Genomic DNA, 284,925 nt, shown 5'->3' with positions numbered 1-284,925 from the left:
GCTGGTTCTCAAGGCTGTTTGGGGCTGTTTGTCCGGGAAACGTTTTTAGAGTTTGGTACCAGGCAGAACCTTGGCTTCTAAAACTGGTGGGGGTGAAACTTGTCCCCTGCAGCAGGCTGGGTCTCAACACTGAGAACAATCAACAGCCCTTGACCCAGCCCAGCCTCATCTGTACAGCCTTGGGGCAGACGCAGACTTGATTTCACACAGAAAAGGTCTGGGACTGTAGCAGAGAGGGAAAGAGGGCAACAAACATTATCCATTAAGGAGGCAACATTCTGCCAGCAAGGGTGTCTCATGAAAAGTGGATCCCAGCTCTGTGGACCAGACAAGGATTGTACGAGCCGACTACTGGGTGACAAATACCTTATTAGACTGGAAAATAACTTGTTAATAATTCTAGGCTAGCCATTCTCTTTTACCTGTAACCTTACTTTCAAATCCTTTTCATTGCCTTTAGTTTGAATCTATCTCAAGCTCTGTTAAATAAACTGTCCTTTTGTTACTATTGACCCATCTACATGCCTTGTGCTAAGTGGGGTGTTGAACTACGGTGAAACCGGGGTGCACTGCTTTCCTGGCAGCAAGCGTGTCCAGAAGACAAGGGACCAGACACTCAAGTGTAACAAAGGGGGTGTGTAAATTGCTAGTCTGAAGCGAGACAGAGCAGGGCTAGTAGAACCCTTGTGCTGCCAGGGACTGGCAGAATTGGGAGGCACTAGGTGTGGGCACAGATAAGGCTGGAACCTGGAAGCAGTGATGCACCCCATGCACCACCGGGAACCCTGAAATGTGTCACACCCACCTTTCCAAAAGGCAGCCAGTTTGGATCTGAAGACATCAAGAAATGGAGAAGTCCATCATGTCTCTTGGAAGCTTGTTCCAATGGTGCCTTATTTCTAACCTGAATTGGCCTGGTTTCACCTTCCAACCATTGGTTCTTGTTCTCCACTCGATTAACAAGCCCATTAGTACCCACCATTTTCTCCCTGTGAAGATACTGATGCAGCATACTCAAGCCACCTCTCTACCCTCATTTAGATTCACTGACTAGATTAAGCTCTTTAAGTTTTTCGCTGTCAGGGCAATTTTTCCAACCCTTGAATACTTTTTGTGACTCATCTCTGCATCCTCTCAAATTTGTCAATATTCTTTTTAAAACTTGCACATGAGAACTGGACACAGTGTTCAGTATTGTTCTCACCAACACCATACAGAAAGGTCACATCTCTTCCCTGCTCCTCCACGCCTCTCTTCTATTTATACACCCAAGGATCGTATTAGCCCCTTTTCCGACAGCATCACAGAGGGCACTCATGTTGGCCAGCTTGTCCACTAGGATCCCTGGATCCTTTTCAGAGTCACTGCTGCCCAGGATACATCCCCCCAGTCTCTAAGAATGGCCTTCATTCCTTGTTACTAGATGTATAACTTTGCTTTTGGCTGTACTCATAGATTCCAAGGTCAGAAAGGACCATTGTGATCATCTAGTCTGATCTCCTGTGTGACACAGGCCAGAGAGCTGCCCCACAATAATCCCTAGACCAGAGCTTTTAGAAAAAAATCCAATCTTGACTTTAAAATTGTCAGTGATGGTGAATCCACCTGAGCCCTGGGTAAGTTGTTCCAGTGGTTAATTACCCTCCTTGTTAAAAATGTATGCCTTATTTCCAGCCTGAATTGGTCTAGCTTCAACTTCCAGCCACTGGATCGTGTTAGACATTTCTCTGCTAGACTGAAAAGCCCATTACTAAATATTTGTTCCCCATATAGGCAGAGGCAGATTAGGAGTTTGTGGGACCCTGGGCCACAGCAAGTAGGGGCCCCTCCGCACCCCTTCCACCTGCAGTCCCCTCTGCCCCCACAGCGCTCCTGCCGGGGAGCTGGGTCAAGGTGCGGGGGTGCCCATTTTTCTGGAGGCCTCCCAATTGGCTGGGGCCCCTGGCCATGGGCCCCGTTGGCCCAGTGGCTAATCCGCCACTGCATGTAGGTATTATAGACTGATCAAGTCACCCCTTAACTTTCTCTTTGTTAAGCTAAACAGACAGAGCTCCTTGAGTCTATCACTATAAGTCAGGTTTTCTAATCCTTTAATCGGTCTCATGGCTCTTCTCTGACCCCTCCCCAATTGATCAACATCCTGCATTGAAGCTGGGCTAATGGTCTATAATTACCCAGGCTGCCCTTTTCAGATGTTGGCACAATATTCGCCCTCTTCCAGCCATTTGGCATTGTCTGGTCACTTCCTGTGCACTGGATTCACGCACCCCTCATGGCTCGGGTGTTTCTCTATTTATAAACACAAGGTATTTAATGGGTGTAGAATTGCCAGTGCCAGCTGGTCAGAAAATGTAGAACAGACAATGAATATTGGTCATTTGCATAATGCCAGCTAAGGGTGTTGTGGGAGATACCAACATGGGGGATATTTTACCACCCAGATCCGTGTCCTGGGGAGCCGTAGGTTGGTGGGGGGAGCAGCTCCCCCAAGAAATGCTCCCAGAGCTGACCTCATGAGCACGCAGCACCTCCCAAGTGGGTGAGCTTGGTGACAGTCACTGCTCTGCGGTTTGCTTCAGTTATTCCAAGCTCAGGGGTCAGAACATGGTGGCCCTGGTTTTGGGTCTGGCTACTTATCACCAGGCTAGACAAAAAGTGTAGCGGTGAGGCTGCATAGCCAGCTTTGGATGCAGCCTGGCTGGCTCAAGAGAGTGAGCATGTCACCCTCTAGTGGCTGCTGCCCCTCCCCAAGGGGTTAAAGCTCAGTACCAGCGGTGTGGTGGATGGGAGAGAGCTGGTGAGGTACCTGTCTGAGGCACCAGTGTGCTGCAGGGGCCTGGAGGAGCCAGCAAAGCCCATGGTGCTGGTTTTTCCTGCTCAACTCAGCACCCTTAAATCCTCCCCTAATGTCAGCAGTCACAGTAGCTGCACCATGGCTGTTAGCCAATGGCCATCAGTGGTAAGCCCTGGCTGAGTGGAGAGGTGTTGGAGTCATTCTTGCTGTGCTCTGGACCATGTAGCTAGTGTGGGGTGTCTGGCCAGGGTTTTAGCATTCCAGGAGGAAGGCTGCACTGGTTTAAACAGGACTCCTGGAAATGCTTCCATTCATAGGATTTTGTAAGTCACCAGCAACCCTCTCTGCCCCCTGGGGGATTTCAGCCACGCCTGTATTTTGGAGCAAAGTCTAATTGAGACACAATAGCAAACACCAAACCAGATCTGGAGCACCCCCTGCCCCACCCTGCCGAAGGACAAGCCAACAGAGCATGTGTGACGAAGTGGGGATTTTCCTTTGTTATGTTGTATGTGAGCCTATGTGAGTCTTACTGTTTTGCATCAATGCATTGCTATGCATGCCTCAGTTTACCTGTGTATTCCACCAATGTCTAGTTGGTGGGAATAAGGGTGTGTGACTTTTGCAGGGGCTGCTCCAGCTGCCTGCATGGATGCTATGGACTCCCTTTCATAACCTGAGACACAGGAGGGGGATGCAACCAGGTTATTCTTGGCCCAGGAAGTGAGACAAAGGCCGGAGGAGGAGCAATGGGCAGGGCAGGGGCCAGGCAGCTGGAAGCGAGTCAGTCTCAGCTGGCTTGGGCCACAGGGGGAGGGCCAGAGCCCTGGCTCTAGGCTCCCCTCCCCCCAAGATGGACTTGGCTGAAAGTCACTGGTTTCTGTGCAAACAGGTTCTGTTCTACGCTGTGTTCCTATCCATTAATAAATCTTCTGTTTTACTGGCTGGCTGAGAGTCACGTCTGACTGTGGAATTGGGGTGCAGGGCCCTCTGACTTCCCCAGGAGTCCCACCCAGGTGGACTCGCTGCAGGAAGCGCACGGTGTGGAAGGGGATGCTGAATGCTCTGAGGTCAGACCCAGGAAGGTCAAAGCTGTGTAAGCTTCTTGCCCTGGCGACAGTATGCTCAGAGAGAGGAGGCATGGTCCCCGCAGAGTCCTGGCTGGCTTCATGCAGCCTAGTTCCAGAGCATCATCCCGGGTGACTCCGTGACAGCGTGCATGGAGGATTCAGGTGCATGCATAGAGCAGACAGCTTTGGCGTACCCCGTACCACCCCATGCCTGCCAATGGGCACCGGCAGGCTTCCCTGGATTTTTAACTGGCATCTATTCAGCTCAGGTATGAGAGAGGGTAATGCCGAGTGCCAGGCAGAGTGACATGAAGGGCACTTGACAGAATTATTTGCATTGCTGTGACACCGCCGAGCCGTCTCCACTGGCCCTGGGGCGAGGTAGACAGGGGCTTCCTTCTCCAAAGGCTTTTGTTTATTAAAACACAGCTCAAGTGACCCCAGCCCAGGAACCAAGCAAACCTGCGCACACCTGAATCCAAATAGCCTGGATCCTGCAGAGTCCCCACAGCCCTAACCAGTGTTCCAACCCCCTGGAGAATCACCTTCACCCTCCTGCTAACCCATGAAAACACAGGCAGAGAGCCACAAACACAGGTCCCCAGCTGGGCGCATGCCTTCCACCCTGCCCCCCCCCCCCCCCCAGCCCTGAGAGCAGCAAGCACCCATCACAGAGAATTCTGCCCATGGTGTCAGCGGGGGATGGGGGGTTCACCCACTCACCCAGCATGGCCACACCTGCCCAGAGGCCTGGGTCACACACACCAGCCCACACCCCAATCACTGCCCCTCAATGCCCCAGGGACACATTCCCCCTCATGTAGCCTCTGCTCCTGCCCACCCTGGTCCTCACATACCGCCTGGGCCAGCCTGGGAGCAGGCTTTGGCTCCTGAGCCAGCCCACCCTGAGCCACTGCACCCCTCTAACATGCTCCATAGCCAGCATGCTAATCCCATGTTGCGGGGGCCAGAGGCAGCAGCACCGCAGCAGCCTGGCCCAGGCCAGCTTGGTGCCAGGGTGCCTGGGTGGAACCCGCAGCACTGCAGATCCCCCGGACTCGGCCGCAGCACTCGCCCTGCCTGGGGAGCGACAGCTGGGAGTGCAGGGGGCTAGCATCCCTGAGAGAGCAGAAACTGGAGCCAGGCAGCAAAGGACGAACGACAAGGAGGTCAGGCCAAAGCATCCCCCCATCCAGGGCCAGCTCCAGGCACCAGCTTTCCAGGCAGGTGCTTGGGGCGGCAATTAGAATGGGGCGGCAGTCCGTGTCCCCTGCCGCCGCGGCAATTCGGTGGCAGCTCCGCCACTGTTGGGGTGGCAAAATTGCTTGAGCCGCCCCGCCCCCATCCCTTGGGGCGCCCCAGCAGAAAACTCAACAAAACTCCCCCAGGACAGAGAGACCATGGCCCCAAGTGCCTGGGGCCCTTCCCACTGCTGCATCCCTTTAGGAAGTGGTAGAGGCATCTGGACGCTGAGCAGTGGTCCCTCTAGTGGCACCAGCTGGGCACTGCTGGGAGACACTGACTGTTCCCTCCACGGGAGGGGTGAGATCCTTTCCCCCACCCCCAGACCTCCTTCCCTCCCCCTGTTGCTGCACCAGCCACTCTCCCACTCCCGCCCCCCATACTGGCTGTCCCCCAGCACAGCCTGTGCGCCTGACCCCGGAGCAGTGACAAGGACAGAGGGGCCCAGCCAAGCAGAGGGCAAGGGGCTCTGTGCAGACACACGTGGGCAGGGTGGGGCCCAGAAGGGCCCAGGGAGCAGCTCCCAAGCATTTGGGCTGGAGCTGGGGGGCAGGGTGTCTCTGTAGAGGTGGGGCTCAGCCACTTCCCAGCCTCTCCGGCCAGGGCCAGCTCGAGCAGGTGCTTGGGGCGGCATTCCGAATGGGGCGGCAGTCCGTGTCCTGCGGCGGCAATTCGGCAGAAGCTCCGCTGCTCTTCCCACAGCAGCAGCTCTTGGGCGGCAGCTCCGCCGCTCTTCCGGGCACGGCGGCAATTTGGCAGCAGCTCTGCCGCTGTTGCGGCAGTGGCAATTCGGCGGCGACTGCTTGGGGCGGCAAAATCGGTAGAGCCGCCCCTATCTCCGGCTGCAGCGGGAATGCTGTGGGCACCTAGCTCCCCCAAGCAGGCCCTGGACCTTCCTGGAGGCCACGCAGGGACTAACCTCCCAGGAGCAGGAGCACCCAGAAAGCAAGGGTGTGCCTTGCCTTCCTCCTCCCTCCTGGCAGGATGTGTCCTTGCCGTGCTCCCAGCTGGGAATGAACCCTGACCCTGCAGCTAGGAGTCTGGCTCCACAGCCCAGCTCGGACATAGCTTGGGCACAGCCCCCTCCCACGGGCAGTACACTCTCAGCCGCAGCAGCCCCAGCCACCATCTTCCCCAGCGTTCCCATGGCCCCGCTGGACTCTGTTTGCTTGACAGGGGCCTTTTCACCCTCTCCACTGCAGGGGGCTGGTGACTCTGCCAGGATTCACATGCCAGGCCTGCGTTGGTGGCTGGCTCCTGTGATGGGGAGCAGAGGCCACACATGAGGTCAGCAGGAAGAGGGTTAACCCTGCCGCCGGGAGACGTGGACAGTCCACATCTGCAGGGTTCAGTGCAGGGACTGGGGCTGGCCACGGGGGAGTCGGCTGGGTGCATTTCATCCCCCAGGCCCTAGGAGAAGGCTGTGCTAGGAGTCCACGCCCCCCCATGCACCAATGCCAGGCATCCCGCCCCTGCTGCTTGCTGGCCCTGAGCACGTCCCAGGCAGCCTGGAGGGAGTGTCACCGGTCACATGTGGGTCAGGCTAATCTCCTCTCAGGTTCTTGGCATCCCGGGGGCCTCCCAGCAAAGCAGCCCAGTCTGGGTACCGACCAAGTCCCTGCCCCTTCCCCACGGCCTGCAGGCGTCTCTCCTTTTGCACCCCCTTGCATCCCAACCCCCAGGTGTTTGTCTAGGGGCCGGGGAGGTGGGGGCAGCCTGGTGCTGGGGTTAGACTGGAACTTGCTCTGGTCCCCTGTGGCAAGGATTTCTGCAGCCCCTTGGGACCCAGCTCTGGGTACTGACAGGCCCAGCACACCCCATGCTTCTTGGGAGACCTAGACCAGGGTCGGGAGAGGCCGGGTGGCTGGTGATCAGAGCACCGTGGGCTGGTCCCTGGACAAGGCCCTAGGCTCCAGCTGCGCTGCTCTGGGGACTGGAAGATGGGCTCAGCCTAGTGTGCTGAAACCAGCAACGTGGCTGTTGCAGCACTGGCAGAGGCTTGGGCCAGCCACCTGAGCGCAGAGCCACTCTGCTTCCTGGGCTGGTGCGAGGGGGGCTGGCCCACACTGCTAGTTCTAGCACGCGCCTGTCTCCCCAGGCGGGGAGGCTGGCACCCCACTGAAGTGCAGGCACACCTTCTGTGTGCAGCAGGGCCCTGGCTGTAGAACGGCCATAAGCCTGCATGCAGTCTGGGGTGGGGGGCACAGACCCAGCGGCACTGGGGGCTGGCTTAGGGTTTGATGGAGAGCGCACGCCATGCCCAGGGCGGTGGGGGCTGGGTACGGTGCATGGCAGCAGCCCAGCCCTCACGGGGATCCCCATGGCAGGGCTGCCTCTGTCTGGAAAGGGTGCCAGCGCCACCAGCTGCCAGCGTTCGGTCTCCCATAGGCAGGAGGTTGCTGGGTAGCAGCGAGGCTGCTGTTACAGGGCAAGTGATTTTTAGAGCCATCCGCCACCACCAGCCCCATCTTGCCCGGTCCAGCTTCATCCTGGGCTGGGAGGTGTCTGTGCTGCTGAATTTAGGGCTATTGCATCTCCCAGGCCCCGTGGAGGCTGGCGGAGCAGGGAGACGCTGAGCCGGCTGGGGGAGCGGGGCACAGCGAGAGCTCTGCCGGCAGAGATGCTGCTGCGTAGGGAGGGGAGGCTCACAGCCAGCCCAGCCCGGCCCCTACAGCAAGTCAGCAGCACATTGCGAATGTCTGTCAGGCTGCGCAGAGGCAGCCATGAGGAGCAGGGATGCCTGTCCACTGTGCAAGGCTGCAGGACCAGCCACTGGCATACGTGTTGTCACTGTGCCACCGGCTGGCCAGCTGGGGGTGGGCGGGGTACTGGTGGGGGAGACAGCTCTCTGCCAGCTTCCTCAGTTTCCCGCTCCGTGAGGGAGGCTCAGGGCTAGGGCTGGGATGGGTCAGTGCCTGACTTTATACACCCGGCCTTTCGGTGCAGGAGGGCCCACACCAGGGCACTGGTGCCGGGACTCACACTCAGCCCCCAGCACGCTGGGATTTACATGGCTCCAGCACATTCTGGCTCCATCTCGCATCTTTGTCTCAATCTCCTTAAGATTCCTGCCATAGTTCTGGCCTTTCCCGGCCCTGAGGCTGCAGGGGCAGGGATGGGCAGATCCCTGGCAAGAATTCTGAGCATTGCAGCCAGGCAGGAGGAGGAGGGAGGTCGCCAAAGCAAACCCCTCCCAGCTACGCTCTGCTCCCTGGACCCCCCGTGCCCCAGGAAAGCAGACCCAGGGCGCTGCACGGGCCTGAGAAGGAAACTGAGGCAGTGCTGCTAGAGTGGGCACAGCTCTTGCAGCTCCACCCAGCGCCATGTGCCAAGGGGCTGATGGGCAATGGGGCTGGGGCTGCCCTGGCCAGGCGCGGCAGCGCTGCCAGCAGTGGCGCTCCCATACCCAGGTGCTCAGCTGGTTGGAAGGGTGGATGGAAAGGAGAATGGGCACGCAGTCTGATGGCCCGGGCCGGAGCCAGAGGCATGGAGCTCAGGCTCTCGGGTTCCTACGGGGATGACACCACAGTGTCGTTACCTTGGCACGCACGCAGCTCCAGAATTGCCCTGATGCTGGCAACCCCCAGCGAGACCCCCCCCTCCAACGCCAACACCCATCTCCAAGCCCCCTGCCCCAGAGCACCTGACTCACCCAACCCCCTGTGGCAAAGGCCCCATCCTCAACCACCCCACACCCCAGTGCCAAGGCCCCTCAGCCTGCACTCCACCCCAGGGCACCGCCAGCCCCAGCCCTCCCCGGCTGCCAGCACTACCCGTGGCCACAGGGGAGAGAATTGGGAGGGGTCAGGCTCAGGGCAGGTCCACAGGACATCACTGGCGCCATGAACTGTATGGCCACCCCCAAAACGGTCAAAAATCATGTGTCAGGCGCCATAAAAATCATGAGATTGTGTAAAACTCACAGCTGTGGGGGGCTCTGTATTTCCCTCCTGCTATCTGAGCCCTAGGGTGCCCTGGGGCCACATCTGGAAGCTTTCTCCACAGCCACAAGGGCTAGAGACTCACTTTTTCTTTAAGTGTGAAGGCTGAAATCATCAGCTCCACTTGGCTCCAGGAGCTGGGGCTTTAAGGAAAACAAGAATTATCATGTTTCAGAGTAACAGCCGTGTTAGTCTGTATTCGCAAAAAGAAAAGGAGTACTTGTGGCACCTTAGAGACTAACCAATTTATTTGAGCATAAGCTTTCGTGAGCTACAGCTCACTTCATTGGATGCATCCGATGAAGTGAGCTGTAGCTCACGAAAGCTCATGCTCAAATAAATTGGTTAGTCTCTAAGGTGCCACAAGTACTCCTTTTCTTTTTAAGAATTATCATGAGACTCACGACACAATCATGAAAGTTGGCAACACTGCGAAAATTCATAAGAAAAGGCAGATGTGGACCAGGTCTTTCAGTCACAGGGCTCAAGCCCCTCTGTCCCATGGCTCCCGCTGGGGCCCTCCAGAGTCTGCTCCTCTGCCCCACAGCTCCTGCTGGATCCCCCAGGGTCTGCCCCACTGCCCTATGGCTCCCGCTGCCCCCCCAGGGTCTGCCCCACTGCCCTATGGCTCCCGCTGCCCCCCCCAGGGTCTGCCCCACTGCCCCATGGCTCCCACTGGTCCCCCGGCCAGGGTCTGCCACTCTGCCCCAAACCTCCCGCTGGGCCCCCCGGGTCTGCTCCTCAGCTCCTGCTGGATCCCCCAGGGTCTGCTCCTCTGTCACTTGGCTCCCGCTGGGCCCTCCAGGGTCTGCCCCTCTGCCCTACAGCTCCCACCAGGTCCGCCCCATGGCTCTTACTGGGCCCCCAGGGCCTGCCCCTCTGCCAGTGAGAGGGATGGAAATCGCAGCTCCAAGCTCCCGACCCAGCCCCGTCTCTCCACTCCCATCTGCAGCTGGTCTGCCCCAAGCCCCGTGCAGCCGAGGGCCAGCCAGCAGGGGGGCATTTGCTGCAGTTACCAGTCTAGCTCCCTGTCGCTCCACGAACCAGCCATCCCAGGGGTCCAGAAGCAATGTGCACCTGACACTCCCCTGCCCCTGAAATGCAGCCGCCTCTGGAGGGGACCGGGAATTGCAGCCCCTGACAGAGCCCAGAGCAACAGGCCCCTTTCAGACAAACAGCAGAGGTGGCTGCAGTGCCAGACTCAGCTGGGGGCCAATGAGCCCGGATGCGTTTGCTCTGGCTGGTCCCTGGCCCTCCAGAGAGTCCTGAGAGCTTGTGTTCAGAGCCATGCGCCTCCAGCCCATCGACAAGGCAGCAGAGCGCCCCCTGGCATCAGGCTGGGGTGATAGCACAGTACTGAGAGAGAGATAAGGGGTCACCTATTGCAACCCCACACACTCCCTTCCTAGGGTGACTCAGCCCTGCCCTCCTGCACTTGCGGGGCTGTGGGACTAACACGGCAGAGTGGGACTGAGGGGCTGAGCTGCGCTGAGCACTGGCTCAGCCTGCGGGAGGTGAGTGGGGGGCAGCGTGGCCAACACGGAGCAGACTGTGCAGACCGGTCAGCTGGGCCCAGGCTTTGCCCTGCAGCGGAGGCTCAGCAGGAGGTGGGAGGCGTTTGCCCTGGGTGGGGCTTGCACCCAGGGGGTGTGCGCAGCTCTGCACTAGTGCTCGCATACTTCACTGTCCCAGTCCCTGGCAGGCGACAGGGGCCTGGCGGGGCCCTGGGTTTACAGCTGGCATTTCTCGGGGGGGTGGCAGGGCTCATATGCTTGGCACCCTGAAAGCTTGAGCTGGGAGAGGCTGAAGGGAGCCGCTCTCAGCTCACTGAGGTTTTTCTAGTCGGGAGCAGTTGTGTTATAGTTACCATAAGGTGGCAGCACAGCCTGGTGGTTAGAGGGATTGGCAAGCAGGACCACTGGCTCCTATTCCCATCTTGGCTATCAGCCTCCTCTGAGATCTGCTCCTGGGGGAATTCTGTGCCACTGTGCAATGCAGAATTTTGCAGAAATTAACATTGTATGTGCAGAATTTTCTTTCCCCCACAGAAATAGATAGAAGACGGGGAGGGAGCTAGAGGGTTCCTGGCAGCTGCAGTTCCCCACATGCCCTGAGGGAAGGAGACAGCGCACAGGAAACTCCATGCAAACCTGGGACCCAGCATCAGGCTGTTTCTCCTTCTGGATCCCTGGGCTCTGAGGGTAGGGGGGAGGGTATCTGGGCTAGGGGGGGCCAAAGCTGCGCTCTGGGGGCTAGGGGGTGTGAGTATCTGGGCAAGGGGGAGCGTGGCTGGGCTCTGGGGTGTGTATCTGGGCCAGGGAGCCCCCACGGCTGGGCTCTGGGGGGGTAGGGGGCAGGGGTAGCAGGGCCCCACAGCTGGGCTCTGTGGGGGGAGAGATTGTGTGTGTCTGGCCCCCAGGGTGAGTTCTGAGGGGGGGGAAGCCACCCTCCCCAGACGATGGTGCCCCCATGCCCCCTCCCCAGACAACGATGCCCCCCCCCGCTCCCTCCCACAAAATTGGACCTGTCCCACCCCTCTCCTCAGACTATGGAGCCTCCCCCCTGCCCCTCCCCCAAACTGGACAATTCCTGCCCATCTCCCCAGACTATGACGCCCCCCCGCACCCTCCCGCAAATTGGACCTGTCCCACTGCTGTCCCCAGACTACAGCGCCCCCCATGCCCTCCCCTAAATTGGACACATTCTGCCCCACTCCCCAGATGATGGCACCCCCGGCCCCAAACAGGATACATCCCGCCCCCGCTCCCCAGACGACAGTGCTCCCCTGCCCCCCTCCCCAGACAAAGGCGACCCCCCTTACCCCAAACTGGATCCGTCCCTCCCCTATTCCCAGCTAACAGCACCCCCTGCCAGCCTCCGAGCTGGATCCATCCCGCCCCCTTCCCAGACAATGCCCCCCACCCATCTCCCCAGACAACAGCCCCCTGCCCCTCTCCCAAACTGGACCCATCCCTCCCCCTTCCCCAGATGACACCGCCCTCCCACCCCCAAACTGGATGCCTCCCTCCCCCCTCCACAGATGACAGCGCCCCTCTGCCCCAAACTTGACCCCCCCCCAGAAAACAGTACCCCCTGCCAAAAACTGGACATGTCCTGCCCCAATCCCCAGATGATGACGCCCCCCACTCTAAAGCTGGACCCGTCCTGCCCCCTCCCCAGATGTCAATGCCCCCCCACTGCAAACCTGACACATTCCGCTCCCTCCTCCGTCTAAGGTGCGCCCCCCTCCCCAAACTCGATCCATCCCACCTCCCGACGACTGTGTCCCCCGCACCCTCCCCCAAACTGGACCCATCCTGCCCTCCTCCTCAGAAAACGACGGCGTCCCCCGCCCCAATCTGGACTCTTCCTGCTCCCTCCCCCAAACTGAACCCATCCCACCCCCGTCTGCAGATGACGGCACCCCCTGGCCCCGCCCCAGACTATGGTGCCCGTCCCGCCCCCTCCCCAAACGACACTTCCCCCCCCCCGCACACTCCCCCAAACTGAACCCATCCCACCACCCCTCCCTGGACAACAGCACCCCCCTGGCCCCTCCCCCAAACTGGCCTTGTCCCCCCCTCCCCAGACTATGGTGCCTGTCCTGCCCCCTCCCCAAATGACAGTGCCCCCCCGCGCACTCCCCCAAACTGAACCCACCCTGTCCCCCTCCCCAGACGATGGTCCTCCATCCCCAGAAAATGACAGCGCCCTCCCCATGCCCTCCACCAAACTGGTCCCATTCTGCCCCCCCTCCAAACGATGGCACCCCCCACCCCAAACTGGACACGTCCCTCCCCTGGCCCTTAGATGACTGCGCACCTCCGCACCAAACTGGTCCTGTCCCGCACCCCACCCATGATGATTGCGCCCCCCTACCCCCATCCCAAACTGGCCCTGTCCCACTCCCCTCCCCAGACAACTGCACCCCCTCCACCCCAAACTGGACACATCCCGCCCCTCTCCCCAGATGACAGAATCCCTTGCCCCAAACTGGATATGTCCCACCCTTGTCCCCAGACAACAAAACCCACTCCTTCCAAACTGGACCCATCCTGCCCCCTCCACAGACAATGGTGCCCCCTCACCCCCTTCCCCAGATGACGGCACCCTCCCACGCCCTCCTGCAACCTGGACCCGTCCCACCACCCTCCCCAGATGATGGTGCCCCCTGCCCCTCCCCCAAACTGGACCCATCCTGCTCCCCTCCGCAGATGATGACAGCGCCCCCCTCACCCCAATCTTGACACTTCCCACCCCCCTCCCCAGACAATGGCCCAACACACCCCCTCCCCCAAACTGGAACCATCCCACCCCCATGACACCATGGTGCCCCACGCCCCCCTCCTCCACACAACCCGTACCGCCCACCTCCCCAGACGATGACAGAGCCCACACTCCCTCCCCCCAACTGGACCGATCACAACCCCTCCCCAGACAACGGTGCCCCTGCTCCATACCCCGAACTGGACACTTACCACTCCCCTCCCCAGATGACGATGGCGCCACCCCTCCCTCCACCAAACTGGACCTGACCCGCTCCCCTCCACAGATGACAGCCCCCCCGTCTTCGCAGCTGGACCCGTCCTACCCATTTCCCCAGATGTCCCCCCGCTCCCCTCCCCCAAACTGGACCCATCCCACCCACTTCCCAAGACAACAGCTCCCCCTCGCCCAAACTGGACCCGCCCCACCCACTTCCCCAGACTACAACGCCCCCCCGCCCCTCCCCCAAAGCCCCTCCCCCAGCGCCCCTTTCACCCCCCACCCCAGATGTTGGCGCCCACCCGCACCCTCCCCAAACTGGACCTGTCCCGCCACCCTCCCCAGACGACGACAGTGCCTCGACGCTCCAATATGGACACTTCTCTCCACCTCCCCAGACAACGACGGTGTCTCCCCAAAACTGAACCCGTCCCGCGCCCCTCCCCAGATGTCGACAGCACCCCCTCCCCCAAACTGGACCTGTCCCGCCTCCCTCCCCAGACTGTGGCACCCCCTGCCCCCTCCCCCACATTGGACGCAACTTGGCCCACCCCAGACAACGGTGCGTCCTACACCCTCCTCCAAACTGGATCTGTCCCGCCCCCCTTCCTAGATGAGGACGGCGGCCCCACTTCCTTCCATGAACTGGACCCATCCTGCTCCCCTACACAATGATGACGACACCCCCGTACCCCAGGATGGACACTTCCCGCCCCCCTCCCTAGATGACAATGGCAGCCCCCTCCCCCAAACTGGACCCATCCCACCCCTCTCCCCAGACTACCAGGGGTCATGGCCCTTTCCATCATGTCCCTTGATATCTGCCCGAAGGTATCATAATTCCTATGGCTGGAGCACAGCTGGGGCTGGACAGCTTCCTCCCCCCCAAACAGTGATGAGGTCCAGCACCTCGCCATTGCTCCATCCTGGGGATTGCCTGGCGCGTGGAGGCGTGGTCACCTGGAAAGATGTGCTGAGAGCACTCCAAGCCTTGCTGAGCAAATAGGAAGGGGATTTTCAAAATTCCCAGAGAATTTAAAGGGCGGGTCTGCCGGTTGGTCACCTGAGGGCAGAGCAGCAGAGTTCAAAGTGATGACCAGAGTAGCTAGAACAGGCATTGCTGGACACTTCTGGAGGTCGATCAGGCACATTAATAGACCAGGACGTCAACACTTGTGCCGCAGACCTCCAGCCAGGGGACAGCAAGTGTTATGCTTCTCATGGAGGTGGATTACCAGGGGTGCTCCAGCTGCAAAGTCCGGGCTTTCTACGTGCCTTGCCAGTGTGGACACCTCATGGGTTAGGGCAGCCGGGGCTGACTTAATGCACTCTAACTTGCAAGTGTAGCCAAGCCCTCATGATTTAGTTATACAGATGCAACTGTGTGTGTGGACACTCTTCCATCAATCAATCATCCATCATTGGTTTAGGTTGCACATGTAAGGCCTGGTCTATGCTGAAAAATTAGGTCAACCTAATTATGTCGATCAGGGGTATGAGAAATCCACACTCTTGGGGCCAAAACTGTGCTGAACTAACTCTTGATGTAAGCGCAACTATGTTGACAGAAGAATGCTTCCATCAGTGTAGATGAAACTTCCATCAACCTAGCTCCCCATGCTTGGGTGTGTGTGTTTTCCTACACCAACGGAAAACCCCTTCTCTTGGTGTAGGCTGTGTCTACACTACAGGATTAGGCTGGCATAGCTACAGCGATGTCAGTGTCGACATACCCTGAATTAGCAGGAAAGGTTGAGTAAAGATCTACATAAATATTTGGCCCTAGCTGATTTGGCACCAATTTGTTTAAAAACGAGGCTGATTGTTCCACCTAGCTCCGTTCCCAGGTGGAAGATCAGCAGCCTCCCAACATCAAGTGCAATCCAAGAGCAGTGTGGAAGCCCGGACAATGGTTGTGTTATGCACATCTTCCCACATCAGCTGTGCCGGGAATCCACTGAATCCCCATCTGTGGAGCCACTGAAGTATCCCTAGCCCCTTCTGTGGGGTTTTTCACCAGAAGGGGGCAATTTGGCCCAAGTAACCCAAGTAACCAAGTAACCCTAGCTGCAGGTGGTGGCGGTGCCAGATATACTATAGGGATGGTGGCTGCTGTATAGATTCCTAGTCTAAGGTGAGATTGTGACTTCCCCACCAGACCTGAGCAAGGGGCAGCACATCTGAATCTCACTATAGTCCTTGTGGGGAAGCTTGGAAGCAATCCCTGTCACAGGCACAGATTACTTCCCCCTCCACGCAGGCTCAGTGGTGCTGGTTGGTGCACTGGGGGAGAGCAGAATGAAGGCTCCGCCTATGCCCTTGCCCACCTGTGCAGGAGGGAAAGGAGCAGCCCCAGAGAGGCTACTGCCTGCAGTAAGGGTAGCTTGTGCAGGGGGCTGGGGTGCTTTACATCCCCTTACTGGCCTGTGCTGAGGGGGAGTCAGAAAATGGTTCTTAGATTAACAGCTGGGGAGCCCACCTAGGCCCTGCAGGGTGGCGGAGGAGATGATGCCCAAACTCAGAAAAGGAGGAGGGAGAAGAAGATGAGGACTGAATGATGGGGATAATGACTGTCCACTCAAAATCAGGATGATGATCCCTTGCTAACATAAAGCCCAGCGTCAAAAGCGTCAAAAGAGGTCTGGGCCCACCTAGCAATTCTGGGGCTGCTGTATTGGAAAGGCAGGAGCACAGTTAGGAGATCAGCAGCAGCAAGGGGAAGGAGAAGGGGAGGTGAAACCAGCAGGAGAAGCTGGGTAGCTCACTCTTAGCTTCTGCAGCTATCCAGGCTGCGGGAGAAGATTCACTCATGTGTAGGGTGACCATATGTCCTGTTTGGGCTGGGACAGTCCCTTTTTTAAGCCCTGTCCTGGCTGGCCCAATGTTTTAGGCAAAACTGGGCATTTGTCCTGTTTGCTCTCCGCAGTTGAGAATCAAGTACCCCCCCTGCCCCCCGATTGCCCGGCAGGGGCAGGGAGGGAGAGGGGCTCTACCCTCTTTCCCTGTGCCTCCTGTTCCACCCCCCCCAAACTTTGGCTACATTGGCTGCTCTCCCTGGCAGCCGAGTGGAGAGCAGGGCAGAGCCGCATCTGTCTGAGAGAGCCTGGCTGGGAGGCAGTGGGGCCCGCTCCATGCTCCCTGGCTGGGCTTGGCTGGGTGGGGGGGAGAAGAGGGGACTCTAGCTTGCTCGGCCCCAGTCCCCGCAGCATGGCCCGACCCAGTTGCTGGGGATGGGGGCTGAGCGAGCCAGAAGCATGCTGGTGGGAGGGAGGGGGACTCTGGTTCACTCAACCCTGTTCCTGGCAACTGGGACGGCAGTGGGCTGCTCCCTGCCCGGGCCCTGCTGCAGATCCAGGGGACGAGCGAGCGGGAGCCCCGCTCCCTCCCGCTGGCAGCCAAGCCCAGGCTGCCTCCCAGCCAGGCTCTGTCACGCAGAAGCGGCTCTGTCCTGCTCCCTGCCCGGCTACCAGGGAGAGTGGGTCAAACTTGCTTGGGGAAGGGAGAGGCACAGGGAGAGAAAGACAGAACCCCCCGGGCCTCTCCCTGCAGGTAACATGGGGCAGGGAGAACGAGGCAGCCTGGGCCTGGGAGGTGTCACTCAGCAGGGGAAACACGTGGGGGGGGGTCACATGACCTCCCCTTTAGCTTGTGCCCCCTCAGTCATAACTTGTCCAGGGGCAGGGGGGAGGGACAGTAGTGGCTGTGCAGGGATTGCATTTAGCCCTCTGAGTTGGAGATAGAGGGTCCATCAGCATTTAACAGAGGTGCTGGTGTCTTAACAGGGGATGTCAACTCCCCTCGCAGACACTTCGCTTCCCCAGAAGGCTTCCATGGTATTTCCCCAGCTGTGCGGATCCCACATCCTTGTGAGCACGGGAAAGGTGGCTGGGTTAAAATAATGGAACAATGAATGCTGAGACATTTGGCAGGCTGCGACCTTACCTGCTGAGTTTCCCATGAGCAGGGATTCCCATTCACAAGCCTGAAATCATCTCCTGCCTGGAGCGAGGAGAGGAGCCCTTTGTCCCAGCTGCCCAGGGCCTTGAGGAATCAGAGATCCTGAGAGGCATCTACACAGGTGAGTGATGGGATAAAGCATCTCCGAACCCATGCCTGGGGGGATTCGCCCCCTGAGTACCAGAGATTTCTGGAGCCCTAAAACAAATTATAAAGGTAGAGTCCTGAGGCCAGAAGGGACGATTACACTCATCCAGTCTGGTCTCCTCAATCACCTAGGCCAGAGAACCGCCCCTGGAGAATCCTGCATCCCGCCCAGTGACTAGTGACTGAGCCAGAAAGGATCTTAGGGATCCAAAGAGAGAGTTCCCCCGTCCCCACTCTGTCACCTTCCCTTCACTGTTCCCTTTCCTAGCTGTCCTCTCCCATCTCCTCCCCTCGGCAGATGGATGTTGTGCATACAAGTCTGGGGTTCGTGCCCTGGGAGAAGTGGTTATCGGTGACACACCTGAGTGAGGTTCCTATTTCCGAGTTTCCCTGTCTCCCACCCCCAGGGGATGGCTCGTGCCTAGACAGCCCCTTTATCCCAGATGATGACGGGATTGTGTCTCCAACTCAAGAGTCCTCACTGGGAAACCTAACTGGAGAGCGAGTGAAGCAGTGGGCACCCTCTGGAGCTGCACAGAGAGAAACCCCCTCCATGCACTGACTGTGGGGGCATCACAGCTGGTGTTGCATCAGAGACACCCTGCCAGATAGAAACCAGCAGGGCCATGTCCTCTGGGCCCATGGGACCCCATCCCACCAGACACATTCTGCATCACATACTATTCGAGACGTGGGCTCAGCCGTGAGTTGTGAGCTCGGGGGAAAGGAGCACTTTCCTGGGGTGATTGATTGCTTGGGAATCATGTAACGGGGGCCATTTAGGTGGAAACCAGAGGAGAAGAATTCCTGGCGGAACCACTGGCCTGCTGGGTGACCTTGGGAAAGTCACTGCCCTGCTCTCTGCCTCAGTTTCTCTATTGGTAAAATGGGGATAATGTTACTGACCTTTGTAAAACACTTTGAGATCTAGTGATGAAAAGCACTAGATAAGAGTTGGGTCTTATTATTATTTTATTTTATTATTAAGGAGCAGCATCTTGGGCTTATTGATCATTGCTTAGGTGCCAGTGATCATGACTTGATTACATTTGTCATGTGCAAACAGAATAATGTCCAAACCAGTATAATTATATCTACACTTGTGCTTTAAAAGGGCCAGTTTCACAAAGCTGAAAACCGTGATGAGTCAAATGAGCTGGGAGAAAGGATTTAATCAGAAAATTGTGAATGCTATTTTGGAGTTGTATAAGAACATTGTACTAGATGTCCAAAAAGCCAAAAGTCTCCAAGCAAGAAAGAAGGCTACACAGGTGGAAAACAAACAAACAAACAACAACCTGGCTTAGAGGAAAAGTGAAAGCAGCTAGAAAAAAATACAATATGTAACATATTGGGGGAAAATATAAATTAGACGCAAGGAATTGTAGAAAATTGCTAAAGGAAGCAAAAGAACACAAGGAGATTATCTATGGCCAGCCAAGTTAAGGACAATAAAAACACATTTTAAGAATATTCAGAACAAAAGGAAACCTAACAATGGTATTTGACCATTACTAGGTGGAAATGGTAGAGCTGACAATAATAAGGTAGAAAAGGCGAAAGTGTTCAATAAATATTTCTCTTTTCCATTTGGGAAAATGCCAGATAATGTATTCATGTTATATGACGGTGAGAAAGACTTGCTATTCCAACAGTGACTAAGAAGAATGTTAACAACAGCTACTTTTAAAGCAGCAGATCCAGATAACTTGCATCTAGTTAGGTTTTAAAAGAGCTGGCCAAGGAGCTTGCTCGCCCATTAATGCTGATTTTTGACAAGTCTTAGTACACAGGGGAAGTTCCAGACGACTGGAAGAAAGCTAATGTTGTGCCAGTATTTTAAAAGGGTAAATAGGCCACCCTGAGTAATTGTAGGCCTGTCAGACTGGCATTGATTCCAGGCAAAACAATGGAATGGCAGATATCCAACTCAATCAATAAAGAATTAAAGGAGGGTAATAGGATTAATGCCAATAGCATGGGTTTATAGAAAATAGATCCGCTCAAACTAACTTGATATCTTTTTTTGATGTGATTACAAGTTTGGCTGATAAAGGTAATAACACTGATGTAGTATACTTAGAATTTTGTGAGACATTTGACCCAGCTCCACCATCCCCCCCACACTGCCCGGTGCCCCCGGAAGGGGGCCTGTGGGAACCCAGCGTCCCATCGCCCCCCACCAGGTGACCCGGCGGGGGGGGGAGGGGGGCTGTGGGGACTTAGCGCTCCTGTCCCCGCACCAAGTGCCTGGGGGCGTTGTGTCCTGAGGGATCCCCCCCCTTCACATTGTCACTTGACATATGTATGTCCTCGCCAAGCCACCGCCTCTCCTCCCAGAGTGGGCTTGGCTGCAGCAGGGCTGGAGGAGGCAGCATGAGGAGATGGTGTCCCAGGGTTCTGGGAAGCTGGGAGATGGGTCTGGGGGCTCCCAGAGGCCGAAGCCCTAGGAGGAGCCACTGATCCCATTTCTGTCGTTCCCCCCCAAAAAATTACAACTGGGGGGGCACAAGCTAAAGGGGAGGACATGTGACCCCCCCCCACGTGTCTCCCCTGCTGAGTGACACCCCCCAGCCCCAGGCCGCCGCGTTCTCCCTGCCCCATGTTGCCTGCGGGGAGAGGCCCGGGGGGTTCTGTCTTTCTCTCCCTGTGCCTCTCCCTTCCCCAAGCAAGTTTGACCCACTCTCCCTGGCAGCCAGGCAGGGAGCAGGACAGAGCCGCTTCTGCGTGACAGAGCCTGGCTAGGAGGCAGCCTGGGCTTGGCTGCCAGCGGGAGGGAGCGGGGCTCCCGCTCGCTTGTCCCCTGGATCTGCAGCAGGGCCCGGGCTGGGGGCAGCCCACTGCCGCCCCAATTGCCAGGAACAGGGTTGAGTGAACCAGAGTCCCCCTCCCTCCCCGCCAGCATGCTTCTAGCTCGCTCAGCCCCCGTCCCTGGCAACTGGGCCGGGCCATGCTGCGGGGACTGGGGCCGAGCAAGCTAGAGTCCCCTCTTCTCCCCCCCACCCAGCCAAGCCCAGCCAGGGAGCATGGAGCGGGCCCCACTGCCTCCCAGCCAGGCTCTCTCAGACAGATGCGGCTCTGCCCTGCTCCCCACCCGGTTGCCAGGGAGAGCAGCCCTTGTAGCCAAAGGTGGAGGAGGAGGAGCAGGAGGCACAGGGAAAGAGGGTAGAGCCCCTCTCCCTCCCTGCCCCCTGCAGGGCAATCGGGGGGCACTTGACCCCCCCTCCCACCCCCCACATCACCTCTGGGATGCAGACTTGAGCTGGGAAACGCTTGGACGATGGAATCAAGAGCCAACCTGGCTGCACAGCAACCCGGACAGGACCGGGTTATCCCCGAGCGATCAGCTGTGTTAGTGCTGCAGTGTGTACACTGACTCCCTGTAGCAGGGACACTCATTCACTCCCTGTAAAGAGACACAGGCCAGGTGTGCAGAGACCCCCACATCGCTAGACTGGAGGCTGAAACCAGAGGCAAGACCTACCAAGAAAAGGGGATCTCCATGTTAAACAGGCTCCAGGTGCTCAGGGCCGTTCCCTGCAGGAATTAACCAGAATTCCCCCATCCATCCATCCATCCATCCATTCATCTCAGAGTGAGCGCTTCCCCCCCCCCCCCCCCCCGACTCACAGCTCTACACTGCAACCCGAAACATTCTCTTAGGCTTTCCATGGCAGCCACTGCCCACCGGGATGTTCAGAAACCCTAGTCCCAGGATACAGGGCACTCTTCTTTGTGGCTGGCCCCGTCCGAGGGCCAGGGTATCCCCACCCCACCCTGAGAGGCTTTATGACGCTGGCACAGAGCACGTGTTTATCCCCTACCTCCCCACTCCACCCAAAAACACAGCTAGAGACTTTCTGAATACGGGCAGTAGGCAAGACACCCAGAAGTCTCCTCTTCCAAGCACAGTGCTGTGCTCTGGGGACACGTACTGGAGACCCTAATAACTATAATCCACTCTCAAGCTGCATGGCTTCAGCCAGGCACCTGAAGAGGTCAGGAAGGATTTCCCCCCACTGATGCTCAACTGTAATCTAGGGAATTTTTCCATCTTCCTCTGAAGCATCAGAGATCTGGCCACAGCTGGAGACAGGATCTTGGTTGGGGTGGGCCGGTGGTTTGAGGTGATGCAGAGAATCCTCTCTCGAGATGCCCAGCTGGTCCCTCACTCACAAGCTCAGGGTCATACCAATACTGGATTTGGGGTTGGGAAGGAATCTTTCCCTTGGTCAGAGTGGCAGGGACCGTGGAGGTTTTTCACCTTCTGCTGCAGTATGGGGCAAGGGTCACCTGCTCGGATCACCCTGAACCAATTCCCTGCCATTGCAGGGGCCCCGGGTGCTAGTGACGCCTGGATTGCTCCTGTTCTCTGTCTGTGATTCACAATAGTGTAGTGTCTCAAGGGCATTAGTTTAACTGAAGTCACAAGGTTCAAAATTGGGATATCGGGGTGACATGTCAGGGCCTGTGACACACAGGAAGTCAGACTGGATGATCTAATGATCCCATCTGTCTGTAAACGCTCTGAAACTAGGAAATCTGGCCTCTCCCATCTCCTGCTGGCGTGGCTCTGGGAGTGGGGGGATGACAGCCTCTCACACAGGTTCTGGGGACGACAGAAGCTGAGCCCTAGGAAGTCTAAGGGATAACAAGGAAACCTGAGGCAAGGCCTGGACTCCCAGCCCTCCCAGCTTCTAACACACGTGCCCTGGGGCGAGGGGAGGGAACCCAGTGCCCCCGTCGCCCTCTCCAGCACGTCCGGGCCCCTGCAGGTTGCCCCCAGGGATGGAAGGGAACCCAGTGCCCCCAGAGGTTGCCCCCAGGAGGAGGGGTGGAGAGGGGACCCAGCGCCCCCATACCCCCCTGTCAGGTACCCAGGGGTAGGGTGACCAGATGTCCCAATTTTATAGGGACAGTCCCGATTTTTGGGTCTTTTTCTTATATAGGCTCCTATTTCCCCCCACCCCATCCTGATTTTCCGCATTTGCTGTCTGGTCACCCTACCCAGGGTGGATGACAAGGGGACCCAGCATCCCCGTGCCATCTGCCAGGTACCGGGGGGGATGATGGGACCAAGTGCACCCGGCCCCCCGCCGGGTGCCTCGAGGGAGTGGGGATCCAGTGCCCCCATCTTCCCTGCCAGGTGCCTTGGGGGACCCAGCACACCCATCCCCCCCTTTGCCAGGTGCCCCGGAAGGGGAGGGCACCCAGCGCCCCCGTCCACCCCCGACACTGGGTGCCCTGGGGGGGGTAGGGGACACAGCGTGCAGCGCCCCTGTCCCACACGGCTGGGTGCCCCGCTGGGGAAGGGGAGAGGACCCAGCACCTCCATCGCCCCTGCCAGTTGCCCTGGAGGGGGGAAGGGTACCCTGCGCCCCTGTCCCCACCCCACACCTGGTGCCCCAGGAGGGGATCTAGCACCTCCGTCTCCCTTCAGGGGCCCTGGTGGGAGGGGAGGGGACCCAGTGCCCCTGTCCTCCCGCTAAGTACCCCAGGGGGAGGAGGGGAACCAGCACCTCCGTTGCCCGGTGCCTCAGGGCAGGAGGAGACCTTGAGGGGGGTGCCAGTTGGGTCGGACCTGGCCCAGTTGTGTGTGGGGGGTGCAGGCTGGGCTCATTTTCAGGGTGGGGGTGGGACATGCCCAGTTTGGGGGTTGCGATCTGGGGGGGTGGTGCAGGATAGGTCCAGTTTGGGGGCTGAGGGGGTGCCGTCATCTGGAGAGGGGGTGAGATGGTTCCAGTTTGGGGGAGAGAGTGGGGGGGCGCTGTTGTCTCAGGAGGGCAGACCCCCCCCTTGCCAAAGGAAGGTGGGACACTGAGGCCTCCCTTCCACACAGGATGAGAGGCTGTGCCGCTCAATCCTCCCTCAGAGCTGGGGAAAGGCCTGGAGGGATGGGGCTGAGGCGGGGGGGGACCCCACCTTGCAAGGACCTCCTCCCCCAGGCTGGCCCTTAAGAGACCCAGTCCTAGAGCATCCTAGAGAGCCTGGGTCACAGCGCCCCCTACAGGCTGGCACCAGCACAGGTTAGTTTCTTGCCATGACATTGCCCCTCCCTCACTCAACGCCTCCCCTGCTGCTAACAGCCTGCCTCACTGCACTGGGGCAGGCTGGAGGCAGCATGTGGTGACCCAGGCGGGCTGTTTCTTGCTGGAAGGCTTGTTCTAGATGACACACAGGCTGGCTGGAGACACGAGTCCCTGGTCCAATTTGCCTGGGGCAGGGAGTCCCCCGGGGCCTTCACAGCTAACCTCTGCACTGCTCGAAGCCCCATTGGCTGGAGCACTGTCACTCAGTGTTCCCAGCCTATCAGTCTTCCACACGGAGGGGCAGGGCTCCCCAAATCTGACACTCCCTGGCCTGAGAGCTGGCAGGGCAGGTCCTGGTGCCCGCCCTGCTCCGGGGGAAAGGCAGCTGGTGGGGCAGGCCCTGGTTCTCGCCCTGGTCTGGGGGAAAAGGGCAGGACCTTGACCTGACCCCTCTGGAGCTGCCTTAAAGCAGTGGTGTGCCCGCTCCTATCTGCATGTCCTGGGGCACCCCTCAGTCCCCACTGAGCCCAGTGGCCTGGCCAGGGCTCTCTGTGCTTCAGTCAGGTTGCTGTGCTCTCACTTGGCAGCCTGTACAGAGAGCATGAGCCTAGCAGGCATATACGGCCCCCCCGCCATCCGGGGGCAGGATACAAGGGGATCCCGCAGGCTGGGTTGTAGGGTGCATGGGGGCCGCCAAGGGTCAGCTGGGGAGGGTGTCCCATAGCACTGAACACCGCGCAGCCTTGGTCCCTGTCCACCAGACACACAGCTGGGCTCTGACCCGAGCTGTGCTGTGTTTGCCTGCACTCAGCCAGGGCGTGGGAGGACCCAAGGCTCGGATTGTCCAGCAGGAGCGGGGCGGAAAAGGTTCCCCGTGCGGGAAGCCCAGCAGGGAGCGCTGGAATCTCTGGCCTTTCCTGGCCTGGCTCTCTGCCCACAGCCCTGCTCTGCTGCGTCTCCAAGGCCGAGCAGATGGGGCTGGCAGGGCTCTTCTGAAGCCCTTGGCTTCTGCACTGTGCTTAAAAGCAGCTGAGCTCTGCTTTTCCCTCTGCTCGTGGCTTCCTGTCTGCAGGGACCAAGGAGCCCCGTCCCACCATGGGGGAGAGGCAGGCTCAATTCCAGTGCTCCGAGACGGGGCAAAGCTTCCCATTCAGAGCATGGTGGGGCACTGCCTGGGCAATGGGGCTGGCATCAGACAGCAGCACTCTCACTAGACATCACTGGTATAGGCCTGTTGGCATACTCAGGGCTGTGCAGGGGCACGCAGTGCCAGGCAGGTGCTTGGCCTGAGGGCACCCACAGAGACCAACAGGGCCCAGCCAGGGAAGACAGAGGAGTTGGCACATGCCAGAGGAGAGGTCCTTCCAGGCGTGGGGGGCACAGAGATGGGGCCGCAGGAGGCTGGTGTGTGACCACGAGTAGGAGTGGGCCACCCTGTGGGACGCAGAGCCAGAGGTCTGTGGAAGGGAAGAGGAGTGGCTGGAACCCAGTGCAGACATATGCCCACAGAGACATGGCCAGAGAAGTGGGTGGGAGGGAGACCCGGCAGCTGCAGTTCAGGGTGGCTAGCGATAGGCCCAAGAGACAGGGCCCAGCAGAAGGGTCGTCCAGAGCAGGGAGGGGATCTGAGGACTCAGCCCAGAGGTGATGGCTGAACCCAGGAGCTAATGACCTGGGAAAGGGGCAGAGTGCAGGAGAATGGAGCCCTGCGAGCACTAAAGGAGCCCCTGGGCACTGGTGCCCCTGCCAGGAGAGCACAGTGAGTCACATGCCCAAGAGGAGAGTCAGTGTCAGCAGAGACCCAGAGAAGGAGGCTGGCGGTGTGGCCACGAGACAGCCAGGACGCCTGCAGGGCTGGTGAAGCAGCCAGAGTGACGCCAGGAAAGGGCAAGGCAGATGGCAGGGGGCTGAGGAGAGACGGACGGGAGCCATGCCCGGGTCCGGGTGCAGGGAGTGGGATGGATTGCCACAGTGGAGCCCTCTGCCAAGGGGCAGCATAATGTGGGCACTGCACCCAGAGGGGCAGGTTTAAATGACTTGCTGCAGCAGAATGCAGATTAGCGGGAGCAGCTCCATGCTGGGGAATGGGGGCTGATCGGATGGGATGGGCGCTTGTCTCTGAGGATTGTAGATCAAAGAGGGATTAACACAGGAAACAGCTCCAGGCTGTGCTCAGACCTGGCAGCTTCCACACTTTGTACTCACACACCATGTGAGCATGTGTTTGCACACACACACACACCTGTAAGTGCATACCCCCCCAGTGAGCACACAAGCCCACACACATGAACACCCCCATGAGCATGTGCATGCACACACCCATACCCTGTGAGCATAGGCACACGCACACACACACAGCCCTTGTGACCACACATACACACAGCTCTGTGAGCACACATACCCACACACACACACACCTTGTGAGTGGATGTGAGCACACACATACACACCCTATGAGTGCACACACACACCCTGCAAGCGTGAGTGCACACACATGCACACCCCCATGAGCATGTGCATGCACCACGCCCTGTGAGCACCCACCCACCCACACACACACACAGTGAGTGCACAAGCCCACACACACACACCCCGTGAGCTGACATACACACACACGCATGCTGTGACCACACACAAACACACCCTGTGAGCAGACAGACGCAGACCTTGTGAGCACATGTACACTCCCACCCTGAGGGTACATACACACACTTACACACACACACACCCTTGTGAGCATGGGCACATGCACACACACCTCCCCCCAATCACACACACACACATACACGTGAGCTGGTCCCATGGCCCCAGGGCAGGCATGCAGCCACAGCTGCCCAGTGCTGGTGGGCCTCTGCACAGGGCACATTCCCTGCTGTGCACTAGCCCTGCCTGGATCAGACTGTGAGCAACTTGGCTCCAATTCTCATTCCATTTCCTCCCGGGCCAGGCTGGCGGGGGGTACAGCAAAGGCCCAGAATGGGCTGGGGCCCAAGGGCTCCTGCAGTGGCACATGCCCCAGCTCTGTCATACTGTTGGCAGCTTGCCAGGAGCCCAGGGCAACCCCACTTTAGCTGTGAAATGCCCTTTCAGCCACACAGAGGTGGTGGCCTCAGACCTGGCTCCTCCCTTACAGGGGAGCGCTGCATGCTGGCTGGGTCAGCAGCAATGAAAGCAAAGCGCCCACTGCACCATCAGAGGGGCTGGGCCTAGCTTGGGCTCAGTCAGACACCCCAACATGGTGTGGGGCCCACACCTTGACTCTGGAACTGTCCTGGAGCATCCCTGGATTAGCACAATACAGGAGACAGATGTCAGAGGGAGCTGGTCCCTAGCACCACCTATGGGCCGGAACCAGGGCCTGAGAGACTGGGTCACAGCATCCCCTATGGACCGGAACCAGCGCTTGACAGACTGGGTCACAGCACCCCCAGTGGGCCAGAACCAGTGCCCAAGAGACTGGGTCGCAGCACGCCTTACGGGCAGGAACCAGCACCCGAGAGACTGGGTCACAGCACGCCCTACGGGCAGGAACCAGCACCCGAGAGACTGGGTCACAGCACCCCCTATGGGCCGGAACCAGCGCCCGAGAGACTGGGTCACAGCACCACCTCCTGCTCCCCATGACTCAGATGCCACAGTCCGCCTACATCCCAGGATACCCCATAGATTCAGCCCTGTGCAGCCACCAACACTCCCCTACCCCTTGGCACCAGGACACCTCATGCCAGAGCCAGCCCAGCGCTGCCCGTGCTCCAGCCAGGCCAAGGCCCTTGTCCTGATTCCCTGCCACAGTGATGGCTTGAGGGGTCGGGATGAGTCCATGGCTGGCCGCTGCCTGACTCCCACTGGAGGCTCTACTGGGAAGACTGGCTGTTCCGAGGCCAAGAAGTCTTGGTTGGATTTGCTGGTACAGGACCGAGAGGAGGCAGCTTGGGCCCCACAGAGGAACCTGGACCAGGCTGCCCGCTGTCTGCTCCCTCGGTGTGGCCCTGCACCGCCCTGCGGCCCCTCTGGCACATCCCGCCTGCTCTGGCATTTCCTCTCCTCAGCCTGAGGAATGCGGCTGGTGTGCAGAACAATGGGTTCCGGGATGCTGGCCGGGGCACCCAGCTGCTGCGGGGGGCCAGGAGCAGCCCTGCAGGAGCCCTGCAAGGAGGTGGCAGGAAGCAGCTGGAGATGACACTGCCTGAGGCTTCCTGCGGCAGGACGCACTCGGCTTTCTCCACTGCCGCCCCAGCTGCTCTCCCTCCCATGCAGGACGTGTCTGGGGACCAGAGCGGGGCAGGGCCGAGGAGAGCACTCGCCTCGTGCTCCAGGCTCTGGGGGCCAGCTGGGGCCCAAGCAGTGGGCAAGGCCCCTGGAGGGTGGGCTGGCCCCGCTCAAGCACCCAGGTCTTTAGCTGGGACCTCCTGACCAGTCAGGCTCCCAGCTCCAACGTGCGACTCTGTTCTCTGCAGCAGGGGCTTAGCCAGTGCCCATCACCACAGTGTCTGGGTGCCTTCCACCATGACTAATTCTCCAGGCCCATGTGCCCCGGGGCCCAGTGCAGCCCCTTAAGTGGCTGGCAGGACATTGCACAGACAGGGCTGTGCTCCACGGGGACAGGCACATGGAACCGGGGTTTTCCAAGAGCTCTGCCCCCATGTAGGCAGTAAAACAGGGCCAGATGCCCCTAAACACCCAGCTCACTGGGCCCCTGGCATGCAGCTTCTAGCCCTTACATGATGGCTGCCATCTTGGGCTACTCCAGAGATGGAACTGGGGTGTGTGGCCCTGGCACTGGGTCATGGTTGGGGCCGGGGGCTCTGTAGGGGGGGAGGTCCCAGCTGGGGCAAGGTGCTGCAGGGGGTGGGGGTTCACAGCTGGGGCAGGGGCTATGGGGTGCGGGATCCCAACTGGGGTAGGGGCTATGTGTGTGGGGGCACCCTAGCTGGAGCAGGGTGCTGCAGGGGGTGGGGGTTCCTGGATGGGGCAGGGGGTTATGAGGTGTGGAGTCCTAGCTGGGGCAGGGTGCAGCAGAGATGTGGGGTCCTGGCTAGGGCAGAGGGCTGGGGGGTCCCCGCTGGGGCAGGGGGGGTCCCAGCTGAGGTGCTGCTCTGAGCGCAGTGCTGGGGCTAGAGTGGGTTTGTCTTTGTCACCGAGGCCTTGTTCACATGGGCCGTTTTCCCGGGACAAGCTGAGGGTGGTTTCAATCCGCTGGCCTCACCTGCCTCGGTTCCCCAGGGCGGTTTTAGTTTCGCTTGCAGCTTGCTGAGGGGTTAAACATGGGCAGGGAAGCTGCTCATGGCCCCTGGGGCCGGGGGTCTCACATGGGCTCAGGCCTCAGCCCAGCTGTTGGGGTCCACATGTGTTCTAGGCCCCTGGCTCCTCAGCCCATTGGGAGCTGCCAGGAGCCCAAGTGTGCCACCGGAGCTGCCCATTTGCTGGGGCCGTCTGCTGTCCCCAGACCTGACAACTGAAGCTGGCTGCCAAGCTGCTCCTGGGCAGCAGGGCAGGCCCTGGCCCAGGCTGGCACCCGTGTGGGAGCCACACAGAAGCTAGGAGCACCTGGCTCTAGGCCAGCGAGTGGCCTTTGTGGGGAGTACCAGGTGAGGACTGATGAGTGATGCTGTCCCCCGAAGCTCTGCGCAGCTCCCGAAAGCAGCGGCATGTCCCCCCTCTGGCTCCTACGCATAGGGGCAGCCAGGGGGCTCCGCATGCTGTCCCCGCCCCAAGAGCCAGCTATGCAGCTCCCATGGCCTGGCTGCATCCCCACCTAGGAGCTGGAGGGGGGACATGACACTGCTTTCGGAAGCCGCTTTCAGTAAGCGCCACCTGGACCCTGCACCGCTGACCCCCTCCAACCCTCCAAACCCCTTGGTCCTAGCACAGAGCACTCTCCTACACCCCAGACTCGTCATCCCCAACCCCATCCCAGAGACCTCACAACCCCTGCACCCCAACTCCCTGCCCCAGCTCAGAGCTCCCTCCCATATTCTGAACTGCTCAGCACCAGCCTGGAGCCCCCTCCTGCACCCCAAATCCCTGGCCCCAAACCAGAGCCTGCAACCTCAGCCAGAGTCCTCACCCTACCCACACACACTCCAACCTCCTGCCCCAGCCCACTCCGCACCCTGAACCCCTAATTTCTGGCCCCACCCCAGAACCCACACCCCCTCCTGCACCCCAACCCCCTGCCTCAGTCCATACCCCCTCCCATACTCCAAACCCCTAGGTTCCACCCCCAGCCCAGAGCCCCCTCCTACACCCAAACCCTTCATCCCTGGCCCCACCCCAGAGCCCACACCAGCCGGAGCCCTCACCCCCTCCCGCATCCCAACCCAACCACTGCCTCAGCCCAGAGCCCCCTTCTGCACCCTGAACTCCTAATTTCTGGCCCCATCCCAGAGCCAGCACCTGCAGCCAGAGCCCACACCCCAACCTCCTAAGCCAGGCCAGTGAAAACGAGTGAGTGAGTGAGGGTGGGAAGAGTGAGCTACGGGGAGGGGGGGATGGATTGAGTGGGGAGTGGGATCTTGAAGAAGGGGCAGGGTAGGGGCGGGGCCTCAGAGGAGGGGTGGGACTGGGGGCGGAGCAAGAGTATTCAGTTCTGTGTTAGTAGAAAGTTGGCAACCCTACCACCGTGGGGCCTGCAGCTTGGCCTCAGGGTTTGCTAGGAAGGGGGCCAGGGGATTGACTCAGACCACAGACCAGCAGGAGCCACTTAGCCAGGGTCTTTGCCTCCCACCCCGGCCCAGCCCCTGGGCTCCACATGCAAAGCAGAGGCTGGGCAGATCTGGCCTGTGCTGCTGCCCCAGCCGCTGCCTGCCAGGGCACAGGCTTAGGCCACGACCCCAGCCAGTATCTGCCCAGGCTCTCCTGCTGTGAGGGGGCAGGTGCAGCTCTGCGGCCCGGACTGGCTGTGGGTTCAGAGCAGCCTGGCTCTTGAAGATCCACAGAGAGGAGAGACGGACGCCCTGCTAGCCCAGCCTCCTGTCAGTGCTGGATTGGCCCCAGTGCCAGGGTCCTCTCTACACCAGGGGGCACTCGACGGGGCACTGTGTGTGACCCGGCCAAACCCAGCTGCACCAGGGCTCCCAGCCGGGGCAGTATTCTGGGAAGGGTGGACGAGGCCTGCCTGGGGCTCTACCCGACTGCTTCTCTCAAACCTCAGCAGGCTCATGCATGCAGCCAAGGAGCTGCTGGGGGCAGGGCCGGTTTGCTGGCAGCTCTCCCTGCTCGGTGGAGAGGGCCGGGGGCTGGATCGTCTATTGTCATGGAACAGTTATACAGGCCCTTGACCAGGGAAGAGCCCTGCTGTGCTGGGTGCTGTATGCAGGTAGAGCAAAGATACAGCCCCTGCCCCAGGGCACTCACAGTCTAAGGCAGCTGGGCTGCTCCAAACGTCAGTCACACCACCCCGAGAGCAGCCAGCACCACGCAGACTGGTGTGCTGCAAGGGGCAGGCAGTGGCTGCGCTGAGGGAGTGACGCTGCCCTGCTGAGCGCAGACGGGACCTACCTGCGGCATGGCGTACAGGAGATCCTCGAGGGACCGCTGCCAGGCTCCATGCCGTCTCCAGCTCAGTGGCAGAGGCCTGTTGCAGCACCAGAACCGGGAGCTGGGGCCAGCCGTGAGTGACTGCATCTGGTGTATTCTTCCCCTGAGGCCGGGAGCACAGGCAGGGGTCAGGGGGAGGCAGAGCACAAAGCCCGTGTCTGGGCGCTGAGACCCAGCGCATGGACCTGTGCAATGTCCTGGGGGCTGCAATGGGGCTTTAGCTCAGAGGGAGTGGGGAAGGCAGGTAGCTGGGCTGTGAAGCTGCTGCCAGCAGCAGGGGCTAAGGGACCAGGCAGGCTGGGAACATGCAGCCGCTTCCCAGTGTGTCGCCCGGCCTCACCTTTGGCTGGGTGCAAGGGGAAGGGAAAGTAGTGCTCTTGTGCCATCTGCTGGCTGCGTGTGGAATTGCTCTTCTCCCAGCCCTACCCTACCCTACATCCTACTCTACCAAGGACCCCCGTCCCCCACCGGCCACTCCCAAGGCCTCAGCTCCAATATCCCACCACCCTGCCCTGAGGTCTCCGTCCTCAGTGCTCCCTCACATGCACCTACAGCCCCAGAGCCTGAAGGGGGGGCAGAGTAGTAAAATAATCTGTGAGTTGACAGAGATTTGCAATGCAGGGGAGAGGAAAGGGACAGTTGACTAAGTCAGATTTCAGCAGCCTTCAAAGTGCCCTGGCCTGGTGCCTACCGCAGCTGGGGAGAGGGCAGAACAAGCCCCGTCTCTCCAGAAGTGGCCCAGCCTCCCCTGCTGGCCTGATCTTATAGGGGAGGGTGCTCACATGTTGGCAGTCCTGCCGTGTAGCACATCAGACGTGGACAGGCAGCTCCTTCAGCAGTGACAGCGGCTCAGTTCTCTCTGTTACGTGCCACTCACACCCATGCTGCTGGGTATGATACGACATGTGCCTTGCCACTAACCACAGGACAAACCGAGCAAAGACAAAGGGAGGCTGAATGGGAGAAGGAAGGTTCCCCAGCACAGGGCTGGGAGTCCCATTGCTAGGACTGGTATGAACTCGACAACTAGCGAAAAACCTCCATGGCATGGCAGGGACCCTCAGAGCATCTGTCTGCACGACACGCAGGGGCTGGTCCTGTGAGCTACTCATGGCACCACTCCCAGCTCCCACAGCCGTAAAGTCTATCAGCTGGGCCCATGGTGCTGGGGGCACTTGAGGAGACACTGTGGAATGTGCTGCTACTTGGGTCTCCAAGGCAGGTGCTCCTTTGAAATGTTCTAGCTTACAAAGCTGGGGCCCAGGCACCTCTGGCATGAGTCCCCAACCCCCATCTGGCTTAGCTTAGTGAAGGGGGCCTTCCCCATGGATCTGGTGATGCACCTGGAGGTGCATGGGCTCCATGAAGGCGGTGGGGACTGCACGTGTGTGAACAATGGCCTGGGGACAGTCGAGGGGAGTGCTGAGGCTGCTGCCACTTCCGGCCATGCCCTGTGGCGCTTCCAGAGTTACCCAGGGCTGTAGGGCACCTCGCTAGCACCTGCCCTTAGTGCAAGGGAGCCTTTCCTGTGCCTTCTGGGGATCAGCTCCCTGCCGCCATCACCCATGGGCAGCACGCTGCTCCTGATCCACTGGACACTTGCCCAATTCCAAGCTCCTCTGTCGCTAAAGGAACAGCACGCCCCAGCTTAGCAGTGACACACCATGGAACTTACACTTACCTGCTTTCTCGATAAACAGTGTATTAAACAAAGCCCAGAGATTCAAATGCTAGCCAGCAGAAACCAAGGGTTACATATAAACTGAAGTCACAACATACCTACTAGAGCAGTGGTTCTCAAACGTGTGTACTGGTGACACCTTTCACATAGCAAGCCTCTGAGTGCTACCCCCCTCCCTTATGAATTAAAAACACTTTTTTATATATTTAACACCATTATAAATCCTGTAGGCAAAGCAGGGTTTGGGGTGGAAGCTGACAGCTCGTGACCCCCATGTAAATCTCACGACCCCCTGAGGAGTCCCAACCCCCAGTTTGAGAACCCCTGTACTAGAGGCTAAACTTAACTAACCAGTTCCCCTCCTGGCCAATGAATTCATTTCCCCCAAAGTTCTTCTTGCAGCAGTTCATTGGCTGTGAGACTTTGTTGGTGAAGCAACCCCCTGCTGGCTAGCTGCCTAGGGGAAGGATGCAACATGAGTCTCTGACCCTACAGTTACAGTCCAAAACTCCACTGTCTGCACTTATGACCAGGCTAGCTTCTGCCCCGCCACTTGGGTTTCCCTGGCTGGAATCTCCCCTGGAGACTGAGTCATGTGGTGAGCCTGTGGCTCAGACTGTAACTTGGAGCTCACTAGGAAGCGTGCAACACTCAATGTACGTGCAGACAACCTGAGAGAAGGAAACACAACCAAGTTTCTTTCTTTTATCAGCTTCCCGTGGCAGGTCCCACATTCCAGACCCTACAAAGAGAACCATCAATAGCTATACCTAATTCCTCCTGTGGTGTCCACACATCCATCTCACCATGGTTATGACAGCCACAGAGACCTCAGGACACTAGTATGTAAATACTAGACCCAGAGGCTCCTTGTGACCCTAATGCACCCCTGCTCCCTCTGCCAGCGGGCATCAAGACATCACTGGGTCACCAGTGCCCCTCCCCATTGCAAGCCCCAACAAGCCACCCCTGCAGAGCGTACACAGGTGCCATGAGAGCCTCCTGCGTCATGGCTGAGTCCAGCTAAGCAGCTGCTGCCGCTGATCAATTCCCACTGTGTGCAGCGGGAGTTACCTAGATGCAGGATCTGGCTAGCAGGACTCCACAAGACAAACCCTTGGGAGGAAGCTGGGACAGCCTGATCCAGCCCCAGCCCCTGGAGCCTCCCCAGCCCTAGGGTCCCTCAACAGCCTGCAGCATTTATGGCCCTTGGGGCTGGGTTTAAGGCAGGGGGTCTCTAGGGCAGGGGTTTCCAATGTGGGGGGTGCATGAGCCCTTGGGGCCACCTGCTCCTCTGTCCCTACTGCTGGCATCATGCCCTGTCCCCTGCAGCAGGGCTGCACTGGGGGTGCAGAGCTGGTGAGCCCACAGAAGGGAAAGGAACTGGCCCACCTGGGAAGCTGTGATGCTGTGCGGGGGAGGCGGGGAAGCTCTGCTCCAGGGCTTTGAGGCTGCATTCTCTCTGTGGATTTGAAAGGCCCTGAGCCAGCTCCTCTCAGGGCCCGTCTGCTGCAGGGCCACAGGGAAACTTTCCCCAGCATGTAGGGAGAGGACAGGATCCCTTTCAGTAGTGGGAGCCCTGTGGTGGTGACGTTCGTGACCGAAGCACCCATTAGCAGTGGGCTGGGCATGGCTGGGAGTTGTTTACTGCTGTTGTGTAAAGACCCCAAACTGGGGAGTGCGGGCTCAGCTGCACACAGCCTGGGGAGCCCTGGTGCAGAGGCTGCTGGCTCAGTGCAGGTTAGCCTAACATGGCATCTCTGCTAGGTTCCCTGCATGGCTGAAAGGGGTTGGCAATGGGGAGAGATGGCAGGACCCGTGAGGCAGTGCCAAGTGCCCCAGCCATAGCAGAGGGCTGAGACCATTTGCCACAGGCCATACCCAGATACAGAGCAGATGTGTAGATGAAACTCATCTGGTCCCCGCAGGGGGCCGTGGGTGGGTGTGGGTCACACCCCAGCCAACATGGGATGCTAGCTAGCAAGTGCCCAGACCACTCAGTGATCCCTGTAGGAGGCACCTGGCCTCGCCTTTGCACCGCCAAAGCCCCCTCCACTGTCTAGGATACCAGCTGGACGGCGAGGCCCAGGCCTTAGCATGGGCACAGCTCCCAGGCTGGGCTAGGCTGCAGGTTCCGCAAGCAGGTGCCATTGGCAGCAGTGGTGAGCATAAGCCCCTTGCACCGTGCATGCCATGTATGCCTAGGAACAATGTGCAGCTCCGAGCTGCTGCCCTAGGAGAGCCCAAAGCACTTACTGCCCCACTGGGCAGCACGGGGAAAGGCAGGTCTGGGGGCTCGTGACACCACTTTACTCATTGCACAACGGAGGTTTATTTGGAAGAAACAGTTTTCTAATAAATTATGTAATAAAAAAGAAACAGCCCAAGGTACAGGAGCCCCAGGCAGCTCCGAGCAACAGGACAATGCACAGAGCAGCACAGGAAACGGAGGGGAGAGCCCCACAGGCCAGCCTGAGTGCAGAGCCCTCCCTTGCTGGGGGGAACATGGGCCTTCCCCTCTCCTGGCATTGTGTGTGGGGAGGGAGGGGAATCTTCCTCCAGACACTTACCAGAGCCACTGAACCCCCAGGGCCTGCTGCTGACCAGGACCCACTCCCTCCCCCCAAACTACTGAGCTGCCTGGGCCCGGAGGTTCCTTTCTGCTGTGGCTCCAGCCCACATCTCGGCTCCTGGTGCTGGAGCTGCCCAGGCTGGGCCTGTGGCCAAAGCTGGCACGTCTTAGTGTTCTGGGAACCCCCTCCCCCATGCAACCTCCACCCCCCTCAGCCTCAGACACAGACAGGAAGCACACAGCTGGGAGAACCCCACCAGCACTGGTATTGGGAGCAACACCAACCCCCCGGCATTTCAGCCCTTCCTCCCCGCCCCGGGGGAAACGGAGCAGCAGAGGGGTGAGCACCAGGGAACAGAGCAGTGTAGAATGATGTAGGCCTGCGACTAGTCTCTTCCACCGGCACCCGGCAGGCACATGGCACGTCCCCCCTCCCCTCCTAGGGTTCAGCTTTAGGTGAGCACCAGCACAAAAAGGGGAACAAGTGCCAAAGAGCCTGGGATCTTCCGTCCCCTTGGAGAGCAGGGCAAGGGCTCTGCACAGACAGCAGTGGGCCCAGCATGCACAGGCAGGAGCGAGGTGCCGGGCTCAACTGTAGCAGAAAGCACAGGGCTGGGGCACAGCCAGCGCCACACACAGGAAGGGGGATCCCCTCCTCGGTGGCTGACAGCAGAGGGCTGGAGGGCGCCACGGGCGAGCGTTGAGGAGACTGCAGGGTGCGCAGCCACTGGCTGCAGCGTTCTGACCTGCCAGAGAATCGACAGCCCTGCCAAATGCCCACACAGTCCCACTGCGCTACCCCAGCACACCCCCAGGAGGCTGAGCCCTCCCCCTGTTCCCACGGGAGACTAAACTGCCCCCCACAACCCGACTATGCAGATGCCTCCCCCCCTTCCCTGCAGCCTTCACCAGTGAGGCTGCACCTTCACCCCATAATTCTAACAGCAACCCCACTGGCACCCCAGAAGGAAGTTGGGCCAGGGTCCCCATGCTCACTGCCCCAGCACTGGGCTGGGTGCCAACAAGCCACAGTAAGGCTGCCCTGCTTGGGGGAGGGTCAGAGTGAGCAATGCAGGGGCAGGGGTCGCATCACACAAACCACAGAGCAGAGAGGAAAGGCCAGGCAGCCCGGAAGGGACTGGAGAGGCCAAAGAACTGATTAACCCTTTCAGTGCTGCTGCTGGCACACACAGGGCCCAAGACAAGGGATGCACACTCGGGGAAACCCCTTTGCGCAGCTGGCAAGACACACAGTTGTCAGTTGTGTGCACATACATATACACACAGAGCAGCAGAGTCCAGCCAGGGGACACTGTGGCCAACCTCCAGGCCCTCGGGGAGCTCCTGGTCTGCCCTTCCCATACATAAGTCCACTGCCAGGGAAGGGATGCTGGGGGATGAACCAGCACAGCCCACAGAGAGCTGGGCTCACGCACAGCCCCGTCCCTTGGAGGGCTCTGGCTTGGGTGGCAGTGTGATGAGCGTACAAGTCCTCTGCAGTGTAGGTACAGCAGGGGGAAGGGTGGGAGGCCACTTCCTTTCTGATGATAAACACGACCCGTAGCATAGTTTAGAGACTTCTCCCATACCCCCTCAAGGGCTATGGGTTGGGCCTGGCCCCCACCAAACCACCGGCAGTGGGTCCCACGCATCAACACCGTGGGCAGGGAGGTGACTCCTCGTCCCCGCCGAGCAGGAAGCCCAGGAGGAAGCTGATGGCTCGCTGGCGGTCTTGTGGACTCTGTTTCAACATCAGGTTGGGTGGAGGCCGCAGGAGGAGGCTGGTGAACAGGGTGGCTGCAAAGAGAGACAAAATCTTGCATTAGACGTGTAGGCAAGGGCTTGTGTGGACACTGCACGGATGGCAACAGGCGCGGGGGCAGGCTGGGCTCTTACCGATCATATTGGCACTGACGTTGTTGTCCTCCGAGTATTTCAGGAGCTCCCGCAGGAACGCCATCAGGTAGTGGAAGACATTGTGGTGACACCGGGGCAGGTGAGAAATCACCTGCAAGGGGGGAAAGGTAAGCTTCCCCAGCAGCACGCGTTCCTCCTTCCCCCACGCCCACACAGTCTGCTACGGCCCCTCCTGCCGGTCCAGATCAGGCTGCGTGTGTCCCCCTGGACCGGCACAGCTCTCGGATGCCCAGCACCACCTGCCAGGCCTCACTGTCTTTCCTCAGCAGCAGGACTCCTGTGAGGAGGAGCCCTCCAAGCTCAGCCCCTGCCTCAGGCGCACGTCAGAGGAGACGTATGTGCCTGCAGCCGCTGGATCCAAACCTCCCGAGCCAGCTTCCCCAGCCCCCACAGCAGGCACGTGCCACCAGAGAACACCGGCCGTGCACCCCAGGAGAGGGCCTTGGGCCAAAGGCCTGGGCGGGTCAGGGGACAGCGGCACAGCCTGCTCCAGCCCCAAAGGCCGTGCTGCTAACCGCAGCAGGGGGGAGCCCCAGCGGCCCTGTGACGGGGGAGGGAGGCGCACACCTGTCGACACAGCCGGCTGTCGTGGGAACAGTCCAGGCATCGCTGATACAGCTCGTAACAAATGACCGGCTCCGGCAGAGCCTCCAGGAAGATGAGGAGTGCCTCAGCCACCGAGTGGTTGCTGCCCGCTGCGCCACACCCAGTCAAGGAGCAATCTCCTCCAGCATGGCCCTGCGCAGTGCCCAGCCGCCCCCACGACTGGTGTCTCTCTGCCACCCCTCCTTCAGCCTCCGCCCCCACCCTTCTCTGGCTTTGGGCTCCCCCTTTCCTCAGGCAGCCTCCTCAACCATGCTTCCCTCTACCCCCTTCTATTCAAACAGCCAGGGCCCAGCACAGCCCACTGTGCACCCCCCGTCCTCCTCCGACATCCCCGCTGTGCACGCCCCCACACCCCCTGCCATACGCACCCCTGCCCCCTCCAACACCCCCGCTGTGAACCCCGTCCCCTCTGAGACCCTCGCTGTGAACCCTGCCGCACCCCCTGCCATATGCACCTCTGCCCCCTCCAACACCCCCCCCCACCCCCTGCCACACGCACCCCTGCCCCCTCCGAGACCCCCGCTGTGCACCCCCCGTCCCTCTCTGAGGCCCCTGAAAACGTACCCCATGAACACCCCTGCCCACTCGTACACACACCCCCACCGTGCATCCCTTCAACTCTCATGCACTGCCCACCCCCTCCGGCACCCCCCACACTCCCTGCAGTACGCGTCCCCAGCCCCTCCGGTACCCCCTCAACACCCTGCGTACGCACCCCCAGCCCCTCCGGCTCCCCCCTCACATCCGCTGCCATACGCACCCTCTTCCAACACCCCTACTGTGCACACCCCCCACCCCCTGCTGTACACACCCCAGCCCCTTCCAGCACCCCTGCCGTGTACCCCCCCGACACCCTGCTGTATGCACCCCCAGCCCCTCCGGCACCCCACTCACACCCCCTGCCGTACCCACCCTTGCCCCCTCCGACCCCTCCGCTCTGCACTCCCTCATGCACGCGCGCACACACACACACACCCCCTCCGTGCACACCCCCACCCTCCCTTCAAGACCCCCTGCCATGCACACCTCCTGGATGTCCTCATCACAAACAGAACATTTCTGAAACTGAGCTCGTCCCCCTCTGGCCCCTTCATCTCCCTCACTATTAACAGCCCCGCTATCCTCCTCACTTCCCACTCCCAGCATGCGCCCTCAGCGTGGGCTTTAGCGTCTCCCCAGATCCCTGCTGCAGCCCTACTCCATGCCGGAGCCCACCCCACGCCCTCCAATCCAAAATGCTGCTGCTAAAGGCTCCGGTCAACCTGCCACCCTGCCTCCTCCACCCTCACCCTCACCCCTGCACCTCTGCTGTCTCATCAGGCTCCTCCCAGAGCTCCCTGAAGGCATCGCTCAGCACCTCCTGTACCTGGTCCCCTTCTTCTGACCCAGGGCCCTGTGGTGGCTTTGGTGTTTTCGAGTGGCTCCCTGGAGAGGGGTGAGATGGAGGCAGCTCCCCTCACAGGGAGCCTGCCCCAGGGAAGGCAAGAGCAGGATCTCCAGGGGAGGGGCAGGGAGCCTGGCTCCACCCTCAGCACTGGGAAGGATACGGATTGTCTCGGGGATACTGGTGTCCAGGCAGTCGATGATCTGCTGCAGCTCCTCCTGCATGCCAGGCGTCTGGAACAGGTCCTCCTGCCAATGACAGCACAGTCAGGGCACCCTCCCGAGAGCCGCAGTGCAGAGAGTGCAGCCAAGGGAAGCTGCACGGGCCCCAGGACAGCCTGGGCTGAGGCTGAGCACAGGTGCGATGGCCAAGCCCTTGGGGAGCCAGCCTCGGCCTTGCAAACACCCAGCCTGAGTCGTGGTCTGAGTACTACCGACTCACTGAGCCGGGGTGTCTTCCCTGGTCACCAACAGAGGGGAGCTCTCTGTGCAGGCACATGCCTTTTCTATTCACCTGATGGCAAGCACACTTGAACAGGTGGTCCACCAGCAGCCAGATCTCCTTGGGCACCTTCAGGGGTCTCTCGCTGGCATCCTCGCTGTCCAAGGGGCCCATCTGAAAAAGTGATTTCTCCTGGTGGGAAAGAGCAGACCCAGGGTCAGGGAGCCCCAATCCCTCTACAGCACAGACACCAACACCACCAGAACCTGGGAGAGCATGCGCCCTACCGGCACTCACCCAGGCCAGCCAGCTCCCACCTGCCTTCCCAGCACCCAGCCCCGCTAGACCAGGGCCTCAGAGTACTTTAGATAAATTCTGCCACTCCAACAGGCTCTGCTCTTCCCCCCGCCCACTCGGGTGACAACCCTGTTAGGATCCCGTACAGCACAGCCTCCCCCTCACATGAGATCTGCACCATGCAGCTTCCCCTAGACCCTAACCCTCCTCCACACCCACCCTCTTAGCCCCCTTCAGACCAGGCTGGCTTGCGTGGATCACCTGACCCACAACTAGCAAGGGTGGGAATGCAAAAAGCTCATGTGCTAGGCAGGAAAATAACCTTTTAGAGAGGCCAATACAAACCCACCCCCCTTCCAGGCCACCTGTCTCCAGCAGAATGCAAAAGGTTTCAATGCAGTATTTCCAGCCAGGCCAGAGCCCACAAACCCCAGCCGTGACAGGCACAGGTCTCTGCTGCTCTGGCAGGTATCCATGCTGAGGATCCCCCTCTGGGGGGGCCAGCTCCTGCCCTTCCCCAGGGCAGGCAGCGCATGCCAAAGCACTACCATGAGGCTGCTCCAGCGGCTGCAGGGCAGAACAGCCTGGCCCAGGATGAGGGAGCTTTAGCCAGCTCCTGTGCAGTATGCTGACCTTTGGCTCTAGAGCGCCCATCCAAACCAGCTAGTGCCAAATGCTGTCCCCAGCCTCTGAGCAAGCCTGACAAGCCGGCTGACGCTCAGAATGCCAGGAGATGCCAGAAGATGCAACAATGGCCTAGATTCCCCGCTGCACCTGGAGAAGGGGCAACACCCACAAACACCCCCTTCTTTTGGGGGCACTTTTCTATCCCCCCAAAAGAACCCTCAACTTCTTCTCCCCACCCCCACCAAAGACAAGAGCCAAAACTAACTTCCTGCTCAGCTCCGCCTTCAGGCATGGAGACCCACAGCACTCTGGGCTGGACACATGCTGGGAGACCACTATCCTCCTCCTCCTACATCCAGCCTGCTTCTGCAGAGAGCTAGTCACCTGCTGCCCTAGGAGCTGCTCACACACTCAAATCAGCCATCCTTAGAAAGGAAACCGGCAAATTGCAGCCAACCAGTTAGCCAGCCTGAGAAGAGCTCTGTGTAGCTCGAAAGCTTCCCTCTCCTCTCTTACACCAACAGAAGCTGGTCCAATAAGAGGAACCTCCCTCACCTTGTCTCTCTCATATCCTGGGACTGACACATCTACACCATCACTGCAAGCTAGGGAGTTAGCATTCCCCTGCCCCAGAGCATGCTGAAGGGGGCCCAGCAATACACACTGGGTCCTGGGCAGGTATTGCCGACATGGTGATGGGACTCCCTGTGCATCTCCAAGCCTCGGCCAGGCTAACATATCTCAGCAGAAGAGAACATGCTCATTGTTCCTTTGGGCAATGCCATTCCCTTAGTTACACCCCCTCGGGCCACACTAGGGTGTTTACCCCCACCCAGGATTGGGAGATGGCTCCAGCTCCTACACCTCAGCCGCAAGTCCCAGTGAATGTCTCCTTTTAATCCAGCCCCTGCTGCTCTACTCTTCATTCTAACAGGCGGACATCCCGAACGTCCAGCTCCCTGCTGTCTGGCGGCTCAAGCGCTGCGTAGTGAGACTTCGTCTGGCCTGCCACGTGGTGCTTCTGCACATTCAGCCCCAAGGTCCCACTGGCTGCTACAGAACTGGCTAGTTGCTAGCAGCCCTAGCGCGCTGTCATACTACAGGCACGTTTTGCTCTCTAGCTGAATCCCTGGTTTGGATCACGTGTTCTCTCCCCTCCCCTCAGACGTACTGGCTTTCATTTGTCCAGGTTCAATCCCACTGCTGTTTCCTTCCCGCCCAGCTAGCTGCCCATGACTGCGGGTTTAGCACAGTCATTCACTAATGCCCTTAGCACTCTGACATGCATGTTCTCAAGCCTGCTGAACTGCCTCCATTCGGTCCCCCCAATGCCCACCCTGCTGGTGGTGAATAGCTATATTCAGGCTCCACTCCATACAGAGTGCGCGCACCTCCCTTTGCCTCATTCTCCTGGCTACTCATGTGAAGCAGCTGAGACACTACATAGCTTTGCACTCTCCATTCACTTCCCAAGGGACAGGGCTTCACCCGCAGTGTGTGTTCCCAGTTTTACATCACCGTGGAGGAGTGCCGCTAGCTGCATGCAGCGCTGACCCGCAGGTACTGCTATTGGGAATGCACCTGCCACCCAGAGCGAACCCTGTCCTATACACACACATGCGTGGCAACCCAATTGCCAAGTGGACTTGCTTGGCAACTGCCTTTTTCCAGACCTGCTGGGTAGGGTTTCCCATGCGCAGCCTTAGGGATTCCCCTCAATCACAGGACGCACTTTCACAGAGGCTGTCTGAATGAGCGGGACCTATTAGCTTTACAGTGCTAGAAATCACGTGCAGGTGAAGGCTCTCTCTCTCTCACGGCTCTAAACATACAGGGCCACAGATCTGGAGCAGCACGTTGACAGCAGTGAGCATACTCCAACTACAACTTTTATCCTGCAAAGCAAAGGCCAGAGCTTGAAATCCTTATCCCAGGGCTGAATCTACACCACAGGCTGTTTATCCCATCTCAGGGCTCATCTACACTTAACAAGCAGCTGCGTCACTGTAGCGCTTCCATGTAGCCACTACCAACACTGACAGGAGGGGTTCTCCTGTTGGCATTGGAACTCCACCTCCCTGACAGGATTCTCCCATCAACTAGTGCTGTCTACACCAGGAGTCAGGGCAGTTTAACTGTGTTGCTTGGGGGGGGTTGATTTTTCACACCCCTGAGCAACAGTTATAACAACCTAATTTCCTATTGTAGGCCAGGGCTAAGGGATTACATGGACATGACAGCTGCATAACACTGGCAGGTGCCAGCTCATGCCAAGACTGAACACTGAAAAATGCATAGCTGGACTCTGGCTCGCCTGTGGGTTAGTACAGTGAAAACAGATAGTACTGTTACAAGAATCAGAGTAGCAGGTGTGTTAGTCTGTATTCGCAAAAAGAAAAAGAGGACTTGTGGCACCTTAGAGACTAACCAATTTATCTGAGCATAAGCTTTCGTGAGCTACAGCTCACTTCATCAGATGCATTCTGTAGCTCACGAAAGCTTATGCTCAAATAAATTTGTTAGTCTCTAAGGTGCCACAAGTCCTCCTTTTCTTGTTACAAGAATGTGTTTAGTGTTTGTGGAATGCTTGTAGGATGCTGCATGTATTAATCCTACTTAGAACAGCTGCTCCAATGGTACAAGGTAATGTTTAAACATTTGCTCAGACTGTAAATCGCTGCAGGCAGGGGAGAAGCATTGTCCAGTGTGAATAACTCATTCACTACAAGAGGTGTTATCCCGAGCCCATCACGAAGCACTACTGTGTCCAAATGGGCCATTGTGGAATAAGGACTTTGTTGATTGTTTCCCCCACAGCTCTGAGGAGGGGACATGCCCAAGCCCTCATCCCATCCCAGCTGGAATGCTGGGGGAAGGGAATAAAAAGTGCTGTTAAGGAGAACTGATTATTCCTTTCTTTGCTGCTTGACATCTGAGGGGTGAGGATTTCTAAGGGCTTGTCTACACTAGCACTTTACAGTGCTGCAACTTTCTCACTCAAGGGGGTGAAAAAACACCCCCTGAGCACTGCAAGTTTCAGCGCTGTAAAGTGCCAGTGTAGACAGTGCACCAGCGCTGGGAGCTATTCCCCTCGTGGAGGTGATTTTTTTTTATAGCGCTGGTGCCACAACTACACAGCCACATTAAAGCGTTGAAAAAGCTGGGAATGGTGACAGGCTGCACTGGATTCCTACCAGGGCACTCTTCACTTTGGCTTGTAGATGTCTGACTAACTTGGAGCGCCCTCTCCTCTTGTGCTGGCAGGGAGGAAGGAGTTTCTCCTTTCCTCCCTTCTTCACCCATTAGCCAGCTGCTCCAAAGTCAGCAACCCTGGGAGACAGGTCGCCCTGCTGTTACCCTCCTCCCTGCTGGACGAGAGGCAGAGGCTTTCTTGTCCCACAAGATCACTCCCTGACGCCCCACCTCCTCTCCTGGTTCGCTCTGCTCTGTGAGCACAGCCTAGGGCAGCAGCACAACTTTGCACGTTAGCAAGCCTCTGAGCAGCTGCAGGAGGAAACAAGAGGCTGGGGCAATCCTCTGAGGATGAGTTGGAAGAATGGGGGAGAGGGAAGGACAGTGGCTCCTTGCCTCCTCTTCCCCAGGCAGCGGTGGGATTTGAGTCCCTGACTCTGCAGTACAATCAGCACATGCAGAACGACGGTTCCTAGTACTGCCCTGGCTTTGCTGCCACTGCTCAGCTAGTGGCAGTTGCGAGAATTACCAGACTGCTTCATTCTGCTGCTGTGGCAAGTATCAGGCAGAAAGCGTGCCTAAGGGCTTTCCTCAAGCTATGGCAAGGCCCTCCCCGGCCCCAGGCCTCCACACAGACATGCAGAGATGGAAGCCATCCCACCAAACTCTTTTTGCAGCTAACAGAGACCTCTCCCCCAGCAAAAACATAACCTTCAGAAAGCCTTCCTCAATTCTGAAACCCATTTCCCATGCATTGATTCAACTCACTCATGGGGGGTAAAGCCAAGTCAGATTTTGCAGACAGATTCACCTTGGGCACTGGGATCCGTCAGGAGAATTTCTTACCCAATAGAAAATGTTCTAAGGAAATTACACACACCTGAAAGGTGCCATCTCCACCTTAACTAGAGTCACTATGAGGCACACAGGGGCTAATTCAGTACTGTAGAGTGTACCTGTCTGTTCTAGGCCCACAGCAGTGCCTTCTGGCACCAACACTCCCTCTGCAGCAGTCTCCCCCTGTGCTCACCAGGAAAATGGGAAAAAAGTCTAAGTTCTCATTTTTTACAGTGAGTTCAAACAAAAACCACTGAGAAAGCCCCCTCAGCATTGGCTTATATTACCTTCTCTAGGAAGCTGTCTTCTCCCTGAGAGGAGAGCAGGATGTGAGAGAGAGAGAGAGAGAGCATGATTAACAGAAAGAACCTGATTTAGGATTAAGCAGAAAAGAAACAGACTCTGCTGCCTGAGACCCCACCAACACTGACTGGCAGCTACTTCTCAGATGTTTTGCTGATACCACTGCTGTTAAAGCTGCAGCAGGAGATTTAGATCCCAGTTAGCAGGAATGCTGCTCACATGATGTAAAGGCCTGTTAGGATTCCAGTGAGCACCCCCAGTGACCTTGTAGCATTGCTCAGCACTCAGCAGACTCCCATGGCCAGAGGTGGAAACAGGCGCCTACCTGGAAGATTTCTCTGTCCACTCCCCGAATCTTCACAATCAGCATCAAGTGTCCCTGTACAATCTGACCTGCCCAGTTTCTCCTGTGACTATTTCTGTGTGCGTGGCAGCGGGTGAGTTAAAGATGGCCATCAGGAACTTTGTGCAGTCAGGGGCAGGAAAAAACATGCTCCAAAGGCCCAGAGCGAGTCAGCCTCTACCTAACAGTACTACATGATAACGCCTCCTCTTTCAAATAGCAGAGTTCTCCCGCACCTTCCAGCCTGTGTACATAGGGACCGCTCAGCCACCATGGAAAGGCAGCAAAGCCCAAGGGGGCCTGGGGTCAGGAACCCCCAAAACCTAGACAAAGTGGGCTCCCCTTCCACAGCACTAGGTGATTGGGAGCAGAGATAGGCAATATAATATTAGGCTCTGGTGACACCCGACAGCCACATCACAGAGAGAGTGGCTCACTTTATTGCCTGTCCCACCAGGGCACTAGCCTTCTGCTTGCCTGTCCCCTTTCTGTGGTCAGTACGGTAACAATTTTTTTCAATTTTGCTGCGTGAACACCATCCGCTCCTGTGGATGCAAACCCTCCAACAGGCTGCTCTGGGTCCTGGACTGGCATTCCATCTGACAGCAGAAATGGTGCTGGTTCTTAAACCACAACAAATCATTATCACCTGGCCCCTGCAAGCACATTCAGAACTGGAGAGAACCATGCACAAACACATCTCCAGCTACACTCGCTATTCCACACCAATCCAATTTCCAGACCCTCCTTCAACCATTCTGTCCTGTTGCCTTTTAGAGATTATCTCCATTCCGGATCACAGTCCAAGTCAAGTTGGCCTTAATTTGAGCAAAGCTTTTGATGCAGTAGGCTTGTTTCACTATCTAAACTCAACAACACCGGAGAGATAACAGATCTCTTCTCATGACCTCCTACAGCTCAGTCTCTGTATCTATAGGTTTCAGAGTAGTGGCCGTGTTAGTCTGTATTCGCAAAAAGAAAAGGAGTACTTGTGGCACCTTAGAGACTAACCAATTTATTTGAGCAATTTATTTATAGGAGGAACTCAAAGATCACTCTGCTCATACAGAGAACAAGCACATCTGCCAAATGTGCATGCTTGGTGTGAAGCCATCATGTGTGTTGAGGGTGCTATCGCTAGTGTCTGTTGCTATCACTCTCTCTGAGCTTGCTCTCAGCCTCGGAGCAAGCCCCGTAAATCCAGTGCCAGAATAAATATGGGGAATTGATTTTGGCTTTAGAAGAGCCCAACAGTTCGTTCAGGTAAGTCACTGGCAGCATTTGGAAAGGACTTGTATTTCCTTGTGCACCCAAATCAGGGCCAGCCTCTGGCATTTTCTGACAGTCTCTCTAACAGCTACTCACAGGACTGCTTGGAGGCAATGTCTGGAAATGGCAGACTCATCTTACACTGTGCCCTGAGCTGACCATAATCAGCACCCCCTAGAATAAAGGTTTCCATAAGGAAACCCAGGGAATTCTAAAGATGTAGCGGGAACACGACCATGAGGGTCTGGGTTAGCTTTTCATTCCATTAAATATGAGAAGTGAAGCCCTCAAGAGAGGTTGGGGTTGAAAGCACAGAGCAGTGAAGAGTCCTTAGGGGAACGTGAGGAAAGCCAGGGTGCAGCGTGTGGAGGGGAAGCAGTGGCGAGCTAGGACCATTACCCAAGTGAGGGAGGTTAGCCCTTGGGAAATGCGGCCATTTTTAGGAGGGGGAGAGTTCAGTGTCTGGTTAATAAACCACAGTGCAAATCTCAGGAAGCAAGTTCCCAGGAGCTTCAGGACCACTGCTCCTTACCAGATCGACAAGTTTGGTGACAGGAACCTCACGGATTGGTCGTCTCATTCGGCACAGAGCCTCCAGGGAGGTGCCGAAGCAGCTGGGCAAGTAGCTCCCACTGATTGTGAGGAAGTAATCCTTGCCTCGGTCCAGGTGAAGGACAAGGATATCCTCAATTCTGTCCTCACCTGAGTTTAGGAGGGTCACAGAGTCCTTACTGACATACACATCCAGGGAGATGTCCACAGTCTCATCTGAAACAGGGAAAGGGCACAGATGGACTTGTAGAACCCCACAGTGGAAAAGTAATGGAGACCTCATGGACAGACACAGAGCACCGGAGAAAGTTGGGCAGAGAGGCAGAAATCCAAAGGGGAAAGGGAGACAGACGGCTCGTGATGGTGGGAATGGTGACAAACAGCAGGAGAGAGGGAAAGGACAGAATGGTGGTGGCCTTAGCCAAGACACTACAGAGACAGTGTGTAAAACTCACTCGGCTCCAGGTACCCCTCACAGGGCTCGGCCCGAAGCCATGGTTTACAGTACTGGCTATCATTAAGTTTGGGGATGAAGAAGAAGTGACAGGTGACCTGCCCGTTGTTGGTGATCTGGAACTTCTCCTTCTGTAGCTGCCGGAACTTCACTTTCTCAAACACAAACTGCAGAGCAAAGAGAAAACAACTGTTCTTATTACCTGCAGGGAACTGTAGTTAGGTATAAGGACTCCACATCACCATCAACAATGGGAGGTAAGTACACCTACCAGCGTGCTTGCTGAGAGGTTAGGGCAATGCACAATTTCTAACCCAATACCTGGTTGTGTGGAAGTGACTGAAGTTAGTTTTTGGCACCACGCTGGCGTTTAATAAAACATTACCAGACCATGTCTACACTACAGCTGCTATAGGCCGTGCAGCTGTGCCACTGAAGCACCATAACGTAGACGCTTCCTACACTGACGGAAGGAGTTTTTCCATTGATATAGGTGGTAACTAGGTTGACAGAAGAATCCTTTTGTTGACCTAGCTGTGTCTACATTAGGGTTAGATCAACCTAATGGTGGTACTCACAGCGTGACATTTTTTCACAGCCCTGAGAGATGCAGCTAGGTCAGCCTAAGTTTTAAGTGTAGACCAGGGCCTCAGACACCTTTAGAGAAATTCTAGCCCTTCTGCAGCTGCTGCTCTTCGGGAAGCAGACAAGGAATTCATTTCTGTTCTCACCTCTCTCCGGCTAAGCTCCAGTGAAGGAAGGAAGTCATTCTCCATTCTGTCCATCATACGAACAATATCCTCAAACAACCTCCGGTACCTCTGCTCATCCACAATCTTCACCTGCAGGAGATCAGATCACACTCACTGAAGGTGTAGGCCTTAAGAGTGTAAACTCCCTTAGTGGTCTGTAAATAACTGCAGCAGAAGCTGAGGAGATTCTTGGGCATTTCACGTGTGCAGCTTTGAAGGCTGAAGATTCGTCCAGTTGCTCCCCCAAGTCTCATGGGTAATTTCACGCAAGTTATTATACCTGGAGTAATGGTACTGGTGTCTTTTTCTGGCCAATGGGCACCAGGAAGGATCTGCTATTTGCAGGAAATGCTCTAAGGCCATTCTGCACCTAGTAGCACAGGCACTCTGCAGTCTTACCCCAAATTCCTCAGGATTTCAGCCTGCTTGATTGGGTAAGAGGAGAAAGCAATGAGTTGTCTAGGAGACCACCGCAGTTCAGAGAGTGGGGGAGAGGAATACTGGACACACATGCTGGCTCCGCCCAACAGGCCAGGGATCTCAAGTCTCTTCCCTCCCACAGCTTATATTTAGCCATTCACAACCCCCGCCAGCAAGCCAGAAGCACCCCAGAGTTCCTGTTTCTCCAAGCAGAGCAGAAGCAGCATCATGGGAGTCGGTGCAATCGTTTACAGGTAGCTCGTGGCCCCAAGGAGGAGCCAGTTGCAAACAGCTCAGTGCACCCGTCCCAGTGGCAGACACATTGGGGTCACACCTTAGAGCCTAAGAAACACTGTTAAAGCAATCAATGGCTGGAGCCTTCCTGCTGAATACTCTGCATGTCTGCTGTGTAAACTCCAACCATTGTCTGTGTCAACATGGCACAAAGTTGCTCTGGCACTGCACAGCCGACCTGTGCTGCATATGAGAACAGCAGCTCTTGTGAGTCCCCTGCTGCAGAGACCGAGGTAAGTGAGGCTGCCCAGCTCCAGCTCCCAAGTGGCTATTACTCATTTCTGCTCGCCCCCCTCCCTTTTATATCAATACAAACATGGGTGTTTGTATCCCTTGCTTCAGCAGATGGATCCTTTAATTTGGAACTTCAACCAAGCGTTCTCCCCTAGCACATCAAGTGACAGTTACCCCGATAAGGAACAGCGAGCTGACTGGCTTGTGGTCGCTGGTTTTCAGATCCATGTGACTGCGGTACCGGAGCTGATTAATGTTCCCCCCTCTCCAGAGGATTCGATCGCACCAGGCTGGCACGCGACACTTCCCACTGCAGATATACAAGTTAACAGGAAATCAGACAGTCCTCCTGTCCATCTGACCATTCCCCTCCTCAGCCAGATTGGTCTCTGCAGGACACACTTCCTAGGGCAGCATCTGGAGTGATAGGGCTCCCACCACTTTCCTCATCCGAAATGTTACCATTCTGAAATCGCATCCCATTACCTCTGTTCTCCTCTCTCTGCCCCCCTCCCAGGGCTACAGTCCTATGCTGGGGGTGGCACCCTTCCAATACCTAGTTAGGCTCCCTGCCCCAGTTGTCAGCTAGCCCATATACATGAATTTAATGCCCCTGATCTATTCATCATCCCCGCAATCGCTCAGGTTGCTCTTCTTAGCGCCTGTTAACATCTTGCTGGTACTGCAGTGCTAAGAAGTGGAATGGGCTCAGTGGGGGCTATCACCATAACCTGAGGCTTCAGCATATGTGGCCCCAAGTTGCATTAGCTTCTTTTGTTACCACACTCCGGTGCAAGCTCCAGTTTAATTTACTGCCCCCACTGCTGAAAGTCTATTCAGCTGTTCCTGCTTTCCAGGGTCCTCGAGTCTGTGTTTTGGATGATCTTTCCCCAGATGAATTTGCATGGGCAAGAGTAGCAGAGTAGTCTTCCCCTTCAAGGGACTGCAGAGCCAGGGAGCAGCAAGCCTTGGCCTAAGGAGAAGCCCAACAGGCAGGTGTTGGGATCCAGCTGAGCAGCAGCTAATGATTGGCTCTGATTCCCAGCTGGAAGATATAAGGACCCAGTTCTGTAAGGGAGGAGGGGGGGACCCAGTAGAGAGAAACACTTTCCTGAGCAGCAGCAGAAGGCTAAAATGGGGCAGGTAGGCCCCGTGGTGCCCCTGAGGCTAAGCAAGATCTGCGATCCTTGAGTTCCTGGGAGGAAGAGGACCCTGCAGTGCCAGCCCAGGACAGGACTATCATTTTTGTTTCCTGTCAATATTTCTTGCCTTTGTGTGGTAGAGGAATCAAAGAGCCTGTGCTGAAGGCTAAACCAGAGTTCGGCATGGCTGACTGTTCTGTCCTCAGGCCCACCAGACTACAGCAAAGCTGACTCCCTTTGAGACTATCTGCACTTACTCCTAACCCCTCAAGTGCCTTGTGTTTTGTGTCTCTGTCCTCAGAGGTATTCCCCACACCTCTCAGACGAATATCAACTGTATGTTTCATTCATTGGCCTCACTGACGTTCTGCATTAGCAAAAAGCTCCGTCCCAGATAACGCGTCTAGTCCATTTGTGAGGGATCCACGAGGCTATTCGATGTCATGCTGATGGCTCTAGGCATGTTTCCAGGAGAAGGATCAGAGTCTAATAATTCAGCCAGGGAAGGAAGCTGTGTGGCAAGATGCTGTTGGTGTCACAGGTTAACAGGCCACCATCAACAGACTTACCTGGAATCCCAGCGGTCCGTTTTAGAGTCAAATTTGTACGTGGGGATGAATTTAATCTCTCCCTCTGTGAAATCAGCAAAAGCTTTCTTATGAGTCCGCTGAATATTCAACTAGAGGCAAAAAAGGAACAGCCTGTCAACACAACAGCAAGGTCTTCACAACTCTGCAGAGCAGAGTTACAGGCAGGGCCCTTTTACTCCGCAGCCATGGACTCTGTCACAGAACCCACCCCTTACGACAGAACCGTGCCCCCAGACAGACACTTTCATTACAAAACAGAGCTGCTCCGAGTGCAAAGAAAACCTTCCAAAGACAAACCAGGTGCAAACTGACATAGTGCTGCCTGCCTGAGTCTGTACACAGCATGAACCAATAGACAAGGGAGCCAAGCCATTCATCTCAAGCAAGTGTTAACTTTGAAACCTAATGATGACAGTTAAGCAACTCCATTGCTAACTACTTCACTGTTGGTCATTTTAACAGAAACCTACAGCTGGTGTGCTTGGCCGACAACGCCAAACCAGCTCTCATAAGTCTCCTACCCAGTTACAAAACCTCCTAAGTTCCCCTAACAGCATCAAAAATTCAGTTAGTTATTTTCAATACAAAATTCTGCAGCATCCTGGAAATTAAGTAGTAAGAGGCAGCACAAAGTCAGATTTACTATCACCATAAATACTCCAAGGGACACTGCACTGATTGTATTGTTCCTTTTGTGTTTCACTGGATAAACCCCCCTTTTTGAAATGTATCTAACGCTGCCCCAGAATTTCCAGTGTGCTGCAGGGACATAGTTCACAGCCCACACCCGTCAGAGAACTCAGGTCCAGCTTGTTGAGGAGCACACAAGGCCTCAGTTACAGGCAGGAATCCCCAGCGCTCCTGCAACACACTTTCCAGGGTCCCTCTGAGCTGTGACTGACCTCAGTGTTCCCGCTCTGTCTTCAAGAGCTGGTGAGAGGAGCTGTTGAGCATGCAGCGTGTATCTCTGAGCTTTAATACACATTCCTACAGCCTAAACATCACATCTTTTGGCCAGAGACACTTTTTAATATTTTTAATGGGAACTAAAACGGCAAGAAACAAAAACACCCTAGAGCCATGTCTAGATCTCATCACCACAGGATACATGCCAGCCTTCCCAAGTGTAGGGATATATTAAAACAGGATGACCCAATACCCACATGGCTGAAGTTCACTTACCTGGTCATATGTCAACAGCTTCTGAAGCTCATGCTTACTGATCAGAGTTTTCACCTCACTGGCATCAGGGAGGCACAGCCTGTAGTTTAGGTCTCCCAGCCAGATGACAACACTACGCACAAAGGCAAACATGGAAAAGAAAAGCCTGCAGTTCGTATCAGAACTCCCATGGGAGAGAGAGATGGGGGTGTCAGACTGAAAAAAGGGTCTCTCAGGATAGCTAGAGCACAACAGGACATATAAGAGAATCAAAATATGCTAGCAGCTGCCACTCCTGTAAGTGTCTACAGAGATAGCATCCCAAAGGTGGGTGATCTATATGGGATCAAGCAGTCAGCCAGCTAACAACGCAGAGATTCCAAGGACAGAAGGGCCCATTGTGACCATCCAGTCTGACCCCCTGGACAGCACAGGATAGCAAACTGCCCCACAATAATTCTTGTGAACTAGAGCAGATCTTTTAGAAAAACAGCAATCCTGATTTAAAAATGCCAGTGATTGAGAATCTACCAGGATCCTCAGGAAGGGCTGCTGACGTTTTCCTTAGCCTGAAAACAATGTGGAAAAACCCACCAATATTTTCATGAAATGAAACAAATAAGAGGAACAACACAATTCACTGCACAGTGGTATTTATCTCTCCAACACAAGGCACACACATCACCCACAAGGTAGAGCTTGCACTTCTGTAAGGCATGCATAAGAACACAGCAGCAGAGTCCCCTGCCTACCCAGCAGTTAGGCCTTTTGCTTCTGCCCTTGGATTCCACACAAGTCTACCAGTTTGTTTGCTTTTCCAGTACCTAGTACATTACCAAGATCTGACCAACCCAAGGCACCTATGCTGAGCACACAGACTGGTGCTGAGCTGGCAGGACATACATGCAGGTCTCTTAAAAATTCACAAATCTAAATGCAGCTGTCCTATCTCATTGTTCCACCCACTAATCATAGAATCATAGAATATCAGGGTTGGGAGTGACCTCAGTAGGTCATCTAGTCCAACCCCCTGCTCAAAGCAGGACCAATCCCCAATTTTTGCCCCTTTTCCCTAAATGGCCCCCTCAATGATTGAACTCACAACCCTGGGTTTAGCAGGCCAAAGCTCAAACCACTGAGCTATCCCTCCTCCATCACATCCCTCTCTGCAATCACCACACCAATGACAACTCCTGTTCCCCACACATAGGCTTCCAGACAGTCCTATAGCCTTCTCATCACTTCCCAACAGGTATAACAAGAACTTTGACACTCTCATAATTTTCTTAGCCTTTTACAACAAAGTTATATTCAAAGATTCAAATCTGAGCTCATTTCTAGAATCAAAAACCTTGCAGACTATGTGAGCTGTTCATGTAAATCCTTCCACGTAACAAGAGCTCAAAAATGAACAAACCAGAAAAACCTGGAATAAAACCCAGTTCGTCTGTTGTTCTAGAAACGCCCCAAGTTTTCCACAACCATGTAATAATCAGCCTTTGACTCAAGAGTGCCAGCTGCTGAGATGAGCACACTACAGACTTCTTGCAAGGGAAGGGTACTAGAGACAGGTTGGCCCTGTGAGCCACTACAAGAACACTGTCCAACTGCACCAACAGGAGTGTTAGTGTAGACAAGGCTCTGGCATTTTCCTCACCATGTCAATTAACCTGCAGGTTTATCTACACTTGGGCTCTTCTTGGTAGCGATTTCTAGCTAAGACTCCCCAGACCTTGGAGAAGGAATGTGGAGTTGGAGACTCACTCGTGTTTCATGATGCTCAGCTGAGGCAGGCCCTGGTCAGGAGGCAGGAAGCTTAACCGGGCACAGATATCCTTGTAATCCTGGTTCCGCCGCTCAAAGTCCTCCACATGAGCAGCAAGGTGGGAATTGACAATGCAGAAGGTGGTGTTGTGGAATACAAATCTCACAGCCACACCGCCCTTGTTACCCTGGGGACAGAGTTACAGGTGAGACTGTTACACAAACACATACAGAAGAGGTTGGGTAACAGATTGAACAGGAGAGAGCTGGGGAAAGGCAAGGAGACAATGAAAACAAGAGGCACACTGACAGGAAAAGAGGCAGCAGGGATGAGAGAGTAAGGCAAGACACTGTACCGCAGACCACATTTCACACAGACTTACACCAGAGTCAGCTATTCTGAGGCCATGCACCCACAGACCAAGACCACTCACCATTTTCCCCATGATTCCAGTCCCCACAGTCTCTGCCATGATATCCGTGATATAACTCAGTTGATCCTTCCTGGCAAACACAACCAGCATCATCCCAACCAGACGGACCACCTGCACCTGCAAAACAAATAAATAAATATTCCATGAGTTTCCAGGTCAGCCGTAACGCAATCCCCGATTTCTCACCCCCTGTGCTGCCTGTCTCCAGAGTCTCTTCCCATCTCCCATGGTCCCCCAACACTCCACATACAGCACTAGCTTGGGGACTCCCTGCACGACAGGTGGAGACTTGGGAAGTCTATGGTCCTCCGACAGCACCTGTAGGGGATGCTGCTGAGCTCATGGCTGTTCAGGTTCTGGCGTATTCCCTTGAAGCAGTGCCCCACTGTGAAAAATTTGAAGCTTCCCAGGTGCACTGTAGGATACAGATTGGAGCCACATAGCAATACTATGGTGGGAGGGATAGCTCAGTGGTTTGAGCACTGGCCTGCTAAACCCAGGGTTGTGAGTTCAATCCTTGAGGGGGCCATTTAGGGATATGGGGCAAAAATTGGGGCTTGGTCATGCTTTGAGCAGGGGGTTGGACTAGATGACCTCCTGAGGTGGTCCCTTCCAACCCTGATATTCTAGGATTCTATGAATACTAAACTAAGCTCCCACCAACAACACCTCGAAGAAGGAACTGACCAAACTAGTCCTGAACCTCACAAAAGGCCTGAGCTCAGGTCCCAGGATGGCTGGAGTTTATTTCTGCTCATCTTTGCTTATACAGAAGTACAGCAACCTGGTGGTAGAGCTCACGGTTTAAATTCCCAACTCTTTGCATGAGTGGTTTCAATGTAGGGGAAACAGCAAGCAAGTGAAGCATCCACAGAGTCAGATATGCCTGACCTGCAGGCACCACAAAGCAGCATCTCTGGGGTCCTACGCAATGCCTCCCAGAGAGCATTTGCTCCTTCTGCAGGACAGAAGAAGGGAGGTCATTCTCCACTGTTCTGCTCATCCCACAGCCATTAACATGGCACCTGCGTGCACAGTCTCTTGCTGCATGGATCCTGGCTCTGCCACTGTCTCTTCTGCGTGACTCTGGGCAAATCACTTCACCTGTAAAGTTACCTTCCATACTGATTTTACCAAGGTGCTTCTTTACTTTTTTTCTTTATAATAAAGTTCTGTTTTTTAAGAATCTGATTGGTTTTTAGTGTCCTAAAAACCCAAGGATCTGGTCTGTGCTCACCTGGTTTACCTATTTGGTTGGCAGATTATTCTCAAGCCTCCCCAGGAAAGGGGGTGAAGGGGCTTGGGGGGATACTTTAGGGAAACAGGAACTCCAAGTGGTCCTTTTCCTGAATCTTTGTCTAACTCACTCAGTGGTGGCAGCAGTACCCATCCAAGGACAAGGAAGGATTTGTGCCTTGGGGAAGTTTTTAACCTAAGCTGGTAGAAATAAGCTTAGGGGATCTTTCATGCGGGTCCCCGCATCTGTACCCCAGAGTTCAGAGTGGGGAGGGAACCCTGACAACCTGTAACTTGTGTCACTGGGCTCTACATAAAATAGTAGTGCACGGATGTCATAGCAAAACATGGTAGGGGAGGAGGAAGGGGAAATTAACTAATGTCTTAAGACAGAGCCACCTGCCAGAAGGCCTGCTAAGCCAGCAAGAAAAGCTGTAGTGACTCAGTCCTGACACATCATGAAGGAGCCAGCTAGCAACATCACAACTAAAGTTACTCTTTCCCAAGGCACAGTCTCCTAGCTAACTTCCCCTATACAAGCAATTTAGTTCCTTCAAGGAAAAGCTATTCACTTGGCTCCTTAGAACAAGACACACCCGGTTTTTATAGTTGCGGAGCTACCAAAACAAGGGAAATGTGGAATTTGACCCGCCTCTGCCTCTTATTGCCCGCGTATAGGAGGGACACATCTCACAGTGAGCACCTGTCCTGTCAGCTCTCTGGGGGTATTTTTTTGTTGTTGCCCCACTCATGAGGCACCCACCAAATGGCCAGGGAGCTGTTATTGGAGGATATTTCTGCCCTACAACTATCTCCAGATTTATTCTAGTCCCACAGTGACTCTCCCTGCACAGGAAACTATTCCATCAGCGGTGTCAGGTACACATCCTTGGGGACTCTGCTCTTGGCCATTTTGGTTGGGTGACGTATGGACCATCTGAGTTGGGAAAGTGTGAGCTTCATTCCTGCCCCCTTTCCAGTCCCACCAGCTTGGATGCCAGAGGAGATGGTTGAGTAGGACTCACTTTCTTATACTTGGCCTTGGGGTGCAAGGCCTTCTCCACAGCAGCCAGCCACTCATGCTCCTTCGCAGAGTCCAAGTAGAAAAAAGCTTCCGTGCTGAGGTCCAACTCCTGGAACCTAAAAACAAGTCAATTTAGGACACAACCCCTCTCTCCCAAACCAGTCTCCACTCTGTACCCCCATCAGAAGATGGCGCTGCAGGAGGCCCAGTCTGAATCTCTCTATCATCATTCATCCCGGAGGAAGGTCAACTGGGCCTAGCTCAAACGAAGGCACTATGGCTCCCTTGCAGTGTCTTACAGGCCGCTTCCAGAGACCATTTCCCTGAGGGGCATTAGTCTGGTCTGCTTTGCTAATGCCGGGGATGAGCTGGTTCTCAGCTGGTGCCTCACTGGAAGAAAGCTGCTCTGTTAGGTCAAGAAATCTACTTGACTTTTGGCTGCTTCTTTGCATTGTCCTGACTACTCCAGCCCTGTGAAGGAGATTCCCCTCCCTTCCGAGTCCCAGGGTACATGCTAGGCAGCAGTGTAAAGTTTGGAGTCCACTAGGAAGCCTGGGAATTTGAAATGAATAAAATCCACCAGTGTCCAAGGGAAGGGAGCGAGACACAAGATGTGTATGTATAAATGAACAGGAGTTCATGCCTCACCCAACACAGTAGACATCTGGGGGGTCTGAGTCACAGACTAGCCAGGGTTCCAATCCACTGTCCGGAGACTGGCCATTCACATTCCACGTTCCCACAAAAAACCTGCAATACACACAAGAGCAGCCATGCTGCTGGGGCAGAGCTTTACTGAATAGGTCCAGACTCTCTAATGCACACAACATCAAAACAGGGAGTGTCTGAATTGCATGATGGTCCTGTATAAAAAGGCCCGTGAACTAGGTAAGGAGTGTGAACTACACACAACATGAAGAGCTCTGTCCAAGACTGCAAAACTCAGAGAATTCTGCGCATGCCACATTTCTAATATACTAGGGATGTCACAGAGCTCTGCAAAGTAAAGGACACCTCACTGGGGGCCTACCTACATGACACACACCATGCTTTCTACATGCTGAAAGTGAATTCCATGTTGGCAAAAAGGCACCAGATTGGAAATCATGAAGGCCTTTGTATTTATAAGACAATGCAGCATGGGCAACAGCAGTGCAAGCTCCCACTACCTCGCCTCTGCCAACATGCCTCAGTTCTGCTTGGGGGAGTTCAACCCCCAGTCCCTGGGCTGAGATTACCCATAAGGACACCGGGAAGTGCCAATAAGATGGGTGTAGGGTGCTACTGTGGCCACCTACGAACTGGACTGAAACCCCACTACTTGTTTCGCATAGGCCATCCACCAGCAGGAGCTCATTTTGAGACCTGGGCTGGGTTCAAGGCAGTAGCCCACAGAAGCTGGGAAAATCTCTGCTTCTCACTACCCCTACATACATTGTGCCTCGCGGCTATGGCTCTAGGGGCAGCACTGACCTGAAGCTCTGGATGTTGACATATTCCTTCTCTCTTTTGGCAAGGATGTGTTTGATGAGACCCTCTCTTTGCCCAGAGTGTGTGTTGGGCACAAACAGCTTGCGCATGGTGTTGGTTACTTTTGGCTGGTCTCTGGCCACACCTTCCCTCTCTCGATGAAACCTAGACAGGAGACAACAAAAGACTTCAAACTGGGGTTACTGCCTAGGATACTGGAGGGTAAAGGCAACAGCTCTGGGATACTACTTACTGCCTATTTTGCGGAGGGAGAGGGGGAGGCGGGGGCTCCCGGCGAGATCCCATTTGCTGGTTTTGTAAGTTTCTTTTCTTCTCCAAACTTATGGCATTGAAATGATCTTCAAAGCCTAGAACCCCTGTAATGACCGAAGCCTGGGTGGTGAGATTGAGGCCCAGGTGAATGTTCTTCAGAAAGCAGCTTAACAAGAACCTAGAGGGGGCAACGTAACTCTGGAAGGAGGAAGAGAGATCCCCACAGGAATGTGGGTGTGGCAAGGGGGTAGCAGTGTTATACCAACTCTGATGATGCCAAGAGGGTGAGGGGAAGAGATGCTGACAGAGGCGAGGGGGAGGAGAGAGTGAGGAGATGGACAGACCAAGGGAGTGGAGAGAGAATTATGAACCAAGAGGGACTTTGGCAGAGGGAGATACAGTATGTCAATAAGACATCAATCCATGGTAACATCACATTAGGAGCAGGAGGTGGGCTTTTGTGGGAGTTAGTGGGGGGATGGAGGAAAAGCACTAACCAGGCTCCTACCTGACAGGACCAATGAAAATCAAAGCTCCTGCAGAGGCCATAGTTTTGTATGTATCCCACCCAACCATTGAAAACAAGGACCCCATGACTGTGCCCTGAACACAGGGCTGCGACTGCCGAGGTGGGACTCATTCCAGTACCTGAAACAGATGACTGAGGAGGAGCTGGGAGGTTTTTCTCCACCTGATACCAGCTGGCTGGCTCCCTGTGCTCAGGAAGAGGCGCTTTCAACTGGGCTGGAGAAGGAAACATCACTGTCAGAAACTGCTCTTGAGCCCCAGAGACACACACATGGCTGTAATTGTGGTTACCTTCTTGTACGTTCAGCACTTTGGTGAGGAACCGAAGGCAGCGTTCCTCATCGGGGATCTCAAAGAGGCGCTCTGGTGTGCAGTCTCCCTGTATTCTTATCTTGCAGCCAGCTTCAGACATACAAAACACACACACCAAGACACAGACAGGTTCGGCTTCTTGACCTTTAAACCCCTCCCATGAACAAGCCACTAGCTGCCATTTGCTCCTCTGGGCTCATGATGGAAGTCCTCATTTATTTGCCGTCATCTTGACAATTAGTCTATTTTAAAAAGTGAGTTTGAGGCAGTGTCGGGTCCTCCTTGTGCCCCTGAGACTCCCACCAATTTGTGGGTGGGAGGGGGTTCCAATGCCATTTTCCGGATTTTTAAATCTACTTCTCTCCCCTGCTGCTGTGTGAAAGACACTCACAAATAACAGGGGAAGCTGCCTTCACAAAGGAAACAATGACACTGCAAGCACCAAATGCAGTTAAAGGCACAGTGTCAAATGGGGACAGGAATCCAAGGTGGTATTTGTAGCAGTAGACACACATTTTCAGACAGAGTGATTCCAGATCCCCAAGACAAGCAGCCCACATGCTACCAAAGATAACCTAATCCTCAAGTGCATCTGTTCTCCCCATCTTCCACTGCGCAAAGCAAAGACAACCTATACTTGTCTATGCTGCATGCAAAGCACTGTGGGACCCTGGAGGGTATGAAAACCTCCTAAGAGGCCCTGATCAGGTTACACTTCCAATGTGGGCATCGTGTACTGCCCCTGCACTCCAACCATGGGGCTGCTTCTGTGGCAGCAAGGAGTAGAGCAATAATATAGGACAGAAGCAGGAAAGTGAGGGGCTGGCAGGTTAAGTTCCGGGGAAAGTCAAACAGGCTCACAGGGAGGGGTTTTGGGAGAAGCATTAAGGGAGAAGTCAAAACTCAGCCAAGTGACACCTTTTGATCTAAGTATTTAGATCATACTCCTTGTGGTAATGAGCATTTTCCAAAAGAGTAACAAAGCCAGCCAACCCCTCTACAGCCTTACAATCCACAACTAGCACAGGGACAGCAAGTGGGGTAGAGCAGAGGGCAAAAGGGGAGGAGACAAGAGGGGGAGGCAGAGTGGGTGAAACAGGAAAGAGTGTGTGTCAGTGATGGAGAGATGATACATTTGTTGAAGAAAGCTCTCATCATAACAGACTCACTGTTTGTAGCTATATCAATCAACAGAGTTTCTTCAGCCTCTGGGAAACAAGAGAGAAGGATCAGGAAAGTTCAACCCTGTCCAGGAGCAGAGACTCAGTACATACAACACAAGCACAATGCCTGCCTTCAACACAAGGAGATCCCAGGCCCCAGCAAAGGAACAAACTGCTTCCATATCTCTCACCACTAGTAGTGGCACTACTGGAGAGAGTTACGACCCCACAGGCTGGGCCAGACTGGACAGAGGTCCCCCTGCAAAAGGGTCTCTTCAAATTCAGGGAAGTTAGACAGCGGTGTGTTTAAAATGAAAGGTACCAGCCTGCCAGTCCTGGAGACTGACTCCCCAAGTGCAGCATGAGCAGTAACAGTAGTGCTAACTCCCCACATACACAGGTCCACCAACAAGTCTCACGGCTCGTCTACATGGAGAAATTTACCAGCAGAAACATGCCATAGCTATACTGGTATAATGCCCCTTGTGGACACTTATTGCAGAAAAAGTGTCCCCCCTCAAGGAAGTATCACAGGACAATTATAAGGTATAGTTCTGCTGGTAAATTTCCTCATGTAGACAAGCCCTCAGTCCGTTCAGATCCCATTTCCCATTCTATCTTTGGCCTCTCTGGAGCTGCCAGTAGAGAGGGCCATTTGATGCCATTCCAGGCAGTGGTTTTTGACACCAACACCTACCAATGAGGAACTGGACCGAGGCTCCCCAACCCACATTTATATCGAGATGGACCAAATCCCCACACCAGTTTGGGAGAGGTAGGAAGCTGTAATCATAACCTCTGAGTTTTAGTTCCATGGGGAAGTCCCAATCTGTACAGCCAGGGGAAAAAAAGCAGTGGATTTCTGGCTGAGGGGTAGGTGTGGTAGGGTCAGTACCTTGCACACATCTAAATCGGCTGTTGATGGGAATGTTATCCTGGTCAGGTGGGTTCTTCTCCCGGGAACGGATAACCAATCTGGAAACAGAGAGAAGCCTCATAACAGCACAGAAACTAAAAGATTCTAGAGCAAAGGTGTTGCTGACCTCATGACTGTATTTCTCCTGGAACCAAAGAGACCACAGGCCCTGCTCTCTATCTCTACGTTGTTGGGGATAGTGAGGAGGAGCATTTATCACATGACATACGGGGAGATGCATGCAAAAATATGCATATGGAGGAACCGCTCTCAAAGATGCACATGATAAAGGAAGCATGCTAAACTCCCTGGCCATGGGTCCACAAACTATACCAGAGGAGCTGGGGAGTTGACTGGGGACCCAGAACCAGGAAGCAGGGCCACTTTTCTGTCTGTTTAGAGCAGCGGCTCTCTAACTGTGGGTCGGGACAATGTTTTAAAGGGGTTGCCAAGACTGGCATTAGACTTGCTGGGTCTTGGGGCCAAAGCCCCAACCCTACTGCCTGGGGCCAAAGCCAAAGCCCAAGGGCTTCAGCCCTGGGTGGTGGGGCTCAGGCCTCAGTTCCCACGGGTCATGTAGTAATTTTTGTTGTCAGAAGGAGGTCACGGGACAATTACGTTTGAGAACCCTTGGTTTAGAGGACAGCACTCCAAAGTGATTGGGAAGACTCCAAGAGCAAATGTGCTGATGGCGGTGGCAGGGGCCATTCCATTTCTCAGGCCTTTGCTACCCTCAAAAGTTGTACAGCTTTAACTCATCTAGTGGTACAACTCCCTACTGTGGGGGCAGTTATAGCGGCATAAAGGGTCTTTACACTGGTAAAGCTATTCCTGTATGGGAATAAGTTATATGGACACAAGGTACCAGTATAACACTATGGCTGTATCCACACTAGCAGTTATAGCAGAATAACAACTTTAGTTTAAAAAAAACCACTTTGTTAAGTGAACCAGTTAAATTGGCACAAAATCTGTTTGTACAACAGGCCACAGTGCTGTTCCAGCTACACCTAGTAGCTTGTACGCGGTGCAGGGAAGGATCTACCCTTAAGTCCTGCATGGAAAGGGCCTTTCTTGGGAAGCTCCAATATAAGTTCCTATTTTCTCCTCTTTATGTTCCTCAAAGAAAAAAGGCAAAAAAACCTTCAACCACCTTTTCAGACATGCGAGTGATTTTCTCTTTTCACATGGATTTTAATTTGGTTTCATGCAGGTTAAAGCTTTAACTTTTAATTGTAATAGGCTCACAACAATAGTTGTCAGTCTGACATTAAGAGTTCCACCTCAACACTCAAGAGCATAAGGACAATCTGCTCTTATTTCCTAATGCAAGACAGAAGTTCAGCTACTCAGAGCAAAGCATCCCCAAGAACATATTGAAGAGTCACTGCAAACTTTCCAGATAGTTGCCTACCCACTAACAGCAACTAGGGAAAAAAAAAATCCATCTGAATTTTCTTTTCTTTACTATAAAAAGATAAAAACCTAGCAAATGTTTCCTGTAACCTTCAGTATAACATCACCCTGGGGGGTGACACCATGGGGATTTCCCTAATGTACCCCATCTCCCAGGGAGCAACACTCCAGAAGACGTCACTGTACTAACCAATCACAATATTCACACAATGCTGCTGAGTCTATTCCAGAAAGACATCACTGTACTAACCAATCACCCAGGCCCACACACCGGAGGCAAGGGATACTAATGGAATCAGGGCAAGGGCAGAGATGCTCAGACAGTAGAGAAGAGGAACACAGTCCCACCAAAGCCTGCTCACTCCTTACAACAGTATGGGATATGCCCACTTTTTCCCAATACACTAACTCCTGGTGGGAATCTCTACACAGCTGCCCCTGCCAACATAGCCCAGGTGAAGACTGAATAATTCCTCTGCCTCACTCTGCCAATGTGCCCCCCGAGGGCGGGGGAAGGAAAAGGCCGTGCCATGACTCCAATCCGTCAGTGTGCCCCAAAGAGTCCCTGCCACCTGCCAGCCTGGAGCCGTTTTCAACCCTGCGCCCGGGAGCAAGAGTCACTGGGGGCAGGCAACCTCCCTGCGGAGCCGAGGCAGCCGTGTGTGCTACTCACTCGCACTGCCCGTGGCGCTGGGAGAGGCTCAGGACACAGGGCTCCCTCCGTCCTGCTTTCACCTCCACAGCATAGGCACACGGCTAAGGAACTCAGCAATACCGCAGGCAGTAGTGTCCCCTCAACCAGCCCGCCCGCCTTCCCCCGGGCGCCGGGGTCCCCCAGCCCGCCCACCTTCCCCCAGCCCGCCCCTCCCCCGGGCGCCGCGGTCCCCCAGCCAGCCCCGCCCGCCTTCCCCCGGGCGCCGGGGTCCCCTCGGGCTTCCTGTCCCAGCCAGCGGATACATCGAGGCTCCAGGCCGCGGGCGGCGGCAGCGGCTCCATGGGGAGCGGAGGGATCCGGGCCAAGCCACTCCCCGCGGCCCGGTCTCCCGGCGACTCACGGCCGAACCGAGCGCGCAGCGACCGGGGCCGGACAGAGCGGCGCCGGCCGGGCCCGCAGTGGCCGGTGCCCCCTGCCGGCCGGAGGAGCTCAGCGCAGCGCGCCGGCTCCTCCCGCCCTGCTACGCTGCCCTCGCCTCAGTCAGCTCTGGGCCCGTATCTCCGACCCTCTGGGCACGGGGGCCGCACCGGGGCTCAGAGCAGGGCGACCCAGCCACGGGGCCATCAGGCGACACCCCCCCAGCCACGGGCCCGCGGGGCGAGACCCCAGCCACAGAGCGGCCGGGAACATGCTGGCTCACATCAGAGCAATCCAGGCACAGGCTGCTGCCACAAGGCAGCAACGGCCCTCACCGCCCCAGCACTGATTGCAAAGCCCAGCTACAACCATGGAGGCTCTAGAACTCTGCCAAATGAGCCTGCCCTGCCACTTACAGCAATGCTAATGAGCCTGTCTCTGCCCTGCAGAAATGGGGGCGCCGCTGAGTGATTCCAGGGCAGGGCCTGTGAAATGCTGGGTTCCTACAGCAGGATTTGTTATGAACCTCAAAGTCTCTCCCTACCACCTCAGTTAAGCTGCCTTTTGGGTTTGCATAGTTAATAGGGATGAAATGCTTGGTAAGCCTGCTCTGAAATGAGAACCAAATTGCAGACATTGGCTCAGCTGTTCAAACCCCAGACAGCCCTGGTGATGACTTGTGGAAATACTTGCAGTTATTACCAAATAAAAACACTGCTACATCCTATCCAGAGAGTCCTGACAAATTATTCCCTGGTTCAGTCACAAAATCATCTCTGTCTTATTCAAGTAAGTAGGAAGGAGTGAAATTAGTTTTTATCACTGTAGGCTAAAGTGTTCCTGGGACCACCAATCCCCCAAGGTGGGTTTTTTCTTAATTGTGTGAGAAGATGTAAAAGGTGAAAGAGTGGACAGGTATGTCAGGGAAGCTCTTCCTGGTGTGGAGACTTTACAAAAGGCAGCCAGATCTCCACCCTGCTCTCTTTGGCAGCCTCTTTTCCTGCTGTTGCATCAGCTCCTGCTCTGGGATAGATTCCTTTTCTTAAGCTGCAGCAGCCTCTCTTTCTGCAGCCAGTAGTTCTCCCTCTCCAGGTTGCCTTTGTCTTTGTCACTGTGCCTAGGGAGTGCTGTGCTGGGTTTGAAATGCAGATTTTGAACAGGGAGGTAGGTAGTTAACTATTGCAACAGCTTTCTGAGGGATTCTCCAAGCACTTGGAGAGTGACTATTTTTCCAAAACATGTACTCTAATACAACCACTAGTTGTGGGGGCTGATGGAGGAATTTCTATAGCCTGTGTTATGTAGAAGGACAAACTAGATGACTATAGTGGTCCCTCCTGGTATTAAAATTAATGAACCATCTTGGTCTGTTTCTATAGTGATTTTGTAATGTGGCTGGAAACCTCAAACCTCCCTCTGCAAAAAAATGGTTTAGAGGTTGGCTTATGCCCTGATTCACAAGAGTTTAACTCCCTTCCAAACCACTGCATTATTTGATTATTTGGGACACTCACCACTCTAACTTTGGCTAGTCTTGCTATGCAACACTGCTTTGAACACTGCTAAGCTCTTGGTCTCCATGGTACCTCCTAATGCTGCTGCCATTCCCTTGCTGAGTGCTCATTACGGATGGAGCTGCATCCTGTACGTCCAGGGATCCTGATGACAGTTGCAAGGCACATTGTTTTAGGAAGATAAACTGTTGGAAAGCTCAGTGGTGTCACACGAGTCAATGTGCTGGCAGAAGTGGACAGGCAGGAGGGCTGTCCTGAAATAAATCATCCACATGCCATTGGGATGAGTGGGACAGTTCCTGTCCCTCGTAGTTACATCGTCAGTGGCTTGTGCACATGAGGAAGTCATGGCTTGGTGGGACTGTGAGATCACAAGAAGCTCCCCTTTCCCCACCCCTCTTCTCCTGCCTGTTACTTATTGGCAGGATACTGAGGTCACAGGTACTTGGCAGAGAGCTGGCCCTTGCTCAAGAAGCAGAGCAGTTGTTTGTGACTGGCCTTGAATTGTGAATCCGAACCCTGAAGCCATACTGAACAACCCCATATCACTGGCTTGTGATCACTACTCCGTCCACACCCAAGCTGGTGGAAAAATGGCAGAACCTTTCATTGCAAATTGACTCAGGCCCATGAGGGAAATGACCAAACAGGGTCCTGACGTGCAGCTTACTCAGTAAAACAAGGTTCTCCCACAGTGACCAGTCAGTGAACAACCCCAACGGGACCATGTTAGTGGCTGAAGATGTACAAATGCAGGAGATAGCTCTGGCACTGAGAGCATGGGCCAAATCACTGCAGCCTAGCAGTCACATCCTGCAGCTAGGTGCCTGCTGATACTACACTGATCTGGGACACCCTGGTACACACACACCGACCCTTATGTTACACGCACACGTGTGTGTGCGCATCACTGCCAGGCTCTGAAGTTTTTCACTGTGCTGTTTGAAATGTTACAGTCTCTGTCTCTCTAAATAGTTGTGGAAAGTTAGTTATTCATGATTGCGAGAGTGAGGGGCTGATAGCATGGACAAGAGCCAGTTACAGGATGTACCACAGGAGGGTGCTGTGCATGCTGCTCAGTGCACCTGAATCCTGGCCTCATAGCATCCCTGTAAGCGTAGTCTTGGGCTCCCAGAAAAGCTCTACCCTCACATCTGTCCTGAGATACAGCAGTGCGTATGTCCTCCAAACTGTGGCCACTGCAAACACTGTCCAGGGCCACAGCACTCCCGCCTGTTTCCATCTTGGTCCTGTGACATGGTGTACCAGGCCTTCTCTGCCCCTGCTGGAGACGTCACTGCCCTGACACACCTACCCAAGGAGAATTGTCACCTAGGAAAGAGGGGCAGTGAGTTCAGAACTCCAAGTGGTCTCCTAGAGAGACCACTTGAGCTTTGGTACTGGCAGAACCAACAAGACTTGGTCCTCTGGTGGCTGAAAGGGCTGGGAGGAGGCAGTAGCTAATCAGGACCCATCAGGCAAAATAAGAAGGCTTGCCTACTTCCTAAGGGAGAGGGCTGGGTCACTGGGTAGTGGTTGAGCAGATCAGCTGTCTGGTCTTACCCCAAAAGCACCTGGGTCAGGGCCTCAAAATCCAACAGCACCTTTGATTAAAGCGTGCAACAAACCATTTACTTTTGTTGTGCCGTTAAAAGCTCAGGCGACTGTTTTTTAGCTGAATTTCAACTAGCTGATACTGCACTGATCTAACAGCACAAGACTAACATGTAGATGCCTGGCTCCTGGTGATTTAGGCCAGGTTCCCACAAACCTTTGTTAATGCACCTCAATCCTGACTTGCAGCTCCTGTCATGGGGCCTCACAAATCTTTCCCAGTGCCTCTGACTCCCAGCCTGCTGTGCTCTCCCTGCCACTGAGTCTTTTTTGCGCCTCTTATATTACTCAGAGTCCATTGTCTCTGCCTGAAGAGCCAGGAAGTCTTCCTGGGGTGCAAATTCTGTTGAGTGGTCTTCTCCCCCACTCGTTTAATTTGATGGCTTTGTTTCCCTTATACGTAAACACACTTTAATTGTTCTTTGCCTGTAACCAAGCCTGTCAGAAAGGTAAATACACATTCACTTGTCTAGGGCAGGCTGGTTTTATTAAGAACATATTTCCAGCACACATCTATAACTCATGCACAACCCATACATACATCATGCAATGATTTGGTGACCAGTGTGTCACCAGTTTACATATCATACCTTACATGACACCTTTGGGATATATCTTATGATAAGAGTGTGTTGAGGCAATTAATGTGTTATACCAATAAAATAAAAACCAGCAGGATCTTATTGAAGGGGAAAAGGCAAAATGCCACATTTATTGTGAATACAGAATCATAGTAAGCAGTTAGTTATAGCTATAACATTCCATTCAATTTCATATTTATTCATACACACACACATACACACAGGTTCTACAAGGTTGTTATCATAGTTACCAGCCTTAAAGTTGCTCATGCCAAGCCACTGGCCAGGTGGCCTGGACATAAGGAGGGAGCAGGGCCTTGTCAGATGCTCATCTGATGCTCCTGGAAGTTGGTTTGCAGAATCAGACCCCAAAGTTCTCACTTTCTAGAGTCCATTTTTATAGTAATTTCTTCCTATGCCAGTCTATGGGAATTGCTTCATCATGCTGTTGCTGAATCAATCAGCAGATGGCACATTCCCGACGGCTCCGTGCTGCCAGATGTTATCTTGTTCTTTGGTTCTCCCATCCTTGAGGCTGTTGGGTGGATTCCAGTCTGCCCTCCGGGGGTCCTCTGGTTATTTCCACTTGACGCCTTCTTCAGCCGATGGACACTGGATTCTTAGGCTGGCACCTCCCTGATCATTCAGTTATTATCCACACCAAGCATCCATCCACATACATCCTCTGTCTCTATTTTAATCACAATTGTTAACAAAGCGAGATGAATACAACAAAAGGGCGGGAAGTCTCTGGGTGCTGTTTCTGTTGTTACAGAGTATTGCTTTGAGTCTCTCTCTGTGTGAGTAGCTACAAAGAATTGGTTTGAGAACAGACTCTGTCTTAGAATGTACTAACACAATTTGCAGCTTGCAAGTTTCACACAGAGAGGGAGAGAAACAGTACCAAAACCCAAGAGATCTCTTAACTAGTAATACCCTGGAATTTAAACTATGGGGAATCAAACTCATTTGTGATTTTAATACAGAACTTCTTTAATATGATCCAACAAATGTATCAGGTTTGAGGTGAGTTACAGTATGGGGAACCATCTGCTAGTTGTCATTGAGGGGTTCCTGGGGTCACAGAAGCCCAAGGATCAAGCAATCCCAGTCGGTTTGTCTCCTGCACGACTGGAGAATCCAGCATCAAGAGACAGAGCAGATGCTATGCTGCTGCATAGGCCTCAGGCATTTCTTGGTACCAGGGGCCCTGGAACTAGGGGTGCAATAGCACCCCCAGCTTGAAGTGGTTTTCCTGATATCCTGGGCTTACAGGTTTGTTTAATACCTTTCAGCACCCCCACTATACAAATTGTTCCAATGCCACTGCCTGGTATGGAGAGATTTCCCTGCTGCTGCTGTTGTATCATTGAAGGGGTCAGCCTTAATAGCCCAGGCACCAGTACCAGGGTCGATAACCCTTGACTAGGGTTCTGGGCAGTGTCTCTTCACAGGGGATGCTTTGCCTTGTGCTCCTGCTTGTTTTCTGATGGACAGTACAAGGGACTTTTACCTCCTAGAGTGGCTTGGCTCCTTTGAGGAATGTGGTCTGTGTTTCTTTCTCTGCATTGGACAAGGGGCTCAGGGCTGACTCTCCACAATGTCATGGAAGGGGGGGGGGTGAGAAAACCTGTATTTGTGCTGGAAATGGCCCACCTTGATTTTCATGCGCGTTGTAAGGAGAGTGGTCACTTTGGATAGGCTATTACCAGCAGGAGAGTGAGTTTGTGTGTGTGGTTTTTGGAGGGGGGTGAGAGAACCTGGATTTGTGCAGGAAATGGCCCACCTTGATTACCATACACATTGTGAAGAGAGTGGTCACTTTGGATGGGCTATTACCAGCAGGAGAGTGAGTTTGTGTGGGGGGGGGGGGGCGGAGGGTGAGAAAACCTGGATTTGTGCTGGAAATGGCCCAACTTGATGATCACTTTAGATAAGCTATTACCAGCAGGAGAGTGGGGTGGGAGGAGGTATTGTTTCATGGTCTCTGTGTATATAATGTCTTCTGCAGTTTCCACAGTATGCATCCGATGAAGTGGGCTGTAGCTCACGAAAGCTCATGCTCAAATAAATTGGTTAGTCTCTAAGGTGCCACAAGTCCTCCTTTTCTTTTTGCGAATACAGACTAACACAGCTGCTACTCTGAAAAATGTCTGGAGGGTCACTCCTAACTGAGCTAGAGGTACTCCGTACCTGCCCGCAGCAGGAAGGTGTGACACTGGCAGACCAGGTGCCAGCTCAGGCCAAAGCCCCAGGACACCTCACTTGTGTATTAATATAGGTCAAAGTGATTGTTAAACGTATAAGAGTGTAGTTGAAACTTCATGAAAACAAACGGGACGTTACTTGCATTGTTTTTACTTATCTGCACCCGGTTATAAGGTAGTAGCAAACATTTACGTTGTGTATACCCCTGTAACTAAACAACCCAGCAAACAGGAAGACGCCTCGGTGGCATAGGCGGTGACGCTGTGGGTGCCGCGGGGCTGCAGCACCCATGAGAAAAAATTAGCAGGTGCTCCACCCCCACCAGCAGTCAAGTTCCCCCCGCCTGAAAACCTTTGGACTGGGGTGGGGGAACCACTGACCCACACAAAATACCAATCGCGGTCCACACAGCCCCGCGCCTCCTCTGCCCCCGCGCCTTTCCTCCCGCCCCCTTGCCAGGCCTCAACGTGGCTCTTCCCTTTGCGGCGGCCGAGAAGCGCCAATTGGCTGATGTTTCCGGCTCTCATTTGCATGCCGCGGGTGATAGGCTGGCGCGGCGGCCCCGCCCGGGGCAGGTCGGGAAGGCGGCGGGCATTTTGAATGGTCGCGCGGCGGCGGGCGAGTCTCCGTCTCCCTTCAGCAGCGCGCCATGGCGGGGCCCGGCCCGGCGGGGCTCTACGAGAGGTGAGGCCGGGGTTGCCGGCAGGCTGGGCTGGCGTCAGCGCCGCGGGCTGCCCGGGCCGGGGCACTGCGTCTGCCCTGATGCGCTGGGAGCGGCCCGTTTCCCTCGCTCCGCCTCAGTCTGGCGTGTGCCTTCGCTCCCTCCCGTGTGAGCAGGGACAGGGCTGGGGCCCGGCTGGGTTCGCCACTGATCGGCCGCTGTGCGCGGGAGAGCCGACAGCCCCGCCGGTCCGCAGTGGGGCTCACGGAGCTCTACCGCCATCTCCTGTCGTACGGAGGGGAAACTGACGCATGGAGCGGCTACTTGCCCGAGGCCACCCAGCCGCAGAACCTGGCATGGTCCCGGGCCAGTGCTCCTTCCGCTGGGAGGCGGGGCCGGTCTGTGATTGCTCACAGAAATCCCACCCCTGCTCTATGTCCCAAACGCTGACCGCTTTATGGCCGGCTGGTGTGGCACCTTCTCCCCGCCCCTTCCCTCCAACACTTCCTCCTCCCCGTCCTGAGTCATGAGCTGGCCCTGCAGAAACCAGTGACATGTCTGAAGTTGCTTCTTGCTGCCTTCTTGTTCTGTGCTGCTGTGCACACATATCTGTCACAGACTATTACTGGAGGGCCTCAAGCTACCTGGTTACGTAGCCTAAACTGCACGCTGAGCTGGGCCCCTCACTCCCTCTCCCCACCCCCTGCTGGGACTCCTGCACCTGCTTCAGCCAGGCTTCCCCAGCCATTTGTTACCTTCATTCCCTGCACCCCAGCTCATATGGAGGGGCAGGGAGAGGGACTCAGACATCCCAGGGGGAGCAGGGTTCCCCAGACTTCCCTACATATAACAAGTAGGGCTCCCCGTCCCCCTGCAGCAGGGTAGGACTCCCCTAATCCCAGCACACAAGGAAGGGGAGACTTCAAAGGTGACAGCCCCACCCCTAAACCCCCAACTTCCTCTGCTACACCGCATATTGCCCCAACCTCTCCTGTCTTCTCCTCTCCTACCTCCCCAGTCCTTCACCTGAGCCCCCCAACTCCTCTTCCCTCCTCTCCCACCCATTCCCATTTATCTACCTGCCATAATACTCCCATTGCTCACTACAGACCCAAACCCCTCTTCTCACATACTCTTGCATCCCTAATCACTGTCCCCTCCCAGTGACCATTTGGGAGTATTCTGCTGTACTTAGATTACATTTCCACAAAATAGAAATCCCCCTTTGATGGAGGCAGACTAGAGCAGTATGCCTGCTTTTTTTCACTTCAGATATTACTCTGGGTTGGATTTGAAGAACAGTGTGTGGGGTGGTGCACAGATTTGATAACTACAACATATTCTCACAGACAACCAGGTCCTGTGATATGGAAATGGATTTCCTCTTTGCACATGTTCACTAATTCTGTAGGTGTGTAAATGGGCATGTGAGCTGTAGTGTGCAAGAGTGGAGGCGCAAACTCTTTTTCGAATAACGTTTTGTTTGACTCTTCTCCTCCCCCCGCCCCCAGGCTGTTGGGTGCCATGTGCTCTGTTGGGGTACCCTCAAGTGTTTTTGACCCTGGTGTGGTGATCTGAGCCCTGGTTTCGATCTCTCTCTGTGGGCAAAAAAAGTTGACAGACTGTGTCAACTTTAAGAAAAGCTGTTTTGTTTTTGGTTTTGATTTTTCCTTAGCAACCTCTGGGTCAAATGCCCCCAAATTTGGATAATTGATTGTATCCCGTTTCCCCCAAGAGGAACACTAAATTTCAAGGCAATCCGATTAACTGTGTGGAGTTTAGAGCACTTAAACAGTCAAGCTTTTAAACAGAAAGCTGGTCTTCACCTTAACTATGGCAGAGTAGCTGTTCTGCTATAATGAAGTTCTTGGGCAGTTAATATATTCAAATTGCTATACAAACATCAGACTTAATTATGTTAAAACAAATGGACTTGTGCATGTTTGTGTTAATTGTTTGATTCCTGCAAACACTGCTCCTTTGTTTTGTGTTCTACAGGTATGTGACTCAGGCAAAAGAAGAGGCCAGGAATGGAAATCTGGAAGAGTCTCTTAAACTCTTCAACCTTGCAAATGAAATTCATCCCAGTGAAAAGCTGAGAAGCAGAATCAAAAGGCTTGAGGAAACACTTGCAGAGCTGGCACTTGCCACAGAGGAAGAGGAGGGATTCGTGGATGTATGTAACAGTGGTCTAATGATCTATGGAGAGATGCACAACAAACTCTTTGAGTATCAGAGAGAAGGCGTGGCCTTCCTATACAGTCTCTACCGTGATGGAAGGCAAGGAGGTATATTGGCAGATGACATGGGTTTGGGAAAGACTATCCAGATCATTGCACTCCTTTCTGGGATGTTTGATGCTGAACTCATACAGTTTGTACTGCTAGTCATGCCAACCACACTTGTTAGCAACTGGATGAGAGAGTTTACAAAGTGGACTCCAGGACTGAGGGTGAAAGACTTTTATGGCACCAGCAAGACTGAGCGTAACAGAAAACTAGAGAGAATCCAAAGAAAGAATGGCATAGTGATCACAACATATCAAATGCTGATCAATAACTGGCAACAGCTTTCTAGCCTTAGTGGACGAGAATTTGTCTGGGACTATATTATTCTTGATGAAGCCCATAAAATTAAGTCCCCATCTGCTAAAACCACTAAATCTGTATATGCTATTCCTGCAAAAAATCGCATCCTCCTCACAGGGACACCAGTCCAAAATAATCTGCGTGAGATGTGGTCCTTGTTTGACTTTGCATGTCAGGGGTCCCTCCTAGGAACAGCGAAGACCTTTAAAATGGAATATGAGAATCCTATTACGAGGGCCAGGGAGAAAGATGCGACTCCAGGAGAGAAAGCACTTGGACTTAAGATCTCTGAAAATCTAATGACCATTATAAAGCCACACTTTCTCCGAAGAACTAAAGAAGACGTACAAAAGAAGTACAATTCTGACAAAGTTAAAACCCATCTTCCTGAAGATCAGAGTAAGAACATTGCTCCTGTAATGCCCTCTCTTACCAGGAAAAATGACTTCATTGTGTGGGTGTATTTAGCACCAGTTCAAGAAGAAATATACAGGAACTTTCTCTCTTTGGATCATGTGAAGGAGGTGTTAATGACAACGCGGTCGCCTTTGGCTGAGCTGAATGTCTTAAAGAAACTATGTGATCACCCCAGGTTGTTGTCAGCACGAGCATGTAGCCAGCTTGGCTTGGAAGGAGGTGGTTACCCTGAGCAAGATGATGAGAATGAAGGGGGTGCATTTTCAGGAACTAACAAAATTGATCATCTCTCTGATGAGATTCTGATTCAGGAGTCTGGAAAATTGATGTTCCTCATGGGACTTCTAGAAAGGCTGCAAGAGGAGGGGCATAGAACTTTGGTATTTTCTCAATCAAGAAAAATGCTGGATATCTTGGAGCGCATTTTAACTCACAGACATTTTAGGACCATGCGTATTGATGGAACAGTGACACACTTAGTGGAACGAGAAAGGAGGATTGGTGTGTTTCAGAGTAATAAGGATTACTCTGTCTTCTTGCTTACTACACAAGTAGGTGGTGTTGGCATAACCTTAACGGCAGCTAGCAGAGTGGTGATCTTTGATCCCAGCTGGAATCCAGCTACTGATGCCCAAGCTGTGGACAGAGCTTATAGGATTGGACAAAAAGAAAACGTAGTAATTTATAGGCTGATTACCTGTGGTACAGTGGAAGAAAAAATATATAGGCGACAAGTCTTCAAGGATTCATTAATAAGACAAACTACTGGTGACAAAAAGAACCCATTTAGGTATTTCACTAAACAGGAATTAAGGGAGCTCTTTACGTTGGGAGACACTCGAACCTCTGCAACGCAGATTCAGCTGCAGTCCTTGCATGCCACCCAAAGAAAGACTGACTTAGAGCTGGATGAACATATTGCTTATCTGCACTCGCTGGAAATGTTTGGCATTTCGGATCATGACTTAATGTATACACGAGAAATAGCTCAAGAAGAACAGGCTGAAAATGAAGACGCTCATCAGTATATTCAACAAAGGGTACAGAAGGCCCAAGAGCTGGTCCAGTTAGAATCTCAGCTCAAAGACCAATTGATGGGGAGAATCAAAAGTGATACTGAGGGAGCATGGCTGAGACCAACAGTATCGTCTTCACAACCAAAAAATAAATCACCAGAGTTTAACACAAATCACTTTATTTCACCACCTGTATTAGTTGAACCTGCAAATGATGAAGCTGTTGATCTTACAGAGGATGAAGATGTTGCTAATGTCAGTGCTAGAATGACAAGTTTGGTTATTGTGGATTCAGAGGAAGAGAAGTCTGCACAGGATGTGTCTAATATGGATGTTAATGAATTGCATACTAGCAGTAAGGTACTGAAACAATCCAATATACATGAACCTGAACAAAAACTTAACAAAGAGAGTCATAGTCCTGAATCAAGAAGACACTCTCATCGCTCACAAAGCATAAACGACGTCCAAATTACCTCTTCGCTGTTTTCACAGCCTTCATTTAATGGATCTGTCTTTGCCTATGATCCTAAAAGATATAGAAATGCAGAAATGTCACTTCAAACTCATGATCCTTATGACCCAGAAGATGATGGGAATGAAAATCCTGAGTTAGCTTCTCCGGGAGCATCCAAAAGTCTATTGAATGTCATGTCAGAATTCTCTAGTGGACTCCAGAAGTCTCATGTGAGTGAAGCCAGTTTGGAGGCTACATCTGTCGCATCTTCTCAGTATCAGGCTGACTTCAATCTTGTTTTGGAAGACTCTGAAGATGGACAGCAAGACGTCTCAAAAAGGGAAAAATTACTGGAGTACACAGAAAACACAGGCTTTCATCTCCAAGTAGGAAACCATGGCAGTTCTGCAATGAATTCTTGGGTAAGAGAAGATGATGACAACTTTGGGAATTCCTGTAACGTAGCCATGGATAATCTAAATGACTCTATACCAGTGAGTGAAGCCTTGATGGAAAGTGGTGATGACATGCCTATTGGCAAAAAGAAGCGGGCGAGAAGAATTGTTTCTGATAGTGAAGATGAAGATAATTCAGACATGGTTTTGGATGAAAATCTGCCTGAAAAAATGTCCTCGCCCTTAAACAGCCCTCTATGCCCATCTCTGATGGGGATTAGTTCATCTACTCCTAAATGTGATAAATCTATAGTAAACCCCATTTTTTCCCCAAGAGGAAACAAGTCTACAGCTTCTAGAAGATCTCTTATTATTGCAGTGTTGGACAAGGTTGAGGATATTGAAGAAACCATAGGAGCTCTCAGCCAAACAGAGGATAGTGATGAGGTGCAAGAAGAACTTGTGGTAGAAGAAGCTGAAGAGCATAGTGTGGAGCCTGAGGAAGAACCTATTGGAGAAACACTTGATACAGAAGGTACAACCAGTTATTTAGATGATACAGAATCTGTCACATCTGAGGCAGATGATATTGAGGAAGAGCCTCAAGAGGAATCGACTGGTGATCCTGAGCTGCTATCTGGTGAGCAAATGGACTGCTTTTCAAAGGAGAGTGCAGGCCAGAAAGATAATCCGACTACTGTGGATTCTCTTCATGCACCAGATAATTATGATGCCCTGATAGAGTGTGGGAAGAAACTGAAAGACAATGGAAAACTACAAGATGCATTGAACTGTTTCCTGCAAGCTCTTGACATAAAAAATGGAGATCCTGAAGTTATGCTTATAACTTTAAATTTGTATAAACTACTATCGCAGAGGTGAGGATTTGGTTACAAGTCAATTCCAAAAGAACAATCGCAAACCCAATCTCACTTTTTCTGAGGGGAAGGACCCAAAAAAACCACCTTTTATCTAGGCTACCGAATTGACTTGGATAATGGACAAGATTTGACTTTTTAAAAGGCTGGCACTGACAGAAGCTACAGTGAGGTGAGACTAAAACTACAAAAGAGACTTGGGAGGTAAACATACTCAATTTTTTTAAAGAGGATAGAGCAAATTTTACAATTGCATCTCTGAGCAAGGTATTGTTTCAAGAGCAGTTTGTAACTCCCACTTGGGTGCTGGAGAGAAGGGTATTTATTTTGCATGCAGTTCACAAAGGCAAAGTGTCACTAATTGTATGTTTAGAAAAATGTTTAAAGTTTAAAAAAAGAGACACAATTACTTCATGTCTGTCTGTCTTGCAATATACTAACTTGCCTCTGTGTTTTATACTTTCCCTTCAAGTTTGGTCGATACATTTTGTCCCTCCGTAGACCAAGTGAAGAGGGAGGCTTGATTTACTAAAGCATGGAAAACTGTTTGGCTTCACAGTTGCAGCCTATGTCGGTCATTGAGGCATATGATTTAATGCTGGGAAACTACTGTTACTGCTGGGCCCCTGAACTGGACTAGTACAAGGGTTCTATGGTACCCATTGCTACTCACTTGTGTCCCTGATGTTATGCCTCATTAACTATGTTAGGAGTGCTGTGTATCTGCCCCAAACTTCCCATGGGGGGATTACTGAACTTTTCAGCTTGGCACAGACACCTGCAGAACAGTCAGGAGTAGCTTCAACCCATCCAGCTACTGCTGTGGATTTAAGTTGCCTTTCCTGGGAAGATGGGAGAGAGCAAAGCACTGCCACATTGGGAGCATCTGGTGGTGGGCGCAGGCTGGTACACTGTCTTGGTAGATGCTGCCTTGTCCTATGGCTACCCCTCTAGCTGTTGGGGCGGGGGGATGTGGGACAAGAGCTCTTTTCCTCAATCCTTGTAGCCAAAATACACAATGTTTGTTGTAATTGAGCTACATCTCTTTCCAGGGTTAGGCTCATGCTCTGACATGAACTCAAATGTGGGACTAGGCAACAATCTGCATGTCCCCTCCCACAAGAGGCTCAAATGAGGACAAGCCTCCTGGCTGCTGTGCCCCCTTGCAGTCTGTTTGGAAGATCAGATGTGCCTTCTCTCCATACCACATTAAGGGGGGCATCTGTCTGAGCATAGTTACTAAAGAGTCATTCACTTGTTTATGGAATAAAAACAAGGCGTCCTTGTGGCATCTTAGACTAACACATTTATAGGGGCATGAGCCATAGCCCAGTTTTCAGCCTTTGCTTAGACAGACCAGTCCAACATCCAAGCAGGAGTTAACTTAAATTTCACTTGTGTGGACTGCATTTGTAGTTATCTTGTGCTGTGAGACAATAGGTCTGTGACTTTTGCCAGAGATAGTGAGTAGCCATGCATCTTGATGATCAGTCTCTGAAAACTAGGCACAAGGATGTCCTAAGCTTGGTTGCCAGTTTCATAGATTCCAAGGCCAGCAGGGACCATTATGATGTTCTGCTCTGATCTCCTGTATAACACGGGCCATAGACCTTCCCCAAAACAATTCCTAGAGCAGATCTTCTAGAAAAACATCCAATGTTGATTTAAATATTGTCAGTGATGGCAAATCCATGACCCTTGGTAAATTGTTCCAAATGGCTAAAAATTACACCTTATTTCCAGTCTGACCCAGTTTCTGACTCGGGAGTATTGACAAGGAAATTTAGCTAGGTTCTGGATGTCCTCGTTTCCTAAGAGAAGTGCTGTACAGCAGTGGCTCTCAACCTTTCCAGACTACTGTACCCCTTTCAGGAGTCTGATTTGTCTTACATACCTCAAGTTTCACCTCATTTAAAAACTACTTGCTTACAAAATCAGACCTAAAAAGACAGTGTCACAGCACAGTGTTACTTAAAAATTCCTTACTTTCTCATTTCCACCATATAATTATGAAACAAAGTAATTGGAATATAAATATTGTACTTACATTTCAGTGTATAGTATGTAGAGCAGTATAAACAAGTCATTGTCTATATGAAATTTCTTTGTACTGATTTCGCTAGTGCTTCTTATGTAGCCTGTTATAAAACTAGGCAAATATCAATATGAATTGATGTACCCCCTGGAAGAACTGTGTACCTCTAGGGCAGGGGTTGGTAATCTATGGCACGCTTGCCAAAGATGGCACGTGAGCTGATTTTTAATGGCACGCTGCTGCCTGCTGTGTCCCCGGTGCTGGCCCCGCTCAGCCTGCTGCCAAACCCAGGCCAGCAGTGTGCTGAGGGGGGGCCGGTGGCCAGGACCACGGCAGGCAGCAGCGTGCCATTAAAAATTCTGCCTGCCCCGGCCCGCTCTTCTCCCCTACCCCCACCCCGCGACCCCATGGGGACAGGGTGAAGAAGCTTGGTTCTGCGGGCTACTGCTGCAGGGCAGGCAAGGTCCCCCCCCTTCCCCGCCTCTTCCCCTAGTATGCTGGGTTCTTGCCCCTCCTCCTCTCCCTCCCTGCCCTTGGTCAGCGGATGGCCCTTGCGAGGGAGGGGGAGAAGCGGAGCCAAGCACTCCCTGCTTCAGGGAGGAGGCGGAGAAGAGGTAGGGACGGGGCTTTGGGGAAGGGGGGTGGAATCAGGGCATATCCCCTCCAGCCCCCTGCTGTGAGCCGCTCTGGGCAGGGGGCTGGGATCACCCCCATGACCCTAGCCCATGCCCCCTGCCCTGACCCCTGCACCTCCCACGACCCCAGCCCTGACTCCAGCACCCCACACACATAGCCAGCCCCCCCACGCCCTGACTCTTGCACCCCCCCCACATTCCAACCCCCACCCTGAGCACCAAACGAGCTTTTGCACCAAATGGGAGCTGCCCAGGTAAGCACTCCACACCCAAACCTCCTGCCCCAACCCTGAGCCTCCTCCCTCATTCTAGGTCTTGGCCAGGCCCTACACCCCAACCCGCAGCCTGCTCCTTCACCCCCCAGCCCTGTGCTCAGTGCACTCCCACCCTCTGCTCAGTGCAGAGAGAGAGGAAGAGAATGGGCTAGAACCAGGGAGAAGGTAGATACCCACTCTATGTAGGCAGGGCTGGGATCCCAGACCGGCAGTGGGCTGAGCAGCTCAGCCCACTGCCGGTCTGGGGTCCCGGCTGCTGGCCCCCCTCAGCCTGCTGCTAGTCTGGGGTTCTAGCTGCCAGCCCCTTGCCAGCCGGGGTCCTGGCCACAGGCCCCACTCAGTCTGCTGCCGGCCTGGGTGAACGGAACCCCAGGCCGGCAGCAGGCTGAGCGGGCTGGCGGCATAAGATCAGCATTTTAATTTAATTTTAAATGAAGCTTCTTAAACATTTAGAAAACCTTGTTTACTTTACATATGACAATAGTTTATATAATATATAGACTTATAGAGGACTTCTAAAAAATGTTAAAATGTATTACTGGCACGCGAAACCTTAAATTAAAGTGAATAAATGAAGACTTGGCACACCACTTCTGAAAGGTTGCCGACCCCTGCTCTAGGGGTATGTGTACCCCTCGTGGAGAACCACTGCTGTACAGCCCTGCTTCCTGCATGTCTGTGGTAAGTATAACCATCCTGGTTCTTAGAGGTGCACAAATAGCTTGTCCTAACCACACAAGTCAGTGGTAGAGCCAGCTAGCTGCTGCACACTTAGTATCATAGTACCTGTGTGCTTATCTAACCCATCTCCCATATTAAATAATGTGGCCCAAATTCTGCCCTGGAACATGTGGACAATTCCTGCACCTTCAGTGGAAATTACGGGTTTGGGTTGGAGATCAAAATCTGGCATGTGGTTGTGGGGGCAGGTGTGCTAGCTACTTCTCACTCATCTATGCCCTTCTGGCTTGAGATGGCTGTCTATTCCATGCAATCCAAGATGACTACTACTATGCCATCTAAGCACCAAGCAGAGCCACTGTGCCCTGACAGCAATGAATTGCACTGCTCCACTCTGGTACTTTCCTACCACTCGAGGCCATCTCTGCCCAACTGTGCTTGGTTTCTTTCCTTTTGCGCAAGGAAGGAGTGAAGAAGGGACAGCGGGGGCAATGCAGAGATGCCAGTGTGAGGAAAATAATGTCCCACATTGCAAAGGATCACTCTCCCTTATTGTGTTATGGAGAAGGTTCATTGTGGCAGTGGGACACAAGAGTCAGAACCACCATGTGTCAGAAGTACAGTAACCAAACTTCTCTGCCTCCAATTGCCAAACCCTCCCATGGGCATCTAATGTGCTTCCATCACACCCCTACTCCAGTTGCCAAAACTGTCGTCTCTGCCCACCCTCTGTCCTTCCCATTCTTCAGTGGCTTTGCTCTAGTCACCGATGCTGCATCGCTGTCTTGTCACCATTCCTTCAGCAGAAAGTGTTCCCCAGGTCCATTGCAGAACAGTTAGCTGTAGATCAGAGGTGAGCATGCTATGGCCTGCAGGCCACATCGGGCCCACAGGACCATCCTGCCTGGCCCTTGAGCTCCTGGCCAGGGAGGCTAGCCCCCAGCCCCTCCCCCACTGTCCCCTCTCCCCCACAGCCACACAGGCAGTGCTCTGGGTGGCAGGGCTGCATGCTCCTGCAGGGCAGTGCAGCAGCGTGTCTGGCTCCGGGCAGTGCAACTGCCAGACATGCTGCTCTGAGCGGCATTGTAAAGGGGCTGGGGCCAGGGGGCAGACAGGGAGCAGTTGGATAGGTGTGGGAGTCCTGGGGGGCCTGTCGGAGGGTGCTTGGATGGGGTGGAGGTTTTGGGGGGCTGTCAGGAGACAGGGAACAGGGGGCAGTTGGAAAGGCATGGGAGTCCCAGGGGGCAGAGGTGTGGATAGGGGTTGGGACAGTCAGGGAGCAGGGGGGGTTGGACAGGGGGTGGAGTCCTGGGAGGGGGCAGTCAAGGGACAAGGAGCAGGGGGGTTGGATGGGTGGGGGTTTCTGAGGGGGGCAGTCAGGGAGTGGGAAGTGGGAGGGGTCGGATAGTGAGCAGGGCCAGGCTGTTTGGGGAGGCACAGCCTTCCCTACGTGACCCTCCGTACAGTTTAGCAACCCCACTGTGGCCCTCTGGCCAAAAAGTTTGCCCACCCCTGCTGTAGATGGTTCTTCAACAGCTGAAAAATCTCTTGGAGTACCCTTCAATCAACAGCTATCATCTGCCCTATTAGAACTAGTTCAAAGGCCAAACTAGATGCAAAGGGGTCCTGTCACTGCAGAGGCTACTCACAACTGAGCTGGCCTGCTTTCCAGTGTTTCAGCACCATGTTCAGTTAAGCTTGGTTAACTAGAGTTGTATGGTTTTTATGTTAATTTGTGTTACTCATTTCTGAACCACTTGTCTCACTGAGAATGACCTTAGTGAGAAGCATTGCGGCCATACTACTTCACAATGTTATTGATGTGAATAGCAAGGACTCTTAGGCATGTACACAACTAGGCCTCCTAGCTTGAGTAAACGAGTGAAATATTTTGTAAAAGTGGTGAGGTGGGGCCTTGAGATGACTTCCCATCTGGAACAGGTCATACTGAATGCAAAAGGTGCTGACTCATTCTATTCTTAAGAACAGTGCTGGTGGTGGAATCTCTGGGGGCTGAATTCAGGGGAGGCCAGATTTCAATTCCCCCTGAGAAACCCAGGTTAGGGAAGACAGACTGCCTGGGTCTAACATACTTTGCTATATGTAACCTTTGGAAAGGCAGTCTTCCCTCCTTTCACAGCTCCTGCGCCTAAGCTCTTGCCTCCAATAATGCACAAAGCCTGTCTGAAAGTATGGCCAAAGTGACAACTTTAAATATGCTTCTATTCCCAGCACCAACATCTACATGGCTGGCTTCTCATTTGCACGTTGCTAAAGCAACAACCAACGCACTAACAAAGTACTCTACACATTAGATTCAAGAGATAGGAAACAGATTACAAATATGGGTTTGTAAGAGGGTTGCACATTTAATTGCTCCTGGAGGCTGAGCTCTAAGTGCAATGCAGGTCTGGGGAGTGTACACGCTGGAGGGTCTGAGGGGGACTGGTTGGGAGTTGGGAGAAAGGGTATACAGCTCTACCTACATAAGTAATTAAGTGTGTGATGCTCTAGTCACTAGAGTCTAGTGACTGCTGCTTGTGATGTATGTGGGCAACAGCAGAGGGTGCCAGAGAGCTTCCTCTGCCTGCAGTACCAAATGGACACTCTGGGGCCTTGACTTGAAATCAGGCTTTTCTGGTTTTCACCCAAATCAAAAGGATTTTGCCTATTAATGCTTGGAACATCCCCTGACATTTTGGAATTGATCAGATGTGGTTTTTAAAAGTTATCACCTTACAGACAAATGCCATTAAACTGAATGTAGGGCCTCACTTTGGCTGGCCAATTAGTGATCATAGCAACACTGGCTCGCAGACACTTCACCCAAAGGATGTTTAACACAAGTCTCTTAAGCTGATTTATACTTGGGTATTTATGGCACCTGTTAGGGCAAACCATTTACAAAGCCAGTCCAGAATCTTGAGTCCTACATATCCCCAACCCTAACAACTCCCACAACAAATCTGCTGGGAAGTTCCTATTCACTGTATAGAACAGTAAGTGTCAGCTTCACTCTTTTTTATATTTTATTTTCTCCCTTCAACCATAATTATGTGGTATCCAAACTTCGTTTTGACAGGAGGGTCTGTGTACACTGGCTTGTCCATACTGCTGACTGCCAAAGCGAATGCTGCTTCCTGGAAAGGTCCCACCATAGAACCTCTGGTCATCCAGCCCAAGTCTCCCTGAAAGAGTCAACAAAAATGGTCAGGTCTGAGTATCCCATTTCAAAACATGCCCAAAGCTGCATTGTGAGACAGTGTGCGTAACATTTCTATAAAGCAGAGAGAAAAATCCAACAAACAGGGTTTTTAAGAACAAATAACCTTTTTCCATTCAGTGCTTGGAACCTTAAACTTTGCAGCTGTCTACTACTGTACAGATGTGTGTGGAATGAGAGTATCATCAGATACTATGGCAATGTGTTCAGAACAAAAACCTATAGAAAATAGAGCATAAGAATGGCTAAACTGAGTCAGACCAATGGTCCATCTAGCCCAGCATTCTGTCTTCCAACAGTGGCCAATGTCAGATGCTTCAAGGAAATGAACAGAACAGGGCAATTATCAACGATCCATTCTCTGTCATCCAGTCCCAGCATCAAAGTCTTAGGGACACCCACAAAATGGGTGCATCCTTGGCCATCTTGGCTAATAGCCACTAATGGACCTATGCTCCATGAACTTATCTAGCTCTTTTCTAAAATTTAATTATGGCCTTCACAACATCCCCTGGCAACAAGTAGCACAGGTTGACTGTGCAGTGTGTCAAGAAGTAGTTCCTTTTGTTTTAAACCTGCTATCTGCTAATTTCATAGGGTGACCCAGCTTCTTAGGTGAAGGGGCATTTAACACTTCCTTACTCACTTTCTCCAAACCATTTATGATTGTATAGACCTTTATCATATCCCCCCTTAGTTGTCTCTTTACTCCTGGAAGAATACTGTGCCAAAATATTAAAAATTCTGCACCAAAAAATTTAAAATTCTGCACACAATATTTTAAAGTTCTACAAAATTCTGCACATTTTATTTGTCAAAATAATGCAATAAAATCATGCCAGTTTCAATTATTTTGGTAATTTATTTAAACTACAATGGATGGAGAATGGGAGTGCGGAGCACCGGAAGAAATCCCCAAACCCCCTTTGTCCAATAATAATGTAGCTAGGTTTGACCCTTTATTTCTAGTTATTAGTCAACAAATATATGCAGCCATATGGTCAGTGTTACATCATAGGCAACTGAAGAGCAAGTGAGGGCTGGGGACTCAAATTCACAATTTATATTGGCTACTGACCATTTCCAGGAAGGTAAGTACCAAACAGGAAATAGGATTTTTTTTTTCAATCCAAAAAATTTAGACCAGTTCTAGTCACTAAAGCACCTTAAGCATTTATAAGGCCATACTGTCCTTTACACCACTCTGGCAATGTAAAGGAGCCTTAAAACTTGTACACCTGTTTTATACTCCTGGGGGAATTCACAAAGACAATGGGAACAATTCACTAAGCAGGCAGCATTCGCTAACAATTCACCTCTACATTCTGCTCTGCCTCACGCCTACCTCCTCAGAAACACCTCAGAGCTCTGCCTCTCCACACCAAACGTGCCGCAATAGCAAGCAAGAGGGACAGAGTGTCTCTCTCCCTCTTACATGCATGACTGCCCAGCCTCCAGACCCCATCCCAGTGGTGATTTACGTTTTTACCAGCTGCTCCAGGCGCCCGAACCAATCTGCCTGCGCTGCCAGGGAAGGGCACATGACCGCTCTTGTGGGTTTCCCTTTGTTTCTCCATCAGAAGTCATTTTTCTGCGGGGAAGCAAAGAAATCTGCAGGGAACATGAATTCTGTGCATGCGCAGTGTGCAGAATTCCCCCAGGAATCTCTCTTTTTCAAGCTGTACAGTCTGTCTTTTTAATCTCTCTTCATACGAAAGCTGTTTCATACCCCTAATCAAATTTGTCGTTTGGACCTTTTCCATTTCTAATTATCTTTTTTGAGCTAGGGTGACCAGAACTGCACGCAATATTCAAGGTGTAGGCGTACCATGGATTTATACTGTGGCATTATGATATTTACTATCTATCCCTTTCCTAATGGTTCCTAACATTGTTAGCTTTTTTGACTGCTGCTGCATATCAAGCAGATGTTTTCAGAAAACTATCCACGACTCCAGATGTCTTCCTAGAGTATTAACAGCTTATTTAACCCCATCAAAAACATTTCCTGAATCTTTGTTGTCTGTATTGTTAGAATACAGAGGGGTAGCCATGTTAGTCTGTAACCACAAAAACAATGAGGAGTCTGGTGGCACCTTAAAGACTAACAGATTTATTTGGGCATAAGCTTTCGTGGGTAAAAAAACCCACTTCAGATGCATGGAATGGAAATTACAAATACAGGCATAAACATATATTGGCATATGAAGAGAAGGGAGTTACCTTACAAGTGGAGAACCAATGTTGAAGGCCAATTTAGTCAGGGTGGATGCTGTCCACTCCCAATAATTGATGGGGAGGTGTCAGTACCAAGAGAGGGAAAATTGCTTTTGTAGTGAGCTAGCCACTCCCAGTCCCTATTCAAGCCCAAATTGATGGTGATAAGTTTGCAAACGATCCCTCACTCTCACAGGCCTTGGGAGGCAGACAATCCTCGCTTACAGACAGCCCCCCAACCTGAAGCAAATACTCACCAGCAACTACACACCACACCACAGAAACACTAACCTAGGAACCAATCCCTGCGCTGCCTTCTCTGTCCCCATATCTACTCTAGTGACACCATCATAGGACCCAGCCACACCATCAGAAGCTCATTCACCTGTACATCTACTAATGTGATATATGCCATCATGTGCCAGCAATGCCCCTCTGCCATGTACATTGGCCAAACTGGACAGTCTCTATGTAAAAGAATAAATGGACACAAATCAGATCTCAGGAATGGTAACATACAAAAGTCAGTAGAAGAACACTTCAATCTCCCTGGACACTCAACAACAGATTTAAAAGTAGCCATTCTTCAACAAAAAAATTTCAAAAACAGACTTCAAAGAGAAACTGCTGAGCTACAATTCATTTGCAAACTTAACACCATCAATTTGGGCTTGAATAGGGACTGGAAGTGGCTGGCTCACTACAAAAGCAATTTTCCCTCTCTTGGTACTGACACCTCCCCATCAATTATTGGGAGTGGACAACATCCACCCTGACTAAATTGTCCTTCCACATTGGTTCTCCACTTGTAAGGTAATTCCCTTCTCTTCATATGCCAATATATATTTATGCCTGTATTTGTAATTTCCACTCCATGCATCTGAAGAAGTGGGTTTTTTTACCCACGAAAGCTTATGCCCAAATAAATCTGTTAGTCTTTAAGGTGCCACCGGATGACTCCTCCTTTCTGTGTATTGTTAGACATACTTGCTGACATGCATTTTGAAATAAATTACTAAAATAACTGAAACTGGCGTGATTACATTGTGTTATTTTGACAAATAAAATATGCAGAATTTTAAAATATTGTGAGCAGAATTTTAAATTTTTTGGTGATGAATTCCCCTAGGAGTAAAAAGCTAGAGCTAGTGTTCTGTCAAGGGGGTCTGGCTATGGATTGAGTTTCCTGAGAGGATCAGATTAATGTGGAGTTGAAGTACTTTGAGTGCATACTGTAACACCCTCCTCTGTTGCAGAGCATTTCCCTGCAAAACCAGATTGATGGGGCAGGTGGAGAAATATGGCCCACCCAAAGACTCTTATTTCAAGGAAAGGGGAAGAGCAGGAGATCCAAGAAGTCCATAAGAGACTTCCCAATGCAACCTCATTTATCCGCTAAGTGATATGACACCACTTATAAGTAATATGGAACTTGGTAGATTTCCCAGAGTCCCAGTCTCCTGCTAACGACTAGATTGGGGTGGCCAAATTTACTGACTCTCCGACCCACATACGATAGTCTTCCGAAGTTCGAGAGCTGGGCGTGCCTGCCGGTGCTTCAGCCCCAGCAGGTGCCTCCTGCAAGGATGAAGCCCCAAGACCCCCCTGCCCCCCAGCAGGGCAGAAGCCTCTAGCCCCACCACTCTGCCACAGGCAGAAGCCCTGAGCTCCCGCTGCCCCAGTCTGGTAGACAGAGAATGGGGGGGGGGGGGGGGGCTTCACGAGCCACACTTTAACTGTAAAAAAGCCACATGTGGCTCACGGGCCTCCGTGTGGCCACCTCTACACTTGCCAATGGTGCCTCCCTGACATCAGGTAGTCCACCTAAGAGCTGTCAGCACAAGCCTGACAATCAGTGAAACGTACCCCTTGTCTGGCTTTATCTTCACTGTACTGTGAGGCTACTTCACTGAAGCGCACTCCAGACTTCAGTTTCTCCATGGCCTCCATGATTTTGCTGTGCTTTTCACACAGGATGTGTCTAACCTAGAATGCAAAAGCAGAGGGAAGTTACATTTTGGAGGCTCAGCTCCCTACAAAACAGTCATTTTACTGCAGTTAACTGAATAGGCTCCTGTCAGTGCTACTGTGCCCTGACTGCTGCAGCTCACAGCGTGTTTCTCACCACCGTAGAGTTGAGTCCATTGGAGGGCTTCCCACCTCCAGCCCAGGACATTCAGTTCAACTGCTGTCCCAAACAGCAGACAGGGCAGAGCCAGGCAGTCCTCTGCCCAGCCTGCCTCCTGCTGCTGCAAGTGGCACACCAGCTTGGCAGCAGCCCAGTCCCAAGCGCTGCACCCAGTCCCACTGCCCTGTCACGCAGGCAGACTGCACTTAGCAGCTGCCTCTGAGAGGCATCTTCACCCCCCTGGATCTTACTGGGCAGTCGAGGGTTGCCGCCGCGTGGGCCGGCACGAACCCCTGAACCCCGGAGCCAGACCGAGCCCCAGCCCCTGCCTGGGCACCCACAGCCTGTGCCTCGTGCCGCCTGGGCACACCACGTGCTTGGCGGAAGGCGGCAGCTGGGGAGATGGGCCTATAGCCCCGCTACCCCTCCACGCCCCACTCACCTTCACAGCGCTGCCGCCGCCCTTCGGGGCCGGGGCCGGGGCCTGCCTCTCCCCACTGCTCGCGCCGCCAGCGGCTCCTCCTTGGGAACAAACCAGACCGTCATTAGCCGGGCGCGGCTCCTGGGGTGGCTCCAGGGTCTGCCACAGACCAGGGCCCGCCTGGCGAGGACACGGGCTGCCCTGGGCTGAGGGAACGAGCGATGGTCTCCCCACCAGGGCGACTCCCCATCCCCCTCTATCCCTCCCCCGACCAAGACACTACAGGCCGCCGCCCCTCCCCGCGCCCCGGGGCGCTACAGCCCCCCCGCCTCACCCTTCCCTCTTTTCCCGCCGCTTTTCCCTTTGGGGGGCATCTCCTCAGCCAGGAGCCGCGCGCGCGACGCCGCTAGGAGCGCGAGGGCCCCGCGAGGGCCCCAGCCGGCGGCCGAGCGCGGCGCGCCCCGAGCCCGGGCTGTCCGCGCTAAGTGCCTGGCGGCGGCGAGGCGGCTCTTCTCTGGGAGCGGCTGCGAGCCGGGGTCGCGGCACAGACCCCGGCGCGGGGAGCGCCCGAGACCCCCGCTCCCACCCACAGCGCCCCGGCCCCGGCCAGCGCCCTTCCCCTCCCCCGCCCGCCTAGGGCGACCAGGCCTCCCGGCCCGACTGTTAGTTCTTTGTCCCTCGGTCGGGAGCCCCCTTGTCCCGGCACTGCGGCTGTGGCCGCTCCGGGCGCTTTTTTTGTTTGTTTTCTTTCCTCCTGTCCCGATATTTTGTCCGTTTCATCTGGTCACCCTACCCCGCCATGGGACTGGCCCTCGGCTAACGCCCTTCCCCCGCTGCCTCCCCCCCATGGGACTGGACCCAGCCCCCGTTCCCCCCCCCAGGGGACTGGACCCCGGCCAGCGCCCTTCCCCTCTCTGCCTCCCCCCATGGGACTGGACCCCAGCCCCCGTTCCCCCCCCCCACGGGACTGGACTCCGGCCAGCACCCTTCCCCTCTCTGCCTCTCCCCCCATCGGACTGGACCCAGCCCCCGTTCCCCCCTCACGGGACTGGACCCCAGCCAGCGCCCTTTCCCCGCTGCCTCTCCCCCCACATGGGACTGGACCCCAGCCCCGTTCCCCCCCCACGGGACTGGACCCCGGCCAGCGCCCTTTCCCCGCTGCCTCTCCCCACATGGGACTGGACCCAGCCCCCGTTCCCCCCCCACGGGACTGGACCCCGGCCAGCGCCCTTTCCCCGCTGCCTCTCCCCACATGGGACTGGACCCAGCCCCCGTTCCCTCCCCACGGGACTGGACCCCAGCCAGCGCCCTTTCCCCGCTGCCTCTCCCCCCACATGGGACTGGACCCAGCCCCCGTTCCCCCCCCCACGGGACAGAACCCCAGCCAGCGCCCTTCCCCTCTCTGCCTCTCCCCCCATGGGACTGGACCCAGCCCCCGTTCCCTCCCCACGGGACTGGACCCCAGCCAGCGCCCTTCCCCTCTCTGCCTCTCCCCCCATGGGACGGGACCCAGCCTCCGTTCCCCCTCCCCCATGGGACTGAACCTCGGCTAATGCCTTTTCCCCCTCTGCCCCCCTCATGGGACTGGACCCAGCCCCCGTTCCCCCCCCCCACATGGGACTGGACCCAGCTCCCGTTCCCCCCACCCCATGGGACTGGACCTCGGCCAGCGCCCTTCCCCTCTCTGCCCCACCATGGGACTAGGCCCAGCCCCCCACAATGGGCTGCCGCACCCCCTGGATTGAAGTGGTTTCCATCATATGCAGGGTTTACAGTTTGGTTCAATGGCTCTCAGCACCCCCGCTGTACAGATTGTCTGGGCAGGTGGGGCAGGGTGATGAGACAATGAGAAGAAAATGTTTCCTGATCTCTTCTATGGCGTCATATTGTATCGTATCCTGAGTGTGCGCCTTGCCAGTCGTCTAATGCCTGAGTGCCTAAACTCTCATTAAGGAGCCTGTAAAGTACTTAACACACATCTAGGTGTTATAGAAATAAAAACAATAAACAGGACTAGCTTGGCAAACGTATTTTATAACAAGTGATTCCTTATATAATCATTCCTCTTCCTCACCTTGAGAGAACTGTATTTTGTCAAGCTTTAGTTTTCAATAACTAAAAAAAAACCTTAAGCATTCACATTTTTATCACACTTACTACAAGGGCCTCTTACAATCTCAGGGAGATTCTTTATATTTACCTGCCTTTTTCCCTGCTTTACTTCCTTTTCTGAAAATTTGGAGAATTGTTTGCAATGTTGCAACATGTGTACTGCAGCTGTAAAGGATGCACTATTGAGTCAAATTATTGTCATGCCTTCACTGTTGATATCTTGCTTCTAGGTGCTGCTGAGGGAAGGAGAGAAAGCAGTTACATAACTATCTAGGTATGCAATGGTGCATATAGGGGACTTTCAGTTAGTGGAATTTCTGCTCAGCTCACCTGACTCCTGAAATGGAGGCCTTATCTATCTACAGAAGTTGCACTGCTGATTTAACCTAAAATGTTTTTAGATAAACCACCCTGTGTGGATGCTGATTTTTTGATTTAACTCTCTTCCTAACTGATTTATGCTAAACTGATCTGAGCCTGATTTAAACCAGTATCAGTGTGTCTACACACAATCTTTGGCATCAGTTTAAGTAAACCAGTTTATAATTATCTTAAGTTATATTGATGCAATTTGTGTGTGTGGACAAGGCAGGCCTAGGGAACTGCCAGATTTCTTCCCTGTTGAACACTCCTAGGCATAACATTAGTCACTGGCTTTATCTTCACCATTCTCATTTGGAGGGTCCACACGACCCCACCCCAAGTTAGCCAGCACCTGAAATGTGTCGCATACTTGCCACTGATGCGTGAAGGACCCAAAGCCATCAATTTCTGTGGAAATTAACCTTGTTTTTTTTTTTAAGTTTCTTAGATTGTCAGCTTCTTCAGGGAAGACCAATCTCTTTGCTCTGTGTTTGTACAGCACCTAGCACAACCATCCCGATGAGTCGAAAGAATAGTAAACATGGCAAGCGACCAGCTTGGCTTAATGGTGAAATCCTAGCGGATCTTAAACATTGTTGTTTTTTTTTTTAAGTTTCTTAGATTGTCAGCTTCTTCAGGGAAGACCAATCTCTTTGCTCTGTGTTTGTACAGCACCTAGCACAACCATCCCGATGAGTCGAAAGAATAGTAAACATGGCAAGCGACCAGCTTGGCTTAATGGTGAAATCCTAGCGGATCTTAAACATAAAAAAGAAGCTTACAAGAAGTGGAAGGTTGGACATATGACCAGGGAAGAGTATAAAAATATTGCTCGGGCATGTAGGAAAGATATCAGGAGGGCCAAATCGCACCTGGAGCTGCAGCTAGCAAGAGATGTCAAGAGTAACAAGAAGGGTTTCTTCAGGTATGTTGGCAACAAGAAGAAAGCCAAGGAAAGTGTGGGCCCCTTACTGAATGAGGGAGGCAACCTAGTGACAGAGGATGTGGAAAAAGCTAATGTACTCAATGCTTTTTTTGCCTCTGTTTTCACTAACAAGGTCAGCTCCCAGACTGCTGCGCTGGGCATCACAGAATGGGGAAGAGATGGCCAGCCCTCTGTGGAGATAGAGGTGGTTAGGGACTATTTAGAAAAGCTGGACGTGCACAAGTCCATGGGGCCGGACGAGTTACATCCGAGAGTGCTGAAGGAATTGGCGGCTGTGATTGCAGAGCCCTTGGCCATTATCTTTGAAAACTCGTGGCGAACGGGGGAAGTCCCGGATGACTGGAAAAAGGCTAATGTAGTGCCAATCTTTAAAAAAGGGAAGAAGGAGGATCCTGGGAACTACAGGCCAGTCAGCCTCACCTCAGTCCCTGGAAAAATCATGGAGCAGGTCCTCAAAGAATCAATCCTGAAGCACTTACATGAGAGGAAAGTGATCAGGAACAGTCAGCATGGATTCACCAAGGGAAGGTCATGCCTGACTAATCTAATCGCCTTTTATGATGAGATTACTGGTTCTGTGGATGAAGGGAAAGCAGTGGATGTATTGTTTCTTGACTTTAGCAAAGCTTTTGACACGGTCTCCCACAGTATTCTTGTCAGCAAGTTAAGGAAGTATGGGCTGGATGAATGCACTATAAGGTGGGTAGAAAGCTGGCTAGATTGTCGGGCTCAACGGGTAGTGATCAATGGCTCCATGTCTAGTTGGCAGCCGGTGTCAAGTGGAGTGCCCCAGGGGTCGGTCCTGGGGCCGGTTTTGTTCAATATCTTCATAAATGATCTGGAGGATGGTGTGGATTGCACTCTCAGCAAATTTGCAGATGATACTAAACTGGGAGGAGTGGTAGATACGCTGGAGGGGAGGGATAGGATACAGAAGGACCTAGACAAATTGGAGGATTGGGCCAAAAGAAATCTGATGAGGTTCAATAAGGATAAGTGCAGGGTCCTGCACTTAGGATGGAAGAATCCAATGCACCGCTACAGACTAGGGACCGAATGGCTAGGCAGCAGTTCTGCGGAAAAGGACCTAGGGGTGACAGTGGACGAGAAGCTGGATATGAGTCAACAGTGTGCCCTTGTTGCCAAGAAGGCCAATGGCATTTTGGGATGTATAAGTAGGGGCATAGCGAGCAGATCGAGGGATGTGATCGTTCCCCTCTATTCGACACTGGTGAGGCCTCATCTGGAGTACTGTGTCCAGTTTTGGGCCCCCCACTACAAGAAGTTTGTGGATAAATTGGAGAGAGTCCAGCGAAGGGCAACAAAAATGATTAGGGGTCTAGAGCACATGACTTATGAAGAGAGGCTGAGGGAGCTGGGATTGTTTAGTCTGCAGAAGAGAAGAATGAGGGGGGATTTGATAGCTGCTTTCAACTACCTGAAAGGGGGTTCCAAAGAGGATGGCTCTAGACTGTTCTCAATGGTAGCAGATGACAGAACGAGGAGTAATGGTCTCAAGTTGCAATGGGGGAGGTTTAGATTGGATATTAGGAAAAACTTTTTCACTAAGAGGGTGGTGAAACACTGGAATGCGTTACCTAGGGAGGTGGTAGAATCTCCTTCCTTAGAGGTTTTTAAGGTCAGGCTTGACAAAGCCCTGGCTGGGATGATTTAACTGGGAATTGGTCCTGCTTTGAGCAGGGGGTTGGACTAGATGACCTTCTGGGGTCCCTTCCAACCCTGATATTCTATGATTCTAAGGTCCTGGTCTGTGACTGGGGTTCCTATATGCCACTGTAATACAAATAATCAACAATAATAATAATAGTCCTTATGGCTGCAAATAAAACTTTGTGACGTTATCTCCTTCAGTGTGTAGACAGTAGATAGTGCTGCTGCGGTTGCTGGCCTTCATGGCATTTTCAAGAAACAGCAGAATGAAATTAACAATACCCCAGTCAGTTTCATAGCTGCTGTCCAGATCCCTGTATGCAACAGTTAAACTGACAAGAATGTTAGTTTTACTCTGCTGCTACTTGAGAAAGCTGTTATCACCAGCTGGGAGACATCGGAGCTTTTGCCCCTAGACCTTGCTAGCTCTCCCTTTTTCTCCCCTCTGACTTATAGCTTTAGTTCTTTGGGTGGTAGGTATCTGATCACTTGATCAAGTCCTATGTTTATGCCCTAGATTCACCTCTCTTTGTAGGATACACTGCTACACCCACCTTGCCTCCTCCACCTGAGGAATAGGATGCATATAATAAATCAGTATGCCAAAAAATACACAGCAGCCACATTTGATACCACACTTCTCTGCATAACTCACATACAGGTAACACAGGGTACAGTGTGCCCCTCATTCTTTCACACATCCACTGCTCATGTGAGGGGTTGGAGGGAACCAGGCCATGCAAGTTTCACTAGGACAACAGGGCTTGGCTGGCTTTCCCAAATCAAAGTTGGTTTATTGGAACATAGGACTTGCCACACTGGATCTGTCCTGAGGCCCAGCTAGCCCAGTATCCCAGCACCAGCTGTTTCGGGGGAAGGGGGAGGCTCTGAGGAACTCGGTAGGGGGCACTAAGGAATGACCTGCTCACAGGCTGCATGTGTTCCTAAATCTGTGTCAGTAGCTGGCTAGAGCCTGAAGCCAGAAGATTATCTCCCTTACATGTTTTTACCCTACCTAATCCTACTGTAGATTGCCCATGTCAGCCTGCTAAGCTCTTGGCCTCAGTAATACTTGGTGGCAGTTGTGACAAAGTGAGAATTTTCTGTAATACTTTTATTACTTCTATGTGTGCCTCAGTTTACCTCTATATTGCATTGCTACCCCATGGAGGAAAAAGGGGTAAAGTCTGCTCTTGGGAACAGCACAGGACACGAGGCGGGGGTGTCTCTCTGATCCAGGACAGAACTTTGCGTCTCACCCCAGACTGCTTGGTTTCCTTCATAGCTTCTTCTGAGGGACATTGCTTGAGGCTTTTTGAAAACTCCAAGTGAATTATGTCAACGGTTCTTCATCTACTCGTTTGTTGACATACTCAAAGAATTCTAGTTTTAGCCTGTCTAGAATGCAAAACTAATGTATGTCATAATTATTTGTTAAGTAGTGTGCTCTCCTTGGTGTTCTGCAAATGGGAACTACATATGCATTTCAGACAGAGTGAAGATTACATGTAAAAACCTTCACTAATTGAGTGGAAAGGGTGAAAATTGGAGCACAGTGGTCGGAAAATGCCCAAACAAAAGTTGCTGTAGCAATATTAACTCAGCCAGATTGTACCTAGTGGAGACTAATTTAGAGCATATATAGCAGGGATCGGCAACCTTTCAGAAGTGGTGTGCCGAGTCTTCATTTAGTCACTCTAATTTAAGGTTTCGCCTGCCGGTAATACATTTTAATGTTTTTAGGTCTCTCTCTATAAGTCTATATTATGTAACTAAACTAGTGTTGTATGTAAAGTAAACAAGGTTTTTAAAATGTTTAAGAAGCTTCATTTAAAATTAAATTAAAATGCAGATCTTATCAGTTTAGTGCAGTGGTTCTTAACCTGGGGTGCACGCACCCCCTGGGGGTGCGAGATGCCCTTTCTGGGGGTGCGAGACCTGCCTGATTTTTTTTAGAAGGTAAATCACGGAAAACACAAATTAAGCACAGGCACATAAGTACAACTACTTTGTTGCATCAAACCTATGTATTTATTAACATTATACATTTTTTAACGATTACTGTAATATACAAAGTTTTTACGCTAATTGTAGTGTAATTTTTGATAGGGGCGAGAGAACATATTTTGAGAACTCCAGACGGTCAGCAGGCTGAGCGGGGACAGGTGTAGTGTATTAAATTGCTCCCCATAGGAATAGGCTACTTAGGGTGTACTACTTACGAGTCTTGATGCTCTGAGTGGCATGGTAAGGTGCCGGGGAACAGCGGTGGTTGGATAGGTGTGGGAGTCCCGGCGGGCCAGTCAGGGGTTGGGGGAGTGGATAGAGGTCGGGGAAGACAGGGGACAGGGAGCAGGAGGGGTTGGATGTGTGGAGGGTTCTGAGGGGGGCAGTCAGAGGGCAGGGGGTCCCAGGAGGGGGTGGTCAGAGGACAAGGAGCGGGGGGAGGGGGGGTTGGATGGGTCAGAGGTTATTAAGGGGGCAGTCAGCGGGCAGGAAGTGGGCCAGCTGTTTGTACCGTGGTGTAGTGTATTAAATTTCTCCCCGTAGGAATGTGCTACTTACAATGTACTACTTACGGCTGCCAGTCCTGATGCTCTGCAAGTAGCACATTCCTACGGGGAGAAATTTAATACACTACACCTGCGGACAGAACCCCAGACCGGTGGGGGTCCTGGCCGCCGGCCCCGCTCAGCCTGCTGCTGGCCTAGGGTTCCGTTCACCCAGGCCGGCAGCGGGCTGAGTGGGGGCATAGGCTGGGACCCCGGCTGGCAGCAGCATGCCAGTAAAAATTGGCTCATGTGCCGACCCCTGATATATAGCATTCTAACCAATCATATAAAATGCTCCCTCTGTAGGAAATGGTTGAGTTCCTGTTGCCTGGAAAAAAACCCACCTTCACTTTTCCTGATTGTTCTATGTATGTATGTATTTTTTGAAGTTGCATTGAGCTAGATGTTTGTACTTCTGTTTCTTGGAGTTTTAAAAGCCTGGGGAAAAAAGCTGCATTCCCAGCTATGACCCGGTGCAGTGAAAAGGCAGCTCTAGGCTGATCTATCTGTACAGAGTAGGAGAACACGTATTAGGGGAAGGGAAAAAACATTTTTAGTAATATATTGGTTTGCGATTTCCCAGGAAAGACACAAACGAGAGGAAGCCTAAAGACTGATTAAATCTGAACCTCTGAATCGGTGTGAGGAAGGGACCCTGCTGTCTCCGAGAGCTGCCCCTCATGATCCCCTCTCCTCTTCTCTTCCATCCCAGCAGCACCTCTTAAAGAGCTTGATCACCTCACCAGCAGGGCTGAGGTCAGCCTATCTCTCAGTTTTGCCTGGCTGAGTCTCTGAGACGTTCCCACTGTCCTTGGCCAGATGCTGATGGGCCAGGGTGGCTGCTGCTCCCAGCTCTGCTCTCACTGTGGGAGACTAGAGGGGCTGCTTTCAGAGACAGCAGGGTCCTGCCCTCAGTTCACCCCAATTCCCAGGCTCAGATGCAATGGGTCTTTACGATTCCCCTGCTGTTGGGTCATTCCTGGGAAAGGTGCTGCTGATCCTGGCACTTTGCCTCTCTGCTCCTGCCCCTTGCCTTTTAGTTGCCACCTGCAGTGTCTCTGCATCTCCTCCCAGCAGATGTTTCCAGCTGCCAGTGAACTCTCTGGTCTGGATGCCCCTTATAGTTGTGCCTGCTAGGGGAATGCCAGCCCAGTGATTAATTAGGCAACAAGTCCCGTCCCCCTGTCCCCCCCCAGTATACCTGCTATCTGGAGCATCACATGAGAAGCAAGGGCCCTGGGTTGCCAAATGCCAGGATGCTCACTGGCGAGCAAGGAAGGGCAATTCCTGGCCCAGTGAGGTCAATGGAAAAACGCCCACTGGCTTAAATGGGATCGGGACTTCCAAGAGCATCTCCATAGGCGTCAGTAGCTTCATCTCCGGCTCCCAGTCATAGCTGAGCAGGTCTGATTCTGTCCAGCAGAGGGCAGCGTGTATCTGCACACACCAGCCTCTTCAGCCACACTGCCGAGAACAGTGGTCCCCAAACGGTGGGGTGTACGTCCCCTAAGGGGGGGGGACGCAGAGAGACATTTGGGGGCACACAGCTGGGCCTGGGCCAGCCCCCACAAAAGGCAGGGAGGAAGAGCCCTGCCGCTCCACCCTGAGCCCAGCTCTGCCTTCATTCCCTCTCCACCCCCAAGCCAGCTCCGCCCCCATCCCCAGTTCAGCCCCCAGCTCCTCTGCTGAGCCAACTGTGCAGTAATGTGGGGGTCAGGGGTGGTTTGTGGACAGATTTCCATTACTGGCGGGACAGGAAAAGTTTGGGCACCACTGCCCTAGAAGCAGGGTGGTTCATACTCCCTGCCCCTGGAGCCCCAGCATGCTGCTGGCAGGATGTGGCTAACCGCTGTGAGCTTGGGGCGGGGGGAGGAAATCTGGCACAGGGTCACTGCTTATTCTGGTTCTCCCAGGAGGCAGCCAGTTCAGTGCACTTGGGGGCTGCTCTTGCCCATCAGAGGTGATGGAAGTCTCTCCCACCTGTGCTGCTCCCCCCAGGCAGTGCATGGGATGGGTTTCTAACCCAGCAGGCCTGGCCTCCACAGACATAGCTCTGTCCTGCCCCAGGCCATACCAGCATGCCCAGGATCTACCCCATGTGGGCCATAAATGATATGTAATCAGATTGGACTCCTATGATGTATCAGGTGCATGCAGGATGCCTAACTTGGCTACTGACTCACTAAGGCTGTGTCTACACAGCAATGTAAGCCTAGGGTTAGTGGGACTTGGGTCAGCTGACCCACGTCAGGGAATCCTGGGCTGGAGTGTCTACACTGGCTTTTAACCCTAGATTAAGAATTTCCTGACCCATGCCTGAGCCTAGGGTGCTGGCAGCCACACTGCAGTGCACATATCTCGAGCAAAGTAACTGTATCCCAGCATGCCTAATGCTCCCCCCATTGACACTCTAGGCCTAGGAACGTGGTGCACTGTGGGAAAACTCTACTGTCTATGTTCATGGGCCAGCTGGGCCACTATTCCTACCAAATGCCATTGACGTAAATGGTATTATGTGCCGGGGAGGTGGAGAGACGATGGCTCATTTTGGCAGGAGGGCAGTGCTGCGGGGGCGGGGAGGAGTGATCTTGAGTGCCATGTAGCATAAGTCAGAATGACATGATGGAAAAACAATGTATGGTTGTGAGTAGGGTGGAGGGGGGCACAATGGCTTTGCAAAATGGCTCAAGCTTATCGGTCTGCACTGAAACCCTGGGGGCTCTGAGTGTGCATGTGCCAACCACAGCTCACTCCCCCTGCAGAGAAACGCCCCAGGTGGGACATACACTGCATCAGAGACACCACACCTGGCTAATGTCCTGGGTGCAGAAGCAGCCCCCAGAGTGCAGCCGCTGGTGCCTTCTGACTCCCACTTTACTGACAAGTCTCCCGAAGCAGCAACATGGTGACCCATGGGTCTGCCTAATAATCAAGGTCTTCAGTGCTAGGCACTCCCCCCTGGGAACTCCAGAACTAGCTACTTGCTTCCCTGCTCCATTCCGCCCAGGATGTGTGGCCCCAGCCCACATGACCCAGCTGGGGGGATCACTACTCTCCTCCCAAAGATCCCCGTCCCTTAAACACACTCCCAGCCTGGCTGTTGCCGCTGCAGAGTGGTGAAGTGCATCCCCAGGGATTGGGGTGCAGTGTGCTCCAGGACCTCCCCCTGCTCCCTTATCCCTGCCCCCACTGCACCCCAGGAGGCTGTAAGGAAGCTTTGAGGCTGGCACTTAGCAACTTTGATCCCTGCTCCAGGCAAACTCTGGGCAGCAGCGAGCTGGAAAAGGACGGGAGAGCAGGCTCAGCCAGGCAGCACTGGCACTTCGGGCTGCTGGGATGGCTGCCTGCAGTGCACACTGCCCCCAGGAGCTGTGGGGTAGATCCGGAGGACTCCTGGGACCTGAGTCAAGCCAGGGTTGTGCACACAGGAAAGCACTAGGTCCCAGCTTAACTCAGCCTCAGACCCTCCAGCCCTGCAGGGACCTGGGTCTGAGGCCTAGGTTAGCACAATTGCAGGGTGGATGCAAGGAGGGGTTTGCCTTGAGCCCAGGCTCAGAGCTGGGCTTATCTGGCTGTGCAGACATACACTAAGTGGTCTTGGCCAAGCTACTTCACCTCGCTGGATCTCAGTTTCTCCATCTGTAAAATGGAGCTAATGATACCAGCTTTGGAAACCTCTATGAGGTCTATGGCTGGACACTATAACTGCTATTCCACCCAGAGCCCTGGCACAGTTTAAACTTCACACAGGTGCGCCTGACAAGGCTGGGATAGGAGCTGTGTAGTCAATAGGATTTTAATATTTTCACTGGGTTTAAAATGTCTGACCACCCTCCACCCTGCCCTCACAGAGCTCAACTCTAGGACCTTTGCAGGCAAAGGCTCTGAGTGGCTCTGGGGAAGAAAAGCACACGTACAACCGGTGGATGTGACAGTTATTGGAGTTTACCAAGCTTGCAATAGTTAAAAAGTACAACATTCAGAAATATAAAAATGTGACTTTCGCCATCTCCGAGGGCTGTCCACGGGCAGGGATTGGGCTGACATTGCAAAAGAGGCCACTTACGCCGGGGGAGGGGGGACTGTTTGCATAACACACAAAAATAGTTCACATTCTTTCATCTTGCCCATGGCTGGCCCACTTAGGACAAACAAGCCCTATATATCTATAGGGCTTACTTCTGTCTTTGCTGCACAGAACCAGTCCGATAATTTTGTCTAAGTTCAGTTGGGGGACATATGAGGAAACCCATCCCTAGCAATCCAATTAATTCCCTGCAGCGCTCCAGATCTGCAAAGTGACACTTCTTTCCTAGGTGCAGACGTTGAACTTGGCAAAACAAGAGCCGCGTTCTCTGTTAAAGCATTGTGGGGGGGGACGCCCTGGCCCCACTGAAGTCTAGGGCAGACCTCCCAGTGACTTCACTAGAGCCAGGATTTCACCCACGGGTTTTTAAGGCCGGGATGCGGAGATTCAAACTTTTTTTTTGTTTTGTTTTAAAAAAGTGAGTTTTTGATCGTGAAGAAAATCAAGGGAAGATTCTTTTCCTGAAGCAGCTATTTTCATTAGAAGCGCTTTGCAAAGTCCCTTCCTAGCAGGACATTTACAATCCAAGTGCTAAAAATCACACCTCAGTCACATCATACAAAGCCATTGCTAACTGCTGGGTGTAGCATCTTTTCCCTGAGCAATCGTGTGCAATACTGTACAGGGTTATTGGCATTTTTTCTTGGCCATAAATTCCAGCAGTAGCTTCTCTTTAACTTTATGCAACTAAACATGTTATTTGTATATTGAGCATTCAGATTTTACCCTGCAATATGCAACACTTCCCTAAGGACATGTTGCTTCTACTAAGGCTTACGTTTTTGCCTGGCCTAAAGCCAATTGAGGAATAAATGTCTATGGAAATGCTGAGGCATCTTATTACGCTCATTGTGTAACAACTTTGCACAACCTGTTTGAGTTGTTCAAGGACTGGAACCCAGGTCATGCTGGTTTTCGCAGCCACAAATCCAGCCACTGGAACCGAGCAGGAGTATCAGATGACCTCAGACTACATTCTAATTGGTCAACAGCATGTTAATAGGGCAAAGGAATTGTTCTTCATTTGTTCCGCTGGCCAAGGGAGGGGACGCTGGCAGCAGAAGGGTTATGGCACATTCCCAGGTGGGTAGCAGTTCCAAGAGAAATCTGGGGTTCCCATCCCACCTGTTCTTCCTACGCCAGACACCACTTTGGAGATCCTGTTTGGGCAAAACCAAAATAAAATCTGGGCCTTAATTGGGGGCAGACATGGGACTCAGCAGGATGCTGATCTGCTGCCAAAATCCTGCAAAATGCCACAGTTCAGTGCATGAGATTGAGATGAAGAGCAGAGGTTCTAAACTCTGCCCTGGAGGAGCCATCTGGCAAATCCAACTGGAAGATCCAGTGCTGTGTCTTTTGCCTTCCTTACAAGGTAGAGATATTAGGCATAGACCAATGGCTGGGCCACATTTCAAGCCTCGACCCATGCTGCTTGGACCCAGTCAACACAAATGAGACCAGGTAAATTAACCAACTCCTTGGCATTGGAGTCAGCAACCCTGTGAACAGCAGAAGCCCACGGCATGGTGACAGACCCAGCTGACTGATGTGTATGTAGTGACTCTTCGCCTGCCTTCTCAACATGGCTGTGATCACACGTGGCACTTTATAACCCGGAGGCAGGCGCGCTTATTCAACAGAGCACAGTGATTGGCTCGCCTCACTTCATGTGACGTAAGCAACTTTGTGAGTCACATTCCATGTCTCAGATACATAGGGGACAGAGATGGGAAGGTCCTTCTGGGCCACTGAATCCATCTCCAGGAACATGTGGGATGTGAAGTCCAGAGAGAGGGGGTCTGTGATGGGAGACAGATACTACCGTGCAGCTGGGAGAATCTTCAGCCTCAGCGGCATCTGAAGTCTTTCCTGTGGAGACAGCAGGCTGAAGACTATTGGTGGCAGAGGCAGAAGAAACAACAGTGAAGCTTAGAAATTTTTATGATCTATTTTTCCTGAGTTTCTCAGCCTGGATGTTAACTACAGGCTGAAATTCTGCAAATCCATGACAACGGAAGGAGTAACATGTAATTAAAGAGAACAGAACTGGCAGCGTGAAGAGCTGAGCTTCCTGTAGAGCAAAGTACAAAGTCATCTTGGTAAAAATGGGCCAGTAACGCTTCCCCTGGGATAAAGGCAGAGCAAGGAGTAAACACAAAAGAGCCTGGTGCTTCTCCAGCAGGACTTCCCTGGTGAGGGAGAAGAGCCGGCTCTCCGCTCTGGGTGTGCTATGTTCCCAGGAAAGCAGTGGGACTGGGTCTAAGAGTATAATTTTGCTCTACAGACTGGTTCCGCAAAGATGACTCTCTGGTGCTGCTTCAGTCAAATCAGAGTTGGGAGGAAACTGTCCAACACCAAATGCAAGACACCCAGGTTTTGTCTGGTCTCATCTGGAACAGGGGCACCCCCCCTACTCCTCCCCATCCCCCGAACAGCCAGAATCCAGTTCAGGTTCTGATACAGCCACTCACGTGGGTTATTCCCTTCCCCAGAACGATGGGTCAGGCACCAATCCTCGTCTGCACCCCTGGGGCTCAGAACCATCTGCATGTGTAGGCCATGCCAGAAGCACTGCTAGAGTGGACACCATCACCATGCTGTGTGGACCCCTCAGTTCGCAGGGGCCTGGAACTTGTCAGCTGCCGCGGGGCTGTTGCTGGGGATCGGAGCTCAGAGCTCTTGCCAGTGCTGGATTCAGCAGCCTATTCACCTGAGAGTGGCAGCGAAACCCGAGCCTGATCATAGCCCCTCCCCTGGGACACGTGGCATCTTCCCACGCTGCAGAAACCCACCTGGCACTAAGGACACATGGCCCTGCCATTTTCACAGCCTGACTCCCCCACTTCCTCCCTGCTGAATGGTCACAACCCCAGCTCCCCTGCACTGGGTTTGGAGCCTGTTTTCCTGACACAGCCGCAGGGGCCTGATTCTCCTCACATGGACACCTGGGTGATCCCGCCCAGGCCAGCACAGTCAGCTGGGTGCAATCCATTAAAGAGAGAACAGAAACAGGCCCATTGTGTCAATCATGTACCACACCCCGTGCCAGAGAGGGACTGTTCATTCAACACAGGAGCCTGTGACACCAGCTTGGTTGCTTTTCCAGAGACACACCACATCATGAGAGCTCAGTCCAGGGCAGCTGCTGTGCCGGTGACAGCAGCAGCACCTTGCATGGTCAAGTACAGCAAGGAGAGGTAGCAAACGGTGACTGGTGAGCCAGGAAACTCTTCGGCATTAAATCTCCCAGCAGAGTGGGCTTTTAGCTTCATGTTACAATCCACAGGTGTTCATGGACTGAGGGCTGCCATAAAGCTAACGCCCATGCTCACTGCGTCCGTGGAGCGTCCACTCCACAGGGCCCTCCCCGTGATGCATGCTGTGCAGATGGAAACATCTGCTGTCCCCTGGCCTGTCTGATAGGTGAATAGCCTGAGAACTCGTGGAACGGGCACAAATCTGAACAGGTCCTGGGGGTGCTGAGGGAAGCAGGTCGAATGATTCATTGTGAATTTAGCCCTTTTTCTGGTTCAGAAGCAGTTCCTGGGTTTCTGGCCTTCACAAAGATTTGCTGATTAGTTTGGACCAAAGATTTCCAGCTGGGTTGTGAGCTCTTTTTACTGTGACTAGCCACTTGCTGTCATTCATGGGGTGTGACTGATCATTGAAATCACATGGTATCATTTCAACTCTGATTGGATACCTGAAACTTTTAAAACAGAAGAATAACACCCACCACCTAACGTGACCTTCACCTTTGTTACTATCCAGACAAACCCCCACCTGTGCCAAAATGCATGGTGCCACCAGGACTGGTGAGTGTCTTCCCGCATACCCCACTGGCATCCAAATCTTCACCAGCTGGCAATAACGGCCCCACAAACCCCAGAGCTTTCATCTGTGAAAATATCGCAGCTCTTTGCATTATTCAGCCAGCTCCGGTGCTAAGCGCCAGTGCTCCTGCTGGAATCAGCGTGACAGGATCAGGACCTTGAGTCACTGTCATTCACCATGGTCTGCTGCAGGGTCCTCCTTGTACCAGATTCCAAAGGGAAGGCCACTCATGGCAGGGCATCACTCCAGGATATCCCATGCTTGTTTTGTCTCAGCCAGTCCTGGATGGGGGGGGAGCTGCTGGGGGTGTGCTCACTTGCTGCGATGAGTTCCGTTCGCCATGTGCAAAGGGTCACACACACCAGCACATTGGTATTTAGAGAAATACAGAAGGAAGAAAAGTCCAGGGTTTTTTTTTTTCTCAAAAATCCTCCATTAAATGTCAAGTTCTTGTCCACCCATTAGTCATCAGCCAGCAACTACTAATTGCCCTGTATCCCTCAAGCCACGGTTTGATCATTAGGGATCTGGTAGGTGTGTATGGGACATGCAAAGTTCTTATTGGTGCCTCACACCCTGGGGCCTTCCGACCAAAATGTCCTGTCTTCCAGGGACTGTGTGTGATGCAAGCTCTGAGCCAAATGAGGTCTGGCCATGAAGTCAAGCAAGAAAACGTTTAGATAGAGAACCCCTGGATTTCAGTGGAGACCCTGCAAACTGAGATGGGTAAATGAGCAAGGCAAGTCCTGCTGCTACCAGACTGGCTGGCAGGGGTTGGGAGCCCCCTGGTCAAGCCAGTTGTTCATGCTGTGGTTGTGAGACCCGCTTTCAAACACTGTCTATATTTTGTCTAGAGCAGGGCCTGAGAGGCCAGGGCAAGCCCCAGGGCTCTGGGCCTGGGGGATCAGGACTTTGCTTTTGGGCCACTCCCTAGTTTTTCCCTTTGGTGAATGCTGGACTCTGAATGGGGCTGTTTGTAGTGTGAATATCTGCCCGCCTTGCCCCACCCGCTGTTGGCCCACACTGTTCTGTGTGTGGATCGTGGATGGTGTCTCTGTGGGTACATCTACACTGGAGCTGGAGAGGGAATTTCTAGCTCAGGCAGCCAGACCTGCGCTAGCTGGAATTGAGCAGGCATGCTAAACATAGCGGTGTAGCCATGGCATCGGGCCTGGCAGGAGGGGCCAGCTATTTTGAGTACACTGCCATCTGAACCCTAGGCCAGGCTTTGGTGCCTGGCCCCTACTTGACACTGCAGCTGTGCGTAGACACTAACTTGGTCACTAACACCTTCTGATGTGCCTGCGGCCTGGCTGTGGGGAGCTCCTGGCAGTAGATTTGAGGGTTTACAGTACAATTGGCTAACCTGGCTAGGTTTGGGGGGTTTAATTCTTAACAATGGAAGGAGAGATTCCAAAGAAAAGCCCGGATATGGTCAGAGCCCGAAGCACTTCCCATCCCATTAGCACAGCTGTAATGCGCCTGTTAGGACAATCAGACGGTCTCCCCCACGTTGCTGGGGCTGCTAGTGGGAAGGTGCCAGGCATGGACATTGCACACAACATAGACATGAAGGTTACTGCTGTGATTCCGTCCCCTCCGGGGCCACGGTGCAGGGACAGCACAAGGTGAGCACATGGCACTCCTTGTGGGAATGGAACCAACAATGGGTTTGCACAAGCGCCCCTGAAATGCTGCTGCTGGGCTGAGCTGGCCGAGCGTGGGGATCCCTGGAACTGGCTCTCTGGTTTGCGAGCCCTGAGCCCTATTCTCGGGGCTGGTTTGTTGCTTGTGACAATGCCCAAACCGGAGGCCAATCCCAGGCTACCTGACGTGGCTTGACCTCGTTTGTGAGACTGGGCACCACCGAAGTCACATGGCAGTGTTTTTGCTCTCTGATTGGATGACTGAAACTATTTAGGCAGGCAACTCAGGAATCACACCACTTGCAGGGTGAATAAACCTTGGTGCTACAATCGCTGGGACATTGTATCCGTGAAGCATTTCCCGAGTGCCTGGCCATTGCCAAATGTCTACCAACAACCGTCCCCCATGTGACAGCTCTGCTTACACAAACAGCATCCTCAAAATTACCAGGCAGAGTTGTGCTACACCAGAATAAATAACCCTATCACAGCAGGTCAGCTCTGATTGCATTGCCCCACTGATTTCTCATTCCTCACAAGTCTGGGCCTGTGCGCAGTCACAGGATAGCGCGTGGACCTCAGCAGAGTCCTGGCTCCCACTACTTTCACCTGCCTTGTTTTTAGTTATTACTTGGCTTAGCTGTGATGTGTAGTTCAGGGGCAGACCCAGCTCTGGTCTCTAGAGGGCTCAGTCTCTGGGCCTTTCCTAACTACTCATGGATTTGCCAATGATGTCTGCTTTTCCTTCCTTTTGCCACTAGGTGAAGCCAGAACAATTCACTGCTCGCGATGACCCCTGGCTACTAGAAGCTCTTTCTCGGTTGTGTGGCATCATCCTGGCCTGTCAGCAGGGAGTTCTCTCTGCATCCCCGTAGCCTCACTCACGTGTCCACTGTCTCTGCCTCTCTGCAAAGCGTCATGCATAGTGAGTGCTATATAACCAGAACAGGGACATGATCACCCATTGCTGCCCACTCCTTCCGGGCGTCTCCCCAGGGCCTGGATCCCCGCAGCTGCTGCGTAGGGAATCAGACCCACCAGCTAGTACCAGGGGCATGCTGAAGACTGGGGGCTGCCCTCAGATGAACGTGCTGCTGGCTCCTTCCATGCTGCCGTCACCCCCACCTCCTGCTGTGCGCTCCTTGCATGGAGCATGCCAGAGCCTGGCAGGGGGCTGATGGGAAGCAGACAGCTGCACCTTTGATCGTGGCACTGGCAGGTTGGTTCCCCTCACTTTTATTATTATGTTAAAAATATTAAGTGAACAGGCTGGGTGTCTTTGATCAGTATGTTCCTGTGGCAGCAGCTCTTGGGACTGACAGGGAGTGAAGGGAATGCAGACTGGGGAAAGCATCTTGTTTGATAAAATATCAATACAGGCCCGTGGGACTCTGCAAGGGGCTGAGTCATCAGGAGCGCAGGGCGCTCGCAGAATCAGGCCCTGACTCAGCAATGCAAAGACCGCGCTTGGTGCTCATTTCAGTAGCTTTGCTTTAAAGCGAGCCATTCCCCCAAACCCACTGCTGATTCCCTTCCGTGAGAGCACAGGGGCCGCGTGCGAGGGAGCTCACAGCGCTATGCCTGTGGGGGGACTCTGACAGAAGAATTCACAGCAATCGATCTTGTGAAAGCTGGTTGTGATTTGGAAGCGTTTGTATCCGACCCAGGTCTGCACAGCAGGAGGAAGCTCAGGGAGAGGGGAATTTGTTATCTGAAAGCCAGGAATGGGGCCAGGGCAAACCCCCAACCCAACACCCTTCACTTTGGAGGGGTCTGAAATCCAGCTATGGCTCAGGCACCTCTCAGACAACCCAAAGCTGTCCAGCAGGGAGCAGGCCGGCCAGCCTGGGGGCTTGCAGTGCAAGTGCCAATGGGGTGTAGGGCACTGCCTGCCTGTGTGGGAATGGAAGCAGGCCGGGGCCTCGGCTCTTCAGTGATTGTCACCGCATTCAAGGGGGGTTGGGCTGCTGTCAGGCAGCCTGTTCACGACTCGCCGGGATTTATGCATCCTTGTCACATCAGCAGACATCCACTGTGTGTGTGTGACAAGTGTGCATGGAGCAGGATGGTCCAGCTGTGCGCACACACAATGCTCATGTGTTGCAGGGACGCAGCGTCTGGCTCAGCCCAGGTGTAACTTCACCAAACAGCAGCCTGCCTGCGTCCAAGGGACACACCAGAGCATAGGTAAAGTGCGTTTAGTGAGCAAGGTGACAGACTCCTCAGATATCCTAGAGGGAAGGGGAGCAGGCCGGTGGGAGATACCTATCAATCTGATCTGATTGATCAGCTAAGAGAGTTTGGCTTATGAAGGAAAATAAGCCATGCCTAGCACCTCCTGAGACACGGCTCGTATCTGACTCACAGGAGAGGAGTGGTGTTGTTCCTCAAGGCCAGCTACACTATGGTTTGGGCAGAACCCCTGGGGCTGGTCCCGGGGATGCTTGGGGTCTGGGCAGGGAAGGCCATGCCATGGGTCCCTCCCGTGCTCAGTAGGACCCTAGACTCTCTAGACTGTCTCCAGAAGGGGCAGGAGGAACCAGGCTGTGAAGATTCCTGGTGAGGCTGAGTCCATGGCCTCCTACAATGCCCTTCAATCCTGTGTCAGACACAGAGCCAGCGGAGGAGACACAAGCCGCTTTGCCAATGACTTGCCAAGTGCCTCTAGCTAAGTCGGTCCTTTCGATTTTCAGCAAGTTGCTTCAGCCTTCCCGTTTCCTTTGCAGAAAGGCACCTCCTTTCGTAGGTTGGCTGGGCCAAAGTCATCCTGAGCAGAATCCCAAGGACAGCCAGGCTACACCATGGATCAGTTTGCCCCAGGCACTTGCCATTTCAGGCCTTGGTCCTGCTAAGAGCATGTGGCCCCTTGTGCCCAGACAGATTCCCCCTGGGCTGAGCATACAGCACTCATGGCAGGGCTGGGCCTGGCCTTGGCTTGCTCCCTCTCTGAGCGTCAGTGCTGGATGCTCCTTCCTTTTGGCTGACAACAGGCCCAGTTCTCTCCCTGCAGCATCGCCAGGGGCTGGCAGCTGGCATTGAGTGGACAGCACCGGTGGAAGCTCTCAGAAGAGCATTAGAACCTGGCCAGGGAGTGACTGAGGGTCAGTTTGGTTGAACAGAGGGTCTGGAGCATCTCAGTTCTTCCAAAGCAACCTACATTCTAACTGGCCCTTCTGTCTCTGCTGCCAGGAATTTCCATCTGTTCAGCTCAACTCAGCACTGGGGTCTTTGTCCAGGGAAGGAAAATTACAAGGTCAAATGAAAGAGAAAAAACATCATCAACATTTCGCATGATCAAAGCTATTTAAAGTACCACACGCTGAGGCGAATGAACAGTTTCAAGCTAGCTTCATCGTGGGCACTGGGTTACAACTGGGGCTGAACTGGAGACCGCTTGCAGAGCCCCAAAGAGCAGGAGGGAAGTCCCCACTTGTCATCAGACCCTGGGAAGCTGCTGGGCTGATGCAGGAAGGAATGGGAAGCCCACTGTCATCTGAGGATGGCCCTGCTCATGATGACCGATGTCCGCCTTCTCCATTCCACAGCCGTCTCCTTCCACTGTATCTCCATTGGAAACAAGGCCAGGAGCCGACTGCACAGGGGTGCGGGCTCTGTAGTTAAGACATTTACCTTCCGTCTGCTGGAGTCCCCAGGGAGACACAAAAAAGATTTGCAAATTGCCAATAAAGAAAGGAAAAAATTACACATATCCCAGCAGGACAGGATGTCCTCACAGCACCAGCCTGGCAGAGTGCAGCCCCTGCAGCTGGAGCTGGGCTTTGAAGAGCCAGCATAAAACTCCCAGCAATGCTGTCTCCACCCCTCCCTGGCCAGGATGAAGTCGGGGTGGTCAGGGCTGGGTTCTGGCACCGCTTGGGTTGTCTAACTCAGGGGCAAACTCCATCATGACCCGCCGAGCCAGTGGATTTGTGCTCTTAAGAAGCTCTGCCGCGGAGGTGCGAGTCCCGGGACTGGCCTTGCTGCCTTTCTTCTGTAGCAGGGCCTTGAAGTCTTCATTCCGACTGGAGGCTCTGCCAGGGCCGCCTGCTGCTGGGGGGGACTCGCAGGCCGGGAGCCCGGCTGGGTTCTTCACCGGGGAGTGAGAATTCTGCCTGCTGCTGAAGGCATCTCCTGGCTCCTTCCAGCCCAGCAGCTTCCTCTTTGACCTAAACACAAAAGAAGCCTGTGGTTGGCGTGCCTGTGGCGGTGTGTTCCAGCTCCTGAGGCAGAGGTGCTCACAAAGGGGCATTCCCCACAACCCCCAAGCAGGCGGCTGCATCCCACCCATAACTGTGGTTTACGCCTGACCCCCAGATATGTGTCCGTGCCCTCACTGCGACCCGGAAATGTTCCATCCACTGGAAAGTTACGTATAACAGCCAATTCAGCACGGACAATCAGTGCAGAGAGATGCAGAACCCAGTTACTTCACTGAGCTCCATTGCACAACATCATCGAGAATAGCCCGAATTCACCCCTGGTGCCAGCCCCTGAAGTCAGTGGAGCTGCTTTAGGTAAGAATCTGGGCCAAGACTGCCTGCAAAGGATTCTCAGGCCAGTGAGAGGTCCTGGCCTGGCAGCTCTGGACCCTGACCCTCTTCCCCCTGGAGTGAGGAGAGCAGAGGCAGAAGCAGGAAGTGCTATATTCTGCCATGGTGCCACCCTCCCGCTCGACCCAGTGCCCGGACCAGGAGGGGAGGGGAGTTCAGCCTCCAGGGCACTTGGCACATCCAGTGTTTGGCCAGCAAGGGGGACAACTGGTGCCACTGGTGATGGGGGGATGCGCTGTGGATAGCGGGAACTGCATTGAATCCACCCACTTCCCTTCCGAGAAGCCACAGAGCAGCCAGCAGGTGGCGATGACCAGCAAGGAGCTATAGACTCCCCAGTCCAGTGGTGCCCCCAACTCCCGCCAGCACAGATCTGTCCAGCTCCTGTGACAAGCCCTGGCTCCCTGGCAGAACTGAAAGGGGCCTGGCTAAAGGGTTGCTGCCCCAGCCAGCACAGACGGGAGGCCCTGTCTGGTGCAGTTCCCAGGGTCAGCTCTGCGGCTGGGCCAGTCTCAGGTACAAAGGGCTGCTGGGGGCACAGGGTGAGACTCGGGTTCTGCGCCCAGCCCTGTGCTGACAGCGGGCCAGGAACACAAGCTCTGAAATAAAGGCAGCTGGCTGCCCAGGGCTCTTTGTGGAGCCGCAGCGCCACCCGGTGTCCTGGAGAGAAATCTGTCCAGATTTTAGAGCCAGCCTCTCGGTGAGCAATGGGCCCAGCACCACCAGAGTGGTCGGGGCTTGCAGCAGAAGGCCCCGAGTGCCCTGAGACACACAACTGGAAGCGGGGTGCCATGCCATGGCCATCTCTCTTGCCCTGGTCTGCTCAGGGCACTCAGTGTGTGGGGTGGGGGCCAAGCCGGTAGCCCTGGAGACAGAGGGGCCTTGTTTATCCTCAGAGCTGGGACCAGCCTCACCCAGATGAGTTTAGCCCCATGGCCTGCTCAGTCCTCAGCTCTGTGGAGACCAGCCTCCAATAACTGCCTGCTGGGCCGGAGACTCCCAGAGGCCAACAGTGGGTAAACGTGATGGGGGTGTGAGTTTTCCGTTCACAACATGGGCTGGTACCTGTGGATGACGGTAAATAGATCCTCTGTCGTACGGGTTGTCACAAATACGTCATCATCCTCTTCCACGATCGACTCGGCTGTTTTGTCACTTACAAAACTCCTCTCATCAGAGCTGAGCTCCACGGAATCCCCTAGACAGAGGGAAGAACAGCCATGAGCTGGGCTTGCTGAGAGCAGGATGGAGGGGAATGTTCCCAGCATGGCGGGGGTCTTTCCCAGGAGATGCGTGGGATCAGCCCGTTGGAGCAAGCTGAGGATATCTGTATCCATGTGTGTGCCCGGACTGGGGCACCCCTAGGTAACCTGGCTCTGCACATTCCTGTGGCTCAACAGGAGCAGAATCCCAGAGTTAGTACCAGCAGCACCTGTCCTGCCCGCCTTCCCGGGCGCTGCGACTGACCAGACGGCATGAGCGCACAGCTCCCCTTCCTGCACGCACGCACCACCCGGGAGACACCTGGGCTACAACGAGACTCAGACAACGATCCCGCAGTCCTCGCACAGGCAGCTCTGGCTGCTGGCCATGGGGTCTCCGGCTGGGCGTCCCAGGGTGCCCTGGCCACGTCCTGGCATGGGTAGCCGCCTGCTAGCTCTGTTGAGCACTTCCCACTTTTATACCCGTTCTGGGGAATGCACCCCACCCCCTATGGGCTGTGGGGAAACGCAGCAGAGAAGAGCCAGTTGCAGCAGCTGCAGCCAAAGCCAGGGCTCCTCACGTGTGCAGAACTCGCTGCAGCATGGCTGGACGTTCTCTGCCCTGTGCTCACCGGCTGTTTGTCCAACCCCCCTTCTCTCCCGCAGCCTCACTCCACATCCGCCCCCTTACCTTCTCCCTCCCTCCCAAGTAGCTGCACCCCTCTTAAGTGCCCCCCACTTGCTGCCTTGCCATTGGTCGCTTTGCTGGGATGTTCTGCCCATTCCCCAAGTCTGCGCTGGCTATTGGTCCGTGAGAACTGTCTGCGATGCTGTGTCCGTACAGCGTCTAGCACAGCAGGGCCTGTTGGCACCATTGCAATGGACGTGTTAACTAATAATACCCCCTTCCCCTCCTCAGCCAATGGAGCCTGCCAGTGCCTCTGGGGTGGGCAGGCCAGGAGAGACCTGCTGACAGGAGCCCAGCAAGCCAGTGCCAGGACCAGGGCTAGACTAGTCAGCTCCTACCTGCCTGCCCGTGCTTACCCCACCCCGCCCTTCGGGGCAGCCCACTTCCCTTGCAGACACATTCCTCTCTCTACCAGGTCTTCTACATCTCTGGGCTGATCAGCAGCTGCCACGCTCTGCCCCAGAGTTAACTGCTTTTCAGGGCTGGGTGGGACGATCCCTGGGCAGCGGTGTGGGTAGAGCTCTGGGGTCTAACACCAACGCTGTCGGCATGGTTTCTTGGGGGGGGGTCTGGCCACGCTGCAAGGAGCTGCGTGGCCAAGGCTGTCACCCAGGTGTGCAGTGAGCCATTCAGACGCCCCGGCGAGCTGGACATGGCAGCGATTCCCAAGCCATGCCCGGGGTGTCGGGGGGGCAGAGAAGCTGTGACACTGACCTGCAGGACTCTGCCCAGGCATGGCAGCAGCTGGGGGGCTCGAGTTCTTCCCCATGGCCTCGGGTGATGGCAGGTAGTCCGCGTCTGGGTCGCAGCAGCTGGTGTCCTCATGCAAGGTGATGATGGGGCTGGGCGTTAGCCTGGGATCCCCCAGGCAGGCTCCCAGGTGGGGCGGAGGAGGGGTGAGTGGCAGGTACAGCACACTAGGCTTCTTGGGGACAGGGGGCGGGACTTTGGCTTTCCTCTTCTCCCCCTCGGGTCCACGGGGGGCGCTGCTCCTCTCCAGCTGGGCCCTGGGCTCCTCCTCCAGGCTGCTCTGGGACAGTCGCCGCAGTCCTGAGAAAAAGATCCCTGGGCAGCCCTGGGAAGGCGCCGGCGGAGAGGGGAGCTCTCCAGGGCTCCTGGCCTCTGGGCTCCTCTTAGGCTTGGGTTTCCGAATGACCATGTAGATGTCCTGCAACCCCCTCTCCTGGGCAGAGGTGCCCTGCAGCGTGGGCGGGGAGGTGGGAGATGCCAGGGTAGACTCCTCCTGCAGAGGTGGGGGCTTGGCCATGATGTTTGGGGGCCGTTTGGCCAGCGGTGGCTTCTCTGCCACGGGCGGCTTTGCTTTCCTTCCTGGAAGTGGTATGGCATCACCCTCATGCTCCTCGGCGCGGTCTGGGCTGTCCAGGTCATCCTCCGGCTCGGACCTGCTGACGGAGCGCAGGCGCACGGACCTCAGGTCCGACTGGGTGACCACGGGCATGACGGGCTGGATCGGGCTCGTCTTCGGGCCGAGCTTGGTCCCAAAGGTAGAGTCCGAATGATGCCTGCTCACCTTGGTCTTCCCCTTGAGTGAGATCTTCAGCCCAGAAAGGTCCAGGTGTGTCAGAGGTGTGATGGGCAGGTCGAAGGAGAGCCGGGATTTGGGGCTTTTTTCCATCGGTGATGGGGGGGGCAGGGAGGACTTCCTTTCGGGCACCAACGGCCTCACCTTGACGGTCTGGTGGGGGGAATGCCCGAGAATTGCCGAGGTGGGGATGGTGGGCGTTGGGGTCTCCGACTGGCTGGAGTAGCCACTGGAGGGAGACATCAGCCTCACGGGCCGCCCTGGGGAGGAGCTCTTTAGCTCCACTTCCGCGGAGAGCTGGGAGGGCGTGGTGGCCCTGGAAATGGAGGGGGATGGGAGGGACTCAGAGCTGCCCTGGGCCTTTGTGCATTCGATCACAGTGGTACCTGTGGCAGTACTGGAACCGGACAGGGACCGGTAGGGATCGCTGGCTTTCCAGTCCGCAAGGCACCAGTCCTGGGAAAAACATCCGCCGTCCAGGTCCCTGGTAGGAGGCACTGTTGTGTTACTCTGGGTGTCCATGGGCACCACACCACAGCCCTGAGGATCCAAGGGGAGACAAAGGCTCTTGGGCCGCAGCTCCTTCGGCAGCGCTGTGCCAGGCTCTGCGCTGAGCCCCTGCCCATCTTTAATCAGTGAGACGCTGCGCATGGGGGGAGACGGCTTCTTCTTCGCCTTCTTGAGAGAGATGCTCTTGGAGCGGCGCCTCCGCTGGGCATCCTGCTCCACCCCCAGGGAGATGTTGTCCGTGCTGGTGCTGCCCTCAGAGCTGGCACTGGGGTAGCTCAGGGCATAGGTCCCGCTGCCTCTCCTGTTCTCAGGGTAGGTGATGTCCACAGAGCAGAGCGAGCCCGAGTCTGTGGGCACAGACAGCGACCTCTCGCGGAACGGGCAGGCCCTGCCCCCCAGCTCCAGCCGGGAGGGCGCAGCCCCCTCTGCTCCACTGGCCAGGAAGGTCACCTTGGCCTCTCTCCCCTCAGGTGTCTCGCTGCTGGCAGCGTTCAGTGTGGACTCTGGAGCAGTGCAGGGGAACACACAGGGCCCACTGCTTCCTGGCTGTTCGTCTTTCGCGATGAAGAAGGAGGCCGCGCCATCGCAGCGCTCGGGCGAGCCCAGGCCTGGAGACCCCGGGGAGCCGCCGGGCGAGGGATACACTGCGTCCTCCTCGGCCGGGCTCAGGCAGTTGAAGGAAGCTGTGTTCCAGGGAGGGGCGAAGGTGGCGTCCTTTGGCCCATTGCAGGCAGGGCTGGTGCAGGCCACAGCTGTGCCCTCCATCCTGGCAGGAGGCTGGTAGCAGTGCGCCTGCAGGCCTCCCCCAAGGTCACTGAACGTCTTTCTCAGTGGCACTGCCGGCGGCTGCGGGGTGCAGGGATGCCGGGGCGCGCTCTTCCCATTTGCAGCCTCGGGGACAAAGCTGCAGGACACTGACTCCCCGATGGTCGCGTGTGGCGTGAACGTGGGGCCGTTGCTGCTGCCTGGAAGGACAGACACAAGAACAGGTCAGCGCTGAGCAAGCAGCTAGTGGAGCTCCAGCCGCAGGATGGGCCACCAAGCTGTGCACTCATCCACTGCCCACGGAGAGCCCTGGGAACCACGCTCACGCCTACCCGCACCACACTCGGCGGGCGCCTGTCTGCTCTGCGCCCAGAGCCCCAGCTGGCCTGCGCTCTGACCTGCTACCAGGTGTCAGCGTGGTGCTGAGCTCTGTCTGGCCTCTGAACAGAGCGAGAGCTGGGCCCGCCCTGAACAGAAGGGACCCTCCACGCGACAATTTCTTTCTCCAATCATGCAAGCTCGGCTCAGCTGTCTGCAGCATCAGTGCCCAACTCTGCACAGTCCTGCGTTCATGTGGGGGAGTACTGGGGGAGGGCAGGCTGGGGGATGGATGAGCTGGGGTCAGGGCAGAGGACCCCCCACCCCCAGCTCTGCAGAAATCAGCCTGGGACCCACTCTGTCCTCCTGCCCCCATGGTGGAGCAAGAGACCCTAGCCCTGCTCGGTCAGCTGCAGTGGAGACAGTGTGGAAGGCCAGGGTTTCTGTAGGAATGACCCTGTTCCCCGGGGTCCAGGCAGACCCTTGGGGATGCACCAGCTTTAGGAGCCTGCACAGAGGGTTCCTCTGGGGAGGATCTGACCGGTGGGTTCCAGTCCGGACAAGCTGGCTATGCGGGTCCAAAGTGCATGTGCCCAGTCCTTGCCTTGCAGCAGAATGCACGGCTGGGGACTGCTGACTCCCAGCCTGACTGCTGACTCCCAGAGCCACTGCTGGAGGTGGTGGGGAACAGCAGTGCCCCAAATCCACCAGGGGCAGAGGAAGTGAATGCTGGGGAAAGCCAAGGGCCCTGCACTGGCACCTGTAGCTTATCCCTGAACATTAGGAAGGAGCCCAAGAATGAATCCCACAGGTGTTCCCAACGTTGCAGATTTAACATGACTGGATGCAAGCCCCCTTCCTGGGTGCAGGCTTTGGCATCGCTTCCCTAACCCCAGGGATGGGAGAGCACCCACTGTCCAGTACTGCCTGCTAGGTCCTGCATTCCCCCGCGGTGAATCCATGCAGGCCTGCCAGTGCCAGAGGGGTTCCCCCCAGCGGGGCCAGAGCAGGGGCCTTTCCACTGGGGGTGGGGGAGGGCAGGAGCCCTGATAAAGGCATCACCCCTCACTGTCAGCCCCCACTCCTAGGGCGGGAAGTACTTCACCCCACGGGTGACACTAGCCTCAGACTCGCCCTCACTCCTGAGTTAGCTGTTCAGAGCTCCCAGCAAACCGAGACACCCCCCATGCTCTGCTCCCCGCTCATCGCTAGAGCTTTCAGGGCAGAGCTCCCCACACAGCATAACAGCACCCGGGCTAAGGAAGGGCCAGGCCTGAGAAGCACAGAGCAGCCTCTGCTCCCAGGGACAGCCGTGCATGCAGCACCTTGCAGGACCTGGTTCCCTGGGTTGAGCACACGGAGCCATGTAGTTGCTGCTTCCCCAGGGACTCTTTGCTGTGACCCAGCAAGGGCTGCAGGGCAGGAGCTCCTCCCCCCCTGGACTGGCCAGGGCGGTGGGGGTGTTACAGCTGCAGTCAGGTTAGGCGCAGGATCTGGCTGGGCTGAAGTCTCACAAGCTGTTCTCACCAGGTTCTGGCCAAATCCAGCCTGCATCTGGAGACCGGGCCCCTCTGGACTGGAGGCAGCTGGACTCAGAATGGCAGGAGAGAGGTGAACTGGAGGCAACCTTCCCCCAGCCCACAATGGAGAGGGACTGGCATTGCAGGTGCCAGCCCCAGACCCAGTGCTCTGCTCAGTGCATCCTGGGCTGTAGGGTGGGGAGGTCTGACTGCTGTCTCCCCAGGCTCCTGTCTCCAAGCTGGGTCCCAATCCCAGCCACAGCTTCCTCCAGGGCCGGGCCTGGACCTCACAAAGCCCAATGTGGGTGGGGTGATGTTGTTATCCTGAGAGGTGTGGGGAGCAGGACAGGTCCCGAGACCCAAGGAGCCTCTCTTCCCGTGGCTTGCAGCGTGCCTAGGAGAGGGGAGCCCTCCTCACTCCTGAACGGCCAGCCCACAGCAAAGCTAGCAGCTCCTTCTGGCCTCTCTGGGGGGCGGTGCCGAGGCCTCTCCCCTCTGAGATGGAGTACAGGCCAGCCGTGAGCGATCTCCCATCCCAGAGGAACCCTCCCTCCCTGCTACCTGTTGCCCAGACCAACCCAGCCAGCAGCACCAGCCCTGGTGGTGAGCAGAGCCAGGACTGGGCTGGGCTGCAGGGAAAGGGAATTCTCTGTGCCCAGGCTGCAGGACACACCCCCTGAGGTTCCCTCAGCTCCTTAGCACCAGCCAGTGCTGCTGGGTGGCTCCCGACATCCTGTTCTGGAGTTGTGGAAGAGGCTGGACCCCAGGGCTGTGAGGTGTGACTCTGGGGAAGAAAGACAAGGAGGACTTGTGGCACCTTAGAGACTAACCAATTTATTTGAGCATAAGCTTTCGTGAGCTACAGCTCACTTCATCGGATGCATCCGATGAAGTGAGCTGTAGCTCATGAAAGCTTATGCTCAAATAAATTGGTTAGTCTCTAAGGTGCCACTAGTACTCCTTTTCTTTTTGCGAATACAGACTAACACGGCTGCTACTCTGAAATCTGGGGAAGAAGCTGCTTGTGCCACCAGAGATCTAGTTGTCATTTTACTTCCGCTCCCTTCCAAGAGCCAGTGTGAACAGAGCCCAGATTACCCCTAATCGCTTGTCAAGAGAGAGCATTTCACAGAGGAGCTGTCAGGCGCATGTGAGCCCAGAACAAAAGCACTGGCTTCCTGGCAACAACTCCCCTAGCACTCCCAGCAACTGCACTAGCAAATCCAGCGGGGAGCCGATGCTGCAAACCAAGGGCCATCAGGGCAGCAGACCCTGAACTCCGTCCCCAGCCTGAGCTCCCCAGTACTCAGATCCAAGAGGAGCTGCACACCCACCTCTGCCAGTGCTCAGCACCCTCCAGCCAGGCCTCTGGCACTCACCTGGCGCACCCGCACCCAGGGCCCTGAGAACTAGTGGGCCCTTCAGAAAACGTGGGCCGAAATGACTGGCCCACGGTAACACGGCAAGGCACCAGCAAGGCCAGGAATCCCACCCCAGGCACCTGTTCCAGGCCCCTTCATGATGGACCAGCCAGCCCTGCTCCCCAGCTCAGGGTGTCAGGCTGTAGCTCCTGGGATCCCCCTCCTGGACTGGGGCAGCCAGGGAAATGGAGGACATGCCCCTGGAAGAGGGGTTCTGGCTGCCTAGCCTCAGAGCTGGAGAAGGCTGATTAGATCTCTAAGCTGCCCAGCCTGGCCTGAGCTCCCTAGGGTGGTAAACCAAGGCTCTGTGTGGAGCCCCAGGCTGCTCCTTCAGCTAGCACATTTCAGGCAGCGGGAGTGGCCCTGCCTGCAAATGAGGGCGGCCTGCAGTCGGCTCTGGCTGCATGGCCCCTAGCATGGCCTGGGGACACCTGCCCTTAGGAGCCACGTTCCTGGCAGTCCCCGAGTGCTCTCTAGCCTGGTACAGGGGAGAGTAGCTGTACAGTTGTCGTTGTCACCTTGGTCTCGCAGCGCGAGGTTAGGGAATCCGATAATGGTCCGTCTCCGCCGCAGCGTGGATTTGGGGTTCACCGCGGTCTCCGTGTTAAACAAGGAGTGCCGCGCACTCGCGTGCCTATCAAAGAGCTGTCCTGTAGCCAAAACAAACACACTGTACATGGCAGCAAGCAGGGGGCATGGAGAACGCCTGGCCTGGCCCTGGCCCAGCTACTCAGGCCACCTTCTCCCTGCCTTAGCTCCCCAACTCGCTTGCCTAAGGCTGCGTTGTACTAAAGTGAATTTGGCTCTTGGGGTTTATAACAAAGGGCTCTGCCCTTTCCCCCGCATTGTTCCCGTTCCTGCGTGAGCACGAGGGCTCTATGCTGGAGCACGCAGGCAGCCGTGGGGCGAGGCCCGGGTAGGGAGGGGGTTCCAGGGTTCATGAGTGGTGTTTGGGAAGGTCCCGGGCATGGTGGGGGGTCACACTAGGAAACTGCAAGCACCAGCACAGCAACACAGACAGTGGGCTGCTGTCCTGGAGCCAGGCAGGATGCAGGGCAGCACATGTGGCTAGGGGTGGGGACACTCACAGAACAAGGAGTGTGGTCACGTGTGTATGTATTTACACATGTGTGAGTGTGAGGCAGAGACGGGGTATAGCGTTTTGGGCCTGTGCTTGGGACGCGTGCATCGGTCATGAGTGATATACTCCAGGGGAGTCCTGTGGGTCACCCACATGCTGTCTGCCCACCCCCACTCTGCTTTCGCCAGGGACTCCAGACAAGCCGCTCTGCAGACCTGTCACTCAGCCAGAGAGTGTTTATGGGCATTATCTGGAGGTGCCCGACTCTCATGGGCCCCACTGCATGGCCTCGGGAGAGGAGTATGAAGACCCCCAGAAAGGCGCTGACAGGGCAGACACCAGGTCACAAGCCACAGGGCTAGAAACCAAGGCCTTGTCCCACTGGAAAGGGCACTGCTGGCTCCCTATGGCATCGAGCTCAGGTGTGTGTCAGCAAGCGGCCCTCACCCACGGTTTGGAGTACTGGACTTTGGGGCAGGCGCCCGCATCCCATCTCCCTAGGTGGCAAGCCAATGGCCATTTTATAATTGCCTGCTGGACAAAGGGGGCAGCTGGTCAGGCCAGCCCCTGCTCTCTGCTCCGGGAGCCGGCCCTGGTAGCCCAGGGCAGGCTCCAATGGGTGGGGGAGGGTCACTCTTGGGCATGGCCAGGCAGTGCTGCCTGAGGGGGCTGTGGCTGCCAAGGGCCAGCAATGGCAGCGCCAGAGAAGCAGGTCACCCCTGGCGTGCAGCCGCATTTCTCCCCCCTACCCACCCCCGGGCTGCTGGTGACTGGCCAGACGGCTGAGGGGTCGATGCCAGGAGCAAGTTGGTGCTCAGGGAGAGGGGCTGGTTAGCAGCGAAACGCAGGCCTTTGGAGAGAGATGGCGTGATGGATGGGTAAATGACTCCAGGGGGGCCTCACACATGCTGCTGGGCAAGCCAGCCAGGGGGAATACAGAGACAACGGAGACACGCTGATGGAGACACAATGTATCGGAAGCCACTGAGACCCATCCCCCCAGCTTGGGGACCCTGGTGCTGGGCAGGAGGGCTCGGGGCAGCCCAGTGACAAACGGGCAGAGACACGCTCTGCAGGTTCTCCTCACAAGAGGGGCTCTGGCCACACAGCTCAGAGCCCCCTGGGCCGGGCTGAGGGCCTGGCTCCAGGCGTCCGATGGGGTGTGAAGGGAGGAGTCAGGGGGCTGAGCAGGCTCCTCTTGGGCTCCGTGCAGGCCTCGTGCAGCTCCAGCCTGATCTCCAGCAGGGCCTTATGGCAGCCTGGACATTGCTAGGGAGGCCAGCAGGAGGGTGCAGGGGTATGTGTCCTCCCAGCCAGCTGTGGGGCAGAGTGCTCACGCAGTGCCTGGGGAGGAGGGCATGGGGGGTGGGGGAGCTAGTTTCCTCCAGAAGCCAGGTAGTTTGGTGCTGCTGAAGGCCCCACACTGAGCGGAGCTGCTGCCCGCAGCCAGGGCCCTACAGCCTCATGTTCCTGCCGAACACATGAGTTCTCCTGCATGGATGGATGGATCCCAAGCACTGGGAGAACCAAGGTGACAACAGAACACACTGACCGGTTAGCTCAGAGATACTCGTTACATGATGCAGATGAGACTGGATTAACTTAATGACGTGGCTAGCTGGTCAAAAATGAAGGGTGATGTTACGGGTGGTAAAATACATGAACAAAGCACAGAAATGCTGCCCTGCAAACTGCCCCCTAAGGGCTCTCCTCGGCCTGGCTACTGAACATGATCCCGGCCTCTGTATAACCCACAGCACGTGTGGGCCAACAGCATCACTGCAGGCCACCCTTGCCTCCCTGGGCCTGGCTCTGCCTCCCCACATCGCTGCAGCCTAGCCCCGCCTCCCTGTGCCTGGCCCTGCCTCCTCACACTGCTGCAGGCCAGCCCCACCTCCCTGTGCCTGGCCCTGCCTCCCCACATCGCTGCATTTTGGTTTTACAGGACCTTTGCACTTTCCCTGGCGGTGGCATCACAGCGCCCGGGGCTCAAAGCCAGCCAGTGCTGTGCCCACAGCCGCCCCGTGCAGGCCGCAGAACCCCAGCGCCGCTGCTGGGAGCTGACTGGACAGATTTAACCCCTTGCCCCCCATGCTCCTACACACGCTTCCCAGGGGGCCTGGAAGGGGCACAGCCCTACCAGAGACATTGATGGGGACAATGTTGGCTTGGATGGAGCAGGATTGGTGCCACCTCTTCTCCTCCACGGTGGGCAGAGGGAAGGCTCGGGTCCAGGCCGGCTGCTTGTCTGGGGTGGTGGGCAGGCTCAGGAATGGTTCTGGGGGCCTCACACCCAGTGTGGTGGCCTCATCCTCATTCACTCGCCGGGCCGCGGGCTGTTAGGGAACAAAGGAAATGGATTGAGACACCAGTGTCCTGGTGGGGTGATAACAAGTGTGGGGAAGGTGGGAAGGGAGGGATTGTGGGAGCGTGGGGGAGAAAGGGGAGCATGTGGGGAGCAGGAGTGACTGTGTGTGTGTGGAGGAATCTAGTGCTCAGAATGAGGGACTGAGTGATGGCTTGAGTCAAAAACCTTGTAGGCAGGATTATCCTTTCCTCCTGTGCCACTCCCGACCTGCAGTCCCCAGCAATTCCAGCTCAGGGCCAGCTCTGCCAGTGCCCCTCACTCCTGACCCACAGCCCCCAGCTACCCCAGCCTGTCGCTCTCCCCTACCATCAGCTCTGCCGATGCCTCTCACTCCCGAATCACAACCCCCCCCGCCCCACCTATTGCTCTGCAGTAACCTCTCTGGGTGACCTCAGGCAGAGTTGGTACCCTGTGTCCCCGAGCCCATGGCCGCAGGAAGGCTGCTGAGACGCAGTGCCTTGGGGTTCTCTCTGTACAGAGATGGACTCACCATAAACACGAACTCCAGGCGCTTGGCAGGCAGGGCCCTGGGAGAGGGCTCAGGGGGCGCGTCCAGGGGCAGGTGGCTGGCGTTCCTGAAGGTCTGACCAGTGACCCTGGCCTCTGTGTACTGCTCCTCATACTCCTCTGAAATACAAGCAGCCAGGGCATTTCCACAGTTGGCGGATTGGGATGTGCTCTGCCCTCTGCACCCCAGTGCTGAGCCAAAGGCTAGTGGGACATGCACTGGGCATGTGCCAATAATGCACTCTCTGGGCCCCTTGCACAGCAATGGGGCCCTGCTCTCTGCCCCCCCCCCCCCCGCACATGGGGAAAAGAGCCCAGAGGAGCTCCCAGCTGCTCCCGAGTGCTCCACAAGGCGCCGCCCAGCCTGCCTAGCTGGCAGCCCTGCTGCGGGCAAACCTCTGCTCGCTGCCTGTGCTGGACACCTCATCCTCCCGTCCCCAGGCCTGTATTCGTGTCACCACTGGAGCTGTGTGGGGCAGGGCCTGGCCTAGTGCTGCCTGGCTGCCCGGTCCCAGGGCGCTGGACAGGTGCCTGCAGCAATGCACATGGGAGCCACTGCTCCAGGTGCTCCCTGGTCTCTCTGGGGGCGGCAGCAGCTCCTGAGAATTGGTGGGCACAGCAGCCTTGTGCTGGCCTCGTGCAGCTGCACGGGGGGAGTGCCAGCGCCTGGACACGGCTTCTGGCCTCTGGGCACCAGCCCCATGTGGGTATTCTTCCTCCTCAGCTAGTAAGCCACATGCTTTAACAGGCAGAGGAACCAGACAACTGCCCTGGCTGGAGGAAGCAGCTCTCGCTGGGACCCACGTGTTTCTAACAGACCCACATGGCCCCACACCCTGCAGGAGGGTCTGGAGGGTTTGGGGGGGATGAGAGGAGGGAGCAGCTGATGCCAATCTCACAAGAGGACAGGGGGAAGGGAGCACTCCACCTTCTCCTGTCAGCAATGGGTCAGTCTGTTCCCTGCTCCCCCCTTCCCCCCTGTGTGCAACGGGTCAATCTGCTTCCTGCCCCCCTCCCCATGGGTCACTCTGCTCCCTGCTTCCCCCTTCCCTCGTGTGTCCGATGGGTCAGTCTGCTCCCTACTTCCCCCACCCCAAGGATCACTCTGCTCCCTGCTCTCCCCTCCCCTCCTGTCAGCAATGGGACAGTCTGCTCTCTGCTGCCCCCTGCAGGCCAGGAGCTGCGGAAACAGCCTGCACCCGCATCCCATGGGTGTGTCTTGGCCGAGAGCCAGCCCGGCAGCCCCAGCCCTCCCCTCCGCACGGGGTACCTTGCAGCAAGCTCTGGAGATTGAACTGGGCCTCCTGGTGCAGCTCCTCCACGCAGGGCGACCTGCCCGCAGCCAAGAACACATTCACGGGCTGTTGCCATGGCAATTTGGAGTGGGGCGTTTTCTTGCTCTCCAGGTCCAAGTTAGAGGTGGCTGTAGACAGGAGAGGAGGGGTGAGACACGGGCTGCAGCTCCCCAAACCCTCTCATCCCTCCCCAGCCAAGGGTGAGCTGCAAGCCCGGAGCCCAAGGCCCCGACGTGCTCACCTGGGACACAGGCCTTCATCAAGGGCAAGTTAAGCCTGGCTGTGGTGGTGGTGTCAGTGTTGTTATCCCCATGCTAGGAGGGGGAAACTGAGGCAGATAGGTGTTGGGACCTGCCCAAGGTCATATGATAAATGGATGATTCAGCTGGGAACAAAACCCCGGTGCCCTGAGTCACGGACCCTGGCTCCAGCCCACATCCCCTCCCTCCCTGCCCACCAACCAGCCTCTAACCCAATGCCTGAAGCAGCAGCATGGCCTGACACCAGGCACCAGACTATGAGCCAGGAAAGCTGGGTTCTGTTCCCAGCCCTGCCACTGCTCACTGGGTGCCTCAGTTTCCCCTCTGTAGCATTGGGATTCTGGGCTGTCCTGGCTTTGCAAGGCACTTTGGGCTCTAGGGATGGACAGTGCCGGCTGTTATTCTCCAGCCCCCTCCTAGAGTGCAGGGGTCAGGCCTCATGTCAACAAAAAAGAACCGCACAGGATTTGAGGCAATCACACCAGCCAGGCACTGGCTGTAATAAACAACGCACATACGGACTCTCGCTAGCAAACAAACAGCTCCTCTCCCCCCCCGCCCCGACACCCCAGTTTGACCCTACACCACAATGGTATTGGAGCTTGCTTTGGGTTTTCCTGCCTGCTTTTCACCCTGGCACCACTAGATGGCACTAAATAGCAGCAGACCAAACTGCAGGCACAATCTCTCCAGCTACACAGTCCCTGAAATTCAACCACCACACAGTGAACAAACCAGCAGACAAAGGGGCGCCATCACAGTCCTCAACCGCGATGACTACAGCAACAAGGCCAAGCAACAACTCTCCAACACCACCTGCCATAAAGAACTCAGAGACCCCACACCACAGTCCACCCAGGAATTTAAGGGATATCATCGAATCCTTCCCCAAACAACTCCAAGAGAAACTCGACAACCTCATCCCCATGAACCCATCCCAAAGACCTTCTACAGACAAGGGACCCCAGGCAGACCCATCATATCTGGCCATGGAATCCTTGCTGAAGGAATATGGGGACTTATAGAACCATCCTCGGACCACTCACCACACAAAGGGCTGGCTTCCTCCAGGACCAGGGTGGACAAAAATCAATTATTTAAAAAAAAAATATAAAAAAAATTGGATTTTTTTTTTACTTAAATTGGATTTTTTTGATAAAATGCTTTTTGAGGGAAAAAACCTATCTAAAGATAGTTTTAATTAAGATACACTATAGCTCAAAGATATCTCATCATGGAATAGGGATTATAAATTATAATTCTATAGTATGAGACAATATATTCATGTAACGTTTAAGAAAAGTTTTGTAAATGAGTTCCAATAGTTCATGGATTAGGGACCCCATTTTATGGGGTTCCACAGGCTTCTATATAGATTATTTAGGTTAATCTTTCTATCTACCCAATGGGACTCAGTGATCAGTCTAGAAGATACCATCAGAGATGCTTAGTTTTGCAGTTCTCAAACTGTGGATTTGTCTCCCCAGAGGTAACATGTTTGTTAACAGCAAAAATGTTTTTAAATAAATAAATATTATATAGAGGTGAGAAATAACAGACCTCAACTCTATTGTGCCTCTGCAAATTTGTGTACACAAAGTCAATCCCTTACCTCTCTCTAAAAGTGCAGAGTTTCAAAAAGTTCAATGAATAGAAGATTGTTGGGGGCGGAATAGATCTGGACAAGGAAAAGAAGTCTGGAGAGAAATGTGAGAAGCGAGGGACATATGCTTGTTTTGTTAAAATATTATATGTTTGCTGTTGAAGAAAAAAATCCAGAATACTTAACATTGTTGTTTTAGTTAAATAAAATGATTTAAATGTCTGTCTGGTGATGTTCTCCTCCTAATACAGCATGGCAAGAAAATACTCCAAATATTAATGATTAACCTGTTGAATTGGAGATAGTTCACCTCCCAGTGACTTCATAAATATCTGCTTCAATTACCTTTGGAAATGAAATAGACAAACAATCATTCATTTTCTGATTTTGCTGTAAAACTAATCTGAAAAGTTTTCAAAATAAATCACTGTTTAAAAATGTATAGTGTGTACCTTCTAAAAATGGAACCTACATCTATCTCTGAGTTGTGAAGAATATGTATTAAGGCTATAACAACCAACAAGAATGCACTTTTATGTAGAAAACCATGATTAAATCGAGTCTTCCTGACTAGTGATTTAAATCATGATTTAAATCAAATCCACCCTGTCCAGGACACAACTGGCTTCTTCCAGAAACTCTGCAACATTAATAACCTTCCTCAGAACACCATCCTCGCTACCATGCATGTCACCTCCCTATACACCAACAACCCTCACAATGACAGCATCACTGCCTGCCTCAACTATCTACAAGACAATAGACACCCCTCAGATACCACCCCCAAAACAGCACCAGACTCATCTATTTCATCCTCACCCATAACCATTTTACATTCAACAACAAACACTTTGTCCGAACCATGGGAACAGCCAACAGTACTAGGATGGCTCCCCAGTAGGCCACGGTCTTCATGGGCCACCTTGAGGAAGAATGTATCTCCTGGACAAATGCACCACGAAACCTGAAAAACATCAATGATATTTTCATGTTCTGGACAGAACATCTAAACTCCCTCATAGATTTCTACCACAACTTCAGCAACCACCATGCATCCATTAAACTCTCTCTGGAACACTCCCACACTAGCCTCAACTTCCTGGACACCACAGTCAGCTTCACCTATGCAACCCTACAGATATATATAAGAATCACATAGATCACCACACTTATCCCACAGATCTGGTAACCACCCCAAACACATCAAGAAATCTTGTAGCTACAGCCAGGCACTCAGATACCACAGAATATGCTTGGAGGAGAAAGTCACGGATATACACCTTAACACACTTAAAATCGCCTTCACCAAACAAGGAGACGCCATCTTGAGAAGATCGCATCATGGAATGGGCCACCCATATACCCAGAGAGAACCTTCAATACGGAAATAAAACCCCTTCTGACCACACACCCCTAGTGGTCACCTACCACTCTTCACTGGAACCTAGAGGGGGTATCATTAAACAATTACAACCCATACTCGATGGGGACCCCATCCTCAAATAAATCTTTCCTGAACCCCCTCTTCTGGCCTTCAAACAATCCCCCAACCTCATCAGTAGCAAGCTCCCCACAGTCCAGGACCCACCAGCTCAAAGCCGCATCAAACCCTGTCAGAACAACAGATGCAAAACCTGAAGACGTAGCTCCACTGCTGCGATTATCCTTTCCCACAATATACCTTTCAAGATCCATAGGTCCTACCCATCCATGCCTGTCACAACGTGTGGCGTACCTCAGCCAGTGCACTGAATGCCCCAAACAAAAACAACTGGGTGAGTGAAGCCAGACAATCACTGCGCTCTCGAATGAACTCACACAGACAAAAACACCCTATCACCCATGGGCCAACACTTTTCACAAAACAATCACTGTATCACTCTCACACCTGTACAACACCTTCAAAAAACGAGCCCAGGAGCTTAAATTCATGACTAGACACTAAAAAGCATAGACTCAACAGACACATTGGATTCATGGCTTATTACAACAATCAGATATCCGCCCACTAACAACTGTCTTTTTAATTTCTTATTTTTCTCCTCTCTGTTCCTTTCTTCCCTGTGTCTGCAGGGGTGTTTACAGGCCACTTCACCTTGAATGCTCCCTTGAAATATGTACTAACTACTTATGCTAAACAATGTGTTCTATCTTGTATTTAGCTGTGACACTCTGAATACATTTCCCATACATGAAGAAGAACTCGGTGTAGCTCATGTTGTGTGCGTGGCTGTTCCAAGCTGCTGTGTGCCGCCCCGAGGTGGGCGCATGTCCCTGGGACCCCTGGCATGCTAGATATTCTCCGTAACAGTGCTGGTGCCCTGCCCTCTGCAGGGAGAGACTCCTGGGACTGGCTTCGCCCCAGGAAGTGGACAGGACCATGCACAGGGTGCTGGGCTGGCTAAGCACAGAGCTCTCTTTGCAGGGAAGCGGCTGGACAGAACGGGAAGCGGATTTCCTGCTGAGAATGTTTTCCTGCCAGTGTGATTAGCACAGGGATGGCCGGGGGGCGGGGGAGGAGGGGAAGGGCATGAGAGCCCTGCCCAGCTGTCCCTGGGCTCAGTGAGCCCAAGTCACTGGCTATGCCTCTGACCCCAGTGGCCCAGATCCAGAGGAGATTCATTGCTCACTTTGCTCCCGCTGGCCTGGGTGGACCCCAGACAGTAGAACTCCAGTAAGAACAGTCAGCTCCCAAAGTGCTGTGCAATCCACAGGATCTGTGTACAAAATCCACCGCCCTGAGACACCAAGTACTCAGGAGCTGCAGGCAAGGGGAAAGCTCAGCCCCAGCTCTGCTTCCTGTGCTTGCGCCTTAAAACATGCACACTTTTACAGCAGAAGAAATTGTTCATTAATCTTTCGTGCCAACCAGAATCTCCCCCGAACCCTTAGGCCCAGTAAGGCCCAGCCCAGCCCAAGCAGACCTGCCAGGGTTCTTGGGTCTGAAGAAGATCTACAAAACAAGCCAAGTTTGAAGCAAGTCAGTGGTGCAGCTGGAGAGGGCTAGAGGCTGGCGAGAGCTTTGTGTGCCATTGGTTTGATCAATTAAAAAGGCAAGCAGGGCCGACAGGGCTCAGTGGTGCCACCCGCACCCTCAGGTCAGAGCAGGGACGGGAGTGTCAGCCAGGGCACTCACATGCGACTGAATCCCACTACCCCCATGGGCGGGGGGCAAGCTCCCCCTTGATCCTCACTTGTCGGAGCCAGCAGAGTTGTCCAGGGATCGAGCCCCGCCCCACCCCAAGCACGGCTGGGGCTGGAGAGAGGGAACTTGGAAAGTGGCACCCGCTTGGGGACCCTCTGTCAGAGGCCCCATCCTAACAGCATGCACCCAGGCCCCTCTGCCAGGCAGGTCAATGCCCCTCTGCATCCCCTGCTGGACCCACCCAGGCTCCTCTGCCAGGCAGCCCAATGCCCCTCTGCAGGCACTGCCGGGCTCCTCTGCCAGGTATGCCCAGGCCCCTCTGCCAGGCATCCACACCCCCCTCCTGCATCCTCTGCCAGGTAAACCCAGACCTGTCTGCACCCTGTGCCAGGTGTGCAGATCACAGCCTCTCTGCAAATGTTGCCCCTGACCTAGCACAACCCAGCACATCTCTCCAAGGCAGGCTCTGTGGAGACCACCCCAGCTCTGCAGCATGAGGCTGCCCCACGGCTCCTGGGCCATCACATCTCTGTGCGCTCACTCGGGGTGGGGGGGGAAGAGGCGGGGGCTCTGCACTGACAGGAAGGGCGGGTATGAACACTGCCACACTCAGCACACCTCAAGGTGGGTTCGTGTCACCTGCCTGAGTTACACCCCAGCTCAGCCGAGGCCCACGGTGGCTGCTGGCTGCCCTGATCCCAGTCTGATTGCACAGAGACAGCCGAAGTGGAGCCCAACGCATTGAGCCTGGGAGACCTATCCCCCACCCCACCCTGGGAGCCCCTGTGGCTCAGGGCCTGCACTGGCCCCCTGTGTTGTGAGAGCGGTTGGATCCACAGCCAGACTTTGTGGCTGGTCTCTGTCTCCCAGCACCCTGACTTTGGGGGGCGCTGGGGGCCGACACATGTATCTGGGGGTCCCCTTCCACCTCTCCCAGCCTGGTCCAAGGATGCTGAGTCCCTCAGCTGGGAGCTGCTCCTGGCCGCTCTCTTCCCGCTCTGCGTGGGCTCTGAGCTCTGCGGGGCAGAGGCACGGTGCCAGCTGTTGTGGGAGGGCTCCTGGCTCATTATCGCTGCAGGAAGCCCAGCACCAGGCTGCCATGCACGGCTCCCCTAATGACCACCCAGCCTCTTTACAGCCGCCGTGCCACTGGCACATTGAGCAACACGCCCTGCCCTGCCCAGACGCTCACAGCCGCAAGCAGGGTCACACGAGGCCACGTGGAAATGGCCTGGTCTGCACCCTGCCCAGCCCAGAGCAGGAGGAAAAGGGTATTGTTCCTACCCACAATGCACCGCACCCGGGCCAGGGCACAGAGCTGGCCTTGGGAGGCCTGAAGGGGAACAGGACAGTCTCCAAGGACCCTTCCTTTGCCCTCAGGTCTTCACCACACGCACCTCCACACAATGTACCCTGCACACACGTACACAACAGGCCTGTCCTGAGACACGTGCACGTGGAAATGCATGCACAGAACACACTTGCGTGTACAAGTACACACAGGTACACACACCCCCATTCACACAGAGGTATACACACACCCAGAGACATGTATTCTCACACACACACACACACACGGCATACACACACACACACGGCATGCACACACCCATTCACACAGATATACACACACCAAGACGTATTTACACACACAAGTATACAGACACACAGGTATACATACGCATTTACAGAGGTATACACATGCACACATGGGTATACACACATACTCAGACACCCACTCACTCAGAGGTATACACACACATTCACACAGAGGTACGCACACACAGGTATGCACAAACACACACACATCCATGATTTGCATGTGTGTGTAAGTGTCTCCCACAAACAAGCCCCTTCGGCAAGGCTCTGCTCACTAAGGCCTTGTCTACCCTAGGGCTGGCTGCCGTGGGATGCCCAAGGGGTGCAGGGCTCCTGACAGCAGCACAGGGGCAGCTGGGTCTGGATGCCACGCGCTGGCCTCACTTCCCCGTGTAACCCACAAGAACTAGGAGGCAAGGGGAAAAAGAAGCCAAAGCTGCATTAGCAAGCCAGGGTTGCATACACAACCGAGGTAAGGGATGCTTGGGAGGCCCTGGCAGTCCCCTACAGCCCGCACACAGCCCACGGCAGCAGGGCCCAGACAATTCCCCTCCCATTCCATGTCAGACCACTTAGCTGAGGGTAAAGCTGGGCATTTAACAAGTCATTGGCTGTCCGGGCACCTGCTCTGCTGCTGAGTTAACCAGGGCACTGTCGTCTTAATGGCACAGACACCCAAGTGAGCATTAAACAAACCAAACTAAAGCCACGCTCATCATGCTGCCTTGCCAGCCTCAGGCATGGGCCAGGAGAGAGCAGGGCAAGTCCAGGGCCAGCTGATGCAGAAAGCAGGCCCCACCTTTCATAGATTCATGGATATAGATAGATTCATAGATATTAAGGTCAGAAGGGACCATTATGATCATCTAGTCTGACCTCCTGCACTATGCAGGCCACAGAATCTCACCCATCCACTCCTGCAATAAACCTCTCACCTATGTCTGACCTATTGAAGTCCTCAAATCATGGTTTAAAGACGTCAAGGTACAGAGAATCCTCCAGCAAGTGACCGGTGCCCCATGCTACAGAGGAAGGCGAAAAACCCCCAGGGCCTCTTCCAATCTGCCCTGGAGGAAAATTCCTTCCCAACCCCAAATATGGCGATCAGCTGAACCCTGAGCATGTGGGCAAGATTCACCAGCCAGATACCCAGGAAAGAATTCTCTGTAGTAACTCAGATCTCACCCCATCTAACATCCCATCACAGCCCATTGGGCCTATTTACCATGAATAATTAAAGATCAATTAATTGCCAAAATCATGTTATCCCATCATACCATCTCCTCCATAAACTTATGAAGTTTAATCTTGAAGCCAGATAGGTCTTTTGCCCCCACTGTTTCCCTTGGAAGGCTGTTCCAGAACTTTACTCCTCTGATGGTTAGAAACCTTCATCTAATTTCAAGTCTAAACTTCCCGATGGCCAGTTTATATCCATTTGTTCTTGTGTCCACATTGGTACTGAGCTTCAATAATTCCTCTCCCTCTCCGGTATTTATCCCTCTGATATATTTATAGAGAGCAATCATATCTCCCCTCAACCTTCTTTTGGTTAGGCTAAACAAGCCAAGCTCCTTGAGTCTCCTTTCATAAGACAGGTTTTCCATTCCCCGGATCATCCTAGTAGCCCTTCTCTGTACCTGTTCCAGTTCGAATTCATCCTTCTTAAACATGGCAGACCAGAACTGCACAGAGTATTCCAGGTGAGGTCTCACCAGTGCCTTGTATAACGGTACTAACACCTCCTTATCTCTACTAGAAATACCTCGCCTGATGCATCCCAAGACCACATTAGCTTTTTTCACGGCCATATCACATTGGCGGCTCATAGTCATCCTGTGGTCAACCAATACTCCAAGGTCCTTCTCCTCCTCCGTTACTTCTAATTGATGCATCCCCAGCTTAGAACTAAAATTCTTGTTATTAATCCTTAAATGCATGACCTTACACTTCTAACTATTACATTTCATCCTATTACTGTTACTCCAGTTTACAAGGTCATCCAGATCGTCCTGTATGATATCCCGGTCCTTCTCTAAATTGGCAATACCTCCCAGCTTTGTATCATCCGCAAACTTTATTAGCACGCTCCCACTTTCTGTGCCAAGGTCAGTAATAAAAAGATTAAATAAGATTGGTCCCAAAACTGATCCCTGAGGAACTCCATTAGTAACCTCCCTCTAGTCTGACCGTTCACCTTTCAGTATGACCCGCTGTAGTCTCCCTTTTAACCAATTCCTTATCCACCTTTCAATTTTCATATTGATCCCCATCTTTTCCAATTTAACTAACAATTCCCCATGTGGCACCATATCAAACGCCTTATGGAAATCTAGGTAAATTAGATCCACTGCATTTCCTTTGTCTAAAAAATCTGTTTCTTTCTCAAAGAATGACAGGTTTCAGAGTAGCAGCCGTGTTAGCCTGTATCCGCAAAAAGAAAAGGAGTTCTTGTGGCACCTTAGACACTAACAAATTTATTTGAGCATAAGCTTTCGTGAGCTACAGCTCACTTCATCGGATGCATGCAGTGGAAAATACAAGTGGGTAGATTTATATACACAGAGAACATGAAACAATGGGTGTTACCATACACACTGTAAGGAGAGTGATCAGGTAAGGTGAGCTATTACCAGCAGGAGAGCGGGGGGGGGACGGGGGACCTTTTGCAGTGATAATCAAGGTGGGCCATTTCCAGCAGTTGACAAGAACATCTGAGGAACGGGGGGGGGGGGGGGGGGGCCCGCGGGGGAGAGGAGGAATAAACATGGGGAAATAGTTTTACTTTGTGTAATGACCCATCCACTCCCAGTCTTTATTCAAGCCTAAGTTAATTGTATCCAGTTTGCAAATTAATTCCAATTCAGCAGTCTCTCGTTGGAGTCTGTTTTTGAAGTTTTTTGTTGAAGAATTGCCACTTTTAGGTCTGTAATCGAGCGACCAAAGAGATTGAAGTGTTCTCCGACTGGTTTTTGAATGTTATAATTCTTGACGTCTGATTTGTGTCCATTGATTCTTTTACATAGAGACTGTCCAGTTTGGCCAATGTACTTGGCAGAGGGGCATTGCTGGCACATGATGGCATATATCACATTGGTGGATGTGCAGATGAACGAGCCTCTGATAGTGTGGCTGATGTGATTAGGCCCTATGATATTGTCCCCTGAATATCTATGTGGACACAGTTGGCAACGGGCTTTGTTGCAAGGATAGGTTCCTGGGTTAGTGGTTCTGTTGTGTACCTTACAATGTGTATAGTAACACTCATTGTTTCATGTTCTCTGTGTATATAAATCTACCCACTGTATTTTCCACTGCATGCATCCGATGAAGTGAGCTGTAGCTCACGAAAGCTTATGCTCAAATAAATTTGTTAGTCTCTAAGGTGCCAGAAAAGTCCTCCTTTTCTTTTCTCAAAAAAGGAGATCAGGTTGGTTTGGCACGATCTACCTTTTGTAAAACCATGTTGCATTTTGTCCCATTTACCATTGACCTCAATGTCCTTAACTACTTTCTCCTTCAAAATTTTTTCCAAGACCTTGCATACTACAGGTGTCAAACTAACAGGCCTGTAGTTACCCGGATCACTTTTTTTCCCCTTTCTTAAAACTAGGAATTATGTTAGCAATTCTCCAGTCATACGGTACAATCCCTGAGTTTACAGATTCATTAAAAATTCTTGCTAATGGGCTTGCAATTTCATGTGCCAATTCCTTTAATATTCTTGGATGAAGATTATCTGGGCCCCCCGATTTAGTCCCATTAAGCTGTTCGAGTTTCGCTTCTACCTCAGATAAGGTAATATCTACCTCCATATCCTCATTCCCATTTGTCATGCTACCATTATCCCTAAGATCCTCATTAGCCTTATTAAAGACTGAGGCAAAGTATTTGTTTAGATATTGGGCCATGCCTAGATTATACTTAACCTCCACTCCACCCTCAGTGTTTAGCGGTCCCACTTATTCTTTCTTTGTTTTCTTCTTATTTATATGGCTGTAGAACCTTTTACTATTGGTTTTAATTCCCTTTGCAAGGTCCAACTCTACTTGACTTTTAGCCTTTCTCACTTCATCCCTACACGTTCTGACCTCAATAAGGTAGCTTTCCTTGCTGATCCTTCCCATCTTCCACTCCCTGTAGGCTTTCTTTTTCTTAATCACCTCTCTGAGATGCTTGCTCATCCAGCTTGGTCTACAACTCCTGCCTATGAGTTTTTTCCCCTTTCTTGGGATGCAGGCTTCTGATAGCTTCTGCAGCTTTGACTTGAAGTAATCCCAGGCCTCCTCTGCCTTTAGATCCATAAGTTCTTCAGTCCAATCCACTTCCCTAACTAATTTCCTTAATTTTTGAAAGTCAGCCCTTTTGAAATCAAAAACTCTAGTCACCAATTTATTTTTGTTAACCCTTCCGTTCAGTTTGAACTGAATTAGCTCACGATCACTTGAACCAAGGTTGTCACCTACAACCATTTCTTCTATGAGGTCCTCACTATTCACCAAAACCAAATCTAAAATGGCATCCTCTCTAGTCGGTTCCGCAACTACTTGATGAAGGAATCCATCAGCTATCGCAACCAGGAAAATCTGAACCCTATTATTATTACTAGCACTTGTCCTCCAGTCTATATTTGGGAAGTTAAAGTCTCACATGATCACGCAGTTCCCATTAGTATTTACTTCATTAAACACATTAAAGAGGGCTCTATCCATATCCAAATTAGATCCCGGCGGTCTACAGCACACCCCAAGCACTATCCCAGGGGAGGCTCTAGTAGTTTTCTTCCCCACTATGATTTTTGCCCAGACGGACTCGGTCTTATCCATTCCATCGCCTCTTATTTCTTTACATTCTACCTCATCATTGATATACAATGCTACTCCACCACCTTTACCTTTATTTCTGTCTTTCCTAAACAGCACATACCCTTCAATACCTGTAGTCCAGTCATGACTACTATTCCACCATGGTTCTGTTATCCCTATAATATCTGGTTTCACTTCCTGCACCAGTAGCTCTAGTTCCTCCATTTTGTTACCGAGGCTCCTCGCGCTGAGGTACAAACATCTTAATTTTTGCTGTTTGGCCTCACTCACATTTTTTACCCGATTAGGCACGGACATTCTACAGCCAGTATCACCTATTAGACTGGTATCCACACTGCCCTTCCTCCTTATGTCCATTCTCCCACCCACGGCTGTATCCTTTCTTACTTTGTTTTCTTCCCTCTCAGTGCTAAAATCCGGCGTGGAGATTACCTGGACATCTCCCAACCATCTCCCCCAAATTCCTAGTTTAAAGCTCTCTTAATCAGTTGTGCCAGCCTCCCTCCTAGAAGTCTATTTCCTTCCCTACTCAGATGAAGTCCATCCTGAGAAAACTGTCCTCTGTCCATGAATGCCTCCCAGTGGCCATACATCCCAAAGCCCTCCTTATAGTACCACTGCCTGAGCCATCTGTTGATAGTCATAATCTTGTCACACCTTTGTTGTCCTTTTCTAGGAACAGGCAGAATCCCACTGAAGATCACCTGAGTCTCGATTTCCTTAAGCGTTTTCCCCAGCCTGGCATAGTCTCCCTTGATACGTTCCAGCGAGAATCTACCGGTATCATTGGTTCCCACATGAAGGACAATCAGTGGATTCTTTCCCGCTCCCTTTAGGATCCTTTTCAACCTCAGGTCCACATCCCATATCTTAGCACCTGGAAGACAGCACACCCTTCTATTCTCTGGATCAGCGCTGGTTACAGGCCTGTCTATTCTTCTCAGTAAGGAGTCCCCGATCACGTGGACCTGCCTTTTCCTGGAGACGGTGCGATTCTCCGATTCTATCCCCCGTTCCCTCTGGCTGCAAATTCTTTCCATTCCTATTCTCCCTTGTAATCCTCTTCAACCCATCCTGTATCCTCCTGGGGCTCATATTTGGTGTAGTCTCCATTGACTCTTCCCCTTTTCCTATAGGACTTTCAGTTGTTGTGCGGCAGAATGTAAACGATGGGCCCAAACACAAATGCCAGAACTGGGCACGCTTGAATTCTGAGCTAAATCCAAACGCTGGGCCAGGCTCACTATTTCCAGAATGGTCCAGAACAAAAGTCCACATCCACTGCCCCACTGCACCCTGGTTTCTGATCAGTTCAGCAGCATGACCACCTCTCATGATCTTATCACACGGCTCGCAGGATTTGGTATTTAATGAAAGCCACAGCTCTGGGAGTCCTGTGATTAGGTGAGAATCTCAGTTGCACTAAGAAGCGTACGTTCCTAGTGCTCTGGCTGCACAGAACCCCATTCGGGTCTGACACCGGAAGGCCAATACAAAAACCCAGCCTTGATTATTGTTAAAATCTGCTGACTTTTAAGCCAATCTTGGGAGCTGGGGGCCCTGACTCGTGCACACTTGGGGTTGGCAGTTCTGAGCCCATCTCCAAGCAATACTTAGCAGCTCCCAAGCCAGCTCTCCCGCCATGTGGAGGGAGCCTACAGGGGCCAGACACATGCAGACTGGCCTAGGTAAGGGGTAGAAGGTGCTTTTGGTAAAATAGGAAGTGCCAGGAAACTGCCCCAAACCGCAGCACCCTTGGAAACCGAAATTCCTGCGTTTATTCCCCCACCCCCTCCCCTTCTTATGTTCCATTGTCATGAGCCTCTGCACCTCTGGGAGCCAGTTCCCTCCCCAGGGACTGTCCTGCATCTCCCCCACCCCAGAGGTATCAGGCTTTCCGAAACCTCCATCCAACGTGGAGCATCCTCGTGGTAGAGCAGGGGCGGGCTTCAGTGAAGAGAAAGGGAGCGCTGTCTGGGGGCTGCTGGACACAGACACACCTGCGGGGCTCACTGGCTGTCCAGCTCCCAGCCCTGCACTAGCTGGGATGCAGCAGTCCCAGGTGCGCCTGTTCCCTGTCCTACCAGCCACCCACACCTTGCTGAGCAGGAGCAAGAAGTCTGGAAAACTATCCAAGAAGAGCATCCCAGAGAGGCTGATCCTGTGAGTTCTGAGCACCCTCAGCTCCCACTGATGTCAGTGGGAGTTGGGGGTGCTCAGACCCCCGTCGGAGAGGTATTCGCACATCACAGGATCAGGCCTGCCTGTTTGCAGCGTTTGGTTCAGCACCTGACCTGGGTCCTTCTCTAAACCTAGGCCCGGGTCCTGCATCACTCCTAGCCAATGTCCCAGAGGTGGCAGTGGGAGGGTTGGGTGCACATGGAATGCAGGATCGGGCCCCGGGTCGCTCAGTGCCAGTGCAGGAAACCCCTCCCTGGCAGAAAGCAGAACTCCTACCACTAACCCTTCCCCTGAAACATGCTGCTCAACGGTGACAACAGCCAGAGAACTCTGCAGTGAGCCACATGGCAGCCAAGCTCACATGAGTTACTGACTCTAGGGATGCGGTGCTGGCAGGGGCCATGAGAACAGTGCCCCCAGGGGACAGAGCAAGTCCCCTCCCCACTGCCAAGGACTTTGCAGTAGCCCTAGAAGGACGCAGGCCTGACACAGCAGGGAGATGGGAACGCCCCAAGTGGCCTCTAAAGCAAGCCTGAAGGAGGACAGATGGTCTCACTTTTCCCTGTGGCCTCAGCAGACCCAGCCGGGCCCAGTCACTAACCCAGCCCACCCCAGCTCCCACCCTGCCGGTATTTTCCAGACTCCCTGACCCGAAACCAATGAGTTCAGATGCAGCCACCTGACTGCAAGCAGAATTAGGCAGCCTACTGCTTTGTGCTGCCTGTGGGGGAGCCCTTCCCCGCCCCACACGCCTGACCCTAATTAGTGCCAATGACAATGGGGAAGAGAGCCCGCCAGTCCTATTCACAGACTGACAGCGCACCCTCCGCAGGCCTCAGAGTGAGGTGCAGAATTACAGCCTCACTCCAATGAGGTGATCATGTCACTGTCCCCATGGATGAAAGGCAGCCGCCTCTCGGGTGGAACGCAACAGCTGGGTAAGGGCACACCCCATGGGAGGGTTCTGGAGAGGAAATGAGGAAAAGCAATTCCACAAGTGGCTGCTGTGGGGCAGAACTCATTTGTGGAGGCAGTTCCAGAGAATGGCTACTGGTGCTATTGTACGGCCTAGGCCCTGCTCCCCCAGGCTGGGCGCCCAGTGGGAGGCAGAATGGCTTCTGGACACTGAGATGGATAAAACCCAATCGGCCCAACCCTGCTCTGTCAGTGCCGGCCCCCCTCGCCCCTCTGCTCGGGTGTGTGTCAGCCCCATGAGGACTGGGGTGCACCCAAACTCCAGGAGTGCTGGCCCTGTTTCTACAATGGATGAACCCCAACGCTGGAACCCTTGGGTCCCTCAGTCTCAGAACCCCCTCCTCCACATTCCCCCTGCTAATTCCCTTCACCCAGAGCCACAACCTGCAGCGACCATTTTTTGACTCGACTAGTCTAGACAGGGCACGGTTCCTCCACAGCCTGGCCACCCTGTTGCTAGAGAGCAATGTGAGGAACCTCCTCCTCTGAGCGCCCAGCACCACCCAGACCCCTTTGCTGGGAGAGAGAGTGGCACCTTCAGCTGCTGGCCTGGGCATGGTTTTCACAAAAGTGGTATTCTGCTTGACTGCGGGGACACCCAGGCCTGGCCAGGGACAGACACACAAACAGGGACATGCAAAGACAGAGACACCTAAGAGACAAGGACACACCCAGAGAGAGGGACAAATACACACACACACAGGGACACACCTAAGACGGGACAGACAGTCAGAGACAGGGACACACACACACACACACACACAAACAGGGAGACACAGAGACAGGAACACACCCAGAAACAGATGCACAGAACCATACACCCATACAGGTGCACGCGCACACCCTGACACACAGACCCACAGGTTGCACTGATATGCATCCGATGAAGTGAGCTGCAGCTCACAAAAGCTTATGCTCAAATAAATTGGTTAGTCTCTAAGGTGCCACAAGTCCTCCTTTTCTTTTTACTGATATGTATGGTTCATCCTCCCCCAGCATTTGACATCACTAACACCTGCCTCAGCTCCCACTGGAGTTGGGGGTTGAAGGGGGGCTGGGCTGACACTGGGAGCAAGTGCAGGCCCATCATGGGTCACTTCTGTTACATATGCAGGTGCTTCAGCTGGACTATATTCCTGCTCTCCAGGGGCACAGGACCCACAGCAGAGTGGGAGCATGTCCTCAAAGCACTGCCACACCAGCACTGGGCACAGTGGACATGAGAATCAGCATCAGAAGCTCTGTGCTCCAGAGACCATCCAGGCTGCCCCGGGCCTTCCTCCCCTTTTCCCTACCGGGCCACCCCGTCCCTCCCACCTCCCTGGGGGTTTTGCTGAGCCATGGAGTTTGTACAAAACTTGGGATCAAAGAGCAACATGCCATCTCCTGTGCCTAGCTACTGCCACAATTCATGTTCCCATGACGACGGCATTTAGCAGACGACTTTTTATTCTTTAAATAATTTGACTCGTTGCCATATCAACAGAGAGATGGGTGCACATGTAGGTGTACGTGTGTGTGCATGCATGTGTGCACGCACATGTGTAAGCACGTGCACATGCACGTGTGTGTGTGTGCATGTAGACATGTGTGTGCATGTGTCAATATGCCTGTGTGCGTGCACATGTGTGCCCGAAAAACATGGAGCAGAATGGCCTTTCCCCAGCCGGGACGTGTCCATGAGACCTGCGCGGGGGAGTGAGTGCTTTTGCCACAGGTGTACTGGGCTGCCTTGCAGAGCAGAGTTGGGCGACCCGGATTTCGTGTCATGAGTGTTTGCCCGGGGGCAGCGTGGGAAGGGCAGAACGTGCTCTGTATAGTTCAATATGGGCCCCCTGCATTTCTGCCAGGAACGTGGTTTCTCACGGGACACATAGAGACCGTTTGCCTTACACAGTGAGCTACTGGCTCTGGGCAGCATGCAAGGCTGCCCTCTCAGCACTGTGGCGAGAGGACAAGATGTGCGGAGGCACCAACTAACAGGAAATCCCTTCCGCTCATGTGGCAGAGGGCTGGTGTGCAGGGTGGGGGAAGCAGCGCTGAGCCTCTGTCGGGGACAGCTCCTGGGACTGTGTCAAGGTATCCATAGAGCATCGCGCTGGGGCCAGAACCACCCCTGGCAAGGGCATACCCCTGCAAACATCCACTTGGGGCAAAACCAGAGCTGCCTGCCGGTGATGATGGAAACTGCTGACACATCTGTGACCAAACCCCATTAATTTGCTCCTGCACTGCCAGGTGGCCCCCTGGCGCCCGCTCCTGCACTAACTGCCCGCCCCCCTTAGCGCCCACTCCTCCGCTCCCCGCCCGGCCGCCCCCCGCTCCTGCACTAACTACCCGCCTGCCCCCCCCCGGCGCCCACTCCTGCACTCACTGTCTGCCCCATAGCACCTGATCTTGCATCCCCTAACCGGCCCCACAGCCTGTCACTCCAGTGGGAGAGCTAGTGCCCACAGAATGCAGGGTCAGGTGCCAGGGAGCAGTAAGTTTCTGTGAAAGTACTTGGTAGGCTGTCACGGACTGCTCTGGAACTGCTCCCTACAAAGCCAGGCAGGACTCTGGGGAAGTCTCCTTTCTTTGAGCAGACTGTCTGCAGGACACACAGCTCACACAGCTTCCACCTTCCTGGGTCTGACCTCGGAGCATTCAGCATCCTCTGCTCCTCCGTGCACTTCCCACAGCAAGTCCACTCAGGTGGGGCTCCTGGGGAAGCCAGAGGGTCCTGCACCCCAACTCTGCAGTCAGACGTGACTCTCAGCCAGCCAGTATAACAGAGGTTTATTAGACGACAGGAACATGGTCTAAAACAGAGCTTGCAGGTGCAGAGAACAGGACCCCTCAGCTGGGTCCATTTTGGGGGGCAGTGAGCCAGACAACCACATCTGCACTTCACTCCATGTCCCAGCCAGCTCCAAAATGAAACTCTCTCCAGCCCCTCCTCCTCTGGGCTTTCCCCTTGGGCCAGGAGGTCACCTGATTCCTTTGTTCTCCAACCCTTTAGCTCTCACCTTGCAGGGGGGAAGTGCCTAGGCCATCAGTTGCCAGGAAACAGGGTGTCGCCCATTCTCTGTGTCCAGACCCCTGCACACACCTGCCCTCTAGGGCTCTGCAATGATCATACACCCATATCCCACCCCCTAGATATTTAAGAACTGCATAGGGGAAACTGAGGCACCCCCACACTATTCAGAGGAAACATTAAGAACAGTCCCACTTTGTCACATAGGCATTTTCCTTCTTTGGTCAGTGCCAGCTGGTGGGGTCCCACTCTGGGAACCGAACTATCTCAGGATGAGGAAGAGGAGACTCACAGAGCATCGTCCGCACGTTTGTGAGGAGCGGTGTGTGTCTGTGCAGTGCTGCTCCCAGCAACGGAGTGAAGCAGTGGTAGGGCTGCCATGTTCTCCTGCTGGGCCAGCAGCATGGCTGGGCGCTGGGCGTGTGTGAAGCTGCTGCACTGCAGAGGGGGATCAAACCCTTTGGGAGGCAGGTTGCAGCCCACAGGCAGGTGAATGGTGGCTCCTGGTGGGTCAGGGGGAAAGGGCTGCAGGTACTTTGCGAGGGGACGCGCTAAAGCCCCAGGCATGCTGGCTGGTGTGTGCGCAGCACTAACATGGACCTGGCCCTGATTGTGCTAGCCGTGCACTGGCAAGTGTGTACGTGCTCCCTGCCTCTGCTGGACAGATCACACCGAGGCACATGTCTCTACCGGTCAGCGAGTGCCCCAGCAGCACGTCGAGAGCACAGGCCCAGCTGCCCTGCTTGCTAGCTTAACCATATAGCTACTATCACTCTAAATGCCACTGGCTCCGGCTTTCCCAGGTTGCCCGGCAGCAGTGGTGCTGAGCCCTGCCTGCTGTTCTTTGGTATGCCCCAGTGGTCACTGTGCAAGGCAAATCCCTGCAACCAGCCCCTCTGGGGGATCTCTGTGTGACTCTCCTGCTTAACCCGCCCTGTTGGGCTCCACCCAAGTCGTCCCTTGTGGTTCAGGTCATGCTCAAGGCTGGGCATGGGAAATGCTGTCTGACGTGACTGGTTTGCTTCAGCATCACAACAGAAACCCCACCCTCTAGGAGCCTGAAGAGCAGGTTTAATTCAAGCAAGTGGGACACAGAATGGGGTGGAGTCCAGGGTTGCGGCCCTGGCACCTGTGGCAGCTTTAAGAGGGGTGGTAGCAGCAGCATCGAATGCCATCCTGGGGACAGAGAGCCCATGCCTCTGCCTCTCCTCCCAGTCGGCACAGACTAGCCGAAGCCTGGCTCCCTGCAATCTGAACACAGATGGAAGTGTTGTCTTACATTCCCCCAGTGACACAGCATTACTTACAGTTTTCTCCAGCAAATCTAGGCAAGCAGGGTGTTCCAAAAAAACGCCCCCTGGGCAGGGGTAGCAGAGAGCGTGCTGAGGTTGAGGCAGGGGGCTGGGAGCTCACATGGAACAAAGGGAGAGCAGTGGCAGACTGGCAGTACATTCCTGGCCCAGGGCACCCCCCAGGCTGGCAACGCCCAGTCATTCTGCGCTAAGCTCTCTGCAGCTAGGCACACTGATGACCCAGGCTGACCACAGGGAGCCTAAATCAGTGACACTGGCCTATGGGCCGGGAACCAGCATTTACCAGTGCCCAGACATAGGACCGTATTCCAGAAACGAACCCCTCATTGGCCGAGAGCAGCAGCCTGGCACTGCTTAAACCCGCAGAGCTCCCTGCCAGCTGGCAGGGGTATCCACCTCCCATGCCCTCTTGGGACCCCGTTACCTTCAAACACCTAGACACAAACAAGGCAGCTGCAGCCACCACAGCTGGGACGTGAAAGCAACCACCCTCCGCCATAGGGAGCAGGGTGTGAGAGTGCTAGGCATATTGCTTACGTGTCCACTGGCCCCTGATCCCGCTCAGTCCTGGACTCGCTGTGAGCTCTAGTCACTCTGGGCGACTCTGGAGCAGGGGCGGCAAGTGCTGCAGGGCAGTGGGCGGCCTCCAGCCCCACCCTCAGCCTGATCCAACCGACCAATTCTGGTCATGTGTGCAAACCGCAGCGCTGAGCCACGGCCCTTCTTGTGCAAGGAGAAGGGGGAAGTGGGGTGCTGCACAGGATGCAGGGAGGCATCCGACAGCTGCAGCATTAGCAAAACAGGCTTGCAACTGTCTCCTTAGCCCCACCCTGCTGACCCCATCCTTTTAAGCAGGACAGGGCTCAGGGCTGTCTCCCACTGTGGAGGCAGCTCCCATCCATTCCTCCGCTTGGATTCGGACGGCCCCACTCGCTCTGCAGGGTGTGACAATTAGAAGGGGCAGCGCACCTGGAGATAGGGCAGGAGGCGCTGAAACGCCACCGCCAGCAGCCATTTCCTATTTCCTACCTCCAAAGGGTGCATCCAACATGGGAGAATTTGAATACAGACTGCAGACTGGAATTGATCACAGAACTAAAAGTTAATGGTAACTGAGGTACAAGTGATGTGATCACATTTATAATGTGTAAACAGAATAAATTCCAGACCAGTGATACATACAGTCTGTGCTTTAAAAGGGGCAATTTCACAAAGCTGAAAACAATTATAAGACAAGTCAACTGCAAGGAAGAAGTTAATCAGAAAAATGTGAATGATAATTCGGAATTGTTTAAGAATACTTTACTATACGCCCAAAAAGCCACAATCCCACAATTTGAGAAGTTTTCCATATTGGTTAAAAAAATTGATCTGGTTTAGACAGAAACTGAAAACAGCCATAGAAATTGTATATAAACAAAAGGAAGAAAGGGAAAATTAATAGTAATGAACAGCAGTCAGAAGCTAGGAACTGTAGAAAATCGATGAGGGAAGCAAAGGGCCACAAGGAGAAATCTATGGCCAGCAGAGTTAATGACAATAAGAAGGAGGGTTTTTTAAAAAGTATATTAGGAAGAAAAAGAATCCTAACAATATAAATGGCAGAATTATCAATAATAATGCAGAAAAGTTCAGTAAATATCTCTGTTCTGTTTCAGAGTAGCAGCCGTGTTAGTCTGTATCCGCAAAAAGAAAAGGAGTACTTGTGGCACTTTAGAGATTAACAAATTTATTTGAGCATAAGCTTTCGTGAGCTACAGCTCACTTCATCGGATGCATGTAGTGGAAAATACAGTGGGGAGATTTTATATACACAGAGAACATGAAACAATGGGTGTTACCATACAGACTGTAACAAGAGTGATCAGGTAAGGTGAGCTATAAACACTCACCTTACCTGATCACTCTTGTTACAGTCTGTATGGTAACACCCATTGTTTCATGTTCTCTGTGTACATAAAATCTCCCCACTGTATTCCACTACATGCATCCGATGAAGTAAGCTGTAGCTCACGAAAGCTTATGCTCAGATAAATTTGTTAATCTCTAAAGTGCCACAAGTACTCCTTTTCTTTTTATCTCTGTTCAGTATTTAGGAATAAAAACAGATGATGTAGTCATCGATGATAAACACCCTTTCCACTCCACTAGTATCTCTGCAGGGTGTTAAACAGCAGATACTAAAGTTAGATATTTGTAAATGGGCACGTCCAAAAAACTTGCATCCAAGAGTTTTAAAAGACCTGGCTGATGAGCTCACTGGACTGTTAACATTGATTTTCAATAAGTCTCAGAACACTAATGAAGTTCCAGAAGACTGGAAGAAAGCTAATGTTGTACCAATATTTTAAAAGAGTAAATGGGATGACCAGGGTAATTATAGGTCTGTCAATCTGATATGAATCCCAGGCAAGATAATAGAGTAGCTGACATGAGACTTGATTAATAAAGACATAAAGGAGGAGAATATAATTAATGCCAATCAAAATGGATTTATGGAAAATAGATCCTTTCAAACTAACTTGATTTTTTTTATGAGAATACTTGTTTGGTTGATAAAGGAAATGGTGTTGATGTAATATACCTAGACTTCTGTAAGGCATTTGACTTGGTACCACAAGACATTTTAATTAAAAAACTAGAATATAAAATTACTAAGTCACACATTAAATGGATAAAAACTTGGCTAACTGATAGGTCTCCAAATGTAACTGTACACAGGGAATCATCATCAGATGGCTGCATTTCCAGTGGGGTCCTGCAGGAATCGGTTCTAGGCCCTAAACTTTTAAACATTTTTATCAATGACCTGGAAGAAACATAAAATCATCACTGATGAAGTTTGCAGATGACACAAAAATTGGAAGAGCGGTAAATAACAAAGAGGACTGGTCACTGATACAGAGCAATCTGGATCACTTGATAAGCTAGGCACAAGCAACAATATGTATTTTACTGTGGCTAAATGTAAATGCACACCTTTAGGAACAAGGTATGTCGGCCATATTTCCAAGATGGGGGACGCTATCCTGGGAAACAGTGACTCTGAAAAAGATTTGGGAGTCGTGGTGGACAATCAGCTGAACATGAGCTCCCAATATGATGTTGTGGCCAAAAGAGCCAATGAGATCCTGGGATGCATAAACAGGGGAATCTCAAGTAGGAACAGAGAAGTGATTTTACCTCTGCATTTGGCACTGGTGTGACCACTGCTGGAATCCTGTATCCAGTTCTGGTGCCCACAACACAAGAAGATGGTGATCAATTGGTGAGAGGTCATAGAAGAGACTTGAGAATGATTAAAGGATTAGAAAACCTGCCTTAGAGAGATAAGCTGTATAGATTGAGCTCCTTGAGTCTAATAAAGAGAAGGTTAAGGGGTGACTTGATTATAGTCTAAGTACCTACATGGGGAACAAATATTTAATAGTGGACTCTTTAGTCAAGCAGAGGAAGGTCTAACACAGGGGTCAGCAACCGGTGGCATGTGAGTCGATTTTTACTTGCACGCTGCTGCCACCCAGGGTCCCAGCCTCCGCCTCCGCTCAGCCTGCTGCCAGCCTGGGTGAACGGAACCCCGGCAGAAAGCAGGCTGAGCGGGGCCGGCGGCCAGGACCCCGGCTGGCAGGAGCCGGCGGACAGAACCCAGACCAGCTGCCGGTCTGGGGTTCTGTCCACAGGCGTAGTGTATTAAATTTCTCCCCGTAGGAATGTGCTACTTGCAGAGCACCAGGACTGGCAGCAGTAAGTAGTACACCGTAAGTAGCACATTCCTACGGGGAGAAATTTAATACACTACACCAGGGTAGGGAAGGCTGTGCCTCCCCAAACAGCCGGCCCACTTCCCGCCCCAACTGCCCCCCTCAGAATCCTCCACCCATCTAACCCCCCCCCTGCTCCTCGTCTCCTGACCTCCCCCTCCCTGGACCCCTCACCCCATCCACCCCCACCAACCCCTCCATCCAAGCCCCCCTGCTCCCTGTCCCCTGACTGCCCCGACCCCTATCCACACCCCTGACAGGCCCCCTGGGACTCCCACACCTATCCAACCACCCCTGTTCCCCGGCACCTTACCATGCCACTCAGAGCATCAGAACTGGCAACCCTAAGTAGTACACTGTAAGTAGCACATTCCTATGGGGAGCAATTTAATACCCTGCACCTGGCCCTACTCAGCCCGCTGATGGTCTGGAGTTCTCAAAATATGTTCTCTCGCCCCTTATCAAAAATTACACTACAATTAGCGTAAAAACTTGAAAACTTAAAAACTTTGTATATTACAGTAACCGTTAAAAAATGCATAATGTTAATAAATACATAGGTTTGATGCAACAAAGTAGTTGTACTTATGTGCTTGTGCTTAATTTGTTTTCCATTTCCATTCCATTAGATTTACCTTCTAAAAAAATCTGGCATGTCTTGCACCCCCAGAAAGGGCATCTCGCACCCCCAGGGGATGCGTGCACCCCAGGTTAAGAACCACTGCACTAAACTGATAAGATCTGCATTTTAATTTAAATGAATTTAAATTTTAAATGAAGCTTCTTAAATATTTTTAAAACCTTGTTTAATTTACATACAACACTAGTTTAGTTACATAATATAGACTTATAGAGAGAGACCTTCTAAAAACGTTAAAATGTATTACTGGCACACGAAACCTTAAATTAGAGTGAATAAATGAAAACTTGGCACACCACTTCTGAAACGTTGCCGACCCCTGGTCTAACATGATCCAGTGACTGGAAGTTGAAGCTAGACAAATTCAGTCTGGAAATAAGGCAAACATTTTAACGATTAGAATAATTAGCCATTGGAACAATTTATCAGAGGTCACAGTGATAGATTCTCCATCCCTGACCATTTTTAAATCCAGACTGGCTGTTTGTCTAAACGATCTGCCCTAGGGATTATTTCAGGGAAGTTCTCTGACATGAGACGCCAGACTAGATGATCACACTTGTCTCTTCTGGCCTCGGAATCGATGAAGCTCAGGCCTGACTGAGCCCAACAGTGGTGAGGGATGAGAGCCCCTGAGACGGAGGCTGGGCCTGACTCCACGGAGTGCAGGAGAGGGGGCGCTGACAATAGTATCCTTTGCAGGTCAGGGGAACCCCATGTCCAGCAGAGACAGGCCAAGAGCAGAGCCGAGCCCCACCCTGCTGTAAGAGTCTCCGTGCTTCTTGGAAACTTCGGCAGTCTCCATCCTCTCCTTTCCAGGTCATTCTCCCTGCTATGGCTCTGTGCTGCCCAGCTCCCGCCAGGACCTGCAGGGAGGGTAGAGAGCTTGCCCCACTCCCATCAGCCGTGTTCAGAGCCCAAAGAGAGGGTTGCAGGGAAAAGCTGAGCTTGCTGCGGAGAGTGGAACTCAGTGGCTAGCTCTGCTATCTCTCCATGGGCCAGCATCCCGGGAGCTGCACTCTCTCCACCCGGCTGATGCTGGGGAGGGGCCTGTCATTGCTAGTCAGTAATAAAACACCTTCCCAGTGCTGCCTAACTGTTAACGAATCAATCACACAGATGGGGGGACAATGCCTCTCATTAGGGATCAGGCAGGGGAAGGCAGTGCCTGGCACATGGCAGAGCAGGGAATTTACATTAGCTGGAGAAGTCACCCCGGGCCCAGATCCTCAGAGGTGCTCAGGCTCCTAAATCCCACTGATATGCGTGGGAGGGAAGAACCTCGACGCCTCTGTGGAGCTGGGCCATGGCACATCTCCGAAGCGATCTGCCAGGGCACATCTCCCCCGCAGCGCAGGGTTTGTTCAAACCCAACTTCCCCAAACCCCAGCTCCCACAAAACTCTGTCTGCGGTCACTACTGTCCCCTTGCAAGTTGCAAACTTTCTCAATACCCAGACAAACCCCTGCCTGTTGGGATCCTGGGCAAAGGGGGGCAGGACTGAGGGCAGTAACTGAAGCCAGGGACAGAGCACTATCAGGTCAAGCCAGAGTCAAGAGTCAGGAATCTGGCAGAGGGGCAATAGCAGGTCTCAGGGCCCCTGTTGGGGGTCCCGAGGTCTCCTGGGAGCCAGGCTCCAAGTCAGAGCTGAGGTTCAGAGTCAGAGAGCTTGGCAATGGAAAAGCAGGGCAATCGCAACAGATAGCTAGGAATCAATAATATTACCTGGGCATTTTCTGGTATACCCCAGGGGCCAATACAGGGACAAGGAGCCAATCAGGGATCGCTAAGACCACTTGAGGCTGAGCTTGCTGTGGCATGTAACTTTTTTGCACTAGGGTCCCAAGGAGAAGCCCGGTAATAGCAGGTGCCAGGTGGCAGTGGGGGCTGTCAAATAGCCCTGTGGGCCTGGGTTCAAGTCCTGTTGATCCTTACAAAGCCTGCAGCCCTGGGCTTGTGCCTGAGAGCGAAAAATCAGTGGGACCAAGGATTCTAGTTTCACCATCCAAACTGAGAGGAGCAGACACCCCCAGCCAGGGGAAAGGAGATGGGAGCACTCAAACTCACTTCCCTCACTGCGAGTGTTATTAACTCAGGAGAGGAAAGAGTGAGTCAGTGCAGATGGGTGTGAGAATCACGGAGCTGTAATCTGCAGCTGTCCCCTTCTCTTCATCCAGCGAGCCACCAGGGGTCACATGTTCTAGCCTGCCATCTCCAGCCAGAGTTGCAGGTTTCCATCGGTTCTGAGGCCAGCAGGGCAGAGCTGCCCTCCTCGCAGGGTGTGTGACAGGCTCAGGGGCTGCCCATATTGCCTGGGAACATGGACGTGGCGAGATCTTTCATTCTTAACTGAGTGGCAGAAGCTCCTGCAATGCCTGGCACCAAGGAGCCCCCTTCTCCCCATACCACAGCCCCATCAGCTGCCCCAGCCAGCCCCGAGGGCTCATCAGGCCAGTTCGCTCCCATTCCCGCAGCAGGGCCGGGCTCTTCTACGGTTCACAGTCCAAGAGCAACTTTGTAGCACTACGTCAAGTTCTGCGTTCCCATGGAAACCCAGTGGGAACCTATGCAGTAAAGGAGCCATTTCCGCCAGCTTGGCCCAGGAGCCGGGCAGGGCTTAGGCCTGGGGCTGGGCTGCCCAGTCACTCCAAGGTTGTCTGATCCTCAGACAGCACTACCAGGCACAGTGCGCTAGGTGGCTGGGGGAGCGACATGGGAAGGGAGGCTGCATGGGAACCCAGACACCATAAGCAGCAGCAGACCCAGCAGGGGAAAGGGTGTCAGCCCATCCACCCATGCCCTGCAGACTGGGCCAGCCAATAGGACTAACAGCTGAGCGCCTGTGTACTAGAATGCCAGAGCAGGGGCTGCTTCCCAGGCTTGCATGCTGTGTCCTCCCCGAGGCTGGAACAGGTTTCCATACAGCCCATCCAATCCTGTTGGGTGTTTCCATAAGAGCGGCAGCCTCTCTGCTGGCTGCAGATGACTCCCCACAAGCTGGCAATAAATAGGGCATTTCTTGTGTTAGTAGAAGGGGGATTCACACCTCAAAGGTGTCCCTGGAAGCTGCCTTCCCCCTGTTTTTCCAGTTCAACTGTCTCCAGCTGGTGACCCCAGTGGTCCCTCACATGGAGCAGAAGTGCCGCGGTTACAGCTATGGATATGCGAGGAGCAGGTTGCAGCTGCCCTGTCTTTCCTGCCGAGGAGCAGCCTCCAAGCGGACAGTTGCAGCAGGTGAGATCCAGCCATTGGTGCTTAGCTCAAGAGGGCACACTGCATGTTGGGGCCTGTGCTCAGATGAAGCCACATCGAGAACGGGGAAGAGTACCCTGGATTGTCGTGCTGACGCTGGCTACAAGTCCCCGGACACACGGAAGCCCTGCTCACAGACCCTCCCCTACGCTCCGATTGCAACCCAGAGCAGCTGTGGATTCCATCCTTCAGCCCAGCCTGGGGCCCAGGGGCTGGAAAGCACCAGTGGAGATGGAGAGTTCTGTTAACCCCAGCTGAGCAGTGGTGACAGCTGCCCTGACCCTGGGAGACCACCCTGGCTAGACCGATAGAGTCTGTGTGGCTGAAGAGGCTCTGAATCCCATGTTATGACGGGGTGAGATCACTGCGGGGCCTTGTCAGGTCAGAGCTGTGGCTGGCCCAGACAGCGAGCTTTATTCCCCATCCAGATTGCCATCACAACTGCAAAGCAAGGGGATACGAAAACCAGGTGCACAAGGCAGTGAGAAACCCCCCAAACCTTCCACCGTAGGTGGCCCCACGGTTGTCAGGCTCCCCCTCCCATAACTCTACCCTCCCAGCTGAGGTGGCCCTTCTGCGCAGCATCTCTCCAGGGGCAGCGCGGTCTGCAGGTGATGGACACTGAAAACGAACGACCCACCAGGTCCCCGCAGAACTGAATCATCTCTAGTGTGTCAGCACCCTCACACAAACCATTCTACATCCCCCCCCACCACACACACAAAACACACTGCTCAGCGTGGCTGTGTCCCACCACACCCTCCTGTGGCTCTGGGGCTACAGTGAGTCAGGCCCCGGAGCAATGCTCCCGCTATGGCACTGGCTCCGGCTGGGACAATCTCTGTGCCGCAGTGTCCCCATCTCCCAGGTACAGCTGAGACTCACTGCCCTAATGTTTGCAAAGCACGCTGAGCGTGCAGGGAGAGGAGAGGGTTAATAGTGAGCCTTTCTGCCAGGAAAGAGATTGGCTGCTTTCTTTACAAAGGGGACATCATCAGACCAGCCAGCAGGGAGGAAGTCCCTGGGTGCTGGTAGTGTCACAGAGAAGAGCTGGGCTTGCTTGGGTCTGAGCAGAGGCTGACAGGACCGACCCTCCCCAGGCCCAGGAACAAATGCTAACAGACTGGGACAGTTTGCTTTTAAATTAGAGCCAGACTGACAGCCCTGGTCACCCACAGTTCACAGAGAGGGGCAGTCAGGCAGAGAGAGGGGCTCAGTCACTCACAGACAGCGCAAGTCAGCGCAGGGCTGGGACAGGCCCCAGGTCTGAGACTTGCAGGGCAGCAGTCTCCCCACTGGAGCTGCTGCTTCTCCCACTGCGCCCTCCTGTTACTGTGCTTACTGCCCCCTGCTTCAGCTCCTGCCCGTCTACCCCAGCCAGAGCCAGCAAGGAACTGCCCTGGACTGACTGACACAGTCCTGACCTTCAGAGCTCCCCAGAGTTAGGCAAAGAGCCCACAGAGCAAGGCTCAGCCCATTGACACAGCAACCCCCAGCCCCTTGCTGTGACCTCTCAGCACCACTCTCTCCTTCTCACACATCTTTCCCCTTCCCTGGCCTCTCGTTATCAGGTCAGCTCAAAATAAGCCAGTCACTCAGGGACGGCTGTCACGGGGAGGCCTTTAGCTGGAGGTCTTGTTCAGTGGCTGACCACTCCCCCCTCCCTCCCCCTGGCAGAGGAATATGGTGTGCAAAGCATAACCCAGGCCCTTCCCTAGCCCGAGGCTCCGCAAGTGCCTTACAAACAGTCCTTAGTCAAGTCTCACTATCTGAATGTTACCCGGGGAAACTGAGGCACAGACTGATGGCAGAACAAGGCCAAGGTGTCACAGGGAGTCAGCCCAGACTCCTCGCTCCCAGTCTCCTGCTCAGATCCTACCCCACCTCACTGAAAGGCCACTCCTCCTCATCCCCATGGGCAGGCAATACAAAGTCCAGCAGCAGCACAAGCTACAGTGGCCAATGCCATGGGGCCTCCTCCTCCCTCCCAAGGTTGGGGGGGGCGGGGAAGGGGTGGCTTAGACAAGGGACTCGAGCTGTCAGGGGCAGTGAAAGATACCACAGCTTGTGTGTTTCAAACCCCCACCCACACTTCTCCCTCCCAGCCCCAGGCAGCTCAATGACATTTGTTTTGCACTTACACTGGCTTCCACATTAGTACAAGTTACACCCATTTTCACCACCATTTGCATCAGAGCTGGACTTGGCTCCACATGGTTAAATGGAAGATGTCTCCAGAGACAACCCAAAATGTGTGTACAAGGGGGTCTCTGCACGCACACTTGCAGCTAAGGATTAAAGCCATGCTAGAGGTACCAACCACAAACATAGACCCAGGGGATCTTGCACTGATATTGCTATCATTAAATGGGTTACCAGGCTAACAGTCCAACCTGCACTGCTTTGCTTAATAGGTACTGGCATGACAGGGGTCACCAGATGGTGCTGCTACGCATAGTCTTCCAAGTTCTTTATCGCAGCGTGCAAGCAAATGTTCAGCCTGTACTGTACTGCGGTTTGCGAGGCTTTGGGCAGGGGGACCTGTGTTACCAACAGGTGCATGTGCTCTCGGCCTTGGGTTCTGATTAGCGTCAATCCTTGAGGAGGCATTGGTGCCTGGGGGCTGGGCACTGGTGCTGGGCTGAGATTCCTAGGAGAAAGGCATGCCCTACAGGCTTGGTGACCATCTTATTCCTGGACTGGTGTATGTGTGTATCCCCCAGAGGGTACCCCTGGGAATCACACCCACAGGACCCTCCAAGCCTTTCCCTAGTGCCTGGGCATCACCAGTTCATAGAGAAAAGCTCAGCAGAGTTCCTGAGGGTCATTTTAATTCTGGGTAATGTTAATATTTGGTGGCGTCACTCTACAATGGTTGCCTGTACTTGAGGTGCCAGTCCTGGTAGGGAGAGAACAAGAGTAGACAGCAGAGAGCGCAAAGAATGAGAAAATCCATGGCACCATCAAAACTCTGCTCACTGAATAGCCTCAAAGCAAACACAAAGCAATAGCAATGCAGATTTTGCCACTCTGGTCCTCGCTGATGGGAGGTGGTAACACACGGTGGTCAGACAATAGCAACAAGTGGTGGCACGGACATACAAACAAACTCTGCAGTGGCTCCAGCTGGTGGAGCACCAGTAACAAAGCACTGCCACGGCCACAGCTGGTGGTGTGGTAGCAACGCAATGGTAACACAATGGCTGATTTTCAGAGCAGTTGGAGGACGGTTACAGGGAGCTCGGTGACCTCAGTCCTGGTAACAATCTGAATTCAAGCACTGGAAACAAAAGGCATCAAAATGGCAAGCCTTACGCTCACCCCCTTCCTGCCACTCGCTCTGACTGGGCATGCCAAGGCAATAACAGGCCTGCTCCTCCTCTGGTATGCCTCACTGATTTCAGCTTCCTCCAGCGTAAGTGAGAAGAGAAGCAGCCCCAGCGCTCTGTCAGAGGAGCTGGGTGACATTCGCTGTGGTACCTGAGCTGAAATGCATGCTGGGCAGTGCCCACTGGGAGAGCAGCAGAAAATAGGAACCAACGGGATTTAGAAGGGATTGCACAGAACGCTTCTCATCAGAAGCCTGACTCACACTGAACTCACACACAGGCTGGTGCAGCTGCCCCACTTAAATGTGCCAAGTTAACAGCCCTGGATGCTGATGATCATATCATAATGCTCACGCACAAAGGGGCCAAATTAAGGCTGTTGGGCAACCTTCATTTGGCATTTCCTATGTTTTCAGTGTTTGGCTTTGCAACCTTAATAATGTTCTTTAATGAAGGTGTATTGGATGCAATTTCCAAGGTTTTTTTTAATCCCCAAACTGTCATTCTGTGAACCATACAGACAGGGCAAGAATCTTTAGATACATGACTTGAGCTAAGGGAGTGACGGGTAGCAGGAGAAGGCTGGGACCTGCCACTAGAGAGGGATGAGAGACACACTGCTGTGGGCTTTCCCTGCTAGTTGCTGACAGCAGAGGACTGGTGAGACTCAGAAATGTTACATTCAATTCCAGACTGGTTAGGGAAGTGCACTCTGGTAGTTACAGACCCTTTTGCCCCTGCACATCAGCCTCTTCCTCTGCTCCTGTCCCTTCACTGCTCCTCTCCCCACTAGCTCATGCCCAACTCCTGCCCCCCTGCTCCTACCCTTCCCATCTCCTTCTCCCTGACTCCTGCCCCATCACCAACCTATCCTTCCTCTCTCCCCCTACTCCTATCCTTTCCCCACCCCCAGATCCTGCCCCTTCTCCCCCCAAACCCTTATTCCAACCCCCATCCCAGCTTCTGCCCCCCATACTCCCCCCGCACTCCTTCACCTAACCCCTCTCCTCTTCACGCTCCTATTCCCCCATCCCCTTCAACTTTTCCCCTCCATTCCTCACCCCTCTGCATTCCCATCAAAGCTGTTTCCTCTCCCTTCTCCAGGCTGCCTGGGTGCCAGCCGCAGGGGGGGGGGTCTCAGAGCACAGGAGACAGACTCCCTGCTCTTAGTTCAACAGTCAACATGTCAGTTCAACATGACAGCAACTGTAGAGTAGCCCCATTCAGCCCCTGCGTTCCCAGGCTGGAGCATGCTCTGTCCCGATCTGGGGATGGAGCAGGCCTGCACAGTCTGATCAGCACTAGGAGATGGGAGGGGCTAGAGCACGCTCGGCGCAGGGAGACTTTTGGGAGAATTTAGCTACCAAACTCTTAACAAATTTCTACTGAGTATGTGAAAACTGAGATTTTTCAAAGGCTTGACTTAGTTTGGGCATTTTCCCAAGGGGACAGTTAACGCACATCCCCAACACAAAGGAAACTCCTCCACCAAATTTCAAGCCCCTGCTTAACAGCGTGGAGGTGCTAGAACTTCTCTGTGAAAGTTGGAAGAATGGTTTTAGCATGGGCAAAACAGCATATTTTCCCCTAATGTTGGTCTCAGAAATGGCTGCACTGTTTGAGCTGAAACTCAGCCAGCCTAAGTCAGATCCCTGGCATGGGACATTTCAGCCTGGCTGGTTAAAGCCTTGCAAAGGTATAAGCAACCGAAAACAGGGTCTTAGAAAGTCTCAGGCAGCAACCAGGGGGACAGCCAGGAGCACCGATCATTTCAGGGCAAAATCACTGCACGCTGCAGCACTCCGATGCAGTGGGCTGGAACTTCTGCACCAGCTTCACTTCAATTAAACAATGCCGCTTCTGATGGAATTCAATGACAATAATTAATACAATCCAAACAGTGGGCCCTGTGCTATTTAATCTACTGTTCAATTCAATGGAGTTTACACCAGTCCCACATTTCCACTGTTCACTGTGCAGCAGATTTTTCCCTTGCGGGAGAGAACTGCATTGGCAAAGCTGTCGTGGGAGGAGTGAACGGTTTTGGCAGCTGAGTAAGGGACATTTGTGGCATTTAGTAGGTAGGAGACAAATTGGGATTGTGAGATAAGCATATTGGTTGTTGTTTCTGCTAAAATATTCATCAATAATTAATGTTAGTATGTACAGTATCATTGTTAGGGTTCAGAGTTAACAGATCATAGAGATGAATGGGGCAATTCACCCTTCTCAAGCTGCAGATTCATGAAGGTGACATGGTAGCAGTTACACTCAGTTAACAGATCCAGGAAAGCAATGCTCACCTTGTTCTCTGATTTAACTTTCCTTCACTAACTCCTTTGCACCCTCCACCCCGCAGAGGCACATCCCACTGTTTCCTCTCCAGCCTGGGAAGGGGAAGAGACCATTATTTTAATTTGTAAATACAAACTCCTATTTTTCAGAGTCTCCTTTGTGCTAGACACACGTTTTTTTCAATGAAAGCTTTGATTCAGCTCAGGGGTCGGGAGACATGGAGTCTGTCTTTATCTATGGGCCAGGGTCACCTTCCACCCTACCAGGGAGCCTCAGCTAGGACTTCGGTCTCCACGGCCTGGTGAGTCCTTGGCCTCTCTGCTGACACGGGGCTACTGAGTGCCTCCTCCACTGACCCCTCAACTATCTCCAGCAATCCCTGACCAGCTGTACTGGCCTGCGCCTCAGCCCCCTGTGCATCCCCAATGCCCCAAGCCATCTGGGCCTCCAATGGCAGTGCCCTAATTCAGGATCCACTGGGCTGGCCTGAAACCTGCGCCAGCTCAGCCCCTCCTTCCCAGAGCCCTGGCAGGAGCAATGGATGCCCAGAGGCTCCCCTGCTCCCTAGTACTCAGGAGCGGTCACCATGGCAATGGGAGCACTGTCACCTACTCAGGGACAGAACAGCCACAAAACGTGAAAACAGCAACAGCCAAAGAGGCGCTACCAGTCAAAGAGCTGGGAACCTGCCGGGATACAGTCCTAGAGACCCCACAGCACAGCGCAGCTGGACACGGCCCCACGCAGGCCAGCTGGGCGACTTCCCAGGGAAGGCACAGTGCGGGGTATGGAGGGTGGGAAAGGAGATTATCATAAAGGAGACAGTGAAGATTGATCTCTTTAACAGGAAGGGGGGTCTAGTGGTTAGAGCGGGGGGGGGGGGGGAAGGGCAAAGCTGGGAGTCAGGACTCCTGGGTTCTCTCCTGGCTCTGGGAGAGGAGTGGGGTCTCGTGGTTAGAGCTGGAATGAGTGAATCAGGAGGCCCAGATTCTATGCGCAGCTCCACCACTGACTCCCTGGGTGATCTTGCGTGAGTCTCTCGCCTACTCAGTGCCTCAGTATGTCCACCTGTAACACGGAGAAACTGTGATTCCATCCTACCTCACAGAGTCAGGAGAATTAATTTATTCCTGTCTGGAAGTCAGGAAATCAAAACAAACCAGGGTAGGTTTCCATTCTGGGGATGCTCCACATGAGGCAGCTCTTCTAAAGGACCCAGATCCTGCTCGGGTCTCAAAATGATCCATTCTGCAGAGCTCCAGATGCTCCATGGTCACCATTAGAGAGGGGAAATCTGGTTGTCCTCCTCATCAAACGTGGCACTTTTACAAAAAGCCTGGCAAAGCTCACGGGCCCTGTGTAGACTGTGGCAAAGCCCCACCATCCTCCCTGGACCCCTGGGTGCCTGCTGTGAGCACGTCTTCCACCACTCTCTGCTCAGCCCTTGGATTAGGGAGGGCAGTGACTGGCCTGACTTAGAGAACTGCCTTCTGACATTGTCCAAACCCCTCCTGAAGCTCCACTCCCCCTGCTCCCTGTGGGGAGGGGAAGGAGGTGAAGTCATGCACTTTCTCACACCCACCCTCCCGAATCTGGATAGCAGAGGAAATGGGACTCCAGATTCTGTTCCCACGCCAAGCCGGGTGATTCGCTCCAGCATGGGGGATGTGTGGGACAGCAAGCCACAAACATTTTCTCTGTGCCTGCCCTGCAACCTAGGCTGCTGGATGCTGCACCCACTCCAGTAAGAAGATGACAGCCAACACGAGGAAAACAGTAGTTTACTTCTAGGCATTTGAATGGTGCTCCAAACGGTACAATCCTCATGCTTCACAAACATTAGTCCTCAATGAGCCCTGTAATGCCCCAGTGCATGCTGAATTTTACAGGTGGGGAAACTGAGGCACAAGAAGGCAATGGGACCCACTGAAGGCCACAAGCAAATCGGTATCAGAGCCAGGACTTGAACCTAAGAGTACTTTAACCACAATGCCATTCTCTCCAGGTGCTCACACAGCACAGTGTAGGAAAGAACTCAGCATGCCTCCGCCTGCTCCTACCACTGACACCCCGCTTGGCAGAGACTAGCTGAGAGCTGACCCCACTTTCAGGGATCCGTATGTAGATAAGCAGCCCTGCATACTTTGGGAACTGGAGGCTCTCCCCAGCCCAGGTGTTTCCACCACAGATTGGCCCAGCAAAACCCCAGCTCCAGAGACCCCCGTGTTTGACCTTCAGCCCAGACTTTACCAATGACCATTATCTCTGTAAATGAGCCAGACCTAGGGTTGCCAACCCTCCCAGTTTTGCCAGGAGTCTCCCGGAATCGGGCTCTATCTCCTGGAGGCTAATGAAGCCAAACCAGGAGATTTTAAGCTGCTAAAAGTCTGGCAGGGCAGCGGGGCTAAGGCAGGCTCCCTGACTGCCCTGGCCCCGCTCCCGGAAGCAGCTGGCACATCCCTGCGGCCCTGGGGCAGGGGGGAGGGGGTCTCCATGCGCTGCCCTCCCCCCGAGCATCGACTCCGCAGCTCCCATTGGCTGGCAACTGCAGCCACTGGGAGCTGCAGGGGTGGTGTCTGTGGGCACAGGCAGCACGCAGAGCCTCCCTGGCCCCTCACCCAGGGGCCGCAGGGATGTGCCAGCTGCTTCTGGGAGCAGCATGGGGCCAAGGCAGGCAGGCAGGGAGCCTGCCTTAGTCCTGTTGCACCGCCAACTGGGAGCCAACCAAGGTATGTGCCTCCTGGCCGGAGCCTGCACCCCGCACCTCCTCCTGCACCCCAACCCCCTGCCACAGCCCTGAGCCCCCTCCCACAGCCAGCACCCCAAACCCCCTCCCACACCTCAATCTCATGCCACAGCCCTGAGCCCCATCCTGCACCCAAACTCCCTTCCAGAGCCTGCATCCCCTCCTGCACTCCAACCTCCAGTCCCAGCCTGGTGAAAGTGAGTGAGGGTGGGGGAGAGTGAGCAACGGAGGGAGGGGGGATGGACTGAATAGGGCGGGGCCTCAGAGAAGGGGCAGGCCAGGGGGCGGGGCAAGGGTGTTTGGGTTTGTGTGATTAGACAGTTGGCAACCCTAGCCAGACCTCACCCCTAGATCTGAATAACTTTCAACCACAAGCCTCATGCTGTAGGGCAGAAGCCAGCCACAACCCTCCTGGGTTAGCAGGAGATTTGCCCATAGGCAAATTAGTGCACCTTAGCCCGTAACAGGAGTGATGGGCAGTGAGGATGTGCTGCTGGGCGGGGAGAGGGGAACGTTGGTGGCTGTATGGTCACTGCCCTTTAAGGAGGAGTGCTGTAGATAGAGTATGAAGCACTTAGCAGCTTGAACTGGGAGCTGAGACTAGGCAGGGAGTGGGCTGGGTGCAGCTTGGGAATACGCCCACCTCTACTTACACTAACAAGTTGGGCATTAATTTGTCTGCTGCTCAGATCCCATTAAGAGTCCCTGTAGCTAACTGAAATGCCACGGCTGGCTTATTTGAGTCTGGAGCCACAGAGCCAGACCCTGGCTGGGGTGAAGTGCCATTGATCCACTGACGTCAGCGCATTCCCATGGCTTCACCACATCTGAGCAGCTGGGCCAGTCAGCCAATGGCACAGGATCAGGCCCAGCATGTCTTGTGCTCTTGCTGTGTGAGATGGAAGTGGCATGCAGCCTGACCTAGTACTTCAGCCATTAATCAAATTACCTCACTCAGCCCCTTCGAGGGAGCAACGGCCAAAAGCTACGAGGAGGGGGCCTGATTCTATCAGCCAGAACCGGAATAGCCAGGTGTAGGGCTGCCGATGGCACCATGGCTCACAAGTACCAGGCAAGACCGAGCTGCACACCGAGTATTACCAGTGCTGGGACGGGGCAGTTCTGTGCCACTCTCATCCGAGTGCGAAGGGAGGCTGTGTATGCAAGGAGCTACCACTTCTTTCTCCCCTGGTTTCTCATTCTCTCCTGTCCCCTGGGCAGGTACCAGGTGCTGCAATCCCCCAAGACAGGAAAGCCAAATCGAGCCACTCATCTCCTGTACTCTCTCCTGCTACCTCCTGGATCCACAGACCCAAGGCTCGAAGGATCACCGGGAAAGGAAACGAATGAGATCTGTGCCCTTTTAACTCTTGGAGGCTTTAGGCCTGACTGTTTTCAGGCCTGACTGTCTTTGCTGAAGGACCCTGTGGACAAAAAGAGAGCAGCAGGATCTCACTGAGCACTGCAGAGGGGGAGTAGTTTTTTTCAGGCTGTTTCAAGCTGTTTGTTTTATTATTAGCAGGTTTGTTGCCTAAAACTGCCCCCTTGGGAGAAAAGCTCTTCAGGACAGCGTCTAGCCCCCCAGCCCTTGGACGGCAAGGAAAGCACCTCCTCAGACCCCTGATGCTCCAAGGACAGCTCCAGCAGAAACAGGCAAGGCAGGACGGGTCACCCCTGGTATCTCCAGCACCAAGCAACCCCCTTTTCCATGCACAGGGAAGGCACCTGTACCACTGCTGCCAGTCCTCTGTAAGGGATACGGAACAACGCTTTGCCATGAACCGCTGGGGAACAACCCCTGGGGGCAGGGGGATAATGTGTCCTACCAGGCAGCAGTGCACCAGGGGGCTCCAGAGCTTTGCACGAAGTGCTGGACAGTGCCCGGCACAGATCAGCGGTGGGCACCCTGCTGGCCGTCCCGCCTGGGGCACCTTGCTGAGCTGCAACCCACGCAGGGCCGCCCAGAGGATTCAGGGGACCTGGGGTCTTCAGGGCACTTCGCCGAAGACACGGAGTGGAAGGACTCCCGCTGCCGAATTGCCGCCGAAGACCCGGAGCAGAAGAAGAGGCGGCGGGTCCTTCACTCTGGGTGTGTTCAGCGGCACTGAAGGACCCCTTGCTGCCGAAAACTCTTGTAGGGGCCCCTGAAAACTCTCGTGGGGGCCCGCGGCAAATTGCCCCACTTGCCCCCCCTTTGGGAGGCCCCGAGCCCATGCTCAGGGCTGGAGGCAGCCCCGCGGCGCAGGGCGCGGGCAGCCCCATTCAGCTTTTGCTCACTGTGATGAAGTGGGACTGTTCTTAATGTTTCCTCTGAATAGTGTGGGGGTGCCTCAGTTTCCCCTATGCAGTTCTTAAGTATCTAGGGGGTGAGATATGGGTGTATGATCATTGCAGAGCCCTAGAGGGCAGGTGTGTGCAGGGGTCTGGACACAGAGAATGGGCGATACTCTGTTTCCTGGCAACTGATGGCCTGGGCCCTTCCCCCCTGCAAGGTGAGAGCTAAAGGGTTGGAGAACAAAGGAATAGGTGAGCTCCTGGCCCAGGGAAAGGGGAAAGCCCAGAGGAGGAGGGGCTGGAGAGAGTTTCAGTTTGGGGCTGGCTGGGACATGGAGTGAAGTGCAGATGTGGTTGTCTGGCTCACTGCCCCCCAAAATGGACTCAGCTGAGGGGTCCTGTTCTCTGCACCTGCAAGCTCTGTTTTAGACCATGTTCCTGTCGTCTAATAAACCTCTGTTTTACTGGCTGGCTGAGAGTCACGTCTGACTGCGGAGTTGGGGTGCAGGATCCTCTGGCTTCCCCAGGAGCCTGCCTGGGCAGACTCGCTGTGGGAAGCGCACGGAGGGGCAGAGGATGCTGAATGCTCCAAGGTCAGACCCAGGAAGGTGAAAGTTGTGTGAGCTGTGTGTCCTGCAGACAGTCTGCTCACAGAAAGGAGACTTCCCCAGAGTCCTGCCTGGCTTCGTAGGGAGCAGTTCCAGAGCATTGCCCGGGGACTCCGTGACACCCACAAACACTGGCAGAGTGAGTGCCATCCAGCCAACAGCGGGCCAGGGCCAAGAACGCAGCGAGGGGTGACCCGGGCCGAAGGGCCTGCCTGGGAGCCCCAGACCGGCCCCAGGAAGGGGCTAACCAGCCGCCAGGGTCAGGGCTGGGCCAATGGCAGTGAGGCCAGCTTGCGTTCTCATTGTCTGAGGGCGCTGTCACTTCACACTGTGTGGCAGCTCTGGGGGCTGAATTTGTTGGAAACTGAATGGGATAAAAGGGTCGGTCTGCCCCCTGCCCCCAAGCTCAGGTCCCCACTCTGCCAGATCAGGCCCCAGGGATCCCCCCAGATCGGCCCTGGGGGGGCAGTGGGAGCAACTGATTTTATTTATTTAAAACAAAAAAACGACATCCACACTTCCCGCTGGTTTGGCGCCACCAAGAGTTTCCCATCTCCTCCAGGGAAACTGTCGGTCACTGCCCTCCACCTTCCCTCCCACAGCGGCCCCTGCTGCTCTATGCACTGTATGTGCAGTGCCCAGCATGCTGGGGCCCTGCTTCCCCAGGGGGCCTTCAGGCGCTGCCCCGCACCCCCAACCAACAGCCATCTATTTACACCAACTTCTCGAAACAGACCAGAACCAAAGCCCAGGCCAAAAGTAAGAGTCTATGGCCAGGTACACACAGTCACCCCAGGGGATGAATGCGAGAGCTCCAGGGGAGCCTACAGAGCCCTACAACTTTGCCATCGGAGAGCCTTCTAGCTGCAGCATGCTGTCACAGGGCCAGGGCCCAGCCCCGAGAGAGAAGCGACCGGCTCAGGGTGGGTCTGGATCTAGATCTGAACTCTGCCTGGGCACACCTCAGACCTCGCCTGTAATCCCTGCGGCACTGCTTTCACTACCACCAAGATTTTCAAGCGGTTTCGGTACCATGGTGCAAAGCCCTGTGTGGACACTCAAATTCAATTTAAATCTGGCTCCTATCGACTTAGCTTCACTTGATTGCTTTCCATAAAAACCAGTTCACTGGGAAACTGGAGCAACTTTGCACAGAGACCAGGCCTCAGGTGCTTGTAGCACTTAATAAAAAGACAGCTGTTGGGTTCCTAACTCACCGCATCGCGCTTTCAGTCACACAGCACAGACCGGCTCAGGCTGTCCCAGCCAGGCCTCACTGTCCTAGGCCTGGTTTATTATTGTGGGGAGGGGGCTCTTCCTAGTTTTCCCCTTTGCACCCCCTCCCCAGCGGCCAGCAATGTTGTCTGTGTCTCAAGTGCACAGAGAAGACAGAAGAGCCTCTCCAGTGCACAGAATAGCTTAGTGTAGAGGAAAGTGGAAGCATGTTGGTGTGGAGGGAGCAGCCAGCAGGGCAGCTTGTCAACTCGTCCATAGAGGGCAGACAGAGGAAGGAGAGGATGTGGGAGCTGCCCGCAGGCTGCACTGCCCAGTTTCCAAGCGGCACACGCCCCATCATGCCGGTACCAAACCTGCCAGCAGTGAAAGCCTGGCTTCTCCTGTCATGATGGAATGGGGGAGGCTGACAGCTGCGATGGGCATGGGCCACGGGCCAACCTCATGGCCTAGCAGCAGCACAGGCTCTCCACTGCCGTGCTGAAGACCCAGGCTCATGGGCAGGGACTTGGGTGAGGGACACCCGGGGCTGGGCGTAGGGCATGGAGGCCCTGGTGCAATTCCAGCCCAGGCTGGAGTCACTGCTCAGGCTCCCAGTGGCCTTGGGGAGGGGAGGGCTCAGTGCAGTTCCTAGAGGGCAGGTGTCCACCATTGGCTGTTTTGTCAGTCTTGGCAGAGGCTGGACTCCCCTCTCCCCCTAGAGATGCCCCCAGTCACGGCTGAGGCGCACTGGCAGGGCAGTGTGTGGGCACGATGGGGGAGACAGCTGCTCTTGTGAGCAGCACTATATCTGCCCTGCCACAAAGGAAGGGTCCCCCAGAGAAGGGCTGCGGTCACAGTCGCTGCTGAGCTCTGCCCTTGCAGAAGTGCTCACGGCTGCTGACTGGGGGAGCTGCAGCCCCCAGGCGCTAACATGCTGCGGGGAACCCAAGACTCCAGGAAGATGGTGCTTCCCCGTGCACCTCGCTACCCTCACAGCAATGCAGGCTCTTCCGTCCCCAAGGGCAATGTAAGGAAGTTGTGTGTTAGAGGAATGAGGCTGCGCAAGGGGACCAAGAGGCACGACACGTGGGATCAGAAAGGGCTCGGAAGGGCAGGGTAGACACCTGACCCCGCACGCAGCTGCTGAAATAACATTGATCCCCAAGTCTATAGCAAAGGGCTCTGCCTAAAGGTCCTGGCCCCACCCCCACCCCTCCCGGCCCTGCAGCTGCCTCTGGGAGATGCAATGGCTGTCACCAGCACGTAGCACCACTGCCCAACAGTGCAGGACAGGAAGAGAATACCATTACCCAACAGAAAGGGAAGTGGGGCCTGTGGGGAAGAGCACACAGAGTTAGCACCCAGCTGTAAGGACAATCGGCTGGAAGCCATTAGCAATGCTCAAAACTCAGTCATCCAGAGCACCCATGGCAGACGCTCTACCGCCTGCACCTTCCCAGCACCCCCTCCCCACCCCAAATAACACAGCCCTGAACTCCCACCCCAGCCCAGGAGGGGAGCCGGAACACAGGGGATGCAAACCCTGTGCTCTGGGACCCCAGCATTTACCTCCCACGGGCCAGGCAGCCAGCCAGCATCTCAGACACACACACCTGTCCAGTAAGCCAGACGACACCCAGCCTAGGATACCCCACTCATGCCCACATGCCTTTCCAATTGGCCATCACACAAGCACCCCTGCCACTGGTGATCACACAAACTCCTTGCTCAGCCCTTGCACTCCCCAGCGCAGGTCCCACGTACCCAGCGGGAATGCGCCTGCCTTTCAGTGACATTTGGGTCTCTTTCATGGAGCCATATTCTCCATTTTCTTCAGTGTATTGTGTAAGCTGTTTCGGGGCAGAAGCCTGGAGTCCCAAGAACCTCCTGGCTCACATGCCCTCAATGCCAATAGGGCAGTGCCACCTCCTCTCAGCAACAAGGGGGCACATTCCCATAGCTATAAAGAGCTTCCTTCTCTCGCCTTTTAGCTCTGGATCCTCCCAATATGATTTCAGCTCTGACACCCACTCCATCCCCTCTGGCTGCTCCATATCCCCCTCCACTCCGTATCCCCCTCTGGCTAGTGCCCCACAGACCATGGGTCACGGAGACCACCTTGTGCTCCCATTCATTTGGACGGAGGAGTCCTGGAGTCAGTCACTGTTCCTCTCCCGGTCACGGTGCTGCCCTGTACTTTACTGCACATCCAAACAGTACAATGGCAGAAGCCACGAGTGCTGGAGGGAGCCAGTCCCTGATTCAGAGCTCTCAGACACCCGCCTGTGAGCCTGCTGTAGCACTGGATGGGTGGAAATGCATGCTCAGCAGGGCTCCCTGCCATTTTCACAGCTGCCAGCAGAGTAATTACATCCCAAGGGGCTGGGAAACACAAACAAGCACTTGAGGGAGAAGGAAAAACCTCATGCTCCTGGCCAGGTTCAGCAAGGCAGCACTGAGCTACAACCCCGGGACATGGGGGTAGCACTAGAAAGCAGGGCAAGGACTACAGCAGTGCTGGCTTGCACAGCCAGGCACCAGCCCCATCACCCGGCTGTGGAGGAGGGCAGCACAGCTGGAGAACCCTGCACAATCCATCAGTGCGAGCCCTGGGCGCCAAATAAGTCCCCAAAGCACAATGGACAACCCAGGGGATGCACCACAGCAGTTGCATGAAGCACTAATTGCTGCTCCATGCCCACTGATCTCTCAGCTCCTGCACAGATCAGACCTCTGGCCCATCCAGCCCAATAGCCAGCTCCGATCATTCACGATCAGATTGCTGACACAGCTGGACTGGAAACCTGCCTCCTGCCAAGTGACCAGACTCCATGTGGTCTAGTCCTGGTCAGACCCCTGACCCATCCGCCCTGCACCCCACCAGCTGCCACATCAGACCGGACTCCTGGTCCATCCGCCCTGCACCCCACCAGCTGCCACGTCAGACCAGATCCCTGGTCCACGTAGCTCAATGTTCTTCCTCTGGCAGGGACCTGTACCAGAACATGAAGGAGCGCCCCATAGAATCCAGAGCAGCTGGACCCTAAACATGAACGCTCATTTAGCTGGAACATCCAAAATCCTGAATGTCCCACAGCACAGTGTCACCCACAGTAACTAAAGCTAACTAGCCAGACCAACTGCCCATTGACAGGGCAACGCTGGAGCTGAATGGACCTGGCTGGGCTCTGGCAGGGTCAACCATCCCATTTCTAGCTCTGGTTCTAAGCTGTATTATGCCCCGCCCCACCAACCATCTGGCCCTGAGATATTCCCATTGCATATGCAGGAGAGGGGCTCTGGGAGCAGCTGCCAGCTCCCAGCCAGACAGGACACTCTCCAAGTGGTGCTTCGCTGCACTTCCTTGCTGCTCACGCCACATCCCGGCTCTGTCCCCACCCGCTAGGATCAGTGGGGCAGAATGAACACAAGTTACGGTGTGTCAGCATGGCCACAGCCCCCGGTGCACAGGCCACTCTGGAGACAGCAGCCCACTGGAGAGATGGAGGTGAGCCAGGCTGAGGGCAGGTGGCTTCCCCGCCCTGGCTGCCAGTGAAGGGAGGGCTGCTCACTGAGTCTGGGCATGATTAGAGGGGCAGAAGGAAGCAGAGGCAGTTTGCACCCTGGGTGTGCGACTCACTCATTGCATCTCCTCACTTTCCCCGACAGAGAAACACCCAAGCAAGGGACCATTATTGCTCTGTCTACCCGGCAGCGACGCAGTGTCCCTGGGAGTGGGGGCTTCCAGTCTCCTTTACCTGTTGCCCTGCAAAGGGGTGACGTGCTGGGTGCGCAGCTGTGGACCAGGATGTTTGTGCCTGGCTCCAGAGCTGCCTCTGGCATCAAGTTCACCTCGTTATCCCAGCTACTCGCCACCAGGTGCAGCCCTTAGCACACAGCGAGCACCATCTTGCCCAGGACTCCAGCCCAGTGCTGAGCATGCCCCAGAATAGCTTTATAAAGGGGGGCTGGTTTGTGCACACCAACGCCCCCGTTGCCCTGCTAAGGAAACCCCTGGATTAGGACCCAGTGCCATGTCACAAGCCCCAAAAGCTGTTGGCAAAGGCAGAGAGACAGCTGCCTCCCCGTGCTGCAGCCCCCACATCAGTGGTCAGAACCAGCCTGATGTCTTTGAAACTGCCTCCAATATGCAGGCCAGGTTCAGTGATCTCTGCCCTGGGCCCAGTCCAGACAGATGGGCGCCCCACCAGATTCAGAGTCTACCTCAGAATTCTTGGAGGGGCCCCAAGTCCATGCTGCCCCACTGGAGAGCAAGATGCCCCTGTATGTGCCATGTCCAGTGCCAAGCTCATCACTGGCACCTAACCAAACCATCCCCAATGTTCCAGGGTTTCTCTGGTGTCCTGCCTGTGCTCCTCACCAAACGCCCGGCTGGCCTCCACCCCACTGGCATGGGACTCACCGCGCTGTCATCCTACCTGCCCTGTGCCGGGAAAGGACCAGTGACTCAGACCAGTCCATGGCCGTGCGGCAGCTGCCCATCACTCCACATAAAGTGCCGACCCCCGCGGTAGAGCAGGGATTATGGGAACATCCAACCAAAACAACAGAAGAGTCTGCGCCGGAGACCCCTGGCCACACCCCACGGCTCGGGTCAACTCTGCTTCTAAATAGTGCCTTCGCTCCAGCCAGGCGTGGAGGGGGGGGGGGTCCCCCAGCCGGCCCCGGCAGCCAAGGCTCCTCTGGCTGGGGGTCCCCACAGCTCCGCTCACAGGCTGGACGGCGCTTGCCTCTGGTGCCCACTGGGTCCTGTGTCATAAACACCCCGAGGGGTGAACTTCCTCTGCCTCCCCACCCCGCTCCAGCGACAGACGGAGGAAATGACCAGGAACTGGCTGTTGGAGTCAGTTCCCTGCAGCCCATTGTCCTGGCCCCGTCCCCTCTTCCTTCCCAAGTGCACAGGAGGCTGGGGGAGGGGCCTTGCTTTGCATTCTCTCCCTCCCTCCTCAGACACATCTGGACCCTGCTTTGGACTGTTATCCCCAGGCAGAGAAACCCCTCCCAGGGTCCCTAGCTGGAGCTAGTCCCTGTGGGAGGCTGGGCCTGTCCATAGTCCTATGCTGATGGCCAGATGCCCAGCCACTGGGAAACGGGGAAGCTCCACCCAAGGCAGCGGAGCTGCCTCTCAGCTGCTCCCCACCACAGCCACATCACACCCCCCACCCCAAGCAGCACCAAGGGGCTGGCCCGGCCTGCAGCGGAGGATCAGGAATGCAGGTTTGTTGCCTAAAACTCCCCCTTGGCAATAGTTCCTGGGCTGCGGCTCTCCCCCAAGGAGCCCACTGCCAGCTCCCAGAGACACAGGTTAATGCCAGCCCTTGGAACTGGAGCCCTCCCAGTGCCCCAAAATGCTCCTGTCGACTCCCAGGGCCATTTCTCTGCACCCAGCTGCCACAGTGATGGGTGCCCTAGGCAGGGGCTGGGTGCTGCCAGGTGCTGGGCACCCTCAACCCCAAAAGTCAGTGGGAGAGGAGGCTGCCCAGCACTGTGTGTACAGGGGGTGGGGTGGGGTGGGGGGATGGCGGTTGGGTCACAGGCGGAGACCCTACCCCAGGCAGCACCGCGTGACTGGCACAAAGACTTCTGGGCCAATGTGGGGAGTCGCACTGCAGCCCAGCCACCCCTTTCCTTCCCAGCGGTTCAGCTCCCTTGCCACTCCAGTTTGTCCCACCCCATCTGCACATGCCTGACCTCCCTGTGGGCTGTCCATGGCGCTGGAGGGAGCAGGGGCACCGCAGTGCTCACTTGGCCAGGCTGGCTCAGGGCTCCTGCTCCGTGGGGCAGAGTTGTTGGCCTGCAGAGCACGAGGCAGCCCCTAGAGAGATGCAGGCGCCGCCTTCGACCCTGGGCGAGCGGAAGGGGGGGAGGGGAGGGGGCACTCCATGAAGCTCTGGAGTTGCCAAAGAATTAGGCCTCTGCCTGAAGCATGCTGCTGGGAGGCTGATCCCTGCCGAACCCCTAGTACTGCTGGTGCTGGCAACTCGCCCACTTGGGAGAACCCCAGGGCCTCTGCCGGCCAGGCTGTCCCTCCACACAGGATGGCAGTCACAGCCCCCCTCCAGTCACTCCAAAGGCATGCTGCAAACGCAGGGCGCAGCAGAGCCCGGCTGGCAAAGCCATGACCCAAATGGCCCTGTCCTAGGTCTAATCCAGACGAGGGAGGAAGTGGTTGGAAAAGTGTGCAGCTCTCAAAGGAGAAGGACCCGGAGCTCTGTAGGGCAGTGAACCAAGCGCTCGCTCTTCATTAGCCCCACATCGCATGGCCCATTTGCCACCACCCAGCCAGCCAGACGGGGTGTTCAACTGCCTCCCTACCAGCATTCACCGACTAGCAGCACCCAGCCCGCAGGCCCCTCACCCCAGAGTGACTGCACTGCAAGGGGCTGAGCACTGGGGAGGGAGCCAGACTGCCAGCCCTGGAGAGGAAAGGCCTGTGAATCCCTAGCGCAGGGACAGCACAGGCAGGGCACACTCTGCCTCCCTCCATGGCTTTCCTGCCGAGGAATCACGTCTGGGGGAGTAGGAGTCCGGGCTCTGAAGCACGATGCTACCCCCAAAGAACCTGATTATTGTCGGCATGAGGTGTGGCTGGAGACTGCTCCAGTGCAGCTCCCACAGAGCTCAGAACAGCCCTCCAACAAGTCACTCCAGGCCAGGCCCAGGGCGGTGAGAGGCCCAGAGCCCATTCCCAAGCTCTCTTTGCACTTCCTCCTCCTACAGCCCCTTGGCTTGGGGTGGGTGGGGATCAGGAATGAGCCTGGGGCCTTCTTGCTGCAAGAGCTGGGGAACCGGGGCTCACCTCCCAGCAAAACAAACACCTACATCCAACAGCAGCTAGGGCTGGGTCCGAGCCCTGGGCCGGGATCTGAGCTCCAGCTGTGGCTCATTAGTAGAGAGGGGACAATATGCAAACCCACAGCTCAAAAGCCTCCCTTGGAGGGGTGCTGATTTGGGTCAGGATTCCAGCTCACTGCAGGCAGACAGAGTCAGACCTGGGGTTTGGTTGCACCCAGTAAAAACGTTCCCCTTCCCCTCCCCCAGCTCTTTCATTTGGGGTAATCTGCTTCCCGCTCTGCTCTGTACAGTGAGAAGAGAGGGGCATGGACCTTGCCAGCTCTGTATCTGTCAATCACTTTTGTAGCAGAGATGTGGGGGATGGGCATGAAGCACATCACTCACATGTCACTGGGATCTGGAGGGACTGATGAATGTGTGCAGGTTAAGTGATGCAGACTCAGATTCTTTCACGGGGCATGTGTACTTTATAATGTCGTTCCCCTTTAAATGCGAGACTGAGAGCCAGTTGGGAGGGGGTACAGGCAGGGTGACACACACACTGTGCTCTCACTCACTCTTCTGGAAACTTTGTATTTGTTCTTTCTTGGCTACTAGACATCACCGCCAGGCAGAGTGTGCATGCTTAGCTGTGTGCGTGTGTGTGTGTGTGTGTGCGTGTACAGGAAATACAAGCTTGGAGGACTCACAGCTAGGTGGGGACATGGGAACAGGCTGCACATGCTGGAAGGTGCGAGCCGCAGAATTGGAGAGAAATTATTTGGGGTGGGTCAGGAGGGTGGAACTAAAGGGAAATTTAGGCTGAATACTGGGGAAGTCTCTCCAGGAGCCCCAATGCTTGGGACAGTTCAAACTAGGCTGGACAATGCAGTCCCCTGGTACAGTCAGGGATACTCCTGAACTGTCAGGAAACAAACGGGCCTTTTCCTTTGCTAATTTCAGTGGTGCCCCCATGCAGGGCTGACTCCTGCCTCCAGTCCTGCCAAGGCCAGCACACCAGTTCCTGCTGCCTGGGCTGACGCTCCCATTTCATAACGTGGGCAGCAAGTGCTCAGTCCCACTGGGGGCCAGGCCAGGGAGCTGCCTTCTCATGGGGCTTTTTCCTACCAAGTGGCAAAAAGACAGGAGAAGGAGTTTTGAACTCTGACCAACTCCTCTATCTTTAGGCTGCCCGAACCCACTCACCCCTGATCCTGCCTCAGCCACAGACTAACCTCCCGCTGTAAGGCCAACAGGCAACATTTCTGAAAGCACCTAAGTGACTCAGGTGTCTAAGGCCTGTTTCCAAAGAGAATTGGGCACTGCAGCACCTACGTCTCATTGGCTTTAATGGGGGCTAGGCCCTTCAGTGCCCATGTCACTTCTGAGACTGGGACGTGGATTCTAAATCATGCAGGCACTTTCAAAATCAAGCCCAGTGCTCCTTTGTTTGTGGGTTTCAGAAAGGAGCCAACCCAGGGGTGCTGACGGAAACTCCACTGCAACCCAAACTGGGGATTGGCTGCTACTTGCCCACAACAAGAGGAAGATGAGGTACTAGGGCATCGCATCTCCCAAAGAGCCGGGATTTAAGGCACCACAGATTCAGCAACCGCCCCTGCCACCCAGCCCCAAGGGATATCCTGAGTAAGCTGGGGACATGGGTCATCTCATCCACACACAAATTCAGCTCTCATCTCTATGCTGACAGCTCCCAGCCCTACTTCTCTTCTCCAGACCTGGCTCCGTCTGTTCAAACTGCCATCGCAGCCTGTCTCTGATGGCTCCTCGGGGATGTCTAGCTGCCCAACATGGCTGAAACAGAGCTCTTCATGTCCCCCAGTCCCTCCCTGTTCTGCCTTGCTCGATCACCGTGGACAACACCACAACCCTGCCTGGCGCTCAGGCCCATAACCTGGGCATCATCTTTGCCAGGGCCTTCTCTCTAGGTCCTCACATCCAGGCTATGTCTAAGCTACGCCTTTCCGAGCCATCCACACAGCTAAAACCCTCGCCCAGGCTCTCATCTCATCTTGCATCTCACCCACTGCAACATCCTTCTCTCCAGCCTTGACCAATGTCACCTCGTCCCACTCATACCCATTCAGAACAATGGGTTCTGCTGCAAGGATCCTTCTTCTAGCCCTCAGTTTTGACCACATCATCCTCTCTGCATCCCTCCACGGGCTCCCCCTTCTCCACTGCATCAGACAGGAGCTACTTGTTTTCACTTCCAAGTCCCTCCACAGACCATCCCCACCCGACCTCTCATCATGACAAGGCTCACCTCCAGCCGAGCCATGAATCCAGCCTCCATCGCTCATGGGTTACATGTTCAAACAAGCCCCTTCACGCTTTCCCCCCTGCTGTCCCCACATCTGGGAGGAGCTCGCTGTAAACATCTGCAGAAGTGACCCCTTCTCTTCCTTCAGATCCTGCCTCCCAGCTTTCCTTTGCCAAGATGCCTACTTGAAGCTCTCTGAGGTAGACACCATCTTTCTGCTCTGTTTGCACAGCACCTAGCATAATGGAGTCTTGCCCCACCACTGGGGCTCCTAGGTGCTACAGTAATACAAAGAAATACCAGTGTAGTGGCTGAGGTGTGGGGAAATACGAGCAGAACCCATTTCCCATAGACACAGGTTAGCCAGGCCATAGTTTACATGTGACCACCAGAGATCAAACTGTTTAGCTAGCAGGATCTGCGCAAGTGTGGGACAGGAAGGGGGGCTCTTGTCCTGCAATTCATGTGGAGATAGACTAGGGACTGGAACTGGATTCCTTTGCCCACCGGGAATGGACTCTCAGCACAGCCCCTGCTTGCTGCTGACTTGGTGTTGCTGAGCTAGTGTTTGCTGCCATTTCCCCAGCATTCCCCCACAGGTTACGGCAGGCCTGACACTCCACGTAGCTGCAGGACTGAATCTTCCTTGCTGCTCTTTGTTCGTTTTCTCTGAACCAACAAACATGACAAGCAAAATGTCAAAAATACAGAGAAGGGAAGCAGCTCTCTGGATGCGACCTTTCTGCAGGTCTCACAATGCAGTGCCGGAATTCCATTTCCAACCCTGCACGAGCCGTCATGCTCCACAGCTGCATGGCTTACCCTTGCAATCAATCTCTTAGAATCGAGTGACCCTGCGCCCAGGCAGCAGGTGAACACTCAGAAGCTCAGGACAGAATACACACATCACTTCCCGGACCCACCACCTTCCTCGGTCACCTTTTGCACACATTTCTGTGAGCAAAATGTTGTCCTCAAGAAACCCTGTAGAAACTGAAAGCATCGGGCATACTTGCACATGAAGGTGTGTGCATCATTATTCACAATGGCCATGTTCCCCAGGCCAGCTTAAAAGTTCTTAGCAGATCTGGCAACCCTCAAATTGGGATGTGGAAACAATACCATGCAACTCTGTGACTAATTTCACAGCACAAATATTCAGCAATAGTGGCAGTGAAGAGTTCACGAGCATTCCACAGGCTGAAATAGGTTTGCACAGCCACTTGTGGATTAATCAACACATCCGTGAAACCCAAGCCTGTTTGGGGCTAATCCTCAAACAGGGAGAGGGGCTAATTCATCTGATGAACTGCTCACTGCAAACAGTCTGGGAGAAAGGCAGCTTTCCCTAATCAGCCCCAGCACACAGTAGCAAATCTACAAACAAACAGCATGCATGACATCAGCCAAAGAACCAGGCCACAAGCTCCAAAACCAGTGGCTTCTCACTCAGCCTCTTCCTCTTTGCAGGCCTCCAGCCACTAGAGGGATTCTACCCAGAACGAGCAGAGCTGAGTCCAGTAGAGGGCAGCGATGCATGTAAATGATTTGATTGGGTTTGGCTCTCGGGCATACACTGTACTCTCTATTCCAGCCTTTCTGCAGAAGCTTTGCTGTCCAGGACCTTGATGCAGGAGAGAAGTTCCAGGTTCATACAGAAGTGGGAAGGAGAGGGAGCCTCTACAATACAACACATTGGTGTGTGGAACCTCAAAGGGAGGTTCCTGCAGAGCTGATGCAGAGTCAAGCTGATACAAGGTCTCCTGCAGATCCATACAGGATCCCTGGCAACACTAGATCCATTACAAGGACTGTCCTTCGGCACTCCTGCTTCACAAAGCCAGCCTAGGAACCATCCAGGCATCACAGAGGAATTTGTGAAAAACACTAAGAAATTTAAGGAGACTTACACACACACACACACACACACACACACACTTACTTCCTGGTGAAATGGGGAGGAGCTATGGGTATACTAGGCCATCAGGCCCTACGCCAATCTGTGATGCTTGTTACAGACATCTCTCTACCGTATACTGAGAACACATGGGGAGATGGAGAAGGGCAGAGTTAAGGTTACCAAAGGGTCCCAAACAGTGACATTTGTTTAAGGTGTTACGCTAACTTAGAGTGTCCTGGCTTTCCAACAGAGGTTTTTAACCCCAATGCATTCTTGTAAGGCCTATTCTTTACCTTTAATTAGGATATGTATTTAACAACGTTAGCTCCACTTTGCGGAGGCTGTGTCTGAGCGTGTATTCCTGGCTAAGCCAGCCATTACTGGGGAATAGCTGTAAGCATGAGTGGCAATAGTATAAAGACTCCTTCCTGCATTGCCTTCTGTCCTGGGGTGAGGCATGAACAGAGGAGCTGTTTGCAGAGGCTGTTGTGCACTTCCACTCCCCCCCATAAAGGACTTTAAATGTAAGGGATTAAGCCATGGCTAGATGCAGATGACCTGATTCTGCTCAGTTTCACCAGTGTACCTCCATAGATGGCAGCAGTACAGTTCCGCCCCAGAGTCTATCATTCAGCCGAGCAGACAGCCCCATGCACTGTCAGGTCAGCAATCTCCAGCCTGCTCAGCCAAGACATCTCAAGGCTGTTTGCTGACACTAGGCAGTGAACTGTGGCCCAGAGCTCCAGCCGCAGATGACAGTGTCACAGTCAAAAAATGGCTCTGCTTCACTCACTCACCCGTCAGGACCAGAGGCCTCCACCAAACCCACCAGTCTCCATGGGTTTGTCTCACTTTGGGGGGTCTCAGGACAGTTACAGCCTGCCTACACAACAGCCGGAGGTGGGATTCCCAGCTTGGGTAGACATACCCGTGATAGCTCTGCTCGAGCACTGAAAATAGCAGCATGGCCGCGGCAGCACAAGTGGTTCAGGCTAGGCACCCAGTACGTACCCCACGGATTGGGTGGATTGGACTCCGGTGGCTAGTCCAGGCTGCCGCAGCTATACCACTGATTTTAGCGTGCTAGCGTGAGCAGAATTAGCACACGCACATGTGCCTGAGGTGGGAATTACACTTCCAGCTGCAGGGCAGACATGCCCTTAAAGCCCTAGGTCCCCAGGGTGACACATGGTAACCAGGGTCACTCTGCGCAGCACTGGATTACACAGACACTGCACACAGGTGCCTGGAGTGTGCAGTCACTGTCCATGCACACTGTGTCACTCTGCAATGAGGCCACAGCATATATGCAGGGTCTGATGGAGTGTCACAAACCTGAATTGCAGGGACTGAGGTCAGACGTCCAGTGCTGGATGTCACTGCCGTTCATCTCGGCCACTGTCCTGGGGGACGTCACCAGCATCTCCCTGCCCTCACACTGGCGGTCACTGCACAGTACTGGGGGGGGCTGCATGTTAGTGAGAGTTCTGGAGCCATGGTTAGTAACTCCTACAGACCTTATTACTGCAACCAGTTACAACAGACAGATTGGCTCACTACAGAGCCCCTCCCCCGCAAAGCTTTGGCCTTTCCCTGCCAGTCATTTCGTCTTCATAAGGAAATAGGAAATTCCACACCTGGTCAGAACATCGGCACAGCCACCCCCTGCCGCACCGGATCAGATGATCGGCACAGCCGCCCCCTGCCCTACTGGGTCAGAAGTTCAGGATGGCCATTTCCACAGCCAGCCCCTACCACACCGGGTCAGAGCATCGGCACGGTCATGCCCTGCCGCACCGGACCAGACAGAACCTCAGTGCAGTCCTCCCCTGCCACATACTTGCTGTTGCCCACGTGGTCAGAACCCGTCCTACGACAGTATTTTTTTTTTTTTTGGTGGTGGTGGGTCGGTTCTGACCTGGGTCCCCCTCAGCCCGCAGGCCTTAGCCCCTTCCTTCCCCACCTCTGCTGGAAAGGACGCAGGTGACTGACAAGCTCTCAGGGCTGCTCCCCATAGAAGAGTCAGAACCAATGCGTATTTGATGAGAACAAAGAGCTGTTTAAGGAGAGCACAAGGAGCAAGCACAGCGCACAGCACAGGCTGTTTGTGTGAGCACAGGACTTCACTGGATAGGGGAGGCCAACCAAGGCATTTCCTACCCTTAGCCAGGACTTTCCCAGGGTAGTGGTCAGCTTCAGGTCGGACTCCAGCCATGCATCCTGCCCTGCTGCTCCCAAAATGGATCCTCTCTCCTCTGCTTCCAGGGGCTGACTTAGGCTTTGCCCACACTGCTGGAAAAACCCCTCCTAGGTCAGGAAACATGTCCCCACCCAGCAGGTCCATGGAAGCCTCAAAAGCCCTTCTAGCCTATCTGAGACTGGTTGCAGTCCCACTGCCCAGCCCTGTGATTGAGTGTTGCAATCACTTGATCTGGTTCTGACCTGTCTGGGGAGGGGACCCACCAAAGGCCTGGTTTCTTCTGGGGATAGCAGGCATTAAGGGCTATCGAGTTTCAGTGGCTTCTTACTCAGCAGATAAGGCTTCACCTTCAGCTTTGGTTTTAGGGCGGTACCTTTCCAGGAGGAATGCCTGGGCCATCAGAATCCCAACAGCCTTCTAGCACTAACAGGACTGGGTGTGTCTCAGTTGTCCCCACTTTACATATGAGATGAGTGTGAAAATTCTCTAGCAGGCAAATTCGCAATTACGACTTAGCTAAAACCCTCAGCATAACACATCGACTAGGATTCAAGGGCAGCTTTGCTGTGAGAAGTTACCCAAAATTAAACCGCAGCACTGGGGAGGGGTCATATTAGTGGGGGTGACTCCATGGGATACATGCACTCAGTTAACAAGTAAAGAGATAGAGGTTTGTTTTCTAAATAGCTGGCCCTGCATGCTCCCCAGGGATCTGGGGCAAGCCAGGGACTTCCCTTCTCCTGCATCTAGCCAGACTAGCCTCCAGCTCCCCCTCTCTCAGCTGTGTGGGCTCTGCAGGGCTAACATCATCCAGGACTCCTAGGCATGAGGTTCTCCCTGAGCTGTCATATTCCCATTCACTAGGTATCTGTAAGAGACAGGGCAGCATTTCGAGCTCTAAGGATTGGCTGAGCTGAATGCGGAATAGTCTGAGGAGACCTGACAAAGGTTAGCCCAAGCACTGGGAAAACGGCAAGATCTGAGCATGTGCAGAGCACATTCTCACATCTCCTGGAGCCAGGGGTCAGAAAGAGGTGGAGGCAAGATTCCCAAGTTGCTGAATTGCGGAGGTCAGCCCAGGGGAGGGCAGAGGAGTGAACAGACAGCCCTGTGTGAAGCAAGGTCAGGGCTAGACAAGGTTGGACTAGTTTGCTAGTCCAAGAGCTCTGCAGTGAATCCTGGTAACCCGCACAGGTCCCTTGGGGGTAGGTTCTGTCACTGCCTCCTTGCCTGTGGGCCTCTCCAGTGACACAGCGAGTCGTAACGCACCCTCTACGGTGCTTGACTCAAGCCCAGGAGTCGGCAAGAGACTTGCGCCCATGCAGTGAGGGGAGAGAACAGACCCCAGGCCCTCCAGCTGGAGTTTCCCTGCAAATGAGCAGTGGGTGCTGAGATATGTCCCATGTCACACTGCACATGTGCAACAAATTCAAGTGCCGCAGACGGTCCAACTCCTCTCCGAATCGCCACCGCCCCAACACGCAGCCAGTCTCAGTCAGCTCTAAACACGTAGGAGAGCTCCCTGAGCTGGCAGCAACACCAGTGCCTTATCCTCTCTGCAGGCCCAGACACCAGAGGGCATCAGCAGTGCATCTCTCTCTCCCACACACAGCGTTACAGTGCAACACTGAGAAGCCTGCCTCCCTCCACTGGGCTAACACAGCTGGGCTGGTTACAGGGGGACCCCGAGCCACTGAAGCCAGTCACCCACATTCCAGCCAATAGAGGGCAGCAGCAAGCCAGCACCTGCACACACACACAAACTGGAGTGAAGGTGACATATTCTAGTTAGCAGCTGGGCCAAGAACAGAACCCAGGTGTCCTGGCTCTGACTCACTGTGTGACCTTGGGCAAGTCCCTTAACCTTTCTCCAGATGTGACACAGCTAGAACAGGGGGTTGCACGCAGCAGGCCCACGCTCTGGGCCAGCCAGAGGGAATGAAAGTTCCCTGGGGAACTGCTGGAGCACACAGCCCAGTGTCATTCCTGTTGCTATAGCAAACCCCAGAGCACCTGCAGATACTCAACATGTATTGTCAGCCCCGCCTCACCACCGCAACTCAGAGCACTCCAGGGAACAGAGCCTGCAGCCCAGCTAGGCAGCCTCCCCACCTGCCCCTGCTGGCCTGAGGAGGAGGTGGAGGAGGGGTCTCCAGGGAGAGGAAAGGAAGTGTTCTGCTTGTGACCTGGCAGGAACATGTGTGACAGCAACAGGAGGGCAAGCTAGGCTGCAGGAGGAGGATTAGGGCGCAGGGCTGGGAGCGCACAGCAGGCAAGGAGCTGCTTGGCAGGAACCCGGTGCCTAGGTTGCCAAGGCTCACCCTGCATTGGCGCTGCACTGGCAGGGGGCTAGCAGAAAGAGCCGGTGCCCGGGCTGCCAGGGCTGGGGCAGGCTCATCCTGCCCTGGCACTGGGTTGGCAGGGGGCTGGGCAGCACAGCATGGCAGAGGCAATATAAGAGGTGGATTATGGTGCTGCCCACACCCTCCCCCAGGCAGATGCAAGATCCCACCTGCATGGCTCATGCCGGAGAGGGGAGAGCAGGGGCTTACACTGCACCCGCAGCACGGGGGGAGGGGAGGGGAGACTACCGAGTGCTGGGGGTGACACAGTCAGAGGGCGCGGGCGTGGTGGGGGGGGACAGGGGCTGCGGAGCGCACCCAGGCAGGGCCCCGGGGAGCCGGGCACGGAGAGGGACCCCCCCAGCCCGGGCGCCGCGGCGGTACCTGTTGCCGAGTCCATCTTGCCTGGCCGGGGGCTCCTCGGCGGCTTGCGCTGAGAGTTGCCCATACCTGGGCGCCGGCGGCTCCGCCCGGGGGTCACCGCGCCTCGGCGCCGCTGCGCCCCGGCTCCAGCATCCCCGCGCTCCGGGGGTCCAGTAGCGCCGCGCCGGGCTGAGGGGAGCGGCCCCCGGGGCGGGCGGGAGCCAGGGCGCGGAGCGGGCAGCCGGCCCTCATGCCGCCCTGGGCCAGGCCGGGCTGGGGTGGCCCGCGGAGCGCTCCCCGGCCCCCGCGCCGCGCTCCGGCACGTCGGCGGCCCCGCGCCGGACCCACGCAGGGGGCCCGCCAGGCTGCGGCTCCCCGGCCGCGGCACGTTCACACCATGGGGACCTGCCGCCGAGCCGGACTCGCGCCGGGAGCGGGGGTCTCTGCAGCGCTCACGCCCACGGCGCCGGAGCAGCCGCTCCGGACTGACACCCCATGTCCACGCTCCGGCCAGGGACACCTGAGAGGCGGGAGGAGCCCCAGGGGACTCAGATGTGGAACTGGAGTGAGATCGGAACCAGGCCCTGCCCCTCTCCGGGGAAACAGGCCGGCCACTGCTGTGCCGAGGGGTCTCTGCTGTTGGAGGAGCTGCGAAGCCGGATACCCAGGAGCTGCATCGCTGGCAGCCAATGGCATGGCTCCGTTCAGCAGCCCCTTTAGGAATGTAAACGTGCGAGCGTGTGTGCACACCCCCACATGGAGCGCTGCTCCCCGGGGCCGCTGCGGGCTTTGCAGGCTCTCAGGGGGGCTGGGAGGTTCAGCTACTGCCTGCCCTGGCAGCTCTTCCAGGCTTTGGGCTTGGAGATGCCTGTGCTGCACTGGGGAAAGGGCGGGGGGGAACGCTGCAGCAAGTCCCATGGCCCCACCTGCTGCTCCCCCAGGGCATAGGCACAACTGAATTAAACAGGGATCAAGCTGCTCAGCCTCTAGGGACTGAACAGAAATCAGTGTATCCAGGTTTATCATTTGTCTAGCAGCAGTCAGGTGAGACCAGGGCCCAGTACAGGCCCCCAGCCAGGGCTCCTGCCCCAGAGAGCTTCCACTTTAACAGACAAAGGGGAGGAAGGGAAATGGAGATGGGAAGTGACCTGCATATAGAGCCCGGTGTCAAGAGGCCCCGTCTAGTGCTCCCGCATGGCAGGATTGTTCTGTGACCAGCCCATGCCAAGAGGCATCAGCAGCTAGAGAGCAAAGGGACAGCTCTCTGGGGTTTTACCCCTTGGGTTGGGGAGCCCATCCTGAGGGTGTACTGCCACTGGCATGGGGAACAGCTGAGTCCATGAGCTCAGGGTTAAGGCAGTGGATGGGTTTGGAGGTCACTGGGGTCTTCTCTCCCTGGGGGAGCTAATACCCTGCAAATAAGAATGGACACCCCTACATCTGTGTGGGTGTTGAGTTAATGGTGGGCCTGTGCTGGGGAGTATCGCAAGGTGCCAGGGTCCCTAAGAACTGCACCTGGGGACTATCCCTCCCAACACTAGTGCCATTGCTGGGTGCCCTGGTATCTCAGTGGACTTCGGGGGCAGGCCCAGCACATGCTGCAGGAGCAACCGAAATACATTTAAAGGTGCCAGCCCCCTGCCATCCAGCCTGCCTGGTGCTGCGCATGCCCAGCCAGCACCCCCATCCTCACTGTAGCAGGGTCACTGGCCGGAGGCATGGCCAAGGCTGCCTAGTCTGGGCCTGATGTGAGCCAAGAGCTCAGCTTGTGCCTGGGCTAGGAGAAGGCAGCCAGCGCAGATCACTGAGCATAGGAGCCTTGCGGAGCACAGGAATCCTTAGTGCTCTTGAGCGCCCCCTCGGAAGATCTACTTCGGCACCCCCTTCAGAGATAGGGGCATGCAGACAGAGGGGGCTTCTGGGTCATGCAGTGAGCTGGGCACAGAGCCCAGGAGACATCACTTGCCTCTCGGAGGAGCCCGATCACTGCCTGGGACTCATGTATTTGATAGTTCACCCCAAAGCCCGCCCCCCATATAGACAGAAACACCCCCACGCTCAGAGGAACTCTGGAGGCCTATGCAAACATCAGTTGTTTTAACCCTCCCCCGACCACTTCCAATAGCTGTCCGACCGCCTAGGTGGCAGTTACAGAGTTAAAATACACCAGACAAAACTCTGCGCTCAGAGAGGGGGCTGCAGGCAAGACTGAGGAGCACTAATAGAGCTGGGGGAGGGGAGGTCAGTATTGGGACTGCAGGTTGGGACTGAGGGGAACTGGCAGAGCTGGGGGGAGCCCAGGGCTGGGACAGCAGGGGACTGCTGTTTGGGACTGAGGGGCACCAGCAGAGCTGAGGGTTGCAGGGAGCCCAGGGGCCTGCAGGTAAGGAAGGGAGCCTACTGACAGCTCTGTTGGTGGGGAAGTGCCCATTGCTATTGCCCCTGCCCCTGGAAAGCTGGGTACACATCACTGCTATTAGCCTCCCATCTTCACAATCCCTAAAACTCATCAGCTCCACTCAGGCATGCAGGGGAGAAAACTAGACTAATGCCTTCCAGGGGGGCGGTGCAGCAGCAGCTGAGCCAGAGTGATCCGAACTCACCAGCACTGCCCCATAGGGCAAGGAGATGGGGGGCTCACTGGCAGAGGTTGGGCCCATTCCCAACCTGCAGGGTCTGGGAATTATTATTTATCAGAGCCCGACTCTCTTTCCCAACGTGATGAATTTTGTGGAGCACTTAGACGCCAAATCTCAATGTCTGTGTAACAACAGAGGACCAGAAAGCACTGGGAGGTTGTTATGGAAACAGGAACAAATTGAATCAGTACTTAGCATAAGTTGGCAAAAGAAATTTCCTCTTTGACTGACGTGGGCACAGGTGGGCGTGAATGGCTGCAGGTGTGCGTGGCAGACCTGCACTCGGGCGTGGGCGCGGCCATGTCACCCAGCCACAGGACATGCTGCACCAACCCACTGCCCCACCAGGATACTTCAGTACAGCAACTTGCAGCTAGATTTCAACAACAATTACCCATCTTTGCAGGAACCTTCCCTCTCCCCCGGAAAGAAGGCAGCACCAGGCCTAGACAGTCTGTATCTCCCATTTAAACACTCAGGCCTTGAGACTGAGCAACACTCAACCAGGAAGATGCTCACCCTGCTGCAGGCAGACAGACCCGTCCCAGTCAAGGCCAGTCTCAGCCCAAGCCACTCGGCCACTCCTTACAGCAAGAAACACTCAGACCTGCTTCCAGTCGAGGGCAGCACAACTCCCTGGACTGTCCAGTGTCTGGGGGACTCCACCCAGACAAATCTGCGCAGATGCTTGCATGGAGGAGAGGAAGCTGCCTCTGCCTCCCCCGTATCATCAGAGTTTGACAATTGCTCTAGGCCATGACTGATCAGCCTCTGGGAACAGCCGCAACTGGAGCTCTCCCCTCTGCCCCGGACACTTCATCTGTTACAGGTTTCTACCCCTGGGGGCAATGTACAGGGGAGAGGGCACAAGGGAACCCATTGTGGACAGTCTAGGAGCAAAGAATCGTGCTGCCCTGTGAGGTCATCAGCTAAGTGGACCTTCTGCACATTGAGAAGTTTGCAGCCATGGTGCAGCATCCTGTCGTTGAAGGTTCACCCCCACACAATTGAGCAATTCAGTCTGCAGTTCAGAAGGCCCTTGCTGGTGCTGAGCTCTCACATAGCATTCCTTGCAGGTGCTGCTTTCTGTCACCTCCGGTTGGCTAGGATGCTCCGGCCCGTCCTGCTGGATGACGACCCGGCCTCAGTCATTCATGCCTTCATCCTCACTGGGCTGGGCTACAGCAATGTGGGGCACCTGGGCAGGAAGCCATCAGCACTTAGGAAACACCAACTAATACAGAGCGCTGCAGAGCATCTCCTCAGCAGCACAAGTTTCCTCTGAGCTGTCCTCCCATAGACTAACACTGGCTCCCCATAGAATAGCAAGTCAAGGTCTCCGTCCTGATTTTCAAGGGACTCCTTGGCCTAGGCCCAGGGGATCTAAAAGAGCCTCAAGCTCCAGGATGAAGACTGTGGTTGCTAACTCCGCTCCTCTGATGGAACTCTCCACAATAACTTTCTTGGGAGTCAGTCCAAGACCGGGAAACAAACTCCCCCAGGAAGCGAGGGCCACCCTAAACCTCCCCACCTTCCACTCCAAGAGCCAGGTGCATTTCCTTGACCTTGCCTCCTCTAATCTAAACACATAGCAATATGCATGTCATTCTCTGCGTGTGAGAGTCTGTGTGTGGCTCTACATTATAAAAACAAATTCCAAACCGAAACATTCCACTGGGCAGAGGATGAGAGACCAGACAGATATTAGTCATATTGCTTAATGCACGTCTGAAAGGGGCTCGGATACGAAAGTGATGAGTGCGGTATGAGAACCTCTATAGAACAGACTAGGACTCACTGGCTGTAGGAACATCAATCCCAGTTACTTTCTGATCAGTCTCCACGGGTGGAGCAGGGAAAACCAAAAATCGGTTGGTCATTGGAACCCCGCAGCGCGCTCCTGGCTTCAAGGAGGATGAGCCACCTGGACACGTCTGGGACAGTTCATTTACAACCAGGGACCTGACCAGTGTGGAAACATCTTTCTCCTGTCTCCCCCTGGCCCCACCCCAAACAGGCTCTGAGGCATGCGCTGCTCTCTGATAAGTGACTCTATAAATGTCATCCTCATGGCCTCCAAGTTTCTCACCTCCCAGTGACTCCAGATCAGACGCGCTCAGCATACGGGTGCAAACACTGCTGGGATCAGAGCCGAGCTGGGTTATTTTGGGCTCATGCATCATCTCTGATCATAAAAATTCTTTGGTTCAGATGCAGCCCTTGGCCCTCCCTGCCCTGTGACCTAGGTAGACCCAGCACTTCGGTGCTATTTAGTCACATGCTGGTGCTTGCCCAAAACCAACTCCCTGGGTCCTTCAGGCCATACAGGTTGGAGATCACATACCACATGTGATTAGGGTCTGAGCTCAGCCCCTCCCCATCCTGAACCCTGACTGTGCGATGCGTCCCACCTGGAGGAAAATTCTGTGACACAACGGGCTGGCAGGACATGAACCCAAGGAGCCATGTCCACCCCAGTTTGACCCAGCACATTGCCCCATGGCACCCTTTGGGGCACAAGCTTGCATGAATGGATGTAACTCAGCCCATAACCTGAAACAGACGAACCATCTCTGGGGAAGAAGAGGGGAAAGGAATTCTGGACCGAGGGCTTTCTGCTGTTGATGCCCCACAGCCAGCCCCAGGAGAGCACTCTTGGGGACTGGCAGCAAAGCCCCAGCCAGCTAGCTCTGGTGCAGCAATGCCTAGGGACGAGAGGGAGGCGGGACCCACACCAGAGATGACCCCGTTGTAAGGCCAAGCAATTTGTTTCAAATGCCCAGTGATCAGAGCACAAGACTGGGAGTCAGGAGACCGTGCTTTAACTCCAGCTCTGCGAAGGACTCATGCAGCCTCAGCCAAGTCACTCCACCCATCGGTGCCCATTTCCTGGCCCCACAGGGGGGATGGCACTGATCCACCATTTCCACGGGACTGCAGCTCTGTCCGTGTTTGGCAGTGCTTGGGAACGCTCCGCGGGGCAGAGCGATTGCCTCTGTGTGCACCTGCGTTCTAGTGGCTGCAGGAGAACACAGGACAGCGTCTGGGAGGCAAAGGGCTGCCCACCCAGAGCTTTCCAGCCTGGTTCCAGATTGTCACAGGCCGTGCAGTGTTTACATAGCTCCTGCCCCCAACATACCAAGCTCATGTCTGAGCCCCACTGGCTCAGGAAACCCTACTGCCTTCAGCTGGCTGCTTATCCTGGGGCTGAGAGACCAGTTGCTGGAAGGACAATCGGATCACAACAGATCGGTGTTTCCTGCCCGCAGGAAGGGGCACTTGCTGCTCATATGACCCTTATCCAGCCAGCCTCCCCTGGTGTCCCTGAGCCGCTGGTTCTCTGCCAAGAGATGGGCCCTCTGCTGGGATAGGTCTTCGGAAGCGCTGTTTGCTTGATCTGAAAATAGATTTCCTCCTGGCCTCCATCCATCCAGCTGCCCATGTGCCGTGGGAGCCAGGAGACACTGCAGAGAATGAGACGCAGGCAGCTCCCATCTGCCCATCCAGCCCAGTCACCTTACTGTACAGGCCTGGCCCCTTGCACTATGACAGGAGTTTGTACTAACGAAGTGGCCCGGCTGGCAGAAGCTGCTAGGGAGACACTCTGGGTCAGCATGTGCTCACCCTGTCTCCAGCAGCACTGACCCCTGGCAGGTTGCCTTGGCCATTTATTGGCAGATGGGGTTGCGGATAAGCCCCTACCGACAGAGGCCCCGTGCTTGGGATCACGAGTGGCCTGAATCTCAGCCTGGGTGTCTGAGATGAGACAAGGCTGGAGAGCAGGCTCCTGGCGGTGGAGAAGCGATGGGGAGGGCCAGCAGGGAGCCAAAGTGCTGTCGCTGCAGGAGAACGGGAGGCCAGCCCTGGAACGTGCACTGCGGGCTCCTGACGTGGAGATCTGACTAGACCCAGTACAACTTCAGGCTGTTTGGATACAACACACGCTGTGCATGATACAATCATTGCCCAGAAAAATAAGAGGGGCTGGAGTGAGGGGACATGCACATGAAGGACTGGGGAGCCCCTCACAGCTGGCCAGGCTCTTGGCTCTCTGGCAGGCAGAAGCTGCTGGGCGAACTTGGCAGCTGGGTGCTCTGAGACAGGTGCAGGCCGGGGGATTCCCACAGCTCAGGAGAGAAGTGCAGTAAGGCCGGGGCTAGAGTTAGACTCTTGGTCATGTGACCCAGCATCTGGCAGACATCCCTCCCTACTTCAGGTCCTGGCTGGAGGGAGCTGTTCTCTGTCCTGGAAGGACTTGCACGCTGTGATGGTGAAGCCAACAGGTCAGTAAGCTGCAGACGCCAGGGCTTGTCTACACTAGCAATTTACAGCGCTGCAACTTTCTCGCTCAGGGGTGTGAAAACACACCCCCCTGCATGCAGCAAGTCTCAGCGCCGTAACGCGCCAGTGTAGACAGGGAACCAGCGCTGGGAGAGGTGGCCCTCGTGGAGGTGGTTTTTTTAGAGTGCTGGGCAAGCTCTCTCCCAGCACTGCCCTGCGACCACACAAGGCACATTAAAGAACTGCCACAACAGCACTTTAGTCTTGTCAGCGTAGACTAGCCCTCAGATTTGCCTCCTCCTCTAGCCTTTCCCTACCCCGTAATGCAACCTAGCCAACTAAGTGCAAATAAGGTGTTAATGCAACACTGAAGCCATGAGATCAGGTCCTCCTTTTCTTTTTGCAGATACAGACTAACACGGCTGCTACTCTGAAACCTGTCAGAGCACAGGGGAACTCCACTGCCCAATGGCAGCTTGCAGGTAGCCAGGGGGAGAGGACTAGCAAAATGCAACAGGCCTGAATGAACCAGGCTGGAGCGGCCTGACCTAACCTGACATCTGAGCTCTTGATCTTGACCTAAGATTTTATTAAGTCCAGCGCTGCACTGAATGTGCAGAGATCATCCCCTCTACAGCTCCCACCTGGCAGCTAGGAGTTACGCAGAGCCTCTCCCCTGCAGACAGCTGGACCCCCAGGCCGAGATAAAGCAAGAGTGGGTGGGTCTGACTCTGTATGTCAGTAGGCCCAGAGGAGGCCTCCCCCCTCCCGCCCACATACCTCCGTGTCAAAAGCAGCCTTGCAGGCCCCTGAGCTGATGGAGAAAGCCGCGTCTTTGAAGAAGTCATAAACACCCCCTACGTGCACAAGCAGAATTTTCTGCCAAGAAACGATGTTAAAAATGAACAGAGAGTGAAATGAGCTCATTTGGAGAACAATGGGCTGGGGTGTGAGCCAAGCGCTGCAGAGAAAGAGCCTGGAAAGCAGAATTCCACACATGTGTTCCTGGAAGGGAAAGGACCGCGCTCCAGCATGCTCTGGCCTTTGGGGTAGAGGTGCGAGAGACCCAGCATCACCCCGGGTGGTGGGAGGGAGGGAGTGGAGATTGGGGAGTGATGGGCAGACCTGCTTCCTCCAGAATCTGCCTTTCCCAGCCAAATCCCCCAGAGCCCACCTCCCCCAGGCTGTGCCCTGCTAGCCCCACCAGAGACCACCTCCCTGGATTGCGCCCAACCAGACCAGCCTGGTGGAACCCTGCCCTGCCCTGTTCCACCAGGCTGCACTCCACCACACCTCCCTGAGGCCACCCCATACCCCACACTATCCCTCAGGGCCATGCCCCACCCCCCTCCCCTGGACCTAACTCAGGCCATGCTCACCCCATTCCACCTCAAATATAATCTGTATTAGAGAGGAGGAAACTGTGACACACAGAGGGGACTGGACTCGCTCAGGGTCAGGCAGTGAATCAGTGGCAGAGCTCTGAATGGAACCAGCACTCCAGACTCTGGGTCCTGTGGCTTAGCCACAGAGCAGCCTCCCCTCCCCTCGGCCCTGATGTAGCAGGAACATGCTCCAGACAGAGCTGTACATCTGTCCTCTCTTGTACCTGCTCTGCAGACAGTGCCATCCCTAGAACAAATGGCACCCTAGGCAAGGAGCATCTTCAGTGCCCCCCCTCCATTTGTTAAACTTTTTAATACTTATTTTTAATTGCATCTGTAACCCATTTCACAACTTCAGTGCACAATTTGCATGCATGTCAATTTTATCCCTGTCATATAAGATGATAAATTTGCACACTAGGATCTGTACAACAAAAACAGCACCCCGAGCCTGGTGCCCCCCAGGCCCAGCACCCCAGGAAGTCACCTGCCCCTAAATCCGGCCCAGTCTGCAGGGGACCAGCTGGTCGAAGGAGAAGCTGCAGCCAAAGACAGAGGCTGCTCTGCCACCTTGTGCTACCCTGGGGTTCTGCACTCCTGGATTATCATAGCATCATAGAATATCAGGGTTGGAAGGGACCTCAGGAGGTCATCTAGTCCAACCCCCTGCTCAGAGCAGGACCAGCACCAACTAAATCATCCCAGCCAGGGCTTTGTCAAGCCGGGCCTTAAAAACCTCCAAGGATGGAGATTCTACCACCTCCCTAGGTAACCCATTCCAGTGCTTCACCACCCTCCTAGTGAAATCGTTTTTCCTAACAGCCAAGAACAGCCGAGCTCCATCCTCTTTGGAACCCCCCTTCAGGTAGTTGAAGGCTGCTATCAAATCCCCCTTCACTCTTCTCTTCTGCAGACTAAATAACCCCGTTCCCGCAGCCTCTCCTCGTAAATCATGTGCCCTGGCCCCCTGATCATTTTCGTTGCCCTCCACTGCACTCTCTCCAATTTGTCCACATCCTTTCCGTAGTGGGGGGCCCAAAACTGGACGCAATACTCCAGGTGTGGCCTCATCAGTGCCAAATAGAGGGGAATAATCACTTCTCTCGATCTGCTGGCAATGCTCCTACTAATGCAGCCCAATATGCCGTTGGCCTTCTCGGCAACAAGGGCACACTGCTGACTCATATCCAGCATCTCATCCACTGAAATCCCCAGGTCCTTCTCTGCAGAACTGCTGGTTAGCCAGTCGGTCCCCAGCCCCAGCCTGATTCCACCAGCTAGGGGCGCTCTGGTTGATGCTGGGTGTCTCAGGAGTGCCGATGGGAGGGGAAAGAAAGCTCCGTGGACTTGGTGATGAAGTAAGCAAAGGACTAGCAGCGTTATCTTGCTAGGTGTTGGCACAGTGACCCGTCCCCTGACAGCATCCCCACTGCCCTAGTCCTGCAAATGCCAGCACCATGCAGCTCTGCTGATGCCTGTCAGTCCAAACTCACAGCCCCACTCTGCTATCCCAGCCCTGGGCTCCCCACACCCAGAGCTCTGCTGATGCCCCTCATGCCTGGTAGCATCTAATAGCTGTTATTCCAGTCCAGGGCCTTTCTTGAACAGAGAGCTCTAATCACACCAGATGGCGTGCTGCTTTAGTGACACAGACACAGTTCCACTAGTGACTAGACCAAGAATGCCAAACTCGCTTCACTTGTGACCTGAGATGGGATCTCACCTCATGTTTCTGAGGCCACTCCTCCATGGGCCCTCTCCTGCCAGCCCCTTGTCCCCCTGCCCCAACACCAGTCCTGCTTTAAGCATCTCCGAAGGAGTTTGCAAACTGCAGCTGTTTCCAATTTGTTTTGGTTTTTACTAGACAAGATCCTAGCAAGAGGAGGAAAATATCCATGTTCCAAACACACGGCTACAGGCTGCGTCCATTTCAGGAACAGCCTCACTGAATTATCACATGACAGAATATTTATTACGGGGGAAAACTCATGTTTCAGGCCAGAAATCTGGAAGTGGTTTCCCAGGAATGAGCTGTTCTCCTGCCTTTCTTTGCTTGTCTGTGATATGGACTGAGCCACTGACCCAGCTGGCAAATGCTCTGGAATTCTATGATCGTCAGTAATAAGGATGCTGATGACTACAATAGTACCTAGAAGCCCTGATCGGTATCACTGGCCAGCCCCTGTCTGAGAGAGCCTACAGGCATATCCTCTGGGGTTCACTGCAGTTGAATTAGGGATCTGACACTTCAGAGACACCTGGGTATCACAGTGGCTGTTTATACTTGTGTCCGAGACCCCACGACCAGGCGGACAGCATGTACAGCAGGAGTCAACAACAGGGACCAGTAAGGGGTTGTTTCTGTAACTTGGAGAGAACTTCTCCAGGCTCAGCACTTCTGCTGACAGCTGTCTGTAGGGACAGCCCTGCTGTTAGCTCGCTGGGTATTTGGGATAAAAGGAAATGTAGATTCACCTCAGAGCAGACCAGACTCATTCAGACTGAGAGTGGACAGTGTCTGATGCTGTCAGCTTCCCATAGTTCGTGTCTATTTAACCCTGTGATTGGTTTCATTATTTTTTTGTTTGTGGCCTTTAAATCTCAAAGGCCTCTGCTGTCTGCAGACAGGCAGCCCCACTCCATTGAGTTCAGCACAGATTGTTCCTAAGTTGACACACACACTGTGCTCTCTCTCATCCAGACTTGACTGACATTCTTTTAATGTAAAATAAGTCATTCATGCTGAAATCAGCCGGCTGCTCTTGTGTATGGAGAAGCCCCATGTATGTGCAGTATACAAGGAGGGGTTCCTCCCTGGCCCTGGCTGAGGGATCTATTTACACCCCAAAGCCAGGCTCCTGTATTGCTATATGAGTCAGAAACCTGGATCCTCTTACAGGCAGACTTGGCGCAGCTAGAGGCCCTCCCGAGGAGCTGTCAGCACCAAATCCTGAACATAAAGTGGTTTGACTTTGTGCAAAATGTTACAGTCTCACCGAGCTCTGGCCTTCCTTCAATCGCTCACCATATTCGAAAGTGACCTTGCATACCCAGCACACCGTGCTTTCAAACGTTCCATCAGCCCGCAAACGGGCACACGCCCTGACTCTGCCTGAAGGGCCACCCCAGAGAAGGGAGTCACAGGATTGAGCCAGAGTTTGGAACTTTACTACACGATACCCGGTGCAACGCCATCAGCCGTGGTCACTCTGACTGGCACAATGGTCCGTTGACTATGCACATTTGATGATGACGCATGAGGCTCCAGAGCCCCTGTAGCCTGTCCCCTAGCTAGTGTACCTGGAGGCACAATCCTTACTCATGTAAATAAAGCACGGCTAAGACTAGGCACAGGCAGAGCTGTCAATTGTCTCTGCTATGCCAGGCTGCTAATAACCCTGCATCTGATCCAACCATTCAGCTAAAGCTGCCACTTGCCAGGGAATAATGAATGTACTATGAAATCTGAGGCAAATCAAATAATTACAGACCCCGACTCCCACAGCTTACCGCGATCTGATCACCAGTCAGACTGGGGTTTATGGGCCCGTTGCATGGTGAGCCGTGTCTGTAACCGTGGAAGGGGGCTGTATATATGGGAGGCACAGACCCAGCCAGCTGTTGCAGGGCGTGATGCTAACTGGAATCCCAGCTTATTTTGATGGTTGTGACAGCTGCTCCTGTTTCGCCCCCAGGCTTCACAGCCCAGAGACAAAGGCTGGCACTGGGAATCACCATTGGACTCACTGCTACAGGGCCATGCTGTACTCAGCCACCCACACCCAGAGACAACTGCCCATCACTCCCATTGGGGGATGGAGGCACTCAGCCCCTCAGGCATAAAGCTGTGATAATGCGGCCTGCTCCCTGCACTGAGACCCACTCTACACGCCCCCCCTTGTAAGTTTCTCTCTGGTGGGGTAGCGCATAGATCCCCTGCGCTGCTGACTGGGTGCAGCTGTACCTTCCCCATCCGGAGAGGGGCGCATCTTGGATGGCCGTTGGGATGCGAGGAAGTCAGTACCTCACCCCGTCACTCCTCCTGCAAGACAGCACCCGTGCTGGTAGCGTAGGTCACCTGCATCCAGCAACTGCACAGCAGGAAACACAGCCTGATTCCACCAACCTGGGGGGCTGCAAGAGGGCAACTGGGACTCCAGCACCGAGGCTGGGAGCCACTCCCAACCACCAAGAGTCGGGCCTCTGTCCACCAGCTTCCCCACGGTGTCCCCTGCCAACGAGCCTCAGCCCTGACCTGCAGAGCATGCAGCAGGAGGCCTGTGCCCACGGCCAAGCCGGTCCTGCTGTGGGTGCCAGGGCAGGCCAGATGCATGCCAGTTCTGGGGCTAGTGTTAGTGCCTGAGCCCCCTGAATTCCCAGCATGCAGGCCCCAGGACTCACACAGGGCCCCCCTGCAGCGAGGGAGAAATGAAGGAATGTGCCGCATTCCTGGTGGAAGCCCAGCACTGCTGAAAGGCCCCAGTGACGAGCATCTGGAAACAGGGAGGACGCGTGCCAGGAGCTAGCCTCATGCTCGCTGAGGCCATGGGGAGGGGAGGCAGCAATACCAGTAGCTGTGCTGAGGGGCTTCCTGTCCTCTCCCAGGGATGGTTCAGAAAGGGATCCCCAGCGAGGACAGCGCATGTGGGGGGGGAACCCAGATTGAGCCAGTCTTGCAGAGGATTCACGAGAGTCGCTTATTACAGACTAGTGTCTGCAAAGCAGCATGGCACAAACCCGTTACAGGCCTGAGGGTGCCAGGGGATGTTACACTGAAAGTGCCATGGGAACGCAGAGGCTCCCCCACCTCCCATCACAGAAGTTGGCTTTACTGGTTAGACTAGCGACCTGGGAGTCAGGACTCCTGAGTTCTGCTCCCATCTTTGCTGGTGACTTGGTGCGTGACCTGGGACAAGTCCCTTCCCCCGGGGGGTCACATCAGTGCAGCGGGCTGATGCTGCTGCCCGTGGCAGCTGAGAGCAGACAGCAGGATTGCTCCTGAGACAGGAACGTGCCGTGCAGGCTGCCCCCCGTGACACATGTGGCGGTGGGGCTGATCTCTGGCGCACGACGTGCGCATGTTGCTGCATGGCTCGCCCTGAGCAGCAGCAGCTGAGTTTACACGACGGACGTGACCCCTCTGTGATCACTTCCAAGCCCCATGTCACTTCGGTCCCTGCGCAGCCCAGTCCAGCCTGGGAGCCTCTGTTGTCTGGAGATTCCAGCCATGCAACAGCTAGGTAAGAATCCTCCCAAGTCCACAACCCTGACAACCAGCTACTCCTCTCCAGTCCTGCGTTTTACGACAGCTCCTCCCTCTCCCCTCACTAGCCCCCACTTCACCCCACGTGAGCCCCAACACTGCCAGAGTCCCGCACAGCCCCTCAACGCCAGCCTCCGTCCCCACCCACCTGAGTACTCGACTCTCTCACACATGCCAGTTCTGCGAGGAGCACACAGGGAACATGCAAGAGACCAGAGCAAGCGGCTCCACATGCACCCAGACGCTGCCATGGAGCTACAAAGCCAGGGCGTGGTGCCTCCTCCCCTCTGTAAGGGTGACTGGCTGACAGGTCTCACCCCTGTGCCCAGAGGTGTGAGGCACAGCGGTTCTGCCCTAGGCATGTGCCAGCTGTTCTGTCCTGGCCGGAACCCTCTGGGGGGATGAAGATCTGGGGAACCAAGTCTCAGAAGGCAGGGGAGGAGGAGAAAACTTGTACGTACCCAGCTCCCGGAGCGCCTTCCCCTCCAGGAACCCGGCACAGGCAGAGAGTGGCAGCAGGGGGAAGAGGCTGTCCTGTGCCCAGCTGGTTCACGTAACCTACCATCTGAGCCCGGGCCATGTACCGAGCCTATGCACAGAAGCAGCAGGCTGCTGCTCACCATGCCTGAGCGCAGGGCGGGGGAACGGCCACAGTGCCTCTATCCCCTCTGCTCACTTCCTAAACTCAATCCAGATTTGCTTTCAGGGAAACTGCATGAAATTGATTCCCCCACCCCCTAGCCTGGGCCCTTCTTAAAGATATAGCCTCTGCATTTCCGCCAGCACAGACACATACCGCCAGAGACAGCGCCGGGCCCTGCTCTGTCACGATGGCCCGCTCCATGCACTATGCCACAGGCCTGCATGGGCCATACGAGCACTATGAGCCAGAAGGGGATCTGCTGAGGTGAAATGGGACGGTGCTGCAGGGAGCAGCCAGCACAGAGACATTTGCCCTTTGCCGGTCTTCAGCTCCAACGGTGCCTGCTGCTGGTGAGCACGTCCCTGGAGGGTGCCGTTCAGAACTCCGGAATGAATTTCTGCACTGGCCGTGTGCAAAAAAATACACCTGAATTTTCTTGGACAAACTCGACTGGGGAAAAGCTTTGGCCATGCACCCCACGCTACTCCCAGTGATGTCCCTGGGACCTTTTCCATGGATTTTATACCAAGTGTGCTCAGGGCCTAGTAGGGCCAAAATGTCTAAAGCCAAACAGGGAGAGCAGAATATGCCTCCTGACGGGGCAAACAGCTCTCAAGAGCTTGGAGCCCTTGCTATCAGCCTTCTGATACTGTTCCAATAGATTCCAAGGCCAGAAGGGCCCACTGTGATCATCCAGTCTGACCACCTGGATAACACAGAGACCTGCCCCAAAATAATCCCTACAGGAGGTATTTTAGAAAAAAACATCCAAATTTGATTTAAAACATTGTCAGTGATGGAGAGTCCACCATGACCCTTGGTAAGTTGTTCAAATGGTTAATTACTCTCACTGTTACAAATGTACTGCTTATTTCCAGTCTGAATTTGTCTAGTTTCAACTTCCAGCTGACAGGCCTATAATAACCCAGGTCATCCTGTTTACCCATTATAAATATTGGCACAACATTTGTTTTCTTCCAGTCTTCTGAAACTTCCCCAGTGCTCCAAGACTTATTGAAAATCAACATCAATGGTCTGGCAAGCGCCTCGAGCAGCTCTTTTAAAACTCTTGGATGCAAGTTTTTCAAAACTGCTGATATACAAATGTCTGACTTTAGGAGCTTCTGTATAACATCCTGCAGAGATACTAGTGAAATGGAAAAAATGGGTGAATAGTTGAATGTTGTGCCCTTGGCAATGTCCCACTGGGTTGGGTAGGCCTGCGCTCAGGACAGAGAGGAGGGGAGTAGATGAGGGCAAGTGGAAGGTGGCCAGAGATTGCACAGACCAGTCCATGCAGGGCAATACCATGCCAGCCTGAGGAGCGTCATACTGCACCCTCCTCCCCAGAAGCATGAAGTGCCCCTCCCACATCGTTTTTAATAAACTGGGATCAGGCAGCAGGATCCAGTTATTTGCTTGGGACTTTGCCCAGCTGCTTGTGACTGGAGCCCGGAGGCAGCATCTCCGTGAGAGCGCATGCTCATCTGGCCCTGACCTCCATCTGCAGGGGGAGACGCGAGCAAGCCCGCAAGCCCGGTGCCCTGCCGAGGAAACCGGACCCACATGAGTTCCCTGGGGGCCCCTGGAAGAGCAGGCTCCAAGGATGTCGGAACCGGGCACAGGCATGCACGCGTGGGAGCTCTGGGGAACACAGTTTGGTGTCCGCTCTGCTCCATGCATAGCAGCAGCCCCACAGGCCTTGGGGCTACTGGATCGGGGCCCTGAAAGCAAGGCTGAGTTCTGCCCTGTAGTAGAGTCACTGTCAGGCAGTGAGTTTGGGGGTGTCCCTGGGGTCGCATAGCCCCCACCTATCCTGGGGCTGCAAACAGGACAATACAAAAGCTATGGCTGACATGGAACAGAGACGCCCTCCAGGGTCATTCACCAGCCAGCTGCCATCACTACATAGACCAGAGTCAGACCCCAGGAGATCAGCCAGATGCCACACCCAGCCACACACACCCTTTTCCATCACACACCACATCCTCCCCCTCCACACCACACGCTCCACCACCACCCCAGACCCTCCTGTGATGTTACTGACATAATCTGGGACCGTATAGATCATTGTTGCAACCAAGGTCCTGTAGTGGCACCAAATCTTATATAAAGGGGGTCAAATGAGGTGTCTAAGACAAGGTTATGGTTTGCTGATTATTATTATGCTGTCGATAGGTGTGTATCATTTTTGTAGTTGAAGTTATGAATATTGGCTCTATACTGTCTGTATTTCAAACGTATACTATGCTTCTGGGTGACACCCCAGACAAGTTGGTGTCAGCTCTGCCTAGCCTGCTTGACGGCCCATTAAGGACCATCAGCTATACAACTGACACATTGAGAGAAGGCAGACACGCCTTGCGACTCAGCAAGGTATGCAGGGACCTGCCTATGGAGAGAACTCTGAGGTTTTTCCAGGCCATGTGATGGGACCAAGAAAGAAAGACCACATGGCAAGAGACTATAAAAAGCTGCTGCAGCTCCTCCATCTTGTCTTCAGTCCTGCTTCATACCTCTGGAGGGACTTTGCTACACTGAAGCTTTGAACAAAGGTCTGAATGACCCATCCCAGCTGTGGATGTACTCCAGGGACTTGATTTGAACCTGCAGTTTATTCCATCACTGCTACAAGCCTGAACCAAGAACTTTGCCATTACTAAAAAGAAAAGGAGGACTTGTGGCACCAATTTATTTGAGCATAAGCTTTCGTGAGCTACAGCTCACTTCATCGGATGCAACAAATATGCTCAAATAAATATTATGCTCAAATAAATTGGTTAGTCTCTAAGGTGCCACAAGTCCTCCTTTTCTTTTTGCGAATACAGACTAACATGGCTGCTACTCTGAAAGTTGCCATTACTGTATGTCATTGATTCCATTTAACCAACTCTAGCTCTCATCTATATCTTTTTCCTTTTGTGAATAAACCTTTAGATTTTAGATTCTAAAGGATTGGCAACAGCGTGATTTGTGGGTAAGATCTGATTTGTGTATTGACGTGGGTCTGGGGCTTGGTCCTTTGGGATCGAAAGAACCTTTTTTCTTTTACTGGGGCATTGGTTTTCATAACCATTTCTCCCCATAACGAGTGGCACTGGTAGTGATACTGGGAAACCGGTGTGTCTAAGGGAATTGCTTGTGTGACTTGTGGTTAGCCAGTGGGGTAAAACCAAAGTCCTCTCTGTCTGGCTGGTTTGGTTTGCCTTGGTGTGCATAGAAACCCCAGCTTTGGGCTGTAACTGCCCTGTTTTAAGCAATTTGTCCTGAATTGGCACTCTCAGTTGGGTTCCGCCAGAACCAGCATTGTTACACCTCCCCCCACATACCCCTCATCCCCCCCCCCACACCACATCCTCCCTCCCTCCACCCACAGCCTCCCCCCTCACATCACACACACCACATCCTCCTCCCCCTCTCATCCACAAACACATCAACCCCCCACACCATACCATATCCACATTTATCCCCCCACACTGCACACTCACCTACCCTCCACATATAAGCGTCTCTCTCTCTCTCACACACACACACACACACACACACACTGCATCCACACAGCCATCACATCCACTCCATACATCCCCCCACACCTCTGGGTTAATGGGCTTGGAGCCTGTGCTTGGAAGGGAGCCTTGCAGGCAGGGCCACTGTTCTAACAACATGATACACAATTGCCCCAGACCTGTCAGGCCCAGCCTCCAGCACTTGGGGTACCACGCTGATGCCTTGGGAAAGCTTCCCGTCCAGGGGGCTCTGGGGCGAAGGGAGCAGTGCAAAAACAATTGCCCAACGAGTCATCTGTGCAAACAGTCAGGGGGTGTCTCGGGGGTCTCCACCTACCATCTCCAGGAGTGGCTAATGCAGCCTGGCACACGCCAGAGCTACCTCTGCTGGGGACACTGGGCTTCCAGGGGGAGACACTTGCCCCATGGTACTGTAGGAGTAAAATGCCAGCAGTTTGTGGGTGGGGAAGAGACGCCCTTCTACTTCCCGGGAGCTTTAACACTGCTGTGCTCCTGCACCTGCAACATGACAGCTGCATGCAAGTGAATTGTATGAGTGCACGCAGGGGAATGCACGCACATTCCCATGCACAGGTGCATCTAGCCATATGCACATTCCATGCTGTATACCTGTGTGCACGCACACACATGAAGAGCAGTCCCTGCACAGTCTGAGAGCATCTTAGTCCTGCTTGGGAGAAAAAAAACCCAGCCCGGGGTGCAGAGTAGCTCTGGACGACTGCGTGAGTGATGTCACTCGGCCCACTGAAAGGTCCAGGGTTCTGCTTTTGCTCTCAGCTCAGGGCAGTGCTAATCTCTAATTTGCATGTTAGAGGCCTGTGCTTTGGCAAGCGAAGGATCAGCATCTGAGTTCTGGCTCCCAGTAGAGGGGTGGGTGGATGTGCATCAGTGATTTATCTGGTAATTATGTCTGTGGTCTCAGCACATTGGTTCCTTACACTTGTGTTGCCTGACCAAGGTGACAGGCAGCTTACAGAATTTAAAAACACCCTTGAGCCCCTTTTGATCTCCCCTACCCCCTGCTCCCTGCAGCGTTCCTATGTCCTGACAGAGCATTTGAGAGCAGGTCTTGACATCTGCGCCAGGTCACCCCACTGTAGCAGCTTGTGGAGAAAGGGCTTTCTTTTATAATGGCACCAAACATCATCCCCCCAAAAGCAACAGCCCATCCACGCAAGCGGGTACAGGGCTCCCGAAGAACTCCAGAATTGTGACAACAGTACCGGGAAACAGGGCAACACTGAGAGCAGAAGTGGCCTTATTTCATAGGGCGTCCTGCCGGGTTGGCTGTGTCTGGGATTGGGCACAGGCTACTCAGCCTTCAGGTTCTAGCAGACTGGCTCTCCCCTGCGGGTTGCATGCAGTGTCGTATGCAGGGCTCCCCTGCCTGTGGTCATTTACAGCTGGACACTGGGAAGGGCGAATTACAGCAGAATTCTCCACTCACACTGGAGGTTGCAGTTCACACCCACTCTGCACTGGTGGAAGTGATAACCCAAGGGGTAAGACAGGGCAGGAGAATCAGGCCTGAGGACCCCAGAGTGAATCTACACTGGGCAGCAGTGGCTGAAAGCTGTGATCTCCCATGGGTTCCTTGTCACGGTCTAGTCTAGCCTGGGAAAGGGTGAGCAAACCTGCTTCTGCCACCACAGGGCTCGAGACCCCATTTACAGCCCTGCCTCCACGTTCACACCTGCCTGAAGCACAGCTTTACAGTCCCTGCTGGCAAAGGCTCTAAGCCAGGCAGGCCTGGCCCTGGAGATGCGCCCAAACTGCCTTGGAGCAGCTGGGTGGGGACAGAGACTGGAGCACGTTTGTTGAACACCCTCCTCGCACAGTTTGGGCCCATGCTAACTAGCCTGACCCCCTGTTTGAGTGCCCCTCAGCTGTGTTCAAACAGCCCCACAAGGCTGCCCTGCCGGTGGAGGAAAAGCCTCTGCATGTGATTGCAGCGGCAGTCTCAGAGGCCAGCAAGGCCTGAACAGACCCTGGAGACCATCCTGCCTTCTCCCCCTACCCGTATCCCTGCCAGTCAGGGCTGGCATGCTGCTACATGAACTCTGCTCCGCTGGGATGACCAGAGACCTCCAGCTGTCCGGCACTTTTCACTAGCACATCCTCTCCTTTCAGCACAGCAGCAGCTGCCGAGGTTGCATCCAGCTAGCCAAGGGCCCCATGTAAACAGGAAAGGAGCAATTTCCTTGCACAGTATTGTTGTGTTTACTGTCCTGCCCGTCCGAGCTATAACGACCTGGATCATGGAACGGGTTGCAAATTCCATGCAGTGCGTGTCCCAGCACAGCACAGCCATGGACGACGGTAGCAGCACATGGCACATCCACAAACCTCATTAACAGGGCGGGGATCTGGGGGCACGGGAGGCTTAGAAAAGAGTGCAGTCTGCACGGTGTTGCCCGCCTTTACAAAACACACAATCCAGGTACGTAAGCACTGCCGGTTTCGGTGCATGCTGCCCTTATTCCATCCCTAGATTTCATGGGGCAACACTGGCATCTCCCCTCCCACCGCACACTGACCACCAGGCTGCACCACCGGGTTTCCAGTGGACACCTGTTCACGTCCACATGAAGCATCACAGGCTGGCTGCTTTAGTGCCCAAGGGCCCCACCTCAGCATCAACCATGGGGGCAGCCCATAGGGCCTGGTATGATCTGGCTGGGCTCTGCTGGAGGTGCTGCCCTTTGAGGTGAGGGTGGGAGCCTCGCTGGGCTGAGGGTAGCAGGCCTGTGACTGAGGCTGATGACAGGGCTGCAGGGAGTCACATGGGCAGGGCCAGATACATACGTTGGGGATGCCCATCAACGCTCCACTAGCTCTCACCTCCTGCCTTGATCACTGTGGACACCACTGCTCAGACCTGCAACCTGGGCCTCATCCTCAACTGGACCCTCTCCAGGTACTCACCTCCAGGAACCATGGGACTCCTTGCTGGCTTCCTGCAGAGCGTCTCTCACTTAGCTAAACTCCCAGCAACTCATGTCTCCATTAACGGCCTTAACAAAGGTACCTTTGTCCCACTCACATCCATTCAGAATGACACTGCCATGCTTCTCTGTCCATCCCTCCGCTGGCTCCCCCTGCGCCATTGCATCACACATGAGCCACGCGTCTTCACTTCCAAGGCGCTTTGCAACCGATCCCCACCTGACCGACCATCTCTCATTTGCTCCCGCCCATGACACCAGCCTCCATCGCCCACTTGTTAAATTCCCCAACAAGCCCCTGCCTGCTTTCTCCCCTCCTGCCCCACCCGCTTGGGAGGAGCTTGCTGTAAGCAGCTGCAAAGCCACCTCATTGCTCTCCATCTCCCTCCTGGAAAGTCTCCTTTGCAGTGAGAGCTGCTCATGGCTAGGCTGCTGCTGTGTGGAGACTGCCAATATTGCCTCATTGTTTCCTTGTACTCCCCCAACCGTCTCTCCATCTGTTGTCTCTTGTCTTATATACTTAGACTGTAAACTCTGGGCCAGGGCACGTCTTTTAGTTCTGTGTTTGTACAGCGCCTGGCACAGCAGGGTCCTGGTCCATGACCTAGGCGCTACGGTAATACACATAATAAATAATAATAATCAGCCATTTATTTAGCATCTAATATTGCCCAGCAGTGCAGCATTTCCCAGCGAAGGCAGAGGCTTTCTGAGGGGTCACTGTTCTCACTTATAATGCTGCTCATGGAGCTAGGACTAACCTCCCGTCTCTGTTCCTCCAAAGGGACCAGCTGGAAACGGTCAGGAAAGGTCACTAACACCCCAGCCTGAAGATCAGTTCCCAACATATACATTTGGCTTTGAGATTGAAATCAGCCTTTACATTGAGAGAGAGGGAACAGATGGGAAGATTTTAAATACATGCTTTGCTATTTTAGTTATTTTGAATGCAAATACCAACTCCCCTGCCAGCTGAGCTGGAAAAGCCCGCACTGCTAATCTCCAACAGGCTCCCTCCAGCCAGTTCCAATCTGGGGGGACATTTTAGCCCAACCCTCAAATCTGCCTGGCTTAGAAGTTCCCTATGCGGGTGGCCAGGCTGGGAGGAACCATTTCCACAATCACTGGTTTGATCCTTCTCCCTTTAATCTGATCACAACTGCAGGCCCCGAGTCATTTGTACTACAAACAACACCAGGTGTGCCCTCTGCCCCGATCCCGGTGGATCCCTGGGGCAGATTTCATCGGACAATTCCACTGGAGACTAGAGACACCTGATAGGTGATCAATGAGATGGGAGTAAAATTGTGAACGAGTCAGAAGAGCGCCAGTAAAGTGCATGTGATGATAAAGGCCACTGACCCCCAGCTGGCTCTGTTACCCAGACACTGGCAGTGATCTTTAGAAACATTTTTAGAAATATGAAGCCCAGTTCTGAAGCGGGGGGGGGAAGGGGGGAAAGGTGAATGCAAAATGGCATTGTATTGACAAACTCCCTGATGCCTGAGCAGTCATCTGCACACACATAATCTTGTTGCTCATGCACGGTGTGCGTAGCCTTTTGCACACACATGTTTTGCACATGGCCTTACAGCTGCCAGTTTTAACCATCTACAAGGACAACCCTGTGCTCTGCAAACTGTAACATGCACCAGTCTGATGGGAACATGGAGAACAAGAGCCCTCCCTTATTCCAATCAAAGAGCTAGGGACAGAGTCAACAAAGATAAGGGGAAGAATTGATAGGTCACTTGCAACCATCTCTAAGCCCTTCTGCTGATGTGCTTATAACAAGCAGCATAAGAATGGCTATACTGGGTCTTACCAATGGTTCACTAGCCAAGTGTCCTGTCTCTGACAGTGACCAGTGCCAGGTGCTTCTGGCAGTGTCAGAGGTTTAGGGACATCCATAGCATGGGGGTTGCATCCCTGACCATTTTGGATAACAGCCATTGATGGACCCATCCTCCATGAACTTATCTAATTCTTTTTTGAACACAGTTAGACTTTTGGCCTTCACAACATCCCCTGGCAATGAGTTCCACAAGTTGACTGTGCCTTGTATGAAGAAATACTTCCTTTTGTTTGTCTGAAACCTGCTGCATGTTAATTTCATTGGGTGACCCCCAGTTTGTGTGTTATGTGAAGGGGTAAATAACACCTCCCTATTCACTTTCTCCACACCAGTCATAATTTTATAGACCTCTATCCCAGTGCTTAATTAGGTACCTCTGGGCTTGGCAGTTCGGAGCCCCAGCACATCTGGACTTGCTGCATCAATTACGAATGTAAAAAAATTGCTTGAGCCCCAGCACCCTTTTCATTACAAATTAAGTACTGCTCTATCATACCCCCTCGCAGTCCTCTCTTTTCCAAGCTGAGCAGTCCCAGTCTTTTCAATCTCTCCTCAGGTGGAAGTGGACAGTATTGGAACTGCATTCCAGCTCCACCGTGCCACTGTTAAATCCCTCCTTCTCAACAGCATGGATGGGATTGGGGCCACACTACTGTGTCCCGAAAGTCTTGTCTACGCACCTCTCTCCCTTTGCTCCTCTAGCTCAGCCACTATTCTCTGAAGAGCCCGGACTGCGTCTTGGAGGGCCAAGAGCTGCTTGCACCCTATGCACATGTACGCTGCCTGCCCACACTCTGCTCCTGGCTGCAACATGCCTATAATGGTTACTCAGTACTCATTAACCCTTTATAAACAGGACCATCCTACAAAGAACATGGCTGCTGCCCCAGTGAATGGCTCTGAGCGGTGGTTGCTTAGCACAGAACTGGGAGCCAGGGCATCTCTGCTGCAGTGCGGGCTCTGGCTCTGGGCCCTTGAGCAGGGTGGCAAGGCTAGTGTTCTCTAACAGGGTTCTCAGCTGGTCAGATTTTGGGTGCCCAGCCTGAAACACCTTCATGGGCCTGACAAGTCAGAGACAAGGAGCAGTCGCTGCGCCCTCAGGCTCAGCCTTCTGCCAGATGCGCCCCCTGCCCTACCCGGGTACCCAGTGTCAGCGCCCACTCCTGGACGTGCTGGTATAAGGCCTTCCCCAAACTGTGAGCTGCGATGCCCTTCCAACAATGGGCTGTAGCTTCCGGGCACTATGCTTTCGTCCCTCTGTTTGACCCCCCCTCACTTCTTTTCGGCTATAACCTGCCCTCCCCCCACACCCAAACCAGAAGGGGTTGTGTCTCCTTCCCAGAGGGCAGGGAAAGCCAGCCCCAGCCCCCACTGCAGAGAAGCCCAGTCCCCATGGCTGACTGCCAAAGTCTCTCACCTAGGGGCAGGGGCTGTGCCCTCCGGGAAGAAACTTTGGCCAGAGCTGCTGCTCTCCTGCCTGGCCTTCCAGAAATGACATGGGTCACAGCTATCTGTTCCCCTAGCTGCCCCCAGCCCATTGCACCCCCGTCCCTGCTGCCCAGCCGCCAGACAGACCATTCCCAGAACACCACTCCAGCTGTCAGGGGCCACTTTGCCTGGCCTCCCTGCACACACCATAACCTAGCCTGGCCCACACAAACAGACCCCCCCCATCCCCACAGCTTCCATGCTGGAGGGACCACCCAGAGAGCCAGCAGGCTCCCCCCATCTACCCTACTGGGATGAGGACACACTGCTCAGACAGAGCCAGGTTAACAGAAGGCCAGTGGAGGGGAGGGGGTGACAGCCTCTCCTGACAGCAGCAGGCACTGAGAGCCGCCAGCCTCACGGAGGGAGGTTCAGGGCCCGTGACCCTGCACAACTCACCAGTGTCTGTGGGGCCTGTGGGAACCAGGCTGGGAGGAAAGGAGGCACAGGATGCGTGGGCTGGTTTTTTTGGTACTCTAAGGGGACTGGGCTGGTGGTCCTTATAGTGGGGCAGCTGCCCCACTCCTGGAGAACAGGGGTTAAAAGCAGCCAAGCTAGGAGGGGATTGGGGAAGCAGCCACAGCTGTGGCCAGCTCAGTCAGGACCCAGCTGGCCCTTATAAGAAGGCTGGGGGTGAGGAGCTGGAGGGGTCTCACTCTAGCTCTGGAGGGGGAAGGGCTAGCTGCCTGGGAGCAAAGTACCTGGAGCAGAGCAGGCTGCAGGCCTTGTTAAAGGTCCAAAAAGGTACTGGGGCAGCCTGGGGATAGGCAAAGGCAGCAGGTCCTAACCCCTTGCCAATGATGAGTGGCCATTACAGACTGCAGTCTGCCCCAGTGAGTGGGGGCTAGATGATGACTAGCAGTAGCCACTGAGGCAAGGTGGGCTTAGAGGATTGTGGGTTCCCCTGGAGGAGAGACCTAGAGAGTGGGGGTACTCCTGGGGCAAAACCCTGAGATAAAGGGGAACTGGGGTCCAGGAGGGACACGGGGGCCAGCAGCTGGCAAGACACCAGACTGCAGAGGGCGTGCCATATGCTGGAAAAGAGCTAATTCCCAGATGACCAGCAGAAGGCGCCATACCAGTGAGTCTTGACCTCGCTTCGCTACAGCCCTGACACTGCAGGACGCTGGGTGGGGGGGAGCTGGCAGGGGCTAAGGATGGACCAGAAAAACAGGTAAAACTCGGCTTGCAAGAGGAGGAAGGGAAAGAACATGGGAAATCATGGCACCTGGGGAGCTGGAGTCGAGAAGAGCCCATGCTGGGTTCTCAGCCTCTCCTTAGCACCTCCATTCCTGGCTCTCAGAGCATCTCCCATGCACGAGGGGTTAACCCTCCAGGGGCCGTGCCAGCAATGACCTCCCTGCGCGGGCGCATCCTGCCATTCCCCAGTCCTGCCCCCACACAGAGCCTTCACTCCTGGCTGGCTTCAAAGCACTTGCCTGAGAACAACTCCAGGCACCCCAGCCGCTCGGCAATTCCCTCCAAAGCCCTTACCACAAGTCCTCGGTTCCCTGCACAGAGGCTGCCTGTGCACTATGCCCTACCTTGCTCGGAGGAGTAGGGCAGGGGATAAGATGCTACCATCTCCTCTCAGTCTGACCTCACAGCTGATCCTGCATAGCGACAAGGTCTGACTTGATGGCGCACAGGCCAAGCTTCCTCCAGCACCGCAGGGGACTCCCAATGCAGTCCGGGTTCAGCCCCGGGCCTGCAGAGCCTGCATAAGCACACGCTGTTGCAGAGCCTGGCCCTGCAGCTCAGGGGCTGTGGGGGTGAGTGTGGCAGCTGGACACGGCAGGTCACAACCACTGACTGAGGCCTGTTGTGCTGCCAGAGGGGATGATGCCAGGCCACCACCATTGTCCACCCTCTCCTCACAACTCCCCACCTGGGCGGCCAGCTGGAGCCTGTCCATGCCTCAGTACCCTCCCATCTGCCACCCTGCAGCCTGCAAGTGGGGTGCCCAAAGCACTGGTGCAGGCCTTGCAGCCAGCTGTGCACAGGAGAGAACTGCCAGCTGAGCTTGCTCGATCACCTCCTCGCACCCATGAGCGATGCTGCAAATCTGCTGTCACGTGCTTCACCCTGGCACACTGCAACCCTGCAGGGGTTTGGTGCCACTGCACTGCCTGGGCTCTAGCACTGCCCAGAGGGGCAGGCTGAGGAGGGAGAGCAACTGGGAAGGAGAGGGGCAGGACAAGTGAAAAAAACACTGCAAGTTAAACCAGCCAGGGGAGACAGCACCCTGACACCATCCAGCCTAGGCCTTCTTCAGAGGAGACCTACAGCCAAGGCCTTGGCCACTAATGACACCATGGCACTGTCCTTGGGAATGGGGATGTTAGCTCCAGCATCTGGCCAGATTCAGGCCCCAACAGTCCCCTGCACTCCCGGTCTGGACCTGCCACACATCAAAGAGCAGGATGATGCTTCCTGGGGCCCCCAGGGCTGTGGGGCACCTCGCCAGTGCCTGCCCTTGTCTGTGTCTGCTGGGGATCATCTCCCTGACACCACCAGCCTCTGGCACAAGTGCTGCCTGCCGGGCCTTGCCGGCCTCACTCCCTGCACAGTTAGCAATAGGCACACACCAGCCTCCAGCATCCCCCAGGAGTGCCCAGCCCCTGACCCACTGGGCACACACAGAACTCATTGATTTTTCTACTCCTGTGTGTACAGTACACCCCAGTATCCCCACTCCCCTTAGCACACAACACTTAGCTACACCTCTAGCAAAACAAGCCCGAGATTGTTATCAAAGAGCAAATGAGTAAGTGAGAATGTTGGAAACAAACTGTCACATATAAAAAAATCATAGCATGCTTTCTACAGCATAAACATTACTTGTGCTCGGCGTGACCGCTCGGCGTGGCGCTCTGTCCCCCTCTAGTGGCAACTAGACCAGATAATGATTGATGAGCCTGCTACAGCTTTAGCTAAGAGAGATGTGTCTTGTAGCTCAGGCATTAAGCTCCAAAGGTACAAGGTTTGATCCTGGCTGCCACCACCTGGGGTCTGTCAGCATTACACATGGGGGGTGTTTCTTTCTTTTCTCCACTTAGACTCTGTGCTTGTGGGAGGGGAAATATTGCCTCTTAGAGGTGCCCAGGGGGTGGTGTGTAATTGTCGCAGGTTACTGGGTGGGGGCTCGAGCTGGTTTTGTGTTGTATTGTTGAAAAGGAACCTCTAGATACTGAATCTGGCCCTGGTCACTGCCGACTCCACCTGGCAGAAGGGCTATACTCACAAGACTCCCCCCGTCTCTGACAGGATACTTCACCCCAAGTTCTTTTCCCAGCATTTTCCAGGCAGGAGGGTTGAGATCTCCCTTCTACAAGATCAAGCCCACTGGTGGCTTGTCTTCACAGACTGAAGGATACCTGGGGTTTCATCTGCACCCTAGACAGACCAGACCACTGAACTTCACCTGAAAATGGGCTTCTTCCTCCACTACCCCCTGCTGTTCACCTGTGCCTATTCATTTCCTTCTGAAGTCACTTCAAGCTCTTCATTAGCATGTAACTCAGCAGGCTAACAGACTGCCCCAATACACAAAGGTCCACAGGGGAAAAGGTGTCTCCCATTTCCTGTCTGGAGAGGTTTCTCTCAAAGCATGCTGCCTTCGAGTGCTCTGCCTTTAACTATAAGGCCTAGAGAACATAGTGTTCAGCATAGATACAGAACCCCTCACGTATTTGTGTACAGACATCTCACAATGGTTATGATGACCAGTGTGACACAAGCTTTCAGCAGAGACCTTGCACGGCCCTTCTGGTGAACTCAAGAGTATCCCTGTATCCCCCTGTGCCCTCTCCCAGCTGGCACCAAGAGGTATTTGGGTCCCAAGCAGCAGTTTCCAACGCAGAGGTGGTAGCATTTTGGTGGGGGATGTTGTTAGCAGCCCTCATGATGAAAGGTGCTCGCCATACGTTGTTATTGGGAAGAAATGAAGACATGGAGTGCCCCCTTCCCCCCCGCCAAGAAGGTGCAGTTCACTCATCTCAACCCAAAGGGAACTGTAACACCAAAGTCCTGGCACAACTGGAGACCCCTGGAATGTCCCGATTGGCCACACTGAAATGCCCATGTCTCCTGTGCCTACGAAATGCACCATTGAGGAGATGCTGCAGGCCATCAGTGCCTGTGCTAATGCCTCTAGGCCTCTGGCCTGAGCAACCACCCCAGAATCCAGTGCCTTGTGCGACTTCACCCTTACTACCAATCCCGGGGGAAGCCGGGTGTATATGGGAAGAGCCGCGTGGCTCCAACTCAGGCCAGAGCTGGCTGTTGTGTGCTGCCATAATAGATCAGTATCTGACTGATTTTCTTTCCACATGGTATGTCTGGATCATGTCCAGCCTTCTCTGAGCTGCAGACAGGTGCAGCCCTCTCTGCCCAGCAGAGATGCACACCGTCCGGCCTCTCGGAGCAACACAGCCTGAGAACAAACAAGTTCAGATCCAAGGGCTGTGGCAGTCTGCCCATGCCAGTAGTAAGCCTGCCATTCATGGCCAGGAGAAGGCAACTGATGGGACCTCTGGCCTCCTTAAAGGCTGCTGGACACAGCAGGTCCATCTAGATCCTCTTGTGACTGGGTATCCCAGGTACATCCTTGAAATGGACACGCCATGTAGCCATAGAGTGAGGGCAAAGCCTGGGATCCATCTTTTCAAATCCCAGCTCCTGTTTCAGAAGGAAAGTTCAGGGTCAGAAGGTTCCTATCAGCACGGAGCTGCCAACTCCTGTTGGAGGACAGGGCAGCAACACAGGGGATGCCTGAAGATCTGAGAGCAGAGTTCAAAGTTCAACCAAGCCCCTGGGAAAGTCCTTGCAGCCACTGGGTAACTTAGTGATACTGAAACCTGGTGGAAGGATTCCCCTGACTGGAGTGTTAAAATCAATGGTTACAACCTATTTAGGAAGGATCGAGGGCAAAAGAGATGGGGGAGGGGCACTCTGTGTCAAAAATGGCATTACCTGTTTCTGAGTCACTGACAACTCAGAAGTAAAGGATCCTGAATGCTTATGGGTCAATGTCTTACCGGAGAAAGCACAAGATGGGCTATTGGTTGGCGTCTGCTACAGACCAAATCACACTAAGGAACCAGCTCCACATTCATTTAGCCATAAAACAGAGAAGATATAAATCCTCACTGATGGAGTTTGCAGATGACACAAAAATCAGGGGTTTGGTACGTAATGAAGAGGACAGGTCGTTGATACTGAGCGATGTAGCTTGCTTGGAAAACTGAGTGGAAGCAACAGTATGTGTTTTAATACAGCTAAATGTAAATGTGTACCTCTGGGAAACAAAAAATGTCGGCCATACTTCCAGGGTGGGGGACTCTATCCTGGGAAGCCAGGATTGAAAAAGATTGGGGTGGGGTGGATAATCAGCTGCACATGAGCTCCCAGAGAGATGCTGTGGCCAAAAGAGCGAATGCGATCCTGGGATGCATAAACAGGGGAATCTCGAGTAGGAGCAGAGAGGTGATTTTACCTGTCTTTGGCACTGGTGCGACCACTGCTGGAATCCTCTGTCCAGTTCTGGTGCCCACAATTCAAGAAGGATGTTGATAAATTGGAGAGGAGTCAGCCAAGAGCCACAAGAACAACTACGGAAGTGAGCTGTAGCTCACGAAAGCTTATGGTCAAATAAATTTGTTAGTCTCTAAGGTGCCACAAGTCCTCCTTTTCTTTTTGCTTTACAGTGATAGACTCAAGGAGCTCAATTTATTTCGCATAACAAAGAGAAGCTTAAGGGGAGACGTGATCAGAGTCTATAAGTACCTACATGGGGAACAAATATTTAATAATGGGCTCTTCAGTCTAGCAGAGAAAGGTTTAACTCAATCCAATGGCTGGAAGTTGAAGCTAGATAAATTCAGACTGGCAATAAGGCATAAATGTGATCACAGTGCTCCCTTCTGGCCTGTGAATCTATGAGTCAGGCCAGCTGTTCCTCCGGCTCTAATAGCTGTGTCTACTGCGCCCTCTAGTGGCCTCCCTTCCCCATAGCAGTGTCAAGCACAGTTGGCTGGCCCACGACCAGTTCCGTGTGTAGACACTTGTAGCAGCAAGGCAGTGCACGCTGGGGCAGGGTGGATTTGCTGGGCGCTCACACACAGGCTGTGTCCTGGACTGCATTAGTGTAGGTTCATTCACCTCCCCAGACTGGGCTGCCTCCTGTCGCTGGTCTAGGTGTGTGGCGTGTAAGAGAAAGAGCAGAGGGGCACAGAGGATCGGGCTTAGTACCAAGTCTTTTCTCACAAAGACTTTACCCAAGGGGGACTCCAGAGCAGTGACTCCTAATTTACACCAGTGTCACTGAGAGGGGATCAGGCTGGTGGGAAGGCCTGGGCACGGCAGGGCGAACACTGGCCAGGCAGACAAAGGGATAGATAATAAGACAGAAAATATCTATGCCACTATATAAACCCACGTTACGCCCACACCTTGAATTCTGTGTGCAGTTCTGGTCACCCCATCTCAAAAAAGGTATGTTAAAATTAGAAAAGGTGCAGAGAAGGGCAACAAATATGATCGGGGTATGGAACAGCTTCCATAGGAGGAGAGATTAAAGAAGAAGAGGTTTTCTACCCACAAAAGCTTATTCCCAAATAAATCTGTTAGTCTTTAAGGTGCCACTGCATTCCTTGTTATTAAAGAGACTGTGACTTTTCAGCTTAGAAAAGAGATGAGTAAGGGGAAAATGACAGAGGTCTATAAAATCATGACTGGTGTGGAGAACACAAATAAGGAAGTGTTATTTACCCCTTCACATAACACAGGAACCAAGGCTCACCCAAGGAAATTAACAGGCAGCAGGTTTAAAGCAAACAAAAGGAAGTACTTCTTCACACAACGCACAGTCAACCTGTGGAACTTGTTGACAGGGGATGTTGTGAAGGCCGAAAGTATAAATGGGTTGAAAAAAGAATTAGTAAGTCCATGGAAGATATGTCTATCAATAGCTATTAGCCAGGATGGTCAGGGATGCAATCTCATATTCTGGGTGTCCATAAACCTCTGACGGCTAGAAGCTGGGACAGGGGATGGATCATTTGATAATTGCCCTGTTCTGTTCACTCCCTCTGAAGCACCTGGCATTGGCCACTGTCAGAAGGTAGGACACTGGGCTATATGGACCATTGGTCTGACCCATTCTCATGTTCTTAGGCAGGAACTCCAGCAAGAGATCAGCCTGAGAGAACAGTAGTTTTGTTTCACCCATGCTCATTGGCTCCCCGGTCTTCTCTCTAGACCAGGCCTTTCCTCCCAGGGGATGGGTGCTTCTCCAGGAGATCAGGCAGCCTCTTGTGCCCTGAGGTTGCACCCATGGGAGTGAGGAGTCCCCCTGTCCAGATAAGCAGCACCAATCCCCCAAGGCATGGCCAGAGCTAATGGGAATGCGTCCTGCCTTCCGTGCTAATCAAGTCTAGCTTGGCCTCCCGCACAAACCAAGCACTGTCAAGGTATGTGTGTGCATCTAACAGCCCAGTTCCACAAGCCAGTACCCTCCTGTGCCTGCCTCCCAGCCATACGTCATGCCCTCCATGCAAGACACAGGCCGGCGAATGCCAAGGAATGGAACTGTCCCCACAACAGAACAGCTGGTGCCAAAGATCTGCACTTCACATCCTCTCCTGTCGGTGGCAGCAGCTGACCACACTCAAGGCAAAGCTGTGTCACTGGGTGCTGGGTGTCATGGGGCCGCACTGGCCAGCTGCAGCCCGGGGGTCTGTCTCTGCCTGGCCTGGAGTTCAGAGGGGTCGGACTGGGGCTCTGGGCTCAAGCTCACCACAGAGCGGGGCCAACTGGCGATGGTCTGAAATACAGCAAGCCTCCCATGCGATGTGCACGCACAGCACCCACTCCACAGCCAGCAAAGCTGGTCAGTGACAGAAATGGCTGCCCTTACCAGGGTCCTGCCAGGTTCCATTTCCCAGCCCGGGAGCAAGAACCATGCACCCACTTTGGACATAAAGGTCCCCAATCTCCCACCGAGCAGCACTTCCACTTCAACAGAGCAGGAGACGCCCTTTTCCCACCTAAGCCAGGGACCACCCCTAACGCAGCATGGGACAGCTGCCCGCCAAACATCCCCACATCCCAGCAGGCAAGTGCCCGTGTCATCAAACACGCAGCAGACACAGATTGGCGCCTGACTGGCACTCACAGCAACAAGGGCAAGAAGGCTGGGCCCTCCCCTGGCCCACAGAGGGCTCCCCCAAGCCAGCCCAGGCAGCTTGCCCTGCTGCAGACCTGTGGGTGCGGCCCCAGCACAATCAGTGACTGCTGGCAGCACACACAGGGCGGTCAGTGTGACACGGGCACTTCACATGTCACCACCACCCCACTACTGACAGGGGCTTGAGTGTCCCCACATTACAGGGGGCGCGGTCACAGGGGGATGGAGCTGACACGGGGGTGGCTGGGGGAGACTGTTCCTGGGATCTCAGGGATCCTCTCTGACTCTGCTGGGGCCAGGCTCACAGCAGGGCTGGCGCTGAGGACAGCGCTGGGTAGAAGGAAAGTAGCTGGCACCTTCACTCCTGTGGGCCTGACGAGTTCGGCTCCTCTGGTTCGGTTCCCTGCACTGAACTGTCCCGCTGGCAGACGGCCCCCCTGCAGTGCCACAGGCAAAGCCATCGTTGACTCTCCCCAGTGCCACCAGCGAGCAGAGGTGCCAACTGGGAGGCGCAAAGCCAGGCTGAGCCCAGCGAGGAGCCAGCAGGACAGAGGAGGCTGAGAGCAGCCCTCTCTGCGGAGTCTCTCTCTTGTACCCTCAGCCAGCGCTCGTGTGCTGCCAATGACACTTCAGGGAACTGAACTGGAAGCTGGCATCTCTCCCTTGGGACTCAGCCACCGCCCTCCTGCCCTGGACTCACTCTGCACGGACCCGTCTCCTGCAGATGGATGCTCAGGCTGGGGGTATTTTCCAAGGTGGGGCTGGAATGGCTTATACCCGCCCTGTAGTCCTTTGTGTGCTAGGTGGTGCCAGCTGGTGTCGGACCCTAGGGGGAGCGTACCCAGTTAGCACAGCGCCCCAGCTGCCCACCTGCCTTGCCCTGGAGTGGGGGTTCCTGCCTCGAGAGCTGCAGCCCAGCTGGGAGCTAAGCTGTCCCAGCCCTGGCATCAGGTGCTTGCTGTGGAGAAGCAGTCGAGAGCAGGCTCAGATTCACCCCTTCCCAGCCAGACCCTGTCCAGGGCTCACAGGGAGCCTCTGTTTACTGACTGTTCAACAAGAGCAGCTTCTCTTTGGGATAGCGCCAGGCGGGTTACTATGGAGCTGCAAGACACCCTGACGCTACTGCATGGGCCTTCCCACTCCCACATCTCCGGCTAAGGTGTGAGGCGCCAGGGGGAAGGAGGAGGGCAGGGGCAGCAGGACCAGTGACAAATCCCCAGTGAGGACTGAGCTGAGCACTGGATATTCTCCTGACCCCCCGCCCTGGCTCCGAGAGCTCAGCCTTGCCTGGGGGGGCGGGGGGGATGAGGAACATCTGGCAAACAAACCCTCCCCACACCATCGGCCTGATCCAATTGCATGGCACATGTTCGCTAGCACAGGCAGGCAGATTTCACACACCGGGAGCTGCCGGCTCCCTCCCTCCCTGCCTTCGCTCTGGGGCTCTAATCACAGGCATCTGCCTGTATTCCTGCTGCAGCCTTGGTCCCAGCGCCACGCAGCTGAGAGCGGGGAACTAGACACTCTGTTGCACATGGCCTGGGAAGGCTCCAAGCCACGTTACAATAAACGCCAGTTGCATATCAGCAGCTTAGCAAGTTCGGCTCCAACCCATCTCACGCCACTTGCTCCGGGACACGGACAGACCCAGCCCAGCCAGACATTTCAAAAGACCTCAGTAACATGCAACATTTCCCAGGCAAAGAGGAAGTCTAACACCCACTGGGTGCCCCTCATGAGCTTCCCCTGCTGGAATCACAACCCGCTCGCCTGAGCTGTGCCTCGCACATATTGTCCAACCCTTGGGCTGCTGGTGCGCACAGCGCCATGCACACCTGCAGTGCTGGACACACGATGCCTGGGAGTGCAGTGCTGGGATTGGGCTGGCCATGCATGTATCACTGTCACATGTGGTTGCACAATGGACTGGACCTAATGCATGAGGCAGCTGCTCCTCAGCCATGTCCACAAAGGCACTGGTGTAAGCGGGCACACGTCTATGGGGCTGGGCTGATTTACAACAGCAGCAGGCTTGGCCCCAGGAGTGGAAGTTAACCATCTGGGTCTCTCAGTATGGGCTGGGGATATGTGATCAGGGCTGGGGAACACGAGTCCTTCCTCTGACCTCCCCCAGAGAACAAAGCAGTGGGCTATGCCACCCCAGGTCAGACCTGGGAGCTGCCACACACAGCATGGCAGCACGCAAGCACATTGCATCAGACACTGGCTCATTGAGTCCAGAATCCTGGTTCCATTGTAGGGAATGGGTAACTGCCTCAGTAAAGATTCCTTCCTGATCCCTGCTGCAATCACCCCTGCCCTGAAGCATGAGATTTGTTCAGCTACCAAAGCCATGACTAATCACACCATTATCCAACCCCTTTTCAAAGCCAGCTGAGAGGAAATGGAATCACTCCAGTGGAGTCCTTTGACTTGATCCCCCCCTGCAGCAGTGAGTTCCACAGCTCCGACTACTACCCCTCCACAAAACAGCACTTCCTCTGATCTGGTCTAAGCGTCCCCGCCATTCATTTCATCCTATGTCCTCTTGTTCTCATAGGCAGGGGACGATAGGGAGGAGACGCTGAGCAGCGCTTGTTCTGCCAGCTCATAACACTGAACCCTGCTTGAGCTCCCCTGCATTGGTTAAGCACCCTTGAATTCTCCCTGTCTCCTCCTGCTTGCCAAATAACACCGGGCTGGAGGCCAGCCCAGCCCATTGGCCCTTCTCAGTCTCAGCAATCCCACATATTTCTTAAGCTGAGGTGCCTCATAACAGACACAATGCTGGGGCAACCCACGGTTTGCTATCTAGGCATGGTACAGAGTGATGGGCATTATCCACACCCCCGGCCCAAATAGCCCAGCACTTGGAGATGGTCTCTTAGACCTCCAGGGCTCTTCCTGAGATCCAAGCATGGCAGGGTAGTGTGGCGAGCTGACACATGGAGTGACACCAGCGCATCAGAACCTGGCCCCGTGAGTCCTTTTCAAATGCACTAAACCAACCTAACTGCTTGTCCCTGGGTGCCTGTCTGTCAGGCTCAGCCCCACATGTTCAGCCTGATCCCTCTCCCACTTGGTGCACTGCCCTGGTGCTGCCCTTGGAGAGCCCTGTGATGCACGGTCCCTCCTGTTGCCAGGCCGGGGGAGAGGCAACGCTGGCTCCTGGCCCGCTAGCAAGGAGAAGCTGACTCAATCTCAGCACTTTGCAGCCCTTGGAAGGAGATTCTAACTTTCTGCCCAGAGAAGAAGGGTCCCTCCAGCCCCAAACAGAAAACACTTCAAACTCAGCTCCTCAGGGGACCCTGCTGGGGGGGAGCCTGGGGTGCAGCCATGGGACAGGTGCCTTCTTGCTAAACACGGCTCCTCAGTCCCATGGCACCGGCCTTGGGCCATGGCATCTGCCTGCAGGTGCTGCCCTTTCTCCAGCCTCAGGGTAGCATATTCCCAGGGACAACATCACCTGCCCTTTTCCTAGCACCTGTCACCCCACAGGACCCCACAGCACTTCTGGAGGGACTGGGATCACGGCAGGCACCACTGAAAAGCAACTGCCTCTGGGGCACGACATGACAGCTGTTCAGCAGCGCACAATAACACTGCACCATTTTGAGACTGTACCCAGTTGATGCTGCACAAACTTCAGGGGGACAGAACATAATGACCAGTGCTGGGGTTTGCCGAGGACCGCGGGGTTCACAGCCCCAACTCTTGTGCAAGTGCCCTGGGATCTTTAAAAATCATGGGCAGACAGGCCCTTGATTCCAACTCTCACCTGATGCCTGGCATCTCCCGCAGCACAGCACCCCTAGCACCAGGGTGGGGCAGCACTGACGTGGAGAAACGCCCCCTGTTGGACACCCACCCCACTGCCTGCCTTTAGGCATGAACAAGGCCCAAACCCCACGTATCTGGTGAGATCTGACCCCGCCAGCATGAAGTGAGAGCTGCGACACGTTAGGGGCACCTGGCTTCACCCAAAGCAACCTCTCCCCGTACGCCTGCTTGCAAGGAAGAGCTGCCACTGCCCCACATGGTGTCTGTCCTGGCTCCAGTCCCAGGCCTACCAGGGTCCGTGGGAACCACCCCACTGCAGCTGCTCCTGATAGCTGCAGGTGCGGCTGAGCTGAGGTAGAAGCTCCCCCCAACACGACACAGCCTGGCCCCTCCTGCAGGGTGGCCTTTGTCACTGAAAATGAGCACCAGGGAAATACAGGGAGAATGGGCAGAACCCAGGGGCCGGGCTGGGGAAGGGGGCCCAAGGGAGAGTGTGCGCAGCATTGTGTCCGAGACACAGGTGGCCAGTCAGTACCTGCCCCCAGGGTGTGCTCCCAGCCCCTCCCCCAGACTGCAGTGTGCACAGGAGCAAGGGGAGCTGTCAAGGCGAAAGGGGAACAAAGCTTGTGCGCACACAATACCCAGCACCCCACGGAGTACACAACTCCTCCACCCCGCACCCGTGTGCACACAGCTTCACACCCTCCAGTACACACACACACACACTGCTGCTCCCACTCCCTTATGCACACAGAACCACAGAAATGTGGGACCGGGAGGCACCTTGACAAGTCCCCAAGTCCAGCCCCCTGCATCGAGACAGGACGTAGTGACCCTACTTAGCGCCACAAAGATCATGTCCATACGAGGGACACAGTGCAGGGGCCACCACAACTCTCCTCTACCAGACTTCGATGCTGGGAGAATCTCCCCTGTCCTGCTGTGCAAACACACGGTGTGTGTTTGTGTGCGGTCATGTGTGTGCATGCGTGTGTGGAGTCTGCATTTAGTTCACAAATCATGTTGATGACTTTGGCACAGCTCTGTTACACTTGTTGTGCCCGATGCTCTTGGCTGGGCACCTTTTCCCCCTGAGCACGCTGGACAGACACACAGACTTCTGCACTTCTCCCGGCAGTCGGGTCTGACGCTTATTTGCAAAGACAACCCCAGGTGCAGGGAGGGGAGAAGAACTGCCCATCAAAGGCTATTACAAAAACCCCTTTCTGCTTCCTGGAGTGGGAAATAACATTTGCTAACCTGTTACCATTTAAGAATTATGGAAACTCGGCCTTTGGCCTCCTGCCATCGCTGGCCATGGCCCAGCAGAATACACCCGCACTGACCTGCTGCAGTGTTCTCTTGATTTCAGTATCCCCCTAGGTGCCTCCAGTGGTCTTGCTCTCCGGGTCCCAGGGCAGTCGGCACACAGCAGATGCATTCGCCCTGGACCCTGCTAGGGCCATATAAAGCAGTTCAGTAATTCAGTGCCTCATGGAGTTGTGAGATCAGCAGCTGCGTTGCTGGGTTAACTGAGGGAGTTAGCTCATTCCCGCTAGCGGCTCTGTTCCACCTTCATTAGACTCCCCCCGGCCATACTGCCAGGCTGTGGGTAGGGCCCCTGCTTGTGCAATCTCCTTATTGTTCAAGTTCCTCAGAGTTACCAGGCTGCTGAGGGGCCGCTCTGCTCTCGGTCGCCAGAGCGCACCGAACTTTCACCGGGCACCGCAAAGCAACGGGCCAGGTTTGTACTCACAACAGGCACTTGGGTTAAAGCCTCTTGGCAATGCACACATGCACACAGAGAGATCTGCACACAAACACACACACAGACCCATGCATGTCCTTGCACACACACACACCTGCACATGCGCTTGCACACACAATCTGCACACAAACACATAGAGATCTGCACACACACATACCCATGCATGCGCTTGCACACACACAACTGCACACAAACACACACAAAGACCCACACATGCACTTGCACACCCAGATCTACACACACACACACAGACCCACACATACACACACAGACCCGTGCATGTGCTTGCACATACACAGAGATCTGTACACAGACACAAGTACCTTTAGTCCAGGATCCACCTGAGCGCACATGGCCAGTCTGCTCCCCTGACACATGCATCCCAGGCTGGCCGGGCAGCGAGCCTGGTAGATCTGTGCAGACCAGTGTCCTCTCTATCACCCCACGCGCTGTGTCTCCAGTGGCCAGGCTGCTCTGTCTGACAACCGCCCCATTCAGTCCCCCCGGAGCCGCTCCGGAGGACGGGACCCAACCGCGACACACACACGCACATGCAAGAAGAACAGCCAATTCTTCTGGAGCGCATACTCGTCCCCATTCAGCGTGTCGCTGCTGGCAGAGCCTGCCAGCCAACTCCTGCTTAATCCCCACTTTGTGCCGCCAGCCAATGCCCTCTGTATGCACACCCAAGCCAGGCCTGCTGCCTGGCGCAGGGCCAGCGGGCACACTGTGCTTGGTACTCTGTGGAGGGAAGCCCCTTGCTTTTGGACACTGGTAAATCGAGTCAGGTCAGAGTCCTGAAGGTTTGAATTGAGTCATTATTAACTCTTCCCCCTGGGAGCAGGGTCCCAATGCAGCACAGCCCTTAGTGACACTCAGAGCTCCCACCACTGCAGTCTCTCTGGAGACATCCTCCTGCAGGAGGCCTCTCTCTGGTGCAATTGGTGGGCACATCGCTCCCTGGACCGCCGCCCCTGTGCCCGGTAGAGCTGTAGCCTTCAAGCCTTCTCTGGACTCACTAGTGTGGTTCCACGTTTCCCCAGTGCTGCTGTACTCGGACCGGGTCCTAGTGCATGGGGCTTTACAAGCACCATCAGAGGGGCCTGACCCAGGGGGTCCTGTGGCAAAGGAGACGAGTGTCCACTGGGGCTGGGAGGTGTGGGGCAGGACAATGCAGGTCACAGCGGGCGAGTCAATGTGACCAACAGTTTCACCAGACGCTTGGGGATGCTGCATCCTGGTGCCGCATAAACCATGCCCAGGTTGTAGCGCCCCCGGGTGGGCTTGGCTGGCCCCAAACGGGAGAGACTCTAACTCACTTGCTGGCTCCCTTGGAAAGGCCAAGGCCAGGAGGGCCCATGTGATCCTGCTGCCCCTGTAATCCCTTACAGCAGATCTTGCAGAAAGACAGCCGAGCTGGACCAAACCATTGTCAGTGCTGGAGCATCCCTGCCACCCCTGGGTACACTGTTCCCACAGCTCATTATGCCCCTGCCCCCGGGTTCCAGCCTTGCCCTGGCCACCACTGGACAGACAGGCACAGGCAGGACGGCAAGCTGGTGACTGCAGTGCCTGCTCTAGCATGGGGGGGGAAGCTGCCCAGTGACTGGTCCCTGGTGAGCCTGACACCATGCCAAGTGCTGCCACCCCACTGTGTCCTCAGTAGTGTTCGGGGGTGGAGGGGGCTTTTCTCACCTCTTCCCCTGGAACCACAAACAGGGATGTCGCAGACCCACTGATCTCCTTCTCCCTGGGCAGCATGACGGCCAGGCCTCCCCTGGCCATCAGGGACTGGGTGGGGATTAGCTGGTGGGGGAGAAAAGGGAATTTGTTCCTTTTAAAAAAAGAGCTGAAACCAAAGGCAAGAGCTAGTGTGAGGTGACAGGGTGGGTGTAATTGGTTCATCCTCTAATCCCACAGAGCGCGATGGTACATGGTGGGCCCAACCCTCCCCCGCCCTGGGGCCCGATCCTGCCCTACCAGGGACCCTGTGTCGCCATTCACACCTGTGCAGAGCAGGCAAGTGACATGCCCACGGTGGGGGTGAAGGGCACTGACTTGGCAGCATTTCACACTATCTTTGTAGAAGTGGCATTGACAATACCAGACCCATAGGGGTGGGGGATCCACTGCTGCAGTGCCCACCCTGCCAGCTGACTGCTCTGGCCATGGTGCATCCCTCCTCTGCTCCCTCTGGGCCAATACCCCCAGGCACCCCTTCTCCCTCCCGCCATGGCCTCACGCGCCCTGCAAAATCCAGCAAAGCCACTGCCTTGTCCCGTCCTCATGCCCTCTGCTGCGCTGCCGCCACAGCACTCGGCACTGGCTGGGCAGCTGGAGTGCTGAACCGCTGCCATGACACTATCTGGAGCCATCCCCCACTGAGGCCTTCAGGTGCTCCCTCGAGACAAAGCACTGCAACTTTGACATGGTCTCAAAGGCACAGCAGGGTGTGTATACGGGGAGTGTGAGCGCACACACACACATGCTGGGGCAACACCAGAGCTTTATGCATGGCACAGGACTGGCACTGTCTCCTGAGTGAAGGATGAGCGAGAGAACCAGCGGCCAGAACCCCGGACCCTTTAAATCGCTACTGGAGTCCCGGGTGGCACAGGCCAGGTGGCATGGAAGGGCTGGCTGGGGGACGCTGACCCCCAGCCCCACCCCTTCCACTTGAGGTAGGGTTACCATATTTGAACATCCAAAAAAGAGGACACTCCATGGGGGGTGTCGGCCCCGCCCACAGTCCACCCCCGCTCCACCCCAACTCTGCCCCTGGTCTTGCCAATGGGAGCTGCCGGAGTGTGTGTGTCAGGGTGAGCGGGGGGAAGAGTGAGTGTGTCAGGAGCAAGGAAAGAGTGAGTGAGAGTGTCAGGGTGAGCACAGGGAAGAGTGAGTGACTGTGTCGGGGGAAGGGAATAGTGAGTGAGTCGGGGTGAGCAGAAGAGTGACTGAGTGTGTCAGGGTGAGAAAGGGAAGAATGAGTGTGTGTGTCAGGGTGAGCAGGGGGAAGAGTGAGTGAGTGTGTCAGGGTGAGCATGGGAAAGAGTGAGTGTGTCAGAGGGAAGGAAATAGTGAGCGAATGTGTCAGGGTGAGCGGGAGAAGAACCAGTGAGTGTGTCAGGGTGAGCATGGGGAAAAGTGAGTGTGTCAGGGGGAAGGAAAGTGCGCGTGGACTGGGCCCGGGAGAGCTGAGTGCCCACTGGGGCAGGGCGAAGGAGCACGGCCGCAGCAGGCAGGAGGAGCGCTGGGTTCTGCCCCCCGTGTGAGGGGCTGGCCGGAGTGAGGATGGGCAGGCGGGCGGTAGACGGCGGGGCTGGGCGTGCCCGGCCGATCCCCTCCCCTGGGCAGGCAAGGGGGCGGGCTGTGCTAACTGCCCGCCCCTTGGTGGACCGACCTTAGTTCGGGGCTGACTTCGCCGCGTCTCCAGCTGGCAGTGGAGGCGCAGCCCGGCCACGAGGGTCCCCGCCTAGCACCGCCCCGGGCCGAGCGGGCAACCCCTGGGCAACCCAGCCAGGCAACCCCTGCCCCAGCCGGCATGGAGCCGAGCTGGCTGCTGGGGGGTGCAGCCCTTCTGCTGCTTCTGCTGCTGCCCGCGCTCCTGGTGCTCAGCCCCGCTGCCCACTTCCTGTTTCCCGGGAGCTACGGAGTGGGGCTTGCAGGTGCTGGCAGCGCGCAGAGAGCCCTCCACCCCCAACCCCCCGAACCGATGAGCCAGAGGGACCTGCCGGGGGGCGAGGTGGGCAGTCCCGGCGGTGCTTACCTGGGGCGGCTCCCGGGAAGCATCTGGCAGGTCCCTCTGGCTCCTAGGGTTGGGTCAGGTCAGAGGGCTCTCTGCCCGCTGCTGGCGCCTGCAAGCCCTGCCCCTGCAGCTCTGATTTGGCAGGAGGGAGCCGGTGCAGCACACAGAGACCCCCTCCGCCTCTGTGCCTAGGGGCCACCCACACTGTAGGCTCCTGCCGGCAGGCAGGCGCTGGGAGCTGGACCAGGAAACGCCACCAGCCCTGGGACTTTGGACCAAAGGGTTACCATACATCCGTATTTTCCCGGATGTTTTTAGATATTTTAAAATTCCTCCTGGATGGTGATTTAAGAACTAAAAAGCCAGACATGTCTGGGAAAATACGGATGTATGGTAACCCTAGCCTGAGGTCCCGCCCCTTCCAGGGACCAGAGCCAGCCCCGGCCCCCATACCGGTAAGTCTTCGGAGTTACTTTCACCCTTGTGCCTTGTTAACGAGACACAGGGACGGAACAGGCTCACACTGCACAGCCCGCCAAAGCTGCCCTACCCCAGCATCTTCCACATGGATCATCTAGTTCCCACGTGACTGACCCCCTCCCCCCATCAAGTGAATCCTTCTCCACCAGGCTGCTCACTTCCTGCCCTTCCCTGCTGGGCGGGAAGAGGAAGGTGTCAATTTCAATTTCTGTTTCCAGGCTGATTTGCCACAGATTCTCACACGCTGGCGCCCAGGGCCCATCGGTCAGGGGAACAGACCCATATAATCTATGTGCTGCAATACAAAGTAACCCCGCCACCCCGCAGCAGTTCATTGCACAGGAACAGATGGTTTACTCGATGAAACAAAAATTTTGCGCTTGGAGTCCGAGACAGGCAAATCCTTTGGCTTCCCATTTCAGGGCATGCGCCAGTCCCTACCGCCTGTGATGCCCACAGAGCGGAGTCAGCTTTCACCTCCCCCAGTGTGACCATCATTTGCAGCGTCATGCCTCCTGATTGCACCCACAGGAGGGAGCAGAGCCAAGCCCCTCGTCCCCCAGAGTGTCTCCTTTGCCGGTTGGCCAGTGCAAACCCCACTCTGCTCAGTGGGATGAAGCTGAAATTGATGCTCTGCATTGGACATCCTCTCGGACCCGACTAGCACTTTCTCATACCAGCCCAAAGCACCGGTTAGCGAGGCCGCCCAGCTGATCAAGACACAGGGAGTTACTCTAACGTTCCTGCCAGAGCCTCCGGGGAGGCGCACACCTTGTTCTGTGCCCCTCCTACATGGTGTCCATTCTAAAGGTCCGGATGGCGAACGTCACGCTCCTGAATGGCAGAGGCCAGGGTACGCGCCCTGTCAAAGCACAGTGACTGTCCAGGACATTCAACTGGGGTCAAGACCTTTCCCCGAATCCTCAGCAACTGTCCTGCAGAGACTTTACAAAGCCACCATGTCTAACCGCAGCAGCCCTCCCGCTGGTCAGAGAGCTCAGCTGGGGGCCTGGCTGTGGAGAGCAGGCCCCCAGGGCTCGTCCCAAAGAGCCGGGCCACCACGATGCCCCAGGCCAGCACCCCCGTGATTCCACTACAGAGATACTCCTCTGCTGTGGCCTGCTCCCTGCTTGTTTGTTGTAACAAACGGCACAGAGGGCTTCTTACACAGAGCCCTGCCAGAGGAGGAGCAGGAGCAGTGCTTCTTGCTGGGCTTCTGTAGCACACCTGGCACTGAGCGCCAAAGTACGACACCACTGGGTGCTGCTGACACAGCCAGGAACCGCGCAGAGCTCCCAGCTTCGCCAGCACTGCCTTGGGAGCCTGTTCTACCAGTACCATGTGCCCTTCTGCCCCCGACAGGTGAGTGCCACCCAGTGAACTGCAGATCACCGCAGCAAGAGAGCCCAGAGATGCGTCTGCCAGGGAGGAAAGGGACTAGCCAGTATACAGGTGCCCACTGAATCACTGGGGCTAGAGTGGTGTGTGCCAGAGGTCGTATGTGTCCTCCTAGCATGGCCCCACAGACTGGCTGCCAGCCCCAGGCCCATGGTGTTACCTTTGATCCGGCGCATGGATCCGGTTCCCGGTTCTGCGCTGCTGCTCAGGGGATTGGCAGGGAAAGGAAGGAGCAGCTTGGCTCAGCGTTGCGGCTCCATTCACCTGCTGCTCACAGCACAGACGAGTGAGCCTGGCTCCGCACATGGAGAGGAGACGAGGGGGTGGTGAGACGGGAGGACTGGGGGCGGCGTGGGGGGTGGTTGCAGCGGCTCGGCTGCTGGATCCCCTGGCAAACACACACTGCACTTCCCCAGTGCTGCACAGCGGGAACTGCAGACGCCCACACGAGGAGCACAAAATAACGGCAGGTGAAGAAACATTCTGCCCAGGGATGGAGACATTCACACTCATTCTGCAGCACCACAGGGAGACTGGGCGACCCCAGGGGCCCTCGCCCCTGCCCAGGGCTGGCAGCATGAACAGGAGGGCAGGGAGCTATCTCCAAGCTGGAGGGAGAGATCTGGTTAGCCAGGGAATGGGGAGAGCCAGGCCTCAACCAGTCACCTTTGCTGCTTGTGCGTAGCCCAGCCCTGGTGGGGCGGCTGCAGTCCAGCCGTGAGCAGCTGTGGAGGGACAGCATCCGGTGTGCGAGGTAGGTCAGGTAGGTGGCACAAGCCTGGGCTTAGAGGCTGGTGTCACCAGTAATACCAGGGTGATGAGCTCGCTGTGAGTTTTAGAAATCCTTTATCCACATCAAAAAACAAACATGCAGCTCAGCACAGATGTGCTTCTGCTCTGAAGCATGGAGGGGACGAGGGGTCAGGACTGAGGGGCACCCGAGGGGCAGAGCAGGGGGCGGTAGCCCAGGGCTGGTCCAGACCCCTTGTCACCCCATCCCTGTGCCAGGTGGCTATGTCCACCCCAGCCCACTGTCAATACCACCAGAGCCTCTGTCGCCCTGCCTCTCTGCCTCCTGCCAGTCCCACCCGGCAGTGCCGTGTGGCGAGGGGGTGCGAGCAGAAAGTGGCAGCGAGAGGCAGGGCTACACAGCCCCAGCGCCTTCCAGCCACTCTCCCCTGTTTACTCGCCCAGCCTCAGCACGTGGGGCCCGCAGGCCGGGTGCCATGGCAACCTGCTGCCAGCTCTTCCCAAGGCTGCTCTGAGCAGCCGGCTCGGTGGCAGCAGGAGGGGGCAGCACCATGGCCTGTGAGGACAGGACTCTGCCCAGGATGCCTTGCCAGCCCATGTGGGGCCTGGGGGCCAAGCCCAGCCACCCCACAGGGCCCCTAGCTAGTAGGAATGGGGGTGTGCACAGGGACACCTAGCTCAGTGATGAAATGCTCCTTTCTTTGGCTAGTTCATGACATGAACATGCACAGCTTCTGATGTGTCCCAGCACCGCCCAGCCCAAGTGTGCCCACCACTGGCACCGCCCAGACCGGATGTCCCTGCCCCCCCCCCACACACACCACCTAGACACGTGTCCCTGCCGAAACCCTGGCACCGCCCAGATCACATGTCCCTGCCCCCCCCCCCCGGCACTGCCCAGATCAAGTGTTCCTGCCCATCCCCCCGGTGCTGCCCAGACCGTGTGTCCCTGCCCATCCCCCCTGGCGCTGCCCAGACCGTGTGTCCCTGCCCATCTCCCCTGGCACCATCCAGACCGCGTGACCCTGCCCAACCCCCCCCCCCCCGCACCGCCCAGATCGAGTGTCCCTGCCCACCTTCCCTCGGCACCGCGCAGACCGCGTGTCCCTGCCCATTCCCTCCAGCACCACCCAGCGCAAGTGTGCCCACCCCCAGCACCGCCCAGACCACATGTCCCTGCCCATCCCCCCGGCACCGCCCATCCCAAGTGTGCCCACCCCCAGCACCACCCGTGTGTCCCTGTGTGACGAAGTGGGACTGTTCTTGATGTTTCCTCTGAATAGTGTGGGGGTGCCTCAGTTTCCCCTATGCAGTTCTTAAGTATCTAGGGGATGGGATATGGGTGTGTGATCATTGCAGAGCCCTAGAGGGCAGGTGTGTGCAGGGGTCTGGACACAGAGAATGGGCAACACCCTGTTTCCTGGCAACTGATGGCCTGGGCCCTTCCCCCCTGCAAGGTGAGAGCTAAAGAGTTGGAGAACAAAGGAATCAGGTGACCTCCTGGCCTGGAAAGGGACAAAGCCCAGCGGAGGAGGGGCCGCAGGGGGAGGCAGTTTGGGGCTGGCTGGAACATGGAGTGAAGTGCAGACGTGGTTGTCTGGCTCACTCCCCCCCAAAATGGACCCAGCTGAGGGGTCCTGTTCTCTGCACCTGCAAGCTCTCTTTTAGACCATGTTCCTGTCGTCTAATAAACCTCTGTTATACTGGCTGGCTGAGAGTCACGTCTGACTGCGGAGTTGGGGTGCAGGACCCTTGGTTTCCCCAAGACCCCGCCTGGGTGGACTCGCTGTGGGAAGCGCACGGAGGGGCAGAGGATGCTGAATGCTCCGAGGTCAGACCCAGGAAGGTGGAAGCTGTGTGAGCTTTGTGAAGACAGGCTGCTCACAGAAAGGAGACTTCCCCAGAGTCCTGACTGGCTTCATGGGGAGCAGTTCCAGAGGGAAGCGCACGGAGGGGCAGAGGATGCTGAATGCTCCGAGGTCAGACCCAGGAAGGTGGAAGCTGTGTGAGCTTTGTGAAGACAGGCTGCTCATAGAAAGGAGACTTCCCCAGAGTCCTGACTGGCTTCATGGGGAGCAGTTCCAGAGCATCGCCCGGGAACTCCGTGACACCCTGCCCATCCCCACCAGCACTGCCCAGATCACATGTCCCTGCCCCCCCAGCACCGCCCAGATAGAGTGTCCCTGCCCACTGTCCCCCGGCACTGCCCAGATAGCGTGTCCCTGCCCACCCCCCGCCCCTGGCACCGCCCAGACTGGGCGTCCGTGCCCACCCCCCTGGCACCACCCAGTCCAAGTGTGCCCACCCCTGGCACTGCCCAGACCGCATGTCCCTGCCTGCCCCCCCCAGCACCACCCAGACCGCATGTCCCTGCCCACACCCCCCCACCACCACCTAGACACGTGTCCCTGCCCCCCCCGGCACTGCCCAGATCGAGTGTCCCTGCCCATGCCCCCTGGCACAGCCCAGACCGTGTGTCCCTGCCCATTACGCCTGGCACTGCCCAGACCGCATGTCCCTGCCCATCCCCCCCTGCACTGCCCAGATCACGTGTCCCTGCCCTCCTGACACCGCCCAGATGGAGTGTCCCTGCCTCCCCCCCGGCACTGCCCAGACCGCGCATCCAGTGGTGAGCTGGAGCTGGTTCGCTAGAACCGGTTGTTAAATTTAGAAGCCCTTTTAGAACCGGTTGTTCTGCGAGGGACAACTGATTCTAAAAGGGCTTCTAAATTTAACCGGCCAAAAGTGGCGCCTTAGGCACCAGCTCCATGGGTGTTCCAGCCTTGGAGCACCCAAGGGGAAAATTTGGTGGGTGCAGAGCCCCCACCAGCAGCTCCCAGCCCCAGCTCACCTCCACTCCGCCTCCTCCCCTGAACGCGCCGCCCCACCCTGCTTCTTCCCTCCACCCCCGGCTTCCCGCGAATCAGCTATTCACGCAGGAGGCCAGGGGGGCTGAGAAGCAGGCAGTGGCTTCCCGCTCAGGCCCAGGGAGGCAGAGGTGAGCTGGGGCGGGGGGGGCGGCGAGGAGGACCGCCCGCGCCACAGCGGGTAACCTGGGAGGGGGGCAGGGGAACCGCTCCCCGCCCCAGCTCACCTCCGCCACCCTCGGCCTGAGCGGGAAGCTGCCGCCTGCTTCTCAGCCCTCCCCAGCTTCCCACGCGAACAGCTGATTTGCGGGAAGCCGGGGGGGGGGGTGGAGAAGCAGAGCGGGGCGGCGCGTTCAGGGGAGGAGGCAGAGGTGAGGTGAGCTGGGGCTGGGCGGGGAGCTGCCGGTGGGGGCTCTGCACCCACCAAATTTTCCCCATGGGTGCTTCAGCCCCAGAGCACCCAGGGAGTCGGCACCTAAGGCGCCACTTTTGATGTGATCAGTGGGGGGAGTTGCTGCTCCTCCTGCTCCCCCCCTAGCTATGCTCCCCCACCCCTAGGAGCTAGAGGGACCTGCCAGATGCTTCCTGGGAGCTGCCCCAGGTAAGCACCGCCGGGACTCCCCATCTCGCCCCCCGGCATGTGCCTCTGGCTCTTAGGGGTGGGGTGGGCACCCACTATGGTGGCCCATGAGACCCTCCTGCCCGGTTCTGGGGGCAGTCAGGGGACAGGGGAGGTGGGTGGATGGGGCAGGGGTCCGCGGGGGGCATCAAGGATCTCGGGGGGGTTGGATGGGGCAGGAGTCCCGGGGGGTGGGGGTGGGCAACGACCCCCTCATGGGGTGAGGAGGGAAGCCGTTGTTAAGATTTTGGCAGCTCATCGCTGTGCGCGTCCCTGCCCACCCTCTCTGGCACCACCCAGACTGTATGGAGAATCATAAAACAAGAGGGTTAGAAGGCACTGCAGGGGTCATCTAGTCTAGCCCCTGCCAAGACGCAGGATTTGTTGTGTCTAAGCTACCCCTGACAGATGGCTCCAGCCTCCTCTCAAAAACCTCCAGTGAAGGTTCCTCCATGATTGCTCATATGCCCACCCCCGGCACTTCCTAGACTGTGCGTCTCTGCCTACCCCCCTGCCCCAACGCTGCCCAGACCGCACCCGTGAGCCCAACCTCATAGCACTGGCCAGACCACATGTGCCCATCTCTCCTGGCACTGCCCTGACCATGCATCTCTGCCCATACCCCCAGTGCTGCCCAGACTGCACATGCCCACCCCTGCCCTTCTCACAAAATAACCACCCCCCGCCCCCCGGCTCTCCCCATTCCAGATGTGTCTGCTGCAAACACTGCCCTGAACTCTGCCCCATACTCATCTGCCTGCCCTCGCCCAGCAGAGTCCCCCAGCCACATGCCCCTGCGAGGGTGGCAGAGGCTGTACTGCAGTCATGGCTCCGTGGTTATCGCCTTGCCCCTGAACACAAACCTTGCTGGGCTCGGCCCTTGCTGCAGCCTCCCTGCTGGGGCACCCTTGCCCACTCCATGCCATGCAGGGCTCTGTGCCAGCTGCCCCCATGCCTCATGGGCTCTGGTCTGGGACAGCCTCACTGAGCATCCCAGACAGGAGGGACCAAGCAGGGCAGGGTTGCTCCCTTGGAGTCATGCCCAGGGCTCTGCCCAGCCCCAAGTAATGTCCCCAAGGACACTGCTCCTCAGATCTCACTGCTCGACACTCGCCTTGCTGGCAGCCTGCATTTCGCCCAGCAGTTTAACCCCCTTCTGCCTAGTCCTGCCCCCTTCTGCCACCTCCCCTGGATCCTTGTGGGTCCGGTGACCCCACCCCTTGTTTGGCTGGCACTGGTTGGGGTGTCAGCTTAGCCCCCAGTGCTAGGAGCTGGACAGCCCCCTCCCCGTGAGCAGCCAGGGAGGCCTCCCGGGAGCTGCAGCTCATTCATGTGGCGTTTCTTCCTTCCTTCTTGCTGGGTCCCGCAACCGTGAGGCACGTGAGGCTGCCAGGGGAATCCCCCCGACCCAGCTGCAGCCTCCGGCTGTGCCCAACCCCGAGGGGTCCACGGCTGCTCCCACTCCCGGACTCTTAGCTCCAGTCTTGGGAGAACACAGGCTCGGCTCCCTCCCAAGGCCTGGGGGTCATTGCGCCTAGCTGGCCTCTCCCTCCTGCTCTGCTCTAGGGACCTGGGCAGCAAGTTGGTAGCCATGAACCTGACAGCTCCTGTGCATGGGAGCCAGGCCAGCCCTGTCTCCCACTATTTGCCTGTGACCCCCAGGGCCTCAAGACTTCTGCCACAACTTCTCCCACAGCACCCCTGCTCTGCAGCCTGCCCTGGCCCCACGCCCAGCCACCATGGCACACGCCCAGTGCAATGGGATCTGGGCCTGGATGGTGCTTGGTGCCCCTGGCGCTGCTGCAATCTACGGGGTTAACAGTAACAATCACAGCCTGTCCACCGCCCACATATGCAGCCACCAACCCCGCAGCTCCACTTGCCCCCATTCATTTCAGGGTCCAGTTCAAAACCTTCCCCTGCCTTGCTGCCCTCAGCACACCTAGCACTGGCCTCCGCTCTCCCCCTCTCCTGCTCCCACTGCAAGCGGTGCAAGAGCCTTCTCCTCCACAGCGCCTGGAGCAGACACCCCATCCGCGCTGCCCAGGGCTATGAGCTTGCTGTGTGCTCACTACCCCTCCCTTACTGCCGGGCCGGTGCCTGTGCTGCACATGCTGCCTGGCCCTGGCGCGCCAGGGAACATGGGGGAACCGAGCTGGGGAGAGGCCAATCTGGATGCTCCTCTGGTGTTTGTCCTGAGGCCAGGCTCCCTGTGGCAGGTCTGGGGCCGGGCGCGGAGCCCCCAGACAAAGGCTGGTGAGAGGGCCAGGGACCCTTGTCCTGGGGTGAGCCCTGGTGCAGATGGCGAGGTTGGAGCGAGGCTCCCCCCACCCCTCAGACAGACGGGGTACCCTCCTCCTGTGCTAACCCTGCTGCCAGCCGGAGCCTTGGCACTGATGGCACCACAGCCGCCAGAGAGATCAACACCCCAGGCCACCGGTACTGCTGGCCCACACTAGCTCTGTGAGCATAACCCCGGCCAACATTCCTGGCCCCCAGGCACACTGCCCTGTCCGCAGCCCCTTCCCTCGGAGAGCAAGCGAGCCAAGCACTCTGAGTGGCCCAGGACGCGGCAGGTGGGCGGGGTGGGGGAGTATACACTTCACCCCACAAAAACAACGAGGAGTCCGGTGGCACCTTAAAGACTAACAGATTCATTTGGGCATAAGCTTTTGTGGGTAAAAAACCCCACTTCTAGTCTTTAAGGTGCCACTGGACTCCTTGTTGTTTTTGTGGATACAGACTAAACACAGCTATCCCGATACTTCACCCCACGTCACCGATATCAGAGAGCCAGGCCACACAACACCCCTGGAAAGGGGTCAGTATCCGATGGGAAACAGGCTCCGAGTGGGGAGGGGACCTGCTCCAGGCCAGGCAGAAGCGGGGAGAGGCACAGCCTTTCAGGGAGGTACAGCCCCCTGCACATGTTGTGCCCCAAACCCAGCTTGCCACCTTCTCCACGGAGCCTGCTACCAGCCCCATCTTTAACCTGGAGCAGGGCATAGCCTGTGGAGAGCACAGCTCCCATCATGCAGCAGTCTGGCCGACGTGCATGCTGGGAGCTGCACTCTGCATAGCCTGCACCCTGCTCCAGACCGGAGGTGGGGCCTATGGCCAGCTATGCAGCAGAAGCTGGTGAGCTGGGATGGGCACAGTGTGCTTGGGGGGCCAGCACCCGCCTGCTGAAATAGCTGGGATTCTAGCTGCACAGGAGGCAGGAGTTTGCGGCCAGTCCGTCTCCCCATCCCACAGCAGAGCAGCCGCAGGTGCACAGTAGCAGGCCCAGGCTCTGCACCATGTGTGCAGACACCAGCTGTCTGCCTCCGTCCATGGCAGGTGCAATTACTGCTGATGCATGTGTTTTTCCAGAGGGCCCAGCTATTCACAGAGGTCACAACAACCTCGTTAGCGTCTACCAACAAGCAGAGAGGTCTCCAGATGTCTACGGCTGCATTCTCCCGGTGCCTGGCCACTTATCATAGAATCATAGAATATCAGAGTTGGAAGGGACCTCAGGAGATCATCTTGTCCAACCCACTGCTCAAAGCAGGACCAATCCTCAATTTTTGCCCCAGATCCCTAAATGGCCCCCTCAGGGATTGAACTCACAACCCTGGGTTTAGCAGGCCAATGCTCAAACCACTGAGCTATCCCTCCCCCCACTTATCCTGCAGTGCAGTGAGTCCCTCGGCTGATCTGCCAGTGACCAGCAAGTCTGGGGGCCTGAGCCTGCAGGCTGACCTACAGCCCACTCCCCACTGCGGCAGAGTCCCTGCCCCGTTCTAAGTGAGCCCTGGGCCCATGCCCAGCATGGGGCCTGGAGAGGCTTCAGCGCAGCAGCAAGCCTCCCTCTCCCGCACAGAGCTGCTCTGCTCCCTGGGCCAGGAGGCCCATGACCTCTGGAGTTAGTGTCCCCCCAGTGACACTGGGGTGGCATGTGCTACCAGTAGCCCAGCTTGCAGCCCTCCCCGTTTGCACGTGACCAAGCCAGTGACCCCCAGGCCACCATTTCACTGTCCAGAGTTGCAGCCACTTCCAGGAGGTGGGAGACTTCCTGGCTCAGGCTCATGCTCTCCATGGGCCTGCCCCTAAGCCAAGAACACAGAGAGCCGGGAGCCTGCTTGCTGGGGATGCTGGAGCGGCAGCCTGCAATCTGGATCCAGTTCAGGCCAGGTCCAGCACATGACTCTCTGGAGCTTGGAGCACCCGCGCCCTTCAGCCCCCACTAACTAACACCCCACACAGCCTGTGGCTGGGCTGCTCCTCTCCTTCCAAAGGCTCTGGCTTTGCATCACTCCTCCCAGCTGCACGCTGGGCCAGCCAGAGCTCCAGAGCCCGCCCCCCACCCCACCCCCGCAGAACCAGCCCACATCCCCGTCCTTCTGCCCCTGCCGCGAGGAAACGCTGCTCTGTCCAGGCACTGGAACAAAAGGGCGAGTGGGTCCCTCTCCATTGGACTTGCTCCCCAGCCGCGGGGAAACCAATGCTGGTAGGGCCAGTGCCACGAACCTTTCCTGTACCTGCCACGCATGCAAGGCCCACCGAGAGCTTCCCAGCACTGTGCCCACCCAGGGATCTCTCTGCTGCGCGAAGAGCTCACATCACCATCAGGAGGCAGCGGCTATCTCCCAGCTCTGCAGGGACGGGCGGGGGCAGGGACTACCCCATGGAACTGACTCATCACTTCACTTGCTGCTGTGAATTGGCTCTGCTCTGACTGCCCCTCTCCTCGCCCCCCGGGATCCCAGCACAGAGGAGAGAGGGGGGACAGCACCCCAGAGGTGGAACAAAGGACATCCGCCCATGTTGATCATGGGGGAGTTGATTGGGACCAATGGGAAGCTTGTTGAAGGGGTGACTTCATGTCAAAGTTGGCCCAAAGTTCTGGCAGAAGAAGTTTTTGCAGAACCTCAGAACAAACCCTGTTTCCATGGGGGCAAGGGGGTGTACCTGCAATGAAAATTTTACTAACCAGACCTTCCCCTGCCACTCTCCCCCTACAGGCCTGGGCTGGGCCCCCTGAAGTGAAACTGGCCAAGTGTGCTGAGTGGACTATTTTCTCCCTACAGGCGGAATGCAGAAAGGCAGCAAGCTGCCTTAGCAGTGAAAGGTCAATGCCCCCCCACCCACGTGCCCTGCCTTTCTACACGCGTGAGGCCTGCACACGTCCCTCCGCACCGAATAGCAGTGGGGCACCTGACAGGTGCCTTGTGGTTAGAGCACTAGCCTGTGACAATTTCTGACTCCTCCACAGGTCGCAGGACCAGACCCTGGAAGGTATAGGGGCACTGAACTTCTATTGATTTCAGTGGGAGTTAGGTCCCTAAATACCTTTGGGGATCTAGGCCTGAGTCTTTCTGGGCCTCGGTTTCCCCATCCCCCTAACAGCTCTGCCCTGAAGCATGGGCGTGTGTGGCTCTGGGGTTGACGGGGGCCATCTAAAGCAGTGAAGATAAGGTAGATGGATTAGGATCCGTAATGAGGAGGAGCTTGTCACAGTTTCAGGGTTCACTGCACCTTTGACCCCCTCCCACAGTCTCCTTTGAGGGCACCTACTTGAGGCATCCCAGGTCTCGCTCCCTTTACACTTGCAGCGCCTCTGCGCATCACAGTGACTGAGGCTTCCCAGGTCTCGCTCCCTTTAGACTTGCAGCGCCTCTGCGCATCACAGTGACTTGCCAGCAGGTTGGAGCAGGGTCCAGCCCCTGTGGTTAACTCTTTCTCCAGGCCCAGGGGCTACCACTGTGCACACCAGCTACCAACCAGCCTTCACAGAGCACACTGTCTTCATTCTTAGGGGAAAAACATTATAGAGACAACATTTTAAAACAAGAAGAGAACCTCCGTGCATGCTAAAAGCTTACCAGAGGTTTCATAGACTCATAGAAGATTAGGGTTGGAAGAGACCTCAGGAGGTCATCTAGCCCAACCACCTGCTCAAAGAAGGACCAACCCCAACTAAATCATCCCAGCCAGGGCTTTGTCAAGCTGGGCCTTAAACACCTCTAAGGATGGAGATTGCACCACCTCCCTAGGTAACCCATTCCAGTGCTTCACCACCCTCCTAGTGAAATAGATTTTCCTATTTTCACCTCCAACGCCACCACAGGGCTCTGGTATGTGTCAGTCTTGCAAAAGGGTTTGCCCCCTTGGTTACAAGTTCATGTCAGCTTATAGCTCAGGAACAATCTGACCTGGAAAATACAGCTGGTTCTTTATCCAGCTTCGCTCATAGACTTTAAGGTCAGAAGGGACCATTATGATCATCTACTCTGACATCCTGCACAACTCAGGCCACAGAATCTCACCCACCCACTCCTGTAACAAACCACTGACCTATGTCTGAGCTATTGAAGTCCTCAACTCGTGGTTTAAAGACTTCAAGGTGCAAAGAATCTTCCAGCAAGTGACCCGTGCCCCACGCTGCAGAGGAAAGCAAAAAACCCCCAGGGCCTCTGCCAATCTGTCCTGAAGGAAAATTCCTTCCCGACCCCAAATATGACGATCAGCTAAACCCTGAGCATGTGGGCAAGACTAACCAGCCAGACACCAAGGAAAGAATTCTCTGTAGTAACTCAGATTACCGCTAATAGTCAAAGATCAATTAACTGCCAAATTCATGTTATCCCATCATACCACCCCCTCCATAAACTTATCAAGATTAATCTTGAAGCCAAATATGTCTTGTGCCTCCACTGCTCCCCTTCGAAGGCTATTCCAGAACTTCAGTCCTCTGATGGTTAGAAACCTTCTTCTAATTTCAAGTCTAAACTTCCCGATGGCCAGTTTATATCCATTTGTTCTTGTGTCCACACTGGTACTGAGCTTAAATAATTCCTCTCCCTCCCTGGTATTTATCCCTCTGACATATTTATAGAGAGCAATCATATCTCCCCTCAGCCTTCTTTTCGTTAAGCTAAACAAGCCAAGCTCCTTGAGTCTCCTTTCATAAGACAGGTTTTCCATTCCCTGGATCATCCTAGTAGCCCTTCTCTGTATCTGTTCCAGTTTGAATTCATCCTTCTTAAACATGGGAGACCTGAACTGCACACAATATTCCAGATGAGGTCTCACCCGTGCCTTGTATAACGGTACTAACACCTCCTTATCTCTACTGGAAATACCTCTCCTGATGCATCCCAAGACCGCATTAGCTTTTTTCACAGCCGTATCACATTGGCGGCTCATAGTCATCCTGTGATCAACCAATACCCCGAGGTCCTTCTCCTCCTCCGTTACTTCTAACTGATGCATCCCCAGTTTATAACAAAAATGCTTGTTATTAATCCCTAAATGCATGACTTTACACTTCTAACTATTAAATTTCATCCTATTACTATTACTCCAGTTTACAAAGTCATCCAGATCTTCCTGTATGATATCCCGGTCCCTCTCTGTATTGGCAATACCTCCCAGCTTTGCCTCATCTGCAAACTTTATTAGCACACTCCCACTTTTTGTGCCAAGGTCAGTAATAAAAAGATTAAATAAGATTGGTCCCAAAACTGATCCCTGAGGAACTCCATTGGTAACCTCCCTCCAGCCTGACAGTTCACCTGTCAGTATGACCCGCTGTAGTCTCCCCTTTAACCAATTCCTTATCCACCTTTCAATTTTCATACTGAGCCCCATCTTTTCCAATTTAACTAATAATTCCCCATGTGGCACCACATCAAACGCCTTACTGAAATCTAGGTAAATTAGATTCACTGTGTTTCCTTTGTCTAAAAAATCTGTTACCTTCTCAAAGAAGGAGATCAGGTTGGTTTGGCACGATCTACCTTTTGTAAAACCATGTTGTATTTTGTCCCAATTACCACTAACCTCAATGTCCTTAACTACTTTCTCCTTCAAAATTTTTTCCAAGACCTTGCATACTACAGATGTCAAACTAACAGGCCTGTAGTTACCTGGATCACTTTTTTTTCCTTTCTTAAAAATAGGAATTATGTTAGCAATTCTCCAGTCATACGGTACAACCCCTGAGTTTACATATTCATTAAAAATTCTTGCTAATAGGCTTGCAATTTCATGTGCCAGTTCCTTTAATATTCTTGGGTGAAGATTATCTGGGCCCCCCGATTTAGTCCCGTTAAGCTGTTCGAGTTTCGCTTCTACCTCAGATATGGTAATATCTACCTCCATATCCTCATTCCTATTTGTCATGCTACCATTATCCCTAAGATCCTCATTAAAGACTGAGGCAAAGTATTTGTTTAGATATTGGGCCATGCCTAGATTATCCTTAACCTCCACTCCATCCTCAGTGTTTAGTGGTCCCACTTCTTCTTTCTTTGTTTTCTTATTATTTATATGGCTATAGAACCTTTTATTATTGGTTTTAATTCCCTTTGCAAGGTCCAACTCTCCTTGACTTTTGGCCTTTCTCACTTTATCCCTGCATGTTCTGACCTCAATAAGGTAGCTTTCCTTGCTGATCCCTCTCATCTTCCACTCCTTGTAGGCTTTCTGCTTTTTCTTAATCACGTCTCTGAGATGCTTGCTCATCCAGCTTGGTCTACAACTCCTGCCTATGAGTTTTTTCCCCTTTCTTGGGATGCAGGCTTCTGATAGTTTCTGCAACCTTGACTTGAAGTAATTCCAGGCCTCCTCCACCTTTAGAGCCACAAGTTTTTCAGTCCAATCTACTTCCCTAACTAATTTCCTTAATTTTTTAAAGGTAGCCCTTTTGAAATCAAAAACCCTAGTCACAGATCTGTTTTTGTTTATCCTTCCATTTAGTTTGAACTGAATTAGCTCATGATCGCTCAAACTAAGGTTGTCCCCTACAACCATTTCTTCTATGAGGTCCTCACTACTCACCAAAACCAAATCTAAAATGGCATCCCCTCTTGTTGGTTCAGCAATTACTTGGTGAAGGAATCCATCAGCTATCGCAACCAGGAAAATCTGAACCCTATTATTATTACTAGCACTTGTCCTCCAGTCTATATCTGGGAAGTTAAAGTCTCCCATGATCACGCAATTCCCATTAGTATTTACTTCATTAAAAACATTAAAGAGGGCTCTATCTATATCCAAATTAGATCCCGGCGGTCTACAGCACACCCCAAGCACTATCCCAGGGGAGGCGCTAGTAGTTTTCTTCCCCAATGTAATTTTTGCCCAGACGGACTCGGTCTTATCCATTCCATCGCTTCTTATTCCTTTACATTCTACCTCATCATTGATATACAATGCTACTCCGCCACCTTTGCCTTTATTTCTGTCTTTCCTAAACAGCACATACCCTTCCATACCTGAACTCCAGTCATGACTACTATTCCACCATGTTTCTGTTATCCCCAGGTAATCACGAGTCAGTGGCCCTCTCCTCAGGGCATAGCTTCAAAAGGCTGGGGTTTTGCACAATTGGGGTTGTGTAATTTGCATTAATCACTCCCCAGGGATTCCCCAGGAAACCCACTTAGCACGGATCTTCCCCAAAGTGCAGGCATGTCCGGCACGTTTCAGTCTAGTAGTTTGAACAGCTAACACTTGCCAGATCTCACATCTGCTCTTTTTCAATTTCCCTGCTTTGTACGCTTGCTGGGATAACAAGTTTGAATCATTTAAAAAACAGAACAAATAGAGTTCAATACAAGTGGAGTAGCTGTTTAACTGCCTGTCAGGGATAATTCTCTAGAAGGCGTTATCTGCAAGACTGTATGTAGGAACTTGTTTGATATCATCATCTGATCTTTACCCTGACTGCATGCCTCTAAGGTATGTCTACACTGCAGCTGGGAGTGGGCTTCCTTGAACTTGTGTGTGCAGAAGGGCACCTGACAGTGCTCTTCACTGCCCCCTGCGAGAGGACAGGAAGGGAGGGGCATCCGAAAGCAGGCAGGGTCCTGGCCCAGGGACAATCAGTGATAGCAGCAGCAGGGCAGACTTGGCTGGGGCCGGCTCAGCCAAGCAGCTGGAGCAGCCAGGGCTCCGCTCACGGTTCCTTTGCTCTTCTCTGAGCATGCTGAGCTTGCAGCGCACTGACTCATCTGCACATGGGACTGGGCTGGACAGCTGCTTTCAGGGCCCCCTCCCTCATAGCACCAGAGGACTGGCTTTGGCCTTCCCATAATGGAAAGGCAGGGAAAATTAACTTTGCGAGGCCAGAGCCCGGAAACATTGCTCCCACAAAGGGGGGGGGAAGCACTTTCTATCAAGGAACTGGCTTTTTGTCAAAACAACTGGGTTCACATAAAAGTGGCCACTTCTTCCAAAGGCCTCGGGTGTTTGCAGAGCTTCTCCTGCCATTTTTACCAAGAACATTTACCACATCTCTCCTGTACCCAGTATGTCCTGTTTACATGGGGTTTCCCATGGGGTAGAAGAACTGGAACACCATTTCAGTACTATGCACAATGCGCTCCATCACCCTCTCCAGGGCACTCTCCCCCAGTACCGGGTTTACCATGGCGCCGGGCCCAGAGTCAGAAGGGGCCCCAGCCAGCCCGATCCCCCAGCCGGCTGAACAGGCCAGGAAAGCTGCCCCCGCCCCACCTCTTCCCACCCCTGCTCTGCCTCAGCCCCACCCCCACTCCACCCCTTCCCCTGAGCTAGGCGTCCTGGGGGACTGCAGCAGGGGTCAGGCGCGCCCTGCACTCACCATGCTGCAGGAAGTGGAGTGACCCGGTCCCACCCGTGCTGCCGGTCAGTGTGGGGGGGGCAGTTCCCCCCTGTCCCCCAAGTCCCAAGGCTGGGAGCCAGGGGAGTAGAGCGGAGCGGGCTGGGGCCGGGTCACCCCACTTCCCACCACCCCATGAATACGGGGTCGGGCCTGCCCTGCAATCACCGGGTGGCAGGAAGTGGGGTGACCTGGCCCCAACCCTCTCTGCTCCGCCGGCTTGTGCTGGGGGGTGCTTTGCTCCCTGCCCCCCAAGCCTGGGGAGGAGATTGAGCGGTGGGGAAGGGGCATGGGATGGGGAAGAGAAGGGGATGGGGAAGCAGGGGCAGGGGGGAAGAGGCGGGGGGGAAGGAAGGGGGTGGGGGGGAGATGGGCCAGTGGGGAAGGGGCATGGGATGGGGAAGAGAAGGGGATGGGGGCAGCAGGGATAGGGGGGAAGCTGGAGCCCAGCATGCGGCATCCCCTTGGCAGCCTCACTGCCGAGTCCCTGTCCCGGGATGGGGTTGGGGGAGGCTGCAGGGTAATCTCCCACCTACATGCAACTAGTGGCCTGTGCTCCCCGCTGCCATGTTGGAGCCTCCACATTTATTTATTGACAAAATTTGTAGAATTTCAAAATATTGTGCACAGAATTTTTATTTTTTTGGTGCAGAATCCCCTCAGGAATATGGGGTGCTGTGCAGCTGTGATGGTGGGACTGTGAGGAAGACGGTGGGCAGTGGGGAGGTCTATGGGCAGAGGGCACCGGGCGAGCGGTGTGGTGTGCTGTGCAGTTGTGGTTGGAGGCCAGCGGGGGAGGTCTCTGGGAGGGGTGGGGGCTGGGCATAGAGATCTGTGGTGGAGGCCTCTGGGCGAAGGGGCGCTGGGCACACGGTTGGGGCACTGGGCAGGGGGGCGGTGTGGTGTGGTGTGGTGCGGGCCCACCCTCAAGGGGAAGGGACATGCTGGCAGCACAGGGCTGGGATGGCCAGTGTGTGGCTGGCAGCTGCAGGTTCATAAACAGTGCCCTCCTGCTGAGCTGCGCAGAGCGGAGCTGCTCCCGCTGCACTGTGCCAAATTGCCCCCAGCCCGCCCTTCTCTCTGCGGACTGACCATCCCACTCCCCTGCACCTTGCCCCATGGGGGCCCACAAAAAGTTAATCCGGACTTGCCCTCCCCACAACCCTCCCCCTCACCCTCCATACTGTGCCCTCCCCCGACCTGACCCTCCTCACCCCACAGCCCTGGGTTAGGGCTGCATCCAGCCCCATGCGCATGGGGGTAGGGTTAGAGAGCAGCAGGGGGCACAGGGCAGAGCTAGAGAGCAGCAAGGGAGTGGGGGCAGGGCTAGAGAGCAGTGGGGTATGGTGGGAGGCAGGCTAGAGAGCAGTGGGGGGTCAGGTGGGGGACAAGGTGTTAGAAAGCCAGCCCAGCAGGGATCTCTGGCACTGCAGTTACCTTCCAGCTTTAGGACTCCAGCACTGTTTGTGACCCAGCCAAGAGCTTGCACTGCAGGGAGGGAACCCAAGCAGGACGCAGTGGACATCTCCTATCCCTGACTCCTAGGATATGCTGCAATGCCACTGGGGTCACAAATGGGTGGATTGTGCATATGCATGTGTGTGTGTGCAAGTGTACGCATGCATGTGTGTGTCCACGCATACGTGTGTATGTGTGCATGTCTATGGGTGTGTGTGTATGCATGCATGTGTGTGCACGCGCGTACGTGCATTCTTGAACTGGCAGGAAGAACATTTAGGACAGGGAAATGCTACACGGAAGATGTTGGTTACTTCTAACTCCCGGCTTCACTTAAGGCAAACCCCATGATCATCCCTCAAATGCTTAAGGTGAGAAAAGCATCTTCTGAGTTGTATATTTGCAAATATTTTGTATCTAAATGCAAGCCTATATACAACTACTGCCTGATACCATTGGTATGTGAGTAGTAAGATGTTCTATGTACAAATATAGCAAGGTCATTTGATGCTATAACTGGTTACTAACAGAAGAAGCCATTGGACTATTACCAACTCCTTACCAGACTCGGAAAGCCAGGTCCCACCTATACAAAGATAGTTAAGAAGAAATTGTAACACCTTCTTTGATGACCATTTAACTTTAGGGCTGTTAAGCGATTAATTTTTTTAATCGCTATTAATTGCTCAATTAAAAATGTATCATGATTAATTGTGGGATTAATAGCACTGTTAAACTATAATAGAATACCATTTATTGAAATATTTTTTGATGTTTTCTACATTTTCAAATATACAGATTTCAATCATAACACAGAATACAAAGCATACAGTGCTCACTTTATATTTATTTTTATTACAAATATTTGCACTGTAAAAAACAAAAAATAGTATTTTTCAATTCACCTAATACAAGTACTGTAGTGGAATCTCTTCATCATGAGTTGAACTTACAAATGTAGAATTATATACAAAAAATAACTGCATTCAAAAATAAAACAATGTAAGACTTTAGAGCCTACAAGTCCACTCAGTCCTATTTCTTGTGCAGCCAATCGCTCAGACAAACAAGTTTATTTACATTTGCAGGAGATAATGCTGCCTGCTTCTTGTTCACAATGTCACCTGAAAGTGAGAACAGGCATTCTCATGGCACTGTTGTAGCCAGCGTCGCAAGATATTTACATGCCAGATGCGCTAAAGATTCATATGTCCCTTCATGCTTCAATCACCATTCCAGAGGACATGCGTCCATGCTGATGACGGGTTCTGCTCAATAATGATCCAAAGCAGAATGGACTGATGCATGTTCCTTTTCATCATATGAGTCAGTTGCCACCAGTAGAAGGTTGATTTTCTTTTTTGGTGGTTCGGGTTCTGTATTTTCCACATTGGAGTATTGCTCTTTTAAGACTTCTGAAAGCATGCTCCATACCTTGTCCCTCTCAGATTTTGGAAGGCACTTCAGATTCTTAAACCTTGGGTTGAGTGCTGTAGCTATTTTTAGAAATCCCACATTGGTACCTTCTTTGCGTTTTGTCAAATCTGCAGTGAAAGTGTTCTTAAAATTAATAACATATGCTGAGTCATCATCCGAGACTGCTATAACATGAAATATATTGCAGAATACAGGTAAAATAGAGCCGGAGACATACAATTCTTCCCCAAGGAGTTCAGTCACAAATGTAATTAATACATTATTTTTTAACAAGCGTCATCAGCATGGAAACATGTCCTCTAGAATGGTGGCCGAAGCATGAAGGGGCATACAAATGTTTAGCATGTCTGGCACATAAATACCTTGCAATGCCGGCTACAAAAGTCCCATGTGAACACCTGTTCTCACTCTCTGGTGACATTGTAAATAATAAGCAGGGAGCATTATCTCCTGTAAATGTAAACAAACTGGTTTTTCTGAGCGATTGGCTGAACAAGAAGTAGGACTGAGTGGACTTGTAGGCTCTAAAGTTTTGCATTGTTTTGTTTGACTGCAGCTACGTAAAAAAAAAAATCTACATTTGTAAGTTACACTTTCACAATAAAGAGATTGCACTACAGTACTTGTATGAGGTGAATTGAAAAATACTATTTCTTTTATTTATCATTTTTACGGTGCAAATATTTGTAATAAAAATAATAATCTAAAAAGAGAGCACTGTACACTTAGTATTCTGTGTTGCAATTGAAATCAATATATTTGAAAATGTAGAAAAACATCCAAAATATTTAATAAATTTCAATTGGTATTCTATTGTTTAACAATGCGATTAATTGCGATTAATTTTTTAAATCGCAATTAATTTTTTTGAGTTAATCGTGTGAGTTAACTGCAATTAATTGACAGACTATTTGAATTTAAAAAACCTTTAAGAATAATTTAAGTCTTAAAAATAGATAAGGGCCCCGTCTGTGCTGGGTGTGGCCTAGACACACTTGAAGAGCACTTTTCTTTATGACATTTGAAACACATTTTCAACCCTCTGAAACCCTGATGGAAGTGAAGGGGTAGCTCAGAAAATGACCAGAATACAACAAAGAGTTAAAACTCCATCTTCAGAGATGTTCTGAGAGTTTTTTTGTCACAGACAAAAGCAGGAACCATAAAGTTGGAGAAGAGTTACAGTCCTGCTCATATGCATTAGTGGACTGCATGTTCATGAAGGTATCACCAAAACCACTGTCCAATCTTATGAAAGCATTTTTTACATGCCCTTACACTTGTAGTGCTCATCCCAGCTCAGCCTGTTCACCTCATCTCTACCAGTGAACAAATAGTTTCTCACAAAACTGGGTGACTGGGAAACAAAATGGTAGATGAAATTCAATATTGATAAATGCAAAGTAATGCACATTGGAAAACTTAATCCCAACTATACATATAAAACGGTGGGGTCTAAATTAGCTGTTACCAATCAAGAAAGAGATCTTGGAGTCACTGTGAGTAGTTCTCTGAAAACATCCACTCAATGTACAGCGGCAGTCAAAAAAGTGAACAGAATGTTGGGAATCATTAAGAAAGGGATAGATAATAAGACAGAAAATATCATATTGCCTCTATATAAATCCATGGTACGCCCACACCTTGAATATTGCATGCAGATGTGGTCTCCCCATCTCAAAAAAGACATGTTGGAATTGGAAAAGCTTCAGAAAAGGGCAACAAAAATTATTAGGGGTATGGAACGGCTTCCGTATGAGGAGAGATTAATAAGACTGGGACTTTTCAGGTTGAAAAAGAGACGACTAAGGGGGAATATGATAGAATTCTATAAAATCGTGTCTGGTGTGGAGACAGTAAAAAAGGAAGTGGTATTTACTCCTCATAACACAAGAACTAAGGGTCACCAAATGAAATTAATAGGCAGCAGCAAGGGGAGAAGTGAGGAGTACAGGCGGAGCTGAGGGGCAGGACTGGTGTAGTAGGGGAAAGTGAGGAGCGCAGGCTGAGCTGGGGGGCAGGACTAGAGTAGCAGGGGGAAGTGAGGAGCACAGGCGGGGGTGGGGGGGGGAGGGAGGGAGGCGCAGATCTGGAATCGCAGGGACGCTTCAGGCTGGGACTGAGGGACATCAGCAGAGCTGGTTGGGCAGGAGTAAACCAGCAGGGGAGCCATCCAGTGAGATGATAGTGTATGGGGAAGTCGGCAAGGTGTTTGCTTGGGGTGTATTTGGCTCTGTTAGTTATTCCATGTCATTCATTCACTACACTCACCCCATTTCTTTTTTTAAAGAAAAGTCAATTAGAGCGTTTTTGGGGAAGAACCTCCACAGTCACCCATTTACCAGCCACCTGGGTTCCAGCCAGGGGTGCCAATGGTAACCCATCCTGACTACCCCTAGCCTCGGGGTGCATACCCTGCAGGGCTGGGGGAGGCTGTCTTGAACTGCTGCTGGAGGATATTCCAGCCATTTTTGGGCATTGGAGCTGACCCCTCGTTCTTGCTCTACTTGCTTAAATGTTTGCTTCGAGGCCCAGGCTGGGAGGTCAGAGGGCAGCCAAAACATCACATATTTTCTACAAAAGCGGTAAACAGCTCATCTCTGCGAGCACAGACTGGGGGTCTGCTCCCCCACGGCTCCTAGGGCCTGGCTGCCTTTGGGTTTAAAGCGCTTGTCTGTGACAATCTGTGTGCCCAGTCACTCCAGTGGGGAGAGAGGGACAAATGGCTGGCTTGCTCTGCTGCTGGTATTCATGTTACACAGCCGATGCCAAGGGACCCGCTTCTCCGCCTGCAGACCAGAACCTCAGCCAAGCAGAAACCTGCAGTAAAAGCATGAGGCTTAAAGGCACCATGCTTTTCTGAAAGGGTGAGTTCAGGCTGAAGGGTTGTCAATCAGATTGCAGCTTTTCAACTCAGCCAGTGCACAGCACTCATTACGTTACAACAGCCTCCATCTCACAAACTATCCTCTGCAGGCTACTGGTTGGAGGCGGAGTCAGAAGTCCTGAGTTCTAGTCCCACATCTAGCAGGCTTTGTCTAGGGCTCAAGAGCATAGCACTGGGAGCCAGGATTCCTGGGTTCTGTTCCCAGCTCTGCCACCAACTAGCATGACCCTGGGCAAGCCTGTTAGCTTATCCGAGCCTTCGCTTCCCCGCCTGTGAAGTGGGTAGATTGACAGGACTGCTGAGATAACAAATGTCTGTAAAGTGCTTTGAGATCATTGGGTAAGCAGTGCAAAGCCTCATTACTAAGCAACAGTGACAGTAAAAACAAAGTCAGTGTCTTCAGCCCTGTAGTGGAACCAGCCACCTGCCTTTTCTGAGTCTTTGGTTCTGATTAAATGCTTGGCCTTCAGCAGCACAATTCTTTCCTCCTGCACCCATGCATCTATTCTGTCATTTCGATCTCTTAACTAGTGGGCTGAATTCAAGCTCTGCAGCAGATCCTTGCTCTCCCGTTGTGTGTTGAACAGTCATGATGGAGTGACAATTGAGGCACACAAATGAAATCTTAAGTGCAGTTTCAGAAACACACACATGCACTTCCATTCTGGACCAGGGTAACAAGAGGACTGGATCCCATAGCTAAGAACATGAAATTGTCCAGATTGCTGGAAACAACCTCTGGAATCTCTCTGATCTGCCATATATATCTACTAATGGGGAATCAGAATTATGAGAAGGACCCAGAGAGCCAAGCAGCCACACAGGAAAGGGATGGAAGTATCTTTAGGAGAAGTGAAGAAGATAAAGTTTAGTATGAAACTGATCAAGTGGAAAAGAGAGGGAACCCCATTGTTAAATCTCTGCATGGCTGATAAACCACCTGCTTTTTCACAAGTACTTGGTGATTGTTGTTTTACAGTTAGAGTTCTGCAGCATCTGGATAGAAACATGCACAGTATAACACCACAGAAATATCTGATTATTCCCATATGGGATCAGCTAAGAACCAGAGGATGTGACAAAAACTGACCACTAGAGATCTCTGGAGATTCTCCCAGAAACTAGAAGTGGAGCAAATGCCTGACTGAGCACGGAACTGAGTGTATGCAGGGCAAGCTGTATGAATTCCCCTGTCTCTCCTAGAGGTGGTTCCTTCCCGAACCGGGTGAGTGGGAGTGTACACGTGCTGGGAGTGTGGCCAGGAAGCTTAGTGGGCTGCCTGCCTGCCTTATTCTATCTACACTGTGCATGGAGGACTTCATTCACTGTAGCTGTTAATCCGCAGCTCACACCAGCACCCCCCTCAGGCCCCCAGTCCATGCAGGACAGGGCACATACAATGAGCTTCTAAACTCATTTCTCAAATGTTCCCCCTTTTGGGAATAGTGCACAGGCAGGGCAGAGGTGCACATTGGTGCATCACATGGAAAGATAAAAAGATAGCTGTTTCGGCCTCCAGTGCATAAAGCCCTCAGTGGGTTAGGGTGCAGAGAACAAAGCTCTCCTCAAACTCCCGTCTGTTGGGGTTGTAGGGCCGAGTCACTGACGATGCAATGGGGCGCAGAATCTGCTCTTTAGCACAGTGGAGCAAAAGCCGAAGGGCATGTTCCTTAGCTGCAAGGCTCCTGCTTCCTAAGAGTGTTCCAGGAAAATAACTTATCAAATAGATTAAGTGTCCACAGTACATGCCTTGGCATAGTCCTGTTGAAATCCCTGGTGCTATTCAAGTGTATCAGAACGTGGCCTAGGGAGATGGTTTCCTGTGTTTTTTGGAAGCAACACATGTTCTTTCTACTCTGTTTTGAAAAGAGAACCCCGCACTTCCCACCCAGCGCTTCCTCCTCAAGATGGGACACTGGGGTATAAAACCAAGAGGCACGCTTTGAAGATGGAAGGTTTTGCATTGCAATCAAACACCTTGGCCCCCTGGGCTCATTACTAATTCAGGCAACGTACAGACAGCAACACCGTCTTGTGTACAGCATTTCTGGACGTGCTGGAGCTCTCGCCTGTTCCTACTGCACTGCTGGGATGCTAGCAGAGTTACAGGCGGCCTTCCTGCTCTCTGAAAAGCATCCAGCAGCTAGATACCAAACGCTTGAGCTTTAGAAAAACAAAACTGCCCAAACCAACATCAATAGAAATGATTTCACGTTTTAGGGTTTTTACTGAAATAAAGGTAGTGAGAGAGAGGCTGGGATTTCAGTGCTCCCTTCGGGTAACATAAATTCCCAGATACCTCAGCATCCTTCCAGAGAGTAGGAAGGAGTTACACCAGATTGACTAGGAACAGCCAGAGAAACTCGCCAATCAGATTCCCTCTCAGGGCTGAATGAAGTACCAAAACCAAGCAAACAGCCTCAGTGGTGAAAGTGACAGAAGGTTTAGAAATCGTGAATGGAGATCAGGGAACGTGCATAGTGACTTGGACCCCTTCCGTTTGAACAGTCTGAGTTAACAACAGCAAGGAGATTGGATTAGTTCAGATCTATACAAACCTTGATTTGTGCTGGAAATGGCCTTCCTTGATGATCACTTGATGATCACTTTAGATAAGCTGTTAGCAGCAGGACAGTGGGGTGGGAGGAAGTTTTGTTTCATGGTCTCTGTGTGTATATAATGTCTTCTGCAGTTTCCACGATATGCTATGCATCCGATGAAGTGAGCTGTAGCTCACGAAAGCTCATGCTCAAATAAACTGGTTAGTCTCTAAGGTGCCACAAGTACTCCTTTTCTTTTTTCTTTTTACGAATACAGACTAACACGGCTGTTACTCTGAAACCACTCTTTAGCTTGATTGTCAGCCTTAAGAAAGCAATCACATCTGCAGACAAGGGATATTAACCCCACCCTAAAGAACAGCAGCTGCCTCATTACATCACACACACACACACACACACACACACACGAGGTACACAGGGCTTTTATATTACAAGTTTGTTCCAAAAGAAACTCCGTTCCGAGGACCCCGTCTGACGCCCTGGGCGCTGCGACACCACATCTAAAACCACAGCAAGGCAGGAGTTAGAGCATAAACCCTGTAAAGCAGCAGCATTCTCCTCCCTGCCCCCTCGCCCCGCTCCTCCCCAGCTATGTGAGTCATACCCCCAGCACACTCCGCCTTACCCCCAAAACCCACCTTCCCTGCCCCCTCCCCCGCCAACACCTGCTCAAACAGATGGGCTTGGCAGTGAGCCCGCCAGACCTACAGACTGAGGCTATTTCAGACCCTGGGAGCCAGAGAACTCCAAAGGATGGGACCCTGGCAGAGAGCACTCTGCCTGCAGACCCTGCCTGTTACAACAAGGGGATCGAGTTCAATGACCTCTGCTGCTGACAGCACGGCTCGGGCAGGGAGGCAGCTCCACTAGGCAGGTCCCAGGCCACCTAAGGTTTCAGGGATCAAACCCAGCAACTTAATCTCCAGCCAGAAGCCGGGAGCCAGCCCAGTGAGGATCACGGAGCATTGGTAACACATGCAGCCCTGAGAGGTGCCGCATAGCACGAAGATGCTGCATTCCGCACCAGTTCAAGGTTGCTGGATTGACCCCAAATGCAGCATCACCCAGAAGCATGAGGAGAGATTAATAAGACTGGGACTTTTCAGCTTGGAAAAGAGACGACTAAGGGTGGATACGATAGAGGTCTATAAAATCATGACTGGTATGGAAAAAGTAAATAAGAAAGTGTTATTTACTCCTTCTCCTACTTTAGCTCACAAGAACTAGGGGCCACCAAATGAAATTAATAGGCTGCAGGTTTAAAACAAACAAAAGGAGGTATTTTTTCACACAATGCACAGTCAACCTGTGGAACTCCTTGCCAGAGGATGTTGTGAAGGCCAAGACTATAACATGGTTCAAAAAAGAACTAGATACATTCATAGAGGATAGGTCCATCAATGGCTTTTATTCAGGATGGGCAGGGATGGCGTCCCTAGCCTCTGTTTGCCAGAATCCATGAATGGGCAACAGGGGATGGATCACTTGATGATTACCTGTTCTGTTCATTCCCTCTGGGGCACCTGGCATTGGCCACTGTCGGAAGACAGGATACTGGGCTAGATGGACATTTGGTCTGACCCAGTATGGCCGTTCTTATGTTCTTAAGCATTGCACTGCTTCGTCTCAGATGATAAAGGCCTGGGTCATGGGAGCAAGCCCCATCCATGAGAAATGGTCGCAACCTCCTGGCGGGACACAGGTGGTATAAGCTGAACTGGTCATGGCTACAACGTGATCATCCACTAGTAGGAGAGGATCCACCACCATGCACACATGTATGCAGAAAGTGCCATCGCGCCTATGCTTGCAAGTGGCTTGGCCTCACGACTGACACGCTGTGCAATTCTGACATGGAGCGGCGGTGACTCGACTCTGACTGCAAAGCCAAGTGCAGTGATCAGAGCCAATCCAGAGACAGCCTGGTCATGACTCCACCACCGTCCGAATATTCACCCCTAGAACTAGTGAGGGACAGGGTCACACGTGCAGCTGCCAGCCCTCTCTCCAGTTTCCCACAGTCCTGCCTGCTTCCCTGCTCCTCCCCCAGTGAATGAGAGCCCAGCCCAGCCCTCCTACCTCCCCGGTCCTCCTGAAGGCAGGGACACAGCAGCAGGCGCATGCTTCCCAGGTGCCTTCACTCCCTCGCCAGGCAGCTCTCCAGTGCGGCACTGGCAACCTCCACACCCAGCATCCCCGCCCCCAGCAGCTGAGGCTGCTTCATGCCGGTCACCTGCCTTTATAGGAAGAAATTTAAAAAAGAATCTTTTGGGCTGGACGTGGCTGTCTCATGCCAACGCTGACAGGCTCCAATACCACAGTCTGAATCTCCTCTGGCCCAAGATAGGTTAGACTGCTAAGCCCACAGGGCATCCTCTGCTCACCCTCACTGGCTGGGGTCAATCTCACCTGGTCCGCTGGAATTAAATGCAGCATATCGGAGTTCTGATGCAAGAAATACTCAGTGAAATTCTCTGACCTGTGCTATGCAGGACATCAGACTAGATGACCATAATGGCCATTAGCCTTAAAAATCTATTAATCTATCAACCCTTTGCCTCAAAGCTTGTACCCGAGATGCAGGATTTTTGGCCTCTGTCTCTGCTTGCCCTGGTAGCTTTTTTAATTATCACACTAGTGTCTGCAACACAAACGTGTCTCAAAGGCCAATTCTGAAAACTTTGGTTTGCTCTCTGCATACAGGAAACAAGTTGCAAGATCCTGGCAGCACATGCAAGAGAATGCGGAAAACACAAGATGCACAACCTTTGCCAAAGGGCCTGACGAAAGCACAGAGTCTGCAGAGGGAATGCGCTTGACACAAGTTTAAGAAGTATTTTCAAAGAAACCTTTACAAGCAAATCTTAAATGAGTGTATTTAAACTCCTCCAAAACACACTGCCCATTTCTACCCCAACGCAGACATTTGTGCCAAAACTTAGCATTTGAAAGTGAAAATAAAAGCACTATAAAAACAAACCCACTGGTAGAGCTCCAGTGCAGAAGAGAACAGATGGGGCACACAGGACAAACAGGGTACAACTTGTCATTTTAAGCAGCAGCACAAGACTCCAGCAAAAATCTGTCCTCCTTAGTAGAAGAGGGCCCTTAGCTAAAGGTTGAATAACTAAAGATGGGACACACCTTAGGGAGTCTTTAAAGAGAGCGATTTAGATTGGGCTTTGTCTATGGGAGAAGTTTACCTCCATGTTCCACACCAGGGCTTTGGGACAACCCGGGAAGTAACCAGCCCCACAAAATCCAGCCCAGGCCTTACGCTGCACCCGGGGCATGGCAGGACAGGGCTGCATGGATGCCCAGCAATGCAGACAGAGCATTAACACTCAGCGCTACAGTACACACCTTGCTGCGGAGTCACTAGCAGTGCTTTGATCCAAGGAGCTCCCTGTACTGCGTTCATTTGGCCAGCAGCCTGGAAAATGCCCAGTGTTTGGACAACTGTCAAGGAAAGGCAGGATTCAGGCTGCTGCTGTTGCTCTGTCCTCAGCCCACCCGCACTAGGCCTTGCTACTGCACTGGGCGAGAGGTGCCCGGCATCCTGGGTATGTTAGGGGGCAGGACAGGCGCCGGACAGTGTTGGAACGCCTACGCGTCTCCCTCTTCCATGTAGTGAGACACTTGACATCACGTAAAGGCAGGTTGGGAACTAGAATTGGAAGGCGAAAGCCAAGCTGCAAATCGGAATCGTCAGCGTAAGTGTATCAGTCGCTCACTGAGATGGCGTTGCCAGCATGATGGATGGGTGTCAGGTGCTAGCGTGAGAGGAAGGCACAAAGTCAGAGCATAGTGTGTACCTGTGCAAGGCCCAATGCAGCTCCACTGCCAGTGAGGAAAGAGCAGATGGGGCTTTGCAGGCCCTGCCCTTCCTGGAGATAGCGGCGGGTGTCCTGCCAAACTCCCAGAACAGGGTGCGTGGGTGTTCTGGGCGTGTGCCAGCATGACAGAGCACACAGCGGATCTACATGGCCACCAACACACTAACAAATATTGGGCTGTTCCCACTGCTCGCCCTGCTCCCAGCACCAGCAGCTTTGCCTGATTGCACGGGCTAGGATGCCCCAGAGCTGCCTTGGGCAATGCCCTGTCCCTTGGATTTTATTAGGGCAACACTTGAATCCTCAGGCGATTTCCTTCCTGGCGGGGCTGAGTCCGGGGCTAAGGGGCCAGTCCTGCCCCCACATAAATCATGGGGAGTTTTGCCACCTCCAGCACTGCCGCTTCCTGTGCTCAAAAAACACCCATCAACATCCCTCGTAAACAAGCCCTCCACCCCGACCGTAGAAGAGCTTTCACTGAAAAAAGGGGAAGGGTGAGAGACACAACTAAGCCCATTAGAGACTTTGCTATTGCTACTGACAACACAGAAGGCGCTCATGTACTACAGCAGGGGTAGGCAAACTACAGCCCAGGGGCCGCATCCGGCCCTTCAAATGTTTTAATTCAGCCCTCGAGTGCCTGTTGGGGAGCGTGGTCTGGGGCTAGCCCTGCTCCGGCACTCCAGCCAGGGAGCGGCAGCGGGCATTGCCCCACTCAGCTCCATGCAGCTCCCGGAAGCAGCGGCATGTCCCCCTCTTGCTCCTACACGTAGGGGCAGCCAGGGAGCTCCGCACACTGCCCCTGCCCCAAGCGTCGCCTCTGCAGCTCCCATTGGCTGGGAACTGAGGGCAATGGGAGCCGCAGGGGCAGCGCCTGCGGATGGGGCAGCCCGCAGAGCTGCCTGGCCATACCTCCACATAGGAGCCGAAGGAGGGACATGTCGCTGCTTCAGGTAAACACCGCCCAGAGCCTGCACCCCTGACCCCCTTCTGTGCACCAACCCCCTGCCCCATCCTGATCCCCCTCTGAGCCCCTTGATCCTAGCCCGGAGCAACCTCCTGCACCCCCAAGCCCTCACACCCAGCCCCACCCCAGAGCCTGCAACCCCAGCCGAAGCCCTCATGCCCCCCTGCATCCCAACCCCCAATTTTGTGAGCATTCATGGCCCACCATACAATTTCCATACCCAGATGTGGCCCCCGGGGCCAAAAAGTTTGCCCACCCCTGTACTACAGCCACAACAGGTGATAGGGTAAATTCTTAGGACAATCAGACAGAGACTTCGAGGAGCCCAGTTCCCACAGGATAGCTGCCCATGGCAGCTCTGTGGGGATCTGATTACTATACAGAAATAATCATAAAGCCAGTACCGGATGGAGGTGACATTGGGAGCAGCACCTTCCTGGAGATCAGTAACTGGATTGTGCAGTTGCTTTTAGCCACACCAGACACAGTTCCAGTTTTTACATTAATCACTTTACAAATTAAAGCAGGTTAACAAATCTCCAAGGCTAGTCACCAGAACGTAACAGCTTCACTCCAACAGAGACTATGGGTGAAGCCAGGACCAGGCCAGGAAGCCTCACAAAGGGATAGGTGCCAAGGCCCTGAGTGCTAGGTCTAGGGGAGAAATGACAACTAGCCCTCCCCAGGAGGCCACGGGTGCCCCCGCCATGCTGCATGCAGCCGTACCCCTTCGGACCCAGGCACACCCCTGTGCCACCTCCTACCCCGTGCCCAGCACCACCAGGGCTCAGCCATGCCCACGAGTCCAGCGTTCAGGGCAGCCACACGTCAGCCCGGGGAACCTTCGGGGAATAGCCCCTCGGCAGGGGACGTGTGGACCCGGCAGGGTCCCGCCCTCCAAGGGGCAGAGAGGAACAGAGCTGGCGGCAGCTCTGCCCGGCCAAGCTGGAAGAGAGATTCATTCCCCGGCCGAAGGAGAACCGCGAGGCGGCTGGGCAGGGGCGGCGGACGCGGGGGATGGGGAGAGGAGAGAGGAAGTTGCTTTTAAAGGAAAACAGCTCCCGAAAGAGAGGAGGAATGGCGAGGGGTGCTCGGGTCCGGGGCTCCCCAGGGGCGCGGTGGCCGGGGAGGGGCTGTCGGAGGGTTGGGGACGCAGGAGCCTCCCCGCCTCCCGGTCTCTTACCTGGCGCTCGGGGGTGAGGGCGCCCGTGCAGCAGCCCCTGCAGGCGGCTCATGCGGCGGCGCAGCCGGCCGGCCCGGCGCCCCAGCGCCAGCAGGTGCCCCTCGATCTCGCCGAGCAGCGCCAGCGAGTGGCCGCACAAGTCGGCGAGCTGGCGGAGCAGGGTGAGCGAGGCCAGGCTGCAGACGTCCCGCAGCTCGACCAGCTGCAGCGCGGCGCGGCTGGGGCAGAGACTGCGGGGCAGCACCGTGCGCCGGTAGAACGGCATGGCCGGGGCGCCGGTGCCCAGCGCAGGGCAGGGCAGCGCAGCGCCCTGCCTGGCCCAGCCTCGGTGCGCGCAGCGCGGAGTCCAGGCTGCTCCGGCCGGCGGGACTTCCCCGAGCCAACCCCGCGGCGAGGGAGGGGTGTGGGCTGGCTGTAGCGCCGGGCCTGCCGGGCCGCTCCCTCCCCCGGCGCCGGGGACACTTGGGGGCGCGGCGCCAGGGATCCCCCCTGCCCGGTCGGCGGGGGGGGAGTGTTTGTGCCGCCTTTTGAGATCCGCGGAGACATGAGTGCTGCGCCCCCTGCGCCCCGGCCGAGCTCGGGGGTGTGTGAGGCGCTTCCCAGCCTGGGACCGGGGCAAATGTCCGATCCTGCAAGCCCCTGCCCAGCAGCACTCCCTCCCATTGAGCTCAAGCCAGCGAGGCTCCCCGGCTGTGCAAGTGCCTTCAGGATCGGGTCCTCAATAAGCAACTACCCTGCCCAGGGACGCAGCAGGCAGTGGCCCAGCTTGCAGGGGAGGTTTGCTTTGCCAGGGCTTGCCCCAGGTGGCTGTCTCTGTCCCCGCCTCCAGCCTGCTCTCTCTCCAGAGCCCCATACCCTGGTTCTAACATTGCTTTGGTGCTGTGCCAGATGCTACATGCAGCCAGCCCCACAGTGAAATTACAGGGGCCCGATCCTATGATACATCCGACCATAGTGCTTATTGTTGTGTTGAGTCCCACTGATTTTGCCTGGTGGTGACTGCAGGATCAGGCCCTACTAGAAGACCACACAGGAGGATGACACATTTATGGCCTTGAAGGACTCAGTGAAGATTAGCTGGACACTTGCCACAGGGGTAACTGGACACCAGGTGCTGGAAGGGAGGGGGATCAGATTTCTGTAACCCTGACTGTCTTGGAGCGCTGTGTACAGGGCCATGTGCTGCCATCCTTCCTCACACTGCCCTGAGCTCACTCTGGGGACAGACCCTCGGGGAGTAGAGACCCAACAGAGCAGGGTTAGGCCCAGTGCCATAAGGAAGAGGGATTGGTGCAGAATCAGAGCACTCCTGTCATGGTATCCATGTGATTCCCTCCTTGGCGGTAAGTGATTTCCGCCTTCCTAGGGCTGTTTCCTTTCCAAGCATGGCTGTGTTCTGCGATGATACCAAGGAATCTGAAACAATACAAATAACATTAAAACCCCCCTCAGCAATACCCTCCTCCCTTCCAGATCCCACAGTCCTCCTGGACTCCTTAGTGCACATCCTGTCAGGACAGCCTGATCCTGCAGACATGCCTGGCCTTCGCCTTTAGCCTCCCTCACGTGTTCTAAATTCTTTCCCCTCCCTCCACTCTGGAAGGCATGTGCTAAGTGTGCTCTTGAATCCCTGGGCAGCCCTGCTCGGGTAGCCAGCGATAAGCTGAACCCACCTGGCTCCCTTTCCTGAACAGCTCCTTTTCCTTCTTTCTGTCCATCTCAAGTTCTCTGTTACTATCCTCCCTTTCTGTAGGGCTCACCCTGCTCCCTGTAGATGCACCTCCCTTGGGGCTGTGGAGGGGATGGGGAGAAAGCAGGTGGAGAACCCAGGTCTCACTTGTCCTAAAGGGAGCCACAGAGCCACTGAAGAGGGAGAAGTCAGGGGCCTTGTCCACTCTGAGGAAGGGACTATGCTGAGGATGTGGCTGTTTGGCTTGCTGGGGAACGAGCTACCCCATTACATGGTGTGCGAGCAAACTCAGGAGCGATGAAACCTGTCAGGCTCCCTCCAGCACCCCTAATTCCCATCCACACTAGTGGGAACTTGGGCTCAGCTGCCTTCACTAGCTAGGTGCTTGCAATCATGTCTTCCTCTAGTGGCCACTGCGGTGACTCTGCAGCTCATGTCTAACATGGGAAGGAGAGAGCTCTGGCAGTGCAGGGCTTTTAATGCTGAAGGCCTCAGGTTCGTTCCTGCTGACCACCGTGGTGTGACCTACTAGCCAAGTCACAGCACAGGCTGCCAGGAGCCACCGGAAAACACCTTTTCTGCTGCACTGGCCTGGGTGGGTCCGGCCCCCAGTGAACAGGCTCTTCTTTGGGTGTGGCCAAGCCCAGGGGGCATTTCTGGTTCTTTCCCACCACCCGTTTTCTGCTTCAGAGGGACGGAGCCATGACCAGTCTTGAACCAGTGCGATGGGATAAGAACAGCAGGCTTTGAAAGCTGGGCAAAGGGGCGGAAAGGCCATAGGTGCTGGAACTAGGGGTGCTGGGGGGGAGCTGCCACACCCCCTGGCTTGAAGTGGTTTCCATCATATGCAGGGTTTGCAGTTTCGTTCAATGGTTCTCAGCACCCCCACTGTACACATTGTTCCAGCACCCCTGGAAAGGCACAGGAGGGTCACATGCTGACCCCCCTGCTGCAGCCTGGCACTGACGCTCAGAGATGTAACCAGGTGTGTGGAATGACGAGACTATACTGCTGGGCAGGCCAGGCCCCACAGCCTGGCTCAGTGGCTGTTTATTTATTCTCAGCTATCGCTGCGGCTCTTTAGTCCTTTTCCCGCCTCTGCACTGACCAGCTGGTGTGTGTGTTATGAATAGTAGGCCTAGGCCTGAGCAGCAGCCCATGTCAGCTGCACACCAGGGCTGTGTGGGAACCACCCACCAGCCCTGGCTAGCAGGGTGCTGGGGCACTGAGGCCTGGCTTTCCCATGTCCCTGTTCCCCCTGGAATCGGGGTGGGAGAACCAGGGAGGTCTGACGGGGGTTCGTTGCTCACTCTGACCCAGGACGGGAACATGGGTCCCGAAGCCTGCAACAGGGAAAACATGGTTAGCTGTTCTGCTTGCATTCTTTTGGCATTCCTCTCCTGTGAGTGTTCCTGGCCCCCCCAGCAGCTGCGTGCCTCTGCCCTCCCCCCTCCGCTCAGTGTACGCTAAAGTAAATGTTTATGCTGGACCTGCCGCAAACATTCTCCTCTTTGGAAGCCTCCCCCCTGCCTGGTGATCCCTCTGGCATAAGAAGACAGTGGAACAGAGACATAAAATCCTGAGCCTTAACATGCACGATGAGCATCTGCTTCTGCATGAGGGTAGGTCCTGGTGGGGCATCACACACGTGCGGTGATGAGGACGGAGGTGCCAGTTTGGGCTGGCCTGAGCCAGGAGAAAGGGGTCAGGCTCACTCCTTCCCAAACTGAGACCAAGAAGAGAGATGTTGTCGGATGCTGGGATTCACAGACATCACTAGAGACTCTGGAACTTCCATGGGCCTTTCAGCTTCCTCCCTTTCCAAAACTTCCCAATGTATCGCTCATTGAGGGGACTGACTGGCCGAGTCAAATCTAGGACATCATCCCAGCATTTTGCAAGCGATAAAGAACGATCACTTAAGCCACCGCTGAAGTGCAGCCACCTCTGGGGTGGAGTATGGCGATGTTTTGATGGCATTGAGCAACGCAGGAAGTGAAGAAGGAGTCCTGTGTCCAGCTGACTCTGCAGTGGGGATTTGGTGAGGCAGAATAGAATTAACAGAGTTGGATACTAGCCAAGACACAGGAGTTCACACTCCTTTTTCTCCAATACAGGCCTTAGGAGCTTTAATAGCAACATGAGGTCAAGACCTGGGCTTTATATCTGCGCCCAATGATGCTCCCTCGAGCAGCACTGGATGGGGGAAGACTCAGCTCCGCCCAATCAGTAACAGACTTAGATTCTTTGGAAGTCTCCCATCCAAGTACTGGCCGAGCACCCACCCTGCTTAGCTTCAGGAGGCTGAAAGGCTCACAGCACATGGCATCTCAAAGGAAAATAAACAAATGCAATCATGAGGCTGGGCTGCATAATCACAGTTCCTGCAGGGTTTGGCCACGGACCAGCAGGCTTCTCTGATGTGGGCTCTGTTCAGCATGCAGTGGCCAGGGTAGTGGTGGAAGACCTTGGTCGCCTTGCAGCCTTGCTGTCCCTGTAGCAGGAAGCTTGCAGCGAGGCCCTGTCTGGGAGCAGATGGTTCAGATTCGAAGTTTGCAATGCTCTCCCTACAGGGCTTTGGGAAACTTAATCCCCTGCCTGACGCAGGCTAATTTTAACATGTTTTTATTTGATCTTTTCTTCTTGCCAAGATTTAAATAAAAGCCCTTTGGCAGCAAATTCTTATGTCCGCTTGGCCTTCCCCCCCGCCCACTCCCAGTGCTCTGCAAGCTGCGCTGGGGTTCCCACAGGAAGCTACAGAGGAACATTCACTGTCCAAGAAGTTTGAGCAACCTCCTGCATTCGTGAAACCCTGAGATCCTCTGCTGTAGCTAGTGGAGAAAATCAAGTTCCAGGCCCAGGGTCTGAGGCAGACAGGCTACCGCTCTCCTGATCCTTCCCCCCATAAAAACATGCAGCGGTCAGTAGCCCCACTGGCAGGGAAGAAAAGGGGGAGGAAAAAGAAAGAGCGAGCCATGCGCCTGTTCTGCCAAAAGCAGCACACAGAACTGAGGGTGTATAGACATGGGAAGCTCCCGGAGCTCAACGGCCCATTGTGCTTACGGAACTCTGGAGAAGGGCAGTGAATGGGATTTGCCCCATTAACAAACCCAAGGTTATGTGGTGCAGGCAAAGGTGTGTAGCAGTTCTGAACCATGCGTCCAGCCTGCAAACAGGGGTGCAAACGGGGGTGTGGTAAAAAGGGAAATGTGGCCAGAGTTCCTACATCAGCATTCGTGTGGGTCAGGCTACAAAATGAGCAGGAATGAGGCAGCTTTAGCACATCCTGGGTGGCACAGCCACCGCCTCACGCATGCACATGGGAGCAGCGAGGTGTGGAGCCCCTGTGCCCACCCCCCGCAACTGCAGTATCCTAAATCCCAGAAGTAACCATACTTTGCACTTAAAAAGGGCTGCTCTGCTGTCAATCTCAAGGTGCTTCACAAAGTTCTTTCCACTCCACTGCATCGATGGGGAAACTGAGGCACAGAGCGGTGACGTGACTTGCCTAAGTTGATGCAGCAGGTCGGTGACAGAGCAATCCTGTGTCCAGCTGTCCTGAGTCAAGCTGTCCATCAAGTGTGAGTCTGAGCCCTTTGCTCTCAATACAGCTGGATGAGATTTTTTTGTGCAAAACTTTTTTTCTCCCAAAAATGCAGATTCAGGTCAACCAAAACAATGCTTGAATTTAGGCTGAATTTGCCAAATTGTTTAAAAAAAACAGACTTTTTTTAGCCTACACAGTTTATTTATGACATTTTCAAAATGAAACATTTCAATTTGAAATGCCTTTTCAAATGTTCCTGCAATTTTATTAACCCCCTGAAAACAAAACATTTCGTATGCCCCTAATTTTTGTTTTTACTTTTTCAGTTTGCAGAAAATTTCAAGTTGATCTGAAACATTTTTTTAACAATTTTTTGGCTTGGCCACCAAATTGAAAAATCAGCTATTCACCCAGCTCTAATGCCAGTGATAAATGCGCTGTAAATACCTGCCTCAGGCTGATGATGGATCTCATGTCAATCCTGCATCTGCACTTCTCCAGCCACACCCTGCTGCGTGCTGCTTCCTCCAGCTTTTCACTGATTACTTGTTAGCCTCTCTGCCTATGTGTCAGACCCATGTTGCTGGGGTGTTTCACTCTGATATCTCTTATGCCATTCACCAGCCTCACCCATCTGTAGCAGTGCTTCGAGGGCATGTGGGTTCACACCTTGCCTTCTGCTTTGGGCTGGCAGGGCCCTGATATTCTGCACTATGTTGTCCAGAATGAACAGACATTGCTAACAGCAACCCCTAGGCTCCCAGCTCTAAATCCAGTGGAAGCCATTCTCTCATCACATCCCCCTGCATGGCAAGGGTCGGGATGCCACCCTGTGCCACACACAGTGGGCTAGATGCTGCTCTCAAATAAATACCTGCACCTACCTTGAAGTCAGTGAGTCACGTGCATGGATCCAAAGGGAGAATTTCTCCCAGCATGCACTGCATTGCAGGACATATGTTGTACACCCTAGAGGAGTCAAAGGTTAAGCAATTGCACTGAAGCAGAGGGTAGGGCTTTGAAAGGCAATCTGTAGCCAATGGTAGGGGCGTTCATGGCAAGTCATGTTCAAATGGGCTTTTGAATGGAGTTTGCCATCTCACTGCAATTTCCAGTAGATGCTTTTCCAACACACAGCAAGGTTCAGGTTGGCAGGACAGCCAGTGTTGTCTTAGGAGAGGCCCAGGGCTGAAATACCAGAGGCTGCAGATCAGGATGGAGGAGTCGCAGCAAACTTTGCATCACCATTTAGTGAATACGTTCAACAAGAATGTGTAGTGTAGCTGCATGCTGGGATTTCGCTTTCTGGGTTCCCTCTGAATCAAATTCCTAAGCACAAGGTGAGGGCTTTAGAACTGCCGTGCAAAAATAAACAACTAGAAAGCCCTGACAGCAAAGTGGTCAGGAGATGATCCTCCTCTGGACAGTTAAATGGAGAGGCATCCAAAGGGCCCTGTCCCAGCCAGCAGCGACATCAGCAGCGTGGGCTTGGCTGTGCAGAAGTGAGATGTCAGGCAGGGCCAGAGGAACGGGGCCTGGTAATGGGGGAGGTGACCCACATCAAGTTAGGGGAAGAGGGGGCTGGGTAGACTTGTTCTCTAACAATGACTGAGGCCGGGCGATGGTGCTGCAATGCATGCGGGAAGGGGGGGTGCATGTGTTCACTGTATGTCCCACAGCTTCACTAAGAGAAGGGAGGGAGGCCAGGCCTAAGGGGGAAGGAGTAAGGGACAGGCAGTCTGAAGCTAGGTCAAAACTTCCCCTTTTGCCTGCTAGAGAGGGAGAAAAAAGGACTGACTAGAACGAATACAAGTGGTAACACTGACTGTCCAGGCCATGAGTAAGAGTAACCACTGGGGCTGTTAAGCGCTGCTGCTGCTAGCTGAGGGGACCATCCTTTGGTGCAGTGGGAGGCGGAAAGAACATCTCTGCAGGTCAGTGCCCTGTGCAGCAGGGACACCATGCATGACCCTTGCGTCTCCACCCCTTTGACCTGATTTCAAAGTCTGCTGTTCTTATCCCATTGCACCTGGGAGAGACTCAGATCCCAGCTCTGTTCCTAAAGCAGAGAATGAGGGGTGGGAATGAGCCAGGAATGCCCCTTGCTGCCCTGGGCCTGGCATGCCCGAGAGAGCCCCACAGGGCAAACCTCCTCTTCCCTGGTGAGGGATCTGAGCCGGGCCAGCCAGTCACCATGGCCCCATGTGGAACCCAGTGGCGCTTCTGGGATCCAGAGAACACCTGACATGCCCAGAGCAGAGCAGCAGGAAATGTGGTCTCAGTGACACCCTGGAGAGTGCGAAGGTTGGCTGATGTGGCTTCAAGACAAGCAGAGCAATTATTAGTGGATCAGGCCTTTCTACAAGGCCTTTGGTCTGGCTAGGAGTGGCTGTTCCAAGCCCCTCTCACTGCCTGCTCATGTCCCTTTTGCCACACAGCCCATGGGTACACAGCTGTCCTGCTGAGAGGACAGTTGGGGGGGGGGGGTGTTCCCAGGCAGCTAGGTTTCCCCACAGTCCAGCTCCCATGACATGCAGGGGGCTCCCCTCTGTGCTGGACAGCAGATGGAGGCCTGAAGTACTGAGACTCCCCTGCGAGGGGCCAAAGTGCAGCCCACAGGTATAGGATCAGAGCAGAAGGACATTTTAACTGCAAATTGAACTACTTTACTCCAGCTGCCATGCAGCAGTGACACCTCCCCCTGGGTAGCTGCTAGCCATTCAGTGTGCTGTCCAGAGGGGACCACCCGCTCTCAGCCTAACGTGGCTTTGGCTTTAGATGAAGGAAAACTCCAAGAAGAAAGACCAGCAGTAAAATCCCCTTGAGAGAGAGCAGCCTGTGAACTTCTTCTGTAATGAGCTGAGAAACCTGGGGCGAGTGCTTAGGAATGTGGAGGTGCCATGGGCACACGGAAAAGGCATCACAGCTTCATCTACCAAGAGTCTGTTCTCGGAGCAGGGTTTGATTAGTGTCTCACACACCCTGCTGCGGATCAGAAAGAGGTGTTCGTGCACAGCTGAGGCCGAGACACACGGTGCGATTGCTGATCTCAGTTACACCAGTCGTTGTTTTCATGCTGCTTTACTATTTACCATCATTTACTATTTGTTGCCAGTTAGTCTGATTGCTGTGGTTTTCCAGTTGTCTGGGTCATTACACTGCAACTGTCAGTTGTAAGCTTCTGTAAGCAGGAGAGAGCAAAGTTAATATGTCAATGCAGTAATAAAACTGAGACACATGGCAATAGCACGTTTTGTTACATCCCCATCCACAAAAGTGAGATAACCCTTCAGTCACAATGGCTGCAACAACACTGGGCACTTGTCTAACACTGTCCATACAAGCGTCTCCCAGTTCTTTGAAAGTGTTAATGAATGGACGCTCTCTGGAGAGGTAGTTAGCATTGCCTCCATTTTGCAGATGGGGAAACTGAGCTCCAAAGAGATTAAGTGACATGCCCAAAGTCACAGAGGAGTCAGTGGTAGAGCCAAGAATAGAACCCAGGAGTCCTCACTCCTGGGCTCACGCTACACTGTACTGCGATGTAAACCAAACACTTGGATGACGCCAGAGCACAATTTGCCACCCATATTGAATCCTGTGATTGCGGCTGGCATTTCCTGTAGTGACCATCAGGATGTGATCAGAATTAGTCTAATAGCTTTTGCTAGAGGGAACTAACTGACTTGTCCCCAGAGAGAGCTCTGTTCCTTTCCCCAACCGACCTCAACATTACCCTCAAATTCTTGCCAAAGAACCAAAATATGCACATACAATGGGCCTGTGTGTGCTTTTCAAAACCAGAGATCTCATTATCTTGTGATTTCCTGGTAGACCCGAACCCCTCTATTGCAAAAGGATCTGGTTTAAAATTTCCTCAGTTCTTTCAGTTGTTTTCTGGGATCCAAGCTGGAAGAAGGCAGGTAAGTCCTGGTTGTCAAACTTATATTTTTCTTGCAGCCGCTTGACAGATTGTTCTCCCCCTTTAAGGCAAACCAGATTCTGCTCCCACTTACACCTGTGTCTCCCAGTGACTTGAAGGGTGCACAGCATTTGTGAAATTTGGACTAATACCTAGGCTGTTTTAAACGATCATCAGTTTTAAAAATCTACCCCCGCACACTTTGGATGGTAAAAACAGAGAAATAAAGAAAACATTGAAAATGCAACAGATAGAAGTCAGTGAGAACTGATTACCAGGCTGAATGGAAGAAGCAGCAGAACCTGGCTGGTGGGAGAAACCTAATTATATTCATACACATATGTACACACCCATTCACACACTCACAGATGTACACATGCATGCACATTCACACATACATGAACACCCATGCACAACTACGTATGCGCATGTGTGCGCACACCCACACACACTGTGTAAAATGAGTCAGTTAGGTGTGAGGTGTGTCCCTCAGAGCCATCTTCCTTCACTTCAGAGTTCTCAGGTCAGCCTTGTTCATGGGAGGGTGATGCTGGTGTGTAAGGGCTGTGGGCACAGGGAATTGTTCAATCCCAACCCAAAACACCAAGGCCTCTGTGCATAAGAGTCTGGGTCAGAGTTAAGGTTACATTCTAGTGAAATGTGTATTTCTTTGTTCTAGGGAAGGATGCACTTATGTTTATTATGCTGGCAATGTGAGATTTATGATGCTCTTAACTACTTATTTCCTTGCTTTTAAGTGGCTGGGCTGGTAAATGAATTATAGGTAGCCACATTTTGCAGTATGACCAACCTAAGCGTTCAAAGATCATGAATCGGACTCCCAAAAATCCTGAGATTGGTTTAAAAATCATGAGATTTTAAAAAATAATACATTTTAGATTCTTTGTCTTTTGGTTTCTGAGGCTTTAGGTTACACACAGGTCATGTTTTCAAGCTTTTCTCTGCAACTAGGAGGGGTAGGAACATATTTTTTGCAATGCAAGCTGAAATTCTCAAGTAATTACCTGACTCCAGGAGTTGGAGTGTTCATAAAAACATCAAATATCACAAGTCTCTTGATAAAATCCGGAGGATTGGTTATCCTGTTTTTGTTGCCTAGCAACTTAATTGCTTTCAAAATGAAGTTTTTGGAGCCCCCCCACCATCTTGCGTTTTCTGCTTAGTGCAGGTAAATGATGGTTCCATTTGTAAAATGTTAGATAACTAGCAAGGCAGGATTATCACCAGATTATTACATTAAAAGTGTCCGTAGAGCCATCCAGGCTCATAATGGTGGAAACCAACATTCACATGCCCTAAGTAGGTTTGAAAAGGACCTGCCAGGGAAAATGCTTTGTGTACAAGCAATGCATGAAAGGGTACTGTGCACACGACACCCCAGCCAGGAATGGGTGCCCCATACAGCACCCAGCACAATGGGGCACAATCGTAATGGGGCCTGTGAGAGCCATCCCAGTTCGGGTGGCTCTGTTCATCATCTTGCAGGCCTGGGACTGCCCCACAGCATGACACCCCTGCCATGACAATGGAAGTACAGTACACACCTGAGGGCACTAGGGGGCCCGTGTGTGGAAGTCAGGCCTGGCTCATGGCAAAGCCAACCTGGTGAGGGTGGTTATCCTTTGTGAGTGATCTGAACACAGAACCCACGCAGTCCTGCCAGCAGCCAGCTCCCTTCAGTCAGCATCCAGCAGTGCTGACTGCATCGCAGATTGCATGGCTTCACAACAGTAGGGAGTGAACCTCCCCCTATACACATAGGGGGAACTCCCCATCATGCTCCTGGCACTGGGGTCCCTGCGGGAGGAGACCCTGGCCCAGACCCGGATGAACGGGAGGCGGCCAGGGCTCAGGCCCGTTCACTGGATGCAGCTAGTCGCAAAAGCCCAGCACAAGGAGCCATGTTTTGGGAGACATCTCACTTGGCTCCTGGCCGGAAAGGAGCTTAGTGAGAGCTATAAACACTGATTGCAACCAGATGGTGCCATGGGGGTTTTGCTGCTCTGTCCCTCCCCGGGGCCTGCCTCTGGGGAGCAGTGCCCAGGAGGCATAGGAGGAGGTGTGATGAGCTCTCAAGGGCAGCAGTAACCCCTCTGGATAAGGGGGTGACAGGGTTCTGCAGGAATCTGGCAGGGAGGAGGGTGCTAGGGCTTGGAGGAGTCGTGATGGGAGGGATGGTCAGGATTCCAAGAGGGGCAGTCAGTAGGGGGCATTCAGGGGCACTGCCTTTCCCTCTCTTCCCTGACTGCCCCGTCTGCATCCAATCTGCAGGCTCTTGATGCTGGATGCTAGACCCCTGCAGCATCAGCTCCCCCTCGTGGCTGCCACATGGTGCTCTAGAAAGCACTATCTGGGGTTTTTGCGCGCAGCTGACTGGTCACATGGTTCTGGCTCTTCCTTGTTTCCAGTTGAGGGAGCAGGACAGATGAGAAGGGCTGAAGAGCAAAAGGAGACAGCGAGCAGAGCTCAGTTCACAAAGGACACCACACTCAATGCGCTAGAGATGGCGACCCACACCCCACCCCTGCGCCACATCTGCGCCTGCTGTAGTTCGGGGGGATGGTTCAGATTTGCCACGTGACAATCTCTTTGCTCCGATGTAGTCTGCACTGGATGGGGTAGGAGAAGCCTGCACTGGAAGGAGCTGTGCTGGCCTCGGGAGGATTCAGAGAGGATGTCACACTCACCGGCAGGTTGCACTGGCACCCTCCACAGGCCACAGGCGAGAGTGTGTGCTTGTGTAAGGGGACTGTTGCCCCCTTACTAACATTCACTGGGGGTGTTTTAGTTGCTAGCTCCCCGTACTAAAAAGGGGGAAGGGTAGATGGGGAATCAGGACCCTGAGACTGACAGCCCCCAGGAACAATGGGGAGAGGCCAATGCTTCAGGTCAGCCTGATTGACAGGGCAGGCAGGCTAATCAGGGAGTCAGAAGGCCAAGGAGGTCCTGTCCTCCATGTGAGCTGGAATTGCGTGGGTCAGACAGAGTGGGGCCGAGCTATGGAGAAAGAAGGGGCCCAAGCTGAGCTAGGGACCAGAGCTATGCCAGATCCAGAGAGAGCAGACTTGCCCTGGGAGCAGAGCTGCAGCAACCAGAGCCAGAGGGGCCAGAAAAGCAGCCCACGAAGCAGGTTAGTGCTGGGAGCAGAGTGACAGAAGCAGCCTGCAGAGCAGACCTGTCCTGGGAGCAGAGCTGCAGCCCCAAAGCCAGAGGCACAGCCCAGAGAGAGCAGACCTGTCCTGGGAGCAGAGCTGCAGCCCCAAAGCCAGAGGCACGGCCCAGAGAGAGCAGACCTGTTCTGGGAGCAGAGCTGCAGCAACCAGAGCCAGAGGGGCCAAAGAAGCAGCCCAGGGAGCTGGAGGCAGAGCAGCAGCAGTGCTGAGACAGAGTGCTGGAGCTGGGGCTGGAGCAGTCCGGAGCTGGGTGCGGTGAGCAGCTGGGGAGAGCGAGGGAGACCCTGGGCAGCGGGCCCAGCACAGGGAGACGCCTCAGCCAAGAGGCTCTGCAGGCCAGGCTTGGATCGTAACCCCGACAGGGCGGGGGTGACACTGGGAAGAAGGGTCCTACCACTTAGAGCCTGAGAGCGTGTGGCCACCACCAGAGTGACTGTCCAACCCACAGCATCCCTGCAGCACAGCCAGGGCCTGAGAAGGCGGCCTGGGGCTTACAAGGAGCAGACTGTGAAGTGCCCTGACATTGCAGAGACACTGTTTGTGATGTTCCCTGCCACAGAGCGGGTTGATGTGTTTCCTTTAGCCTTTCCCATTTTTCCTTATTCTTTTTAAAATTAATTGTTGATTAAATAACTTGCATTTGCTTTAACTTGTATGTAATGGTCAGTGGGTCAGAGAAGTGCCCAGTGCAGAGAGAGCACCCCGGAGTGGGGACGTCCTAGCCCCTGTCCTAGGTGACCACAGCAGGGCTGGGGGTTGAGCCCCCGAGGAATCCTGGGCCCAGCCTTGTTGGGGTTACGAGGACTCTGCCAGACAGGAGAGTGGAAGGGAAGTCCTCAAGGGCAGGGAGGCCACTGGGTAAAGGAAGTGGGAGTGAGAACTCGGATCCTTTCACTAATCCACTTCACCGGGGTAGTGCAGAAGCCAGGAAAGTTCCCCACAATAACAGGACTATTCCCCCGCTTACACTTGTCCCCAGGGTGGAAAAGCACTGCAGAGAAGTGGGAGGTGGGACTAAGGGGGAGAGGGTAATGGGTGTAGGAAGGCAGGATGTATCCATTGGCTCTGACATTATAAACCACTAAGGACAACGAGCATTGAGCAGATTGCTCTTCACAGGAAGCAGCGGGGTGGGGACATCAGACTTTACTACCTGCTGTTGGGCCAGCAGGTGCCTTGTCCCCTTGGCCTAGCTCAGAACTAGAGCAGGTCAGGAAATTTCTAACAAAACAGGTTGTCCTTGGAAAAAACCAAAGCTTTTCATGGGAATGTATTAGTTTGGGCTCAACTCTTTCCAGGAAAGTCCTGGAAAGAAATTTTTTTTCAGGGGGGAGGTAGGGCATTCATTTGGGGTGTAAGAGAGACAGGTTACAGTCCCTGATCTGAATCAAGCAAATTAGGGACTTGAACCTGGGTCTCCCACATCCTAGGTATGTGCCCCAAACACCAACCTATAGCTATTCAGGAGTGCAGAAGGGGGGTCTCTCCCAGATTTTTTTCAAAAATCTTCAAAAGGCCCCAGTTTCACCCCAATGCTGAATGGGAACATTTTCAAAATCTTGAAAAGTTTCATGATACAAAAAAAACATTGCACACCCAGCTCTATTCAGATCCTGTAAAATCCACCCAGCTGGCTAGAAGCTCTGGAAGGATTGAGTTAGTTATCGCTGAGAACTCATGGAGGGTGGATGAGATCCCAGAGGACTAGAGAAGGGCAAACATATACCTATCTTTAAAACAGGAAACAAAGAGGACTCGGGGAGTTATAGATGAGCCAGTGTAACGTCAATAACTGAAAAAATGCTGGAACAAATTATAAAATAATCAATTTGTGAGCACCTAGAAGATAAAGGGGTGCTAAGGAATAGGCAGCGTGGATTTGTCAATCAGAAATCATGCCAAACCAACTCAATTTCTTTCCTTGACAGGGTTGCTGGCCTAGTAGACGCGTAGAACCAGTAGACATGATATATCCTGATTTTTAATAAGGCTTTTGACACAGTCCCACATGGCATTCTCATAAGCAAACTAGGTAAATGTGGTCTAGATGAAATTACTATAAGTTGCATACACAATGGCTTGAAAGACCATATTTAAAGAATACAGTATTTATCAATGGTTCGCTGTCAAACTGGGAGGGCGTATCTAGTGGGGTCCCACATTGGTGTTTTACCAGTTCCTAGAAACATGGCATTATGGGGGTTCTATTTTCTGCACTATACTGGGATAGGATTTCAGAGCGTTTCGTTGAGTTTAAGGTCAGAGGGGACTATTAAGTCATCTTGTCTGGAAAAAAAAATCCAGAATACATCTGGCCAAATGTGCATTATATCAGGGGAAACAAATCCTTCCTGGCACCTGCAGGTGACTGGCTGGAGCCCTGAAGCATGAGACTTGATTATAGCCATTATCTTAATGCAGAGCTGCACGCATAAGAGCATGCTGAGGGCAGTGCAGGCTATCCTGGCGTCCCCATGGCCCATGAAGGAAGGGAATGAGCAGGGGGATTCACAGATTCCAAAGATAGAAGTGACTATCATGACCATCCAGTCTGACCCCTGTGCACAAACGCCTCAGAAGCTGGATTAAAGCATACCTTTTAGAAAGGCATCTAATGTTCTCTTAAAGACGCCAAGTGATGGTGATGGGGGAGGGCACCTTCCCAGGGGAGCTGCTCTAATTAGAACTGTGCCCCTGTTAGAAACAGCCCGGCTCATTGATTTATCCCCATTAACAACTACATTTTGAGACCTGGCTGTCATTCAGTTTTTATTCCATCTAATATGTGCCCTGTTAGTTACATGTAATACAAGTTTTTAATCAAAAAGTAATATGGTACTTGGAGAAATCCAAATATTGTATATCAACATAATTGCCTTTACCAGCTAGACCCATAAATCTTTTTTTAAAAAAGACAACAGGTTTGTTTGACAAGACCTCCTTTCTACAAAACCATGTGGACTGGCATTCATTATATTTTTAGCCTCTGATTTTAGCCAGAGTAACTGTTCCATTATTTTACTTGGGATCAGTATCGGCTTAACCAGTCTGTAGATGCCTGGTTCATCCCATTTACCTTTTAGAAATATTGGAACTACTACGCTGGCAGTTCTCCAATCCTTTGGGATTTTCCATGGTGCTGAATCTTTAATGGAGAGTTTTTCTCCCAGTAATCTCAGTTGAATAAGTGTTAACAAAAGCAAACAAAACCCAGAGTTTTAAACAGTGTGACTAAAGGTCACTTTGCCTCTCACTTCAGCTTTCACTTGCATGGCACCTTTGATGGTCTAATCCTACAGTTCTCCAGGCCTCCATAGAGTCCTCCAGAATAAAAAGGGTTAATATGGCCTGAATTTTTGTAAGAAACAAAACAAAACAGAAAAAAACCTTTAAATTAGATCAAAACAAAGCTTCTTAGGCTCGCTTTATCCCTAAAAAACAAGCAAAGAAGGGAAAAACCCAGTGTCTTTCTTTTTTGTAGGTCATGTTTATCCATGGCTCTCTGGTAGAAACAGAAGTATATCAGAGATAAGCCAATGCCAGAGAGATGATTCATCAACCACTGAGTCTGGAAATGTGCAAAAGTGCAAAAACTCTGGGAAATTCTAAAGCCAGACAGTGACTGGATTGTTGGAACAGGCTGACTCTTCTCCCCCGCCTCTAGAGACAGGTCCCTGGGGGATCCCTTCTGAAGATGTCTCCATCCCTTCTCACAGATGTCTCTGCATATTCCCTTTTCTTGTGTAGTTGTCTGTATCACATGGCACTGGGAATCTGTAAAGGTCCTGTTGGCAGACGAATGCATCTATAGAAGTCACATGTCAGCCAGCAATGACGAGCTGGGTTATGGTCTATGAGAAACAACAACAAATATGGAATTCTTGGCTAGCTCTAATGGTTTAAAATACACTATCAGTTTCATTATACTTCCCATTGGTCCTACACCGCTTCCTGGTGGCTTAGTGCCCAGTACAGCAAAGATCCCCATTGCCTTAGTGCCCACTGGGCTTGTTTTTCCCTCCAATTTCCCATAGCTGTGACCACCAGTTCAGGTCCCCTCGTGATAGCAATGATGAGAGGAGCTGGGGTTGACAGGGTTCCATGCAGCTGCAGGTGTTTTAAGCTCCATGTAGTCTAACTCTGCTCAGAGCAGGTCTATGTGTCATGGCTGCCACTGTTGCTACCACTGGGGCAGCCAATTTAGTGGTAGCAACAGGGGCAATTTTTGGAGAAATAAGCTGGTGCAGACAAGGCCACTGGGAGCCTCACAGGAGCCAGCACTATGTTCAGTACTCAGTATTTGCAGGATCACTCCCCTTGCCAGTAAGATATACTGGGTGGTGGGGACAAGAGTGAGTTTTGTGTGTCCAGCACCCCATGCTGGTGACACAAAAATGTTCAGATAAACCCAGGCCCCACCCTACTTGATGCAGATTGTTGTGTACAGTCTATACCTACACCCGACACGTGGAAGGCTTGACACTGCGCGGTACCCCCCTCCATTCCCCTCAATGCCCCCAGAAGGTGGGGGTCTCCAGCACCTTCCAACAGGGACCCAGCACCATGGGGAAGCAGGCCCTTTAGTGACCATGCACATTTGTGTTCCCTCAAACAGCCTTTGGCTGGGCTGGCTCCTACTCCAATGGACACACCCAGCATGTTCCGTGTCCCCTGCACTCTGCCTGGCCTCATCACACACCAACAGTTATCGTCTGGCGACTGATGGTTCCCATTTCAGCCACACTTTAATAACTCCTCCTGCTTCTGTCCCTTCAAAGCAAGTATCCCCATGACAGTGAGAGCTGGCAAGATGGCTATTTAACAGGATGGACTTCGACAGCCATCTGCTGGGTACCACCTGAAACTGCAGCTCTGGCAATACCCCTACATTGTGTGAAGAGTTGGCTGAGGACAAAGTGTTACAATAAAGATGAAGGGCTGGATTAAAGTGTGGGGTCACGTGTGCAGAGAAGGGGAGCTTAGCGGTAGCGAGCATGCTCACTAGCATCCTGGGGGTGCTCACAGTCTAACAAGGGGGTGCTCACCCGACACACGTGGGAAGCGGGTTTCTCATCATGTAGGAATCAGGTGATTTTACTTTAAAGTTGCTGATATGAAAAATGAAAGGCTCTAGAGGGCTAGTGGTAGTGCCACGATGGAGCTGTAGTCAGAAGCGACTATTCAGGAGGAACGAGTGGCCCATGGAAATAGCCTAGAGCGTCTGACAATAGGAGACCATGTGTATCTCAGTATTAATGGCATATTTTGATCTGTATCCAAAATGAGATGTATGGGTGTTAGACTTGCAAAGGGGAGTGTGGGTGTGGGGTGCCTGCTCAGATAATTCCAACAGCTCCCCACCAGCGAGACACAGGTGTCAGGCCAATGACGGCAGCTCAGTAAGGCCAAGCTGGTCCAACCACCCAAACAACGGAAAAAGAAAAGGAGTACTTGTGGCACCTTAGAGACTAACCAATTTATTTGAGCATAAGCTTTCGTGAGCTACAGCTCACTTCATTGGATGCATACTGTGGAAAGTGAGGCATCCTCTTGGACAGGCCCTCTGGATGCGCTGGCTCAGGGGGAAAGTCACCAGGAGACTTCACACCTGGTCCCGTAAACAAAAACACCAAACATACCAAAACCAGATTGAGCCCTAGGGCAGGGGTAATCAATTATTTTTTGTCAAGATCCAAATTTCTTGGTCAAGGTATTGTCAAGGTGCAGACTCCAGAGAAAATAATACAAAACAATACTAACGATAATAAGTAAATAAAAAGATGTTGCGGTCCATTCAAAAGTGTCTGGCAGTCTGGATTTGGCCCACAGTTTGCCTATTGACTACCCCTGCCCTAGGGTAATGGATTCGCTCGGGGGCAGCAGGGCCTCTCTTCTACTTCAGAGAGACTAAAGTCTTGTCTTTGCTGCTAAAATAGTGTGGTTTTTACCTCAGGGTAACTAACGTGAGTGAACTGCATGGACGTAAAAACACTGTGTGACGTCAAGGCACTTTAGTGGTAAACAAGGTGCGCTGAACCCCAGGCAGGGGTGGAGAGCTCAGCTGCCCTTGCCTGGCAGCAAACCCAAAGTGCCTTGCCTTCACACCGCAGTGTAGCTCCCAGCTGCTGGTTACCCTGAGGTACAACTACTTTTAGCAATGAAGACAAGGCCGCAGACGAAGAGCAGCAGGGCTGCTGTCAGCCGGGACCAGCGTGCGTCACAGGCCTGCCAGCTTCGCTTTCTAAGAGAATGCGAGTTGGGTCAGTTCTGTTCCTGTCGCTGGAGAAGAAGCCTGTCTTCCTTAGCTCAGAGGGAAGCATGAGACTGGATGAGGCTAAGTTTGCATGTTGGCTATTTGCTGTTTTAAAATTCTTGTTCTCTAACGCTTTGTTCCACCTGGTAAGTAAACAGACTTTCACAAAGGCGGTTGGTCATGATCACGGTCACAGTTCCTTGAAGGGAGGGTCAAACAGGGTCCCAGCCGAGACACGCCTGCAGGGTGATAAGCAGTGAGTATGCACAGGGCAGAGTACCCGGGTCCTGCTCTGACAGTGGGGGAATCACGAGATCCTGCCATGAGACAGGTAAGGGTGGGGCAAGACCGAACGTCTGAGAGGGATGCATTCAGAGAGATCAGAAGGGAGGCAGAGATGTGGCTGGCCCTGTTATTGTGACAGTCTGACAGTCTTTCTGTCAGACTGAATACAGCCCCCATTCACACTCGGAGCGGTAAAAAGAGAGTCCAAGACTGTCTTCGTCCACTGGCTGAGGTGCCCCCTCCCAGGGCCACACCATGCTCTCACCTTCACTGGGCTAGTGTTCTTCTTCTGCCCCTCCTGCCTGGGCTCAGCATCCATTTACCCTGTTGGCAGAGTGTAAAATGTGGAGGACATCCTCCCACCTTCTCTGGAAGTCCCAGCCTGGACCCCTGAAAAAGAGCAAGTGTCGACTTCCTTCACCATCCATCCACAGTATCCTCTCCAGGCTGCTTCCGTGTGGACATACCCTTCCGCAGGGCCTCCTAATTCCCCTTGCATCAGGGCTTGTTCCTTCAAACATTCTTGAATCAGTGCAAGAAGTAGATTAAGAATTCCATCCCATTTGGGACAATGTGAGTCCCTGAGGGGTCGTGAGGATACAGCCCCTGTGCTCTCCTGAATCCAGAGACAACAACTGTGACCGGCTCTCAGGTAGATGGTGCAAGAAGGGGGAGATGCTTTGCACACTCTCTCCAGCCTGTATTTTTAAGTCTTTTCATGTCCTGTTAGCACAATCGCTAACAGGGGGAAATGACCAGTCTAGAGAGAAGAATTTGTGAACGTCTAATCTCCCCTGTGCAGTACACACCCATGAAGCACATCAATGCTAAGAAGTTGTGCGTATGAGCCACAGAGAGAATAAATCCCCCCAGTACCAAATGCAGTGATGTGGAGAACAGCCTGACTGCAGGACTGAGTGGTATCCTTTGTGTCCACTTGGGGGTGCTCTTTGCCAGGCTTTGTATCAGAGATGTCTCCTGATCTCTCAGATTTGCAGCAGGTGTTAAGCACGGGCTAGAGACATTTAGCATTTAAAGAAACCAAATACAGGCCGGAGCGAGTAGCATTTGTGAAACTGAAAAGCAGGGAAATGTTTTCTTTTCTTTGTTAAAGCCACTGAGAGAGGGAAGTAACCCTGGTGACTGACGGACACACATCAGCCACTGTATGTAAATACCCCTAGAACCATGCTCATGCTTCCAGGGGCTCCATCACCCCCAGTTACACAGCCCATGGGTGACTGGCCCACTTCTACACCCTGCCCTTAGAAGCTGACCCCCTACACATACACATTGCCCTGGGTCTCACCCCCTCTCTGGAGGTCTCACTCTCCCTGCCCGCCCCGCTGTTCCTCAGATGTTCTTGTCAATTGCTGGAAATGACCCACCTTGATTATCACTACAAAAGGTTCCCCCGCCCCCCTCTCCTGGTGGTAATAGCTCACCTTACCTGATCACTCTCGTTACAGTGTGTATGGTAACACCCATTGTTTCATGTTCTCTGTGTATATAAAATCTCCCCACTGTATTTTCCACTGAATGCATCCAATGAAGTGAGCTGTAGCTCACGAAAGCTTATGCTCAAATAAATTGGTTAGTCTCTAAGAAAAAAGAAAAGGAGGACTTGTGGCACCTTAGAGACTAACCAATTTATTTGAGCATGAGCTTTCGTGAGCTACAGCTCACTTCATCGGATGCATACTGTGGAAATTGCAGAAGACATTATATACACAGACACCATGAAACAATACCTCCTCCCACACCACTCTCCTGCTGCGAATACAGACTAACACGGCTGTTACTCTGAAATTAGTCTCTAAGGTGCCACAAGTCCTCCTTTTATTTTTCCACACTCAGTTAGCTAGTAGCTACTTTGAGAGATAGTCTTGCATATGTTGAGATGATGTGTGAAAACTGCTGATGTGGCAATAATTCCTACATGCATCTTTTCTGGACCCAATCAGCCCCTTCTTCCTACTGTAGCCCCCGTACCCCAAATCTATGAGTTTCTCTCACCTTCTCCCACCCAAATCTCATTCCAGGACTCAGTAAGTGAGCACAAGCAGCCCAGGACATATCTTCTACAAATTTCTATCATACTTCCCTTCAGTCTACCAGCATGGCTCATACAGCGTGTGTATGAATGCTCTATATGTACCTAAAGGGGATACTACTACCAGGCACCTGACTCATGATTCCAACTTTGCTGCCACCAGAAGCACCACACCCTTGCTCATGAAGAACATCATTGTGTTACCAAGACGAAACAGCTCCTTCATGAACAGGTCAGGTTCCCAGGCACTGAAAGTAGGCCCAAACCATGCTTCTCACATACATCCCATGCCAAGTTCCTGCAAGTAAAACACAACCACTTCCAATGTCTGACCTGTCAAAAGAACTCTGGGAGGAAATCAGCAGTGATTTCTCTGGACCATTTTCCCTCTGGTGGCTATCACCTGTCTATCATAATTGAATACTCACACTTATTTCATCTACAGCTTCACATAGGGTCTTCTCCCTGCTTGACAAAACCTCCTCTCCCCATGATGTACTACCAGAAATCCAATTCAACAATGGGCCATCATTTCCCAGCCAGAAATTGCATCTTTTGCCAAGTATCTGGGTTTCCATCACAGCAAAATCACTCTTTATTTGCCCCAGACAAACATAGTATCTTTGCTCTGGTCTCTGAAAGAATTCTCAAGTGAGAATGGCTGTCACAGAATATAGCATCCATCACCTCTTGCTTTCCTCTCTCAGCTTCAATGGTGGACAGTTGTGTCTCGTTTTCAAATGACAGGAATTTCTTAAACATTTTATTATTTTTGCTCTGGAAAAATGTATGTTGCATGAACTAATATCAAAATGTAATCTAACCTACTCTAATCTTTCTATCAGCACCAGTAAAGTGCTTCCCGGTGTGGTATCTGAAAATGGTGCTGAAAATGGATTAAAATACCACGGTGAGGTTGCCTGGGTGTAGTTAATAAAATCTACTGCTGTTGAGGATTTGATAGTGTAATGTGATGGGCTGACACAGAGGATATGTCTATACTGCAATGTAAGCCCAGGGTTAGTGGGACTTGAGTCAGATGACTTTTGTCTTGAACCCTGGGCGTGAGTGTCTACACTGATTTTTAACCCTATGTTTTCTAACCTGGGCTCAAACCTGGAGCTCTAGCATCCCTACTACAGGGTGCAGAGCCAAGTCAGACCAACCATCTCCCAGAGTCCCTGGCACCCTCCCAAAATGTAGCCTCTCTAGCCTTAGGAACATGGTGCACTATGGGAAAACTGTACTGCCCATCCTGTACATTACAGGAAGTTTGAACAGCCTGCCAGCACAGCCTGCAAGGGAGTCATTTTAGTCTGTGCACTGCCAGCAAGATGGAGGAGGTGCCTTTAGAAGAACTTCTCTTCCTTGCACTTTCCCTCCTGTATCAGGAAATGGGCCAGGCTCTACGAGGCACAGGTGGACATTCTGGTAGTGTTTTCTGACCCACCAAAGGTACCTGACAGATGTCATGAGGAAGCAAAAGGAGGAGGAGGAGTACCCAGGCATGGCAGACGCACACTGGCAGATGCTGCTTAGTACACTCCACAGAGCCACCGAGGCCCAGCACTTCTGGTGCAGGGCAACAAGCATAGACTGGGGGGATCACATCATTATGTGGACCTGGGGTGACCAGCAGTGGTCCAGAACTTTTGTATGAAGCTTTGTGAGCAGCTTGCCCCAACCCTTCAATGTAAAGAGACATGCACACAGTTACCCTTGATGGTCGAGAAGCAGGTTGCTATAAGCATCTGGAAGCTGCCTACACTAGACAGCTACAGATCTGTTGCCAAACTAGTTTGGTGTTGGAAGGTCAACTGTGGGTAAAGCGGTGGCAGAGGTTTCTGAGGCAGTCAGTCGTGTGGATTACACCAAGATGCCAGGCATTAAAGAGAGAATGGGGTTTCAGGTAGTCTTCAACTACCCGAAAGGGGGATGGAGCTAGGCTGTTCTCAGTGGTGGCAGATGACAGAACAAGGAGCAATGGTCTCAAGTGGGGGAGGTCTAGGTTGGATATTCAGAAACACTATTTCACTAGGAGGATGGTGAAGCATTGGAATGGGTTACCTAGGGAGATGGTGGAATCTCCATCCTTAGAGGTTTTTAAGGCCCAGCTTGACAAATCTCTGGCTGGGATGATTTAGTTGAGGTTGGTCCTGCTTTGAGCAGGGGGTTGGACTAGATGACCTCCTGAGGTCTCTTCCAAACCCAATCTTCTATGATTCTATCCATGCCAGGCCATTGATGAGACTCCTGTGCCCATAGTTTATCCTCCTCAAGGAGTGGATGAGTACATAAACTGCAAAGGGTACTACTCCCCTGTTATGCAGGCCTTTATGGACCACAGAGGCCAATTATGAACATCACCGTGGGTTGCATTGGAAAAGTTCACAATGCCAGAGTTTTTCACCAATCACGAGTCTACATTCATGGACAGGCTAGGGCACTATTCCCACCACATGACATTGTCATAAATGGAATTACTGTCCCGAGGGCCGTCCCTACGGGGGTGCGGGGCCCAGGACAAATCAGCCTGTAGGGGCCCCCCTTAACATCTTTTATACAGTTGAAATCTGATGTGGGGTGGGGACACCAGTGCTGGAGGGCGAGGGACAATGGATAGTCACAGGGTGGCACCTGTGCTAGGGGGTCCCCTGTGCTGGGGCGTCCTGGAAAAGTGATGGGTCCAGGGCAGAAAGGCAATGGATGGGGTCAGCCTGGTGCTGGTGTGTTCCAGCGGCGCTAGAATGCTGGTGGCCAGTGCGGCAGCAGGTGGGCAAGAAAAAGAAATATAATGCGCGCTTCCCGCCGGTGAGTGCAGGCCTGACTCCCCCTGCCAGCGCCAGGCCCCCCGCTAACCTTCTGGGCTGGCCTGGCCCCCCAAACTCCTAACCCCATCCCCTGGGCTGGCCTGGCCCTCCAGGCACCTGTAAACCCACCTCCTCTGGGCCGGCTTACAGCTCCCTGCACAACACATGCCCACTGAAGCACAGGCCCCCCAAAACATGGGGCCCAGAGCGGTCACCCCGATTGGTCATACTCAAGGGACAGCTCTGACTGTCCCCACTGTTATCCTGGGGGACTTCACGTACCCCCCACCCCCTTTGCCTTGGCTTATGAAACCACACCCTGATTTCAGAGGCCCTCACAAAAGAAGGTTTAATTACATTCTCAGTAGGTGTAGAATGGTTGTTGAATGTGCTTTTGACAGATTAAAATCCCACTGGAGATGTCTACAGACCTGTTTGTATTCCACTGTCATCAATGCTGTCTGCATTACTGTGGCTCGCTGTGCTCTTCCCAACCTTTGTGAAGCCAGAGATGAGCCATTCCCCCCTTAAGGGACCTCTGACAGCGAGGGGCCGTTGAATCAGACGCTCAGACAGAAAGTGCACCTGCCACAGCAGGAGCTGTCTGCACCTGGGCAACAGAAGTCAGGGATGCTCTGTGTTCTCACCTTATGGGTTTGCATGGCCCAATGGAAGAGGGGGAATAGTACCTGTAAGAATGTGCTTGTGGTGGAGAAAGGGCAAATTGATTGGAGGTGAAGGAGTGCAGTGCTTGGGAAGGATGTGGGCTTGATTACAATGGAATTAACTTATGAATGACATGGTAAATAATGAATTTGGGGTGTGGGTAAATCACAGTATGGGCTCATATGAGGACATAACTGAAGTGTGAATTGATGTACCTAACTGCATAGAGGACTAAGGTTTGCTTAGAGCATGTCTACACTGGCAGAGTTACAGCACCAGGAGTTACAGCGCCGCTCAGAGAGCGTTGAAAGGAAACCGCAGTTGTGTGTTCACACTGTCAGCTGCCTGTGCAATAGTGTGTTCACACTTGCAGCACTTGCATCAGTATTCAGAGTGGTGCACTCTTGGCAGCTATCCCACAGAGCATCTCTTTCTCTTCTGCCGCTAAGAGTTGAGGGAAGGCAGACAGAGTCGCGGGGCATCCTGGGTCCTGTCCCAATGCCCCGTGATGCATTGCTTCGCATCCCAGCAATCCCTGTGCTTCCGTCTGCATTTGGTGCCATATTTCAATGGTTTGTGTACTGTGCACCCTGCCTCTTTCAGGCTGCAGGAACGGATCCCGAACTGCTGACCAGAATGCTGCTTGCTCTGACCAACACATCACAAGTGGCAGCGGAGTTATTCCTTAAACTACAAAGGCAAGTGAAGTGTAACACTGATCTTGCCACGAGTAGTAGCTACGACATGAGATTGCTTGTGGCATTCACAGAGGTGCTGACCACAGTGGAACGCCGCTTTTGGCCTCGGGAAAAAAGCACTGAGCGGTGGGATCACATCGTGATGCACGTCTGGGATGACGAGCAGTGGCTGCAGAACTTTCGAGTGAGGAAAGCCACATTCATAGGACTGTGTGATGAGCTCACCCCAGCCCTGCGGCGCAAGGACACGAGAATGAGAGCTGCCCTGTAGCTGGAGAAGTGTGTGGCGATTGCACTGTGGAAGCTGGCTACTACAGACTGCTACCAAACGATCGCTAACCAGTTCCAAGTTGGAAAATCTATTGTTGGACTCGTGTTGACGGAAGTCTGCAGGGCCATTAATCGCATCCTGCTCTGAAAGACCGTGACTCTTGGCAACATGAATGACATTGTGGATGGCTTTGTACAAATGGGCTTCCCTAACTGCGGAGGGGAGATAGATGGCACGCACATTCCAATTCTGGCATCAGACCACCTTGCCACTGAGTACATTAATTGCAAGGGGTATTTCTCAATGGTTCTCCAGGTGCTTGTGGATCACCGTGGGCGTTTCACAGACATTAACACAGGCTGGTCCGGAAAGGTGCATGATGCATACATCTTTTGGAACACTGGCGTGTTCAGGAAGCTGCAAGCAGGGACTTTCTTTCCAGAACAGAAGATCACTGTAGGAGAAGTAGAAATGCCCATTGTGACCCTGGGAGACCCCGCCTACCCCTTAATGCTGTGGCTTATGAAGCCATACATGGGGCAACTTGACAACAGCAAGGAGCTGTTCAACAACAGGCTGAACAAATGCAGAATGACTGCTAAGTCTGCTTTTGGCCATTTAAAGGCCTGCTGGTGCTGCCTCAATGGGAAGCTGGACCTGGCTGATGACAATATTCCTATGCTTGTAGCCGTGTGCTGTACACTCCATAATATTTGTGAAGGGAAGGGTGAAAGCTTCACTCAGGGCTGGACCGCAGAGACTCAGCTCCTGGAGGCTGAGTTTGAACAGCCAGAGACCAGGGCTATTAGAGGGACACAGCACGGGCCCATAAGGATCAAGGATGCCTTGAGGCAGCAATTTGAAGCTGAAAGCCACTAATATTTGTTGCTATGCTCGGGAGTGCAGTGCTTGTAATGCTAGGAGGTGATTGGTGCAGACGATACAGTATGAGCTTAACAATTGTCTGTTGCTTTGCAGGGCTCTGTTTGCTTTCAATTAATAGAATAAAGATTGCTTTCAAACCAACACAATTCTTTTATTAAAAAACAACAACCGGAGGAGAGAGTCAAACAAAAAAACCCATCAGCAGTGACGGGGGAAGGGAAGGTCCCAGGAGGAGGTGTGGTCCCGGGATGGCTAAAGATTTGTGTATGTCCAGGTATCATATCCAACCTTATTCTTTGGAGTACAATTCAGCAAGGCTAAACTGCAGAGGGATGCGTGTTGAGTGCAATGGATAGAGAGAGTTCCCAGTGCTGGACTGTGAGGGGGGAGGAGTGGAATGCCGCAGGTATAGACTGGAGCCAAGAGGTTGATAAGAGTGTGTTGGCAGTGTCTGGGGGAGAGCATGGGAAAGAGTTTTGTAACAGTGGCTGCAGGGGAGGGTGGGCGTGGAGCTGCTCGGTTTGCAGAGCTAGTATCACCTGGAGTGTATCTGCTTGGCGCTCCATAACCTTTAAGAGCTGCTCCATAGCTTCATTCTGGCGTGCCGCGTTCTCCTTTCAGTCCCTCTTCTTGCTGTCCCGCCACTCCTTCAATTCCTGTTTCTCGGTGGCGGAGTGCATCATAACATCATGCAGAAAGTCCTCCTTAGTTCTTCTTGGTTGCTTTCTAATTCTGTGCAGCTCTTCTGCCGCCGATAACAAAGAGGGAGGCTGGGCTCCCAACATCATCTCTATGAAGTTTAAACGCAACATTTTACAGAAGCAGTATTGTTTGCAACATAGAGAACACTGATTCAGTGATTTAAAACACAGCTAGTACTCACACACCTGTCATTAACTGGCTGACCCCAGGCAAGCACACATGAGCCATAAGACCCCCAAAATGGTGAGTAGCTGCAGGGGGAAGGTGTAACGATGCTGGTTCTGGCGGGACCCAACTGAGAGTGCCAATTCAGGACAAATTGCTTCAAGCAGGGCAGTTACAGCCCAAGGCTGGGGTTTTTCCACCTCTAAGGCAAACCAAACCAGCCAAACAGAGCAGACTTTGGTCTCACCCCACTGGCTAACCACAAGTCACACAAGCGATTCCCTTAGACACTCCAGTTTCCCAGTATCTCCACCAGTGCCACTTGTTATGGGGACAAATGGTTATGAAAACCAATACACCAGTAAAAGAAAAAAGGTTCTCTCAATCCCAAAGGATCAAGCCCCAGACCCAGGTCAATACACAAATCAGATCTTACCCACAAATCACGCTGTTGCCAATCCTTTAGAATCTAAAATCTAAAAGTTTATTCATAAAAGGAAAAAGATATAGATGAGAGCTAGAGTTGGTTAAATGGAATCAATTACATACAGTAATGGCAAAGTTCTTGGTTCAGGCTTGCAGCAGTGATGGAATAAACTCCAGGTTCAAATCAAGTCTCTGGAGAACATCCACAGCTGGGATGGGTCTTTCAGTCCTCTGTTCAATGCTTCAGTGTAGCAAAGTCCCTCCAGAGGTAAGAAGCAGGATCGAAGAGCAGATGGAGGAGCTGCAGCAGCTTTTTATAGTCTCTTGCCATGCAGTCTTTCTTTCTTGGTCCCAAAGACAAGCCGTCCATCACATGGCCTGGAAAAACCTCAGAGTTCTCTCCATAGGCAGGTCCCTGCACACCTTGCTGAGTCACAAGGCATGTCTGCCTTCTTTCAATGGGTCACTTGTATAGCTGATGGTCCTTAATGGGCCATCAAGCAGGCCAGGCAGAGCTGACACCAACTTGTCTGGGGTGTCACCCAGAAGCATAGCACAAGTTTGAACTACAGACAGTACAGAGCCAATGTTCATAACTTCAACTACAAAAATGATACACATATACAGATAGCATAATCATAACCAGCAAACCATAACCTTGTCTTAGACACCTTATTTGACCCCCTTTATACAAGAGTTGGTGCCACTATAGGACCTTGGTTGCAACAATGATCTATATGGTCCCAGTTCAAGTCAATAACGTCACAACAGGGTAAATCAGTCTTCCTGGACCCTGCTGTACACTGGGCATGTGGCTCTTGGGGAGAACCAGCACTGAATGGGGGGCCTGGTAATCATTCCTGTCCCCGCACTTTCCACAGGATGTGATCATAATGGAAGATCTCGCTGCTGAGGGTGAGCAGAGAATCAAGGGAGGGTCTTCTCCAAGACTGCGGCTTCTGCCCTGGCCCCTATGCAGCTCGCCTGTGGGCAGCAATGGTCGTCCTCCCCCCGCTCGCCGTGACAGCACAGTGGCTCGGTAAAGTTACCCTTCATGGGGGAAGACACAAAGGAGCTCTGCTGAAGAACCTGCGGCAGTGGATTGTCCAGTATCTCCACATGAGTTTCCTGGAGACGTGTGAAGTGAGGGAGTCAATGAACAGCCTGTTCTGCCACTCAGACTAGGCATGCGGTGGGAGACAAGCCTGCTTTCTGCAACCCTCCTGCCCCCAACAACTCGCTTCAGCGATTCCCCAGATCAGATCCACATAGCAGGGGCCTCCTCTCCTGTTTGCACTTCGCCAACATCTGACAGCTGTGATTGGCTAGCCTCCTCCAGGGTAGAAAAGAATTCCTGGCTGCATGCATCTCTGACCACCGAGTTGTCCTCTGCCTCTGGGTCCCCCTCCCCCTCCACATCTTCATCCAAAATGTCCTCCTCCAGGTTCGGTCTACTCTCGACCACTGAAGTATCCACAAGGGACTTCGCAGTGGAGGTGGGGTAGCCACCAAGTATCGCGTCCAGCTCTTTGTAGAACCGGCAGCTCGTGGGCGCAGCACACCTTGTGGTAGGCGTTCCGCAGCTCCTCACTTTTACCTTGCACTGCAATGCGTCCCAGTCATGGCCCTTTCTGTCATGCGTCGTGAAATCTGTCTGTAAGTATCATAATTCCTATGGCTGAAGTGCAGCTGGGACTGCACAGCCTCCTCTCCCCAAATGCTGATGAAGTCCAGGAGCTCGGCATTGCTCCAAGCGGGGGATCGCCTGGTGCATGGAGCAGGCATGGCCACCTGGAAAGATGTGCTGAGACCACTGCATGTATCACCGAGCAAACAGGAAGGGGACTTTCAAAATTCCCAAGGAATGTACAGGGTGGGGATGATGGTTGGTCACCTGAGGGCAGGGCAGTAGAGTTCAAACCGATGACCAGAGAGGCGAGAACAGGCATTGTGGGACACCTCCTGGAGGCCAGCTGCAGGGCTGTAATCGACCAGGGTGTCCACACTGGCACTGCAGCGCTGTAGCCCCAGTGCAGAAAGCTGCACACCTCTCGTTGGGTTGGTTTCTTTACAGTGCTGCAACTGCGCCGTTTCTGCACTCTAAGTGGCTTGGCAGTGTGTGCACCTTAGGGATTACAGCTCAGACAGCGGCTTTACTGTGCAGAAACTTGCCTATGTAGACAGGGCCTAACTACCTTTGGGCCCATGCCACTGCCCTGGCAGGGAGCTCACTCTGGCAGCTCAGGAGGGCATTGGCCTGATAGTGCTGCCCAGTGATGAGCTGCCAGAAGCTGAAGAACCGGTTCCTTCAGTCGCTCTGGGTCTTTGGCAGCACTGAAGGACCTGCCGCCGAAGTGCTGCCGAAGGCCCGGAGCAAGTGATGGATCCGCCACCGAAGTGCTGCCGAAGGCCTGGAATAAGTGAAGGATCCGCCACCGAAGTGCCACTGAAGGCCCAGAGTGCCGCCAGGTGAGTAAAAATTCTCAGGGGAGCTTCCCCAGCCACGAGCTCAGGCGGGACGGACAGGACGGTCCCGTGGGCCGCATGTGGCCCGTGGACCGGAGTTTGCCCACCCCTTTAACAACCGGTTCTAAACCGGCTTCAAAATTTAACAACCAGTTTGCGCAAACTGGTGCAAACCGGCTCCAGCTCACCACTGGTGCTGCCCCCATTGGGGCAAGTGAGGGCTCTGGGAGTAGCAGGGGTGTGGGAGATCCCCTGTTTAAATTCCGCGCTCTTCCTGATGGACAGAGACTTGACAGGATCTGACACTGCTCAGGGGAGCACCCCAGCCACTGAGGTAGGAGATATTCTGATGTGAGGCTCCTTCAGCCTCTCCTGTTGCAGCTGTTCCACTGTGGTTAGGTAATTAATTATTGCCTGGGCCAGAAGGAAAGTGAGACTAAGGCCTGCTCTACACTATGAGGTTAGGTCGAATTTAGCCACGTTAGGTCGATTTTATAAGCAATGTGGCTACCCAACCAACCCTGTTCCGCGGACCTAAAGGGCTCTTAAAATCGACCTCTGTACTCCTCCCCGACAAGGGGAGCAGCGCTAAAATCAACCTTCCTAGGTCAAATTTGGGGTAGTGCAGACAGTACTGCACAGAATTTGGGGTAGCGCTGTGCAAATTGATGGTAGTGGCCTCTGGGAGCTATCCCAGAGTGCTCCAATGTGACCACTCTGGACAGCACTTTCAATTCCGATACACTAGCCAGGTACACAGGAAAAGCCCCAGGAACTTTTGAATTTCATTTCCTGTTTGGTCAGCGTGGCGAACTCAGCAGAACAGGTGACCATGCAGTCCCAGAATCGCAAGCGAGCTCCAGCATGGAGCGAACAGGAAACACTGGATTTGATTGCTGTATGGGGAGAAGAATCCCCATACAGCAGGGCAGGCAGAACTCCGATCCAGCAGAAGAAGTGCTGATATATATGCCAAAATCGCACAGGGCATGGTAGACAGAGGCTACACCAGGGACACACAGCAGTGCCACATGAAAATTAAGGAGCTCAGTCAAGCCTACCAAAAGACAAAGGAGGCAAATGGTCACTCCGGGTCAAAGCCCCATACATGCTGCTTCTATGATCAGCTGCCTGGCATTCTAGGGGGGGACCCTACCCACTACCCCACCACTGTCCATGGACACCTGCAAGGGGGGAGCCTCACACAACACGGAGGAGGATTTTGTGGATGAGGAAGAGGAGGAAGAGGAGAATGCGCAACAGGCAAGCGGAGAATCCATTCTCCGCAGAAGCCAGGACCTTTTCCTCACCCTGGAGCCAATACGCTCCCAAGGCGTATTGTTCCCGGACCCTGAAGGCACCTCTGGTGAGTGCACATTTGTAACTACACTACAGGGGGTTAAAAGTAATTGTGTTTAATGTTTGATTTGCCCTGAACAATTGGGATGCATTCGTGGCCAGTACAGCTACTGGAAAAGTCTGTTAACGTGTCTGAGGATGGAGTGGGAATCCTCCAGGGACATCTCCATGAAGCTCTCCTGGAGGTACTCTGAAAGCCTTTGCAGAAGTTTCGGGGGATGGCTGCCTTATTTCGTCCTCCATGAGAGGACACTTTACCATGCCAAGCCAGTAGCAAGTAGTCTGGAATCATTGCAGCACAAAGCATGGCAGCAAATGGACCTGGGTTTTGGTCACATTCATGCAACGTTCGGTCTTTATCTTTCTGTGGCAGCCTCAGGAGAGTGAGGCGAGCGGCGAACAGCGGAGCGGCTAACAGAGGGAGTTTGCCTGCGATCTGTCCAAGAGGAGGTACGCTAAGTGCTGCATTAGAGGGGCTGTGTGGGTGAGTATCTGAGTGTCTGTTGCGGGGACAGTATGTCAGTTTGACTGTGTGCTTGATTGTTTGAAAAATGTGAATTGGGAGTGCTTTGTTCCAGGTGAGCTTTGAGTGGGGCTGACTTATAAAAAGCCGTCAGTTGCGAACCAGCTGAGCGGCGAACACCGGAGAGGCTAACGGAGGGAGTTTGCCTGGGGAGAGCCCACTGAGGCTTTCATCTTGCAGGCTTCTCTGAGTAGTTACTACAGCACCTGAGGAAGCTTGTAGAAGGAAGGTAATATGGATGGTGAGCGTTCAGCTGTTGTGACCTGCACAGGATGTGCCATGTTTGTCTTTCTTCCACAGGACAGAAGTGACTTTGTCTGTACAAAGTGCAAGCTGGTCTCCATATTGGAAGAGAAGGTTCAAGGTCTGAAGAAACAAGTATCGACCCTGCGTTGCATAAGAGAAACTGAAGATTTCCTGGACAGACGTCAGGATATGCTTCTACGGACACAACATTCTGAAAACTCAGAGCAGGCTGCGCAGCGGGGACAGAAGGACGGTGAAGAAATTTGGCAGCATGTGACCTCCAGAAGAAGAAAGGGGAGCGTCCATGTACCAGCAATGCAGATACAGGTAAGCAACCATTTTCATGTTCTCTCCACAGGTACTAATGCGGAGAGTGGACTAGATGATACATCTGAGGGAAGGGAGCAGAAGGAGACTCCGTCGATTGAAAGGCATGAGATGCACTGTCCTAGGGATGGGGGTTCCACGACCACCGCTTCCAAGAGAAGGAGGTGGGTGGTGGTGGTCGGGGACTCCATCCTCAGGGGGACTGAGTCATCTACCTGCCGCCCCGACCAGGAAAACTGAGAAGTCTGCTGCTTGCCAGGAGCTAGGATTCAAGATGTGATGGAGAGACTGCGGAGACTCATCAAGCCCTTGGATCGCTACCCCTTCCTACTTCTCCACATCTCCACTTCAGGGAGATACTCATAAGAGACAGCTTGTCCGTCCTGATCATCCTTCTTAGTGCATTCTCATAACTGCATGAAAAGAATGAGGGGAGAGGAGTGCGTGTTGGTCAGTCAAGATGGACTGAAAACTCAACCCATGGCTAAAAACTTGCAGAAGGTTTGGGGACCAAATCTCCCTGTCACCAATAACTTCCCATACTCAGCTCAGTGGCTTCTGTCTCGAAGTCTCATTGTGCAGTGTGTGAGAGGCGATCCCCTGCACTAGCCACTAGATTTCACTGGACTGTATCAACAGTAGGAACTTTGCAGTGGGAACCAAAGTTACCCACAGTGTTGAATGGAGGGGAATCATGGGCAGTGGGTATAAGAGGCCCAGGGAGGCTAAGCCTCCCCAAACAACAGGCCCACTGCCTTTGGAGTCCTCCACTAAGCCTCTTCCCCCTGAGGCTCCGCCCTCCCTCCGCCTCTTCACATCCCTGCTCCAATTTATCCAGTTTAAAAGAGAACTGGATAAATTCATGGAGGTTAAGTCCATTAATGGCTATTACCCAGGATGGGTAAGGAATGGTATCCCTAGCCTCTGTTTGTCAGAGGGTGGAGATGGATGGCAGGAGAGAGATCACTAGATCATTACCTGTTAGGTTCACTCCCTCTGGGGCACCTGGCATTAGCCACTGTCGGTAGACAGGATACTGGGCTGGATGGACCTTTGGTCTGACCCAGTATGGCCTTTCTTATGTTCTTATGTGCATGGGGGCCTCGGGGGAGGCTGTGAAGGAACGTGCACAAGCGGTGAGCAGGCAGGCAGGTAGCCCGGGGCGGGGGCTAGAGGAAGGGCAAAGAGGCACAAGTGGTTGGTGGGGAGGGGGCAAAGAGGCATGCACACAACTATTGAGGAGCCCTCAGGGGAAGAGGTGCGAGCAGCAGGTGGGGGAGGCTTCGGGGGGGAAGCGGCATGAGAGGCAGACAGTAGGGTCTGAGCGGGGCCGGGGTGGAGCATGGGCAGGGCTTTGGTCGGAGGAGGCCAAGCAGTGGCGGGGGCCACAATCTAGGTGTGCCAACCTTCCCCAAATGGAGGCGTCACATGCCACCCATGAGGGGAATTATTATGTAGTGAACCTTATCAGAAGAAGGATTGCTATGGGCTCATGGAGCCAGCCAGTCAAGCCAGGAATGTCAAGTTCTCAGGACCAAGTTAAATAAAGTGTTCGCTGTTATTTAAAACATCTCCAATATCTTTTATTCTATGAGAGCAAGTTGGAACAGCTATTACTTGGTGTCAGAATAAAACTAAAAGTAAGATAATAGTAAAATCAAACTTATTTGACACCAAAAAATAAAAAACTCACCACCAAACACAAACCAGACCCACTAACGTCTCCAGGAAAGTTAATGTTTGCAGGAACCGCAGCAGAAAACAAGAGAAAGTGAAAGCAAGGCTTTGAGCTATACAGCATTGCAAGTGGGTCAGACAGAAAGGGTGAGTGGCCACAAACAAGCGTTATTTCTTCGTGTAGCAGGTAAGGAAGCAAGTGAGGTATTTAATACTTTTCAGTCTGATACTGCAGCAGATAAAGAAAAAATCCAGATCTTGAAGAATAATTTTGAAGCATGTTGAACACCACAAGGAAATGTCACGTATGAAAGGCACAAACTTTTCACCAGAAGTCAAACACATGGGGAAAATATAGACCAATATGTGATTGATTTAAAAGGGGCAGTATAATCTTGCAAATTTGAAGAACTTGTGTGACTCACTCAATAAAGACAGCATTGTGTGTG

General features: G+C 54.0%; 4 protein-coding genes across 11 annotated transcripts; 1 reads left to right on the top strand and 3 right to left on the bottom strand.

The window, feature by feature from the left end:
• Positions 1 to 36,361: 36,361 nt before the first annotated feature.
• Positions 36,362 to 63,891, bottom strand: OCRL (OCRL inositol polyphosphate-5-phosphatase). Of its 2 annotated transcripts, XM_074964326.1 has the most exons (24): positions 63,768 to 63,891; positions 63,482 to 63,554; positions 61,372 to 61,451; positions 60,483 to 60,521; positions 59,293 to 59,403; positions 59,122 to 59,217; positions 58,454 to 58,577; positions 58,204 to 58,365; positions 57,379 to 57,480; positions 56,732 to 56,846; positions 54,471 to 54,587; positions 54,037 to 54,224; positions 52,294 to 52,405; positions 51,091 to 51,200; positions 49,554 to 49,689; positions 48,411 to 48,521; positions 47,681 to 47,846; positions 47,206 to 47,441; positions 45,046 to 45,069; positions 39,878 to 39,997; positions 39,528 to 39,612; positions 37,942 to 38,069; positions 37,354 to 37,465; positions 36,362 to 37,254 (listed from the first exon to the last, which is right to left on the bottom strand). In XM_074964326.1, the coding sequence occupies exons 1-24, from the start codon at positions 63,802 to 63,804 to the stop codon at positions 37,109 to 37,111; spliced, it is 2,730 nt and encodes a 909-aa protein (XP_074820427.1). In that variant the 5' UTR covers positions 63,805 to 63,891; the 3' UTR covers positions 36,362 to 37,108. The 2 variants fall into 2 exon arrangements, with proteins under 2 accessions (XP_074820427.1, XP_074820428.1); XM_074964327.1 differs by lacking the exon at positions 45,046 to 45,069.
• Positions 63,892 to 70,361: 6,470 nt separating this feature from the next.
• ERCC6L (ERCC excision repair 6 like, spindle assembly checkpoint helicase) lies at positions 70,362 to 76,597 on the top strand. The gene is made up of 2 exons (XM_074963062.1): positions 70,362 to 70,481; positions 72,457 to 76,597. Exons 1-2 carry the CDS (start codon positions 70,447 to 70,449, stop codon positions 76,211 to 76,213), a joined length of 3,792 nt encoding a protein of 1,263 aa, XP_074819163.1. The 5' UTR covers positions 70,362 to 70,446; the 3' UTR covers positions 76,214 to 76,597.
• A 5,597-nt stretch (positions 76,598 to 82,194) lies between these two features.
• PIN4 (peptidylprolyl cis/trans isomerase, NIMA-interacting 4) lies at positions 82,195 to 88,674 on the bottom strand. Of its 3 annotated transcripts, XM_074963061.1 has the most exons (5): positions 88,618 to 88,674; positions 87,846 to 87,925; positions 87,142 to 87,261; positions 84,548 to 84,669; positions 82,890 to 83,023 (listed from the first exon to the last, which is right to left on the bottom strand). In XM_074963061.1, exons 1-5 carry the CDS (start codon positions 88,670 to 88,672, stop codon positions 83,005 to 83,007), a joined length of 396 nt encoding a protein of 131 aa, XP_074819162.1. In that variant the 5' UTR covers positions 88,673 to 88,674; the 3' UTR covers positions 82,890 to 83,004. The 3 variants fall into 3 exon arrangements, with proteins under 3 accessions (XP_074819160.1, XP_074819161.1, XP_074819162.1); XM_074963059.1 differs by lacking the exon at positions 84,548 to 84,669 and having other exon boundaries at positions 82,195 to 83,023; XM_074963060.1 differs by lacking the exons at positions 84,548 to 84,669; positions 88,618 to 88,674 and adding an exon at positions 88,159 to 88,265 and having other exon boundaries at positions 82,201 to 83,023.
• A 10,657-nt stretch (positions 88,675 to 99,331) lies between these two features.
• On the bottom strand, positions 99,332 to 250,365 carry NHSL2 (NHS like 2). 5 transcript variants are annotated; one of them, XM_074964336.1, is made up of 8 exons: positions 250,312 to 250,365; positions 122,782 to 122,934; positions 121,495 to 121,631; positions 120,777 to 120,972; positions 118,074 to 118,205; positions 112,193 to 114,496; positions 110,654 to 110,786; positions 99,333 to 109,204 (listed from the first exon to the last, which is right to left on the bottom strand). In XM_074964336.1, exons 1-8 carry the CDS (start codon positions 250,361 to 250,363, stop codon positions 108,889 to 108,891), a joined length of 3,423 nt encoding a protein of 1,140 aa, XP_074820437.1. In that variant the 5' UTR covers positions 250,364 to 250,365; the 3' UTR covers positions 99,333 to 108,888. The 5 variants fall into 5 exon arrangements, with proteins under 5 accessions (XP_074820439.1, XP_074820437.1, XP_074820438.1 ...); XM_074964337.1 differs by lacking the exon at positions 250,312 to 250,365 and adding an exon at positions 221,277 to 221,307; XM_074964334.1 differs by lacking the exon at positions 250,312 to 250,365 and adding an exon at positions 177,753 to 177,859.
• Between the last annotated feature and the right edge of the window lie 34,560 nt (positions 250,366 to 284,925).

The sequence above is a fragment of the Natator depressus genome, chromosome 9 (genome assembly GCF_965152275.1).
Source record: "Natator depressus isolate rNatDep1 chromosome 9, rNatDep2.hap1, whole genome shotgun sequence".
NCBI lineage: Eukaryota > Metazoa > Chordata > Testudines > Cheloniidae > Natator > Natator depressus.
Note: the sequence above shows the minus strand (reverse complement) of the source record. Positions and strands in the feature narration are given on the sequence as shown.

Coding starts and splice junctions, on each gene's coding strand:
- OCRL (XM_074964326.1), bottom strand. CDS start 63,804: ATGGAGCCGCTGCCGCCGCCCGCGGCCTGGAGCCTCG. Junction 60,522..61,371: donor CCGATTTAGATGTGTGCAAG/GTACTGACCCTA, acceptor CTTGTTTCCCAG/AGGCTGAAGAAACTCTGTTG. Junction 52,406..54,036: donor CTGAGCATCATGAAACACGA/GTGAGTCTCCAA, acceptor CTTTGTGCGTAG/TGTTGTCATCTGGCTGGGAG.
- ERCC6L (XM_074963062.1), top strand. CDS start 70,447: ATGGCGGGGCCCGGCCCGGCGGGGCTCTACGAGAG. Junction 70,482..72,456: donor CCGGCGGGGCTCTACGAGAG/GTGAGGCCGGGG, acceptor TGTGTTCTACAG/GTATGTGACTCAGGCAAAAG.
- NHSL2 (XM_074964334.1), bottom strand. CDS start 177,816: ATGGGCAACTCTCAGCGCAAGCCGCCGAGGAGCCCCCGGCCAGGCAAG. Junction 120,973..121,494: donor GCCTGGAGTTCGTGTTTATG/GTGAGTCCATCT, acceptor GTTCCCTAACAG/CCCGCGGCCCGGCGAGTGAA. Junction 109,205..110,653: donor CTATTTACCGTCATCCACAG/GTACCAGCCCAT, acceptor TTTTGTGTTTAG/GTCAAAGAGGAAGCTGCTGG.
- PIN4 (XM_074963059.1), bottom strand. CDS start 88,672: ATGGGGGGGAGGCAGCGGGGGAAGGGCGTTAGCCGAGGGCCAGTCCCA. Junction 87,926..88,617: donor AGGGCCAGTCCCATGGCGGG/GTAGGGTGACCA, acceptor TTTGTTCCCAAG/GAGGAGCCGCTGGCGGCGCG. Junction 83,024..87,141: donor AAGATAAAGCCAGACAAGGG/GTACGTTTCACT, acceptor TGACTCTTTCAG/GGAGACTTGGGCTGGATGAC.